Genomic DNA, 235,498 nt, shown 5'->3' on the forward strand with positions numbered 1-235,498 from the left:
AATGGCAGTGGATGTAGGAACAGGGATGCAAGCCAAGACCAGGCACAGCACAGACATTCTGCTCCCTCATCTCCCCATTTCCTGAAAACACCTGCTGACAAATGCTGGGCCTGTGAGCAGAGCCCGAGACTCAGAATGCTCCGCGCTCTAAGGATGGGCCACAGCTAACTGGGAGCAGACTGGTACTCCCCAGCTGAGATTTTCCTCTGCTCCAGCACTGCGATAGGCTTGTAAACTAGGCTCCCATCTAATGTCATTACCTTTGCAAAGTAAGTCTTCTATTTCCATTTTTAATGAGAAGAAACCAAAGCTTAGAGAAATTATATAACTTGCCAGGACCCACAGGTAATAAATGGCAGAGCAAGCTTTGAACTCAGGCTTCAGAAACCCTGCTCCTGAGGATTTCGCTATCCTGCCTGAGGCGATTGTAACGATGTTTATGATAATGACTGACATTTGCTGAGTGATACTCAGGTACGAAGTTCTGTTCAGAGTGCTTTCCATGTACTCGCTCATTTAATCCTCATGACAACTAGGCATCAATCAGCACATTTCCTCAGTTCAAACATATTATCAACTGTAGACACACCGTTGATTTCATAACAGCATTCAGGAAAAATAGGAGCATGACGTACTATGTTAAATGTTGATTATATTGTGCATCCCAAATTAGTAAATATTTAAAAATATAAAACGTATATCAGAGGACCAGGGACATATGGTGCATTAACCCCTGTAGTAACAAGGACACCAAAGGAAGAAAATCTGTACCAGGAAGCACAGGAACTAAGGGAGAATGGGAAACTGAAGTTCTAAATTACTTGAAGACCGCGGTTTCTCAAAGTTCCTGAAGGCACTGGTATTCATCACTCTGCCCTCCTCTTCTGCCTTCCTCTTCCACATTTAGCGATCTTGTGATTGCAATGAGCTCAGCTGGATCCTCCAGGGTTCCCTCTCTATCTTAAAGTCAGCATATTAGAAACCCTTACTCCATCCGCAACCTTAATTCCCCTTTGCCATGTAACCTAACACACTCACAGGCCCCAAGGATTAGGACGTGAACCTCTTTGGGCACCATTACTCTGCCTACCACAAGGACCAACGACCTTCATATCCTCGAATGCATTCTGTGCCATGCAATCACGGGGCATTTGTACAGGCTGCTGCCCAATCCTGGAATGTTCTGTCATCCCCTCTTCACCTCACTCACTCCTGTCGCTTCTCATATCGTGTCTTAAATATCAGTTTCTCATAGAAAATTTGCCTGACCCACAAGGTTAGATTGCATTCTTATATTCTATGATTTCGTCATCTCAAGTCTCAAAATTATAATGAAATAATTAATTATTTGTAATTTACGATATTGCACATTAGTTATTTATTGTCTTTCTTTGCCCTCAGGACGTAAGCTCCATAAGAAATTATATCTATCAATTGCGCCAACTCTACCTAGGATGATCTTTTATACAGAGAAGATCATCAATAAACCTTTGCTGAAAAGACAATAAATAAATGCATTCTAAGATGCTGCTTAGTGTATTACCTCATCTGAGACAATTTGCTTCATTAAAGGAATAACTCTAATGGCTTGGCTTTCTTTTAATTATATCCATAGTCCACTTCCTTTAATCACCTGATGGTTCTCAGTCCTATTCCAGCTCTGTTCTAAGGATAATTAATCGCCAGCTCCTCCCCGGGCAGATCTGCAGCTGTCACTGCAGCTCAATAAGTTTAAAAACTGATGCCTGTTTGGAAAGCTGGTGTAAGAGGAAACGTTTATCTTTAATGCACTGACCCCAATAATCAACTGGTAATAGGAAGGCGCCGTGATGCTGTTTCTTATATGTCCATGCTGCTGCCTGCTCGATGTGAATTTGCTTAAGGTGTGTGGTGCCTAGACTTCACAGTTGATGCCGACAATGAACTCCTCCGAGACCTCAGAGTTCAGTGAGGATGCTCCAAAAATAATTAAAATAATAGGAAAGAGCAAAAGTCATCATGTAAACATCCTCATAGCTCCAAGAGTCCATGACCTTTCAAAGGACAGTAACCATGTCTTATCTCGAGTGCAGCAACCTAACACAGTTTAGACACTTAGTGCTTTTGTTGGCTTCTGAAAAGCTAAGTGAGTTGATAATTATCTCTGTCTGGGAGAGTCAAGGAAGACTTCACAGATGTGATTGCATTTAAACCGAATCCTAAGACTGAGAAGAAGTGGTAGTGTGAGAGAGGGAGTTATTCCAGCCACAGAGAAGAGCAAATGCAAAGGGGTACAGACTTGGAAGGGAACCACGTGTTGATAACAGTGAGTGATATAGAGCGCAGCAAGCTTGGAGCCCACAATGCGACAGACGGAGGAAGAGGCTGGTGAGGTCACCTTGGAAAGCCCTTCAGCATGCTGTGCAGGTTACCTTTTATCTCAGAGGAAATTGTGTGCCATGCAAGATTTAAACAGGGAACGGAAATACTCAGATTTCCTTTTTTAAAAAGAAGCATTAGCGGTATCTTGAAGCATGGAGTAAAAGGATGAGTGACTACAGTTACTGGAGCAAATGGAGTGTATCTTATTTTGCCCCTTCCTGTAAATCGCAGTCACCTAGATACGTCTCAAAATGAAATTTCTGCAGAAAGTGTTGTTGATCCAACAGCGAGGTCTGCCTTATGTGGGGAAAAGGGTGTGGTGCGTGAGTACAGGAACATGTACACGCTGAGGTATTTGCAGCCAGGGAGCGAAGAGAGGGCTCAAACTGAAGAGAAATTCTAGAAGTTAGCAGGAGTATGGCGTTTCAAAAAAGGATACTTAGGAAATAGTGATATGAAGCGATTTTCTTGAGTCTGAAAGGAAATTTATCCATTCCTATTCTTTGGTTTTGGTACAGATGAGACTACTGTTAAAACTGGGACAAAAAGAAGAGTTACTTTTGCATTCTCTCTACATTTCACTGTCTCTAACATCTTTTTTTATATTTTATTAACTTGTTACTTTTTATTTCCAAATGGCTGGCTTTTTAGATGGGCAAGAGCAAAACTCTTTTGGAGGCTTTGCTGGCACAGAAATAAAATATTGGGTGAATGGAAAGAATACAGTTTCTGTGGAACCCAACTAATACATTTCTAATATGAATCATCATGTTATTTGTTAAATCAGCAAATGTTTGTTCAGTAACTCTTTTGAATCATTTTGTTTAATTATTAATATCAGCAAACATTTGTTCACTGACTCTAAGTCACCTGGGTATATACTCATTACTCCAAGGGGAAAAAAGAAAAAAGAAGTAGCATAGTCTCTCCCCTTGAAAAACGTGTTTTTCATATTTCAGAGTAAAATTAACTACTTAGAAACTATCCCTCTGCCACCGCCCTCCAAGCCAACCTATTAACCACCGTTTTCTCATAGGAAGGAAGTGGTTCCATCTGGGGCCAACAGCCAAGAACTTTGCATTCCATTTCATTCATTGCTTCTGTTACTGATTTATTGCATAATATTAAGCAGCGATTCTGCAGGCTTTCTCTTTGTCCTACTGAGCCGGCCAGGCACTGAAAATTCCACTAATGTGGGCATGGCCTGGGGCACCACAAAGCAATAGGTGGAGACCAGAAACGCATCTCTGGCACATCTCAGGAATGTCCCTCGAGATGGCTCATTGCTGAGTAGCTGAGCAGAGACATGACTCAGACTGAGTTTCTGCAGCTCGCTGTCAAGGGCAGCGACGAGAGGGCTGGCAGGAGCCACGGATCCGCCGGTGTTTCCCGGACGTAGAGAAGAAAACTGAGCCTTTTATTCAGAATCAGGGCTTTTAAATAGCAATCTGACTATACAAACTTACTTGGGTTTTTTGTCAGCACTCCAACAGTAAGAGGAGAAGCAGTCTTTACCTGCTTGCGATAACTTTCTCAAATATTATCAACATATTTGAAGCACACTGAAAACAATGATTAAATGAGTGGGCATTAGAACTCCTCTTTGGAACGGGTTCGTTAGAAAAATACCTTGAGTTTTGCAGTTGGAAAGTGAGAAAATCTCTGTTGCCAAAGAGATGCCTATGGGATACGTAAACTTGTTTCTTAAGAAATAAACACTGAATTGGTAGAAAAGGGACAGAAAAGACAAAAGGTAGGAGGAAGGTGACCAAACAGAGTAGAGAAGATGAAAGATTCTGCTGAACAGGAGGGTTCAATAAATGGCACTCATATGATCCCAATTGTGTAAATTCTCCTAAGTGATACGATACACATATAGACACGCATTTTGCATATTTTGGGGTTTTGATAGTTTGGTGTTTATTTTGGAATTGTCTTCTACTGTAATATGAAGAAATTAAACAATTTCTCTTTTATGCATTATTGTGTTAGTGCAGAATTTTTATGACAGAATCTGGGCAATTAAGGCCAAGTGCAATCATTCTGTTTTAACTTTATTGAGCAAGAGTTTCATCAACCTCAGTTTGTAGGAATTTGTGTCGAGGCTCATGTGACGGTTTCTTTATGGCACAGAAATAAGACTGTAATTGCCTTTGCCGTGTCTCTCCTGCCTGCTCTTGGTGCTCATGTTTATGAATTCATATTTATGAATCAAAAGATGACTAGTTTCTGGCTGCAAAGTTAACTTTAAACTGTTATGAAGCTACAGCTGTCTCTAAGTGAGATAATTGCCATTTTCCTCAGGCCAAATTTTCTGTTCTACCTAAGACAGAGCCTTGAAATAGGAGTCCCCCAAGAGGCCACTTTGATCCAGGGTCTCTTATCAGTGTCGACGAATTTCCACACACATGGACAGACTTTTTTTTTTTCTCATTTGTGATAAAGAGAAAGCCATCCCGAGCTCCAGGCCCCAGAGCTGTTGCTCACAGCTGGCTCACGTGGTCCTGGGTTATTAGCCGGGATCCAGGAGAGTGCTCACAGCAACAGACACAGCGACCAGAGGGTAGGTTCTGTGGTAGAGCTCTGGCTCACTACCAGAGAAGTACCGAGTGGCCAGTGAGGGGCTTCTTCACAGATCCATCTGGATCCTTTTTGCCGTTTCTATGTGGGGGTGGTGAGCTGTTAATGGTTTGGTGTCTATTCAGCCACCTACCTCCTACCCCTAACAACGACAGAAGACCGCCAGGTGCTGTGGAACCCGGCTCTCTTGCTCCAGCTGGGGCACCTCTAGGGCACAGGGTACACCCGAGCTCCCTGTGGAGTGGGGCTGAGGCTGCCTCTGCACTGTTTCTTGGCTTCCTGCCCTTCTCTCTCCTGCTTCCTCCAGCTCCCTAACCAGTGTCCCCTGGGTGGACTTCCTTAATAAATCACTTGCACATATGTCCTTGGCTCAGGATCTGCTCTTTTGGAACCTACCCAAGACAAAGGGAGAGGTGAGTGAAAGGGGAGACGGGGGAACAGGAATCTCCAAGCATGAGACAGGAAAACATGAGATTGCCAGAAGCCAGGATGGGAGAGAACCTGGGAAAAAGGAGGAGAAGTGGGGTGAAGGAGGGGATCACAAGGCAAGATACCGCAGTCTGGGGCCACGCTATACGGGGCCTTCGTTTTGGGGTCCTGACACACAGTGGTTAAACACGACGCCCCGAACTCATGCTGACTGGGGAGGAAATTCCGACTTTGCCACTTCATAACTGTGTCACCTTTGGCGAGGTATTTTACTCTCTAAGCCTCTACTTTTCCATCTATAAAACCAACCTAAGATGTTAACCCTTAGACATACTTTTATATATGGAGAGAAGTTTTTACCTAAAGGTATTTATTGCAGCATAATTTAAAAATATGGCTCCCCACTGGGGGTGATTTTGTCCCCAGGGCACATTTGCCCATATCTGGAGATATTTTTGTTTTTACAACTTGGGGATGGATGAGGAAGCTACTAGTCACTACTCAGTAAAGGCCAAGGATGCTGCGACACATCCTACAAGGCAAGAGACACCATCCCACCTCCATCTCCAACAAAGGAATATTTGGACCAAAATGTGAATAGTGCTGAGGTTGAGAAACTTTAGAGCAACCAAAAGTTGAAAGGAAACTAAATATTTAAAAAATTCAACCTAGAGAATGACTAAGTAAATTATAATGTATCTCCTAGGTGATATGTTGTAACTGAAAATCAAGTATTTTGTTAAAAATATTCATTGACTCCTATGATAAGATTATAATTACATAAAAAGTGCTGAGAGTCTGTAAATAGCGTAAGTTCATTCATTCATTCAAGCCATAATTTTTGAGAGCTGGTGCAAGCCAGCCTGGGGAAATTATAGTCATGAAGGAGACCAATTTATTGCTCTCATGAATTTACATTTTAGTGGGCAGAAAGGACAATAGAAAGATAGATGGATAGATAGGTAAAAAGAAGTTATGGAAAATTTAGTAAAAAAATAGGAATATAAAGTAAACAAATGTCTGAACAACTAAAATAATGAGTAACTAAAATAAGGTAAACATAAAATATGAACAGTAAACAATTCTCTGAAGACCTGAGACTTCAGCAGAGATCTCAATGATTGGGAGCTGTGAAGCGTGCAAGGACGGAGGGGAGCACTCTCAGGCAGAGGCAGCCATTAGGTTGAAGACCCTAAAGTGAGAACAAGGTTGATAGCTTTGCAGAATGTACCTGTGAAGAGCCAAAGAAAGCAGCAATTAATAATACAGACCATGGGGAGAGACAGACTTGAATCTGAATTCCTGCTCTGAGACATGTGAAGTGAAATGTTGACTCTCTCAAAGACGGTTTCCTCAATGTTGCTTCTTCATCTGTAGGTGGGGACAAGTGAACTTCTCAGGGTTATTGTGAAAATTAAATTAGATAATACACGCAAAGTGCTCAGCATTGTGCCTTTTACATAGCAAGCACTTAATAAATAATTGAATAAAAAATCAAGTTTAAACTGAATACAAAAAATATGCATATACTATATTAAGCCTATGTAATATGACACATAACACACACACTGCTAGGGCACAAAAGGTTAAGTGTGATGGATTGAATGACTTCTAAGATCTTTCTTATCCTGTGATACTAGGACTCTACGATGGTAAATGAAAACCAGCTTTTGATGTATTTACTCACTCATGTCAGTCCTCTGAACCGAAGAATGGCTATCTGACTTACCGAGTGTGGGAGTGTGGTGAACACAACGTGCACAGAGCCCTGGACCGCGGCCCGACAGACGCTGGCTTTGTCTCAGGCTCTGCTCCAGATTAGTTTTGTTATTGTAACAATCCACCGACCACCACTAGCTTCAGTTTCCATGGTTATAAAGAACGAATTAGACAACATGATCTCAAAGATCCCTTCTAGTTCTAGGATTCTAAGTATTACAGACAATTTAGGAATAAAAGGTGGTTTGGCTAGATTTTAGTTTAATTGAGTATAAAACTGGCTTTTATAAAATAAAACTGTTTCTCCCCAGAAGAAAAACTAAAGAAATCTTCTGGATTAAGGAAAGTGTCTAATGATAATTTATATAAAGTTATATTAATTATCATAACCAAAATACAATGATTATAAACTCTTTGTTTTAATAAATTTGCTTTTAATTTAACTTTACAGACAGAAATAACGATGGCCAAGTTTTTACAAAAAGTAGTTCAAAGAGACATGAGGAAACTGTAAATACCTCCAGAGGACAAAGACACGGTGGCCGAGACCTCATTGAAATGGCCATACATTAGACAGAGGCCATTCTTGACTCTGGAAATGCATCATATGGAATGTTTAGCTCAAATACCCTGATCTAATATTGGCTCGCCAATATTCTTTTCACGGCATAATTAAAAATAACTATCTAATGTTATCACTAATTCATCATAAGAGTAAAAGTGATTTACAAATGTTATTTCATCACATAACAAAAGAAATGAATGGCAAGTGAGGAATGTACTGGCTTTGTTTCACACCATTTAACTGAATAAAGGACATAGGTTTGTCTTAATGGTTTACAGAAAGTCACATACAAATAAGATAAGGTCAGGGTCAGGATCCACTTAAAATCCATTAAAATGTCATTGAAGTCACCACTCCACTCCACATGAGAAGGTAATTATACTGTCTGGTGATAAAGAAAAAGATCCTTACGAGGAGATGTAAAGACTTGCATAGTCTTCAAGCCTAGAGAATGCTTGAAAAATTTTACATGAAGGTATTTGGTCCATATATCTGTACTTATTAGTTACATATTAATTTATTAAATTAGAAGGCATAGTGGATGGTGAAGCCCTATTTAAGTTCATATGTGAACTTAAACAGAAAGACTTATGTGGACAAATTCCAAGACTTTCTTTCCTTTCATAGACCAAAACCATTTCTTCAAATCTTTTATAGAGTGCCTTGAAACTACTAAAAAATATTATTGCTTGGTTATACTACTGAGATGTTAATTAAAATTCTGAAAAACAATCCCTAACAGAGGGTTTATGTATAAAATCGACAAATATTCAACTCAGAAGGGAGCTCAGATATAGTTTTCTAATTCAGTAGATGAGGAACTGGGGCCAAGATTTAAATCAGAGAAGATAGTCCTCTCTAGACCTCACATAATGTCTTTCATTTTCAGAATTCTCTAGTTTCTCATGTTTGGTAAACTCTTAGAACAGCCAGAGTCTCACGAGTAAACGCTACTGAGAGCAATCATATGGGCATTCTGTTTTCCTTAGAAAGGAAATCTCCCCAGAGCAGAACAGGATTTCTGCCAGCGTTGAGGTGAGATGGAGGAACAGCAACTCAAAACAAGAAGCAGGGTGGAAGCAGGAAGCTCTGTTCAAAAAGGTGGATGGAATATTTGCATTTACATCCTTTCCCACCTAACTTTACGTCAAAGTGATATTAAAGGGATATGCAGCAACCAGGTGAGGAGAATGGGGCCATTCATGAGCTTTTGACATGTGTCTAGGAGACAGAAAGCAAAGGGTGAAGTGGTACCATCGCGGCAGGGTAGAAAAACCTGTCGCCTGGAAAACATGAGGAGAAGGCAGCAGCTGGTGAGGGGAGAGTCAGGTTGTGCCGCAGACGCACCACAAGGCTCAGAGCTGGAAGCAGGAGTTACAGTAAAAGGTGGAAGATTAATTTAAAGTAGGTAGATGGAAGAATTGACCCACTCCATTTCTCACAGCTGATGTAGAACACTTGGCAGCCAGCTTCTTAGCGCTAAGAACAAGAATTAACCTTTCAAGAATTGCTGCATGAGTGGAAATAGCCACCTGCCCATACGACGATCTATATTCTGATATTTAGGAATCCCAATATGTCACAATTCAACTCTGGCCTTACCGTGAGCAGTGTGGCAATCAGCAAATACCTCACACCTCAGAAAAACTCACCGTCATGAGTCCACAGAAATGGAGAACCACAGCCCTTAGGAAAGTTTAGGAAAATATGAAACATGGCAAAGCCACAGTGAAGAGAAATGACCCTAAGGAAACAGGTCATTCACCAAAGAGAAGAAAACCGCAAAAATATAATAGGTCATCAGATGCTTGTAAAGAATACACAATATTCCATGACAAAGGAATAATCAGAGAACAAGAAAGATCCCTTAGCAATTAATAATTTATTGCCCCCAAACATTCGTTAAGAGGTTCAGAAGATAAACAAATTCCTTGAGAAGATAAAAAATATAAAGGATATAGAAGACCAATCCTGGAGACTGAACATCAAACTAACAAAAATTTCTAGAAAGCATAAAGAGAAAAAATACAAGGAAGAGAATTAAAAAGAAATGAATAGACAATCGCTTCTGAGAGATGTAGGCGTAAGTCTACACATGAAAGGGCTGAGAGCTCAGCATAGTAGGTGAAAAAGATACACATTTAGAGGAGGATTGGGAAAGTTGTGTGGCAAGGGCAAAGGGGAGTTCCTAAAAGGTCAGACCAGTTAGCTACATAGGAATAATAATCAAACTGACATCAGACTTCTTCACCACAAAATTGGATCCTGGAAGAAAGTAGTACAACACCTTCAAAGTTTACCCATCTTCATCCTGGACCACACGGAGAGAACGGTGGACAGAACAGCCGTGGCCACATGAATAAGGGGTCAGAATGTTACTTTCCACATGGGCTTTTTCAGGACATTCCTCAAGTGTGAGTTGCAGAAAAAGGAATAAACCAACAAACTAACACGAAAAGAGGAAGATGGGCATACTGAATGTAAAAAACAGAGACTTCAGCTCTTGAGAATCATATAGGTGTGTACCAGAGGGTTTATAGAGGGATCAGCCGAGACTGGAGCCGGAGAAGATAAGGCTAGAGAAGGGAATTATTTCATGAGGAAAAGAGAGCATTTCATAGGTTTGTTATATTGAGAATTTTGAAGAATGTAAAATATGATGAAGGCTATGAAAAAAAGTCACCTTAAACTCCGGAAAAGATATAAATGATGACCTGAATGAAGGAAAAAAAGTTTCACAGCAAAACATCGTTCCAAGGCAAACACTATTTAGATGGACATGAATAAAAAATGCCTCATATGGCCTTTCCGTTTAAAAAACTAAGCTATAGATAAAGACCAGAGGAGTTAATTATTGCTATAGAACAGAATAAAATATAACCAACTGTGACCACATATAAGAAAATGCTCAAGTGACTGAAGAAAGGAGGTCTGAGAAGGGAAGGTGGTGATAATAGGTTTATCTTACAAAATGAGGATTCAGGAGATACTGGCTATTGTTGATGGAACAAGGAATAAAAGTGTAAGAATATAATTTACATCAGAAACAAAACTGAAAGAGTAACAAAAAATAATTGTGATCTCACTCTTACAGGGAGAGAAGATGGAGCATAAATTAGATATTGTGTGAGGTCCCTTCCACCTATCATTCCGTGAGCTCAAAACACCATCTCTAAAGTTAAGTAAGAAATATTAGTGTAGAATTTTATACGTGTTTAAAAGTGGAGAGTGGGACTAGAGGAAGAGAGGAATTGGCCAGAGAACTGTTCCTTTTCACTGTAAATACATCTCTACTATTTACTTTTTAAAATTGGTGCTACTCTTAAAAAAATAATTAAAAAAAATTTTTCTTTTTAATTTTTTAAGCTTCTATTTTGTAATAATTTCAGACTTACAGAAAAGCGGCAGAGAGAGTACAGAGTTCTCGTATTCCCTCACCCAGTTTCTCCCGTTGTTCACATGGTACGCTGCCATGGTACCTCGTCGGAAGTGAGAAGCTGACGTTGGCACATTACTGTTAACTGAACTCCAGGCTCTGTTTGGATTTCACGATTTCACCAAGTCTCCATTAATGTCGTCTTTGTGCTCCAGATCCGGCCCAGGGCAGCGCACAGCCTGTAGTTGTCTGGCCTCCCCAGTCTGCTCTGGCCTGTGGCAGTTTCTCTGTCTTTCCTTGTTTCTCATGACCTTGCGAGTCTTGAGGGGCACCCGCCGAGCAGTCTGCACCTCGTCCTGTGGTCTGGGTTTGTGTGCTGTTTTCTGGAGATCAGACTGTGCTTGTGCGCTTTCGGAAGAACGCGGCAGACTTGAAGTGCCCTTCTCCTCACGCCGTATCTACATGACCTCACTCATGACCTTGACCTTAGATACCTGGTCAGGTGGGGTTTTCCTCCCTTCTGCACTGGGTATTCACAATTTACCCTTTCACTACTCTATGGTTTGGAAGTGAGTCATCGAGTGTGGGCCACCCTCAGGCGGGGGTGTGGACAGGGATTAATCTTTGCCTCCTTTAGGGAGAGTGTTGACACATCTTATTTGGAATTCTTTCAGGAAGAAACATTTGTCTCTTCTCCCTCAATTACTTATTCGTTCGGTCATTTCTTTATAAGAGTACGGACTCGTGTGTACTTACTTCACTCTTTGGGTTATAACCCAGTCCTATGTCATTTATTTTGTTGCCCAAATTGTTCTGGCTTCAGCCACTGGGAACTCTTTTAAGTTGTGTCTCTTTGAAACGTCTCCATCCTTTCATTTCTGAGCATTTCCTTACGTTTGGAAATATAAGACGATCCAGGCTCATCTTCTATTTTTTTCTGCCCTGGTCCTAGAGGCAGCCATTTCTCTAGGAAGCCCCAGTTTCTTTTTGTTGGAAAATAGTATTCAGAAGCCAACGTCTGGGTGTTGGATGTGCTTGTTGCCACTGTGGTGTCACTGCTCCTAGGACTTCTCAATGTGTATGGCCAGGTGGTAGATGTATGTCTGTTAACCCATGTCTACACGCTGTGTTAGGGTTTTCCAGAAAAACAGAATGAATAAGATGTGTGCATTTCAGAAAGAGATTTATTTTAAGGATTTGGCTCCTGTGGTTATGTCGGCTGGCAAGTCCAAAATCTGCAGGACGGGCCGGCAGGCGGGAGACCCAGAGAAGAGCCGATGCTGCAGTTCAAGACTGAAGGCCGTCTGCTGTGGGACTGCTTGCGGAGGGAGGCCAGGCTTTTGGTTCTGTTGAGGCCTTCAACTGGTTGGGTGAGGCCTGCTCACATTATGGAGGGCAATCCATTCTACTCAGAGTCCGCTGATTCAAATGTTAGTCTCATTCAGAAGCATGCAGAATAACCTTTGACCAAAAATCTGAGCACTGTAGCCCAACCAAGCTGAACACATAAAATTAACCATCACAGACACACACGTCTATAACTGTTTCTGTTCCCATACATATTTATATATTAAGCTAAACATGAATTCATACTAATGTCTCTGACTCTAATCCAGTCTCATTGCTATTTTTATAAACATCTTCATTTTTTAAATTCCATATTTTAAGACATGAAACATCTTCGTGACAAATGAAAATGGAAAGCAATAGGATATATTGGAGAATATGAGGAAGCCATTTGGTGTAAACCTAATTCGGCCTGACTTTGTTTTTTCGAAATGGGCCTGACTGTGGCCATTGAGCACACATTGTATATCTGCTTAGACATTTCCTATCGCAAGAACAAAGGCCCTTGAGATAAAGGTGCAACTTCCCTCCCCCTCCCAACGTTGGCATCTCCTTAAGGATTAAGTATCTTTTCTTAGGCTAGAAACTGATTGCTGCACTCACCTGTGACCGCCCAGCTTGAGAAAATAGGCTTGCCTCCTGCCATGCCCTCTGAGATAGCAGACCCACTACCTGCTGTGTCCATCAACTGCTGTGCCTACAGGGCAATCTTGTGACTATTGTGGGAGGGACATTTCAATCATATGTAAAGCATCCTCCTTGGGGGTAGATAACCACTCTTTATACCTCACTTCTTTGGTGCCCTTCCCTCCTTCAGAAAGAAAGGGCCCGTGCCATGGTCCTCAGATTTCAGCTCAGAATATACTCACCCAAATTTTCATTTATAGATTGGTTATGGATTATTTTCATAGATATTGGCTTTCACCAATAAATACGAAATTGAGAATTTTAAAATATATAGAATCAGAAAACATTTGAAATTAATGAGGCAGAGAAATAATCAACGACCCCTAATATGTGCCAGATATTTCATACTTTCTATTTGGCTTAAGCTACACGTTTGTGGGAGGGAAACGTCGTCAATGACATTGGACGAGTCAGGAGTCTGAAACTCAGAGAGAATAGAGAACTTGTCCAGTTCTCACAGAATGTTAGTTTATGACAAGTAGTAGGATCCAGTGGAAAGAAGAAAGCACACTTCAGGGAGCACGAGCAGAAAATCAATGAACATTAATTAAATTCCGAGGAATGCTGTAACAGTGTCACAAACCAGATGGCTTAAAACAAGAGAAATTCATTCTCTCACAGTTCTGAGGTTAGAGTCCGAAATCAAGGTTCGGGCAGGGCTGTGCCCGCGCTGAGCCCGCTGTGGGAGAACCCTTCCTCGTCTCTTCCAGCTTCTGGTGGCCCCAGGCGTTCTCTGGCCTGTGGGAGCACAACTTCAATCTCTGCCACCGTATTCATATGGCCTTCTTCCCTGAAAGACCCCAGGCCTGTTGGATTAAGGGCCCACTCTAGTGGCCTCCTTCCAACTGGATTATCTCTGCAAGCAACCTATTCCCAATGAAGGTCACATGCACAGACACAAGGGTAAGGACTTCAACATATCTTTTTGAGGGACACAATTCAACCCACAATCCTCCTGAGTGTGTAGACAGAGTTCAGAAAGTCAATGAGACTGCAGTTGAGACAATGTGAACATGACCTGTGTGGAGACAGGACATCCCAGAGGATGTAGCAGGGCTAGACAGCCAGGACCTAACAGGGGTGGGGCAGGATGGAGATTCTGAGTACAGATTCTGTCTTCCTACGCTTCACTCAGATCTATGTCCTTACCTAGCTCTCCTTGTTTGTGAATCTTTCTTGAGGGGCGGGAGGTAGGATAAACTGTAATCGCTAACAGAGCAGTTCCTTGCCAAATTCTTTAGGACAATAGGATGCAAACTGAGCTAATACAATAGCTCTCTCGTTAGAAAGTGCCAGAAATGGGGAATCAAGTATCTCCCTCTGCCTGCAACCCTCTTTGGCTCTGTACAGAGCAAAAGTCTTTTCCTTAAACGCATCCATCTTTCACCAGTAGGCACAGGGGGTTTTGACTCAGAGGTGAGGGTGAGGAGCAGACAGTGGGAGAGGAAAAGACGGCAGGTGTAGGGTAGCCGACCGTGTTCATCTGTAAGAGCACGTAAGAAACATTTTGAGAAATTATTTGGGTTAAATTATTGGATAAATTGGAAGTTCGTTGGATCATCAATGTGACTTGATTAGTTACCAGGGTGTGACGCTCAAGGAAAGTAGATTTACACTTAAATTGATGTCATTCTGTGATTTTGGATCTTAATTTAAAGACAGTGAAACTGAGCAGTGAAGAGACTATTTTTTCAAAGTCTATGGGGAAAATGCTAAACTTTCAAAACAAAGGATCTTTGCCCTTCAAAATCCGAGAAGATTAAAACATGGCACATGCACAGCTTTACTGAATGTCAACCAGTGCATTGTTTAACCACTCATTGTTTAAAATATTGCCAAAGGCTACTTTATCCCTTAAAAGTAGATTCTTGTGTTTCAGTTCACAGACACTCCCACCACATTTTGGTTTGATTCAAATAATTATCCTAAATTTAAAAAGAAAGGCAGATAAGGGAGGAAGTGCAAAAGAGAATAAAACAACAAACGATTATGGGGATAGAGAGCTTTAAATGAAAATGAAAGACTAAAAGAGTCAGATATGCATATTTGCATAAATGTGTCATATAACAAAATCATACCCCAGGATATGTGCATATATCAAGAGGTAAAGTATATAAAGGACATAGAACCCACGGAGAAACGATGTATTGTGACCAAAGAGCTTATGCGCACTCAAGAGACTAACATTAAACGGATGTCAAATAATGAAACATTTCCTAATATTCAAGGCTGTTGCACTTTAGAAACCCTTCCATCGTGGTCTGTGTGTACACACACACACAGGCAATGGACATCAATAAATGGGTGCACAAATCTAAGAGGCACACTCAGAGTGTGCCTATGTTGTAACAGAATTACAGTATGCTTTAATGTTTATTCTTAAATTTTGTAGATCCAGGGTCAGAATATTCCTAAAAATTTTATAGGACCCTTCTTCAAAATATATGCATGTGTATGAGGGTGGGAGGGGTGAGGTTTTTAAAGCCAGGAAGAGAGAGAGTTCATTTTGAACAGATAAGTTCTCTAGGTAAAAGCTCACCCATGCAGTGAACTTTCTGGAGCTACAGGTGCACATTTACACTTTCCACGGGATCAGTGAGAAAAACACCAACAACAGCACTGGATTCTAGGGCCACAGATCAACGCCCTTCAAGTTTTACTATCATGAAATTTTCATATTTTCTATAATCAAGAAGTACAAATGCTTTTTATTCTAGTCGATATGGATTTGCTGTAGATAAATACAAATATTATACCATCTTTTTCCAAAGTAATATGCTGACAATTACAAAAGTTTTGTATTAGTCTATCAATCACAGTATTTTAAAACTGAATAATTGGTATTATTGATGATTTTTTATAACTCTTTTTTCATTTAAACAATATAGATTTTCTGAAAATCAACAGATAATTTTTTTAACTTGAAATGCATTAGAGAAACTTGCTAATTAAAGGAAACTTTCGGATAAATTAGGGATCCTTTGGTAAAGTAAGTTTTTAAAAATCACGCTATTATTAATGTATCAGATAACTACAGACTTTTAACATATGAGACTATTTTAATTGATATATACCTTAAAAATAAATTGAGACGGAAATCTACACAATTGACAGATTAAATTATGAAAACACAATTAGTAGAAAATTTAGTTCTTAAAAGACTATGTTCTTGTGTTTCAAATTAAGACCTTGGTAGGAAAAATCTAGAATGAAATAAATCTAGAGTGAATCATGAGAAGAAACATTATATTCAATTTCTGGAAATAGATAATTTTTCCCTTTCTATTCCAAGAATTGCCGCTAGTCGTTTCCTTTAATTGTGTTTTATTTTCATGTTTAATGTGATAAGATTTTCGGAGACTCTTGTTTTAAATTTTAAACAGAGAACTCAAAACATATTTTCTAAATTTTAATTTTAAATCTCAAACGAAAAAAGAATTTAAAATTAATTCATACCACCTGCTCCTATAGTAGTTGATTACCAAGAATCAAGCCAGTTCACATGTTCCCACAGTTTTTTACAAACTCAAACTGAAATTCAAATAAGCCCTGAAGGGGAAAATACTAAGATCATTATCTTTGAGAGTAAAGCAATGAAACTTGGAAAGTGGGTACTTAAGCAGTCTGTAAGAAATTGCTTGCATTTGAATGCAACACGATCGGTGACAATAAAATATTTTATTTAGGGTTTTTAAAGATCCACAAAACATCATTGTCAGAAAAGCTTGGTTTCATTAGTTGAGCAACCATTCATTCAGCAGCCACCGTGTGCCAAGATTTGGTTGGCTTTGCCACTGGTTACAAAGCATCTAAGATTCCCGTGTGCTGCTCTATGGCGTTGGGAGTTAGTGGAGAAAATGTTCACACACTTGTAACATTAAGTGATACAGCAGAGGGATAAACAAACTCATGGGAATACAGAAGTGAGAAAGGAGGTGTTAACACATTACAGTATCTTATTAACCAATCAACCTAATGGTAGTTGTTATAATTCTCATTTTACAAAAAACAAAATTAAAACTGGAAACCAAGCAAATACTCAAAATGATATAGTTAGTAATTTAGGTATCAGAGATTTAAATCAAAATCTATTTGACATCAACATTGTAAAGTTACCACTTTAGATAACATCCGAGACTTGACTGATTTCTCCTAGGATTATAGAAGAGAATGTTCTATGGAGAGGATTTATCTGAGGTGAGGAACAATAAATGAGAAAGAATTTCCCAGGTGGATGAGATGACGGAGAACAGAAAAAACAGCACGTGCAAACCCACAGAAGTGCGAGGGGGCAGGGTGTAAGCAAAGCATCGTCAGGGGAGGCACTGGATACACGTGCAGTTTAAGGTGCGAGAGGAAGAATGGGCCACGGGGGAGGCAGGACGAACCACGACCAGGCGGTGAAGGGAATGGATGAGCCAGGATAAGCTGGAACTTTATCCTTCAGTGAACAAGCTAAAGATTTTTCAGTAACCCTCGTGACAACTGGCATGACAGGTAACCCATGACTTGTAGTTTTAACGTCAGACCTGACACTGGTGAACTTTATGTTACTTCGGCTCGAACCCACAGTGCAAGTCTGCTTCTGGACTGGCATTTACTGCATTTACACAAGTAACAGACTCAGCGTTTGAAGGGAATAGAACCAACTTGCATAATTATAAATGTACTTGGATGGACGGTGAAAGAATTTGCATCAATTTTTGTTTTATAATTGTGTGGGCTTTTACTTCGCCGGTTCATTATTGATTCTCTCTTTTCTTCCACCCACATCCCCTTAAATCCTTCTCGATCCGTGGATCAAGGCTGTTCATTAGTCCTCTCAGTTCCAGCTATTCTAAAGGATATGGCGGAGAATTAGACAGTGATTCTGCTCTCAGGCTGCCTGTAGTTTCACGAGGAAGACAAGATGCCTGCATCGATAATTCAGATCTGTGAGAGAAAATGTTACATATCCAACAATAACAGAAAATCTTCTTCAGGACCTTCAGGGCCTGGGAGGTGAGGCAGACGTCCCCACTCCCCTTTCCTCCATGCTGGACTGAGGTTAACGCTCCAAGGGCAGTGGGAAGCACATGGGCTCTACAGCAGACAGATCTGCATTCACTGCTGGGACAGGGCCCACGTGGGGACGGCACCTCAGACTGCTGAGCTAGCTTTCTTCTTTGTCTCATGGAGATGCTCATACCTTCTTTCAGAGCTGTTATGGAGATCAAGAGAAATACTCTTTGTAAAGTATCTGTTAAATAACCCATCCTCTTTAAATCATACTCCCCTCTGAGACGCTTCTGGTCTGAAGTTCCATGAGCCCATTGCAGTGCACACAGCCCATCAAGGAAAGACGTTTTATTGAAATGTTCCCTGAGAGTTGCATATCTTAACTTATGTCATGTTTGTTAAAATATGAAAATCTTATATCCTTCTTTAAAGTTATTAAATGTCACTTGAAGTTCAAACCGTTAAGTATGATGACTGAAAATAGATAAGTAGAGTAAGTAGTTGATGATTTTTCAAATATCCTACTCGGCCCTCTCTATCTCCTGGAAACCACTGGTACAGAAGACCACTGAGTGTGTCATGCAATTTTCATTACGGGAATGCCTCTGCTAGGATGTGAAAGGTACTGTTTACAAAATTTAATACTTTACTTTCTAGTCAACCATTTAAAGTCCATGAAGAGTAGGAAAATAGTAAAATGTGAAGAGTACATTGAAAAGGCCTTTGAACCACGTTGAAGGGCTGTAGATGGGAGTCAATTAGCCGTAACTAACAGTCCTGAATTCATTGCTCCAGCTAGTTATTATTTTTGAGCCTCATTACACACATCTGACAATCAGATCAGGACAATCTCCTGGCTCTCCTGGGAGAATAGATATGGAAAAGGGTTTGTATTCCCAGGTGAAGGGAAAGCGAGCTTTAGACATAATAGATCCATGAGAGCAGTTGGCCTTTCTTAAAAGATGTATGACTGTGGGTGTGTTTGCGTATAGTCAATTAATGAATATTACTTATTAAAAACCTGTCTGTTGCTTTGCAACCGCAGTTGTAAATGGTTACTCCCAAAGACATCTACTCCCTCATTCAGCTTTCCCATGAAATATTCCAGTAAGGACAAAACCAATGCAGAGTTTACATCCTACTCCTGTGAGGAAAATGTGAGCGGTCACAACACCCTTTCACAACTTGGTCCCTTTTAATAAGGAAGTAAAGTCACTAACAGACTCTTACTGCTGAAATTCTTTACCACTCTACTTTTACACTTGAAATACTGTAATATATAAACATTCGAGGCGACATGCTCTTATTTTGGTTGAGTTGGGGAATATGGCACTTTACTGTGTTGGAGATGTTTAAAGGTATTTAAAGAAATGTTGAAGAATTACACTGAATTTTCTAAGGGCTTATACATTCAGCCAGTTTAAAATTACAAAGGTAAAAAGAGGCAAACAATGAAAATCTCTTTCTGCCCAGTTTCTGTCTCCAGAACAAACCCCTATCACCACTTTATTTTCTTTAATGCCAGGGACCCTACAAGTTGGGAAGCCTAGAATTTCGTACATATCAACAGAGAAGGAGATGGAGGGTCAGGGATACAGATTAGCAACAGGTTAAGAATGGAAGCAGAGATACACTCGTCTTATTGAAAAACAAGGAATGATTTTAATGGAGGAAATACTAAAGCCTATGAGCTGTGCAGAAGGCAGTTCCACACTCAGGCTTCTGGACCAGACCTGTCTGACCGGCTGGGTCTCAGAGCAGCTGGGGTCACCCAAGGAGAAGGAAGGCTGATGTTAACAAGGTAAGGAGCCATTTCAAGGGCAGCCTTCCTAAAGATATGTCGAGGAAATTGAAAGAGTTGGCATCCAGAAGCTGAGGAAAGAAGACCAGAGAGAGGAGAGTTAGAGGACGAGGAGAGGATGCTTGTGTGACACGCGCTCAGTTCATATTGAACACACGGGAGGGTGAGTCACACCTGAGTTTCTCTTTCTATTTCAGGACTTGCTATCCATGTGACTTTGGGCAAACCTTCAACCTTCTCATTGGTAAAACAGTAACTTCATTAAAGATGCCATTCGTATGACAGACAAGGTGCCTGGAATACGTATGATCTATGGTCTCCAGTGACAAATATTGGTTATGACCAACAAGAGGACAACTTTCAGTCTCTGAAGGATTGTGATTCTCTACTTAAAGTTTATCTATGCAGCTCATCTGTATGATGGGGAAAAGTCTGAAAACAATCCATTTTCTTTAAATTTGATATAGAATTCATAGTTGCACAACTTCATGAAGAAAAGATGGGTACTTCCCTCAAAGTCAGTCCAAGGGTTTAAGTTAAATGGCTCTTTTTCAGGACCACCAAAAAATATAAAATATTAAAAGTAAGGCCACTTCACTTCGGCACAGAGATTTCAGTGTATAAGATGTTGCATCGTTTATTTAACATCTTAATGAGAATGATTCTAAGTATTTTAACTTGGATGTTTTTGCCAAGATGTTTTGATGAGGGCAGACTTTGTAATCAGCAGCCTCTCGATTTGATCTTGTCGTCACTCCTGTTATGCATTTAGTGTCCCCCTTTCCTGAACTAGCCTACTCAGTAGCCCTTACTGTTTCCCCTGTGAGGATGGACCCTCAGAGATGCATCCTGGAAGAGCGGCACCGGCCCCCAGTGCTTCTTAGCTAAGTCCTGTTTTGGCAATGGTGTTTCGGGCTCCTAAGCAGTTTGGAGAAATGGGGACAGACATAAGTCTTATTAGGGACACCCATTGCCACTCTTTGAGGTTCACTGTTGGCCCAAGTTTCAGGCCAACAGGAGCACCAGTGGGCCCTCGTGCCTGACTCTGCCTTGGCTGATGCCAATTGGTATTCTCGTGACTCATGTTGAGTGGCCAACGGTAAAGACCTCAGCACTCAGCAAATATTATTCAATTAAATACATCGAAAAGAGGTTTCTTCAGGCATGATGGAGGGGATCGCAGCACAAGCTTCGTGGACCGTGATTAAATCTAAGCTATTTGTGGAGGTCTCCAGATCCGCGGGTGTCTGTGAGAAGCTGAGCTAATTTCTCGAGCTTTTGTAACTGGGTCTGGTAGTAAACGTCCTTGTAAATACACCGTGACATGCATCTCACCTTGCATTTCTTTATCTCAATTCCCTGAAACTTAAAACAAAATGTGTAAGTATATTCTGCCTTACGTGGATTTACTGATCATCAGCGTCTAAGGGCTCCACATTCCTAAATTAATTATTCTATAATTTGTTAATGCTCTCATCAGTCTTCTTTCTAACCGTTTATTCTCCTCCCTGCTTAATTTGTAAATGCTGATTCAGACGTCAGTAGGACGATGATAATGTCTGTGTGTAACTGGGGTGTTAATCGGGTTCAGAAGTGTCTGGGAGAAATGTACATGGTGTTTATTCATGTTTGCATCTGGTTTTTAATACTGTCAGATGTTCTGTGGGGTAAATTCACCATAACAAACTTATGTCAAGGCGCTGCTCACATTTTTATTGCACTAATCATTTCAAAATATAGTTTAACTGTATTAATTTTTTTTTTTTTTTTTTTGGTGAGGAAGATTGTCGCTAACATCTGTGCCGATCTTCCTCTATTTTGTATGTGGGATGCAGACACAGCATGGCTTGATGGGCAGCGTGTAGCTCCCTACCCAGGATCTGAACCCCAGACCCCAGGCCGCTGAAGCAGAGCATGGGAATTCAACCACTATGCCACCAGGCCGTGCCCTGTATTAAAATTTTTTAAATAATATATGCCCTGAATTGGGAATTTATTTTATAAACATAGATGTTTGAAGATAATATTGGCCCTGGAATCTAAGTTTTGAACTCCTACATTTGCGTTCTTGTTTGACACGATGCCTTCGCATCTCGGCGGATCAGAAAGAGTTGGAGACACTTTTAGGTCCACCGGACAGGAGAGGTGGGGCTGAGACCCACGGAGGACGAGCGGTCATCACTTCTGCGCTTCCTCCCGCCCGAGGGTTCATTCCGCTGTCCCACTCCGGCGGGGATTCCGCACTCTCAGCGTGTTTTCTGTGACACAGTTTATAAGAATTCAGCGATCCGCTTTCCTTCCTAAAGAAAATTGGAAGGAACAAGCTGGAGAAAGGCAACTGCTGGTCCCTCTGCATAGTGACACCTGCTGGGCGCGAGCAGGTACCTGCTCCTGCTCCGGGGGTCGAAGTTCATTTCTCCCGCTGTTCCAACCTCTGGTCCACTGTGGTCCGGATCAGAGTCAGTTCCAGAGTTTAACAGTCTATCTGAAAATCGTGCTTTAAATATATCCCTGACATCTCGATTTGTCAACTTCTATCTGTTGGCATAATTCAGAACAGCCTTTCTGCAGAAAATTGCGAAATAAGGTCTTGTAATTATGTTTGGGGAGTATCCTGGAGAGAAGGGTACTGGATGGGAGCCAATGTGGAGAGGTCAACAGAATTCCTGCCTTCGGGACATTAAGGAAACGCAATAGGAAACAATACCCATTAGAGGGATAAACTTCTGCCGCGAGATCTTTGGTTTATCTTTACCGGGTTTAGAAAATTCGCTGCAGGAAAAGGACAAGACTCGTGCCCTTTTAAAAACGCATCCCTTTGCCTTAAAAGGAGGCAGCGATCCCTCTCTGGCAAAACCACAGCTTTGCGCTTTGATGTTCACCGCCCAGCGGAGCCTGCGCGCCTCCCCGGGGCTGCGGCACAGACCCGCTCGGGGCGCGCGGGAGTCGCTCGGCGCGTCCCTGCGTGTCCGGCCGCCCCGCCCCCGGCCCCGGCCGCCCCGGCTCGGCCGCCCTCGGGCGCGCTCTGGGTGGGGCCGCGCCCTGGAGCTGCGGCCGGCGCGCCGGGCCGGGGATGCGCCGCGCGCCGCGTCGCTGAAACCGGACACCGCGCGCTCGCCAGCTCCGGCCGCCGTCCATTCACTCGCAGGGGCCGCACCGAGCGCCTCGGAGACGGCTCGGGGCTCTGGGTGCCGCGGGTTCCCGTACAAAGAAGCCCGGGGGAGGGACGAAGGCGCCTCGCGGCCGGCACGCTCCAGAAAGTGAGGTCTCCTGGGGAGAGGACCGCAGACGCACGCGGAGCCGAGCGCGCCGCGGAGTGGGGGCTTCTCCGTGCCGACCTCTTCCCGCCTCGGTAAGCTGGAGCCCTTATTTTCAGCGACAGATTTCGCAGGATAGAACTTTTGGGTCTCCTGTGCGACTTTGGCACACCGGTGTGCTCGGTCTGGACGTTTTCCCAAGAGCGCGCGCTGTGCCGGAGCCGGAGCCCGGCCCCGGTGGCTCTTAGGTCGTGACACCTGCGGGGAGTGTAAAGCTGCGCGTTTCGGTGCCTTCTAAGGCAAAGTGGTTCCAGAGGACAGGAAAGAGTCCTTTTCTGACGGGATGTTAGCGTTCCATGGGTACAACTGCAAACAGCAGCAGCAGGTCGAAGTGAGTTAAAGGGAAGAAGTTGTAAAAGGGGGGGGGGCGCGTGTCAGACACTTGTCTTCCGGCCGCTCCTCTCCTCTGGGTGGGCTGGAAGGTGCTCGCTGCGTTTGCCTGTCGTTTCATCTCGTGTTATTCTTTGCACTTTGTGGTAATGTGTCCCTTTGGGGAGACATATCAGATAAGATACTGATGATAGCGATATGTAAAAATGTGTAAGTATTATGAGCCTGCTTAATAAAGAGACAGAAGTTAGGCATATTTATAGCTTTTTTTTTTCTTTTGGCCTTTAACTTTATTATAAAGTCAACAAAACCAGGGAGCAAATTACTAAGGGAAAGTCACCCCATAAAATCAATTTTCTTCTAAGTTAATTTAGGGATGACAGGGTGAAGGGGTTGTGGAAGCAGGAAGGAGCTGTTTCTTTTGAAAATTACCAACGCAAACATCCCTAGGGTTTCCTCCATCTGTGTGGTAAAAGAGGCATACACTTTTCTCTCTCATAATATATGTCCCATCTAGGAAATGAACTTATAATTTTTGTTTAAAATGGCATTTTCACTTTAATCGTGCTTTTTCTTCTGTATTAATGAAGCTGTTTTTTCGCTTTTTAGTGGCATTTCTTTATTGAATAAAATTAAGATTTTAATTTTAAAAGCCACATGATATTGAAGATCAGCATTGTAACCTGTAAAAATGAATTTCTAGATTAAACTGTCGTGCCATCTTATTGTATAATTATGCTAAACTCAAAATGGTGGGATTTCTTTTATGGTCCTGAGTTTATTTTGCATCTTGTGGCCACTGATTACATGGTACCTGATCTTCCTTGGTATTCAGAAATTAGGTAATAACATGTATAAATTTTACAGCTACAGTTGCAAACAGTAATACTTGTCTCTCTGATTTATCTTTTGCAATTTTGACAGCCCACTTTGTGGTTGATTTATTTTGAATATGCACTGGGGGATACATGGTTTACTGGAGTGCTCAGGACTAGGTCATTGGTTTGAACTTGGCACGAGTCCATGGTTACCTCATCTGTATCATTATTTAACAGCTGCATGGTCATCTGTGTAAATTGGCAGATAACTGATTCGAGTGATTTTAGTGATCAAGGATTGAGCAGAGAGAGATTTATGTGTGGAAATCCCATTTCAGAGACCATACTCTGAAAGAGCTAATGCGTGTAGAAGTGTGTGGGTGCATGTGAATGTCCATGTGGGATTTTCTTCCTCCTACCATATTTATGGTGGAAAGAGTTTTCATCCACTAATGCCTATTGGTACCTTCTCAAGTCTTTTCAATGTAATATGATTTTTAGAGAGAAGATCAAGTTTAAATATTGGGTTTGCCTTTGGGAATCAATAACTTTTTTGGGCTGCTTTGTTCTGCCTTAATATTATCATTATTTTGCTGTAAGATGAAACAGTTTCTTTTTTGCAAAGACTTCCAGACCTGTGTGAATCAAGTTAGGATTTTTCAGGTCTGAGAAGCAAAGTTCCAGCACCTCCTACTGTTAGCAGGACAGAGAAGTTCATGTGTGTCTTTTGTGAATAGAGCTCTGTCTACTTTGCTGGGTTTGTGTGTGTAGGGGGAATGTGTGCTTCTCAAATGTGAAATGAATTATAACAAACTTGTTATCTCTCTTTGAAAGGTATTTTCCCTTGGGTATCAACTTGCAAATCTGAAGAAATGGCATTCCGGGCAATTTGCGTGTTGGTTGGAGCATTTGTTTGTTCTCTCTGTGTAAAAGGATCAACTCAGCCCCAAGCAAGAGTTTATTTAACATTTGATGGTAAGAAAGTTGATAAACACTCTGGGAAAAAATGTTATTTGAAGGCTTTTTTTCTTTCTTCTCCAGATTAAAAAATTAGTAAGTTAAAGACAGTAAAATCTTGTTGAGTATTGATTAATTTAAAAAATGTTTACTGGGCTGCTTTTTGGATGACATGGCTATTTTAAATGATTGGTTAAAAGACACAAAAGCCCTCTATTGCATCTTTTTATGAACATTCTTGGAGTATATTCTGCCCTTTTTAAAGTTTCTTCTGTGTTTGCATGTGTATGCCTGGGGAGATGAGGAGGAACTCAAAGCCTAGGATCTTAATAGTCACTTCATTTTGTGAGAAACAGCCCCTCTTTGCCAGTCCTCACCAGCAGAAAGAGCTACGCAGCTTTAATTACTGAAAAATTTTCCCAATAAGTTTTGAGCCCTAGCCTCAAACTGGCCTCTTCTTATGTTGTTCTAATGGTGTTCCTTTTGTTTCCACAAGGAGTTCCTGAGGTTGGCACCATCTCCTAATTAATTGAAAAGGACCTAAAAGAATAGTTGGAAATAAGCTTCTGATTGCTGTTGGGTACAGAGGTTATCTTCAGAGCTTAGGGAAACGAGTGTGATTTCAAATTTTCGCCAACGTGAAAGGTGTCAGGTCCTGTGAGGGAGTGGTTCACCAAGTGCGTGAGTGAGTTTTAATGTATGTCGTTCAGACGACTTACAGATGGTAATCGGTCAGTCACGTAACCCATTCTCATGGGACTAATGGGATAAGAAGTGGACTGGCAAGATCATCCTGTCAGTCAGGGTCATTTAGATTTTTATTTCTTCTTTCAGTTCTGTCTCCGCATGAACCTCAGTGTCAGTGGGCATATTTTTGTTTTCATTTGAGAAACGGTATACTCAGACTTTCCTATAGCAAAGTGTCTCTGAAACTCTCTTATCTTGAATTTCAAACAGCAGTATGACTGACGCTTATCAGTCAAATGGCTGGGCTTTTCTTTTCTTTCTTAACTCACCAAGTGCTTTCTCCAAGGTCATCTTAAGCACGGAGGGAGGGTTAGTTGGGACTTAGAGTGTGGGAGCTTCTAGATACCTCCTTAGGCGCTAAGCCAGGCGTTCCCCTGACACCCTGGCTGTCCACTTAAGTGGTGAGGAAGGGAAAAACAGGCCCTTTGAACTGTCCCTTTTTTTAAATTCCTAAAGGAGCTTGCTGTCTGCTCACACCTTTCCTCCCAAGTTGAAGACTATAAAATATCTAATTAAATAAAAAAGAAAGGCGCTAAGGATAGTACAGTGTCCCCCTATTTTCTGTATTTCTCTCAGCGTATAGAAAGATGCAGTGGTCTCCTAGATGAGGTGTCTGAATCTCTTCTCTGTGTTCCATGAAAGCTAACCAAACTTTTTTTATTCTAAACTTAACCCAAAATATGTTAAATATTAAAAACAATGTGTCACCAGGGATAAGTCAAGTCTATATTTGAGAAGACAATTAAAATTTATCTTTTACAGAGGAAATTAATTAATACAATCCTTTAAAACCAGACTTCAATACTATGTAGAGTGGTAACTGCTTTGTATGGAGTGACTGGAAGTTATGATGGGCTTTTAAATACTACATGTCTAATATTTTAAATGCTCTCAGACTTAAGACAGGTTCATGCGGAGTAAGACTGACATTAATTTATGACGAAGTAGAATACAGCATAATAAGGTAAGAATTGATTGATTTCAGATCAATCAATTCATCTGAATGTTCTATAATTCCAAGAGTCTTACTAGGAAATAATCAGACAGAGAGAATATCAGTGAGTTTGGATACCGTTTTAAAGAGATATGTCAACAGGGAGAATAAACTTAATGAATTCCACAATTTCTAAATTAGTACAAAAAGAAACCTCCAAAATGAACTATGTATTAGGCAAAGTTCCATAGGAAAAGTAACTTGGGTAAAAATAGTTGTTAAAATATATAAATTTTAGTCATTAATTTGTAGTCATTTTCATAAGAGGTTTGACTGTGTACCTGCTTGAGATGCCTATTCCAAATTTTTTATTATTTAAAGTTTCTCGTTGATTTTATGGTCACTCATCCCAGTATCCCACTGAGTAGGTTACTGAATTTCTTCCAGAATGGTTTAGTCTTGTGATCAAAATATAGATCTTTGTCCAAGGTTGACATGTATATAATTATATATTAATCTAAATGCGTATGAATATATACTTTCATTTATTTCATATTTTAGAACATCTATTACTATTTAGCAAATGAAAATCAGAAATTGGAAGGTGCTTTTGAGAAAATTCTGGTAATTTCGAGTTACATCGGGCAGAGGTCGTTTGCGTCTTGATGTTCTCTCATAATGACCTTGCCTCCTGGCTCGTGTGTCTTGGAATCTTGTGCGTCACTATGACTTGCTGCTCTGCCGGGCTCTCGGGTGGAGGTTGAGAAGAGTCCTCTCAGGCTTATGTCCCTAACAGTCCAGTGAGGAATCACAGTCAGTTTAAAGGTGTGTGAAACGAGGGGTCTGTCCTCCCATCCAGGGTCCGTCCCTTCTCCTTGTTGTGGAGTGATGGAGATAACATTGGGGAAACAGTGATTTACAGATTTGCCTTCCCTGTTGGTCTAGCGCAAGGTCAACCAGATGGTCATCACTCCTATGGGAGAATGCACTTCAGATGTTCTTAATGAGTTACATTTGTGCTAGCTAAATCTTGCGTGTTAAGAGAACTGTGGCTTCTTAGACAGCACGTTTTGTAACTTTTATAGTTCTCATTTTATGCCAAATAGCTTTTCCTATGAATATAAAGTTCATGCAGATGCTTTTTGTTTAAGTTGAATTTTTGCTGGAAAAAAATCCAATAGTTTGACAGACCCACATTTCATAGCATTATTGTCATTGTATTTTTTTCCTAGAAAATTGTTGGAATCTATAAGGGTCAGAGGGAAAGACAATGCTACATATCTAATAGACAAAACTTGTTTTGCTTACTAATATGCAATGGGAAGGTTTGTTAAAAAGAGTCTGCCTTCATCTGGCAGAGATGTTAGCATGTAGTATTTTACAAATTAAGGAATAAATACTTTATAATTTGATAAAAGATATCAGTTGCATGTAATTTTAAGAAAAGTTTCTGAGCTTCAGAAAAAATAGAAATATTGTCTATATTTGAACAGGTATAAAATGTTGCTGAGTTAAATGTGTGAAATATTGTTTCTGTTTAAAAATGAGGTAGATTCTTATAATAAGATTGCTTTCTCAGCTAGTAATTCAGCTTTTGAATCTAAGATGTTCAATTCATTGACGTGAAGTTATTCGCTCTATTAGCTTATTGTCCTCACTATGTCTATAGGGTCTGTAGTAATGTTTTGTTTTGTTTTTTATTAAGATAATGCTTGTTTATAATGTTTTGTAAATTGCATGTGCACATCATTATATTTCAGTTTCTGTATAGACTACATGGCGTTCACCACCAGCAGTCTAGCTTTCATCCATCACCATACAAATGTCCCCCATACTCCTTTCTCCTCCCCCTTCCCCTCTGTTCTCTGTATCTGTGTGTTTGTTGTTTATTTATTTTTTATCTTCCACGTATGAGTGAGGATAAAGAAGGTGTAGTAATCTTTAGTTCTGATATTGATAATTTGTGTCTGCTTCCTTCATGTTCTGACTGGTCTGTTTAGAGCTCAGTTTTTCCATTTTATTGATCTCTTGAAATAGCTTTTCATTTTGTTGTTTTTTTTCCTATTATTTTCTGTTTAATATTTCCTTGATTTATCCTCTAAAGTTCAGTTGTCTTGTTTCTTCTTGCTTTGTGTTTAATTTGCTCTTCTTCTTGGAACTTCTCAGTGTGGGAATTTAGGTCACTGGTTTGAGAACTTTTACTAATATAAGCTGTTATGCTATAGATTTCCTTTGAGACACTGCTTTTATTGTGATAAATATTTTGATAAAATGTGTTTTGACTTTCAATGGGTTCAAAATGTCTTCTCACTGCTCCTGTTATTTTTTTTCTTTTATCCATGGGTTATTTGGAAATATGTTGTGTAATTTACAAATGTTTGGGCATTTTTAATGTATGTCTCTGTTATGGATCACCAGTTTAGTTTCTTGTCAGAGAACATACGTCATATGCTTCTAATTCTTTAAAATTGATTTAAACTCGTTTTACAACAGGGAATGTAGTCTGTCTAGAGAAGAATGTGCGTTCTGCCGTGGTCGCACAGTGTTGCATTACTGCCAGTTAGATTCAGTCAGTTGATAGTTTGTGGTGTTTTCTATATCCTTACTGATTTTCTGTCTGCTTATTCTGTGAATTACTGGCAGAACAGGTTGAACTCTCCCACTATAATGGATTTGTCTGTTTCTCTTTTCAGTTCTCTCAGTGTTTGCTTGAAGTTTTTGAATTTCTGTTATTAGGTACTGAGGGTTTTGTCTCCTTAATTGATCTCTTTTCCATTTTGAAATATCCTTGATTATTCCTGGGAATAATCTTTGTTCTAAAAAGGATTTTGTCTGTATGTAACTTTTATCTTTTTTTTATAATGAAAAATACCGACAAAATTTTAGTTATAGTTAAGTGGGGAACATGTTCGTCGTGATTCCAATGGCCTCCGGGAAATTTTTATTAAAATGTTGGGAAATAAGTTTCAACAGACATATATTTTTATATATATGTATATAAATGTATGAACATTCGATTGGCAATGTGGTAAAGTAAGAACAGCATTTACATGGAAATGAAAATATCAGGGTTTTCAACCTGTGATTCTTCACTAATTAACTCTGGAATTTCATCAGAACCTCAGTTCCCCTAACCAGATAAAAAACAAATCAGACTACATTTTCTCTAAGACCTCTTCTTGCCCATGTAAATATATTACATGATATTTAAGCTGAATTTTGTGTTATAAATATCACCTCCTTCGAGGAAGTCTTCTAGGAGAATTCCCTTCGATGCTTTCCAGAACATTTTATATGAATGACCTGGGCAAGCGAACAACAAAGCTGGAGAAACAAGTTTCAAAACCTCATGGATTTCAGAGTCGTGCAAAACCAGTTTTAAATCATGGTTGCCTTCTGCTTTCTGGGTGTGCTTCATCTCCTCATCCAGGATTTGTCATCTGTAAAATGGGAATAACACCCTTCATAGAACTGTTTTGAAAATTAAATGAATGACGTTTGTAAAGTGTGTTGTGTGGTGTGTAGTGTGCATCCTGTGACAACACACAAGGGCTTGTGTCGGAGTTAGGGTTTGTAGATTTCTGTGGGGCAGAAGTGTGGTCTTCATTTGTGCTGCGATTACTTCCCCTCCACTTAGCATAGAGACTGATATTGGTTATTGCTCAATAAATGTGGAGTTAACGTAAATATTGATACCCCTTACCACTCCACCTCCCCACATAATAGAGCCTTGGTACACCACAACCACCCTTCAGTGGATTCTGATTAATTTAAAACAATGACAGATACTGGGTAGAATGCAACGGAATATTCGTTTCTTCATCATAGTGCTAGTATGTAACCAGCTGGAGAGAGGACTTTTTGTTACTTTGCCAACAGATGGCTTTAGGATCCATCCCCTGATACATAGCTGATGGTCAAGTGTTTTCTATCTACCTCCGAATTTTTTCCACATTATACACTAACAATGCAGTGTATTCTGGGAATTCAACTTTTAAATTAACCTTTTCTAGTTAATTCTCAATCTCCTTCTAATTATTGTTTCCTTCCCCAACAGACATTTCCCCTCTGTAAATTTTGGATATTTCCTGTCAGAGAGTTTTTGTGTGTTTTTATTAGGAGCCTAGTTTTCCAGTATTAGAGGGAAGAGGCCTCCTCTATACTCAGCCTTTCGTGGGGCCTTGACTGATGGCTGTTGGAGATGTTATCTTAATCCTTAATACCGTTGGCCTCTGTGAATGCTAGCATGCCTAGATATGTCTAAAATGTTAAAGTATTCATTGCCCCAAATGCGTTATTTTTTTAAGATTATTTTTTTGGTGAGGAAAATTGGCCCTGAGCTAACACCTGTTGCCAGTCCTCCTCTTTTTGCTTAAGGAAGATTAGCCCTGAGCTAACGTCTGTGCCTGTCTTCCTCTATTTTGTATGTGGGACGCCGCCTCAGCATGGCTTGATGAACGGTGTGTAGGTCTGCACGTAGGATCTGAACCCATGAACCCCAGGCTGCTGCAGTGGAGCACATGAACTTAACTGCTACGCCACTGGTCCGGCCCAAGATTTTTTTTTTTTAAGTCCTATTTTTTCTGATGAGCTTGAGCTTGATAAGAACCCAGTCTCTTTGGTTTACTTATGATCGTCATGGCATAAGCATGGCTCGAAGTTGTAGACAACTGTTGGCCACTCTTGGGGCATTTAAGAGTGTTGTAAACCTCACGAAGAGGGGTGTGTGGGATAGTTTCTGATCTATTTCTGCACCATGATGTGAAGAATATCTGTATAAATATGTCCATAGAGCTTTGTAAACAAAATAAAATACAAATAGAAATATATCTGTAGACATACCAAGCGTAGGTGATATGCATACACCTAAAGCAATGGCTATTAAATATTGTATTAGATTTTTTTCCCATGCCTGTGATGAGTAAATTGAAATGTATTCAGGAATATTTACTCTTTGGAATACTTTGTGTGTGAAGAAACTGATAGACCTTAATATTTGAATTGAGATTTAATTACTGGATTTGTTAATCTTACATGAGCTGATGAGGATATATATCAGGTTACTCAAGTAGCACAGTTCCTTGTTTGTATTTTAAGACTGGATATCAACTGCAATTCAGAAGTTAACTCACCCAGAACTACATGGCAGCTCTGCTTCTGATACCAAAGAAACAATAATTCACTCATGTGGGTGTTCGTCTCTATAGGACAAACCTCTGAGTTATCAGACATTACTTTTTAAGTAATCCTGATGAATACTGGATTACCGTTTTTGTTTATATGTTTTTAGGTCTGGTGAGATAATACCCTGAAATAAAGAGGTCGACTAGCACTCAGGTGCACCCAGGATCACACAGGCTCCACAAGCCTGAAGAGCATTTCACTGAACAGGCAGCGCCTGGCTCCACTTCATGTTTTCTTTGGGGTCAGAACTCTCATGAGTTGTCAAGGTGCCCATGGAAATATTTTAAAGCACTTGTGAAGCTATGACAGCACAAAAATAAATTCATTGATAGTTAAATGCATGGCAGAAAAGCCAATTGTCTGTGACTGCTATTGAGTCTTTGCTTGTATCGACTAGAACAGTAAAGACTCCTAACTGCTCTCACCTTGTTTAAGCTTGTGAGTAAATTGCCTAAAACTTAAAAGGAAAATGGCACCTAATAGATTAAGAGACTATAAAAGTTTCTACTGTTTGGATACATTTGTCCTTTGCTAATATTGGCCAATTTTCCAGCCCAAGGTTGAGTTTTTCATTTACATTTACATGAGCATCACCGTGGTTTAAGAGCGTAGAAATGTCAGTGTGAGTTGCATTGGAAAACAAGTATATTAACGGTAGAGACCTGTGTAGGGTTACCAGTTCTTTCTGTGATTTACTTTGTGATTCTTTTTGCCTTCTTACGGTGCTGAATTTTCTTTAATAAAGTTGTCAGTCTCCAGGTCATTGATAATATTTAAATGAAAGACGATGGCATTTGACAGACGTCCTTTAATATCTGCCTCATTTGACAAGAAGCTGAGTTAGTTAAACAGCACATGAAAGGACCCCTGTGGACTAGCGAGCTGAACCCCAAAGCTGAAGAATTGTATTGAACAATAAACTCCAAATAATAAATCGCCTCCTTATGAACACTGGTAGCATTAGCATGACAAGGCACATTTGCTGAGAAGAGTTTGTCTCACGGTTGCCTGAGAGATAAAAATAAAGCAGTGGTTCTTGATTTCTCCATTAATCTTGGAGAATGCTCACTCTGGTTATGTTGAATCTTCTGAAATATTTAGTTCTTGGGAAAACTTGTGTTACTCTAGTTTCTTTTCGTTCCCCTTCCGATGGTTTCAGTTAAATGACAATTAAGCATCTTAAATAACACCTGCATGTTTTCATGAACCCAAAGTCAACAAGGTATGTTGTGTGATTAAGAAGCTGTCTGCATTCTTCCCCCTGAGAGTGTCATAGAAATCAGGAAGGGAACCATGAATGCGAGTGTGAGCTGATGCTACCTAAACCTTAAGGAGCCTTAAGTAGAGCAGTGCTAAATTTGTGATACAAAGAGCAAGTTGAAACCGTCATAAAATACAACGGGAATAGAAGATGAGAAGAAATTGCCAAGAGATTCCATATGTCTATTTTCCTCTATAATATCTATTGGTATAGGACTCTAGTAGTCAAAATAAGACAAAATCCATTTCATAGCCTTGAATTGGAGGAAAGAAGCTTTATGTATTGCAAAGAATGTCTCTTGGAGATATTAGGATAGAAATGTGTTCCCTGGTATGCTGTAGATATTTTTAAAGAGATTTTTAGGAAAAAGTTGGAAACCCGAGTTTTCCTGTCATAAAAAAGTAATTCTTGTTCTAGGTGAGTTTTCTCAGATTCTAATAATCTTAATTCTGTTGCCACAAGCTGATGTTGTGATGGTAAGCGATTCCTGCAACTGGGGACAAGGAAAGGATGCTGTGGTGATCTGAAGTGAGAGGCATGAGCTCATGTGCCATGTTCATTGAGATCAATTCAAAGCAATACCATGAAAAAAAGTGTCATGTTCATGATTATCCATAGATATGTGTAGACATTTATGATTGAACTCTCCATCAAATGAAGATGGCGTAAGGAATGCTAGGTAGCTTATTTTAAATCTGCCGCATGTGGATCAAATATGTGATATGTTGATGTTCACACATGTGGAGAAAAAGTATTTGTTATACAGCCGTTCTTTGCGGTTTTGATAGAAAAACCTAGAACTCCAGATCTGCATTTTCCATTCTTCGTAGATGTATGCTACTGTTTTGTCTTCTGTGTTGCTAAAGTAGTTTTGGTAGTTTATCTGTATCTGTTGTAATAATCACTAACGTTCATATTGCCCTTGTGCCGGGCACTAACCTCAGTGTTTCATGTGATCTCATCTAATTCTCTAGTCATACTGTCAACAGGCATTATTTTTATCTTCGTGAATGGAGATACAGAGAAAGTAACTTGCCCGAGGTCACAGGCACGGAAGAGGACACGATTAAAACACAAGCGGTCAGACTCCAGAGCCATTTCCGTAGATGCTGCTAGTGTTAGTTTTAAGCTCCAAAAAACATCAAAATTAAAAGGATGTTTTTTCAGGAAGGCATTCTCTGAACTGGCTGTATCGTGTTAGAGGTGTCTAGTCCACCTTCACTTTTCTCTTAGAACATGAAGCTTTCCTGAAAATAAAGGAGGTAGTATTCATTCTCTACGCCAGCCCTAAATCCTCCTGTAATTTCAGCTTCATCAAGGGAAGGATGAGGGAGTTCCCCGGGAAGGTGTTTGTTGTGTTGCTGTGGGTGAGGCCTCCCTGTGGGCTGTGGGAGCGCGTCTGAGCTCAGGCAAAGGACAACTACAGAACGTTTATCAGTCACTCTCCTAGCCTCGCTGTGCCAGTTTATCAGAGTGTGTCTCCGTAAGCTCAGTGTGGCCTACTTCATCTTAAAGAGAAAAAGATGGATTCAGGTATTCTGTTTTATGGGTACCATTGCAGCGTCAACTAAATATAGCACTGAGACACACTCAATTTCCCATTTCCTAAATATCTTTTATATAACAAGGTGTAAAGAACTATTATTTAGGTTTTAGCTCCATTACTGTCAAAAAACAAAAGTTTTTTGAAGAAGAGAGCCGCAAGCTTTGGGCTCATCCCGGCAATCGGTGCCTCCTGCGTGTGCATTATGTGTTCCTGAGGACCTCTGTTGTAAGGAAAACAGATGTCAAACCAAGGTGCAGAGGGCTAGATGTTTCTGAGGCAGAATGTGAGCTGGTGAGAGGGCAGGTGGAGGCAGAGCAGGGCTGAGCCACGAGCTGGTCCAGGGCTGCCCCGGCCGCCGAGCCACGTTCTGAGCTGTTGAAGACGCAAGGATCTTCTACATTTCCAAGGGGCCTCCGTCGTCTGGACCCTGCCTTCTCAGTCAGTGGAAATCCACTGCCTTGAGCGCTCGACTATGATATGTCACTTCTGCAGAGTGCGTTTCCCCTTTTGGAGAATTTCCACGTGTTGTCTTGTGTGGTACAGGATGCCTATGAAGTGGTGGGTGTGGAGGCCCAGAGAGGCCACGTGTCTTGGTGGAAGACCTACAGGTTGATGGTGGCAGAGCCAAGACCAGAAAAGGGAAATTAGATCAAAAGAGGAAAATTAATTGTGAGCTGTCCTTGTAGAGAATCAGATACTCTGCAGATGACTGTTACAAAATCTGGAGAAAGGCCAGGCCATTCATATGAGTATTAACAAATTTCCCCCATGCTATTTGCTTCACAGAGTATGCACAACCCTCTGGCTTTAATATACCTTGAAGTGTTAATTAATGACTGATTTTTAGCAATAATTTATAGAATATTATATGTCAGACTTTAAATATATTTAACACCACATTAGAAATGCCTGTACATTCTCTTTCAAAAGATAGAGGCAATTCATAAATACCAAAAATTCACATTTTTATTTGTCTCTGATTCACGTAGATTAATGAACCTACTTTCCGTGTCTTGCCTTTCTCAAGTTACTGATCTATAGTCAAGAGTTTCATTTGATGTGCTGTGTGCACCAGGATCCCATTTTCCCCTTCTTCAGTCCCTAATATATATAATATATTTTACAGAATATGTGTGTTCTGCAGTATAATTTTACAGAAGATAATTGCTGTTCCTCCAAGAAGAGGGTCACACTGCTGACCTCACAAAAAGAAAGCTTGAGTCTCTGTAGGAGTAACAGTGCTAAAAAAGTGGCTGCTGAATTCTTTCATGAAAAACATTATTTTAAAATTGAGGGATGATTGCCATACAGCGTTACATTGGTTTCAGCTGTACAACATCGTAATTTGACATTTGTGTGCGTTGCGAAACGGTCGCCATAATAAGTCTAGTTACTGTTGGTCACCGTACAGAGTTAGGACAATATTCTTGGCTATATTTCCAGTGTTGTACTTATTTATTCTATAACTGTAAGTTTGTGCCTCTTACTCCCTTTCACCCATTTCTCTTCCTTCCTAGTCTCCCTCCTCTCTGGCAGCTACCAGTCTGTTCTCTGTCTGCGTCCAGGTTTGGTTTGGTTTTGTTTTTTGGATTTCACATATAAGTGAAATCATGCTGTATTTGTCTTTCTCTGTCTGATTTATTTCACTCAGCATAATGCCCTCAAGGTCCATCTGTGTTGTTGCAAATGGCAGGATTTCATTCTTTTTTATGGGCGAGTAGTATTCCCATCATATATATATATATATATATACACACTGCATATTTTTTATCCATTCATCCATTGATGGGCACTTAGGTTGTTTCCATATCTTGGCTATTGTAAGTATTGCTACAATGAACATAGAGGTGCATATAGCTTTTTGAATTAGTTTTTTGTTTTCTTTGGATAAATACCCAGAAGTGGAATTGTTGGATCATATGTTAGTTCTATTTGTAATTTGTTGAGGAACCTCCATGCTGTTTTCCACAGTGGCTGCACCAGTTTACTTTCCCACCAACAGTGCAGGAGGGTTCCCTTTTCTCCACATCCTTGCCAACACTTACTGTCTTTTTGATAACAGCCGTTCTGACAGGTGTAAGGTCAGATTTGCATTTCCCTGATGATTAGTGATGTTGAACATCTTTTCATGTGCCCGTTGGCCACTTGTATATCTTCTTTGGAAAAACGTCTGTTCAGGTCCTCTGCCCATTTTTTCATTGGATTGTTTTTTTGATGTTAAGTGGTATGAATTCTTTACACATTTTAGATATTAATCCCTTATCAGATGTATGATTTGCAAATATCTTCTCCCATTCAGTAGGTTGCCTTTTCGTTTTGTTGATGCTTTCCTTTGCTCTGCAGAAGCTTTTTAGTTTGCTTTAGTCTCATTTGTTTATTTTTGCTTTTGTTTCCCTTGCCTTTGGAGCCAGGTCTAAAAAACATCGCTAAGACTGCTGTCAAGGAGCTTTTTGTTGTGAGTGCAGTTGAGTTGATTCTGACTCCTAGCCAGTCTGTGTACAGCAGAGCAGAACCCTGCCAGGGCTTTGTTCACCATTCTCTCACCTTCTGGCTGCTGTTAATCGTTTTCCATGGCCAGTTTTTTTGGAAGTGGGTGGCCAGGTCCTTTTTCCTAGTCTGTCTTAGTCTGGAAGCTCCACTGAAACCTTTCTGCCATAGGTGACCCTGCTGGTGTTTGATGGTGCAAGATAATGTGCCAGCTTCATTCTTTTGCCTGCGACTGTCCATTTTTCAAACCACCATTTAATGGAGTGACTGTCCTTTCTTCGTTGTATGTTCTTGTCTCCTTTGATGTAAATTAATTGACCATATATGTGAGGGTTTATTTCTGGGCTCTCTATTCTGTTCCATTGATCTGTGTGTCTGTTTTTGTGCCAGTACCATGCTGTTTTGAGTACTACAGCTTTGTAATGTAGTTTGAAATCAGGGATCATGATGCTTCCAGCTTTGTTCTTCTTTTTCAAGGTTGTTTGGCTGTTCAGGGTCTTCCGTGGTTCCATACAAATTTTAGAATTACTTGTTCTAGTTCTGTGAAAAATGCCATTGGAATTTGATAGGGATTGCATTAAATCTGTAGATTGCTTTGGGTAGTATGGACATTTTAACAATGTTAATTTTTCCAATCCATGAGCGTGGAATATCTTTCCATTTATTTGTGTCTTCTTCAGTTTCTTTCATCAGTTTCTTACAGTTTTCAGGGTACAAGTCTTTCACCTCCTTGGTCAAATTTATTCCTGGGTATTTTATTCTTTTTGATGCAATTGTGAATAGGATTGTTTTCTGATTTCTCATTCTGATAGTTTGTTGTTAGTGTATAGAAACAGATATTTGTATAATAATTTTGTATCTTGCAACTTTACTGAATTTATTTATTAGTTCTAACAGTTTTTTGGTGGAGTCTAGCATCATGAAAAACATCTTTCCTTAGTATAGAATTTCACTTTCTAAGGATAGAGTCAATTATGGAGGGGGGATATATATGTGAGTAAAAAGAGCAGCACTGTCTACACACACACACACACACACACACACACACGACGCCTGCTCTATGAGTAAAGATCCGTTCTATCTCAATACCAATTTGGTCTTTCCTAAGTGAATATTCTCTTTTAAATGCATATACCAAAAACTGAGAAGTCATAAAAAAGCTATTATATTCTTGGTATCATTTTAAATGTGTTATTTCTATGTTTTTACCTTACAATTTCAAATACCACAAATTTATAATACAGTAATTGGATAATTAGCTTGGCGAACACTTTAGTACTTAAATTGCTACTGTAACATTTAGATGTATGGTAACAGCTTGGTGCAAGTGGGCTGAGGAACAGAACAGGGCACTCTGTGACTTAACGTGTTTGAGCGTTGCCTCCCTCCCCTTGCTGATGGCTGGTAAGAGTGGGATCACAAGGGCTTGCTGAATAGCAGCCTGTCAGAGAGAGGTAATGCACTTTTAGTACATGTAACAGGAGTGCGCTGGAAGTGAACTGGGCGATCCTATGTAAAGGCACTGTAAAATGCACACCTAACCTTGTTCACTACGTTTTGCCCCTTTAACAGCCAGTGGAGTCTTGCAACCCAAGTTGCTGTGTTACTATAGTTAGCATCGATCGCCGAGGAGTTAGCGAGTTCCATTTATAGCATGTGAAACATAATCTTTCCTTATGTGCTTCTGTTTTCTGAAATCTTCTTTTCACAAAATTTAGATTAGAAAAGACCTTTTCTCTTTTGTGAGTAGACAGAACTTTGTATAAACTGTGTGAAGTGCACCAAGAGGGCGGGCGCTTCGTTCATTACTGAAATTTGATAATGAACACAGGGGATCCGAAGATTTGACACAGCACGAACAAAATTAGAAACTGAGAGTAAGGGGAGTGGAAGCCCCTGGTGTTCCTGACCTTGCTTATTTGGGTCAGGTACAAGTAGTGTATGTGGCCTTGGAGTCTCTTGAATGATTGAGACTATTACATGTAAAAACACAATTCCAATGGAACTGTAATTCTAAACACAGGGACCTGTTTAATGAATAAGTCAGTAGTAGGAAAGTCATTTTAAAATTGGCTTGTATAAAATAAATCATTTTTATTGAATTTCGTTATGGAATTAGAGTTATGTCTATATGTACATAAATCATTCAATAGGCCGAATTGAAAACTTGTAATAAAGAAACTTAAGATGATGACCAGGCTTGTAGAAGTTTTGATGATATGATGTGGTGAATATTTTGGAGCTCTTTTTATAACTTTTTCACTCTCTTAAATATATACTGTCATAATTCAAGAAAAAACAAGACCTCATGACTTAAATTATCCTTTCATTTGAAAAGACTTGCTGGATAATTTATTTTGTGTCAGTTGCCAGTAAAAGCCTTAAGCATTCCCTAAACATTATCGACCTAGTTCTGTATTCCCACTTAAACATTATGGCGTCATAATGGTGCGGACCTGGGAAGAGACTGAAGTCTCATTGCTATTAATACACAAATCTGGGTTTAAGTAGAAGCCTCTTTCTGGCATCAAGGCTTCAACTTTTGTTGGTCCATCCAGCCAGCTTGTCGCTCCATAAATTCAGGCTCATGGGGTATTTTCGTTCTTTTCTTTTCCCTGAACAGTAATACTCAGAACATTCCAAGAGACCAGAACATTGAGCTGGAATAAAACAATGAGTGTATTATCATCACCAAAAGAGCATTTTGAGTTTTATTAGAAGAAACCAATTAGGATGTTGTTTTCAAGCCCAGGGCTTGGCACGGCTTCAGAAGGTTACTTTCCAGAGTCGAGCAGGGTTTAGCTGGCACGGGGGGCCGAGCTTTAGCTTGGGGTCTTGACAGCTTAAAAACATGCAATTGGGATTTTTTCTTTAAGCTGATTCTCTTAAAAGCCATGCTTCCTGCCACTGTTCAACATAATTGCATCAATTCCATTTTCCTGCCGATAGGACTGGTGTGAAAACCCAATTATGTATAATTTTTTCTGGGGGATCTGATAATGCGTAGGTCCTGTGCCGTTGTGTTCTTATTTCAATATCTAAAGAAGGGTAAATGAAGAGATCTTTATGATACTATTATATAGTTTGATTATTCATTTAATTATATTGACTGCAGTGGGATAAGCAGTTTTCTATTACAGGAGCAAAAGAACGGTCAATAGACTATGTTTTGTCAAAGGAAAAAGCACCTCATGTCACTTTGCTCAGAATAATAAAATATTCTGATTTCACGTGAAAGGAGATGATTGCCTCTCTCCTTATTATGTCTGTAATATCTTTGTCTCTTTTTTAATGTGTTTATTTTTAACAGTTTGTCTTCATGGAATCTTTTACCATGATCTGTATTGGTTTGCTTCATCTCGTATCTTTCTACTTTTCTGATATGTATTTGATGCTTTTCTATGCATAGAGTTATGTACAGATATTTCAGATATTAAAAGTGTAAGATATACTTACCTTGCATTTATTTTCTTTGCATCCCCTCTTTGGTTTTTCTTCTTCTTTAATCGAAGTGAGAAAAAGATTGTCAAGCTGAGCCTGGAATTTCCATGAGATGGAGAAAACCTCAGGGCTCAGGTGCTGTTGGAGTACAGTAGGAATCGAGTTAAAGTGGCCTGGAGTTAAGATGTGCATTTGTTTGTGCTTTGAAAATGAAACTCAGTGCCATAAGCACTTACGTGAAATTACCTTTGAAAGAAATACTGTCTTTGGTTTCCAAATTTTACAATAAATGTTTGATACTAAGGCAGAATTTTAAAACCTTTTCTGAAATTGCTTCTGGGAAAAAATACATATATTAGATTTTTAATAACTAAGGATAAATTTGCCAAGGTGCATTAAGAGCGTAGACATTTTTCAAGGTATGTGAGTATCTCTGTTAAAGCTCCAGCAGTATAAATTATGTTCACCTTAAAGTGGAAGCCAGAAAATCTGGTTAGAATTGATTCTTGGCAAATTATGGGTCAATATGAGAAAAAGCTTTTAGGCTTTTGTAAAGAATGTTGTGTCCATCTGTCTCTTATTCCTTTGCTCCCCTCTCATGCGCCTTACTTGAGACAGATTCGGTTATTACTCAATTAAAGAGACCAAATTCACAAATATTTTGGATTGCCCACCTTGTGCAATGTTGTGTTGCATCCATAGGTACAAGGAGGAGGATGGCGTCCTCCCCTTGGTGACCAGCTGTTGTAGGTGACAAGGTAGGCCGACTGCATAAATAACTATTACACCAGGCACAACCTGATGTGTTCCATAAAAGTGGCACAAACACCTCATAGAAGAGGCCAGTTTTGAAATAAAAATATTATCTGAAATTGGCTTAGAATATTGTCTTTAAACCCATCAGGGACATTAATCATTCTGCTGACAGGGATTACAGTTTTTATCATGCCTGTAAACTGGGTTGAGAGGGGAGTTCTCTTGGAATGCCCAGGCACAGGTTGTGCACTTAACCAATGGTCTCCAAGCCTCTGAGGCAAAGACGTTTTGCTGGGTTTTGTTTCGGTGTTTACCTCCGATTTCCCAGCAGTCTTGTGACTATACAGAATCATGACCGCCTGACTGATCAGTTGACAAACAGCTTGACTCCAGTTTGCCAGATTGTCTTCAGATGTCCAGGGCATTAAAAATCCTCAACTGTCTATAGAGGTCGGGGGGTAGGGGGCTGTTTTTAGAATCCTCTCCATTTCTCAATTTCCTAACCTCTTGTTTCTTCTCTCTCTCCCTCTGTCCCCCCCCCCCCCCACACACACACACAATCTGGGCCATATTTGAGGGATAGAGCAAAGGCATGAAGGAGCCTGTCTTAAATATCAGAGGTTCAAATATTTAGTCTTCAGAAACATCTTTCAAGCCCCAGTGATTCTGCGTCAGAGTTCAGAGCTCCTTTCTCAGGGCTTTCACTCCATCATTAGGCTACAAGGCAGAAGAAATTAGACCAGGGAAAAATTTCTAATTCTGAGTTTTTTGGATGACTGATAAGGGTAAACCCAAGACCTTAGAACAGTGACTCTGAATGTTGTCTACACGTTAGTCACCTGGGAGCTTTAAAATCCCGATGCCAAGGCCACACCCTGACCACATAGGGCAGTATGTGTAGGAAGGGGGTGCAGAAACTAGTGTTTTTACACTACCCAGGGGGTTCCGGTCTGCAGTTATGTTTCAGAACCACTGCCTCCAAGTCCCGAAGGTTCAGTTTCTGTTGGAGAACGTGAATCTCCGGGGAACTCCTTTCAACAATGGAAGAGAACTCTACAGTCTATTGCTGTAACCCATTTCCAAAGTTTAGAGTCTTTGCTAAACATTGAAATTTAGCCCCTTTACTCAGCCACTGAGATTTTCAATGTCAGAGAAATCATCCTTAGTGTAGCCACATCCAGCTTGAGTGTTGACAACCCATTGAGAGAACAAGTCCCTGTCACTCATTTCTCTGCAAATATGAGGATCCACTCAAAGCTGTGGCCTAGAAAATCATGCTCTGTTTCCTGTTTCCTTCGTATTCTGAAATGTAGGGGCATCTCAGTGAGATTCTTGACAACCTAAGCTGCGTCTTGGTTTAGGTGACCTCATAAGGCCCAGCATGGAGCCTGGTGCTCAGATGGTTAAATAAGAGATGTGTAGTGGATACCCTCTCATAGATGGTTTCATTGGGAGGTGCTTTGTGTCCAGTTGTCGGATAGCAGACTCTAGGAGGTGAAGAGGCCCTATATATAGTGGTGGTAGTGGTGGGGAAAGTGGGAGCAGACGTAAGACAGGGAAGGTGTGTTTTCAGTAAAAAATTTAACCTGCCGTAATGACAGCAGGTCCTGGTCCTTTTGGTACATCATTCTTTTTCCAGACTCTTTAATGATGTACGATGCAAAGTGGATGCTTAATAAACACTTGAAAATTAAAGAATGAATGAATTATATCTGCACACACAATTTTAAAGCATGGAGGGAAACAGAACGAGGTCTGAAAGCTCTGTGTTCCAGGATCATAAGGTGTCAGTAATCTAAAGAGGCCTTTCTTAGTACGCTTAGAACCTTCTTAGCAAATCACCTTCGTTTAGGTTTCTGTCCTTGTACTGTCATCCTACTGTTGTCATGTAGGCAGGAGAGCCAGGGTTAGTGGCTTTCATTAGCTTATGAAACATTTCTGTGTAATTACAGTCAAAGAATTTCTGGAGAAAAATACTGTGTGTGGGGTTATGAGGTAGAAATAAACCAGTCAATCTCATAGGCAGGTTGATAATAAACAGGACACAAGTTGAGTACTTTGGGCCTTTGAAAATGTCCATATTGACTGTAAAGGATTTGTCATGTTTACTTGCTCTTATTAAAAAGACGTGAATTAAAAACTTTACGTGGCCGTTGTCGAGAGCTTTATGGTCTAAGTTTCAGTGCATCAATGCGATGTCTTTCATTAGATGAAACAAAAAATTCTGTTTTTGTGGAAGTTTAACAGCTTAGTATAATGCACAATATGCCTAATATGGGAAAATTCAGAAAAACAGATTTTGCTCACTGGATGCAGTTTAGGAAGGAGAAGAAAACCAGACAGCTGTCTGATTACACGAAACAGCATGTGGTATTCTAGGACATTGCCTGCTTTTAGGATTCCAGTCACAACAAACTAAGATTTCATTGTTTCCAGGCTTCACCTATCACTTTATTGATTGATCTTTAATGGAAGATGTATGTCTTGTCTTTGAAAGAACGAATTGGATTTCGGGTGCTCCTGTTGTTTGGGAATTGGTAGCAAGTCTTGCAGGGTATATAGACAAAGCGAAGTAATTGAGGAACTGACAACTAAGAAATAAATGCTTGAACTGTTTCCAGGAGTAAAATACCAAATCTAGCTTAGTATACTCTAACAACACAACTCCATGTGTGTCAAAATGCAAATTTCACAACTGTATTTCCCTGAATGGTACAAAAAAAATCGCTGTGCTGAATGGAAATTACTTTTGTAAAATACTAAGATAGCCACATTGGTAAACTGTAGGGTCATGAGTCAAAGGTAGTCTTTATTTGTCATGGAATATTTCACTTGTCATTTATTGTTTTAGAGTATCGCTGATAAAACCCAAATCCTATTTAATTTTAACTTGACCATTGGAAAAGTTGGTTTGCTTTCTTCTAATAGTCAGCTTCCTAATTCATTTCTGGAGTCCATCCACCATCATGAAGTGCTGTAATTGCTTGTATTCCTTGCTGCCCTCTTCAGCAGGGAGAACCGTGACTCATTTCCCCACCCAATTACACCAGAACTGTTCAGAACTGTTCAGTACAAAATGAGGTGTTATAGCACAATATTTTCCAATTTATTTGTAAGCTGCTTAGGCAATATATGCAACATCTCCTATTCTAGGAGCAGACTGAAACACAAATTACACATTTTCCATGGCTCCTTCTTGGCTCTGTGTTATCTCCGTAGTAAAGAGGGAAAAAGTGATGGAGTATGTATAGTGCAATGCAATAAACTAGTCATGAAAGAACGATGCTTTACAAATTCGTTTGGAATGTAAGGGGCTGTATTTGCTTATATTTAATGGGTGATTTACAGGACAGTAGTGAATAGGCCCTCCTGACTATTATCTTTGCCTGGTTTAATCCAAAATGGGAACAATTGATTCTGTTTTGCACAGCCTCCACTAGCAAAGACAAATATACAGCCTGGGTCGGGCCCAGGAGCAGATGGCCTGGGTCTGAAATCCTGCTCCACCACTTAGAACCCTGGAACTCATGGCAATTCCCTCAGCTTCCCTAAACATTATTTACTAGGCTATAAAATAAGGATAAGTTAGCTCCTTCTTGATAATATGATTGTGAATGTTAAATGAGGTAACATGTAGAACACTTAGCGAGACATGACACACAGTGAAAATTTACTAAATGTTAGGTGTTGGAGTTTTGTATAAAATGAGGGAATTGGAACATGACTAGGATAAACTCGATGCTCTTAAGAAATGTATTGTCTTGTTATATTAAGAAACGTTCTTCTAGAGGTAGACACCTTGTTGGTCCCTGGCCTGGAAAAGGATGTTCTTGGCTCCCATGATATTTAAAAATGAATTAACTGCTCACATTTAAGAGTCAGGAGATTTCAGTTGACGATGTATATTTCTCATTTTCCTGGAGAGTCAGAGGATCCAGGAAGGACTGATGGGGGCTGGGTCTCCTTCACTCACTGATGTTGCCTGCCCGAACCTCACCAACGTGCAGCTTTTTACGCTTGGTCTAGAGAGAGGCAGAATGACAGATAAAAAATTACTTCCAGGTGAAGCAATAGGTCTTATAAGAAACCTATCTCCCTGGTGGTATTGGGGCATAAAAGAGAAAAATAGAACTCTTTCTTTCAAGGAAAATATAGTTAGAAAAAGAAAGTAAAAGTCATAAAAGAAGGTTTGTATCATATCTTCCTCAAAAATATATATCATGTTCATGATGCTCAAATTGAACAAAATAATACATTTAGTTTTGACTCCGTTTATGAAAGTATTTGGTATGAAAAAATCTGTTGAGAGAGTCGGGCATCTAGGAACGTCTGTCTAATGAAGGGGATCAGCAGCGACACAACTTCTTTTCATGAATATGTAGGTGTGCGTGCGCGTGTTGAGGTTCGCATGAAGGCACAAATCACCCACAAAATCGTTTAGACTTGCCTCGGCAGATTTGGGGATACAATCTGTTAAGCCACTTCTCTGATAAGCAGTTCTAGTTCTTTTGATCTCAGAGAAGTCACGGGCAAGCTGTTGGCCAGTGATGCGATAATATAGGCTATAACTTTGCATTTAAAAAGTTGCTAAAACTTTTTGTTCAGCCATTTCAGTGAAAATATAGTGTCAGATATCCCAGCTTCCTATAGATTTCTTTAAGGGAAGAGATATCCTACATATGTGTCCTGATACTCAGCATGTTATTATGGGGGTCTGACTCCCACGTCCCGTGAGCCGCAAGACTGGCGTGATTTGGTTCTGCCCATGTTTTCCTAAATGTTGACAGATACAAAACATTGTCTGGAGCACATATATCCTAATAGATACAATAATTCTTGTTTTGTTATTCTAATTGTTGTGATATGTCTTTATCTTTATTTCTATTATTCTTATACATGGAGCTCAATGTTACTCATCTTTCATAAGAATTATTTCAGATTTAGTACTTGGGTTTATATCTTTTTCATTTTTTAATCTGGGAAATTATTTAGAAAAAATAAATCTTCTGGAAATGGTCAACGTAAACTACGTCTAAATTCTCTCTTGTTATTCTTTATGACAGTTGGCAGGAATTTTAATGAGGCATGTCAAGCTGTAACTGCAAAGAAAAAAATGTAATTTCCAAGTTCATGAAGAGTTTAGCAAGTTTCATTATGTGTTCGTTTTAACATAGTTATGAGCCATTGTTCTGTACTGTCTGTACGATCAATTAAATAAGGTACTGCATAACAGACTAAAAAAGTCCTTAAAAGTTTACAATGAAACGGGGTAACCCAGTAGCTTTAATCTGTAAACTGGGAATGCAGTCTTCTTAGCCTGAATTTCCATTCGATTCTTTGTTTTCCGCTGTATCAAATCTTGTGATCAAACACCTTCACAGTTTTCAGGCGTTTTCCTCATATGGCTGTCGTTCTGCTCTTGGTTTTCCCTGGTTCTTGTTCCTCTCTCTTATTCACCTTGAGCACTCTTCTCCTGCGTGCCCTTCATCCCCACCTCCTCTCGTGTCCACTCGTCCTTGGATTTCTCCTCTGGGGCTCGTGCAGCGAGGCCAGGATTGACCTGGGCATCTAGGCCAGTCTGAAGGCTGTGCTCGAATGCTTCCCTTAGCTGCGCCTTCTGCCAGACATCCCCTCTAGGCCCCAGACCCCAAAAGGAGACACTCGTCCCCCTGGAGATGTGCTTATCCCACAAGGAACAGAAGAAAAGGATGTTGAGTTTTAATCACTTTCTTGTAGTTTTATGTTTTTGTGTTTTGAAGGAAATTCCCAAGTCTGATATTTCCATTCACTGCCCCCCAACCCAGAAAACAGAAGTGAATAATTTTGTCTAGCTCTGGTTCATTTTAGATCCTTATTTTTCTAATAAATACTGAGAAGGAAAGTAGAAGGAGGAGTGAAAAGAATTACTCTCTTTTGGAACATGTAGGTCCCGGGATTAGTCAGGCCGTGCCAGCTGCTGGATGCTGCCACAGCCCCATGCTGCCCAAAGGGGTCTGCGCCTCTGAACCTGGCCCACCCCGTCTCCTTCCGGGGGGATGTTCCACAGTCTCGTCTGCTTTCCTTCTTAGGAGGTTGACTCGGGAAGAAGCAGGATATAAAACACTTGGCACAGAAGGAAGAAAAGCTGAGATGTAGGCTAGCTGGGTGGCAGGATGGCAAGACTAGAGTGGGGGCTAACACACAGCCCTGTGACAGCCACTTCTTTTTTCGTCCCCAAGCCCCCCAGTACGTAGTTGTGTATTCTAGTCATATGTCCTTCTAGTTCTGCTGGGTCACCACCTCAGCGTGGCCTGATGAGCAGTGCTAGGTCCGTGCCCAGGATCTAAACCGGCGAAACCCTGGGCCACCAAAGTGGAGACTGCCAACCTAACCACTCGGCCAGAGGGCCGGACCCAGACAGCCACTTTTGAAGGAGCAAGCACTAGGCGTGGTGGAGGGGCGTTGGAGATCCTCTTCTGCTGTTGGATCCTGTTCCACTCCTTGCTCCCACTGACGTTCCTGTGCACTACTAGGCTGATCTAGGTGACGTTTTTGTTTCCCTTCCTATCCTTGTTTTTTCTTTTACGTAGACTCCTCTTATAAAAAGTAAGCTGAGATATACCTGTTCTTGTAGGTATGTGACTGAGGCCTGGTTAGATGACAGCATCTGGAGATATTGAAATGAGGGAGAACTCCCATGGTTGGAGTGAGGAAAGCAACAAGAGTTTTTATTGTTACCTTGACTTGATGCAAATGATGATCTCAGTGGGTACCTAGAATAACCACTTGGAGATCCTGATTTTATTGAGGTTTGAAGGATTTTCAAGTTCTCTACGATTGCATTGTTATCATAAACAAGTAAATCCAATGTTTGTAGTTGTAGGGCAACAAGACGATGATCGGCTATTTAAGCAAATTGAAAACTAAAGCAATTTAAAAGCCATATCGTAATGTGAATTATAATATTTTGATTATGCTAAATATAGTGTGGGAATATTGAATATGATCGATATGAAAAACTAAACACAAACTTACGTTCACATTACTATGTGCTCTGTATTTTCTCTTTTTATTTCATAACATTTTAGAAGTTATTATGAAAGCATGAATTAAGGAGAGCCTACAAACTCTATTGATATACTAATATCTGCCTAAAGATCCATCAATGTTGAGGGTGGACTGTCGAAGAAAACTTTTAAAATGAGAGCAACTGATGTAATTAATTTCAGCGAGATAAACTTTGCCTTAGACAGCCCTAAAGTGAGTCTTCCTCTTGATTCTTCCAGATGACAGAGAAATTTTAGAAAATGAGGTAACTGTTTGGATGTTTAACAAGACACTTTTGAGACATTCTCCTCTGTGTCTCTTCTCTTTTTGAAAGTCCATCGTTTCTACCTAGATAATTAGTAGATTGCATGTATTACTGAGACCCTTTTATGTTTAAACTTAATAATCTCTGCAATTTTCTACTCGTTCGGTGCTAATGTGTAGTTTGATGGCATATCAGGAATTTGAATTTGTTTTATTTATCAAGGATTAAAATTTCTGCAGATTTTTATTTAACACCTTTATGAAAGTTTGCCACTTTGCTTAGCATCGTCAGGAGATATATTTTAAAAGCTAAAAGATTCCTGTGTCTGAATATTAGATACAGGGAACACTGCCCTACATTGTCAGTTTACACAGGGAAAACTAATGAGGCTATAAAGAAATACTATCTGTTTTATTAGAATTTCTTTACCAGTGAAACAGCTGGAAAAACAGAGTTAGTGGGCTGGCTTCCATTTTCCATTGCTTTCTGCCCTTTAAATTCAGATTCCTCATGTTCATGACCACATGCTCACCACACACCGACTCCTTGGTTTGTTGCTGTAAGCCACATGGAGATTAAGCACCATCAGTAAAGACTAGTTTAGGAAAAATGTTAACTAAAATAAATGGCACTTTCAAAGAGAATGTGGATTTATGGAGGGTGTGTATGAGTGTGTGTGTTGGGATAAATCAGTAAGGCAGGAATCAAGTCATGGTGACTGGGTTGGGTGTCACTGGTGAATGAGACATGTTTTATTTCTAACAGTCTAATTGTAGGAAAATGCCAAGTGGCGTCCTGGTGGCCAGAACAAATATGCATCACTTTCTTATATTTAGTTCCAGAATTTTGTTGCAGAATGAAAAATTAGACACCGTTTAATCTGACCTTGTATATTACAGCTGAGACCCAAAGATATTAAGTCTTATGGGCTCTGAGCAGATCAACTAGAACCTGGACGCACCTGTTACTGTCCAAGGTGTTCCTATTCTGTCCTCTGCCTCGCTCTCACAGGGTGTGCGGAGAAATTGGAAATGCAGTGTGAACGATAAGAGAGGGCGTAGGAGTGGATCTGATGAGGCTTTAAAAAGACATAACCACAAAAAGTAAATTGAGACGTGTGAATTGGGAGAGTTTGGGGATCAAAACCAAACAAAAATTAGTTGATTTTGTAAAACATCTTCTGTTTGCAGTTAGCGTCTAAAAAGAGAAGAAAACAAAGCATTTATAATCACCTGCCTCCAAAACCCGTTAACTGCTAATTTCCAGTTTCATAGAGGGTCCAGATCCTTCTACTTTGGAAGCATGCTCTTTAGGGAAATATGTGAATTTTGTTTGAAAGGAAAAAAAATCTGTCAGTAGAAACGTGCGTCCATGGCCTCTAAATTTCTGAAAAATCCCCTTAATCCTTGTGGGAAAAAAATCTGAAAAAATAAATCATGTAAGGTTTAATTGTAATAAACATTCAACTGAACTGGCAACGTGAAATAACTCTATAATGCATGAAGAGCAATTTACATGCCACTTTATTACAGAGGCACAAGGAGTTTATCATTAAATTGCACATATACAAACCTAGTTCACTGTTTTTAAATTTTCTTTACCAGTAAAGGCCACTACATTTAAATAAGAATAAAATAGTATATTCTAATACACTTTTATGCAACCACCATAATTGTAATTCACCGTATTCAGGAACTGGTCTGAAGTATTTGTATTGTCTACCAAGGATGGAATTATCTTGTTATACTCTAAACTGGATATTAATTTCATAACAATGGAAAAATAGGTTAGTTTTCTCAGCATTCATGTGTGACAAAGGTTAAAGATCAAATGAGTTCTAGCAAAAGTATTCAAAGTAGAGAAATGTCTTCATTTACCTTTCTGTTCACGATACAGCATTAACATCTTCCTAACTTTTTAAGGTTTGTTTACATTTTTAAAATTCATAAGGCTGAAGGGCAATTTAAGTTAATTTTTTGGATAGAATGATTTTCTTTTGTTTTCGGGCATTATTTGATATACCTGAATGTAATTCCCTAAAATACTCAGAGCTAGAGTGTAGATAAGCACACGATGACAACTAACACAAAATACACAATGATGCATATCAATTTGAACCCCCTCAGCCTTTCAAGATATTTCTTAGTTTAAAAAATTCTGATTGAGAACCTGCCACGTTTAAGGCTTTATCTCCTGTATTAAGCAGAACATCAGTAAATGATTGATTTCTTGCTTTCCAGGAATTTACAATTCCATTAAGGAGATGAAGAGAATAATATATACAACAGATGACATTAATGATTAGTGTTGAAGGCTAATGAGGTAGGGAAACAATGAAAGAGGGGTGTGGAATCTGAGTTTGACCTGAAGAAAGAGCCCAGTTTAAGAATATACGGCCGAGAAAGAAGGTAGAGAGGGTGTCTGACAGAGCAATGGTACAGACGTCAGTTTCCCAGCTTGTTCTGTTTGAGTCTGACGTCACGGGATGGATTTGACCAATGCTGCTTATCGGGATTAGGATGAAACAGGATTGGAGAAGTGAACCTGGATAGCGTGATGCCCAAATGATGAGGTGAGTTGCCATGGCAAGGCAGTTGGTTGGATTTCAAGGTACAACGTTAAGAGAAAGGGAGGAAACCAACATAAAGAAACTAGTGGAAGGGACGATTTTGATTCAAAAATAAGTAGAAACTTTGAGTATCACAATTTCTGCCTCTTGCTCATTAACCGTCCTCTGATGAAAGAGTTTAGGGATAAGAAGTTTCATGAGGTTGAAGCACAACTTTAGGCTGTCCACTGCAGCACCCCTCCTAGCTTCCATTCTTTTCTGAAGAATAGGGAAATGCTGTAGGAATAATCCATGCCCTATATTTCTTTAGAATAAAATCACAAGAAACATAATCTTTTCTTGTTAAAGCAATGAAAAAGGGAGAAAAAAAGATTATAATACAATCACACATTCCAAACCTTCACAGCAGAGTCAGTTATTCAGAGTGGGCGTTCAGTTAGGAACTTGAGTAGAGGGAGAGCGGAGAACTCAGGGCTGTCTTTAAAGATGCCTTTTTAAAATGCATGTTTTTGAGGAATCTGTATTTGTGAAAAATGATCTCGTGGCTTATATTCTTCAACTCAAAACAATATCTGGGTGTCTATAGTGTCTGTTGGGTATAGGACACTCTGTCTTTCTCTTTATTTCCATTTGGCTTCAAAGCTTTTTAGGGCATCATTTTCCTACAACGTGTAGGACCTACTTCTGTCTCCATTTTTAGATAATGTACACACTGAACTTAATCACAGTGAGTCTATAATAAAAAATAGGGAATCACATGAAAAGAAGAAAAGATCATGTCTGTCTTTGAAGTATAGTGCATACCCCCAGGAAAAGAATCTATCTGGCTGTGCAGGGTGTAGATGACCTTGGTATTAAAGTAATAACAAAAGACTGACATTGGCTGTTAAAGTGGAGAATGATTTCTCTGTAAATACGTTTCAGTAATCTGTGCTAATTCCCCCATAAAACCACTGATATGTACTCGACTTTTAACTATGAGAGATTACAGAGAACTGCAGGATAATTAAACGTCAGGGCGATCGTAGTCCATTTCTAAAGCAGGGGTTTATTGTCTTCTGTAAAGAGACTGCCTGCAGAACTCACTGATTTTGTACATGATCCTGTCATTATGCAAAGAGTGATTGCAAAGCTCTATTTCTAAATGAAGTGGCCTATACCTAGTAGAAAAAAAATGGAGGAATATGCGTTTTTTTTGAGACATTTACTATTCAGACTTTTGGGGAGGTTATTATACTAAGCCTATGGTGGGTACAGTTAGAAGAATCAAAGGAAAAAATAAATTGTCCTAGTTGATCATTCTTATTTTAATTACACAAATTTCTAATACTTTTTACATTCAAGAGTAAATGTCATAGTAATGCCGTTTTCTTAGCATAGGAAAAATAATCTTCATTTAGGGAAAGTATAATAGTTCAATAATCTGGAGAATGTATATTTTAGTTAAGAGGGTGAAATTACTAGTCCTTGTAGTTTTGTAATTTCTAGTTTGATTTTGACTATTATATTTAGCAAAAAAGGTAGAATATTTTTTCCCAGGACTCAAGAAAATAATTTCATAATTTTGTTTGTCTTTTTAAAGAAATTGGGTATTTCCCCTTTGAAAATAGTGTTTTTTTATCAATTGATCTCTCTCATGTATTTTTATAATTTAAAACAAGGAAAAAAGTGTGAAAAAGAAACATAGTTTTGTCTTGCTGTTCATTGCTTTTTTGTTCTCTTTATTCCCATTCCTCTCTGTGGATCCCAAATTATTTGAAGATGTTTTTGTGTAATGTGATAGATAAATTCGGTTTATCAGAATTTGAGGTGGGCTGGAGAAGACAAGCTGGCCCAGTAGAAGTATCCTGGGGAGAGGACGATGAGGATGAAGAAAGGTTGGACTCATGTGCAACAGATTGTTCACGTCAGGAGGGCCACAATTGGGAGTTTGGACTCAAGAAGGGGTGCAGAGGAAAGATGGTGGCAAGCCTTCAGTGCCTATTGTGATCCCCCCAGCTGACCCATGGGCCCTCTGTAAAATGGCTAAGCATCGCTAAAGGCTGAGTGTGTCCAGAATTTCTGTGGAAACCAGCATAAGTGGAACATCTGAGCCTCATCTCACGCGAGGCAGAGGCAGGCAGATCCTGGACCAAGAGCTGCAACAGAGAAGCACAAGTGAGACGTGGAGTTCCCGGGAGAATTTTAACTGTTCCAGGCCCAGAAATTGGGGTCTGAAGCAAGATTCGTTAAATCTCGTTGGTGCAGGGGGGGCCTCAGATAACATACATTTACATGCGCACGTGCTTTCTGAGGAAACACACTGCAATACAACACTGCCAAGGGGGCGGGATAATTGCTTTGGACCCGGACAAGCATCCATTGGGTGAGCAGGACATTTGGCTGTTGTTTTGGGTTCTAGAGAAAGTGATAATATGCTAGAATATCATATGGCCCAGGACAGTATTTTTCTTTAAAAAACCTTGCCACAATCTAAACTCTCTCTGTAGAGATATTTCTCTGTCACTGAGCTCTTCGTTCTTCTTTGGTATTTTTGGAACTCCATGAGCTGTGTCCTTCATTCTGTGCCAAGCTGGTTGGCGAGAGTGCAGTCGCCACTGCACATGTGTATTCCAGCCTTCAGACCAACAGATCTGAAAAGTAGAAAGTATATATAATAAAATAACTCAGCCAAACCTCAAGTGAAAAGCAACTTTGGTCATTTTTGAGCCTTTAGATTTGGTTGTTTAGAAGTGGTTTTCTGAAGTTTTTTTTTTTTTTTTTTTTTTTTTACCAAGTACCCTTTCAAGATTTTCAATTTTCTGAACTCACTTTTGTCTGTCTTTATACATTTTTAGCCTTGCCATTTGTCTTTCTGTTGAGCTTTATGGTCTCTGTTGGAAAGGATGCTGTAGATAAAAGGGGGAGAGCTTTGGAAGCTTGGAAGACCCTCAGCTTCCTTCAGGAAACATTTGCCTATGTCAGCACTGAGGAGGTCAAAAATAAAAATAAGCTTTCTTTTCTCTTGCCCTTGATTGAGCCATGGTAAAATTCTATCCAGAAGAGACAGCAACAAATGTTAAAGATTTATGTGTTGAAAATGTGATAGATTGAATTGGACCAACGCCCAGATTGTCAAAGACGACAGACGTTGTAGCCACAATGTCAGTGCCTTCAATATGTTGGACTTCTGAAAACAAATGGTTTCTCTTAACACACGTCTAATCTGATTCACTTCTGCACATTTTAATTCCTTTTTCCAATTATGGGAACAATAGACTACATGTAAGAAGAGCAAACATCTGAAAACTGGGTACTGTGGCTGCTAATTTTTCTGCAAGGTGCTGGAGGTATCATTTGAATGATTGTTCGCCCCCTCGCAGCTCCATGTGGCTGACTTGACTGAGTTCGTTATTTGTGATCGTGTTGTTAAAAATTGTTATAAATGAAAAAATATTTATATCATTGGGTCTTATTTAGGAAAGTGTGACAAATCATTCCCTTTTTCTTTTTACAATATCTAATGTGGCATCGTTTCTACCATCATGTTTATGCCGAAATAGCTACATCTCTGCCTTTAAAACATTGCACTCTTCTTGGAATTAAAATTATAGAATACAAGATAGAGGAAAATGACACTTTCTATATTAAAAGGAAGTCATGAATGGTAAGTAATTATTTGCAGACTTACTCATAACGTAAAAGATGATTATATGTAGGTGATTATGTGTAACCTAAAGGATACAAGGTTAGGAATACTGAGACCTAGGTCCTAGTTCTAATTGTATGATGTGCTGTTCCTTTAAACTTTAGAATCTTTCCTTCTCTCATATCTAAATGAAAATAATAACTACTCTGTTTCAAACGGGGTTGTTATGAGATCATAAAAAAAAGGACATTTACTTTTGTAATATAAAATTCAAAGCATTTCACATATAAGATCAAATCAAAATACATTTTAGCAATAAACTATGAGACAAAATACAGCATACTTTATCTCTTTAATTGGACGTAATAAATTTCTTTAATTATTGTGCTTATAAATATTTTAAATGTTTATTATGTCCAGGAGTATTCAAAACGCATTCGAAGTTCCTTACAGTTTTGAGATATGAGAAGAAGTGGTGGCATAGACAGAATTTCAGACACTGAGAATGAGACCAGCTCCTCCTCACCTGTTGTTACTTACGATACACAGAGATGTCCAGTGTGCATCTCCTTCCTTTCAAAGTGTCTTCACTAAATTAGTATTTAAACTTAGTTGTTAATTACGATACACAGAGGTGTCCGGTGTGCATCTCCTTCCTTTCAAAGTCTCTTCACTAAATTAGTATTTAGTGTTCATGTTAAAAATATCATATCAACTGCAAAATTCTTTCTTTTTCAGTTCTCCTAGAGGTCATCTTGGGAATCATCTCTGACTTTAGGTGGTTTAAAGGGAAAAATGCCGGTAGATCCTTCTAAAGTCTTTTTTTAACTTTATAATGTGTAAATCTGTTAATCTTGACACGTAAAGAGATTTATTTAGACAAATAACATTAATCTATATTTCTGTCCTCCAAATTACATTCTTTATGTAGACTATTTACTATTGATAAACTAAAATCAAAATTATACTCACTGAGCTGTCTAAGATAATGTAAAAAAAATCAATATTTATAAAACCTCTATACTAAACTGTCAAATATTTGAATATTGCTTTAGAGAGATGAATAGATTTGTGGTCTTCTAAGACGTTTCTCCGTGATAGGCAATTGCGGGCAGATATCCAGTCTCATTACTCTTTATCCTCAGGGTAGTCAGTACTTTCAATGCATGTAACAAATCTGTGTTATAATTAACGTAAAACGTGTAACCAGCATCTCGCTAACTGAGTTGATGGATTGGAGGCAATGGTCTTTCCCCTTTGCCCTGAGGCCCCTGTGTGGTTTGATACTGTCCTTGTTGGACGTGCTGCCAGGGCTTTGATTTGGGGTTTGATTCATCTCTTGAATCTTGGTTTAGGGAGTTGAGTCATCCATTTAATCTGTCTGCTTTATTCTAAATTCAGTATATTTACTGAAGATAGAACCTTTGTGAGAGGCATTCAAGACTCAGTTATGAAATTTCAGTGAGTCACTCTTTTTCTACTTATTGACTTTTGTTTCCTCAGCCTGTCTACTTCTGTTACACCAATTGAAATAGTTGTTTTGGACACTATCAAAGTATTGGTAAGCTCAGTCTGTTTAGATTTTTATTAACTATGTTCGTTTAAAACTTTGTGGACATTTTAAATACAGATTTCACGTGCTGGGGCTGCCCTGTGGCTGAGGGGTTAAGTTTGCACGCTCTGATTCGTTGGCCCAGGGTTTCACTTGTTCGGATCCTGGGGGCAGACCCAGCACCGCTCATCAGGCCATGCTGAGGCGGCGTCCTACATAGACAACCAGAAGGCCCTACAACTAGAATATACAACTGTGTGCTGGGGGGCTTTGGGGAGGAAGAGAAGAAAACAAAAAAGATTGGCAACAGATGTTAGCTCAGGCCAATCTTTAATAAAAAGAAGATTTCATGTGAGAAAATGTAAATTTACTTGATGTATGATGCCTTAAATTTTGGATCTGCTCTATAAAATTACGTAGTTATGTTAAGATAGAAACTTTTTCATGGGATATTTTAATTTACCTCTCTAATAACTGTGTGTGTAAGCTAAGCACTGAGAGGCTAAAAATATAAGCCATATTTCAATTAACATAAACTTTTAGTGATTTTATACACATATGCACACACTTGAAGATCTTGGGCAAAGTTAGAAGGAGAAGAAAACTGACCAATCTTTGCTACCTAGAAATATCCTAATTCTTTTCTTATTGCTCTTGTTATAAGAAAATATTGACTTAGTGAAATTTTAAAATACTTCTATCAATTCAGCATTAAGGACTAGACTAAATGCTGGTGACATTTTAGCACAAATGTAGTTTAATAAATTTTCAGATATACATTTAACTAACTCATAGAATTCTGAATCCTTGCTCACCAAGCAACTTCTAATAGTCATTTACCGTGGGAGAGCTTGAGAATGCAAGTAATCTGTAAAAAGTTTAAGTTCCGGCTGGCATGCACACCCAACTGGGCCTTTTTTCATAAGTACGTGGACATGTGGATACATACTGCATATACAGTATATGTTTATTGCACAAATGCCAGTTGAGAAGCTAGAAATAAAATAAACTCACAAAACTTAAAAAAAAAATATGTGCAAAGCTGTAATTGAGTAATTTGCTAATTGATCTTTACTGTAGATTGTATCTTCAACAGGAGATGCATGTGCTAGTGATTAACTGTCCCTCTGTCTGAATTAGTTTAAATGGATAATGTTGAGTATGCTCTAGACTCAGTGGAATCTTACACAAAACACAGCTGCTCTGAAGTCTCAAGGGGGACAAGTGAAACTGAAAAATCAATGTGTCACCAGCAGGGTGGTTGTAATGGATGCGTGAAGCAGCAGGTTTGTGTGAACAGGTGGCTGACTAGGCAGTGACTAGACAGCTAGATTGAAGGGCTGCCCTGCAGAGTCGCTGGGCCAGCAGGCCATGCAGATTATGAATGCAGGATTTTTTGGGGCGTAGGGTGGCGGGAGCGTGGGTCAGAGTTCACAGGCGCCTACGCTGGGATGTAGTATTTCAAATAGATTTTAAGCATAACAAATTTACCTGGGTGTAAAAATCACTTTAAATTGACTCTTGTATCTAACACTCATTATCAAAGAGCTGTTGATTTTTCTACTTTAAACTATTGTGCCTTTATGTGAATTCACCAGTGTACAGGTTTTTTAAAAAGGCAAAAATTAGGGGCTGGCCTCGTGGCCGAGTGGTTAAGTTCGCGTGCTCCGCTGCAGGCAGCCCAGTGTTTCGTTGGTTCGAATCCTGGGCGCGGACATGGCACTGCTCATCAAACCACGCTGAGGCAGCGTCCCACATGCCACAACTAGAAGGACCCACAATGAAAAATATACAACTATGTACCAGGGGGTTTTGGGGAGAAAAAGGAAAAAATAAAATCTTAAAAAAAAAAAGAAAAAAAAGGCAAAAATTATTCTTTACACAATTGACCTGGGGAACAAAGAGGGAATTATGAGAGAAGAGCTATGTTCCAAATGTCTGAAAACATAAAAAGAAAGTATATTTATATTGCAGACATCAGGTAATATTCTACTTCAGAAATAATATATAGAGAAAGATCCTGAGTTGAAAAACATTGAACGAGTGAACAAATTTAATCATAAGAATCGTCTTCCTTGTCTCATTCTAAAGAGAAATGTTATCACAAAACTTTAATCTTATGAAAGCTTCCAACTGAAATGATTTCATAAAAAGAATGACTTCAACTCAACGGAGAAAATTTTACTTCTACCTTGTGGGAACCAAAGATTTCCTCAGAAGGCTTTTTTTTTTTTTTTAACGGCATCTATTCTGTGTTTTTTAAATTTGTCCACTGGCCTTAATGTTTATTATCCTCCAGTTTCTCGACATAGTTTTCCTATATAGTCTACGTATTATTACAACCCGGTTTGTGATGTGTCGTCACAATCTTGTGACCTTTCAGCAGAAATTTATGGTGTATATCAAAGCAGTAATAAACACGTAAAGAAATTCTTCTGCGAAGAAACAGTCACTGCAACGTTTCTGCTGACCGTGTGGCCGCAGTTTACGTCTCGGTTGCCGTGCAGCAGCGTCCGTGGACAACGGTGCCCCTGTGTGCGAGAGGGGACAGCTCACACTCCAGCTCCAACACTTCCCCTCCAAGGCCAAACTTCCCTCTCCTGGCCTTTCTGTTTGGACTGCTGGAAAATATTTGCTGCTCACCTTCGTTATAGAGTTGTCCGTACGAAAGTCTGTGAAACGCAGGTTCATTCATTTCTTTACTGCATGGAAGCGGAAGTATTCTGCTAAATTTTTAAAATCAGATATTCTTATGGTGTACCTCATGTTTGAAAAGTTAGTTAATGGGGCCTCAAATTTTTGTAGCAATTAGATAGAGGCCAGTTATGGAGTTAAGAGTCTTCTAGGGGCCTGCCTGGTGGTGCAGTGGTTAAGTTTGCACGTTCCACTTCCGTGGCCCGGGGTTCACTGGTACGCATCCCGGGTGCAGACATGGCACCACTTGGCAAGCCGTGCTGTGGTAGGCGTCCCACATATAAAGTAGAGGAAGATGGGCATGGATGTGAGCTCAGGGCCAGTCTTCCTCAGCAAAAAGAGGAGGATTGGCAGCAGATGTTTGTTAGCTCAGGGCTGATCTTCCTCAAAAAAAAAAACATCTTCTATGGTGGAGTCAACAAATCTTGATTGTTTCACTAAGAGCCTTATGATCTTGGACCAATCTTGATTTTCTGACCTATAAAGTGTATAAATTCGAATGGATCCTTATATCTAAAACATTTCACACCTGTTAAGAGAAACAAGTTTATTGAATATATGAAAATTTACATATATATGCCCATATGTAAAAATAAGGATGAATTTCTTTTTAGGACTATAAAGTGAAAATAAGCTTATACTAACAGATTAGAATTAAAATTTAAAACTAAGAAAAATCAAATGAAGAGTGCTCAGATAGCATAAGAAATGTTTGTTACTGAAATGAAATTTGTGCTCACAAACTGGCCATGATGGTGACATTAACCCTAGAGATTAGGGTACCACCCTTGTGTTTACCACAGTGCCGCACACTTAGTGTGGACTCTGAAACATTTCTCGTAGGAAATAATGACTGTCAAGTGAAAATGAAAGATGAGTGATGATTCTTGCAAATTATGGTTAACTGGAGGTATGAGTTAATTTTATTGACATCTTGGGTTTTTCCATATGATTTAAAGATGTCCTTTGATCCCATGACAGACTGCAGAGCAGTGAATCACTGTAAAGCTGCTTCTGAAGTGTGTCTTGGGGCAAATTGTGAGGCTTTATTTGTGTCCAGGATGGGAGGAACAGCAAGAAGTATGCATGAGTCATAGGGCGAAAACACGAAATGTCTTTCCAGAGGGAGAGTGGTGACCTGATGTCTGAGTATGCAGAAACCGAATTGGGGAAGTCAGTGGCCTGTTCTCCACAGTTCATGGAATAGGGGTCAAACGAAATTTTTCTTTTAGAAGTTTATGCCATTGAATTACCCAATCACGTTAATTTATCGTTGCGAGTGAGTTGCCTCTGATTCAGTTTGAGGCTGTCCCACATCAGGCAGAGTCCAGACGCAGGCCTTCCTGCCCCTAGGTCTGCTCTTCGCGATTTGGAACAAGGGGGCTTGCTAATGTGTGTGTTTCTGCCCTCCGCGAGTGTGAACGGAATCTGAATTCCACGTGTGCGGTGATGCGCTTAGACAGCATCAACTTTTCCAGGCCCCTTTCTTTTAATTTTGGGAAGAGGCTGTTGATGCCTTAGAGTTAACATTTGTTAATTTGTACAGTTTGTATTGATTGCTAAATATAAAAGGAAGTACACATAGGGTGGGTTGTGGCATATTAGAAAATACTTGAGAGGAAGATAGAGGATATTGTAATACTAAAACATGAAAGAAGCCATTTAAACCATTTACTTGCTGGAAGAGAACTTCTTGTTTTCTCAGCGTCTGGTGTCCTGGAATGTCTGCCATGGGTCCTCCTTCTGTCATCTCAGGTGTGGTTACCATCCTTCCGTCTGGTCTATAAATGGGTTCAGGTGAACCTCACTTGCTCATGGGAGCCTCCTCTTCAGGACCTTTTCTTTTTTAAAATTTTCATATCTGTATATTTATTTTATGTGGAAACTGTCCAAATTAAACGTTTGTGTATGAAAGCTTTCCAGATGACTCTCAGAGAGTTCCATTGGATGTCTTTACTGTGTTATAGGACTTATACCAACATAAAAAGGAACAAAGACTATATCCAATTAAAACAAGGAGAGAACTCTTGAACCCAGCCGGCACACAAGAAAAATGAGTTGTTTGAAGGGAGACATGAGGTCACTGTGGCTCCTCGAGGGGAAAGCCAGTAAGGATCTGGCTTCTGCTGAGCCATTGGAGATGAAACGTTTCATTGACATTAGCGCTTAACAACTCAGCAAATGTGCTGAGAGTCGGGCGCTCTGTTAAATGCTTTTTTTCATGTGATTGCATTTTAGCAAATAGGTAAATTATATGAGGCATAGTTGACAGTGTAAAATGCCAGGAAAAAAATGCGTTCCCTAAAAGTTCCGGAATGCATTTTGAGGTTTCCCTCAGTGCTGAATGGTGACTTGAAGTCGTCGCTACGGTCCAGCTTCCGAGAAAATGAAAATGCCAGAAAGTATGCTGCATTGCAGGCCAGTACAGCGCCTCCCAGGAGATGAGGACTGTGTTTGAAACGTGATTGACACATGTCGTTTCGTAAATTGAGATTGTTTGGGATTTTGGGGGGCCATTTTAGTGGTCTAGTCCCTGCAGTATTGAATTGTTATTTGGGATCTGGGCGGTTATTTGAGTGGTCTAGTCCATAGAGTATTGAATCATAGCCTTTCAGGAACCCGCTGTAGTAATCTATACTGTCAGGCATGAGTACGGTCAACTGGGACTGTGGGTCTTTTTCAGACGATACTGTAAATTTTGTACTGTATACACAACATTTAAAAGAACACGGTCACTTCTTGTGTGCCTAAGTGTTTCTATATGCTACGGTTTCTTCCCTTCCTGGTATATTTCTGTTTTATTTAAATATAATGCATTCCAAAACGTTTACTGTTAGATTAGATGAGCAAAATCACATGAGTAGTTTATTTCATGATTTTTCTTTCCAGTAAACAATGTTTATATCCATATATGGATGAACTTCCTCAGCCTTTTATGATTTCAGTAAGCTTTCTTTGTCACTACAAGTTTTATGTGGCTTGACGTTTCCCCTCCCACCATCGTCATGTTAATGCGCTGGCTGATTAGAGGTCTTTAGCCCTGCTCCTCGGTTATCTGCACAAAGAGCCGTGTGAATCTGATGCTCTAACCTTATTACAGCTCCTTGCTGCTGCTGCTGCTGCTGTGAAGCCAGTTGTAACGCAGATAATCGTTTCCGTGATTACTGAGAAACACCACATGTGGGAGAGGCTTGATTTTTCCATCTGACATGAGATAAGCTCTGGGAAAATGTAGCAATTGTAGTGTTCAGTTTCCTAATCAATTTCACATGCAGAGCTCCTCCAGCGATGCCAGAACTTGGCCATTATTTCTTCAAGCGGTGTGTAAAACTCAGAGTGCCCTTGGAGGATGCATCGACCTATTTTCCTGGAAGCTGGGGCTGCTACAGGTTGTTTTGAATATAAAGATGATACAAGATTAGCTAAGAAACTGTAGATAGAGCAATATTGAGTTTCCTTCAGAAGAATAATCCTGTTGATCTTGTGGACTTCTTGCAAGGTAAAATGATTGATAAACTTGACACACTGTGTGTGTGTTTGTGTGTGTGTGTGTGTTTATGTCCCTCCCCAGGCAACAGAAACAACACTCAGATATAAAACTTTTTGGTAGAAGCTCATTCTGTATCAGAAATACCACTGTACATCTTAGCAATCAAATTAACTTTAGCTGTTTACCATCAAAGTTATAGTTCGATAAAGATGATTATTATTGAATATTTGCAAGGCAAGGGGCTTCCCTAAAGGACATGCTGATTATTTCTTGCTGTCGTATGATCTGATTTTGGATAAGGCTATTGTTTATTAAGTGGAGGTAAGAGTCAACATTTCACTTGGGTTTCTCTCCCAAATATACTGCAGAGCACAGATGTTTTGAAAGATTTCCGTAAATTATGTAAATGTATTTCTAAGATAAGCAACCACCAAGATTTTTAAGCCTAGTAAATCAGCACAAATTTATTCATTTAGCAAAGACTTATTATTTAGTGCTTAGAACGTGCCAGATGCTCTTGTAGGCACTCAGAATGCACCATGGAATAGAACCAACACCCCTACCCCACTGGACTTGGTGTTCTTGTGGAAGGAGACAGATAAAAAACACTAAGCATGGCAAATAAGTAAGTTATCAGTACCTTACATGGCGATACGTTCTTTGGGAAAGAGAAAGGAGATGGGAGGATGGTGCTCTGCGTGGACGAGGGAAGGGCGGGCAGCAGTCAGGGTGCACGCCCTTGAGACTGAGATCCCTGCAGACACCTGAAGACGACGAGGGATCACCAAGGGGATATCTCTGGGGAGGGCCATTCCAGGCAGAGGAAAGAGCCAGAGCAAAGGCCCAGAGGTGTGAGGGAGCGTCCCTGGCGTGTTCTAGGAAGACGGCCAGTGTGGCTGGTGCAGAGGGAGTGAGAGAGAGTAGTAGGGGGATAAAGTCAGAAAGGTATGCGGTTGAAAGGGTGGCGCAACTCTCATCAGGGTGGCACCGTGAGGAGCCCGCTGCAAGGAGGAGAGGTGGATGTCCTGTAAGCCGGAGAGGGATGCCCTGTCAGCCTTCTGGTTCAAGGTCACCTTGAATTAGGTTAGGCTTATGTCCAAACTCTTTTAAATACCTGCTAACCTCTTCGTGGTTTGCCTCCTGTTATTCTGACTCCAAGTTGATGTTTACACTATGGCTTTAGCTCAAAAAATATATCTATTTAATATAGTTATATATAGCAAATTAAATATATATATAGAGAGAGAGTCCATAAGGTAAACTGAGGCGATGAGTAGCTGAAGTTCCATGAATAATCAACGCGTGGTCCCCAAAGGGATTTCATGAAGTGTCGGGTGTGTTTGGAATTGAGCTCCTTTGCTCCCCTTCCTTCTGCAGCATCTTGAGGGCGGTCAGGTGCCTGCCTTCTTACTGTGTCCTCATCTCTCTCTGCATCTTGGCCTCCTGACCGAGAAGGACCAAGTGTATTCCCTGTCCTCTGGGATCCACATCCTTTGTCTCTGCAGGGACTTGTTCCATCACGTGTTGTCTTCCTGGATCTCCAACAAATTCTGTTTCCAGTCATACATGCCTAGAAGTCTCCCCTCATTAGGAAGATCCCTGTCCGGTCCCATTTTCTAGTGGTGTCTGTCCATCTTCTCCTGTTCAGGGCCAGGCTCTCTGGATGCAGGTCTGTCCTTGTGTCTGCGTGCGTGTTCTCTCCTCCCCGTTAGTCTTCAGGACTCCGCAGTTGGGGTTCTTCTCTCTCTGCCTCACTGAAGGGTCACCTGCGTCTTCACTGCTACGTTAAATACTCTTCCCTCCCTATCTGCTATGATCTCTTTGTGCCGTTTGACACTGTGGGCCACTTTTCTCCTTGAAATTGTTCTGTTTTTTGGCTTTAATGACAATATTCTTTTAAGTCATTTCCCACCTCTGTGGCAACAACTTTCGAATCTTTTCAGATTCCTCCTTTTGTGCCTGTTCTGTAAAGATCCATGTCTCTAGGGGCACAGTCCACACTCTGGGCATCCTCATCCCCTGGCAAGGCTTCCGTCACCACCTTCATGCTATGGCCCTTCCCGCATGTGTCTCCCGTCGAGGTCTCTCCTGAACCCATCGTTCTTACAGACGTTCACGCGGCAGACACCTGTGGGAAGGTGCGCCTCCTGCGGGCGCCCTCAAACTCGGGATGTCTAACTTTGAACACCCACTCCTTCCCCTGGTTCCTTTCTCTTCCTTGTCCTGCACCTAAATGACAGCCCTGTACATCCCAGTGTTCAAGCTGGGAACCTGAGCACCATTCTTTTTTGATTTTAGAACAGCTTTAGGTTCACAGCAACACTGAGAGGAAAGTACAGGGGTTTCCCATACACGCATAGCCTGCCCGTTGTCAGCATCCCCCATCACAGTGGTACATTTGTAGAATCGATGAACCTGCACTGACATTGTAATCACCCAAATCTTTTCAACAAGTGTATATATCTGTCTATCACCCATAGATTACAGTAGGGTTCGCTCTTGGTGTGGACCTGCTGTGAGTTTGGACAGATGTGTTGACAAGGATCCGTCACTGCAGCTTCATACAGAGTACTTTCTCTGATGGGCACCATTCTTGATTCCTTTTTCGCTCCCTCTCCTCCCTCCATACCATCAATTACTTTGTCCTTTGTAACTCCCAACATAAAACTTGCTAAATTACTCAGTGCCCCAATGTCAATTTTTGTGAAATTATATTAATTTTTATTCTATAGAACTTGAAACAAATATAATAAATTCCATTGTGAAAGTAAAATTCACACTAATGGAAGAGGCTCTAATCATAAAAAGTTACTACATTTGAATGAAGAATATAAATTTTAGACTTGTCATTACAAAAACACTAACCAAAGGTGTGATTTAGGTTGAAAGAATAATTTCACCCATAGTGGGAATTCGTTCCGTAGGATCTATTGAGAACAATTTTGCTTTCTGTCAGTCATATTGCTTCCAGCTCTACTATATCCAATCTCACACATCATAAATTATCTCTTACATTTCAAAATTTGCAAAAGAGTTAATTTGGGGAAAATTTTAAAAATACAAAATATGTTATTACAATCAATTTTCTTATCCATGGAGAACAAAAGACTAGGGAAAATAAATATTTAAATTATATAATCACTAAAACTGTCTAAAGATGGAATTTAATTTTAAGAACAGAGGAAAACACAGGGTGAATGTATTTTCTTTGGTTCCATCTGTCAACTAATAAGTATATTTAAAGAGAAATGTAATTAAAATACCGTTTGTAACATCAGTAGCCATTATCACCAAATGGCGGGAAATCTTTGAGACATGATTAGGTGAGGGAGTATATGGTAATTAAAATCACACTTCAGATTAACCTTTACAGGGATTTATAAAATAATAATCTTTCCGTATAAAGGAAAGTGTTTCTGATGAAGTTAAAGAACTTCAGGTTACAAAGAGCTTGGCAATTGGAGAATGAGGCAAAACATTCCAGATTTGGAGAATTCAGTAGGGCATGACTAATACATGTCATAACTGGGAATACGTAATAAATTAGGACACTTGTTAAAAATATATGGCAGCCACTGTAGAGAAAGTTTGTCGTGTAATTAAGAGTGACTTACACGTGTTTCCTGTGATGTTATGCTTTGAGTTTTACAACTATATATAATCAATATATGCTCCTAATCTGGCCATGATCTTTTGCCAAGATAACTGTAATTGCTTCAGACTTTACAAGGTTGGCTCAGAAGCAAAGTGTAGCACGTCAGAAAAATAATCTCCACCACTTATAGGGAGCTCGTGGCCATCGAACATGACAGATGGCGCCCTGCCCTCCTCGGCAGCTTGTGGGACAAAGCTGAATGTCAACACCATGGGGATGTAATTATTGCAGTCTCTTGGGTCCAGTTTGGCATGACCCTGCAAGCAATTCCCCAGGAACTGCTGGGAGCAATGCAGTGATGGAAAGAGCAAAGAAACAAACGAGGGCTTTTTGAGACCAGCATCATTTTCCTTTTACTGACAAAGTGTTTTCACACTGCTTAAGAATAAGTATTTTGCATGTGACAAACCAAATTGACAAAGAAACTTAAAAACCTGTGGGACTTTCCCTGTGGCCTAATTTAAATATTATCAGATGGCTCCAATTTAGATTGCAGAAGGCGCTGGTCCATGATCTAAATAATTTTTAGAAAAATATTTTTAATGGTTAAAAAGCAGTATCATTTATATTCAATTCTGTTTGCTAAGTAATTTAATGATGCCTTGTTATATTTTGCAACACAAATTATAAATTACAACCCAAACTCATTTAACCTTTGAAAAAACCCTCTAAGTTAAATATCGTTATTAGTTCCAGTTTACAGATGAGGCGAATGAGGCACAGAGAGGTTAGTTATGCCACAAAGCAAGCGGTAGGTCCTGGGCCCAGACCAAGCCGTCTGGTTCCCAGAGTCCCTTTTCTTAATCATTTCACTTCTCCTCTGTTGCCTTGTACGTTTCTTTAAAATGCTCAGCCTACCTGTGTTGTGCGGTAGTACCTGTAAAGAAGGTGGAGTTTGATCCTGAAAACACATAATGTAAGATCTAAAATTCTCAAATTACTAGAAATATAAATCATTAGAGGAGTGGTTAATATGTGGGTTGATTAGTCATAAATTTCTCCCCAGAAAGATATCTTTAAGTAATACGTATACTGAAGGTGAGGAAATATTTTTTATTTCTAAAAAACTAATATCAGCAAAGGAGGTTTGCTTCCGTCTGCCATTTGGTGGGGAGGACTTTATAAAAATGTCACAAAAATGTTTCCGATTCATGGATAGCACAGACATTTCTCCTGCATGGGAGGACCAGCATCTGAAAGCTGAGCTGCTGATGACATTAACTAGGGCTGGGCATCCTGTGTATTATCTCATTTAACCTCACAACAGCCCGTGAGGGAGGTGCTGTTTATTACAACTCCACTTGACAGGTGAAGAAACTAGGAGAGAAGTTAAACAACCTGCTGATGGTCTTTTAATAATACATAGAGGAAAGCAGTGCCTGTGCTGTCAACACAATTGCTTATGGTGTAGATATAATTCTGATAATTTCTCAAGGGTTGGCCGATCCTTATCAACCAGCCACTAACCAAGGCGGTACTGAGGGCCTGGACCACGCGAGGGGAGTGCCTAAGGAATGATAAATGCGGCGAACACCACTGCTAGTCGTGTTTTTTCTTGTTGGGTTGGGAGCTGGAATCAGTTCCAGGAGGTGGGGGCGGTGGAGAGGGAAGTCCAGGCCCTCCGGGACTTTACAGGCTCGTGGATGGGATTACTCTTGCTGTGGAAGCTCGAAAGCCATCGATCATAGATTCTTAGGGTAGCGGGGCGATGGTGGTCTGGGGATCCCTCCCGCCTCCTTCTCCAGTCTGAGGAAGGGGCTTGAGCTGGGTCTTGGAGGGAGAAAAGGTGAGCTGAGGTGCGAGTGGGAGGGAGGCACCCTTGCTGGGAAAGCAGGCACCGAAGCCTGAGTTCCTGATGCCCCTGAGGGCGGGTGGGTGGAGCACTGAGAACGTCTCAGCAGGAGCATCTGCTTGAGTGCCTCCAGAGCCTTTCCACACGACTCTGGTCGTCCTTCAAAAGCATAAATGAGAGTATGTGACTCCCGTGCATGCTGCAGTTGAAGGATTCCCCGTCTCATTTAGAATCCAAAACCAGGTGCTCCAAAAGCCGATGAGTCCCTCAGAGGCATCACACGTACAGCGTGTCTGGGGGCCGAGCAAGGCGACTTGAGTGCGTGAATCAGGTCGAGATGAAAAGCAGTGGAGAGAGCCTCACCTGTGAAAAGGCGATAAGGAGTGAGGGAGACTATGGCCGCCTGTAATGCACTGTGAGTTGCCACTCAACCCCAGTGGCCCCACTTGGAAGAAGGCTGCCATTCTGGTCTGTTTAAGAGAATCCAGAAATCCAGATTTTTGTATGAAATCTCCATTTAAAAATATTTGGCTCAAAAAGAAGAGTAAAAAAAAGCAGTGTGCAGACAAAATACATCTGCAACACAGCTGTCCAGATCAGAACCGTGGGCCACTCGCCTGGGGCCCTGCCCTCCTCCACCTGGCTCTGCCTGGCTCTGCAGCCACCGTCTGTACCACCCTTTGCCCTGTGCACCACTTTCTCTTCACAGTGGCCCTCTCCTCTCAGCTTCTCCAGTTGTTTGAGCTCCTCCCCGCCCTGGTCCTCTGTGCGTCTGGTGTTCTGTGCCTACGGTTGGTGTGGAGCCCTCAGCTCAGCTGTCAGTCATCAGAGTGTATTTCCTGGTCCCTACCTAAAATTACTAGTCCACCGTTTCCTTCCCTTGTAGTGGTCTGGGGACCCTGGAAGCACCTTATGATCAGAGGGGGCCATGAGGTCAAAACTGGGTTTTTCTCAGGGGTAAGATGTAGCTTTCTCTCTTTGCTCTCATTCTTTCATGACTACATGGTGGAATTTTCCAGAAGCTCTATGACAGGTACTGTTATTGCAACAGACTGAGTGCAGAAGCAGACATGAAAATTCAGCTGTCTCCTGTGAAGTTGGACGTTAGAAGAGATCTGAAGAAAATTTAAAACACTGCCACTCTTCTAAGTTTTCGCTTTGAAAATAGTTATTGTGGTAAAATCATATTCTTTATCTTAATCTGTAATGTGTTCTTATGGTTATTTGTTAATACATTAAAACATATTTAAACTTTTTCTTGATTTCAATTTCTATTATTGTGAATGTCAATAAGCATATACCCAAAACAAGTTCGTTGAGGTGCGTGATAATTATTGAGGGCCAGGGGGTCTTGGGACTGAAGATTTGAGAATTGGTGTTTTATAGATAACGTATCAAACACTAAAATTGCCTATCTTAATACTTATTTCTTTTGCTAAAATATGATCCCCATGTGGGCAGGGACTTTGTTATATAGTCATGCGCCGCATAACAACGTTTCAGTCACCTACAGACCACGTGGGTGACGGTGGTCCAGTAAGTTCAGTACCGTAGAGCCCAGGGGTGCAGTGGGCTGTGTGATCTAGGCTTGTGTGAGTGCCCCCGTGATGTTCTTACAGCGAGGACATCGCCTAATGACGATTTCTCAGAACGTGGCCCTGTCGTTCAGGACGCACGACGTTCACAGTTTCACCCTTCGGCACCTAGAAGAGAGCCTGACGCAGTCACTCAGTGACGACGTGTAGAACAAGGGAATTGATAAAGGAACGTGAGACGTCTGAATGGCAGTTACCTTTAGAAGGATGGGTTTGAGCTCACTCTGTAGGAACCTTGGCTTAGAAGGCAGTACCGTGAAGCTGATCACGTCGTTAACGCAGAAAAGTTAAAGTTCTCCACATGAGACAGTAACAGGATATAAGTGGTGTATTGGAAAAATGATCTTATACTGAAAGTTAAATGAAATAAAATCATCTTTAGGTTTTTCTTCCTTTTCCCACGTCTTTACCAACTCTTCAGCCCACTCCCCCTCGACTTTTTGAGCGGGCAGAAGTTTCTGAAACCCTCGTTCATTTCTTACAGCTATAAATACATATGTGCTAATGAATGAGGTCACATCAATTTAAATGGAATGCTGACAGAAAACACAATTTAGTTCATTAGTGAGGCATGACAAATTTACAGCCAGAGACTCACGTTGACTTTTATGGAGGAACATAAATTAAAGGTGGCCAGTATTAAAGTCTGAACTCACTCAGGCAAAAATACACATATTCCTCCATGGACCATGGACGCCGTTAATATAAAAGAAAGGAGGTGTGGCAGCTGTGGTGTGATTTGAAGGCCAGGGGAGTTCTTTCTTCCTCCCACCCAGGGGTCTCCGTGTCTAAACTCTGCCATTAGGAAGACATTGTTTAAAGCATCTCTTTCTGCTGTGTTCTTTTAAAATACAAATCCCGTAGAGAATGTTAAGAATTTTGGTTCTGGTACCAAACTTCTGTTTGATTCTGGCCCCATGTTGTATTAGCTGCAGGATCGTGGGCAACTAATTGGACGTCTCTGTGCTTCAGTTTACGGTTTTGTAAAACAGAGATTCCTATAGAGTTGTTGTGAGAATTAAATAACACAGGTAAAGATAGTGAGAAAGTGGTCCATCCTCTGGCAGAGTTAGTGTTCACTGTTCTAGCGTAGCCGGTGGCACAGGAGGCTGATGGCAAGGACCACTAGCTTTACAGCTAAATGGCTGGGAAACTCTGATTAAGTCATTTAGCGTGTCTAAGCTTTGATTTCCTAATCTAAAAACAAGAGAAGAAAAGAAAAGTCTGGCTTTTGTTCAATTAAAAGGAGAAGATCTATTTAACAAATGAACATGCTGGAAAAGGAAAAAATATTGACTTTAAAACAATTAATATGTTCCTGGGTCTCAGGCGGTTTATAGTCTAATGGGGAAAGAACTGATACAATATGAACTCTGCATCTGCAAGGTGCTATGGAGTCCTGGCAGTGGACGGTGACGACTTTGGTTGGTGGCATCAGACAAGACATGGAAGAGAAACAAGGTTTTCAGAGCGACTTTGGACCCATTCGAAGGGTGTGGTCATTGCCACTCACCTGGGGCCAGGTGATTCCAGGTGGAGAAGGAAGGCACTGAGTCTGTTTCTGTGATGGGGAGTGCGCACTGCTTAGTACAAAAGAAGCGGTGCAGTGGGAACGTAATATGGGAGTCAAAGTTCAGAAACACCACGGAGAACATCGAACTCTACAAGTTATAGCCCAGCCTGGACTCTGCAAGAGAGAGAGAGACTGAAAATTCTTGAACGAGAGAGTTTTTGGTCATCTGTTGCCATCTGTTCTATAAGAAAATAAGCTTTGGTAACAAGGCAAAGGACGAATTGGCGAGAAGAAAGAGTAAAGTCTGAGAACGCAGCTGGGAAGGAGAGGGACCTGAAGTTGGAGATGCTAGAATTAGAACCCGTGGAACACGAGGCCCTTTTATGGTTTGAGGAATGAAGGAGTAAGTGTTGAGGATGATCCTGAGGGCTGGATCCCAGAAACTGGAACCATGCTGTTCAATGAATGGTGCTTTTAGGAAAAGGAGAAGCTGGTTTGGGGAAGAAAATAGTAAATCTGGCAATACATTCTGTGATTCTAAATACCAACACGAGGAAAACATATTAATCAAAAACATATTTGAGGTTCTCATGGCTTCTCCGATGCCCTTTCCTTCCGCCACAGCGCCTGGCGTGGAGAACATCAATAAATACGAGTCCAGCCCTGATGGAAGGGCGTGGTGTGGGGTCTGGAAAGGCGTGGGAGAAGAATGTGGAAATGGGCACGAGGCTATGTAGAAAAACATCACCTACTGCACATTTTTACTTCTTCTGTGAGAATTTTTATGAGGCCATAAATGTTAAAAGGAACATAAAAGAATTTTGCTTTTAACATTTAAAAACTGACCTATGAACAGGTTTATACATCAGGCGATCTCTATTCGTCTTGTAATGAGATGCTGATTTTCTTTGCTGCTAAAAAACACACTTTAATTACCATTTTGCTAGCTAATTATGGTTAATTATGAACATTAAATTCATATGTGATTAGTTACAGACTTGCCAGATCTGTATGTGTAGGAGGGGTGTTCCAGTTCATTCTCCCAAGTTACTAAAATTGCACTGAGTCCTAATACCAGGATTTTATATAAAAATACCCTTTTGAAAAATCTCCACTATCCTCATTGTAGTTAAAATTTTCATTACTCACAATTTATTCCATTTAAATATGCAAAGTTTTATAGTCTTAAATATGCATTTAAGTTCGTTTTTGGAATGGTAAATAGTCTCTCCTAATTTTATATGTGTATTTTAGTGTTATAATACAGCTTTTGCTGTGACAAAACAAGCTTGTTGTCCACTTAATGTGGACAGTTCCCAGTTTAGAGATAAACTTTTTTTCCAAAATGTTTGGGTTGTTTGCTCCGGTTCCTTTTATGACGCCTGATGTCGCCCAATGGCGGCTGTGGAACGGCACACACGTCAGCTGGGGGTCCTGCAGTCTGCTCCTTGTGGAATTTCTCCAGAGGACGATAACCTCTCCCCCCCCACACACACACACAACAGATTTAACATCATCGTATGAATTTCATGAATAATCTTTGTCTCCAGAGAAAGGAGGGTGTATGGTCATCAGCTGGCTACGAATACCTGACTAACGAATATCCGTATTGATAATCATTGTGTACTTTAAAACATAAGGGGGGAGTTAGGGAGACAAGGAGTATGTGCCTTTCCAGGTGCTGCCTGAGTCTGCCCTTTGTCTTCTTTGTCTTCACTGGAAGAGAGAGGTGCAGCATTCTCCATTCTAGAAGTCACAAACTGCTTCCTGCAGGTCAGAGGGACCCACAGACATGTACGCTTGACCTACGCGATGTTAAAGGAAATGAACTAGCTGTTGGTGTTTTTAAATTGAAAGATTTCCCAGTAAAAACTAAATCATCTGTTTATCTTGAAGAATTGGAAAGTCTGGCAGTGCAGAGAGCTAAGAAATGGGCACCCCTTTTAGACAGGTCATGCTCTTTCCTGTTTCTGCTGCCTTCTTTGTTTTTTTGTTTGTTTGTTTTGGTGAGGAAGATTGGCCCTGAGCTAACATCTGTGCCAGTCTTCCTCTGTTTTGTATGTGGGATGCCACCACAGCATGGCTTGATGAGTGGTTTGTAGGTCTGCACCCGGGATTTAAACCCATGAACCCTGGGCCCATGGAGCATGCAAACTCAACCAGTACACCACTGGGCCAGTGGGCCGGCCCTCTGCCACCTTCATTGTGCCTTACTTTTATCCAAGCACTGAGACCAGGACTCAGTTCCCATTTATCACCTATCTGTAATATCTCCCGGCCTGCTTGACTCATGTGCGTCACCTACTTGGTCTCTGAAGGTGGGGAGTGCGTCCCTCTCACGCTGCCTTCCACGGGGAAGATTCACGTGCATGTGTGTGAGTGTGTGTTCATCCGTACGGACGTGTAAAGGGGGACAGGTGCACTCCAAGTGTTATGGTGCCGCTGTGTGTCTTCACTTTCCTCCCTGGGTTGAGCACCTGCCTGAACTAGTCATTCCCAGAATTTCACAAAGGCCCTGGGAACACAGGACAGGGAACCGTGAGGTCAGTGGACTCAACACTGTCGATAAAAGAGAGAACACGGTTAACTTCACAGTGTCATCATTTATGGGTGGTCTCCACACTGTAATATTTTGAAATATTGAGACTTTGATTACGATGTGGGTCCTGGCATCAACAAATGGCCTTGTATATACTGCAACACAGATGCATTTTCCCTTTGTTTGGAAAGATATACTTTGATTATTTAAGAGTACTTCCCTACAATAATTAATCAGAAAATGTTATTATGAATTCCTGTAGTGGCCAATTAAATTGGTAATTTTGTTGTTGATGTCGTATATTAGAAAAAAAAAATGCTTTCTAAATAGGGATTCCTCCAGGAGGCGTTCCAGCTGGACCCCCACCCTGGAATTCTCCCTCACTTTCCTCCACTTTTCTAAAACCTGTTCATCTTTCTTGGTTCACAGGCTCCATGGTTTCCACACTTCTGACCTCGAGTTGCTCAGTCGTTCTCTCTGTGCACATCTAGTTGGCAAATTGTTCAGCTTTTAAGCTATGTAGGCTTAAGGACTTACTTTTGTGGGAAGTCTATATTCATGTTTAATTTTTCCACCATAGAAACTTGGTGTTAAAAATTCAGTGTCTGGGGGCCAGCCCAGTGGCGCAGCGGTTAAGTGCGCACATTCTGCTTCTCGGCAGCCTGGGGTTCGCCAGTTCGGATCCTGGGTGCTGACATGGCACTGCTTGTCAAGCCATGCTGTAGCAGGTGTCCCACATTTAAAGTAGAGGAAGATGGGCATGATGTGAGCTCAGGGCCAGTCTTCCTCAGCAAAAAGAGGAGGATTGGGAGCAGTTAGCTCAGGGCTAATCTTCCTAAGAAAAAAAAATTCAGTGTCTGTAAATATAATTTTCTGTATATTTTAAATGCTTTATAATTTGAGCGATATTTAAAATTGCTATCGAGATATAAGAACCTCTGCGAATGAGTTCCTTCAACACCAAGTTAGTATTTGTTTCTTCAGAATGTCGGACAAAACAGAAGCTTCCCCAGCTGCCTGGCAGGAGCCCTGGTTATAATCGTGCATGGCCATCGTGACGGAATCTCTCGTGAACCAGGCTTTAGCTGGGTCATGCAGCTGCTTCCTAAAGAACTATGGAAGATAAGCAGAGGTGAAAATAATCGTGTTAGAAGATTTAATTCCAGATCTTTTCTTGAACCAGGAAACTTCTCAAAATGTGATTTTCTTTGTGCAAATAAATTTCTTTTAATTTGAATTTTAATCATAAGATCACAGAAAGAGCACTCCTCAGAAGATAGTTTTCTTCTGATCTTGGACGTGAGCGTCACTATAATCTTGACAAATTACTTACCTGATACTCAATTTCCTTATATGCAAATTGAATCTATGACCTACATCATAGAGTTTTGTGCAGATTAATTGAGGAAATATATCTGAAAGCACTTTGAAATCTTTAACTTGCTATAACAAGGTAAATTATTTCATTCCAATTGTTAGATGAATGCTATTAAAAGGTACTTACTCAATACTGTAGGCGCTACAGGGGAGAACAGGGAAGCACAGTACAGTCCCTCCTCTTAATGCATTTCTAGTCGGGACTGTAGTGTCGGGAGTGACCTCCTTACAGAGCAAGTGAAGCGATGAGTCAGTCAGTGTTACAGAGTCTAAGATCACAGAGCTGACTCATACAGGACTTTAAAGAAAAACTGTGTTAGGAAGATTGATATCGCCCCTGAGTGTATGTAAAAGCCACAAATGACTAAGTTGGTAAAAAACATTTAAGACCATTTCCATATTCAGGTGATGGAAAAACCATTTAATGTGCCATATAGGGCAGGAACAAGTGCAGCAGAAGGGATATGGTGGGAGCTGGGGAAACCAAGAGGGAATGAAAGGGTGGGTCCCAGGTGTCTGGGAGGACCATGGCGCCTTTCACAGCAGCAGGTTCACGGGGCAGAGAGTGGGTCTGAGGGAAGATGATGAGTTCTGATCGGTGTGCTCTGAGTGGGTTTACACCTGGAGAATCAGGAAGAGATACTTAGTGGACATCTGGGAAAATGACATTTTCGTAGCTCAGGAGAGAAGCAGAGCCTAGAGTGACACATTTAAGAATCATCCTAGATGAACCTATGGGAATCGGCACTGTTTCATCTGATAATGATATGTTGGATGCTCTAAAGTGTTTGTGGGTTTTTCTTTATTATTCTTTTTTTAATCTCCTACATGGTATCCAGTCTTTCTTGATATATTCTCGAATCACTAGATAATTGGAGATTACTTTAGAATAATGTAATTGTTTGCAGCATTAAACAAAACATTGAATTAAAACTCCGAGAGGAGAGAGACATAGTGTTTAATTCAACCTTGCATTCCCAGAGCCTGGTGGTTGGCAAATAATACACAGTCAGAAATATCCTCTGAAAGAACGAGTGCTGTTGTTTCTATAGTAGTTACGTTTTCAAACTTTGAGATCATCTTTCTAAAGGCTCTAACTTTTTAAATTTGTAGCTATTTAATTTGTGTGAACAGAGCTATGTTCTGGCTTGGTACATATTTGACTTGATGTATCACCACAGGTACTTCTTATCAAATGTGATATAGTCATAAAATGAAGTAAATTATAAAAGTTGGGTATTTTATTGCATATTCAAAGCAGGCCCAGAATATTGAAAACCATTGCAAGTAAATATGTGACATCGTGCTCTTTTAAGTGACAAGTTTAACTACGAATTACATTATTACTGATGACTGAATTATTTCTAATGTGTTTATAAGTTTTCAGAACTAACTGATCTGGAAGCAATGCCCTTTGAAAATACTTTATAATATATATTTTTTTCTTTTTAAGGATACACATTCCTATGGCTTAGGAATAAAAGAGGAGTGAAATAGATTTAAAAATCAAAGTTTTGCTGAATATAGGAGAAAATGGCTTTTTTTATGTGTCTTGTACTCAAAATCCGTTCTGTAGTGCTGTTTTCAGGAAATCAATGGCAAAGGAATGCTCGTATTGGTGTGTTCTCCTTTTCTCTTGTTTGGTCAACTGGATAAAGGTCTTTGTTACTTAAGTGAAATTCCTTCTTATTTTAGCCCTTGTACCTTTGGTTTAAAGTCACACATACAGCTTAGTCAGCGTTACTGACACTAACTAAACAAACATCAATTAAAGAAGAAATGCAAGCGTAGCTTCGAAGGTGCCCAGGGAAGAAAAAGCACTCGCCAAGGAGTAGATCTCTGCAGCAGGGTCCTTCCAGCTGGCAGCTCCGTCTTCATGCTGTTCCCTGAAGAGAAGGCAGCCAGCAGACGTCTGCCTGGTGGCCTCTGCTCACCGCTCTGCCCCGTGGATTGAACACACCTGCTGGTTCTGTGTCTGTCGTTGCCGGAGGAATTTTGGCCCTGGGCGCTTGACCTCTGTAGTTTTGGATCTCAAATCTCCACTCTGGGTTTCTGCCAGTTAAACTTAGATCTTTCCGCCCGGTGGAGATTATTTTAATACTCTCAAATGGAAACAGGAGGATGCCTCTCTAACACTCAGGCCGTTGGACAGAGCGCTGTGTCTAGGTTTGACCGTGGTGTCTGTTTTCTCTGCCACGTTGTCGCGGGGTTTCAAGGGGCACAGTTGAACCTGTCAGGTGTCTAGAGCCTCATGTGGCGCTCCCCTCGGCAAAGCAGCAATAAGAGAGATGGTGAAGTGTCCTGGGGAAGCTATGACAGTGTTCACGTACTCCCAAAATCTTAATGAAGAAGCCAGAACGTAGTTGGCCATCAGGGAAGATTCACAGTCTGTTTTAAAAACTTGTTTTCATGATTATAAACTTAAGCTTCTGGACCATAATCATAGTTTACTTTATTCGGTGAAAACTAGACAGTAGCCAGTTTCTCCTAGGAAACAGTATTATTACTGAACGACGAGTGGAATAAAAACACTAATCACTGTGCATTTCCTGGGCATGCATTTACCCACTAGGATTATTTCAGAGGAATTAAGACTTATTTGAATAAAAGCCAAGTGGGTGTTATTTAAATAGCCTTTTATATTTTATACCTCTTCATTAAAATATTGTTTCCCAAGTTTAAATATGAATTGTAGCCCGATAGATGAGGCATTTTGGAAAGCCAATTATTTAAAAAATAAGTTGTGTTTGGCAGACTCACAAAGGGGCTCCTAAACCAAAACACATGTGAAAGGTGTTGGGAGATTTCTAAATTTCGGTTCAGTTCAGGAACGTTTTCTGTGCCAGCCACTGAGCCGAGAGCTGAGCTCTCATCACCAAATAAGGCCTCGTGCCTGGTCTCAGAGAGGAGCTCACGACCAGAGGACCCGAGAGACGCTCTGATGGCGCTGTCAGCATGCTGTGGCAATGGTGGGGTGCTGAGTTTCGAAATTTGCGTCCCTGAATACCTGTTAACATAAAAACAAACTGCAAGTCATATCAGCTGCATATTTGACTTAAATCCCCCTTTTGGCTCTTTGTCTTCGACATGGGGAATTCTGTCCACGCGGTCGCGTGTTCACGATGGGGAGGATTAGTTACTACCCTGACTTAGGCTCTTCTAAGCATCTGTGAGCTTTCTGGATGCACCTGAGCCTTGTGTAGATCTTTAGGATGAACTTGGAAGTGACAGAGCAGAAGAGCAGGTATCCCTTCTGGGGGCACGTTGGGTAATTTCCAAAACAACCAAAACCTCTGAGACGGGCACAGCAAAACTTAGCAACTCGCTTGTTGTAAGTAGCGAAGGAAGAGATTTCTAGACCCACAGACATTAAGGGAAAAAAGTTATCTAAATATGTATGTCCAAGCATATAACTAGGATAAACCATTATAATGCCTCATCTGTAGAGTTAAAATAAATATACTTCTTTTCCCATACAGAAAAAGATGGAAAGTTATCTTGAGTTTTCATTGGTGTTTATTTCTCTTCGATTTAGGGCCTAATAACTAAAGTATGATGAGTACTTGTTTCAGGAGAGTGTTTCAGGCAAAAGCTTCAAATGGTGAAAGGTGAAAGAGAAAAAGCCTGAAAAATCAAAAACTCTAGAAGTCTGAGTGTTGCGGTGAAGGGGAGAAATAATCTAAATAAGGAGCCCTGACTTCATCCTCTTCAGATGCCATTCAGTTCTACGTGTCTGGGGTTCAGTTATATTCAACTGCAAGTTGGAGTGGAAGGATTTGTTTCTTCCCTAAACTAATATTCCTAAAATAAATGGAAAAGGGGAAGGGAGAGTTACCTCTGATTCCTGTGTGCTCTGTGTAAAGCTGGACCCGGCTGGGCTGAAATGCATTCAATCGAATTAAACATGACGGGGCTATATGAGGGGATGTAAAAAGGTTTTTCAGTTTGGAATATACCTGGACATCTGTGTTACTGAAGATTTTCCCCTGGGGTCTAGTGTGGAGTCATCAATCAAAGCAGATGGAAGCCCGCAGGCCCACGGCTTTGTTCTGTGATGATTTAGGTCAGTGGGTCTCGAGCCTGCTGGAACTTGAGTTCTGTCAGGAAGACTTATTTAAAGTATACGTTCTTGAGCCCACTCAAAGAAATTGTGGTCCAGTGATTGACAGTGGGGTCCAGGACGCACTCCTGTAGGACTCTGGTGAGCTCTTCCTCATGCACAGATGGATTCAGAGTCTACACCATCAAGGGGAGCAAGTGCCTGATGGGATTTTCAATATGTCGGTGCTGTCAGTGTGGTTGAGTCCTTAGACGCGTAAAAAAATGAGGTGAAATTAAAGCCGTGTCTTAGATAACACAGCAAAACTCCCTATATCAAGGCCCAATATCTGACATTATGGAAGCTTTAAGGGGAGAAGAAAAAACGATCAGACTGTGTGATTCAGTTTCCTACTTTGCGAACAGAGGATCTCCTTGGTCATGTTTAGAAACGTCACATTTAATAACAAGATACTAGCAAATGTGGCCTGCAGCCAAGACACTGGTAAATATTTATCTGGTAAAGACGTTTGAGCTGGTGAAGCCTTAGTTTGCTTAGTTAGCAAGGAATTGGTAGTTCCTTTGCATGTTCTTCACGCTGACCGAAAGCTCTTCCTGGTCCGATCAGAATACTTCCCTCAGTGTTATTGTCAAGTGGTCGGGGGTCTAGAGAAACGCAAGAGCTGGCCATACTATCTAGAAAACAATTTTTTGATCACTTTAAATGCTCGTAAGTATATGATTTTAACTTTTATGATGTATTCTTGGATGGAGAGAGAATCTTCATATCAGGTTATGGCTACTATTTTTTTTTAATTTTGATACACTGTAAGCCAAAAATTAATACACCTTAAGGAAATGTTTTATCTAGTGATAAGCAATTCCGAGATGTTCTGACTCATTTAACGAATCATGCAGTTTAGAAATTTCTCATTTTTTGGTCTTTGCTTGCCTTTTCCTTTCTTTTAACTGCTGAACATCTGTGAAATTGCTATTTTATTGAGTAATTTGTTGCTTTTAAGAATATACGGCAGAGGAGCATGTCCTGAAAATTCAAATCCCCCTCCGTAAGGGACCCCGTGTCACTGACACCAAAGCATCGCTTGAAGCATCTTGTCGTCTTCCTGGAAGTCAGGGCTTTGACTCTGATTTAAGGAGCACGTGTACCTGGATAAGATGCAAAGTAAAGAAAGATGGATTCGCTTCGTGAGTTAGTTTAATGAAGGCGTGTGTGGAGTGAAGGGTGACTGCCTTTTCTTCAACGTGTGTGGATGATGGACTTGGTGAGGTCAGGGCCTCAGCCACTGCTCCTCAGATCCCGTTCTCCGGTGGCACGTGGTCATTAGGATGAAATAAGAGGGAGGAAGCAGAGGATGGGGCCCGTGTTGATTTTTGCTTCAAGCTCAACCCCGAGGGCTGTAATTTTCATTCCAGGGCTTAGGGGAGGCAGAGAGAGTGACCATTTCAGTGATAACTATTTGAATTTCTGTGTCCAGGGTGGCATGGTGAGGGTGGGGGTCCCGTTGGTCTTTCCACGAAGGGCCACAGGCCTGGATAAAGGGTCAAGTCTGGTTTCTTTTCAGCTGTAGCTCCTTCAGCTCTAGAGACGTGTAAGTGGATGGGTTCCACCCGGTAAAAGTGTCAGTAAACTAACACGATCATGTTTATAACTTTTCTTCCAGAAAAGAATTTGTATCCACAATGCTCCTTTGTTTATTAATCCTTAAACTCCAAGCCTTAAGCACTCAGTTTTTATTGGCATAAATTCCTCTTCTGACCCACTGTTCCCAGCCGTGAAGGGATTATGTGTCCCTTGAAAGTCTTGGGGCGTCACCGTTATTTTGAATGCTGTGCAGCACGGCAGAGCCAGCCTCTCGCTGCTTTTGCTGAGCCTTGTTCCTTCCAGGTCACCCCTTCAGTCAGTTCACGATTAGGTCGTACGCATGTTCCTTTGTGGTTTGAGTGTGGGGGTTTATTGTGTATCAGAAGTGGACACGCTTTATCTGCCTTTTCTGCTCTCCTTTCTAGGAGAGAATGGAGAGAAAATAGCGAATGTCCCAAAAGGCAGCCACGAACAGGTCATTTTATTTATTTATTTATTTTTTGGTGATTCGCCCTGAGCTAACATCTGTGCCAGTCTTCCTCTATTCTGTATGTGGGACGCCTCCACAGCATGGCTGACGAGTGGAGCAGGTCCACACCCAGGATCTAAACCCACAAACCCAAGCCAGTGAAGTGGAGTGCACGGAACTTTAACCACTCAGCCACAGGGCTGGCCCCATGGGGTCATTTTTTAAGTTCAGATTATCTATCATCTCCATTGTTATCCTGACACTATTGTGAAATTGGGAGAACAATGAATTTTTACCTGCATATTCATGAAGAGCCCCTTCAGGAAATAATAATTTCAAAACTCTAAAAATATTGGTAACAATATTTAACTATAAATTCCTCTGCTAATTTATGAAAGACTATTGAAAACTGTGCCTTCTGAGTGCATTTAATCCAAATTCCTCACACACAACTCCTTTTTAAGAAGTAAGAAGTAAATTTGTAAGAGCTTATCTTTTATATAAATACCTGATAACGAGACTGCTAAATGTTTGCCAATTCTTGTTAAGACGTAACAAGAGTGATTGAGGAAAGTGTGTTTTTTGAAAGAGCTTCATGGGGAAGTGAAATCTAGGCCCAAGCAAAAAAACAGGTTATTTCCCGGCTCAAACTGGTGTCACAACTGAATATTTCAGAGGCGTTAAGCTGTTCCTGTTGGGATCCCCTTTTATCACTGTCGGTTCCCTTCGGTTTGCATCCTGTTGATTCTACTGCTGCCATCTGGGCTTGTGGTCTTGGATTGTGGAGTCTGACTCCCCGGGGAGCCAGGCCGGATGCTGCCGCTCTCGGTAGATGCTGTCACTGTGGGCACATGCTTGAAACCTCTGTGCCACCGTCTCCTCAACTCTGTAAGGATGAAAATAACTCTCACGTGTGTGGTGACTGTCCATCCTAGTTGGCCAAGGACGGTCCCCATTCATGCCGCTTGTCCTGAAGTAATTGTTACTATCTCCCCCTTTCACACTCAGAAATGTCCCATTTTAGGTGATAAATTATAGTCTGTTTTCTTGTCTGACTGTTATGAAGGTTAAATGAGCTGATCCATAATCATGTAAAAGGCTTAGAGAAATGTACTTATTGAGATTATTATATTTCTTGTCTGTTATAATCGCAATGTAAAGAAACAGAATTGACAAGGGAAGTCCGAAGGAGCTTTGCAAGCCCTGTGCCTAATAGGAACGAAGCTGTGTGGCATCCGAGATGCTCTCAGAATGTCTGTTTTCAAAAAATCTGGTCGTGTCTTATCTTATATCTAGATACAGAAACATGTTGTTCTATCAGTGGGCCCACATTCCAAAACTTTCAAGCCACTAGAGTAATAAAATGCAAAAATAGAAAATAACATCATTGATAGAAAACACCTATGGAAGCTGGTCTTGGTCTGTCAAGCAGATAGTAATGCAGGTGGATAATAGGTTCTGTATCAGCCGTAATGTAACTACGTTTGATTGTTGGCTAAACATCCTCTCCATAAAGATACAAAAGAGCACAGACGGCCACCCTTTAAAGCCGTGGACGCAGGCCTTATACTCAGTTGATAAGTATCCGATACCTGCACTGATAGTGAAATATTGAAAAACCCCTGGTGACTATTCCACGTGGGTCGCCTCAGCCCCACCCAAGACCCTTGGTCTCACCCAGGATCCAACAACTAAGCATCCCTTTCTGGCCCAGCAGTGGGTCCCCAGACCTGGGCTCCAGCTTAAAGCTGCGACCTTTTAACAGGAGGTACCTGCCCTGCTCCTTTAACAGCCCCCCGCGTGGATGCCGCAGGGAAATGGGGAGGAGGAGTCACCCCTCTGTGTGAATTCATCACCTGCTTTCTTGTGCACATTCCTGCTGAGTCTGCTCTGAAGGCCATTCCGGCAACGAAGGGCAGATGGGGACCCTCAGAAAGGTTTCTGTCATTTTCTTCGGCAGCATTTTTTGGGGGAGCGTATGATTTTCCAGATTTATAAGAATATGTTTATTCCATAACCTCACTAAAGCACATAACCTATTTTTCAGGACCGTTTTGATATCTCATTTATAATCGTACTGTTAGGTAGGGCGAGACCACTTTTTTAAATGGCATGTAACCTGAGTTTGCATGACGGAGACCGTGACGATGAAGTGATCTCATTTTCTTTGAAAGGATGTCAGAAAAGAGTCTCCTTTTCTTTTGAAGAGATGTGTGAAGAACAGCTGCCACCAGCTACTGATCCCAGGGGATAGACGTGCGTTGGAAACCAGTGGCATCGATGAGGCTGGGGACTGAAGTGCACGTCTAGCAATAATGCAACAACGGTGTGAGGAGTGGACTGTGGGAGCATTGGCTCCCCACAGGGCTTGCTCTCAGAGACCCCGATGGGCATGGAACAAGGGCTGCTGCTTCCAGCAAACAGCGTCTGCGTCTCGCTGTGGTCCAGGGTGGGGATGAAACGCTTCCCCTCCAGCACCACGTGCGCGTGTCTGCATTCGCAGCCCGAGTGACTTGGCATAAGAGCGATAAACACAGGCTTTTAGAGAAGATGGGGTTTCGGGAGTGTGGAAAGCAAAGAAAAATGAGCAAAAACTGTTAGTGATATTCACCTTCCAGTCCTGTTTTTATCATATTAAAATTAATATTTTCCCTGGTATAATTTCCTATGTATAAATATAGCTACAATTGATATTCTCTCTTTTCATGAAAATGTGCCACATTTTAGGCACTTTTCAGTTTGTTTTTACTAGTAGTGGATTGTATTAAGCTGGTTTTATCCTTGATCGCTTGGCATCCTTTGTGGCCATTTTGGACCATGACTGCCTGTTCTCCTCTACGTGTTCCGACACCGTTTTTCCCTAAAAATGCAGCTTCCTCCTCCTGCTCCATGAGGGCTTCTCAGCTGATTCGAGTACCCGGTTGTTTTTCTCCGCCTGGAACGCAGAGTGATTGCTGTCAATGGCACTGTGTACTGGTGGGCTGAATAATAGTAATATCCACAGGGAGCGTGGACCTGCCAGCACCTCTGTTTCAATCCAGTGATGCTGAGTGGACTTCTGGCCTCCACAGCTGTGAGAGGATAAATGCCTGTCTTAAGCCACACAGCTTGTAGTAACTCGTTACGGCAACGAGGACGCTGACACGCCCCATCCAGAAACTGGGCATGTGTAGATGTAAGTACTCCTTCTTTTAAAAGAATAATTTTAACAACTCAAAGATACAGAAAAAGTGCAAACAAACCTTCAGTATAAATGCATGAGTCAGCACAGAGACCGTGCTTGTGGAACTACCACTCAGGTTGAAAAATCTGTGTGGCCCCCTTTTATCCATCTCAATGGGCATCCTCTCTCTTCTCCCCGAATGTAGCCACTGTCCTGATTTTCAACACCGCAGGTTAATTTTGCCTGATTTTGAACTTTCTGTAAATGGAATTCTATACTCTATTTTTGTTTTTGTGTGATTTATTTTGCTGAATATTTTGTTTGAGGATTCATGGACACTGTATGAGTAGAAGTGGTTCATTTTCTGTTGCTGAGTAGTATTCATTGTAGGAAAAACTGTCGTGTGTTTATCCGTTCTCCTGTTGATAGAATCTGTGTCATTTCCAGTCCAGGGCTGTCGTGAAGAAAAATGTGGTTTCTCCACATCCTCACCAGCATTTGTTGTTTCTTATCTTTTCGATAGTAGCCATTTTCACAGGTGTAAGTTGACGTCTCATTGTGGTTTTGATTGGCATTTCCCTGATGATTAGTGATGTTGAGCATCTTTCCATGTACCTGTTGGCCATCCATGTATCTTCTTTGGAAAAATGTCTATTCAGTTGCTTTGTCCATTTTTTAATCAGATATTTTGGTTTTTTGCTCTCCAAGTTGTATGAGTTCATTATATATTTTGGCTATTAACCCCTTATCAAATATATGATTTGCAAATATTTTCTCCCATTTAGTTAAGTACCTTTTCATTTTGTTGATGGTTTGCTGTGCAGGAGGTTTTTATTTTGATGTAGTCCCACTTTGTTTATTTTTGCTTTTGTTGCCTTTGCTTTTGGACAGAAAAAATGGAAATGACCATCATTATTTTTTATTTTTATTAAAACAAAAAATTTAGGGGGCTGGCCCAGTGGCATAGTGGTTGTTTGAGCACTCTGCTTAGGCAGCCTGGGGTTCGTGGGTTCAGATTCCAGGCGTGGACCTACACACTGTCCATCAAGTGATGCTGTGGTGGCGTCCCACATGCAAAAAATAGAGGGAGATGGGCACAGATGTTAGCTCAGGGACAATCTTCCTCACCAAACAAAACAAAAAACATTTAGCCAACCTGGTGGCTATATAGTGGTATCTCATTGTGGTTTTAATTTGTATTCTCTGGATTGCTAATGAGTCTGAATGCTTTTTCAAATAATTATTGGTAATTTGAATAACTTATAGGATAATTATTTCAAGACTTTGCCCATTTTATTTTAGTGTATATTTTTCTTATTGCTTTCTAGTTCTTTATGTATTCTGGATATCAGCACTTTGTAGATTATGTGAGTTTGCAAATCTCCCATTCTTTGACTTGCTTTTTTGCACCCTTAATGACATTATATAAATGGAAACTTCAATGTCTTCCACTTCATCCTTCTTTTCTGTTTGGTTTAATACTTTTTTGCCCTCTTTAGGAAATCTTCACTTTTCCTGAGGCCATGAAGGTAGTATTCTGTATGATCCTCTACGGGATTTGTTGCACCGAATGAGATTGAGAGTGTCTGTTTCTCTGTACCCTCACCTTCAGTGTTTTTCTTTTTTCTTTGCAAAACTGTTATGAAAAGGTACATCATCATCTTTTACGTTAAGCAGCACCACCCCTCTTTAAGAAAATGTATTTTTATGCATATAATTTTTATTATGCATAAAGTAGAAACCATGATAGAAGTAACATGTACTCTAATAGTTTAAAGAAATATGTTAAGGCTTTAAAATCAAGGAAAAGTGTTATGTCAGCAATGGTAACTTTTCTTTTCATGTTTCTACTCAGCAAAAACGTTGGAGTTATTTATTTGCCACCATTGCTAAAACTTAGCCTTGCTACTACTCTGGTTTGAAATTCTAGGTGGAAAAGTTGTTTATAAATGATATAAAATGAAGGCTAAATGAATCTTCTGGTATTATTTTCACGCAGAACAGTAGCTGTAGAAGATTAGGTAATTATCCACTCATGGTGGAATTAGGGAGACATACTTAAAGCTAAATTTAGAAACCTAGCTGCAAAATGATGTTTTGTATGACATTCAAAAGCTGGATTTAAGAGGCAGTAAAATCTCTTGTGTTAAGAAATGTGTTGTCGTGAAATGTGATAAGGGGAGGGTGCTGAAGTGGGTTGCTGAATAATCTTATCATCTCCCCATGGCAGAGTTTGTGTTCAGTTTGGAGAGAAGGATTCTAGAGTTAGAGAAAGATAAGATTCCTTGATCTAGATTCTACGACGAAATCTTCATAAATAGACCCATCATAGACGGAAAATGAGAAGAAAACAGGATGATGATAACGACTTCTTTCTGTACAGGGCATCAGATGCATAAGTTACATGTAGGAAAGGAATTCGCAATTAAAAAAGATAAAGGAAAGGGTGATGGGAAAGAATGCTTGATTTGAAGAAAATTTTGGACTTGGCATATTTTGCCTGTGTTTTCTGAATATACTTAACAGAAGAATAGAAAGAGTAGAAATCCTTTGAAGAATAAAAATATCAAACATTATAAAAAGAATGGGACTAGGAAGTTGTTTTAGCCTCATCTAAACAACTTTTTTCTTTTCCCCCAAACGTATTGAGAGAAAAAATATATGGCAGAGCCCCATGACCTGACCTTGGTCATATTCTGTGTCTAGAGTCTGGAGATATGAAGATGGTAAAGTTATCTTCTAATAAATAATAGTGTTTAAATTGCTTGATTCTGTGCATAGTGTGTACTTGCTGTCTGTCCCCACAGCAACTCTCATGTCTGCTGCCTCAGTAAACCCGTAGAGATCGCTCGGCATAGGGAGTCATGTTGAAACACAGTGTTGACTCGTTGTTTGTCCTAAATGCTTCATAAACAGAATGAGAACGCCAAGTGAATTTGCTCTTGTTACTTCTGGAAAAGGAAAAAGCTGGTCTGTGCAGTGCTGTTTGCCTGTGCTCCTCCATGACTGCAGAGGGTGCCCGCAGTTGTTGCACGATGTGGTAAATACGGAAAATCAGAGCACAGCGATTCAACAGACCTCTTTAATGTCTACTGGGTCTAATGTCAAGAATCCGGGCTTGTATTTTGTATGACTGAGTTGTTTAATTTTCATTTACCTAGAAATTCACTTTTATTATATGTTGGAAAAATAAAAGAAATAAAACACTTGTCCTTCACCATAGATCCTTTGAAAAGGATTAGTCTATGCCGCCCTCTCCACCAGTTCCTTCCCTACTGAATAGACACCTGGTTGAAGTCGGATGACACTGTCTGCTGGGACAAGCAATCCTTTGTCCTTTCTTCTGCCCCCCAAATTGGCTTGAAAACTGAAGGCCTTTTCTAGATCAATTTAAACTATTGTCTTTGAACAGGTACTGTCTTCCTGTCTCTCTAAAGCACTCTGGAAGTTCCTAAAATAAATGAGAAGTTTTTAAGGAGGGCCCAGACTTGTGGGACAAGTGAGTCTGGTTGAGTCTAATTGTGTCAAAACGAGTGTGCACTCAGTGTGTTACAGTGGGGAGAACTTCATAGTCAGCTTTCCTGGGTTCTTGTCCCGACTCTGCGCTCACTAGCTATAGGCCATCAACACATTTAACTTTTCTAAGTGTCATTTCTTTATGGCTAAGACGTGAAATAGAATATATACACCTCATAGAGCAAAGATTAAATACATGGAATTGGAACACTTATCTCACTTCCAGTAAAAAAATTTGTTGCTGGTAAAGATGAATCACTGTTCCCATTTCTCACAGGAGAAAGGGGGAACTGGGAAAGACTTTATAGAAAGGGCAGTACTGGTTCAGCCTTAAAAACCTGGGAAAGTTGGCAAGGCACAGGAGCCTGGAAAGAACTAGGTGAGAAGCATGAGGTAGAAGATGTTCAGTAGACCTTACAGGCAGCTCTACTGCAGGAACATAAAGGTCAAGGAGGAAACACCAGTGTTGGGATGGGGGTGGTAAGCGAGGGTCGGCTCATGAAGGGTCTTGCTGAGCATAATTGTAGGGAAGGAATTTTCTCTTTAGGTGGGACAATTACAACCTGGGCGCATGGACCGCCCCCACTATGGAACACAAAGGGCCACTTGAGTGAACTCCAGAGAATCATTGATACCGTGAAACTGCAGGTGACATTTATGACTATGATCCTATGTGAAACTATTGAGAAAAAGGAAGGTCATACATTTGCTAGATTCTTAAAGTGCCCCGTGGCTTCTGAAGAGCTCAGAACTGTAGGTTTAGGAAGCAGGAAGTCACTGAATAGATGTACGGTGGGACAGGAGTGCTGTGTGCAGACGTGGCCATGCTTAGCTTTGGGATGGTGGTAACTCATCTGGTGGCACATGGCTGATGTGAGAATTCCACCTGCCTCGTCGGGCAGGGTCTGTGTCTTCGTATCCCAAGGTCCCAGCGCACAGACTGCCCCAGAGTGCCCGTGTTTCCCAACAGGCAGTAAATAAATGAACAAAGAGTAAGACTAAAGGCAGGAGAGCAGTTAGGGACTCATGCAACTGTCCAGTCACAGGAACCAGGATGAGTGTCTAGAATAAAGAGTGATACTCGAGATGGAGAAGAAATGACTGATCTGAGAGACGTTTTAGGGGTAAATCGGCAAGACTCAGCAGCTGGTGGATCGGCTGCCAGGGAGAAATTGAGAATGATTTCCTATTTTATGGGTTGGGTGATGGATGCTGATGCCCTTCTGTGCCGCTCTTTCCAGGCGTTTACCTTGCACTGCCCTATGTTATGTTACCGCGCACATACTGTAGCTCCCCTTGAAGACTAGGTTTCTTGAAGACTATTTTTTAGATTTTTGTGCTATTCTCGACAGCAGTTGGTTTAATGATGTCCAGCTAAGAATTCGTCAGGAAATATATGTTTAAAGAGAGATAAAGATGGCGTAGAGGGTGTAGTCAAATTTCTAGTACTTTGAGGAATGCCTCCCTCCCGTTTTCAAACTTCCTGACAATTCTGGCCTCACAATAGTTTTAATTTGTGAGCGAGCCTCTCATAGTCGGGGAATGAAAAGCAGGGTGGTGTGGCTGCCCTTCATAAGAGGTGGCCGGGGAGAGGCTGGACAGACTGTACGGGAGCTCCTGCTGCAGACTTAACAAGAGCAATTTCTCACTGATCTGTTTCACATTTTGAGCTTCTGATTTCATTTGGGAAGTTCTGCTCCTCAAGCAGGTCGGGAACGAAACTCTAACAAGGAGAAATATGTTTTCACAAAACAGACGGGATTTAGGGGCGTGTTTTCAAGGCGGCCGTGCTGCCCATCTTGAAAATTACCGCAGCGATGTGCTGAATTAGCCCGTTACATGCCTTTCCTCACAACGACGTGGTCCACTGATGGTCGGGTAGAGCTCTCGGGTGCTGCCCTGACGTAGAAGGACAGCATGGTGTGTTGGGAGGGGCAGTGGGTCTAGAAGCAGAAAGACCTGATTTCAGTTTTCTCCCATGGGCCATTTTTAGTTGTGTGGCTTTGGGAGCAATGTCTGACCTCCCTGAGGCATATTAGCGTTATCCTTTGAGGACAGGAATAATGATAACAGCTGTTACATTCTGAGCGGTATAACCTGCCTCTCACTGCTCTGATTTACTAACTCAGTTTATCCTAACAACAAACCCTTGAGTTAGATCATATCACAACCCCCATTTTACAGATAAGTAAACTGAAGCGGCAACGAATTAGCTACATAACACAACATGGGAGGCTCGGCAAGGAGAATGTTTTCCCTGCGCCCTCGCCCCGGGGCCCTCGCTGTGAACCACTGCAGACCCTGTTGGAATGTAATGATGATACTTTGTGTAAAATCTTAGAAAGCATCATTGGATAAACTTCTGATTCAATATCAACATTAGTAAGATCAACACAACAAGGGGCCAGACAGACTGCTGTAGGCGCAACTGTGGTTCTCAGTACAACTTGTAATGTTGGGATTTTAAAGGAAAAATCAGTACTGAACCTCAAATAATTGGCTTGCTCATGGATTTTTGAGTTATCTTTGGATATAAGTCAGGGATACTCCATACCACAAATTAGGGAGGAAGCTTTTCTGTATAGGTATTATCTCTGTGTATAGGGCTCCGTTCCCTCTCCGGTTTCCATCTCACACATTTTTAGACTCTTCTCGAATTCTTTGTGGAAAGAGGTGAATTGGGCAAAAGTGTAAATTATCTCAAGTCTTCACAAAGCAGGATTAGCTCAGAAAACACCAGCAGAGCAATGCCCTAAAGCTATGACCATGCGCAAATATCCCCTTTAAAACTGAAACTCCCATCTTGGCATGGAGACAAACTTATGAGTGATAGCTGCTGTGCTCCAGGGGCTTCATGCTTATTTTCTCTTTCAATTAGCACAGTTGTCCCGTGAGGTAGGTGTTATGATTTCCGTCATTCAGGTGGGACACTTAGGTACTAATAGTTTAAGTAACTTGCCTAAAGCCACATAGCTAGTCAGATGCAGTGCCAAGATTTAAGCTAAGATCTCTGTGTCTTCAAACACCAGACTTTATTCCAGAAAAGTGCATTAGGTTGAAAAGAAATAACAGAGTTTGATTTTACTTGTCTGCATGTCTTGAGTTAAAATGATTTGGGGACATGAATTGTGCTAACTTGAATTAATTTTCCACTTGGATGTTGAAAGACAATCTTGGTTATGATTACATTCATTATTTATGAGTAATAAAGCCTGCAGAAGTTTTAAAATTAGGGAAGTACAATTTCTGTGTCTCTTTGATGGAGAGAAACCAAAGGCAAATGCCTAGCTGGAAACCTGTTTATCCACTCTTGTGGTTTCAGGGCTTGTTCTGCTTAATCTTGCTAAGTCATTGGGATTGTGCAATGTGAAATCCTTCAAATAACACCATTCCGACTATCTACACCTGTCGTTTTGCCTAATAAAATATGTTTTGCTCTCTGAGATTCAGGAATAAAAATGGCTATAAATCAGTGGGATGAAACGTCCATCCACGTTAAAAAGGGGGCCGTAAGCTGTTAATACTCAGGTCAAACTTTTGGTCTCTAATAGCTTCTCACTTCCTCCTTTAAGCATGCCTTTTTCTCAACAAAAGATTTTACTTGTACCCTGAAAATTAAAGAGATAGTCTTGGTGAAAACTTTCCTCCTGGAAACAACAGGATTTTGTAAAATAAATAAGCTTTGAGTCCATATTCTGCTCCTCCCCTTGAAGTGCATGCAGGAATGGTAAATATTATGTTCCGAGAGCAAAGGCAGAAAAGTGCGATGCTGATCATCTCCTTTGAAAGATTGAGCGATACCACATCCACCCTATCTCAAATCACCGTCACGTGAAGTGTGGAAACAAATGGTTTTTCCCAGTCTAGTGCCTTGCGTGCTCACTGAAAAGCTATTGTAACATTGAAAACCTATTGTCTCCCTGATGAGTCTGGGACACTTCAAAGCTGCAGGGAACCTGGTGGGGTCTTTTGTCCGTCTCCTGAAAAGAATCAAAGGGTAGCTCCATGACTATGCAGAGGCACACTCCCAAGGACTCTGTTTAAACCTCCTCCCCAGCCCTGGAGACCCCAGTCACTGACCTTGTATTCTAGACAGTGTCAGGGGAAAGAGAGACAAGAAAAAAGGAGAAAAGAGGGCTTCTGCGTTGAATGACGAATGTGCTTAGAGCGAAGGGAGCGTGTTTCCACTGCCCTCTGCATTTCCCCAAACGTGTTTCTTTGTTTTGAAGCCAAGTGCAATAACTTGGCTAAACAGTGAGTCATGTCGAATTAAATATTGTTTAGATAAAATAGCTGTCTCTTTAGGAAAACATCTCTGTATTTCTTTGTTCATTAAGTCTGGTTCTTTAGATTTGGGATTTTATGGTATACAGTTGATTATATTTTTCCTGTGTGCACATGAAAATGGGTTTAAGAATGCATCGAGTGAAAGCAGAGTCCAAGAATTTTGGTTGGTGGGGGAAGCTGGGTTGTTAAATTCCAATCGTCTGTCTTACCAAAAGCTGTGGGTGGTCTGCCATCATTCTGAAAGAATCTAGACCGAAAAATGTTGGCAATACGTAGCTGTTTTCCAGTTAGTGATAACTGGTTTTCCTTTCCTGGTCTAGTTCAGCATTTTGTTAGGTGCATTCTCATACCAGATTCCTGTATGAGAATATATCTAAATCATAAAGTTCTGTAAGGAAAGTTTACACTGCTTGATTCTTGAGTAAAGAATAATTACAGTTTTTTAAAGTGACAGAATTGAGCCAACAGTATTATCAAACTCTTATTTCTAATTGAACGTATCATGAAGAAGTATGTGAACAAGTTGAATTTTTCCCAAGACTTCTGTCTGTGCATATTTATTTCTATGCAGACATCTTATAGTTTAGTTATACAGAGTATTTTTATTCTACATTATTCAGTTATGAGTGTATCATCAAATCATCTTGCTCTTGAGAACTCTTCGTCAGCAGAATTATTTTTCTAACAGACTTGCAAGTGGTCATGTCACGTGTTGTTTCAGATTTTTATTTGGTACCTCGAGCAACTTTGGAAAAACCCAACCCCTTTGTCTGGCTGTACAAGGAGTTGGCATCTTTGAATGTTGCTTATGCAACATTGAGGAATTTTGCATGTTTCCATGCTGGTTGACTCTTTGCTGGTGCTTAGGAAAGCCCGCCCGAATCCTCTTCTTTATCAACACCAAAAACTGCTAATCATCCTTGAATCTCCCATCTCAGGGTTTCTCCAGAAGCTATCTCCACTCCCTGGAAAATGCTTCTCTGTTTAGTAACTCATATCTGTCCTTTTGGTCACATCTTAATGACACTTCTCCACAGAAGCTTTTTCTGACCCCTGATGGAAAGCAGCTGCCCTTGCCTTAAACACTTATCCTGTTCTTTACCACACTCTGTGCGTTTATTACTGCGATTATGAGTTGAATAGATAGAGTGGCTCAACTAATATTTGTTGAATGAAGAAATAAGGTCAAGCACTTGCTTCTGTTTAAGATTTCCCTGTTATTTCCAGGAAGACTTCTCTCTCCTCTTCAAAGCTCCCTTAATTTCCTGAGTCATCTTCTTGTTCTACAATTGTTGGTGTACAGCCCTTCAGACTATCCCTTTGAGAAGGGAGTCCAAGAATTTTCATCTCTTTACCTAGCCCTTGGCTCATATACTATCTATTGAATGATTGAATAAATATATGCCTCAAGGAAGATTTTTATTTTGTGTAAAGCCTGACGCATTATAAAATGTGAGCTTTATGTCTTAGAGAACTGTGGCAGGAAGGGTCAGAGAACTTTGTGGGACGAGGTGGGACAAGAGACCTCGCTCGGCACGTGGAATCTCCTCCTGCTCAAGCACCCTGACTACAAGTTCCCACTGGAAGGCCACAGTGTATCCGAAGGAGTTTTATTGAAAGCATGGAAAACCAATAAACAGTACAAGTTTTGTGATAGACAAGGGTTAAATGCTCCTGTAAGAATCTTTACATATGATGATGGTCGCTTTGGGGATTAGAGTTGGGGAGTGGGGTCTGCTGTATCCTCTGTTCTCTGGGATTTTGCTGGCACTATACACTGTGTCAGCTCTTCACCGCTGCCCACTGCGCACGTGTTGTCTCCCTGTCTTTGCATTTCTATGTCTCACCACCTGAGGACTTTTAGTATTAGTATTTAAAAATATTCCCTCCTAGTCTTATTTTCTGTGAAGAATTTTTAACAGTTGTTTTCATATTGAATATAGCCCATTTTTAAAACTTAACAGCATGAGAAAATGTTTTCCAAATCTCTATGTAAAGAATTACAATGACAGGATAATATGACATTTAGTGGAAGTTCCCTAGTTTGCACTTTTCATGATAACACTAATTGCTGTTGTGTCCCCCTCCTTTTGTTTTGCTTTGTTTTGTTTTGCTTGCCACCTCAGACTTACTGTTCTCATCTTGGATCCACTGTTTTTGAACACCTTGTCCCAAAGGAGCTTTTCCAGAAGTGTCAAGGGCTCTATACATGAGGTGCCAGATGCAGCATTTCCCTCTCCACAAGGTTATTTCCCTTCTTTATGTCTCAAGTGGACGCTGAAAACAAGGCCTTCCTGACAGTGGGACCAGCACTGACCCTGACGCTCAGCGCATCCGTGCTGTCCTCTGCCGCTTAGCAGTAGATTCAGATTTGGTTCCACTTCCCAGAAATGACTCCCTTCCAGTTCACAGGCTCTCAAAACATCTGAGGTAGCCTGTGATTGTATGTTCTTCATACTCTGAGATAGAATCCGGCCGCCACCTCCCGTTCAAGATGAGCACCTAAGGTCTTTGAAGTCTGCTTTCATGTCGCCCAAGGGAGCTCGAGGAAGGGAAGTCAGAATTTATAATTCTCCAGTTGACTGAACCACACAACACAAAAGGAATATGCTTTGGGTGTGTGGGGGGAAGTCTTGGGTTTTGATTTAGTTTCATTTATCCAGGAAAGACACAGTTGTGTTACTGTGGTTATATTTCTAAGGTAGGTTTTTATTTTTAGAACGTTTTTATTGAGCTAGCATTGGTTTATAATGTTATATAAATTTCATGTGTACATCACTGTATTTTGACTCCTGTGTAGACCACATGGTGTTCACCACCAAAAGTCTAGTCACCATCCCTCAGGGTACACACATGCTCCTTTACCCCATTTGCCTTCTGCCACCTCCCTTCCCCTCTGGTAACCACCAATCTGTTCTTTGTATCTATGTGACTATTTGTTGTTGTTGTTTTTATCTTCTACATATGAGCGAAATCATACAGTATTTGTCTTTCTCCATCTGACTTAGTTCGCTTAGCATAATACCCTAAAGCTTCATCCATGTTGTTACAAATGGAAAGATTTCATCTTTTTATGGCTGAGTAGTATTCCATTGTGTATATATACCAGATCTTCTTTATCCATTCATCCCTTGATGGGCACTTAGATTGTTTCCAGGTCTTGGCTATTGTGAATAATGGTGCAGTGAGCATAGGGGTGCACATACCTTTTTGAAGTGGTGTTTTTGTGTTCTTTGGATAAACACCCAGAAGTGGAATGGCTGAATCGTATGGTATTTCTATTTTTAATTTTTTGAGGAATCTCTATACTGTTTTCTGCACCAATTACATCCCCATCCAGACATAAACCCACTTGTCTATGGACAGCTAATCTTTGACAAAGGAGCCAAGAACACACAATGGAGAAAGGAAAGTCTGTTCAATAAATGGTGGGAAAACTGGACAGCCACGTGCAAAAGAATGAAAGTAGACCATTATCTTACACCATACACAAAAATTAACTCAAAGTGGATTAAAGACTTGAATGTAAGACCTGAAACCATAAAACTCTAGAAGAAAATATAGGCAGTCTGCTGTTCGACATCTGTCTTAGCAGCATGTTTTTGAATATGTGTCCTTAGGCAAGGCAAATGAACAAAAATAGAAATGGGACTGCACCAAACTAAAACGTTTCTGCATAGCAAAGGAAACCATCAGTAAAACAGGAATACAACCTGCTATTTGGGAGAAGATATTTGGAAATCATATATCTGGTAAGTGGTTAATATCAAAAATATATAAAGAACTCACGCAACTCAACAACAGAAAAACAAACAACTGGATCAAAAAATGGGCTGAGGATCTGAACAGATGTTTTCCAAAGAAGATATCCAGATGGCCAGCAGGCACGTAAGATAGGTTTTTAAAGAGGCCTTTTTCCCTGAGTGATTTGTAGTAATATGAGGGATTACGTTAGCTTTACAGATATTTTACAGCAGTAGATAATGATTGTAAACAGTGAAAAAGAAATTATTTTTGTGGACATTTTTATTGCTACAGAGATCATTTTGGTTAATAAATAATCTCATTCTTCCTTTTATTTTGTAGAGACAAGACCTCAGGTGGGTGGGAACAGGGAGATGCGGGAGGGGGCACACCAGGCTCTGTGTCAGCAAACGGAGGAGCTAGGTGGTTAATTCCAAAACGGGGCCCTTTTGCCCCATACTTTACCTTTTAATAATAATAAATTATTATCAAGAAAACCTTAATTTTTGAAATTCTATACCATTTTTTCTCAATTTATTAGTTCATGCTCATAATTTTTAATTCACCAAGATTAAGAGCTCCTAAAGCTCAGTATAGGAGAAAAATGGGGAGAATGTGAAAAGAACTTTGTCTCATCTCAGAGGCAGTTTCAGCTGCAAACCTTACAGAAGACGACGGGGGGTCGTAGCAAGTCAGATAGCGCAGGCTCCAGCCCCCCAACCCATGGTGTTTTAGACCATTTCATGTGATCTTCCAGACAGCCTTTCAGAGAAGAGAAAACCCCGAAGGGAAATTGAGCAAAGATCAGCAGACCTGAGACCTGACCTCATCTGCAGGATCGAGGAAGCCTTTATGAAGCAGTCCAACTTCAATTACATTGAAACTACTGCATGAGTCATGAGTAGGCGCTAGAAACATGCCGGCAGAATCCTCTCAGCAGGAAGAATAACGCGTACAAAGGCCCTGAGGCAGAGAAGAGAAAGGAAGGTTGAGGTTGTGAAAGGAAGGCCAGAAGGGCAAAAACACAAAGAAAATAGGTAAACAGTGATGACGGGGATTTCCTAGTTCGGTTTATCTCCAACCAGATTGTGGCAGGCCTCAAAGGCCGTATTAAGAATTTTGGATTTTGTTCTAAAAATAATGGAAAACCATTTAAGATAAGAAGAGGAAGCTTAAACGTAGAGTGACCATATGATTTAATACCCAAGCCACGAATCTTTTGAAAGTGCAAAGTGGGCACTATTGATAGTTTTGCTGGTAAAACAGCCACAAACTGGGCTTCTGGGGCACTGTTGCCCTTCCCTGGCCAGGCTCACTGAATACAACTGTTTCCCTTATTCCTTCCTTCATCCATTTGGCGTTTTGCTTCCAGTTGGTCAATCATGCCTATCCATCAAAAAACAGAGAGAAGTGGAACCTTTTGTTTCTATGTGAAGTAGTGTCTGTTGTCTGACTCTGATCTCACTTTCGTTCTCCGACTTGCTCTGATGGTTTAGTGAGAACAACGTCGCTGAGAATTTGATCATTCTCAAGTTGTTTGGAGGGTGGTCTCCACCCACCCCCTACCCGCCATCTTGCTCTCCAAACCGGCAAAGAAAATGCATGAGGCTGAGGCATTTCTTATACTACATGTGATACTGCACAGACTCATCTGCAGGGCAAGACTGTGATGGAAACCCAACAAATAAGTGTTGAAGTTGTCTGTCTGATTTGAAAAACAAGCAAGTGTCTTTTTTTAGATTCCACATATAAATGAAGTCATACGGTATTTGTATTTTACTTAGCATAATACCCTTAGGTCCATCCATGTTACGGTAAATGGCAAGATTTTGTTCCTTTTTTATGACTGAGTAATGTTCCATTGTCTATATACTATATATATATCTCACATCTTCTCTCTCCATTTATCTATCAGTGAACAGTTAAACGGTTTCTGTATCTTGACTTTGTAAATAGGGCTACAATGAACATAGAGGTGCTTAAGTCTTCAAATCAGTGTTTTCATTTTCTTTGGATAAATACCCAGAAGTGGAATTACTGGATTCCATGGCAGTTCTATTTTGATTTTTTGAGGAACCTTCATACTGTTTTTGATTTTGGCTGCACCAATATCAATTATCCCTCAACTAAAAAAAAGAGAAAAGAAAAACACAAGGGTATCAGATTGAGTTCACAGGTTGAGGAACTCACCTTACTTTGAATTCTGGCTCTTGTCTCTTCTACTTATTACTGTGTGACTTTGGTGAGATTGCCCAAATCAACTAAATTTTAGTTTCTTTTTATGTGGAACAGGAATAATAGTAAGGCCTAACCCAAAGGCTTTGAATGCCAGTTAAATGAAATACGTTTATAAAGCATCTAGAACAGACACTCCTACTGGTAAACCCACATGGGGTAGCTATTTGGGGCTGTCGTTTTTGAGCAAATGTGGTTTTAACCACATGCCTCTGGTCTCTGTTTGCCCTGGAATTAGAGCTGTGGTTTCAGGCTGTTGGAGGGTCACGACCCTTGTCTTTATCTGTCTGTCAGTCCTAAATGGATGGGTGAAGTTCAGTGTCTAACCCCGTCTCAAAGCAGTGAGCCTCAGGGAGAGCGTGGCTGTCTAAGTCCACTCTACTTAAAATTCTTCTGAGATAAGACATTCAGGAGAGGAAATTATCCTGTCAGTAGCAATATCTCTGAAGTAAGAGATATCCTGAGGATTTACTTTGAAATCTGTAGATGCGCATTCCGCCAGAGGGAGAGCCAAAGTTTATGCTGAGAATGTCCTGGCGGGCTAGCCAAACAGAATAGCAGAATGTAAGGTAAGATTTGGGATTGTCGTAAGGGCATGGTGTCTTCATATTTGTGTCCTCTTATTTGAGCAAAGTGTCTAGCCTGCTATGATAAGGGCTCAAGAAATATGTATTGAACCCATCAATTAATAGCACATCATGAACTGTAAACATAATTAATGAGTAGCTGTTGCAGATGCTTCTAATAGAGACACCCCTGGGAATCGATTTTCAGTGAAGTAATCTTTTGTCCATTTTTGAAATCTGTAAAAGGCTGAAGATAATGTAGTATTCTGAGCAAATGAGTTCCCCTACTTAGTAGTTTAACAGAATCTATTATTCATAAAAGAGAACCCTAGACTCGCCACCCTCCTCCACAAGATCAGATTTCTGAGCACATGAATGAGTTCTTATTGACTTGGTTGCTCAGAGATGTTAAGATCACTGACTGGTTTAACAGAGAACAAAGGTTAGGTCTTAACGTCCTTAGAGTGTTATTTACGGATGATATATTACTGTGCATTAAACTGTGTTGTAATTGCTACAGCAGTATATCAACGATATTCAATTGGACCCAGAAGCTTTCGTTGCTAGGGTTTATATTTTGGGGGAACGTATTGTTCTCTCAGCCTTGGTTAAATTCTCAAGGCTCACAATAGCTTCCGTTACAAAGAAAAGTCCGTGTCAATATGTGAATCCCAGGTAGGCATATTGAGCTACAAGTTTTCTCTCGGGGAACGTTGGCATGGGAGGCATTACAGTAATTTTCCATCATAGAACTCTATGATAATGTGCATTTCCGAATAGAAGCATGCAGTAATTTTTTTTTCTTTTGTACTGCTTCCCAGGAGATTTTCCCAGGGACTTAGTTGGGGCCACTGCATCTTTTGCTGCCACATACTTTCAGACAGAGTTCCTTCTCAATCAGTTGAGTGTGTCCTGAGAAATAACACAATTAGCTGTACCTTCAATGCTACAAAAAGGGTGACATCATGATTAAGATTTAGAGACGAGTAGGACGGTGCTACCCTTTGACTTGTTTAGATGAGAGAAAGAATTGTAATTTCCTTCTCTCTTGGTAACCACTTCATTAAATCAGTCATTTTTCTCTAACTGTGGCCAAATCATTATATTATTCATTCACTTAAGTTGGATCTACATTTAACCAAAATGATGGATGGTTCAGGCGTTCTTTTTATAGATAAAAATCCTCGATGCTTTGAACTCATCTCTTTATTCTAAAAAAAAATATTTTGCTTTGTCTTGTTTTTCTCAAGCTCCGAAGTTCAATTATGGCTACTAACAGCAATTTAAATAGCATTTGAAAGAAATCGCCTCCGCTTCTAGCCTTCTGACAGGGGCCCTTCTAAAGTAAATCTTCCTCCATTAACAGCTGTCAGCTGTCAATGAGCTACAGGTAATTAAGTTTGAAGATAGCTTTATGGCTCAGAAAAATAGGTAAAATCCTTGGACCAGAAAGGTCTTAAGTTAATGCAGTTATTGCTCCCTCTGGTATTTGAATTCATGCAAGAAATTGATTATTTTCTAATGAAACAGGTAAAGAGGAGAACTGCCATTTTTTGTCACTTTCGAGTAAAATTTAGTTGACACTATTTTCCCAGCTAGAAATCACACTCTTGGTTTTATTTCAGTATAGATTAGGAAAAGAAGGGAAAAATTTTAAAGAAAGATTATTTTGAAAAAAATACCCAAACTAAAGAAACCATGATAGAAAGGGTGAGAAGGTGGTAGTTAAGGGGCTGTGAACACTGGAAAGTTGCATCAGTTAATGAGGGTTTTGACAACAGGAAATGAAAGCCTCAATTCAAGGTGCCTAATAAATGCTAGAATTTTTTTTCTTTTTAATCTGATATAACAGAAGGAGCCCAGTGATATAACAGTCCTAGGTGTGGTTCAGAGATTAACTGATTTCTTAAAAAACTCAGCTTTTCTTCTAAATTTGTGCTTGCCTTTCTCAGCTCGCATTCTTCTTGGTGGCTGCAATTCCTACAAGTATCTTATGCTCACGTGCCAATGTCCAGAGGCAGAAAAAGAAATCACCTCTTTTCCATGCCCATTTTTAAGACCCAGGAAACCTCTTCCAGGTCCCCCGCAGAAGGCTTCCTTTTAAATCTCGTTGACCGGAGTTAGTCACAAAACCATATTTAAAGCACTCACTGGCCAGGGGGTGGGACCACGGTGGTTGGCACAGACCAGCTCTGTCAACAGGGAAGAAAAGGAGAATTATCTGTTAGACAGAGGGTCAACGTTGATCCTCTGCTGTGTGCTGGTGGACGTCCTTTGAGTGATGTCTTAATGCAACCAATTTATAGATGAGGAAGTCGAAACTGGGAGAAGGGAGGTAGCTTTCTTAAAATAACGTGCTTATGTAAGTGATGCAGCTGGGCCTTCGACTCGGAGCTGTCTGACCCCAGTTCTGTATTCTCGCCACAACATCGCGCTGCTGCCTGTGCATTGTGACTCACTTTCACTTTCAACCACAGAGCAGTCTCTTTGGATCTAACAACCAACGCATCTCTGTGCTTTGCCTTTCTCTTTAGATTCACTCTTCCTCAGAGCTTCCCCAGAGCTGTCTGCTCTCAGAGCTTCATAATCCGTGAGAAGAATCATAAATCTCTACCTGCAGATCTGATGTTTCTAACGGCAAATTAGTTATCTAATTTTATGTGTTTGTGGCACATTTCTGCTTTGATCTGAATTTAGTCTCTCAACACTCAAATAATCTCTCAACCAAAGAAGTTTCCCTTTCGGATCCCCGAAAAGTAGTAAAGGCACGTTCATTTCTCCTACTCTTAGTTTACAGTTTTGGGAGGCATTTATATCCTCCTTTGACCCCAAGGCCGACTTCATATAAAGTCATTCCAAGTCCTGTATTTGAAGTGTTCCTCACCTCACTCTTTCTTTTCATTGCTAGCATCTCAGGTCTTTGTCAACATCACATCTGGAACAGCATCTCTTAGTTGTCCAGTCTCACATCCTCCAAAATTATCCTCCACACTCAAAGTATTTTCCTTAAAAATGATTTATTATTTTGCTCTCCTGCTCAAATAATTTGAGTAGATTCTGCATGTGAAAAAAAGAAATATTAGATATATTAATAAGTATAAATCAGGCAATCTAGTCCTCCATACTTTCTTCCTTGTAAGGAGTTGTTCTTACTTTGCTGGCTGAAGCTTTGTGTCTTGGCCCAAGTCATAATAACAAGAAACCCGTGTAACCCGCGTCATTATAGGAAAGGCACTCTTTTATGCACACGATGTGTGTTAACAGGTTAGACCTCACAGTACCCTACGACGTGGGTACTGTTATCCTGCCTTCAAGGGGAAGACACTGGGGCACAGAGGGATAGAGGGCCTCGCCAAGTATGCGCACAAATGAACTGGCAGAGCTGGGATGCAGACTCCAGTGGTTGGGCTCCCAGCCCGTGAACTCAGTCACATTTTAGATCTCTAGTCTGTGTATTTCACTGGAGGGTTATTTATTCAAGAGGTATTTGTTGAACATCTATTCTGCGCCCTGACTATACCCTACTCCTGATGTTTCACAGAGAAATCGCACAACTGTGAATCTCCTCCAGTGGATGAAAACAAGCTTTATAAAACACGCCGGATTTTAGGCAAAATCGAGGCAGCTTGTGTCTTTTCCAACCTTTGAGTGACATTTGTTGGACATTTGTTGGACTCTTGGATTTTTCTTTTCCTAATTCAGCAGTGACCTCTGGTCTGGCAGAGGCTGACTTTTTTCCTGAATGGCATCCTTTCACTCTTCTTGCTTTCCTCATGAAAGAGGCTGTTCCAGTTTCTGGGCCCGTGGTACCACCGCTGCCCTCTAGCCTCTTGTTTAAAAGATCTTTCCATGTCTTTTGTTCCTGTCTCTTCTCGTAATTTACTTCTCAAGATTCTTCTGAAATATTTTTTCTAACTTCTTAATGGTTTCTTCCACATAAAAAGTCCTACACTTTACTGTCGTCTTATGTACAGAATATCAGAGACTATATTTTAAGATTCCGTGTCAGTAATTTTAGGGATCTTAGCTACTTATACTAAAAAAAGGGGAAAAATAGGAAAATATGTATCTATTTTTTCTAATTCCATAAATCTTTCTTATAACTAGTGATTCAAACTTGATAATACTAACAGTAATAATTACTAGAATTTATTGAATCCTTTATCTGTCACTCATTTCAAATATTTACAAGTATTAATTCAGTTGACTTCCATGGGAACTCTCAGTAGAAGGTATTATTTTTTACAAATGAGGAAATTAAGGCACAGAGAAATTAAGTAACTTGATCAATGTCACAGAAAGTTTGGCACCACGGCCTTGCTTCGTAATCATTATACTACTTGCATGATATTTTCAGATTATTAGCTAAATATAAAACTACTTGAAGGATGTTACATCAGACATTCTGAACTGGTGTCCCCAGAAAACAGGTTAAATGTCCAACTTCTCTATCTTTACATATGGGGTGTGGCCCAAATGCAAGCAGACTATAGTTCATGGCCTCATATAAAAATTCTTACAATTTTCAATTTTAGTTCGAGTCCAATCACAGCCCTATAAGAATTTCCAGAAATTTAGAAATAGCTCATCATTGAAGCAGTAATCCCTGAGAGCAGACTCTTTGTAGAGTTTGTCACTCTCTTAAGATCATAATTGAAAGAACAGAGAAATCCTGAACCATTTGAATGAAGAAGCATTAAATTGTGCAAAGGAGCATTTCGACTGGAAAGAAAATTGAATCTGCTCTAATGATTATTGATTTTTCTTATTGTCTTCAAAGTTCAGCTCCATAGGCACATATTTAATGTGAAAGAAATTAAATGAACATGAGTCACTGGTCATTGAGATACTGAAATATCTAAAGATTGAGAATATCTGAAAATTCATATTGTTCCTTTTGATATATACATAGGCATAATGCCATTTAAATGACATTACCTTGTGAACGAGAAGTAATGAGAAAAAGTAGATTTGCTTTCAAGCAATTTGTAGAAAAATATATTAAACTAGTTAGAATTATGTTGAAGGGAGTAAGGTAAATATTTAGAGGAGGAAATAATGGTCCTAAGATGATGAATGCATTGAGTTCAGCGCTTGAGAACGTGTTGAGTCCAGAACATTAAGAGATGCTAGGAGGACGTTCACACTGTCATCACTTTTGTTTTTTTGTCCAATCTTCTCACTTACTATATGTTTTAGGTTGATCTGCTTTAACTAGTTTTGAGCTGACGACAGCCAGCAATAACACTGAGTTGACATTCGTGCAAACTGTGAATAGTGTTGTAATCAAATAGTATTACTATAAACTTTAGCATTGCATTTATTGATTTATTGTGTTTTACTTTAGCAAAGGGGCAATAAATAAAAACATCCACCAACATAACTCTATTGGAAATTAATTTATTATTGTAGGAGGAAAATGTAGCTTGACTTTTTTGATAAATACTTCTTTAAGATAATTTTCATTAAAATAGCAGAATCATAGAATCAAGACAGTGCATTTCACCTGTGCTGTTCACTGTTTCAGAGCTTCGAGAAACCAAGACCTCTGAGTACTTCAGCCTGTCCCACCAGCCTTTAGACTACAGGATATTATTGATGGATGAAGATCAGGACCGGATATACGTGGGCAGCAAAGACCACGTTCTTTCCTTGAATATTAACAATATAAGTCAAGAGCCTCTGAGTGTAAGTATATCATTTTTGTGATGGCAAAGCTGACCTCCTAGGTGCCTTTTTCTTCAAAAAATGCGCATACAATGAAAAAATTCTGTATTTCATTAGAAAAATAGAAAATACTGGCCACACGTCAATAAATAGTTGGAAGCTAGTACCTATTTCGTGGGCTGCAAATATAGTCAATTCTGCTCTCCCTGTCTAGTTTCATAGCTTTTAACAATTTAAAACCTAAAGCTAAATGAGAAAATACGTCCTATGTGTACATAGATAGAAAGTGAAAAAGAGAAGCATATAGTATGGCATAAAAAAGTCAGATGAAAGGAAGACTCACCTTGTCATCTGTATGTAATCCAAGAAGGCCTTGAAGGGACACAATTATTAAATGTACAATTCTTTGAGCAAGTATGGCTCATATTTATCATTCTGTTTCACAAGGAAAGGAATCATGCTTCATTGGAGTAAAGAAATAAAAATGGATTAATTATAAACTTATAACAGCAAGGAGACTTCTGAATTTATTGTTTTAGCAATGAGCAATGGGCTGACAATTAAAAAAAATAGCCGTCACCTCCAGACCTGACCCAAGGTGACTTAGAAAGCCAGCGCAGCATTTCAGAGAGGGAATCTCTGAGATTTTATCCAAGTTATTTTAGCTGTTGAAGTACCTAAGCGTCCGTTTTAAGTAAATCTACCAGCCCAGCTGTGTAGTTTACCAAAAATAATATTAAACCAAGGTAACAAAATAAATGTAAATTCGTTGTGTTATAAGCAGTTGGGAAAAGTGTCCTAAAAATCAAAAGGAGGAAAGTATACATTATATTGTGCACATTAATGATGACTTTATTTTAATATTATATGGTTAGTAAACGGGCACATATTATTGAAAGGCTTTCATTAAAGGAAACATTGATGGGAGAAAGAAAAACAGAATTGTTAGAATAAAATAATAAAGTCTTTACTAATATGAGTTCATAAAATTAAAGAAATAATTTTGAAATATAAATATAGAAATACCTTAAGGAAATCTGTTAGCAAAAAGTAAATGAAGAAGATCGTTGAGCTGTCATATATACCAGTGAGATTATGCAACCTTTATTTTCCTCTCCGAGCAGGTTTTCTGGCCAGCATCTACAATCAAAGTTGAAGAATGCAAAATGGCTGGCAAAGATCCCACAGTGAGTGCTTAAAAGAACCCTCCAAACTTAAATATTTGGTCTTTGAGTCCGTGTACCTTGAGTGCAGCCAAGAGTGAGACAAAGGGTGTTGGTGTTTTAAATACTCTCTGACACATGGTAAAAAATGGAGATGCAGAGAGACTGGAACTCTTAAACACCACGACTTAGGAATTCAGGATGGGGAGAAAGTGGCCTGCCCTGCTTTCCTTATTGCGCCCTGACGCTTCTCATGATGGATTTCAGTAATAAGCCCTGTTCCAAGTGGATCCAGCCTGCAGACCTCTCAGCAGGCTGCTGGAGTACTGATAAAGCAAGCGTCTGGAGCGGCTCCCAGATACCACGTGGGCTTTTCCAAAGAAAGATTCTCGGCAGAGGGAGGTGGTTAGCCGGCACATTCCAGAGGCATAAATCACCAGTGATGACCAGTATCTTGGTTAATTAAAAATAACCACAGGAACAAAAGTCAAGGCAGATATAAATATCAGTAAGCGTTCATTGTGCCTTACTTGTACAAATTGTCTTCCTTTAGGTGGGATTCCATATAGAGAGTCAAGGAATAAATCTGTTTGATTTCTACAAACAACTTGCTGAAACTGGCACATTAAATTATTCTTGAATATTATAAAACAAATACATGGAGCGAATCTTTAATGCACACAAGTTATTTAATGTATATAATGAAGCATATATGTCATTTTGCCCTCTTGTCTCAAATCATGAAAACTAGCATAATATGGAGCCAAGTATCAGAATGACCCACTCTTACACAAATAATTTGGTAAAGAAGTTTCTTTATTCATTCCTTCATTCTTTCAATCATTCATTCAACAAATATCGATGGAGCATCTATTATGTGTCTGGCATAGTGTTAATTGCTAGAGACATAATTTGTGCCAAAACAGACACATTTCCGGCTCTCATCAACTTTAGTATCTTGGAGAAATCAACATTAGTCAGATGAGCTTGGCAATACTCGCTAATGCGGGTAAGACACTGCAATATGGCGGTCGAGCAGAACAACTAGTAAATGTACACAGACAGACACACAAAGTCAGGCCAGAGATCATGCAGCAGCCTCGACTAGTGTCAAAAATGCTCACTGAGCACTTATCATTGTTAAGTGTAGACGTAAGAGATGCCGATTTCAGGAGTGAAGGCTGTGCATTTAGCCTGGCGAGTGTGATTCTGAGATTCATCAGGTTGTTTCAAACTAGGAAAACACTAATCTTTGTGGAAGAAGTGTGGAAATGAAGCTTTTGTTTTCATTGACTCTTAGACCTAGGTATAAGGTTCTGAAGGGTCTGGCTCAGGGAAGGGCCATGGAAGACTCTGGAGCGGAGTGTGTCTGGGTCTCATCAGAGGGTCTTCTTGACAAAAGAGCTTACCAGGAGCGACTCAGCTCTGGGTCTCACTTGTCAGTTCTGTAATTCACATTATATCAGAAATTTAAAAATGGGCAGAAGGAGCTTGCAGGAGCATATTTGTTACCCATGGGATCTTCTGGACCACAATTTAGAGGGAAAAATCTAGGAAAATGTGTAAGAAACATTCAAAAGAATACATTGCAAGTGCTTCTAGGGAACCAATAGTAGAGTGAAGTGTAATGTTGTGGAGAAGTCTTTTTTGTCTTGTGAAGCTATTATTTCAATAATTCTGCATGAATTAAACTACAGTCATGTGCCACATAAGGACATTTTGGTCAATGATGGACTGCATATACAATGGTGGTCCCATGAGATTAGTACCACATAGCCTAGCTGTGTAGTGGGCTATACCATTTAGGTTTGTGTAAGGACACTCTACAATGTTTGCTCAACGACGAAATTGCCTAACAATGCATTTCTCAGAAGTTGTCCCCGTCATTAAGTGACGCATGACTGTATTTTCCTTCATTCTCTAACATGCAGGTTCTTCCCATTGGTGTGTATCTGATCATGTGTTGCCTTTTGCCACAATAATATCCTGTGGCTATAATTACTGGATTTAGTTGTCCTTTGTTCAGGAAAGATTCTCATTTCTCACTCTCATGAATGGTCCCAGGCAGAATGTGTAGGACTTAGATACTTTTGCACATTCTCTTTCCAAAAATTGCTGTTACTTTCCTGAAGAATCTTAGCCAAGTCATTTTATCTCTTTCTCCCTTTGGCAAAATAGAATTGCTCTGTCATTTGCTTTCTTATAAGTAAAAGTCATTAGATAAAATCTTCAATAGATGCTTGCATTTTCCCATAGTTTGGTCATGCTGTAAAATCGTTCATGGATGTCTTTAAATTCTGCTATAGAGGCAATTAGTATACGTAGCAGAGGTAACTGGTGGAGGGTCCTGTTCCAGTACAGCCAACATCGTTGGATTCTGGGAAATAATAATCAATAAGTCTTTCAAATACATGTTCTGTCTATGCAAGAGAAGAGGATGGCTGACAAATCTGTCTTATTTCATACATGTGAGGTCCTTACAGAGCAGTGTCCTTTAATCTGGCCACAGGAAAAAGGTCAGTGGTAGAAAAATGATGCTAAATAGGTCTTTAGAAATTTTATAGAACACTATATTTTTATTATAATTCTCAACAAAATCAAATATTTAAGAATCTCTTAACTCTCTTGGAATAAATATCATTACTTAATATTTCATTTTTAACAATGCAGGAATTGAATATTTGAATTTTCACAGACCAGTTAGTTATTGCGAAGAAACTAGAGGTCAATAAGACGGAGTGCCTACTTGTCAGAATCTTTACAATAAACTAGAGATGATGAGACATGTGCAGTAATTATCAAATGACAGTGGCCAACGTTTAATGGAGTGGGCCATGGGCTGTTAAGTGCTTTATTCTAACCCTCATGACAGTGCTACAAGATGGACGTTGTTGTCATCATGCACATTTTTAAGAGAAAGAAACCTAATTACTAGAGAGGGAGGGACTTAGGCAGAGCTGTGCTCCCAGCAGGGGCGAGCCACGTCCAACTCAGCTAGTATGGCTCTGCATCCCGCTCCCTTAGCCGAGAAAAGGCACCATCTCTGGGAAGAATATGGTCAATGCTAAGGATACACGCAAAAGACGAAGAGAACACACCTTGCAGCTGGGGTGTTTAGCAAAGGTTTAATAGATTTGGTGGCACCTGTGTTAGGTCTTATGTCAACCTGTCCCCTTATTTTATTTCAGTGATACCCAAATTCAAGTAAGTTGCACCATTTCCTCTTGCAGCCTTTGGGACATGCTACATGGGATTCTCTTCTTGTTCAGTCATCTTCCCTTCTGTCTAGCCTGGGCATCCTCTCCTCATGCTTCCAACTGACAGCTCAGATGTCGCTTCTCTGGAGGGTCTCTCCACGCCCAGGACCGGCTGGCTGCCCCTCCCTGTGTGCCCTTGAAACATTCTAGCCCTTGTTTCATTGCGAGTTTGACTGTGACTCTCCCTCACTGACTGGAAATACCCACATCTGGATCTAGGCAGTTCACAAAATTTAAACAAGAGCTGAAAAGATGGAGATGGAAGCAAGCAAGCATGGGAATCTCTTCCTGGTGATTGTGCGAGGTTGGGGTATGATATGGTGGGTGATGAATTTATTAATGCCTTTATAATAGTATTTGGAGTAAATCAGTATGCAGATATTCTGGAAGTACATTTTGGTTAAGTTAAATTTTTTTGCTCTTAAATATTATATTAATCACCTACTGAGCAAAAAAAACTAGTGACAATTAAAATCCATAGTGTTGTAACAATGAAAAATAGTAAAACATAGAATCGAGCATCCCTTATTCCTTTAAATTTTTTTACTTATTTCAAATTTTAAAGTTATAAAAAGCACTTAATTATTATAAAATAATTCAGTGTAATTTGAAATTTTATCCCAGGTAATAATTTATCATAATTCTATAAGAAATTAATGTTTATAAAGAAAATAAATGATCATGGTGGGAATATGGCTAATTTTCTGCCCTAAAGAGAGTGTAACCTACCTCATAATTCCCCTTTCTGCCCTGTGTATTCACATTCCTACATGCTCCATTTATTTCTAAATGTTAATATTTTATTCATACTCTAAATAAATTGAGCTTAAACAATAGCCCATGCTGTCCAGTGAGATAGGGCATAATGAATGTGCAAAGCAAATACTGTAAGAAATCATTGAAAAATTAAACAGGATTACAGATATTTAGACATATATGCATTACATGCACACAATGTCAAACTTGATTTATTAATTGTGGAATATCAGTTTCCATATTTCTGTGACCAGAGAATTCTGAACTACTGGAAAATGTATTTTCTTTAGGAATATGTTTATCAAAATACCTTGGTTTATTCCCCAGACCTAAGAAGTGTAGGCCAAGAAGAAAAACTAAGACGTACTTTTTTTTCCATTGTATAGTATGGACCATGAAGAGTCAATATTTTTCAAGCCCTATTCACCTGTACTCCAGGATGTATTTTAAAAAATAGCTAATAAATGTTCAATACAGAAATCTTTGAAGGCCTGGAAAAGCATGTAGAAAGAAACAGAAAATAACCTTTTATTAGTTCTTTGACCCGGGCAATTTAACCTATCTGTGCCTCAGTTTTCTTATCTGTATAATGGGCTGACTCAGACTACCTGTTTTTGTTGTTGTTAGTGCCATTAAGTCAGTTCTGACATCTAGCAACACTGTGTATGGCAGAGCAGAACCCTGCGTCATCTTTTGGTGCCATCCTCTCTCCTTCCAGCGCTCTATCAGACGTGCTCCACTACTGTTCACAGGGTTTTCATGGCCAATTTTTTTGGAAGTGGGTGGCCAGGTCCTTCCTCTTAGACTGTCTAGTCTGGAAGCTCCACTGAAGCCTGTCCACCATGGGTGACCCTGCTGGTATTTGAAATACCAGTGGCATAGCTTTCATCATCACAGCCACCATAGTATGACAACTGACAGATGGACAGGTGATGTGGGTCCCTGACCAGGACATGAACCAGGACCTCAGTGATGAGAGCCCCGGATCTTAACCATGAGACCAGGACTGGCTGGTACCTGTTGGGTTGTTAAGAGGATCAATGAGTTAGTATTTGCAGAGAGCTTGGGACATACATAGCACACAGTAAATGCTATATTACTGCCAAATAAATAAAATAAATTACACTATCCAAACATAATAACTTAAAATTTGGGGTATGTTTTTCCAGCATTTTATTACATGACACACACACACACACACACACACACACACACACACACACACACACACATATATATCAATAAAATGGTATTGTATTCTACATGATGTTAGCAGTCTGATTTTCATTTTAGCTTCGTACCAGGAAATAGTTTTGAAAGAGAATTAAACAATGAAAAGAAAGAATCCACATGTGAATCTCACTGAGGTCTCATCCTCGTAGCTTTCGTGGATGTCTGCTGTGGTCAGGACCTACACTGCGCCCTGGGCAGGACAAATGCCCTGTCCACTTCACAGGGTTTGCACTGACAATTGGAATAGAAAATGCATATGAAAGAATCTAATATCTGACACTGTGTGTTCTTATCGTGTACCAGACAGTTTTCCAAGTGTGTTATTAGTCTGTTGCTCACAACAAATATTATCATCACCATTTACGGATAGAAAGATTGAAGCACAGAGAGGCTAATTCAGTGTCTCGAGTTCAAACAGCTGGTTGAAGATAAAGCCAGAGTTTGAAACCAACATCACCTGGCTCTGAGATTCTTACGCTTAAGTCCACTCTCTCCTGCCCGTCTGAGGACTATGGATGTTGACAGAGCAACTTTAATTGCCTCTCTGGTTTTGTCACACAATAACCTATCTTCCCTCTAGACACAGTTTCCCAAGTAAATCATGCACTATCTCACCTCCTATTTGTGTCCATGCTTTGTTTCCTGTTGGAATATTCTTTTCTTATGCTTTTGCCTGTCAAAATCCCTACTTTCTGCAAGTTCCAGCTCAAATGACACCCCCCTCAAATCTTTACACCCAGTTCGGCATTACTCATTCTCTCTTCTTCCTTTCTGTGGCAATTTTGAAAAATACAACCCTATTGTAGCATCTCCCAAAGCCTGATGTGTTCTGCCCTCTTCCTCTGAAAGCAGGAGTCAAATCTGGTCATTCCAGTGTGGCCAGCCCCATGCACAGTGCTCGCGTAGAATGAGTTCAGTGCAAATTGCTGGGTGGAGCTGACACCACTGCAGTGGTATAGGTCAGGCAGAAAGTGGACAGAACCTGAGGCAGGGCAATGGAGAGGGAAAGCGCCTAGAAAATGACTTTCGATAATTAACTCAGCTGACTTCTTGTTCCTTTCGTATTCTTCTCTGTGGGGAGGAACGGAGGGGCACCCTGAGGACCAGCGAATAGTGTGGGAATCTCTCTCTTGGCTTCTCAACTCCTTCCTATGGAAAGCGGGCGGTGGCGGAGGCCGCGGCTCGAGAGCCAGCTCAGTTACTTATTAAACCCAGCGCACTTCATTAACCTCTTTGGGACTCGATTTCCTCATTGCTAAAATGGGACTCATACTTTAATTAGAACATTGCTGTGAGGATTAAAAACAGTTAGCATCAAAGGATTAAGAGCTCTGTAAACACGAGTAACTATTATAAAATCCTCCCTCTAACAACTGTGGATTCCTCACCCCTGACAAATTGTAAAGTGGTTAAAAGTACAGGATTCAGTGTTCTACACATCTGCGTCTGAAAATCTACTTTACGCATTTCTCCTATATGACCTCAGGCAAGTTAACGGAAAAAGCTCTAAGCTTTGTTTTTCTAAACGAGGTTGAGTTCTTGTAAAAAACGGAATGAGCGTAAAGAACCCAAGTGGCACATGGTGAGCTCATAGCTGAGCCGTAAAGGTAAAAAGTCAGCCTCCAGGAAGTGAACGGGTTGAACAGTATAAAATGATCGTTCCAATGTCTAGCTTACAATAAAGTCTCAACAAATGTTAGCCATATTTAGCACGTAGTTAATATGTAGGTAGATCTAAACATATACATGAGACAAGTATAATCTGTATTTGAAATATGAAAGGGATGTTAGTGACTTCTTTTCTTGTTCCCAATATCAATAATTCATGACAGTAAACAATCTACAAAACTTAAGACAGACATAATGTATTATTAATAGAATTGGATTGAATTCATGTTTCATGGGAAAATATTATATACAGAATCTTGCAATGTCTGAACTTGAATGTGAAAAAAATAAACACAAGTCTCGTTGCTCACAGACACTCTTAACACAGACATACTGTGTGCACACCGTCGTTCATCTGTGCTTTTCCTCCAGAGAAACACGTATCGTCTGTCATTATGTAGTCAATTTCAGGTACTTTATAAACAGGTGTCAGGATACAATGACACTATATATTTAACAAAACTCCTTAATGTCTTAAAATAAAAATAAAGTGTATAGTGTGGTCTATAAGGATTAATTCCTTTCACAACAGTGTTCATGATTGATTATCTGATAATAAAAATCCATAATAGAAACATATGTATAAAATTACTACACATGAAAATGAGTGTATATTTATTGAGAGTAGCAATGAATATAAAAGGAGAAAATGATGACAAAATACAGAATAATATTGACTTTAAATTTAACTTCTATTTTAGCAAAGTTTTTTTTACTTTAATAATGTAAATGAATGTGCGTTATAAAGAATTAATAAAATAAATGGTACTTGAAGAGAAAATAAAATATATGCTGTCTGATCACCCATGAGGAAACGATTGTTACCTTTTGATATCTTTCTTTATAAAAAAATTTGTCTCTAACTTATAACATTATTTTTAATGTTCTTTGGGAGAAAAATGACTTTGTGAAGGAAACAACAGTCAACCTCAGGCTTAGTTATTTCGTGGTCAGCGAAGGACAGCGAGCCCAGCAGATGCGGAACACGCAGTGATTAATTCGGTCGCAGGGACTTGCGTTTGCTGCCGACCGTGCTCATGTTCTTCTGCCAGGTCATAGTCAACTTATAGTTGCAGTAATTATTTTGCATTTCATTGAGTGAATAAATGACATCCTTTCCAATGGTTGGACTGGGAGCAGGTGAGAAAAGAGATTTTGGGGGAGAGGAAAGCATTTTAGGGAACCAAGGGCAGAGAGAGAATCACTGCATCGTTTTTCAGAGGACGCACAATGCTGGCATTTTGTGTAAGATTTGTTTTACTCACCAATTGTGAAGGGCAGTGGTGTTTGCCATTGGGTTCTGATGACGATATGGACTCTGTCCAAGCAGGATTTCATTCAAAACATGTTTATAAAATGTGTATGTATGTAATGATTTGAGGAAAATTTGAGGGAACCATTTGGTGTACTTTTCAATTTCTAAACTTCCTCAGGTAAAGAGTAGGTTCATAAAGTTTCAGAACAAAAAAACTTACACAGTATATGAAATATTGAAAGGAGAGAGACATATCATTTTACTCGTTATCTAAGGTGGCCTACCTTTCTCCCGAAATAAACCAATGGGATAAACCATGTTTTCTCTTATTATCTGCTAACAATAACGAAAACGTTAGGGTGGAAAGGAGGATGTGTAGCGGGGCGTCACGGTGATACTGGGAAATGGCAGGAAAGCCGTTGGGTTGCTGACCGCTCATTTACTACTTCTTCCAGCACGGCTGTGGAAACTTCGTCCGCGTGATTCAGGCTTTCAACCGCACGCATCTGTATGTTTGTGGGAGTGGCGCCTTCAGCCCCGTCTGTACTTATTTGAACAGAGGGAGGAGATCAGAGGTAAGTCTGTCAACTTTTCATTCTTAGTTCTGGTGTCACCGTCAAAGATTTCTTCAAACTGTATTTTTAGAGTAAAAACTTGGCAATATCATCATTAGCCACAAAAAAGTTGCAAGCGCTTTAAACACAAAATGTATTATTACGCTTGATTCCTGTCTGCCAAGTTACTTAACGTATTGCCTTTGCATTCAACTAAATATATGTATATATTTCTGAAAGGAAAAGCTGCAAAATATAAGGGAAAGAAAAATGGTGTAATTTCATAATTACTTAGAATGTAAGATATTGATAATATTTGCTCCAAATTATAGAAATATTGTAGTATAAACTCACTTTCTCAAATCTATTTTAAGTAATCTCTCTTTAATCTTTCAAATAGGTAAACTTTTATGAGATACATACCTGTAAGAGATATATGAAGCGGGATGCCCAGTGCCTTGCTGGAAAGAATTTTATATAATTAATAAATCACACTTTCATTTTAGACTGACATCGGTCTACATTAGGCTGTTCTGGCCTTATTTTTACATTGGTTAAAATGATTTGGGTTCTGTGAACAAAAGCATTTGCTAAAGACTAAATGTATAGCGAAAGGACAGTCAAATATAAGGCTGGTTGAACTTCACCTCTGAAATTTAAGACAGTGTTTATCCCAGTTCACAGATATTCACTAAGGAAGCTGTGCATTAGACCAAAAGAGTTTTGCTCATTCTTTTAGTCAAACGTTGTTTTACTTAATTATAAGTATTTTAAAAACCGAATTCTTTCAAACTATCTTGCTTTGGTTCCGTTATGCAGCTTAAATCTAGAAAGTCCAATTCTTAAATAATATCTTAATTTAATTTCAGAGGTTAGAATTGTAAAAAAGATTAAATATTGCTGCTGCTATGTCTTATTAAGTTTATTTCTCTTTTACAACAATCTACTTTAGAACTAATATAATTGAACAATGATTCTATCTTTATTCCTTTATTATTATTATTAATTTTTTTCAGCCATGCAATTTACACATATGTATCTTTTGGTGAATAAAAAGTCATTTAAACATAACTGAGTAATTATAGTTTGACTCCAAATTGAGGCATTTCCCAGTGGTTCAAGAGGATGTGAAATAAAATTCTTACAGAAAAGTAAAGCTGTGCTCCGTGGTGGAGAACTGTTGGCTGCACTGAGCTTGTTGTTAGAACCACATGCCTGTGATCAGCTGATTAAATAAACTACTGCATCGACGTCTGCAGTCTGTCGACACTCTGCTGAAGGCCGTGCCGTCACTGTACAGGCCAACAATCGCATAGCCGTTTTCAGAGCACGGATTTCACATAGCATGATTTTCCCATGTACAAATTGGCCACCATGCACGTCAAGGCTTAATTGGAAAGTTGACCTAGAAAATAATCTCCTTTGGAAAACCAGCATGGAATAAATTTTAATCACTTTACTAAATATGAACTATTTTAGTCTCACTTCAAAATATGTGTTTCAAAGGGGAAGCATTTTCATTAATCAGTCTCTTTAAATAATACATGAACATCTTCAGAGCCAATTTAAGTATGAAAAGAGTTATGAATTTTAAGCTTTATGTGTTATCTTTGATAGTCAAGTTAAGTCAAAGGATTTCCCCAAAACATCGTTTTTATATATCTATAGTACATAGATAATACTGTAAATATAGAACGCACAGTTTTACCAAACGTGTGATATATTTATTTTCTTTAGTTTAGATAAAAAATCCCCAGTATAAAATGACCATATGATGCAGAAAGTTGTATTTTGAGAGAATTCTCCTCATTCATCACTAACGTTGTATTTTGTAATGACCAGCAGCAGTACTTATGCTAACATGCTGTATTAGTACTAACGTGGCATTTCTCATGTATTTGAAACCAGTTTGAAAGTGAACCAGGTTGAGTGACACATTCATTAATTATTCAATTTCATTTCTGAGCCACTGTCCACCACTTTTTATCCACCTGCCAAATAGACATTCATTGGTTCTCAGAGGATATTTTATGAGCCTACTTATTATGCCCTATGACTCTTCCATTATTCTGTGAGACTGATTGAGAGCTTTCCTAGATCATTTCAACTCTGCCCATCCAAAGAGCCCACAATCTGGCTACAGTTCTCTTCTATCCACTGTCTTCACTCTCTGTCTTCTCTTTCTGGAAAAAAGTAAAGCAACAAAAGTAAATAATAACTCCAAAATGAATAAAACACTAATAAAAAACAATTGTTTAATTTTGCTGCACATTCTTGGAATGGTACCACATCTCATCTCTGGTTGAGTTTATCAAATGTCTCCATCACATCAGCTCCAACCGATGAATACCTTTAATACCCTGTCCCTGCCACTCATCAGGCAGGTAACCTTACCTTTGGCTGACCAAGAATATCACAGATGACCAAGAATATCACAGGCATACAAATTATTCCCTCTGCTTTTTGAAGCCAATTCATCACCAGACTTTTCTGTTTATGCATCTTTTTGTAGCTTTCCCTTTGTCAGAAGAAAAGTTGTACATTTTCCTTATCAATAAAGGTCTTTGATACTAGCTTTCATCACTTTGTTTCATGTCTTCATACCCTTTCCCCTGCATTTACTTATTTTTCCTGTTTAAAAATAGGATCATATTTCCTTTCCTTGAAGTCGTTATCTTGGATCTGTGACTTCTTTTAACTCTTCTCCTTTCTTTCTCTTTTGCTTGATCACAAAACTTCTCAGATTTAGTAGGCTACATTTTCATCTTTTCTATTCTTGTTTTCTATGTCTTTATTAAGCCTTTCTAATATGGCTTTCATTCCCACGCATTAACTAAACTGTTTTCTAATACCAAGATTCCTCAATGACCAAATCGACTCCCCTAATTAGCATCCTTTCTCCTAGACCAATCTATAATGTGTTGGTCATGCCTTCTATTTTTCAATTCTTTTATTGACATCTGTAACCCTGGGACATTTTTCTATGCCTTCTTTCCTAATTTTTCACTGCCTACTCTCTTTCTGGTTCTATTATTTTCTCTCATTGATTTGATTCACAAATGTGTATTTATTTAATGAGAATAGTGGCAGAAACAAAATCATGTCAGAATGTGTAAGCTGCCTTTAAGATATTGATCCTTCTCTTGTGTCAAAGGAGAAGCAATTGGATTGATCTTAAAGAGAAAATGGCATGAACAGAATTATGTTGTCAGTGTGTGTTATGTTACAAATGATTTAGGGTGGGGAGAAGCTGAGCGGGCTGTGGTGACATCAATTAGAGAGTTGATACAGTAGGCCCAGGGTGGTGGCAATGAAGACAGAAAAATAGGCACAAAATGTAGAATAAAATAGGCAATATTGGTGGATTTGGCTATGGGAAATGGAAATACATAATAATATAGATGTTGGTATGTTATCTGTTTGGTTTTTCTTGGTTGGTTTTGTCGTTTTTAATATATATTTGCCATGAATTGAGATTAGAAACAATGAAGAGAACCATGTTTGAGGCTAATATTATGAGCCTGGGTTTGATTCTGTTGAGTCTGAGTTGCTGTTAAAAGATACAAGTGGAAATATCAAGTAGGCAGTTGAATAAGAGTTGACTATATGAATGGTTGAGTCATTATTTTATAACAGTAATTGAAGCCCCAAAAAAGTATAGGTTTAATAGTGCAGAGAGAGTATAGTGTGAAAAGGGAAGAGTGACTATGGTTGAGACTTGAGGATCTCCTAACTTTAATGGCAAGATGGAGGGAAAAGGATCTTCAAACAAGACAAAAAAGAAACAACCAGAGAAGTAGGGGAAAGAAACAACAGTGTGTTGGTTCTGGGAATAAAAATAAATCATTTAAAAAGGCTAGAAGTGGGCAAGAATCTTGGACACCATTGAGAATCCAAGTAAGATGAGGTCTGAAAAATAAGTGCTAAATTGTGTAGCATGATTGTCCTTATGGATCTTATTGAAAAGGGCTTTGATAGAACAATTGAGGTTGGGTGCCCAATGGAAATGAATTAAGAAGAAAGTGAGAAGTCAGGAAATGGTGAGAAGTATATGTAATTCTTTAAGAAACGTGGTTCTCAAGGAGAGTAATGTGTAGGAGCTGAAGGGGTTGTTTAAATGATGATGTGAAGGATCCAGTTAATAAGATCAAAGAAGGGAAGAGATAATGGAAAGAATAAGTTGCCTAAGAAGACTGGATAACGTGAGATCCAAAGCACTGGTGGAAGGATTGGCCTCAAAGTAAGAAAAAGGGTTCCGCTCATGTATTACTAGAAGTATTAGTGGATACATATTTATGTGTTTGGTAGTGAGAAGTGGAAGATGCCTCATTTAAGGGCTTTACTTTCTCAGCGACATGGTTGTCAATCATATGAGCAGAGAATAAGTTAGAAGATTTGACTATAGCGGCAGTGGTTTGAAATTATCTGTGGAAGAACCAGTTGACCAGGGTTTCCTTGAAGGGTTGCTGAGCAGTATAAAGGGTCCACTTTGGGTTGGTGATCACAGATCTATAATATATTGAGTTTACTTTGTTGGATAGCCTCCTGCAAAATGCTTAAAAGTTTGGAGGCAAGTATGGAGAATGTGGATAGACCTGTCCTCCCTGGCTGTAGATGCAATAAAAAAAAAAAAAAAAAAATCACAGATTCAAGGAACTTAACACTTTTGCAAAAAATTGTTGAAATTAAAAAGCATGGAATCTAAACTGGTTAATAAAAAAGGTCAAGAAGAGAAGGCTGATTTCACTGGAAGAAAATAGAGGGTTCCTAGTAGATGAGTTTGAAGAATTGTTGCTGGGTGCTTGACTTAGTGATTATTCAGGTGGACCACATCCCTTGCTGGTGATGACAAGGTCCAAACTACAACTGTGTGAGTACAAGGATGCTGTGCAATAGACGAGTAAGTCGGTGGGAAACAGATGGCACCTAAGCAATCTCATTGGTTCCTGCAGTGCCCTGTAGATTTTAGTCAAATCTGTGTATGTCTCTGGCTATAGAATTGCAACCAGCCTTGCTAAATTTTATTGGTTTTCATCAAGTTTATCCTTATTTACTCATTTTAGTCTTTATATAAATGATGACCTTTTGGAAAGCAGATGCAGCTAGGAGTCAGGAGACTAAATTTTAATTTTGCTTTTGTGACCGTTTAGCTGTGTGATCTTTGGCAAGTTGTATTTTCCTCATCTGTGGAATTAACTCATTGAAGAGGATCGCGTCCTAGAACATTTCCAGGCTGGAAGACTGTTATTCTTCTTAAGCTCTTTGATCCTCTCTTGCCTCAGGGATGTTCTGCCAGCACATCACTCTCAAAATGACGAAAATGAACTAGATTGATGTTCTTTCAGGAGTCCAAACTTCAGAGTCATCTCTGTGTTCTTCGTCTTCGTGAACTACCTCCAATTTGTAATTGATTGCCAGGCTCTGCTGATTTTCACTTCACAAGTTCTCTTGCGCCTTTGCTGCGCTTACCATGACCACTGAGACCCTAGCGTGCCAGATTATTGTTACCTAATTCCTGGACTGTTGTAATGGAAAACAAATTTGTTTTCTTGATACCAGTGTCTGTTTTTATGACTGCCATTCTCAGTCTTCTTAAAGAAGAAAGAAAAGAAGCAAGAAAAGGTCCGATCTTAAAGGAGCCTTTTGATCCTTTCATTTCTGTGCTCAAAAATATTGAGCCTGTATTTCTCAAAGGGTAATTTTGAAAAACGTTAGCTTGATAATTGAGGTCCTCCATGATCAAATGCAACCCACAAAAGTGATAATTTTTTATTTGAATTTTACTAGTAGCTTTTGCTAACTCTATAGAAGAAAAAGATAAATATACCAATCACATCTTCCCTCTTAGTGAGCTACATTCATCATTACATTTCAGATTGAACCCGTTGCTCCCAATCCTTGGGCTTCTCTAGCCCCATTTCCTGCTTAATTTTTCTTCTAAGCACCGAGCGCCATCTAACACACACTATATTTACATATTTATTCTCTTTATAGTCCATATTTATGTATTTACATTCTCCATCATTAGATTATAAATTACTTGAGGGTAAAGAGTTTCATCTGTTTTCTATACTGTATCCCTAATGTTTTACCAGTGCCTGGCACATAGTAGCTGCTCAATAAATTTTTGGTAAATGAATGCATAAATGAAATATTTTTATCTAAGTTAAGAATTATTTTGTTGAATCTAGTATAACACTTTATATGACAAAATTAAGTGATAACATTCTATACTTAAAAAGTTTCTTGATTATTTGGAAATATTGTAATCTTTATACACATTGTTCCTCTGTGGACAGTTTTCTTCTTTTGGTGGATGTCCAGCATATCTAGTTCAGTTTACAATGATCCTTGATTTCCAAGTGATTTTTGATGATGTTGATTTGAGGTGAACTTGTTGGATCAGCTTTATGAGGAGTGTAAAGAACTCGAGCTGCTGAGGTTAGCTTGTAGTTACAGATGGACTCTTCATACAGGCCAGGAAGGTACTAATATAGTAAATCGGGAAGGCAGAAGCAAACAAGTAGAAAGTGTATGACTTATGATGATGCTTTGTTTTACTAAAGAACAGTTGGCTAACTAAATCTAACGTTATTTATTGTTACTACGTTTTTCAATTCTATCTATAATAAAGGACCAAGTTTTCATGATTGACTCCAAGTGCGAATCTGGAAAAGGACGCTGCTCTTTCAACCCCAATGTGAACACAGTGTCTGTTATGATCAGTAAGTGGAAAATAAAAGAGGGCGGGGGAGATGTAAAATAAAAAGGAAATCAAAGGGAATACATTCTGACACGGTGTACCCATTTTGGATAGTTGCATGGATGATAGTACGTGAGTAAAATAATAGAAACAAAGTTGTGAGCTGAGAAATAGAAATTTTAATTCCTCATTTTCAAGAATATTCCTGATTAAATGATAAGCATGTATTTTTTCATCTAATAGGATAGTGTTGTCATTCCTAAAGCAATATTTACATATATTAACATAATATAATTTTCAATGTTTTCCTAGTTGTTTTTCTAATATTAAGTATAACCACGTTTTGTCATGCTTTAGTAATCTTTTACAAATGATTAAAAATGGTATTTCTTTGAAATGAAAGAATAACAAAGTGCATGTGTTAGCCAATTCAGTCCCCTGTGGATTGTCTAGAAGTTGCTATACTAAAAAAAAGGTGGTGATAAAGGCACTTTTTCATTTTCTCATTTTTCCATAAAATATATCTGTTAAGAAACAGGCCCAATTGCTTGCTGCTACGCACATTGACACATAAATGTCTCTAAGTCTCAGTCATTGGATGCCTTTCTATAACTCACCTGAAAGACGTTCTCTAGAATATATCTGAGTTAACACGAGTTGACTGTGGGGACAAATCTTGGATTTCAGTATGTCGGCTGTATAGTAGATGGGTTTCCCTCTGGTTTCTCCATGTATTGCCAGTGGTAGAATTGTGTCATTTGACAACAGAACAGGGGGAAAATAATCGTTGTGTTCAAAACGCTATGCTTTGATTCACTTAAAGAGGCAACCCATCTTTCTTTCTCAAATCTCATATCTCGTATCTGGAAACTAAATGAAGACAGGTACATGCAGCATTGACTAAAATGTGAGTGTGGAAGTTGTCCAGAAGTTTCCATATGGTCATTCAAATTGGGCAGGGAGGAGATGACAGTATATCATTAGGACAAAAAATTAGAAAGCTTTGAAACCACAAGCTATCCTGTTATGTCTGATGCAGGGTCATTTCAGATAAGCTTCTAAATATTATTTAATAGAAGCAGTGTCTTGGAAAGTCTTTTCTTCATTAGGAAGAAACTGTGATATATATATATATATAATATTAGTTAAATATATAGAATTTTCACTTATTTCAAGTTAAATGCTGTGAAAACACACTTCAAAGCTCTGTTAATACTAATACTGGAGTTTTATCCCATCAAATATTGTCTAGAACAAAAAAGAGTTACAACAAGTCATTATAAGTTTTCCTGTTCAACTATGGTAAATCATTTAATAGATTTTCCCTTAGGAAACTGGATTTGTTTACAAAATCAAAGTTAGTTATTGGCCTTCATTTTTCAAGGACCTGAGACTTCAACTCCTATGCTCGTGTTCCTATGCTACCTCTTAATATTTTGATTAACGTTACAATTTCTACTATCAAAGAAAGACATCAAACAATTTGCTTAACTTAAAAACAGAAACCAAAAAGACCTGGAAGCTTTATAAGCTTGCATTTATCATTTTATTTGTTCTGTTGATTATCCCTCTAAAATTGTCTCCAATTTTGTCTCTGGTACACACAGTAGACTGTGCAATCATCTCACTTTGCCGTATAGTAATTTACCATTTCTGCTCAATTGAAATGCACTAAATAACATAGATTAGTTAAAATATTTCAATCTATTAAAGTGCCAAGAAACACTGAAAATTAAAAGAATTCCAGATTTCACAATATAGTTGTGACATCTAACCCAATGTGCAAGTTTAGTGTTCTTTGGCTATTTTTAGTCGTTGTTGAAGCACAACAAACAAGTCAGATGATCTCTCTTAAAGAACCTATCAAAAACCTCATGAGCTTTTTCTGGTCAGTGGAACTACAATTGGAAAGCAAAATATTTTTGGATTAAAGCTAAAAGGCGCAAGTTTATCTTTGCATAAACCCTACAAAGAAATTCTTAAAAAAAATTCCCTACTCGCAAACCAAATTCTTTCAAAGTGACATTAATCAAATCTTTTTTATACAAAATGGGCAGAAACGTGATTGTTCCTAACTTGTTATTAAAAATTACTGAGAATTTAACACACAAAATGAAGCCATTGGACATGAAGACTTCTGTAAAGTTTGATGTAACTAACAAATTGCTATTCAATAAGATTAGAATCAGTCCTCTCTACCATTCACCATCCCCTGAGATTCCTTTTTTCTTTCCTTCCTGGAAACAGATATGATCATTGATACTGATAGCCAAGCTAATCAATCTTTTGAAGAGCAAGAATTTGCAACCCACTGTTTTGGGGATAATCAGGTGTAACAAAAATGTGAAATAGTTAATTACAAAGTTATTTCAATTTAACAAGCCTTGTATCCACAGAACACTCGTGTAGATGCTTCCCAAATGTGTACAGAATTTTAAAGAAGCTAAATTGCTCAAAATACTTTCATGCACATTTTTGTTAGCTCCCTATAATCTGTCCCCATGAGCTTGAGACCTCTCTAGGAGGAAGCAGAACCAGGTGTCACAATGCTCGCCTATCTACTTGCTAACTGGTAGGGGTCCAGTTCGTGACCTGGTGAACACGTATTAAAAATATTTCATTCTCCATTCTGTCCTGGGCCAACTAGCATTGTTTATTACTAAACAGTGAGCCTAGCGTGCTTCAGAATGTTCTGGTGCCAAAATGACCACGATCTGAAGTAGCCAAGGGAGTAATTCTAGAACGTCAGTCAAAGAACACAGCTGCATGGTTGTTCAGTGGGTCAATTCAATGCTTGCTCTCCTTACTAGGATAAAAATTAATATGGATCTTAACAAGTAAGCTGAATGTCTAATATCATGTATGTACAGTTTAGAATATCTGATTTTGCCATTGATAATGATAATTTAAAAATATATTTTATTTCTTGTCTCTGCATTCTATGTTTTATGGCTTAATATGTTCAGCCGTATTTGGCATATTAACATTATATTATTAACATGTTAATGTGTTATGTATTGCAATTGGAATGTGGCACTTTGATTACCTTATAGAAACCTTGTAGCACTAAAGATCAAAACATTCTTTTAATGATGAAATCATTTTATCATTAATAGTATTTTGACCATTTTAATGTGGCTGCCATACCATGAAATACTAATAGTAAAAATATTTTCAATTCCTTTAGTAAAATCATAGAATTTTTAATGTGTGGTGAGAACTTTTGAGATCATAACCCAATTCCCACATCTTACAGGTGAGAAGATTGAGATTCAGAGTGCTAAATGACTTAGCCCCAGTTCCTAATTTGTTACTTACTCCCAAAATTAGAAACCAAGTTTTCTGACTCTTACAGTATTTTTCACTTATTAAAAGAAAATAGTTAATTAGGCAATTTTATCTTTTATACATATATTATTTTTGCCATTTGTGATACACACTCTAAAACATAGGTATTTAATATAATTAAGTACAGGCAGAGGAATTTTCATTTCTATGTAGAATAAAGTTGTAATCAGACAGGAAATAATGAGACTAGATTGAACTTTATCCAGTTTTTTGACTTGGTGGACAATGGAAACCAGTGAACAGTTATAACACTCTGCAGTATGTGTGATGGTGTAATAAGCAAGTTCTCCTTGACTTTTAAAATAACCTTAACATTTAAAATTGTGCTGATATCTTCTAACTTTTTCATAGATGAAGAGCTTTTCTCCGGAATGTACATAGATTTCATGGGCACAGATGCTGCTATTTTTCGCAGTTTAACCAAGAGGAACGCAGTCAGAACGGACCAGCACAACTCCAAATGGCTAAGTGGTAAGAACACATTTTATGCATTTTTTGAGAATCATGCTTTAAACTACTTTAATTCCTTAATGAAAATTAAGTTAAAATGGTTTTAAAAAATAAAATATCAGTAATATGAGTAATGACAATTCTGCACTCTCTGGTTTTAAATATTTAGGATAAATGAATAGTTGAAATAGTCCATAGTTCATATTGCATCTCTTAATTAACCATCATGCAATATCATAGAATAGATGAATAAATAAAAATGACAGTAATATTCATCATACATGCCCATATGCAAGAATCTCCTCCATTTGTTTAGTTGTAACATATTACAATTAAATATGCTATTTATTGATTTAGTCTGCTTGTATGGTTTAATAATACCAAACTGAAGATTTTCCTAAATTTATGACAGTTAGATATAATGACTAGGGTGTATTCAGGAACTCCTCCTCGTTGTTTTTTACTTAGATTATAAGATTATAAAGCTGGTATATGTTATTTTTTCATAATTTGACTACTGCTTAATAGAAATCACAGGTATGATCATTTTGATCATCAGTATTCAACTGTTTCCAGTTCTTGAAATCACATAGAATTCACTTCATGAAAGGTGCCCATTCAACTTTAGCGTACAACTCCAGTCAGTTGCTGTTGTTTAGAGTTGTTTAGAGGAGGAAGGAACCACTAAGATCCTTGTCCTCCCACCCTGGGGAAAATTTCTAGCTGAACCTAAATTTGGCGATTCACTTAAGGTTGGGCAGTGAAGCATGAATCACCAGGGTTGGGCCTCTTGTTTCACTGATGGGCCAGCACAAGAAAGCGTGGATTGTCCATTCACTGCTTCAGATTGTTCCCCCAGTACATCTGGAAACAGAGTGTTCCAAAAGTCGTTTTGTTCTCGAAATAAGGAATCCTTCTGTGTCTTCAAATGACTGCATTTTTCCTTGAAAGTTTCCCCTTCATTTCCTTGGCTGTATTTTAAGAAAAATGTGTTTTTCAGATATTGGACTCTCGACTTCTCGTTCTGCTTCAGTGAATTTGAGTTTATTTGCACTAGTCTGAACACCACACTTTGAAAAACAGACATTTTTTTTCTTTAAATCGACCATCAGATTCCACGGCAAATAACTAGTAGAAAAGCTTTCCCATTTTTTAAAACTCACCAGTGCACAAAGAATTTTTACATTTACTGCCCTTCCAGAGTGTATTGCAGACAGAGGAAAATGGTTTAAGCTCTCATATTGGAGCGATGCTCTGTGGCACTTGACCTTCAAAATGCGGTATTTTGAGTGAGTACAATTACTGCTTTGAGACTTTCTGCCTTGAACATCGAATTGTTCTTTCATACGGAAGTTGGAGAAGGCATGTGCCTGGGTTTTACTTGATGGACTGTAGATGCATTTTCATCATGAGTCTGTATGTATATCTTTGTAATTTTTGCAGAACCTATGTTCGTGGATGCTCATGTCATCCCAGATGGCACTGACCCTAATGATGCTAAGGTGTACTTCTTCTTCAAAGAAAAACTGACCGACAACAGCAGAAGCACGAAACAGATTCACTCCATGATCGCTAGGATATGTCCTGTGAGTATCAACATTGTTCTAATCTGAAGAAAGACTGAGAAACTCAAATTCTCTAAATATGTTTCCTTTTTCAATAGTTTCTTTCCCTACCTTTATCTACTGTTAAAATTAATAAAATATTGCAGAGAGACATTTTAATTTAATGTTTATTCACATGAGTCATACGAGATAAACAACCTATTTCAGCAAAAAACTTAGTTCAAGGAAGTATTTTGGTCATGGTTTTATACAAATAAACGGTTTTGATTACTTTTTGCTTTGCCATTTAATGCGTTAGTATTAAAAACAAATAGCTAAATTGTATACTGCAGAAAGAAACAGAACATTTCTTGTTAACTACAAGAACAAAATACAGCAAAGCCTCAGTAAAAGACAGTTATTTGGGAACTGTCTACAACAGTGACAATTAAGAAATGGTTTGGTAAAATACAGTTCTTATTATAAACAGTACCCAAAATGTTCTTGTGTATAAACGGTAAGTATACACAGCAACTCAAAAAGACTCACAATGTCCTCTCCTATAGGAATTTTACAGGCTTGTCCTGACTTCTTTCTGATTAGCATCCTTTGTGCAACATACTTCTAAAAGGATGTAGTGTTTGAAATAGTTTATTTCTAGATCTTACAATATTCCACTGGTCGTTGAGCTCATGTGCCTCTCCATCATTGGGAACAAGGCAGTAAAGGCCAGCAGAATTGGTGAAAGGCTTCTGGGTGTACAGAAACAAAATGTCATCAATAGACACTATTTGTAAATGATCCAAATGGCATTTTCCTGGCCCCGGCTGGGGAAATATGCATCCGGTTAGAAATACTAAGGATTAAATCATATCACAAAGAAATGAAGGAGAGAAAACAGAATTATTGGGGACCATTGGTATAAGGATAAACCCAACCTCCCAACCACAGTAGAGTGTTCAGGCTTCCCTGTGTGCAATAATTCATGCTCCGGTTGAAGACAATGAGTCGTTAATAAAAAGGCAAATGAAATTATGTACTCTCCATAACGTTTTACAAATATTCCATCGTATGTCGCTAAATTTAGAAAGCTTTAGGGCATATATTTATTAAGGTCATTTTTTTAAAACATTTTCAGTTGATAACATACTAGAGTATATCTATGGCTATTTTATAAAGTAACGTAGATCTTAAATATTCCTCTCGAGCTATTGATATGCAGGTGTGGTTAACGTTTCTGTCCTTCAGATTGTAACAGTCCCATGTAAGAAGAGTCCAGGTTGAGTTTTTAATATGCTTTCAGTATTTAGTTAAGCAATCTGAAATGTGTTTACAAAACGGTTTCAGAACGACACTGGCGGACTGCGCAGTCTTGTCAATAAGTGGACTACCTTCTTGAAAGCGAGGCTGGTATGCTCGGTGACCGATGAAGATGGCCCAGAAACACACTTTGATGAATTAGGTACGCAGATGTGAGACTGAAAATATTTTCAGAAGAGATTTTGTAAAGTTTATGCATTTTAGTAAATTCTCAAAAGAGGATGTGTTTTTTCCACAGATGTTTTCAGCATAAATGATATGCCAGTTTCACTTAATGGTCTGGATACTGTTCATGAATGTCCTTGAGTACTTTTTACATCTGTTTTGTCCCTGAGTGCCCTGCTGACACATCTAGTTCACTGAATTAACCGTGATATCTCTATGAGTGTGTGTGTGCGAGAGAGAAGTACTTGTGTAATTTATACATAAGTAATGGTATGTGTGTACTCTTCTGAAATGAATGTGTATTTCATACATATCTAAATTCTAATATTCTGACTTGAAATCAGTTTCTGTATGAGACTACAGCGGTCTGTTTTTACCATTACAGTAAATAGAATAGAGGTAAGATGGAAGTATCAGCGTAGAAATTAGACCGAGGCTCCAGGCTCCGTTCTTCTTGGTGACCCCGGGACTGTGTCCTCAGCTGTGTGAGATGAGGAGGGTTGTGCTTTCCTGGTCAAATAAGGACTAGCAATCTGACTCTTTTCTACCAGCCAACGGTTCTCTTTTTAATCAGAAGAACTTGGTAAATGTTGCAGTGTCATGATTACTAACTGCCATTTAGAAATGACTTTTATTTTGCTTTAATCCATTAAAATGTAAAATGCTGGTTATTCTCGAACGGATTAGGTTATTTTGAGACAGGTGGTGAGGTAAGCGATAAAAATGTCTTACACTATGGAAAAATTGACTGGTTCTAACAGTTATAAAAACTGAAATGGATAGTTTCTCTCCTCAAAAGCCATTATGTTGTCCATAGAAACAAGTTTCTGTGTCAGCTTTTCTAGAAAAAAATTCTAAGTATGATTTTGTGTTGTAAACTAGTCACTTATTATTTCCCCCCAAATTCTTCGCAAGTATATTTATGTTTCAGTCTTTCTTGTCTTTTAGGGAGAGCTAGACAGTGTCAGCCTTTGTTCACAAATGGAAAGGCTAGTGGTTAATAATTTATTGCTTACAAGGTCCTAAATTCACTGTGAATTTAAAATAAATACATCTTCCTTTGCATTCCTCAGCAAGAATCTTATTTGCAAAAATGTCGCTGAATCCAGACCTTTCTTGTAATCATGACGATTATTAATTGGGGTTTCCTATCAGAAATCTACTTCCAGCTTCTCTTATGTGTTACTGCACCTTACCATCTGTACCCTTGTCTTTGCCTTAAATGCTTCCAACGTCTTGTTGTTAGGGAAATTATAGGTTAAATAAAAATATCACTAGCAATTTTGAGCATAAGCCAAAAAAATCTTATTTTATGTGAAGAAACAAAGTCACTGTGAAAAAGTTTTCTTCCATGTTCCATCTTGTAACCCTAAGTTGAAAAGAAACTGAGTTGTAATACTTTTTAAATTTTAAAAAATAATATATTATCATTAAAGGATATTTAGAAAATGCAGGAAACAAGAAGAAACAGGAAAATTTCTGTAGCTCTGCTAAGCAGAGACCCTCACTGGTGATCTCCTTATTGTCTACGGGTGTGTAGTTTTATGGTTTACATGGTTCTAGGCTGTATTTTATACCATTGTGCTTTTTCCACTTACAATGATTTCATTAGCATGTTTTCCATAAGGTTGCAGTCTTCATAAATCCCATTAGTGTTTGTGCAGCATTTAATTGAATTTACTTTACCACGTGCCTGCCATTAATTGACTTAGTTGTTTCCAAATTACAATGATGTTGCAGGAATATCTTTCTGAAATACTTTTCGTAGTTGATATTCCTTTTCTTAGGGGTAAATTTTTAAAAATATGGTTCCTATTTGGGAACTTTAAAAGAGTGATATTTCCCTTTTACAGAGGATGTGTTTCTGCTGGAAACTGATAACCCAAGGACAACTCTAGTGTATGGCATTTTTACAACATCAAGGTAATGATTAAACCCTTACATTTTATGAGTTAAACAATAAACTTTATTGAGTAGAAGTAATTATTACAAAAGCATTCTTTTCAACTTTTACTTTTAAATAGCACTTAAGGTGTCACCCTCCTTTTCACCTTTGCCTGATTACCAAAATGTATTTAAGCTGAACTAGCACTTTCAAAATAGTGTTGTACGGAATATTTATAATGATTCCATGCTTTTTTTCTCAAGACAGGAAGACATGAATTATGATGCAGGAATAAAGTGTATAAGATATTTTGTTTTAAGGAAATACTTTGAAGATTCAAAATTCAAATAAAACTTTTGACATTTCTATTAAAATAATTTTTACTTCTGGAGCAATCTAACACAATGACTGTACAGGAGCTGGCAAGACACTGAACCAGTTTTCATGTTCCATATGACAGTATTTCACATATTTGAAAATAGCTTTAATGTTTTCTAATTTATCTGGGGTGCTCAGTCTCAATTGTCATATATTTCAAGACAATTCACCATATTCTCACTCTTTCCTGCACGTATTTCTCTTGACACATTTTACACTAGGGATGTTATTCAGAATTCAGCACAGTGCTCCAGCCGTGACATGGCCCATACAGAATGTACCTTCCATTAGACAATCAACTACAAAACAAACATCTAAGGATCTTAGCATTTTTTTTCTACTGGGGGAAACATGGTATAATTGTAAACTGTAATGAGCCATTCAAAGTAAAAGAAAATCCCAGGGATTTTGATTACACATCATAGTTACATTTTCCCTATAAGATATGTGAAAAGATGTCCTTCAGGATGAGTTTAACTCCTGTTCCAACAAAGAAGGTCATCTTGATTTAACTGACAAGGAATTGAACAAAGAAAAAAGAACCAAATTCTTAAGGAGAAATTGTTTGTTTCAAAAAAATATTTTCCTAGTTTCTCTTTTACTCAACACCAATAGCTTTAATGTTGAAAAATTCAAAATTGTCATTTCTGAGTATTAATGCTAATGATTAATAATATACCTAGTTTTTTTCAATGGACATCTAAGTTTTCCATTACATACCTAATTTAAGAGAAATATGTGAGTCAGAGACATGTTGGTTTCAATCAGTCTGCCTTAGTGAAAGTGAAAATACTTTTTAGTAAGGATCCAAATAAATGTCTTAAGATTTTATTGACTACAGGTAATTTAATGAACGTTCTTGGGACCTATTCTTTTTTTTCTGTTACTGGTAGAGAAAGTACATGAACAACAACAATTTTGACTTCTTCGACTACTATATGGGATAACGTGTGAGAGCACTCTCACATTAAAACAATCGTAAGACAAAGAGATACGGTGCTCTCTGATTAATGAGATTTATTTCTATGACTTAAACTATGATAGGTTGTACTGATAGTGACTTAGAATTCAAATTCATTATTTATTTATTATTTTTGTGTGTGTGTGTGAGGAAAATTGGCCCTGAGCTAACATCTGTGCCAGTCTTCCTCTATTTCGTATGTGGGTCACCACCACAGCATGGGTTGATGAGCAGTGTGTAGGTCCACACCCAGGATCCAAACCCACAGATGCTGGCCTCCCAAAGCAGAGCACACAAACTTAACTACTATGCCACAGGGCTGGCCCCAAATTCATTTTTTTTTTAAATAAATCATCAATTCATTTTTTGTTGTTAAAAGAAAATAGTTGGAAACTTCTTTGACTTGTCCTATATTTTGGAAACGTTGCTTATTATTGTTTACTACCTCCATGGATGAATTAAACGTTTGAATGCTTTGTGTATCAATGGCTTATTTCAAAACAGTGGAAGTTCTTTAGCTTTATAAGGTATATCATAACATTCATTTTCCATGATGAATTATATCAAATTTTTATCACAAACTTTGCCATCTATTTTTTTAAATCATGTTTAAATTGAAAAAAATAAGAAAATACATCTCTTTCTGTTTTCATTTCCTAGCTCAGTTTTTAAAGGATCAGCAGTGTGTGTGTATCATTTATCTGATATACAGACTGTGTTTAATGGGCCTTTTGCCCACAAAGAAGGGCCCAATCACCAGCTGATTTCCTATCAGGGGAGAATTCCGTATCCTCGCCCTGGAACTGTAAGTATGCAGGGATGTTTCCTTGTTATTTTGCTTTTTTAAAAAAGTGTAATTTAACAAGAAATGAGTATCATGTTGATGTTTATTAAATACAACCATAAACCTAGTAGTACGCTCATGATAATTTCTCAGCTCATGGGTTCCCATATTTGGGATTTTACAGATTTGTTATAGCACTCTCTACAGTTTTTTTCTAGGAGGTATTGCTAATAAAATTTCATTTAGATTTCAAGACAACTGGGTATGTTAGACAAGACAGAGATGTTTTCCTAATTTTATTGGCATAAAAACCAAAGCTTGGAAAGTCTTAACGTTTCAGTGGCAGCCTAAGAATTTGAATTCTAGTTGCTTTTCACTACTCTTCCTTAAATTAAGGAATCTCATCCATCTTAAGGAAGAAATAACCATGGAAGAATCAATTCAGAGATAAATCATGGAGATATTTCAATTTTAAGGGATATATTTAGTTAAAAATTGTATGTTATATGTTTCTCAAAGAAAGAAAATTGTATGTGTGAGCAATTAACAGTGAAAGTGATGTTATGATTCAAATAAAATGTTTACAGAATCTCAAGTTTTGAGGCAAACAAATATATCCATGTCTTGCAATATTAGTAGTATTAAGGGGTACATTGAAAACTTAACTTTTCCAGCTGGAGTTACAGACAGTGGACTGGCAGATTGGAATTGAAATTTTTCCAGGACTACAGTGATCACAGTTCTACTATTTGTGTTCATTTGGTCCATAAAAATGCTGCACTGACTTCTAGAATATTGGTTAGTTTCTGTGTCTGTGGAATGTTATACAGTACAATGATTGAGAGGAAATGTTACACAATTGATCATCAAAAGAATACAATTTTCTTAGATCTTTTCATTCACAGAATAGTGTTATAAAATGGGGTGCATGTAAGAAGAATGATTTTTATGAAAAAAACAAAAGGTAGTTGTTAAAATAATATTTAAACAAAATGTTTCTTTTTCCATTTTACTTGAATATGAAATTCCTTTTGCCAGTATGCTTTCAGAATTTCATCCCAAATAATTTTTACTAATTGTTGATTCGTTTTATTTTTGTGTTATTATTAGAGTTTATTCACAATGTATTATTTATTCCTTTATTTTCTCATCATCTTAAATTATATTGCTGTCAATTTTGTTTTTAAAATAGGAAAAATAGTTTGCTAAGCCTTTAAAGAACTAATTTACCTATTCAAAATTAAAAGGGCTCAAGTTTGGTTCCTTGGCTAGGAAGTTCAAAGGTTAATCATTGATATGTATTTTATTGAACAATTAACTTTTAATTAACTTTGGAAAGACTATCAGCATTGCTACTTATCCATGAAAGAATTAAATTTTAAAAAGCCATGTTTGTTATGACTGGCAACAAAGTCCTATCATAGAATTCACAGTCTCCTTTTGAATGATCTCTCTTTGATTCTCATAGCTCAACAGAAGATGGAAAAAACATTTATTTATTTTGTATAACACAAGGAAAAGAGGTCAACAATATATCCATCTTAGGGTACCTCAAGTTGGGATGCGTTGGGTAAGAAGCAGAGATTACATGAGAGAAGGGAAAGCGAAGGGGAGGCTGAGCAAGTTCCAAATGCCGTTATAGCTCCAGGCTCTCATCATTCCATTCGGTGTGTTCCATGGATTTCCGGATGACTCACTGATAACCTATTCAAGGATCAATCATAAATTCTGAGAATTATTTGATGTTTGAAGTTGACCAAGTCGTTCCTTCGTCTTAATACAGAAAACCAAGAGGTGGTTGTGATTGCATATGTTTTTCATCAGTTCTTCTTTTGGGCAACATGTATATGGGGTCAGTGCAGGAGCAGGTGGTCTTTAACCGCAACAAAATGCCATTTTTCCTCAAATAATACCTTTAGAGGAACCTCTGAGATAAACAAATAAAGAAGATGAAAGAGAGGCACGCTAATTGAATCAAGGTTGAGGCCTCAGAGCTTCGATGAGCGTGTTCTGGAGCCACTTACACCTCACGCCACAGGAGTGGGTCGTGTGCACCTCGGCTCAAGGAAGGACGTCACAGTGATCACTTGAAATCAGCATGGTAGCAGTATTTACACCATGGAAAGTGGCAAACATCAGAAATCAGGGGTTTCCCCCTGAAGAAGAGCCACCTGGTCCCAACTGTCATTAGATTTTTTACCGAAATGGCAGCTCAAACGGACCCTGAGAATCAGTCAGAAAACCACTCAGATTGAATAGTTGTTATTCTACAAAGAATGTGGGAATAGTTAAACCCTTTTTAGTAAAACAAAATAAACCCAATGCTAAATTAGAAAATTCTGTTAACAGCCCCATTCTTCACCAATCCCAAGCTCCAAAGCATAAGCATTTTTTTTTTCCTGTTCTAAAGCAGTGTGGGATAAGCCAGGGCTTAGCGACTCACATCTGGAACAGACTCTGAATAAAGGGAGTGGTCAGGACTCCAGGACATATTTCTGTAATGTGGTTTCTTACATCTGGTGCTGAGACCAGAGCAGCTCCTTTAATAAGAAAATTGTCAGATGAGTGATCCTTCGGGAGTAAAGTAGGCAGGGTGGAGGAATGACATCTGGAACTCCTCCTGGAAAAGCACGTGTCCCTGAAGATTTGGCCCCTCCGCCCTGCACTGAGCAATACCCCATGAACTCAGCTCTCTGATTCAGAGTGGCCAGCATGTGCCTCCTTCCTGGGCTTCCAGGGTCTAACATCCCACTCATGTAGCCAGAAGACCTACAGCCAAGTGACCCAAGGCATCCTCTCCTCTAGGGTTAACGATATTGCCTCTGAATCCTCCCAGTGAAGGATCAACTGTGATTGCTATGCTTTATTTCCCTACTGTGTCTACACAGTAGTCTTATACTACACAGTAATCCAGTTGCCAGGTCAACCTCATAAATATATGACTGGATTCTTAAAGCAACGACAGTGGCAGAAATCTTACACCCTCATTCGAATGTTCCCTGTAGGTGCTTCTTTTAAAGCGGGGTTGATGGCTGTGTTAGCAAACTGTCCCAACCAGCAAGCCCATGTCGGTAGGAAGAAGCCTGCCAATTGTGTCATCGTGTTTTTCCATAAGTAATTCAAGTTTGTGGAGGAAACAAGACACCTTTGGTATGTGGCAAAGGGCAGCCAAAGACTGCAGATTCTCTCTGTGCTTGAGCTAAGACGTTACATTATTCTGTCACCACGTGTGTAAAGCTTCTGTAGAGTTGTGTTTGCTCGTCCTCTCCTGTTCAAGCAGATCTAAGAGTGTTCGGCTTTGACATCTGTTTATAAGTGGACCAGAACCATCTGCTTTGAACAGGTCTGGGACCTGGTGCAGCGAAAGAACACAGAAAACTGAGGTTCCACAGAGTCAGCAAGAAAAAGAGAAGTTGATCGCTGGCACTTTTGTTGACTGCATTCATCTTTTGGTGGTTCTTACATGAGGAGTATTTCTATTCCTCATAGACATTTAAAAACATTCGGTTAGGAAGGTTTACAGTCAAGTTGAACACATGAGGCACATCGACGTGGAAAGTTAATTACATATTGTTTCACGCCGTTATTCAAGGACGTGAATAAAATGGACAATAAATATTATTGAAGTGTGGAAGAGAGAGAGCTTGCTGTGGGGCAGGCTTGTTTGGAAAGGGGTATAAAAAATATGAGAGTACCTGGCCCTGAAGGGTAGTTGAATGGATAATTGGATAACTGAGGAAGGATGTTTTAGGGAACGTTACAGCATACACTACAAGCAAAAATAGAAATTAAGTGTGTTCTAGACGCTCCACGTGGTCCAGTAGGACTGGAGAGGGAGGCTGTTGCAAATCGTGGAGGATCAATGTTAAGAAGATGAGGTCCAGCTGGTGCATAAGTACAAGGCTTCAACTATGTAATTCTTTGGGCTTTAAGTAAAGGGCCTAGATTACCAAGGGTTTAAAATAAGTTCACTTTCTCTTAGGGTCCAAGTTTCAAAGACGAGTGCTAGAAACTAGCTCAGATTCTGGAATGCCATGGACTTATGTCCGTTTATTCAACCACCTACCACTCATCTTTCAAGTCTTAGGTCAAGCCCCCCTGACCATGCCAATCATGCCTTCTCCAACTAGTTTGCATTTATTTTCTACTGTCTTGGGCCTCAACTCCTACCTCTTCCCTGCATTTTGCTTTTATCATCCAGCCATGCCCCAGAAATTACAGTTCCCTAATTACTCCAAACTTTGTTGTTGTTTTTTTAAATCTCTAAACCACTTCATTAACACCAGCAACCTTAAGTTCTCTACTGTTCTAAATTCATTTAAAAAATATTAGCTCTTAAATATTTACAGCAATTGATCATGAACCAAGTTCTGTTATTTATTTTATATTTGTCTTAAACTATTATTATATGTCTTACTTGTAATTTTGCTTTGAATATGTCTGTCTCCCTTGCTAGAATACTTTTGTCTAGAAGACAAGGGTAGCTTCTTATTCTTTTCTCCTCTACTGGGCACATCCAAATGTTTTTTGAATAAAAGCTGTCCAAAGAATGGACATATGGACTAATATATGAATATATTAATACTGAAAACTAGCATAATGGATGTGAAGATGAGGAAAACTTGTAGGAGCATCAGAGGACAGCACGTGCTCAGGAATACCTGAGAGTAGGAAAGAAATTAGGTAAGTGCAGCAATTGCCGGCACTTCTTAACACGGCATTGTGATTGTTCCTAGCATTTCACCTGACACTTTAGCGATCAAAACACTTAAAACGTCTTTACTCAAAAAAGGAGTGCTTATCACTGCCTGACAGACAGAAAACTAGAACTGGAGAAAAACAAACACTTAAAGGAGAAGTTTAACCAAAATTACTTAGCTACTATTTGTAGAGCAGAATTATCCTTCTGAAGAATGAGACGCGAGCTGATTAATGGACAAAAGCTTTATTTTGTGGCAGCCTGTGTGTGCTTTATTATCTTGAGGCTTCAGTACACGTACTTTCGTGCATCACAAAGTGAGGGAAAAGCTACTCGCGTCTTGTTTATACTTGGCAGTGTTTCCCTGAGCAAACTCACAAGTCCAGATAGAGAGTCTGCAAAGGGTAATCAGTTCTTCTTGTCACCATCATTGTCACTCATTGTGTGTCTTATCTGCAAAGCTTATGCCATGAATCAATGGAAAAATTAATTATCATCAAAAGAATTCTTTTGTAATTTTGAAAATAAACTCATAACCAGAGACACTTGTTTCCAAGTGAGAAGTTCATTGTGAATATAACAAAAGTCACAAATGCAGGACATTTGAATGCAAATAAAATTCCTGATTTGAATTGATTTGTTTGGTTTACCTATTTAAGAACCACAGTTTTGAGCAACTGAAACATAATTTTTATCTGAATTTCGATTACCATTAAAACCCAGAACTAGACACTTATAATTTAATATGCTTATCACACATGAAAACAATTGCTAACTGGATATTATGTAAATTGCCTGGTAATACATGCTAACTTTGGATCTTTCTGGAACTTACAAATGAAAATGCTTGCAAATATTTAAGGAGACATCTCAGCTTAGCAAACCATAATTGGTGGTGTCTTATGAAGGGATGGAACTATTTAAATTCCCCATGCATTTGTTCTTTCCATGTTTTCATTCAGTGAGCAATGTGTTTCCCTTTTTCCACTTTCTGTAAGGGATGAGGTTGGCAAACACCCATAATTCTACATTTTTCAGAAGTATGGAACACATCCATTAGTTTCGAACACCCTCAGATGAAATTCTTTGTCTTCATTTGGTCTTTTTTTGAGGGCAATTTATAAACGTGTAGATTTAAATGTAATGCCTTTTCCTAAAAGAAACGCATGTGAGCACCAGATGGAAGTCTAGTTAATGGGATGACAAATGAGAGGCTTAGTTTTATTACTTGCCTCATTCTCTCTCTATTGTGAAGTCATTTAATTGCTCCTTGTTCCCTTCTACAGAAAGAGAACTATATTTACTGAGCCTGTAAAAAGTTCTAGTAATGCTAGATGGCCAAATTAGTCTAAAAGTCACATTCAGGATGGTACCAGCCCAGAGGCACTGACGTTGTAGGACAGCTGTTGTAAAGATTTAACTCAGAGGTTACCATGTTTTGTTTGGTCCCTGACATTGTTTTTCTTCTTTTTCATTGTCAGTGTTAAATTTTTGCAAATTTCGCATAAAATTCCACATTTCTATCTTCTGTTTGAATCTGCCTACACTAGGCTTATATTCCTGCACAGGTACAATCAGTTAGAGATAAGTGTTCATTGCCACTTTCAAATGAGGTGTAACTTTGCATTTGTTACCGTCCCCATCACACCTACTATTTACTGCAGATACTGTCCCCATCGCTATTGATCAGGAAGCTGGCTTTGTTGCTTTCCTTTGACCTCGTACCTCTCCAAAGAGAATAAATGAAAACTAGAACAGGAGTGCTTCTGTTTCAAAAAAAATATGACAAGGTATTTTTGTTTCTGAAAGATGAGATATTGACAGATTTTAATAGAGTTAGACAAGTAATGTTTGTATGTGTTAAAAGATTAGACCCAACAGCTTTGCTTGTATAACGGAACGCTCAGATCCTACTGTGAGTGTTTGAGTTTCAAGCTTCAGCAGCTCCCAGGCTGTCCTTGAGTTTGGCCTCAGGTGCCCTCTCCATGGAATCTTCTCCTCAGAAGCCCTGTCATGCTCCCTCTCTGGAACTGCTGAAGCGTCCAGCAATCCTTTCTCAGGTCTCATTGCATTCTCTCTACCCCTTTGAACTCGACGCTCTGAAGCTTTCCTCTCCTGGCCAGAACTGAGACCCCTGTTTCATCCAGCTCCTGCACCAAAATTGAGTACCAGATATAATAGACTAATTGACTCGTTAAGCTACTCTTTGTCGAATATCCACTATTTGTCAGCTTTTGTTCTAAGTCTGAGAAACATGAGCAAAATATACTTACTTAAGGTCACTCCATAGCTTACATTCTAGAGGGAGAAACAGACAGTAAAGATACAAGCAACTAATATATAATGCACAGTGAGGTAAGTAGGTCTGTGAAGAAAAATAGAGCAGGCTAAGGAGACGGAGAGTGGAGAGTGGAGAGATGGGGAGCTATTTTTATACGTGTCATCACCTTTAAGGAAGTAGCTTGAACTGAGAACCGAATGAAGTAACAGAGAAAACCACGGAGTCGTCTCGAGGAGTGTTCCCGACAGGGGCAGAAGTGCCGCGGTCCGGGAGGGGCATGCGTGAGGCTAAGGAAGAGCAAGACTACTACAGCGATGGGGACACAGGCTGGACATCCAGGGGCTTGTAGGTCATGCTCAGATGCTGGGCTATTATTCTAAGACTGATGGAGGTCACTGGCGTCTTTTCTACAGGGAATTACCAAGTCTGACGGAGCACATCCAATCCAGGGTACAACTTTGGAGACCCCCTTTTTTGGGAGGGGGATCAAGTGGAATAAAACCTGCACATTGGAGTTCTGATCGAATTTGGTAATGATAATCTATTTTAGCCAGTAGCAGCATTAGATTATAGCCACAAGACTTTTTTCCTAACAGCGCTGTACCCGGCTCAGAATAAGAAATAGAGAAGTGATGGATGAGAAGGGTAAAAAGTTCTATCACGTACAAAATGGCTTTATTTACAACATGACTTACGACAACTTGAGCTTCTAAGTATCTTGAAAAGTAGAGGCCTTTTGATTATTACTAAAGCAAAGTAACTGTTTTGTTAACTTGGGTTCTTTTAAAAATATTTGTTTAGTGCCCAGGAGGAGCGTTTACACCCAATATGCGAACCACCAAGGAGTTCCCAGACGACGTTGTCACTTTCATCCGCAACCATCCACTGATGTACAATTCCGTCTACCCAGTCCACAGGAGGCCTCTGCTCGTTCGTATAGGCACCGACTACAAATACACGAAGATAGCTGTGGATCGAGTGAACGCTGCCGATGGTAGATACCATGTCCTGTTTCTGGGAACAGGTAAGGATTTGGGCTCAAGCTACACCTTACAGCGTAGTAAACGAGCATTAGAGTTAAGGGCAGTGTGTTGCAACTAGAAAGACACCAGCATTTACTCCTGTCTGACCCTCACTGAGGCGTTTAATGCCTCTATGCCTCCGCCTCCACATCTGTAAATTGGAATTAATAAATTGCTTTATAGGGTTGTTGGGAGAAACAAATGGGTTAATCTACGTAAAGTACCCAGAACAGTTCCTGGCACATATTGTAGTGAAATATAATATCAATGAGCTGAATGAAGGGATGGGAAGAAATTTTAAGCATGGGTAAGTGTTTCTCTCAACCGAAGCCAGTTCAGTGACTTTTTCATAAATACATGGAGCCATTGTCCAGTGATGATAATGTAGATATGTTCCAGATAACATTTAAAAGTGAATTTAATAACTAAAATACAGGTAGGTTTTTTGAAAATATTAGTGATACTATTTTAAAACATCCACAATTCTAGTTTGTCAGTTTAATAGACAAGTTGAGTGAAAATACTCTTGTCTATAGACTTAGATGAATGTGGAATGGCTAGCTGTTAGCGTTGGTTCTCAAAGTGTGGTCCCCAGATCAGCAAAATCAGTATTACCCAAGAACTTGTTAGAGATGCAAGTTTTCAGGCTACAGCCCAGCAACTATAGGGATGAGACCCAGCCATCTGTTTTACAAACCCTCCAGGTGATTCTGATACACACACTCAGTAGGAAGAAACTCTGGTTTACCCATCAGGCAGTAATTAATATTATCTTTCAAACATTCCCATCTTCCTTGAAGGCAGCAATGAAATCTCTTTACTTGTCTTGTCATATGAGAACTACTCCATGAAATTAGGTATTTTCTCCGCTAGTTTAAGAAACAGGTGTAAGATGTGCCCGTAACCCTCACAGTAAGATGTGCAGCAGTGGAGTGTGTATTCTGGGCTGAGGACTGAGTTGCCCTCAGGCTTAAATCACTTTCAGATGTGCGTGTCTTTCACTTCCAAAGTGGGCTTTTCTTATAAAGCTCTTATTTTGTCCTTGTTTGTTCTTCTATTTAAAACCCCAGATCCGAGTCTTTCACTCTCGTATAATTTCGGCTTGTACCAGTCTGAGGTTGCGAATCCTCTGACGTGTCCTATTTGGCATCCTCTCCTGCACTGGAACATAGCTGTGTTTTCGCTGGTCCTCTTCTCGCTTGCCCCATAGCTGAGGAAGAGTCCTGCCTTCCCATGTAACCATTCCTCACTCTGATCTGGATTTCATCCCCTCCTGCCATCTCCAGGACCTTTCTTTATCAATTATATTCTTATTCCCTTTGATCTTCCGTTTCATCCTCCGCTGAATCCTTGGCTTAGAAACCTCATGTAAGGATGGAAACTAGACCTACCCCTTTGCCCACTGCCTCTTCGGCTATAGTGCTGATTTTGCCAAGGTCTTTAATGTTCTCATGATGGGAAAATCCAGTGGCCTTTAACCACTGAAATACCTCCTTCTCCTCTTTGCATCGTTGGCATTGTAGAATCTCTTCACCCGTTGCTTCCGCCACAAGTCGCTTAAATCCGCTCTTCCCCTGGCAGCGTCCTCTCAGTTTCCTTCCTTAGCTGAGTTCCTGCTGATGGTGAGTGTGAGTCTTCCCTGAGGTTCTGTTCATGGTCCTCTCCTTTTTACCTAGTCTTTGGCCATCTCATTCATTCGTTTGGTTTTAATTGTCTACTCTGTGCAAAGAAATCCCAAATGTGTATCTCTAGTCATTGCCGTTTTCTAAGCTCAGTATTTGCATTTGCCACTCACTGTTAGGTAACACAAACTGTATGACCCGTTCGCTCACCAGACATCACACTTCAAACCCAATTCACCTCCTTCTAAGACTCCCTGACCAATGCTTCATCCCGTCTCCCATATTGACATTCTTACAGTGCATTCCTCTCCAGGTTCTCTTTCTCCTTGGTATATAGTCCTGCATCACTTGACGACAGGGATACGTTCTGAGAAATATAGGCGATTTCATGGTTGTGCAAACATCGTAGCATGCATTTACGCAAGCCTAGGTGGTACAGCCCACTACACACCCAGGCTGTATAGTACTAATCTCATGGGACCACCATTGTATGTTCAGTTCGGCGTTGACCGAAACATCATCGTGCTGCACGTGACCCTGTAATTTCTCTCTAGGCGTATCACTGGCCTGGGAGCTCAGTAAATATTTGTCATAATGAGTTGAGAATTATAACTATGTCCATTGCTACTCATGTAATGGAATGAATTCATAACTGATTACAAAGCTGATCTTCATTTGCATATAGGCTCTGTTCTCCGAAGACGCAGCCTCCGTGTAAATGACCACAAAGAGCTGCTTTCAGCCTCAGTTCAGATCATCTGAGATGGAGTTTGCATCGGAAAATAATTTTTTTTTCCTGGGGTGCACTGGACTGGTTCCTTCCCTCAAGAGACCTGTCTTAAAGGTGGACTCTGATGTCACAGTTGGGTTGTTTTTCATGAAAATCTACATAAAATATGTCAGTTTCATGGATGGGTCTTTATAAACCACACAGCAGTGTTTATCAGAAAGAAGGCAGTAAGAAACATACTTTTGCACAAATTCTTTGGCTTTTCTTACCACATAAATGTCTAATAACTTTATATAGATTTTTTATGTTGGTGTTTAAACATTTGTGTCATTTTGAAAAACAGTGTTTAGGCATATGTTTTTAATTGTGCTTGGAAAACCTCCCTAACGCTTGCTCACAAAGCCACGAGTCTGGGGAAGAGGCACTCTAACAGAAAGTCACGCGGTGACAATGCCTCTGCCAACAGCATCCTTCTGAAGAGATGATAACTCACTTCACTGCTGATCCTCATCCTCACGATCATATCAGACTGCCCTGTAATTCAAAAACAGTGATTTCAATGTACCCGAAACTGTAGCAGCAGTGTGTTGGAATAAAATATCTGCTGCTCAAGTAGTTTTTGGATCGCAGGTGAAATTTCTTCAGAGGAGTTCTCCGGGCTTGGTTGCTTCTGAAAGTGAAAAAAATAGCCTTTCCTGAAACGGAACTTGGGAGAATCACAGGTCTCTTTTCCCAGTACTTCTTAGCTTTGTGTGTCTAAATATCTTAGGGACCATGCAGTATGTCTTGGGTGTCGCCACTCCCCAGAGGGCCCTTCAGCTGTTGTAAATAAATAATGATGCTCCGATTATTGCCACTGTGAGGCAAGCGTCTCTCGTGGCTTCCCTTTTCTCTGTACCAGCATGGACGATGCAGGGAAATTCGATGAAGACATCACTTGTCAAAGACGATGCCGTAGGAAAAACCCCTGTGACAGTTAATTGGAATGCAAATAGGACACTGTGTAACTGTATTCCCTTTGAATATTATGAATGATTTTGTACCTTGCAGAATCTCCGTGGCAGTTGTGTGGGCCCGATGCCTGGTAACTGTTGGAATCTGCCCATTACTGTGTCCGGCACTGGCTGAGCTCGAGAGGCCAGTCATCGGCTTTCCACAGTCATGGGACTGCCTCGTTATACCTTGGGTGCTGCCAGATGCCAAGATAAATAAATAAGAAAGAAGGAAGGAAGGGAGGGAGGAAGGAAGGAAAGGAAAGAGGGATGAAGAAAGAAAAACAAGAAAAAGGAAGGGAAGGAAACAAAGTGAGCTTTGTCGTTTCGTCTTTTATTTCTTACAGTTTGCGTTATCAATATCTAGTCTAGGGATCGGCAGACCACAACCTGCACCAAATCTAGCCCACTGCGTATATGGTCCAAAAGCTAAGAATGTTATTTTACATTTTTAAATGACTGAAAAAAATAGGAAGAAGAAGATTTCGTGAGCAGTGAAAATTATTAGATTCTTAGATTTCAGTGTGCATAAAGTTTTATAGAATACAGCCACATCGTTCCTTTACCTGTTTCCTGCAGACACTTGTGCTACAGTGACAGAGCTGAGTAGTTGCCACACGGACTCCTTAACCCACAAAGCCTAAAATATTTATTATTTTAGATATTTATTATTTACTTTTAATTAATATTTATTATTTATAATAAATTTAATTTAATTAATTTTTATTATTTAATTTTACAGGAAAAGTTACTGAACCCTGTTTCGTTTGATAATCATATCATTTTAGAGAAATTAAGGTTTCTTAAAGAAACTATTTTCTAATATGTAGCCATAATACAGGAAACCATAATATGACCCAAAATAAATATTTCTCCTTTAATCTTGAGTAAAAATAGTCTTGCTATTCTTTAGAAACTTAAACTAGAAGCTAAGTTCGCTTAGTTATTTTCCCATTCATTCCTGCTTCTCCGTCCTCTGAAAAGGAGCACAGGTTGAGAAAAATGTATTTGAAAATCAGTGCTTTTTTATATTTGGCGGTATTTGTTGATGATTTGTAACTTTTTTTTTCCTTTTTTTGGTTTTTAGTATTAGGGCCGTGGGTATTTTTCTTCTCCTTGCTCCTTTTCCTTTTTTTTCAGTCGTTGGGAAGGGCCATAAAACAGCAGGCCACGGTGCCCATGGGATTAAGTCTCTGTTTTGACTTTGCCACCTGCTGCTCTCACCCAGGCCGTTTGTTCAAAGCTGACTGCATTGCACAAGGGAGAAATTTTTGCCTGTTTTCCTTTTGCCTCTGGAGTTACGAAAATATGTAAGCATTTGGGTCAGGTTCAGACACATTCTGTCAAATTTACATTTTTAGCGCTATCATGAGTCAGAATGACGTGCGGTTTCTGAGGGCAGAACCAGAGTATTCTTGTGAATGGACGTTAGAGGTTTAGGATGATTTAAGGCTGCCATGATTTTTTAATGTAAGGTCGATATATGTGGTGCTCTGCCAAAATTCTTCTACAGCGTGTACTGTGTCGAGCTTCTTAGTAGCTTCCGTCTAGCTGGACGAGCACTAAGCTGGAATGTTGGCCCAGGAAGCCCTTTGAACGTGTGGGGTTTTGAAGTGTGTGCCACATTGGTGACTGAAGCCTTAATGTGTTTTCCCGGCAGTGTCACAGGATAACTGCCTTCATAGTAACTGACGAGTCCTGGGGTCGCATCTCGCGGAATGGCACACTTAATGACCTGCTGAGTCAAGCACCTTGATTTTTAAAGCACTCAAAGTACTCCACATAAAATCTGATAGCTGGAGTGGAGCACTGGAGCTCAGGACAGGCTGCCGTCAGCTGGAAGCTGTGCGTGACTGTCGCTCTGAGGGTGACGTCTAGACTCCCCTCGCTGAGGAGTAAGGAGCGAATCCCTTTGTGAGTCACTGGTTATTAATAATGTCATGGTTCACTGCCTTCCAAAACACAATCTGGAAACTTAGGAGAATTTACCAGGGATTCTGCAGGGGTTTTCACAGCAGGAAATGCTAATGGAACAGAGTGGAATGATGGCAAACTGACAAGAGAAAGATGATAAATCGCAGTGTGATGACTGCTTGACCTGTGGAAGAGCAGCAGAGAGGGGATGCGTGAAGAGAAAAGAAAGGAAGATAGCCCCTATGGTGGTCGCTAATCAGAGACAAACGTTCTCATTTAAGTTTTACTGTAAAAGGACAATTTATTAAACATAAGTGTATGACTAATTGCTGAAAAAAATTTATTTCAAAAAGCAGAGTTCTTTTCCTTCAAGCTGCTCTTCAGAGATAACATTCTTTTGAAGACAGCACAAATCTTACATAATGATTATCCAAATTTCAGTGTTTCTGGTTTGCCTGAGCGACCCATTTTTTGATTTAGTATTCTTATTCAATAAGTATACTTTTTCAGGTTTCTAAAACATTGCATCACTGTTGTAATGATCCTAATTAGATTTATTTACGGTGTTTACCTTTTGCCAGGTGTGTCATTGAATCTCATCAACCCTTGTAACTATCCTGTGAGGAACTGTGAGAATGTGGACTCCGTGAGGACAAGAACACTTGTCTTGTAAATTTACTCATAGCTGCAGCCTCAGGACACAGAATAGTGCATCACTGAAAGTTGTCACTCAATAGATCTTATTTGAATGAGTGAGTAAATGACTTGCGCTTAACCTCCACTGTGTTTGGAGAAAAGCTCAGATCAGTTAAGATCACGTGGATATTTAGTTCATGAGACAACAAGACTATAAATTCTTGCGGTCTGATTTCACATCCTGAGCGTTTATCCTCTTTCCATGACTACCTCATTCACCACCACCACTTTATGTCATTTGCCTTTTATGAAGTTAAGGTAATTTCATTAGTATTTTCTGATTTTGCTGTGGATTAAATGTTTCATCCACATATGTCAGGATGGTACGCTGATGTGCTGACATTCAATGTCAGCATCACACTGCTTTCTTTGAGTGACAGCAGTCATTCTCGCCCATCTACATGTTGTCGCCGAGTCTTCCCTGTGAACAAGATATATCTTACGAGGTGACAGAGAATACTTGGAACGGACTGGCTTTGTGTGTGAGTTAACTTACCTGTGCTAGAATTTATCCTGTGACTCTGATATCTTTTTATGTCAATTACCATATATTTAGGAGTAAAGGAGGTAACATTTTGGGGAGAGAGGAGAAGAAGCAGAAATGGGACAGGACTTGACTTTCTTTTTTGATGCATCACTGAATCTTAGTGCATTTCAAAATTTGTTTTGCAATGGAGCTTATAGCTGTGTTCAAAATGCCTTCCCCACCCACCAAAACACATATAGATCTCTTTGGTGTGCTTCTGTTTACTTAATTAAAATGGATTCTGTATATTCGATTGATATATTTGGAGGAGAGTGCCTCCTGCAAGGAGTGGCGGCAGATTGGCTCTGTAGCACTGGCTGTTTCACTGTTGGATCCCTGATATTTTCCTGGAAGACTTGAAAAAAATTCCTGTCAAACCTCATCCCTTTATGTTGCCTTCATTTAACCCCTTACTCTTATATGAGTGTAAGAAAGTTTTCTGGCCTACAGACATTAATTTATGAAGTCTTTCATGTGTGTGTTAAGAAATAATCACACTGTGTTCGTGTTATTGATGTGCTCAGGGTTCCCTGAGGGGGACTCAGCAACCTTTGTGCCTCAGCCAGGCCAGGCCTTTTCTCCACGACTACCCAAGGGAGGTCCATGGCTAGCTGTCAGCTGGGGTGGAGTTTGTGGAAAACCAGTTTTAAAATATTTTCTATTGAACCGGGAAGAGTTCAAATTGTAGAAAATGGAAAGAGATGTTTCATTTTAGAATATGAAGTGTAGTGTAAATTGGAACAAAAGATTTGAAGCTGGATGTTCCAAGGTGAATCTGCAGTGTTAGTCATGTATGTTTTGATTCACTGAATACTTATTTTCCTCTTCCACGAATGAAGTAGGTAGGACAATAGCCTCCAAAGATTGTGTCCTAACACTCAGGACCTGTGGATACGTCACCTTACACGGTAGAGGAGACTTTGCAGATGTGATGAATGCTGTAGACTTTGAGAGGAGGAGATTCTCCTGAATTGCCTGTGTGCCCAGTCTAATCACATGGCTTCTTAAAAGCAGAAGACCTTCCCACAGAGGGAGAAGTGACAGTGGAAGGAGTGTCAGGGGGATGTGACTCTGCTGGCTTTGAAGATGGCGGAAAGGGACTATATGCCAAGGAATTCAGCTGGTCTCTAGAAGCTGGAAAATTCAAGGAAGCAGATTGTCCTTAGTTTATCCAACAAGGAACGCCTTGATTTCAACCCAGTGAGAGCCGTGTTAGACTTCTGGTCTACAGAACTGTGAGATAATAAATGTGTTCTTTTAAAACACAAAATTGGTGGTAATTTGTTATAGCAGCAACATAAAAACTAATACAACTGGGTTTTGTATTTCAGCTTAATTGAAAGACTAGAATAAAACTATTTGATGTTTCTCGTAGGAATTTCTAAAATAAAGAATCATCAATTCTGATGTTTTAAAACTCTGGCAAAGACCTTACAGATTAATGCAAAAAGATAATATGCTTGGTTGTATAGCTCTTTCTCAACAAGTAGAGAAGAACATAGTAAAACATTACAATGATGTGATTTGTTCCCTCATTAGAACTTACTGAGCCTGTTGCATGTCAGGGCTTACGATGTATAAAGAACAGCAACAGCACTTTCCTTTACGGAGCTCGGGGCTCAGTGGAGGAGAGAATTCAATCCAATTCAGTCAATAGTATTGAGCATCTATTATGTGGCAGGCGCTCTTCCGGGGGCTTGGGATACGTCAGTGAAGCAAAGAGACTAAGCTCTCTGCCCTGGAGGAGCTTACGTTCTACTGAAAGAGAAAATGACCGTAATAAATAATCAAATCATATAACCTGTTCGAAGTTGATAAGGGCTATGAAAAAAAAAATGCAAAGCCAGTGAAAGGAGATTTGTGGTCAGGATTTGCCTCACTGAGAAAGTTAGAGTTGAGCACAGACTTGGAAGAGTAAGAGAATTATCCAGAGATGTCTGGGGAAAGAGCAAAGTACACCTTCGTGGAGAGCAGTGCGTTACAGTCTATACCATATAAGGATCTGTAAAGCCCAGGAAGGGAGTGATGGCTGATACTTTTTTGAGATAGTTTTCTGTTGCTGCATATCAAATTAGCACAGAATCAGTGGCTTAAAACTGCGTGCATTTATTATCTGTCTCTCAATTTCTGTAGGTGAACGCTTAGCTGGGCTCTGCTCAAGGTCTCACAGGGCTGCAATCAGAATGTGAGCAGACTGTGCTCCTTTCTGGAGGTCAAGGTCTCTTCCAAACTCATGTGATTTTGGGAAAATTAAGTTCTGATGCAGGAATGAGGCCACTGCATATCCCGGCTACATAGATCTCTTTGTTGGCCGTTCAAAATATGGTTTTTTGCTCCTTCGACTTGAGCGGAGTCTCTTCTTTCAGTCTGATAAAATGGGGTCTCATACAATGTAGGGTAGTCGTGGGGCTGACACACCATCATATCTGCATTATTCTGTTGGTTAGAAGCAGGTCACATGTTACATTCCACCTGCATTCACGGGAAGTTACATAAGGGCAGGACTCATGCAGGGTCACCTTAGGGTGAGTCAGCCGCTGCCCATGTACAAGGTATATCCACCACTTTGTCAATGATGTGGAGGATACATTACAGACAGAGAAAAGAAGGCCAGTTAGGAGACATCATGGCTGTTACAGGCAAGAAATGATGAGAGCCTAAATTAAGACGGGGGTTAGAAGTCAGAGGTTGAGAGGGGTTATCAAGTTCAAGAGATATTTAGGAAGAGGAAAGGACCTGATGATAACAGATTGATTTGGAAAAGGTGGGAGAGTGAGAAAATGTCAAGTGTTTTGTAGATTTGCAGGTTGGCAAATAGGTAGAAAGAAGCACCACTCGCTGATCGGGGGATATCAAATCAGCAACCAGATTTGGAGAGGAATGAACTCCTTTTGGAATGACACACCTTTCCTTTCCTATGACCTGTTATGCCTCAGAGACTGAATTTATCATCTAAAATATGTTATCTCATTAAAAACTCCTAGCAACCCAATGAGAGAGAATCATTATCCTCATTTCACAGTTGTGTAAACTGAGGCTTTGAGGGGTTAAATGGCTTGCTTAGGGTTGTGAAGCTGTTAGGAACAGCCCAGCTCTGTCTCACATTGAGTTAAAGATTTGGTGGACCATCCAGATCGATAAGTCCAAGTGGGTGTTATCCTAGATGCACTTCAGCAGAGAGGGCTGTGCTAGAGATGTAGATACGAGCGTCCTTAGCAGTGTGGGTGTTAGCTGAGTCCACGACAATCCTTGAGGTCACTGTAGGAGACCATGCAGATAAGGATTTGACTCTGGCGAGCTCAGTTAAGGGCTGGGAAAATAAAGAGTATTTGCCAAGAAGATGAAGGAGTGATTGTGAAGGTAGCGGGAGCGTAAGAGGAAGGAGCATCCTGGTGGCCTTGAGAAAAGAGAAGCAGTGGTCAAGATCATCAGACGTGGCACAGATATCTCAGTGCCCTTGTTGTGACACGCTGCCTTCCTTGTGGTCCTGTCTCCTTACAGACCCATCAAGTTTGAGAGGAGAATAGACATTCCAGTGGAAAGAGGGAGGTGAATAAGAGGAAGCAAGAAGGGATTAACATGGGCAGTAAATAGCAGGTTGAGAGGTGACAAGATGAAGAGAGGAAAGCTCTGTTCTTTACCCAAGCATCCAGAAATGCAGGTAGATGTTCCAGGCTGGTTTCTTTTTTTTCTTTCTTTTTTCTTTTTTTTGAGGAAGATTAGCCCTGAGCTAACATCTGCTGCCAATCCTCCTCTTTTTGCTGAGGAAGACTGACCCTGAGCTAACATCCGTGCCCATCTTCCTCAGCTTTATATGTGGGACGCCTACCACAGCATGGCTTGACAAGCAGTGCCATGTCTGCACCCAGGATCTGCACCGGAGAACCCGGGGCGACGGAAGTGGAAGCCGCTGCACCACCTGGCTGGCCCCAGGCTGGTTTCTGTGTGTGGCTTAAACTTTGAAAACCAGTGCAGAACAGCCGATCTTATGATAAAAACAGTGCAGGAAGTAGGTTAATTAGTGACCATAAACTTCATTAACCTCAGATGAGTAATTCTTCCCCGAAACAATAAAGGATTAATTAGAAAGAGTTAGCCCCAAGTTTGCATCTTTGGAAATTTAATTGTTGCATCCTGTGTAGGATCAGTAAAACTTACGTAGAATGTATGTCTGCATTAGTCAAAGTAAGTTTATTTGTTTGAAATTGACATGTAAATAAAAGATTCATAATATAATGCAGTAAGAGATATTAAAATGTGATGTGTAAATTTTAGTGATTACAAAATCCTAACACATTAATTTTAGTGATTTCTGAGATCCTATTCGAGTATTCTTTAGCTGTGTCAGCAGGAAATAGCTATAATAATCCATATGTTGATGGATTATCACTTGCTCTGATGCTAAATTATATTTTTTTAACCCTCAAAGAGAAAATTAGCTTCTAGAACCAAAATGAACAAGCTTATTGTATTGCAAACTTATTAAACACATTTGGTACATTAGATACAGCAGATATTTTCATGAGGACAGACACCTTAGTTGAATAAATAATTAAGTCAAATGTTTAAAATGGCACATTTTGCTGTTTTCTGATTTTTTGGTAAGCCACAACTAAACCAAAACTTATAATTTAGTCACTCCTTGTATAATTGCCAGTTTAGTAAAATCATTAACCTTAAGATTTCTCTTTCAACTTTGCCCCGGAAGTCTGCTTTTCAGTTAACCCGTCTAAATGTGTAACTCCAGCTCCCGAACTTTCCACAGGAGTAATGGATCCAAGCACGCTTGTGTTTACCTGTAAAATTCTAGACCTGCATATGCAGTGTGATATGGCAAATTAAAATTTCCAGAGACTTTCCTCATAAGGAGCAGCTCTAATTTTGGTTGGGATTTTTCCTTCCCAAACCTTGTTAAATACAGAATAGCTTGTTAGAGTAGTTATATAATTTGCTCACGGTTATCAAACTGCTAAGTGATAGAGGGCAGGATTTAAACCTAGGTCCTTTGAATGTCAAAGCGTGTTCCCTAATTCTTACCATAGAATTCACCCAAAAACAGCTTATTATAACATCTGCAAGCCTGGTTTCCTTAACCATACCTACTTTATGGACTTATTCTAAAGATTAAAGAGATGAGACGTGTAAAACCCTGAGCGTACAGCCTAGGAATTAGTAAGCATTCAACAGGTACGTAAACGTGTGCCTGTATTAGATACATATTTATTGAAATTGAGCATACATATCCATAAATATAAATGTATATTGTGGGTATGTAAGTTTATGCATTCATCAATATTTTGAATTCCTATTACGAGTCCTGATACTGTTCTAGTCACTAGACATAAGCGGTGCAGAGGACACACCATCGTCTCTCATTTTGTAGAGTCGTTTCTTGTGGGAGGAAACAGGCAACGAACAAGGTGCATAATTACTGTACAGTATTGCCTAAATTTGAGTACACACTCTATTAGGAAAAGCGGGGAGAAAAAAGTTTTAATGACGGATCACAGATGGGTCTGCTGGGAATATATCAGAGGCATTTCTTTTGTCTGGAAATTACAGATGTGAGTGAGACACTGGGATATAAGAACAGGAAAGAAACAATTTCTGTAACAGGCAGAGAGTGGGCATAAGGAAGGACAACTTCAGACCCTGAAGAGTAAAACTTAAAACCTCTGAAGGGTTTACGACGAAGGTTCGCACAGGCTCTCTCCTTGGATCTTGAACAGCCTTGTAGGTTATCTAAGGCAAACGCTATATCCACATTTTAGAAATAAAAAGGACCTCAGGAGCAGGTCTGCTCAGGTTTGCACCATTTGCAAGTGTAAAACCAGAATGGGTAACACGGAAATAGAGGACGCTCTTGCAGGTTTGGGAGTGGCTGTATTTTTCTTTTCAGTGATGGTATCGGAGCTGCCATGAACTGGGCTGTTAATGAGTGATAGTTACTTACTCCTGAGAGCTGACTGCAAAGAAAGAGTCGTCACAGAGCAAGGTTACACGCAGACCACGTGTTCAGCGTCTGGGGAGCAGGGCTCACTGGCTGTGTCCCTTCTCATGTGACTGATCTTAGGCAGACTCCACAGCAGGGTCCTGGGTTAACACTTTGAAGATTCCTCTACTTTGTCACTTTAATTATAACGGAAACACGATGTCAGTCTGTACCTTCACTTACTTGCATCTCTTAAAATTACTACTTTTTATTGCTCGTTACGTATGATTTTTTAAAACATCTAGAAAATAAATGAACAAAATAAGAAAGAACAATTCCAGTTTATCTTCCCTTATTTGAAAACAAATGTGTTTCAGGACACAGAAGTATTTGAATAGGAAAAGGTGATATATGCATGTGTATTAGGTAAAAAGGTTTGCAGAGCCCCGGACCACACCCTTGAAATTCGCAGTGCTGTTTCTGCAGTGAAACACAGAAATCTTCAAACCAAGTGTAGTAAATAAAGACCATAGATAGCCTCAAGTTAGTGCAGGTCAGGTTTTGTGACCAAATTAGTTCAAGTCAGGACAGGTTTTACCACCAAAGGAATTTAAAAAAGAAAAAAAAAAAAGGACTTTTGCAATTTAGAGGTTCAAATAAAAGATAATGGGCCTGCATTAATAGGATGGGGTGCCCTGCTCAAATAGAGGGATTATACTTAAATACCAATTGTTTTCTCACTCTGTAAGATGTCACAATAGCTCTGCTTGGCTTTTTTTGGGGGGGAAGATATTTTATTTTGCTATCACTTAAGATTCTCAGCAATGCCATTGTTTGTTTATTTTTTCTTAAAGATGCATTGGTTCCTAAAACTGGAAAACCCAGTGGTGGGTGGTTTCAGGTGTGGTTTGACTGGGTCCTCAGCTTCTTTCTCTGGAGTTTCTGGCTCCATCCTCCTTAGCAGGGAGCCTGGATCTGCTTTGTCCTTAGTCAGCTTGTCTCAGGTTTGCAAAGAGCTGCAGCAGTTGCAAAACGTGCCTGCAAGCCCGTCGGCCCTGATAGACGGGGGTCGTGTCTGGTTCTCTTTATTCTTCCTCTAAACGCGAGTTTCCATTTTGTATTATTTCCCTTCAGACTAAAAGACATCTTTTGGCATTTCTTCAAATGCAGGAGGTCTTCAGGCAACAAATTTTCCCAGTTTTTATTTGTCTAAAAAATGACTGATTTCATGTTCATTTTTTTAAGAATGTTTTCACAGGATATAGAATTCTGAGTTAACTCTTTTTCTTTCAGCATTTAAAAAAAATGTCATTCCATTATCTTCTGTCCTCCATGGTTTCTAATAAAAAGTCAGTAATAATTATATTCCTTGTTCTTGTGACGTAATGTCTTTTTTCTCTAGCTTCTTTCAAATTTTTTTTCTGTATCTTTTGCTTTCAGCAGTTTAAATATAACGTGCCTAGGTTTTCTCTTTTCATATCTGTTCAGCTTGGGCCTCACTGAATTCTGAGATCTACAATATAATAGTTTTCATCAAATTGCAAAATTTTCAGCCATTATTTCCTCAAATATTTTTTTCTTCCACAATTTCTCCTTGTTTTTATCCTTCTCCAGTCTCCCCTTGTTTTCCTTTGTAATAATTCCACATATATTAGACTACTTGATAATGTCATATGTGCCCAAGAGACGCTGCTCACTTTCTTCAATCATTTTTTCTCTGTATTCTTGCAACCAGATAATTTCAATCGATCTGACTTCAAGTTCCTTGACTCTTTCTTCTTTCAACCCCAATCTGCTAGTAAGTCCCTGGAGTTAAGATTCATTTCAGTTGTTGTACTTTAGTTCTAAGATAGCCGTTTGACTATTTTATAGTTTATTTCTTTGCTGAGTTTTCCTATCTGTTCTTTATTAAGACGGTATCTTCCATTCATTTCTGAATTTCCTTTTAACTTTTTGAAGATGTATATAATAGCTATAATGGCTGCTTTAAAGTTGTTATTTGCTGAGTCTAATATCTGGATAATCTTGACTTCCTTTTTTTCATGACTGTTGACCACGCGTTCACTCGTATTCTCTCTCTCTCTTCATATGTAGTAATTATTGTTATTGTAGGATGCTGGACATTATAGGAATGCCTTGGCCTTAGATTCTCTTATTGTCCCCTGAAGACTGTTAATTCTTCTTCTAGCAGGCAGTCAATTATCACCTTGAGTTTGTTTAGACTTATTTTACTCTCTGTCAAATTTTTGTGTTCAGGGACCGGCCCTGTGGCCAAGTGGTTAAGTTTGCGCGCTCCACTTTGGAGGCACAGGGTTTCACTGGTTTGGATCCTGGGTGTGGACCTAGCACCACTCCTCAGGCCATGCTGAGGTGGGGTCCTGCATAGCGCAACCAGAAGGACCTAAGACTAGATTATACAACTACGTACTGAGGGGCTTTAGGAAGAAGAAGACAGAAAAAAAAAAAAAAAAAGATTGGTAACAGATGTTAGCTCAGGTGCCAATCTTCAAAAATAAATAAATAAATAAAATGTTTGTGCTCAAGATAAGTCGCTCTGATTTAGCAGGATTCAGACTTCCAACTCTCTCCTGTGTATGTCTGATCAGGCCTTGGTTATAAGTTCCATTAGGGCAGGCTTAAGGTAGGTCTCATTCTAGAATGTGGCACTGCCTCTCACAGGCTCAGCCTTTCGTTCATCACCTGGATGCCAGGAGTCTTAACAGGGTGTTGATGAGATCTGTCTACTGTGATCGGGCGAGAACCCCATCCTCACCCAGCGTTGCTCTTCAGGACTGCTGAACCTATAATTTTTCTGTTCCACTCTCCCCATTGCAGCTGCAATCTGTTAAGCCTAGGGTAGTCTCATCCTGCAAATATATAGCCCAGGAATCAGCCGCAAACTCACAGGGGATTTCTGTGTGGACTTCTGGGACCCGCTTTCTGGGCACTCCCTCTCTTTGGTGCCACAGAGTTTATTTGCCTCAGCCGCGCCAAATTCTCATATGTGCCTCCCGATCTTAGCAGGACCACCATGCGCTACTTGGACAGCAGCTCTCCGTGCCTGTGTTGGGAGATCGTCCCCAGGCAGAAAGTGAGTTAGTCATAAAGATTACCCTGTGATTTTCCCTTCCTTCAGTCTTGTGCTGTTCTCCACATCTAGAAAGAATCGCTGCCTACGCTTTGTCCAGTTTTGTAGTCGTTTCCTCCAGGATGACTGTTCTCGTATCAGTCACTCCATCATGGCCAACTGCCATGAGGCCCTCCGGAAAGATTTTTCTGCTTTTCTACCAAAAGTGTTTGAAAACACCTATTTCCTTATATCCATGCCATCCTAGGTTTTAGCATTATTTTAACATTTGCTGATTAAGTGGATATTTTTGTAATTTCATGTATATGCAGTTTTAAAAATACAGACATCTGTATATATATTATATGCATCTATACATGTTTATTTGGGGTATTTTTTGGGTTTTTTTTGCTGAGGAAGATTTGCCCTGAGCTAACATCTATTGCCGGTCTTCCTCTATTTCTTATGTGAACCACCACCACAGCATGGCCACTGATGGACAAGTGGTGTCAGTCCACGCCTGGGAACCAAACCTGGGCCACCAGAGCGGAGCATGCCGAGCTTAACCACTAGGCCACTGGGGTTGGCCTTCTGTTTCTTTGTTGTAATAAGCAAATTAGCTCATAAAATTATATTAAAGGAAGATGTCTTTAAAAAATACAGTGATTTTCTCTTTTATAATACTAATTTTAGTTAGTAGATACTAGTGCGATTTTCCTGCAGTAATTCACCTGTGAAGTCATGCATGGGGTTGCAACTGACCAGGTCTGGTTAGGAGGTGGAATTCTCCCGACTCCCCAGGCAGCCAGAAGCCCAGGGCACGCAGGCAGCTTGGCAGAGCAGTTTCCAGGGAAAACTCTAAGGGCTGTGGTTTACATAAGACTCAGCAGGCGGACACACTGATCACTGTTGGATGGAAGGCCCTGCTGGGCAGTGAGCTGTGCTCGATTGCTTGTGTGAGCAGCCAGCACTCACTGAGCTGTGAATGCGAGCTCTCCTGTCTGGAGACGGTGGAAAGGTTCCAGGATAATATTGCTGGGCTCCTCCATATTAGCAAGAAAAAATATCTTATATAAAAATGGACCACGTAAGGCAGGAAAGAAGCTTGCCTGGGGAATTTTCTTTAAAGATTCAATGAAACAAAAGAAAATTAAAGTCACTAAAGTGAGTTAGTGATAACGTAGTGTGTTATCTTTGTGTATAGATTTACGTTGTGCAAATCACCTGTGAGGTTTGTCTTGGTTGGTTCACACCACGTGCTTTAAAGTCTTCCAAGTATTCCCATTATCTGTATCTCATAGATGAGAAAATTAAAGTTCAGAAAGAAATGGTGACTCCAATAATGTCACAAGCTTAGGGGGGGCTGGCCAGGTGGCATAATGGTTGAATTCATGCGCTCTGCTTCAGTGGCCCGGGGTTTGCGGGTTCAGATCCCAGGTGCAGACCTAGACACTGCTCATCAAGCACACTGTGGCAGTATCCCACATACAAAATAGAGGAAGATTGCTACAGATGTTAGCTCAGGGCCAATCATCCTCACTAAAAAAGAAAAAAGAAAAAGCTTAGTAAGTGGTCAGGCTCCAACTGAAAATGACTTGTACTTACTGAGTGTGTACTTTGTGCCAGCCGTCATGCTAGGCAGCTTCCAGGTATTATTCATTTCATTTTTGTTAGTCAGAACTCTTTCTACCGAAAGTGACGACAAGCCTTACTCAAACTAGTTAACACAAAATAATGCTTTTTTGGGGTTCAACTGGCAAACCCAGGAGGCAGCCTCAGACATAGCTGAATTAGTGTTAAAACGATGTTGTCAGGAACTTAGCATCTTTCAGTTCTCCTTTCCTCTGTGCTGTTTAGTCTCAAATGGAACCTCTGCGTGTGGTAGCAAGGACGGCCCACCACCTCCAGATTTACAAGGCGTTAACAGCCCTGGTCTCAGGCCCCGGGGAGGGCTGGGCCAGGACTTGTTTCCACGCCCACTCCTGCGTGGATCACAGGGCAAAGGGGATGCTCCCACTGGACCGGCCGAAGTCTTGTGCGTCTCCCTGGAGCTGGAAGAGAGAGACCCCATTCCTTAGCCCTGTGGATCAAGAATGAGAGAGGTGTCGTTTCCAGACAATGCCTCGGGGAGTTATTACCAGAAGAAGGGGAAGCAATTCTGGCCTTAGTAACAGATGTCCGTTACAGAAGGTATAATTATCGTTTACATTTTACACACAGCAGACTGAGGCTTGAGGACCAAAGAAGAGCCTCTGCTTTGCTGTGACTATACTGTAGCCGTGGTGCTTTTCCCAGGAAAATAAAAGCAGCGGCCCCGTTCTGCAGAACAGTAAAATGGATTTATAGCTGTGAGGACATTCAAGGAATGCCATTCTCACCATCCCTGGAAGGAAGACATTTGATAACTATCTTATCATCACCTTCACACTAATGGGTACAGAGATGGCTTTGTGGGGACATAAGTGATTGGGAGTTTTATGGACATTCTGGAATGTACATCTCTCAATGACTAACATTTTAATGGGAACACACTTCTCAAAAAACCATAAACTCTAGACTCCGAACTCTTGAGTGTTACGCCTACTTATCTCTGCATCCATTCTGGACACGGCACACTGAAGGTCCTCAATAATTTCTTGTTGAATCAATGAGTGACAATGGGTGGAAGGCAACCCAGTCCACTTATTTGTTAAGAAGTGGATGATACAGCCCATGAACGCCTCAGAAGTATTTCCCATATAGGGAACTGAAGGATTTGTGAGTATGTTTTGAAAAGAAAGCTGTAGGTGTCTACCATGACTGCATGTTGAGAGAAGCTGTCCCATTAACACGCAGCTGCTTAGGGAGTAGCCATGGGTGATCCCATAAATATTGGCTCTTTCCCAGTGCCACAGCTGACTGAAATATCACTTACGCATTTGACAATTCATCTGTCCACTAAGAACTTGGTCCACTTAGTCATGACTAAATTGGACCAAGTTAAGGCTCCAGAGTGGAGCCTCGAAAATGGTGTGCACTAGAGTAGGGGTGTTTGTTTCTGAGGCCCCAAGTACTAGAGATCCTGAGCTAAGTTATGGGTTAACTACTAGAAGTATTGAAATAGTCCAGTCTCGGGGAGGTCTTGCACTGTGGTAAAGCAGGTGCATAAATATGTGTAATTCTGAGCCCTACATTAAAAATGGGATGATTTTAAACTGCCAGGTGTTCAGAGAAAGGCAGGCCAAGTGGTTTGGTTTTGACTTTGCGTAGACACCCCTGAAAGGAGCACTCGTGCTTAGACCAGAGCGGGAAGGTCAGAGGGTGCAAAGATAAACTTGGAGAAACATGAAAAAGAGATCTAGTGCATTCTCAGAGCTGTAGAAGAAAGGCCTATAAGTTAGAGAAATAGGAGGTAGATGTGTTTGCCTTCAATTAAAGAAGAAATTTCCGACCCTTGGCTGACCTGTGAGAGAGTGGTCTTGGACAGTAGAACTTTAGAGATAAGATATTGTAGGTGACATTTTGCTGGATCGTTAGAGATTCTTCAATTTAGAGATGGTGTTATTGTCCAGTTTATAGAATTTTTTTTTTTTTAGAAAACTAGGCTGGTTATCAGAGGTAGAGTTACCGTAAACTTTAGAGTCCCTCCTTTGTAATTGCTTGGGAAAGACACAAACAATTCTGTTTTTGTATTTTTGTGTTATCTTACTTAAAGAAAGTCTTCCAAATTACATACGTTTAAGGTCTCATAAAACCCGAAGTAATCACCGTTAATAGTGATGATTCACAATACTATGAGGATTTAAGGCTATTCCACTCATATTTGAAGGCACAAATTTGAATTCCTGTTCTTCTTTATGCATGTAAAAACTTTACTATGTGGAATTCTGATAGGAACAGATATGTTCATTTGTGATACTTTGATGAAAATTGAACCATCATAATGAAGGGCTCTCCAGAAATGCTGGCTCATTAAGTACCGATACAAGTAAAGGAATTAAAATGGATATTTATTTTCTTAAAAGTCAGATTTAAATAGTACTGTTTACCATAGAACCAGGCACATAGTAGGCATCCAGTAAATATTTGTTTCTCCATGAATATCTTGCATTTCTATGACTTTATTTAAACTTGATTGTCAGGTAGAAACATTACCAATACTTAAATTTAGTTGTATTTTTTGCGAGGTTCAGATAAGTTGACATTGTTTTATTTTGTAGAAAAATATGTTTTTACCTTTAATTGTCTTAAAATAAAATGGAAATCTACTCATCATTACCAGTAAAAAAAAAAACAACTAAAATAAGAAGACAAGCAATAAATGAAAATGGTATTCCAGCTTTTATTGCAAATGAGGGAACAGCACATTTTGCACTATCTTTTTATTAGCCTATTTTATAGCTGCTCTTTGTGTAATATTTTATAAATGGCATGAAGAGAGTGTTTTGTTGTGGGTTTTTTCAGAAGAAATGATGACTTATGTAAAATATTGCTCTCGTAGTGAGTTAAAACATTAGGTGAAAAAGGAGCTGGTTGTCTCATTTGAGAAACTTAATTAATTCTCAGAGCCCATGGTTTGACCTTTGGGAGCCTCTGGAATCGAGAGCCCCTTTCGTGCGGCTTTATAAATTGGGACTGTGTTAATTTTAGGTTTGTTGATGTATTCTGTTCCCCTCGAAGCTTCCACTGCTCGTTGTGATGAATCTTCACAGAAGTTGGGGCGTGCCTCCAGCCACATTCACCACTTTCAGCTGTGACGGGGCTCTGCACTGAGGCCTCAAACGTTTTTCCTTTCCACTTGATACTTGGGTAGTTACTTATCGTCCAAGCAAGTAGCACAAATTGTCACCAGGGCTGATCCTAAGGATCAGCTGATGCTCTGATCAGTGGAACAGAGGAATTTCAATTACACCTTTTCATTACACCCAGAGCCTGCAAAGCTTTGGGGTTACTCCTGAGTGTGGCTTAAGTAAATCTTAAATTACGAGGTGTAGTTTGGAACTTGTAGGATCAGATGCTCATGCTGGGGACTCTTACAAGATTCAGAGATTGTTCCAGCAAAATCTCTAAGTCTTGTTCTTCTGTATAGACTTTTTTTTTTATTATCATTTAGTAGGTTTTTATTTTTTGAGTCAGTAATGAATTCAAATTGAATTTATTTTTTGTTAGTAATTATTGTGAGTCTTTCAATTAGGTTCATAAAATAAAAACCATAAACATGAAATGAGATCTTTTATGTCAGAGTAACTCTTGCCTGTGCAATAGAGGCCAGTTTAAGATGTGAGATCTAAGATTTGCGGTATTCATCGCTAAATGGTTCCTGGTTGTAAAGTCCTGTACAATTTGGTTCAAGTTGACTCTTCTTATTGACATTTTTTAACAGATTTAAAAAACGTTTCAGTATCTGTTGATGAGAATTCACCTTTCCGGATTACAAATTCACAGTTACATGCTCGTAGTTTTTAAAACGGTAATGACTTGACATTCATGAGGGAGTTCATTAGTTATTTTAATAGAAAACATATTTTGGTGATGAAATGTGTTTTTACTTTATCAAATCACTCACAAATTTGCTTAAAGTCCACATTGCTAAATCTCAACTAGTTTCTGTTAAACCCCAAATTTATGTGATTGGTAGAGTGGTGTAATTATATGCTTAGAAAATGCTTATGTGACATATGAAATTATCTTAATTAAAAATCTCATGCGCAAATAACATTTTTTATATGAGATTTATTCAACCATCTCTGTTTTCTGCAATCTAATTGGGAAATATGAGTAAATTTTTTTTTGCTTCAATTTATTTGGCCCATCCATTTTCAGATTTTCCCCTACATTTTAAGAATATCCAGAGAAACATTCCCAAGTAGTAAAGAAAAGTGTGAAAACAGAATTCTGTGAATAGATGTCCACGTTTGAAATGAAACCACAGTTATTTCTGCTTTGAAAATTGTTTTGAACTGTGAGTGAAATATTTTATTGTGCCTAAACTCTCTCACAGCTACAAATCAAATGTCAATTTAGTACTACTGATTTATAATACAGTTACTATAAAAATTAATTCCTAGTGGGGCTGGCCCGGTGGCATAGTCGTTAAGTTCAAACACTCCACTTTGGTGTCCTGGGTTTCACGGGTTCGGATTCTGGGTGTGGACACACACACTACTCCTCAAGCCATGCTGAGGCATCATCCCACATACAAAATAGAAGAAGATTGGCAACAGATGGTAGCTCAGGGACAATCTTCCTCAACAAAGAAAAAAAAATTAATTCCTAGTAATCTTTTTTCTTAGATAACTACAGCATTATGTGTCAATGTTAACAAAAATGCTGGAATGTCACTTTATAATGTTGATTTGGAGGAGTAAGTAATATTCTTAAAGACCAGACAAAGTTCTGTATTAATATTTTGAAAACATACACTTGGTTCAAAAACAGAACTTCTCTTTTATTTTGAGGAAGATTAGTCCTAAACTAACATCTGCCACCAATCCTCCTCTCTTTTGCTAAAGAAGACTGGCCCTGAGCTAACATCTGTGCCCATCTTCCTCTACTTTATGTGGGACGCCTGCCACAGCATGGCTTGACAGTTAGTGTGTAGGCCCACACCCGGGATCCGAACCAGCACACCCCAGGACGCTGAAGCAGAACGTGCAAACTTAACTGCTGTGCCACGGGGCTGGCCCCCAAAAGCAGAACTTTTGACTTCATAAGTTATTTGGACATTTTTTTCTTCTTTCACAGTTATGACTACACCAAATATGTGCAAAATATAAAATATTCACATTAGTTCCTTTTGACTTATACATAATCTCAATTTAAACATATGAGATCTGGAATAAAATCAACGTATTGCAAACGGTAATAGCGCAATATATACGTTTTTGATAAGTAAGCAGTTACATAAAGAATATTCTAAATTGGAAGCCAGTAGTCTTATGTCTAAATGTGTTTTTCCTTTAAAAAAACTACGGTGACGTCTCTTTGTCTCTTTCTTTGCTTCAGATCGGGGCACAGTGCAGAAGGTGGTGGTCCTTCCTTCGAACAGCTCTGCCAGTGGAGAGCTCATTCTGGAGGAGCTGGAAGTCTTTAAGGTTTGAGCATCTCCTCTCTTGGTCTCAGCACAGGCCTGATGATGAATGAACTCTTTAATCTTACAGCCTCTTGGGAGAAAAAAATACTTGATAAAAGATCAAATAAATGAGTGTTATAAATTTTTGAGGGTAGGGAACATCAGATAAGATGAGAAATATAGAACAAATATTTTTCTGAAGTATTTTTTTTGTATTTCAAGTTATCTTAACATAAAAGGATTAGTTTTCTCAGCTATCATCACAACTTGAAGAATTTTGGTCATCATTATTTTTAAAAAATGAGTTCTTGTGGTCAAGGTCTGGAGGATTTGCCATGAAAAGGCTTTTATCATTTGCTTCACAAGCCACTGAAACCCAAATGCCTTCACATTATTGATTGTTACATAAACTTTCTCATATTTTTTTAGCCAGGAATTTCAAAGAAAATGGTTTTGTTTCCTCTGTTTTATTGCCTTCAATTCAAATGTCACTCTAGTTAAGTAAAACAAATGTTGTCTCTTTACCACTCAAAACTCCATGTTCTGTCTGAACTTTGGGATTTCATTGTCTTATTCTCTGTCCTTGAATTTGGGACTAAAAAAAAGGAAAAAAGAAAAAGCATAGCTAAGCAAAGCACAGAGAGGAAGTCAAGTGCTGAGCGTTCCCCTGCTCAGGGCAGAGTGCCTGTTCTTTGTGGATCTGTGAGCCTGACAGGAGACGTGTGGGTCCTGCACACCTTTCCTTCCTTGAGGGCTGAGTCCTTGCAGCTCAGGTGTCTCCCTCTGCATTTGGAAGGATGGGGAAGGCGCAGCAGAGGAGCTGTCAGCATTGCAAAGAAACTTCGGCCTGTAATCAGTGTACTGCAGAGTCCTGTTTTCAGCTAAACTAATTAAGAAACAGTGGCCCACAGACACCACAAGACCAGAGTCAGCCTACAACTGGGTGAAAGCAGCATCCAGAGCCCAGGAAAGGACTGCTGCTAGTTCAGTGACTCGCTTTGCTTAGTCGAGTGGACTCACAGTGTACGGACTAATAATATTCATTCCCACAGTCACCAAAAATATTGAATGTATAAGCGTGCAAGTGGCCAAGATGCAATGCTGTTGGATTAGGCTAATAAATTTTAAAGGTGAAGAGATATAAAAAAGGAAATCAAATCAAATGCAAAATCTGAGGAACTCTGGCATGTCCTAATGTGTTGTTAAATTTACAGTTTTTAATGCTGGACTCACTTTGCGTAAGGTTCTTTGTGATTTAGTGCATTAAAACTGTGCTCAAAAATGTTAACTACCGGGCCGGCCCGGTGGTGTAGTGGTTGAGTTTGTGCGCTCCACTTTGGCGGCCTGGGGTTTGTGGGTTGGGATCCCAGGCATGGACCTACACACCATTCATCAAGCCATGCTGTCGTGGCAACCCACATACAAAATAGAGGAAGATGGGCACAGATGTTAGAAAAAAGAACATTAAAAAGAAAAAAGAAACTTAACTACGTGCATTGAAGTGCCTTTTTTATGCCTTGCTTTGTAAAAAAAAAAGTTCATTGTTTCACTAGAGTAACCCAAATCACATTGTATATAAAATATTTTTTTTCCTTCAATTCAATAGGGAGAACTTGACTGCCAAAATGATATAAAGTACCTTATTCTGGAGTTTTCTTAAAGATAGCAAAAATGCCATGTTGCAGCACTTCATTTATAATTCTGAAATATCTTTTTTTGATAATCAGGAAATGTTAATTGAGTGAGTTTGACACAAACCCAAGCATATGTTATAGGAAGGTCTTAAAGAAATGTGAGTTATTCTGATCAGGTGCTGACTACTTATGGTCTGTTGTATGAGTTCTGCGGGTGTTATCATCATGAAGAATAAACTCTCAGTGGAGAAATAGAGTCAGTCAAAATGCATGTGGGGACGTCAACCCCAGAGGGAGACTAACAAAGTTCCAGCTTTCTTAGAGATGCATGTGCCAGTGACTGATGTCCAGAGACACAGTTGCCAAATTCAGTTGCTGTCTTCCTCACGGTGTTTGTGTCACATTTTCTGAAGTGAGGTGAAAATAATGGGGTGTGTGTGATATACAGCGATGGGCACATGAGGAAGTAATGTGTTTAAATTGAAAAGATTCCTTAGCTAAGTGTCACACTGATGGACTGCAGAAAACTCAACGAAACTTTTAAAAACCAGGCTCTTTGTTCCCGTAAAGTGCAGAACCATAATCTCTTCTTTTAATCCCCTGTTCAGAATATTTTCTGAAAATATGTCCAGCTTCCCAAATCTTAACTTGAATGGGAGGTACAACTGTTACTAGTTGCCCAGGTGGATATAAGTTGCAGTACTTTTTTGTTTGTGTGTATTTCTCAACGATGGTCAAAGCTTGTTGCAATTGAGTGGTAGAAATATCACCATTTTCTCTTTTAAGTTTTGTAAGAGCTCACAACTCTGGAGAGCAAAATAATTGTGGATATAGTTGATTTTGAGAGCTTGCTCCACTTAAATAAAACTTCACAGATCATCATCAGGTTATCACAAGTGCAGTTTTCAATCTTTAAAAGGAACTAATAATATTTAAGAATTAAACTCGTGAATAAAGTGACTTTCAAAAAGGATTACTATTTCAAAAAATTCTTTCACTAATTCACATTTATCAAAAGAGGGTCTTTTCTAACAGTATCTCTTTGTTTGCAAGAAAGAGCATTAATAAGTGTGGTTCAGGCTAATATATTTTTCCAAAGCAACATTTGGCAGGTGAACAATAGTGTCGTATGCAGAGCCCTCGTGTTGTGGAGGAATAAGATGGGGTACCACTCCACAGCCCCACCCAAGAATCAGAATCAATCCTGAGTTATTCATTGGGTTCAATGTTCGAACATATACGTTTTCTTTTTTTTTGAGGAAGATTAGCCCTGAGCTACCTGCTGCCAATCCTCCTCTTTTTGCTGAGGAAGACTGGCCCTGAGCTAACATCCGTGCCCATCTTCCTCTACTTTATATGTGGGATGCCTACCACAGCGTGGTTTGACAAGCAGTGCCATGTCCACACTTCGAACCCTGGGCCACAGAAGCAAAACATGTGAACTTAATCACTGCACTACCCGGCCAGCCCCTACATACACGTTTTCAATTCTCTCAAATTTTCATCTTTTTCTAACTATCTTGATAGATGTGTTATCCCTACTCCTTTGTGTAGTTTAGGCATATATTTGTGTAATGAATCCATCCTTGCTTCCCACAGCAGAAATGTACTTTATAGACAGGTGTTGCTAAACTTTAAATGTATATGTGCGTATAAAGAGAAATGATGATTTCTCGAATTTTAAATGAATGGTGAAAAACTTTTGAATGCAAAATCTTTTTGAAGGATTATTTGAGCAACTAACATAATGTTTTTCTAATTTTTCAGAATCGTTCTCCCATAACAACAATGAAAATTTCATCCAAAAAGGTAAAAATGACCCCATTTTTATTTTATTTACAGGTAAAAAATTTACTATTATGAAAAAATATATTTTGTAATTACTAGAACATTAATTTTAGTATTAGCAAAATAGTTAATACAGTTTAAAGTATACCACAAAATCATCTTTAATTTTGATGTAGAATTTACTAGCTTTTAGTGGAAGACAAAATAGGTTTATTTTTGCATAAAAGTCCTTCAGAGCAGAACATATATGCAGCAAGATATTCTAACATTTTGTAGATTCTATATTCTCAAATATTATGGTGCATGAAGCCAATGAAAATAAAAGTAATCTTTCTGAAGGAAGAATTGAGCATAATATTCGGGCTGCTATCCCGTTGCAGACATTCTCAGGGGCTTGGAACGAGCAGTCAATCGTCTTTTGAGTTTCTGCTGCTGTCACATGTTTGAAAAGTGCAATGCATTCTTCTAGGCTTCTTTCTAAGGAAGTGCTACTTATTAGAGTTTATGCCTGTCATTAAAAATTCCAAATGTCTCAAATCTAAGCCATGTCAGTGTTCAGGATTTAGGGAAGAAACGTTTTGACTATGATTATCAGAAATATTTAATCTTCTAATTTGCATCTGCATATGCAGTACAGATCCTCCTCGACTAATGGCAGGGTTACGTCGTGATACGCCCATCCTAAGTTGTGAATATGGTACTTTGAAAATGCATTTAATACACCACTCAGCCGAACATCCTAGCTTAGCCAGCCTGCCTTAAATGTGCTCAGAACACTCACTTTAGCCTACAGTTGGGCAAAATCATCTAACACAAAGCCTATTTCATAGTAGAGTGTTGAGTATCTCATGTAATTTATTGAATACTGTGCTGGAAGTGAAAAACAGAGTGGTTATGTGGGTCCAGAATGTGTATAAGTGCATGAGTGGTTTGCCCTCCTGATCCTGTGGCTGACTGGGAGCTGCCCCTGCCCAGTGTTGTGACAGAGGATCGTACAGATTATTGTTAGTGGGGAAAAGGTCAACATTCAAAATTTGAAGTACGGTTTCTACTGAATGCATATGCTTTCGCACCATTGTAAGGTCGAAAAGTTGTGAGTCAAAACGTCGTAAGTCAGGGGCCATGTATACACATGATCAGGGAAAGGGAAAGCCCGATTCTAATCTCCACATGTGCAAAGCATGCACCTCTCCAGCCCCCAAAGGTGTTATCTCTGAATCAGGAGTTCTGAGGGGCAGTGTGTACAGTCAAAAATGGCACAGACTTCCGAGTGGGCCTGACACGCATCTGACTCCCAGCCTGACCATAAATTATGAACAAATCATTTAACTTCACTGACCTAAGTTTCCGCCTTTGCAAGGTGATGCTTTTCTCACAAATGGTTTAATTTATACAAATTGTCTAAAAGAAAGCAGGTCTTTGGTAACTGCTGTTTGCAACAGCCTAAGACTTGTTTTTCTTGGAATATGGCATCAAAGTTTTATGTGTTAACACAACTGATGACATAACTTCAGTGTTCTTTACCATCTCTGGTCTGTTACAGACAAAGAAGTATTCCATGGTTAGCCTTCTGCTCTTTTCCCTTGACTAAATTTTTTGAAGAAAAATAAATAGGGTACAATGGCACTAAAGGTCTCATCTGTAAAAATGTTTGTGCGGTGCATGGCAAACACTTTCCAAAGTAACAAGAAGCCGTTTGTCATTTTCCCCAGTGTCCTAGGGAGCTGATCCCAAGTCAGCATCGTCTTTGAAGTCAGCAGGGAAGCCCCTTGTTGATAGTAGTTTAATGGAAAAAGAAAGTATCAGAGAAAATTCAACATGGACACAGGACCATTTGTGTGGCAGAGCGTCCAGGATCCAATTACAAGTCTCACCTTGTAATTCAACTTGTGAACTTGGAGTCCACAGTTCATTCCATGAAATTGCAATATACAACACACACACACACACACACACAGAGGCAAAACAGTATAAAGTCTGTCGTCAGCGTTTTGTATTGTAGATAGTTAAAAATGTTTCATTAAACCAGTTAGATTCAGGGAAGGCTAATTATTTCATTCCTTTGGAAATTCATTTACACAACTGCCTCCTGCATTATTTTTCCAGTGTGATAGAACCACAAATTGCCGATGGTATTTTATCTATATTGAAATACTGTGAGTTCAGTACCCTCCCTAGTCCATACACTGTTTTATTGTCCATTTCATGCTCCTTTATTCTCTAATTCATTCTTGCATTCCATAATGCAGGAAATAGTTGGATTAATAAAAAAGATAATTTCCAGAATGAAACTACCTGTATCCTTTCCTCAAATAAGCCAATTTTGTTAAAATATTTTAATGAAGCTGATACAGTCACTATATTATTTATTAATGTACTTGATAAACACTTATTTCAAATGTTCCTAGAGAAAGTAATATCATCAAAACAGGCAGTTGTTTTCTTATAGTTTCAATGTTTCAACTGAGGATAAATCACTTTCAGCCCGATTTCTGAAAAATTAATTGATCTGAATAAAATAAATATTTTACGTTAGACATAGTAGAGTGAGATGTGATTCAAATGATTAACTAGAATTGAACATTTATAAATTGATAGTTTGTGGATTGATAGTTTACTACTCCTGTTATTTAACATTCATTGAGCACTTAGGAGCCAGAAACTGTTCTAAGCATTTACTGTGAAGTTGGCCTGTACATTTACATCTTATAAAAACTCGATAGGGCAGGTGTTATGTTATTCCAATTTTACCAAAGAGGAAACTGAGATTCAAAAAAGTTACACAGCAAATTTGTGGTTGAGCTGAGATTGGAATCCCAGAACTCGGCCTCCAGAGCCTGGTGGACCAATGGCGCCCCCATCGATTTAAATTTTAAAGTGTATGTACATGCATACATTGTTGCATACACGTCACATATATGTTACATGCATGTGGCCACATATAGATGAACACATACATGCGTGTGTGCGCATGCAGGCACGTGTATGTATTCAAGTTCTAGCTCAGAGATTCTATGCTAGCTTGAATCCTATAATATCCGAGCTTTGTAAAATAAAGAGTGTCAATTAGACACTTCTCCCTTCTACTCCTAGAACGGTTTTGTGCACAGCTGGAGGAATTGGAGCAGTAATGTAGGAAGGTTTGACACCCTACAAATGAAGGAGGATGAAATCTTTGAGGCCTAGTTAGGCTGATTGCTGGATCATACAGGGATTTTAAGCTGTGTCTAAATATAAATACTGATATTCTTCTAAGTAATTTAAAAATTTAAATTGCCTTAATGAACAATATGTCGCTTTCAAAGGCATGTGAAAAAGATCTTTATCTTAAATTTTATCTAGCATTTACTATCTACGTTTTTTTCCCTAAACTTAAAAATGCCCTTTATTTTAGTCTTGACTTTTTCAAATTTACAAGGTGATGGGTTGCCAGACTTGAAGAATAATAAAGCTGCCTTGTGCTTTGCTAGGAGACAGCATTCAAAGAAAAAAGAAAACATCATAATTTAAATCTGTAATATATTAGCTCAAATCTGAGAGAACAATGAATCCCAGTGTCTAAAGCACATTACCATTCTACAGGGTGCTCTGAGCTTTTTTTCTTAAACAGGAAAGTGGTAATGTTATAGGCATATTAACGTAGAAAAATTCTATTTATTTTGGCTTTATACCCTCTGTACTTTGTGTCTCGTTTTTAGTCTATTTCAAAACGAATCCAAGGGTTTATGGGATATATTATAATGTGTTCCTGCTAAAAGTCTTCTTTTCACTCCCACATCTGAAATAAATCATCGTGGTTCCTCTAACAGCAACAGTTGTACGTGAGCTCCAATGAAGGGGTCTCCCAAGTGTCGCTGCATCGCTGCGACATCTATGGCACAGCCTGTGCGGACTGCTGCCTGGCCAGGGACCCGTACTGCGCCTGGGATGGCCACGCTTGCTCCCGGTTCTACCCAACTGGGAAGCGGTGAGTACTCAACATTCGGCTGCCAATGAAAATTGATGTCACCAGACAATGGAGCAGTGCCCCCCAGCGTTGGAGTCGGTTCTGTTGTGGGGGTCTTTACAAGTGGCACTAGAGGTGCTTGCCATGTTTAGCACCACATGTGGTCTTTGAGTGAATACAAGGGCCATGCTTATAACTTGAGACGCTCACGTGTGAGTCAGAACACTGTAGACTGGACAAGTTCCTTTCTCTGTTTAAAGATCCTGTTCAACACAGTTCCCACCCACGACCAGACAAGTATTTCAAGCAGCATTTAACTTTTTTTTCACATTAGCTAATATTTATCTTTTTTGTTTTGTATGCCTCGGTATATCTTTGAATCTCACCTTCCTAGGGTTTCCCTATGATGCTTAATTCTTCTGTAATCAAATGCTTGTCCTCATTCAGGCAACAGGAACATTGGTCCAGGATGGGTACCCTGCGTTGCTTTCAAAACCTTGGTGCCCATGCTTGACCCTTTAGAATGGGGAGTGCATGATTGCTGGTTAGATTAAGAGAGAAGACAGTCGGAGGCAGAGTGCTTTATATCCCACAAAGACCCAGGCAGGAAACTCTGAACCAACTTGTGCCAAGGTGGAAGGGACCACCAGTAGGGAAATTGATTGTAGAACAAAGAATATGCAGAACTCAGGGTCAGACAAGGTCATGGGTATTATCATATCGTGATACGGGTCATGATGGGTGGCAGGGCCAAAACCTGTAAAAGTTAGGGTCAGCAGGAGGGAACAAATAGGACCAGCCGTGAGCACCAAGGATGGTTCAAGTAAGACCATTGGGGTGATAGTGTCTTACAGCTCTTCTATTCTGTGTTATAGATATGGGCCTTTCAAAAACTTGATGGATTAAAACAACCCTAGCACTTCTGCATGTCAAGATTATTCTGACCCTTTTATCTATTAGTTCGAGAATTACGTGTCATGGGACGATTATTTGCCGGGCAGTGTTAACAGGGAAGGCAACAACAAAAAGACAAAAATCCCTGCCTCGAGGGATAATAAATTATAGAGGAGGAAGACAGAGAATAACAAAGAAATAAGGAAACCCTCTAGCATATCAAATAATAGTAAAGTCTGTGAATTTTATAAGGTCAAAGAAGGGAGAGAGGGCACATGGAAAGCAGGGGGTTGCAACGTTAAGTGAGTGGTCAGGGAAGGCCTTACGGAGGGTGTGATATTTGAACAAGGCCTTGAATGTGATAAGGAGTGGCACCGAGGCATTATTTGGGAAACAGCATTCCAGGGAGAGGGACCAGAAATCCTGCAGGGTGGAATGTGCCAGGATTGCTCAGGAAACAACACCAGAGCTCACGGAGCCATCCTGGAATGAGAGAAGGGACAGAAAGAGGCGAGGTCAGAATGCCAGAGGGTGTGGGACTCAGTAAGTCATTGAAGGCTTTATTTAGAGTGAAATGGAAAACCACGGAGGGTTTCTGAGCATGTGAGTGATACTGTTTGACTTTTGGTTTAAAAAGATCACTCTGGTTGAGTTGGCTGGCATCACAGCCCTGGGGTAGGAAGAGGACCAAGGAGAGGAGGCAGAAGCATCAAGACAGGGGGAGGCTGTGATGACCCAGGAGAGACACCATGGCGTGTGATAGAGACATCAGGGGTGATAGAGGTGGGTGGACAAGTGTCTGAATCTGGATAGAGCTCCTAGAATCTGCCCGTGGGCTGGATGTGGAATGTTAGAAAAATAAAGGACTCACAAATGAAATGAATTCTTAGAAACGAACGTTAGGAAATACGTAGATGTCATTTCCTGAGAAAGGGAGGACTGTGGAAGGAGCAGGTTTGTGGGAGAGGATGATGTTGAGTTAAGGATGCCTGTGAGGGATTCACGAGGGGGTGTTGAGTGGGCGGTTAGAAACACGAATCTGGAGCGGAGGGCCATGGCCTGGGCTGGGTAATTCGAGTCTTCTGTTTTCAAGGGCGTGAGATATGAAGAGAACTCCCACTCTTTAAAGTCAGAGTTGTTAGTATTTGTCTTCAAACACCCTGTGTTCCTCCACGTCATTTAAAGGTTTAGTCACGAGGCCTATGGCCTCCTTCGATTTCTACATAGGATTTCCCGACCTCATTACCCTGAGATCTTCTCTCTTTGCACTGGGCTGGAGGTCGGAGCCTGGACACACAGTGTGAGGGAAGCAAATTTAATCTCAAATTTCAAAAAATGATGTTTGTGGCCACTGTTGATATTTTCTATCAGTTTTGCTTGGTACTCCCAGTTATTTTTGTGGTGATATTTAAAACTTATTGCCATAACTTTTTGTAAGGCAATGCTTCTTTTGTAGTGAGCAGCTCTAAACATTGGCATCACTAACACCAGGAATACGATCTTCAGTCTACCGAGCAGACTTAGAGCCGAAGGGGCCGCCAAGTGAATCTTAGCGTCCTCCCATAGGCTCCCCCCTCTTCCACGTGTGAAGCGTTGGAGAGCGCTCCTTCTCTGCAGAACCTGCAGACCTTGGCTTTGCCCACCAAGCATTCTTATTTAGCAAACAAAGATGATTTCTCAAGTAAAATTCAGTGTTATACATAGACTCTCATTGCCGATTGGAGATTTTTTATGTTTTAGAAGTTTCTGCTGAACTATGAGTTGATTCATCTGTTCTCGTCGTCTCCCACCTGTTACAATCCTGGTTATCCTTTCTAAGACATGTACGTAAATGTAGATGCCACGTTGTCCTCCTCATGGCACTCATCGTGATCTTAATCGTGTCCTTGTAACAAACAAAGAGCTGAAACTACCATGCGACTCTTTAGTGTTACAAGGTCGTGCCTGGGATGAACCATGTATCACGGGTGAGAAAGAAAGTCGTGACCATTCAAAGAGCTGTTTTGATCATCTCTAGCAGTGTCTTAATTCCATGGCAAGGAGCCAAAAAATGTAATATATACATATATATATATTACATATAAAATATATATATATATATATCCTGGTACAAGAGTGATTTCCACTAGTTTGTGTGTGTGTAGTTGTATAGAAATATGTAATTGAATAATACATATATAAGGTATGCCTTGGCCTACCCATGCCCGTCTTTGGCTGGCATAGTGGAATTTCCATTCAAAATATCTATACTATTTGAATTCTCCAAATTATTTCCAAACTTAGTTAAACTCAGAGTGAATGAAAAACACATTTGCTGAATGAAGTAACTCTTTTCCAGATTCTCATAGTAGCATTTATTTTCTTTAGAGATTAAATAGTCATGATGAAAATGATCATTTGGGGTATTTCCCACATTCATTTTCTTTATAGTGTTAACTTATCTAGATTTATTCCAATTGCCCTGTCTATTTAGCTGAGATACCAAGATCACTTAGAAGAATTCATAGGAATGAAAAACAAAAATGTGTCATTCGTGTGGACACATGGAAGTACATTTACATTTGGAAATCAATGGAGTCCATACTTTGACATGATAAAGTCATTAAATATCTTTGGCTCAGTAGTTTCTCTTTTTTTAAGGAAGTTTGTTCATAGTAAACAACATAAGCATTTTTTTCCTCTTCACCCTCAAGTATCTTAAATATTTCTGCACTTGTATCAAATATTGCAATTTAGTCGCAAATGTTATTTATTCTAGATTCAGACGTGGTTAAAAGCTTTATTTTAAGACACGATAATCAGTTCAATCTTCAAGTAATGATCTATTTTCTATACATGAAGAAAATGATTTCATTGTTTATCCCAAGGAATAGACTGTAACGGAGGGAACATTGGCAACTTGAGCCAAACTCCAAACCCTGCATGTGCTATAACATTACTCTGCCTACCAGCACGCTTTCGCGATGCCATATGAATGCCTTAAAGGGAACCTGCGCCCAGGAAAGGCTCAGATGGCTCCGTGCTGACCTCCTCATTTCAGCCGGGCCATAATGATGCTTTTCTGTATTTGAACATCTGGAAGTTTTGTTCTAGTGTAAATTCAGATTGCCCAGCCCGAGGGTTCGTGTACATGAGTAAACTGTAGCATCGTCCTGATCTCAGGACAGTAAATTTTACCATGGTGGTGATATTGCTCGTCTACATGGCTGAAAATGACCAGCCCCGCCACAGAATTCTCGCGTGGTGCTCAGATAACAGACACTCCTAAGTTGGCTGGTAGTAAATAATGCCGTGACTTCAAAATTCAGCAAGTGCGCTGCAGCAGAAAGCTGACATGGGAGCTGTTCAAGCGTGCAGTGTTACTTGTGTTTCCTGGGACAAGAGTGATTGCCACTAGTTGGGGTGTGTGTGGTTGTATAGAAATGTGTAATTGAATAAGGATCATGTGACTTTTCTGGAAAAACAATACTTAAATGACGCAAAATTTTATACGTGTATTTGCATGAATAGATGTATGTGATCCATTGAGTACATAAACTATTAAGTGTTTGCTATAACTTTAAAATGAATTATTTTCATTATTAATGACTGAGATTAGTTTTGCTTTTCTAAGGTTGAAAATCCCTGTGTGATTTTAATATTTCTGTTTGTACTGAATAGTTTAATTTATCTTTAAGGGTAAAAATATTGAGACTTAAAACTAACCCAACTGAGTGATATTCTCATTCATATATGCTTTTCAGCACTGATAGTAAACAGTCAACTTACCCCTGTATTCCCGATATTTAAAAAGAGTTCCTTTCCTTCTTCCTTATAGCAATGTTCATATCCACAGTTCATTGCTAAGAGAATTAAAACTGCTCTATTGTAATTTGTTTCACTATGTAATACAATTGGAACTAACTTAGATATATTGAATCTAAGACTCAGGAAATTAAATAATTAGTACTCAGATAATTTAAAGCATTTACTTAGTAATAGCCAACTTACAAAGAATATAACTAAATTTTTGAAATGTTTAAGCTGGTGATATGTAACAACTAAATGCCATGAGTGGACCTTGATTGGATCCTGAGTAAACTTTAAAAAATCCATAAGAGAAATTCTATGGGGCGAATTAGGGAAATTTTAATATAAAATGTGTATTATATGATATTATTGAATAAATATTAATATCTTTAGGATGATAATGATATTGCTGTATGTAGGAAAATTACTTATTCTTAGAAGATACGTACTAAAGGTGACATATTATAATATCTGCAAGTTGTTTTCTAAAGATTTTCATATATGTGCATAGATAGTACAGACACAACATACTTGCAAAAGAGAAAAATTAAATATGGCAAAATATAACAATTTATGAATCTAAGTACGCCAGTGTTCATTGTACTTATTATATCCATTTTGCTGTAGACTTGACATTTTTCAAAATGAAAGGCTGAAGGAAAATGCTCATTCTAGTAAATGAACAATTTTGCTTAATTTTATATTAAATGTCCATGCTCTATCTCTGTAATCCTTATTTCAGAAAACTTTTAACATATCTGGGAAGTGTTAGACTGTGTTGACTTTTGTAAGAAAAGTGTGTTTATTTAAGAAAAGAATTATAAGAAGAAAGATGCTGATGAGTTCATACTTTGGAGGGTAGCATCTTAGAAAATTGTGGATGAATGTCACTAAACTAAAAATGGACACCATTAATTTGGAATCTAGCATTTACCCAGGAAATGCACATAATAGGAGTTTCATAACCATTCTATCACGAGCAGGAGATGGGGAGAGACTGAATTAATTCAGACTGAAACTGGGTTGAGTGCCCGCCCTATCATTGAGGTGCTGAAACAGAAAGTTGCATCAGATAATCAGACCACTTTCTTTGTGAAACCTTAGGCAATCCAAAGATTGTGAAATTACAAATGCAACCCTTTAAATGTGGTGTAATTGGCAGTGTTAATTCTAAGTCACTTTTACATATTTCTCTACTCACAGGAGGAGCCGAAGACAAGACGTGAGACATGGAAATCCACTGACTCAATGCAGAGGATTTAATCTAAAAGGTATTAAAAGTGAACAATGCTCAAACTTGGTAAAGAGTAACAATACCCCCTATCACATTTCAGTAAGGGAAACCTTGTAAAAATTTAAGTTTTTCATTTGAAAGATTGATTCACTATGAGAATCCTTGGTATTCACAGATGGAAATTAAAAATTAACTGTTATTTGTAGGTATACTAAAAAAAGAAAAAATGTCCAGGAACACAAAAATTTGGGGTATGTTAGTCGGTAGGTCTTCAACAAAGGTAGATGGGTAATTACAGATTTTCTTAGCTATTATTTTCTTTCTGAAGAAAAAAATTTTGCTTTTTGTAAAATTTACCACTGAAGAACAAATAGAATAGTGCCTTGTTTTTTTATTGTGGTAAAGGCACATAAAATTTACCATTTTAGCCATTTTTAAATGAACAGTTCAGTGGCATTAAGTACATTCATGTTGTTGTGCAACCAGCACAACCGTCCATCTCCAGAACTTAACTTCCTAAAATGAAACTCCATACCCTTTAGACACTAACTCCCCCAGTCCCACCCCCAGCCCCTGGTGACCCCCTTCTACTTTCTGTCTCTGTGAATGTGACGACTCTCGGGACCTCGTATAAGTGGGATCGTACAATGTTCGCTCCTTTGTAACTGGCTGCGTTCATTCAGCATAACGTCTTCTCCAGGGCTCATTCACGTTGAACATGTGTCAGGATTTCTTTTCTGTTGAAGGTGGAAAACTATTCCGTTGAATGTGTGTATCGCATTTTGCTCACCCACTCATTCATCGCTGGACGCTGGGTTGCCTCCACCTTTTGGCTCTTGTGAAGGATCCTGCTCTGTGCCTGAGTGACCACAGGGCTTGGTTTTACAATTCATAACCGTTCCACACACCTTTGACCATCCTGCCTTGTCTTACGACTAACCTAATCCATTTCTTCACATCCTGACGTGGAGATATCATGTCGTCTACTTTCCCACTAGTTCCCCCACACACACACCTCACCCCAAACAGAAGCATCTCCAGGGTCACCTTCCTCCTGGCTCACAGGAGCGGCAGGTGTTCTGTGCTGGCCGTTAACGCTGAGACTCCGAATGCTGACCGTCTTGAGTCTGGCTTTTCTTTGGTGAAGAATGACATTCTTGTTCCGAACGGTGCTGCCTACAAGGAGAAAATTGAGACAGATTTTGCTTAACTGTTCCATACATCTAATTGAGGGAATAAATCCAGGTTACCATTTCTCAGTTTGCTGAATATTTCATAAATCTGTGTGTCGGTTCCCATTGCCGGTAGTAGTACTCACGGTGGTGGGAGTATTGGCAGTGGAGATGGTGATGAACAGACATCGAGGTTGATTTTGTGTCAGAACCTGAGCTCAGTGCTTTTTTAATGGATTCTCTCACTTAATGCTCAAGAAACTACTAAAGGAGAGTCTGTCACTCTTCCTGCTTTATGAGGATTCTGTCCGTGTCTAAACTGCTCCGTGATTACACTAAATGCTCATCTTAATTTAAGAATTTCAGTAAAGAACTTGTATGAAAATATTATAATCTATGTTTTATAGCCAAGTAAAACTGAGACACAGAGAGATGAAGTAACTTGTCGAAAGTTGCACAGCCAGAATTGAAGTCAGGATTTCACCCCAGGTTCCTCTGATTGCAGTGACTGTGTCCTCACCCACTGCTTCCCACGGCAGCCACACCTTGCTTCCTGCCTTTTCCCGACACTTGTGAATTTCATCTCTACCACGTTGAGTATGGAGTTTAGGAGTGGGAAGAACCTCGCTTTGATACTGCTGGGCAGTTACTCCTTAACTGGGATATGTTTCCTTATAACTCACAACCTCAGTTTCCGCGACTATGAAAAGCTGCAAAAACCTAATTCACAAGGACGTTGTGATAATTAAATGTTCAAAGTGACATTAAGTGCGTTCCTTGGTGTAGAGCAATTCTTGAATAAACGTTGATTCCCTTATGTCTTTCTCTCCTTCCCTGCAGATTAAACACAACAGGTCAACAATGTATAATAGTCGGTTGAATAATTAAGACCGCCTTCTGGGAGTTGCCACAGTTGGTCTCAATTTTATAGAGAAATAAACATTCATCTAGGAGAATCTGCTCTAAATTTGGTTGTTTGCTCTCTCCTTTTATTTTTGCTTTTCAGCCTATAGAAATGCAGCTGAAATCGTTCAGTATGGAGTAAAAAATAACACCACTTTCCTTGAGTGTGCCCCCAAGTCCCCGCAGGCATCTATCAAGTGGTTGCTACAGAAAGACAAAGACAGGAGGAAAGAGGTAAGTGACGCAGCCCAGCCCAGCGGCAATCCATTAGGGCTTCAGAAAGGGCCCTAAATCACCAGCCTCAGTGAGGCTCAGATCAAACGAAAAAGGGAAGGCAGATGAGCATCCTTTCAGGTCTTTGGGGTGACAAGTGCCACCTTCTTTAAATCCTTTGTCCGTAGAGCTGATGGATTAGCTAGAAACCCTGTCTGCTCGCTCACCTCTGGAACACGGTGATTGAAACAAGAGCCCGGGCGCTCAGACGGGGTATTGACGTGAGGAAGCACTTGTAAGAGAAACAAGATGTGTGCGGCTCCCCAAGCCAGGTTCTCACACAGCAGCACCTTTGTGTGGCTCACGAGATAAAAGAGGCTTTAAACAATGTTCCATTTTCCTCAGCAAGAAATTACGCTGAACAGTGATCTTTCTAGTAAAGAGCATTTTTCTGCTGTGTGGTCATCTGTTTCTATCGCTTTTATTATTCATAACTCTTGGGTTTTGGTTAGGTAATATATGGAATCATTGTTTATGGGGCCATTGCCTTTTTTTTAATGATACGGAAAGAAAGCTAGGTTTTCAAATAAAAGGACACTTACATTAACCTTTCACTGATTGGAAAGAGCTGTTTTAAAAGGGAAACTGTAAAATGGCATAGGGTGAAATATTATAAGTAACGAATTCCATAATAGTGATGTCACGTTGTCCTGACAAATGAGAAGAGGAGGAAGAAAAATGTATGTGGCCGTATAAAGCCTTGGAGCAGCCTGAGACGTGATGCTGGCCGCCGTAGATCATGAAGTCTGATGGAGCCAAGGGGCAGTGGAGCCCTGTGCGTGTGTGTGCAAGAACGGGCAGTCTGGGGACTACCTCCTAAGTTAATTAGGGCTGGAGAATGGACAGGATCCCATGCTATAGAACACAGACACTGTATCAGCGTTACTGAAATAGATGTTGGCTCCGTATGAGAAAACACTTTCCAACTCTCAGACCTGTCTCTCCAAAGCTTTTATCAGCTGTTTAGGAAATTGTGTGTCCCGTCTCTGAATATTAAGCCACGGGCCGATGACCCACTTGCATAAGAAGAGATTTAACTATCCAGAGGAAAGATGAGCTCGATGGACTTCAGGGCCCCTTCCTGCCCCGGAATTCTATGATCCTAAAAAAATAATTAAGAAAATTTTCATTCATAAAAAATTATTGCTTGAGATGTGTTTTCTTTGCTACAAAGTCTGCCATCAAATTTTTACAGTCTAGTTAATTTTAAATTCTTTTGCATGGATCTGGATTATAATAATAATTGCCTCGCAAAGTAACCCAGGGTAGGAATAGTGTGTGATGATGGTTATCATACAGAAATGGAGTTCTCAGGCTAGAGCGTGACATATGGACAAGAACCACCCTTCTGAGAAAGTCTGCATGTGTACATGTGCACTGGAAATCTAAAACTCAAACAGGGATTACCTAACATGGATAAAATGTTTTTCTCTTACTCAGTAGAAATTTCAATAGAATAATATACAAGAAGTGAATATAATTTCTATTATTTAAAATTAAATTAATATATACAGGCCAAATCCATGCCACAGAAATCAATAAATGAAATTAAAAATGGAATATGTTATAAATTTCACCTCTTTTGTGGTTATTCTCATTTATTTCAGAATGCTCAAGAATGTGGAGACCAAATATTACTATCTTGGTTTTTCTTCCAATCTCAAAAACATAAGACTGCTTAATTTAAGATTATGAAAAAGTTAACTTTAATATAATTAGAAAATCTATTATGTCCAGAATTTAAGAAGAGCACAATTTCACTCATTCTTAATTTAGTTGAATAAACTATTAATATTTTGTTAAATTTATATTAATTCTTCCTTAGTAGTTTAGGCAAACATACACTTATTTCTTATATTAATGACAGGTAAATGTTGAACATTTTTTTTTTTTTTAAATAAGACAGTGGTAAAACCGTGTGGATAAAAATTCAAATAATTGATACTGAATAGCGTAAGGTAAAAACTAAATTCCACCTCCATTTCAATACTTTGTCCCACTTCCCAGAGTATAAAACTACCAAGAATTATATATTCAATCATTATTTATCCCTCCAAATACTCCAAATATTCTCCATAATTTTCCCAGTTCTCTCTCTCTCTCCCTCTGACACACACAGACATATACACCCGTTTCAATATCAGTGCCTATGGAGCGACCTCATTTTTTTTGGCTGCCTAGTACTCTGTTGTATGAACGTACCTTAAACTTTTAAAGCTGGTTAGGTCATTTCTTGTTTTTCTTCCTATGAAAAACATCATGTAAACAAATATCTGCATACTTGTGAGAGTTCATCTTCTATATGAATTCCTGGAAATGAAATTACTGCACCAAGTATTACATACATTTTTTTTGGATCTTATCAAATTGGCCTCCAAAGTTTTTCCCGCTTTTGCACAAACAGGAAAGAGCTTTCTTTTCTTTCATTTCTGAATGTATTCTTACATTGTTTAACCTATTTCTGAGGCACATTTAAGCCATTTTAATTATTTAAACGAGGCACATTTAAATTTAATTTGAAAATTGAATTAACATCAAAACTTTATATGTTTCAGTCCTTCCTTCCTCCTCATCTCTCTTTTCTGGTTCTGCTCTGTTGTCTGTATTTCAATACTATACGTTGCCTTTTTGTGCTTTCATGTGTGGGTTACTTTTTATCTAAAACAACCTACCTTTGATTTAGATTTCATTAACAATAAAATATGTGTTTACATAGAAATTTACTGTTTAGGAAAACATTTCACTTGCATTCCTTTATTTTGATTTGGATCAAATTTCTTCCCTTTCTCTAGTGAAAGAGCATTCCAGGGTATACATGTCAGAGAACTTCTTACCACTTGGGTTTTTATCTGTTTGTTGACAATGCTAGAGCTGGAACTGTAGGGAAGATGGATTTCAAGCACTTTGCTGATGTCCACCAAAAGACAGTTTTCCAGGAGTAGCCTGTAAATTGGTTAAATATTAACCTCATAGCTTTTTATCGCCTTTCCATGGAATGTGGAACCACTTGGAAGACTCACGAGACAACGACACTCAGCTTATTTTCAGTTAGTCTTTAGTTTGGGATAATTGGGAAAAGCCTTGATAATGTTCAAAACTCTGCCTCTGCTTATATAATTTTTTATTAGGAGAATATTCATTTATTCATTGATAAAAGGTGAATTCAACCCTTTAATTGTGGCTTCATGGTTTTTACTAATAAGTGAGTGTTTTTGTTACAATAAAAGGCAGGAACTCTAGGGTGAAATAGATATTTTAAATTATCTGGGGGTTTCATTTATGTATGTTGACTGTGACATTCCAAAAGCAACCAAAACTCTGGGCCTGTATGTGGGAAACTGCTTCAGTCCAAAGAGAGTGTGCTTTGAGCTGTTTTTGGCAGTATGGGTGATAGCTTCACCCCGACTTTAATAGATTCAGTGCCCCTGAGACAAGGTCTCCTGTGCAAAAAAGGCAACCGGACTGACCAAAAATTTGTGCCCACTAAGATGGAAGCTGGTTAGCACGCACTGCTTTTGCCAAATGTGCGAAGTCAGCCATGCCCTGTGGGTGTTGGTCAAATCTTTCTAGGAGGTACAGAGCTGGGTTCTCTGAACTTCCGTGTCTCTCTTTCAGGTGAAGCTGAACGAACGGATCATTGCCACGTCACAGGGACTCCTGATCCGCGCAGTTCAGGATTCTGACCAAGGACTGTATCACTGCATCGCCACGGAAAACAGCTTCAAGCAGACCGTCGCCAAGATCAACTTGAAAGTCTTAGATTCTGAGATGGTGGCCGTTGTGACAGACAAGTGGTCCCCGTGGACCTGGGCCGGCTCAGTGAGGGCTCTCCCCTTCCACCCGAAGGACATCATGGGTGCCTTCAGCCACTCGGAGATGCAGATGATCAACCAGTACTGCAAGGACTCTCGGCAGCAGCATCAACAGGGAGAAGAATCCCAGAAGATGAGAGGGGACTACGGCAAGTTAAAGGCTCTCATCAACAGCCGGAAAAGTCGGAACAGGAGGAATCAGTTGCCAGAGTCATAATGTTTTCTTACATGGGGCTTATGCTTCCAGTAGCAACGGTCTGTCTTCAATCATCAAATTTTCAGCAAAGAATCTTGTGCTTTCCCCATGGAAAATTCCTGAGAAGGGTGGGTACTCACTCCTGAAGTGGGTGTTACAAGAACTGAAGTGAGCATGCATTTTCGTGTCTGTATTGACGAGCACTAGACATGTCATGGTCCCCATGGTGCATATAAATATTTAACTTAAGCCAGATTTTATTTATATCTTTATTTACTTTTTCTTCAAAATCAATATGGCGGCTGTAAAAGTAGAATTCTTACATCCCTTAGTTGAACGAGGGCCATAACCCTATGAGCTTCCTTCCTTGCTTTAAGGGTTTAGATTTCTAATTGTCAGTGATTTTATGTATGAAAGCAAAGGCCAAGATCACAACTTTTACCTGGTAAAAGTTGTATAAAAGCGTGTGACAGAGTAACTGTCAAAAGACGTGTAGCATAGAAAAAAGACAAGGAAGAGGGCATCTAAAAGTCATATGAAACGTGAGCGATTCATGAAGAGAAGACGAGGAGTTTATAAGCTTCCAGTGAAATATATGGTTGGTTTCTCGAAGACAGTAAAGGCTGTCAGTTGCTGATATCGGCCATTGATCTTTGTTCCCTTGTCTCAGGAAGACGGCGTGACTGACCCTCACCATAAACGTATTTGATTGGAGTTATGTTGGTGAAGCATTTAAGTTTATATTCTTTTGTCATCATCTTCCAAACAAAGCACTTTCTTTTTTTGGAAGTTACTTAAGTTATTCGAGGCTCAGAGAATATAATCTTATGCTGTTTAATGGATTACTGTGTTTGTTCTAATTTTCTAATCTGTGGGGCAGATGAAACGATATAAAAAGAAAAATTTTTTGAAATGTCAAAGTTGAGTATGAGGAGTGAAAACATCAAAATGGAAAAAAAAAGAAAAAACAAAGTAGAAAGTGCAATTTTGTTAAGTTCATTTAAAAATGTGACTAGTTTTTGACTTCAGTAATTAATTTTGATGATTAACTCCCCTTTTTTTGGTTTCCCAACCTCAGATATCATACTCTTTTTTAAGTCACCAATTCATTTTTTTTATGATCTTTTGTGTTTGCTGGAGAGGTGCTCATTTTGTGGAGAAATGAAAGAAAAATTCTAATATTAACAAAAATAGACATACTTTCTTTTAAAAGAATGTTGGTACGGTATTTTCACTGGTAGAGAAATACAAATGTGGTAAGTTCTGTGCTGAATAAGTTTTGTGATGAATAAAATAATTATCTTCTAATTGTATGTTTGGATGATCTTATTAAAATAATTTAATATTGAATTTTTAATTCCAAATAACAATTGGATGGGATAAATATGAAAGATTTCTTCATTTTCTCATATTTCTTTTAAAGACACAACTTTAGATATTTCATTTTTTACTTTTAAAGATATTTTCATGTTTCCAGGTACAAACAGAAATTGCATCATATTCCTAATTAAGATCTAGTACAAAAGTCTTATCTGTAGTTAACAATCCATGAAGAAGGTAATCAAGGTCGATGTGTCACCTTTTGTGCAACTGCAGTATAAAGCCTCGAGAGCTAAAACCGTCCAAATGAATGTCATCACGATCAGAGTCTAGGAAAATGGTTTATTATGTAAATGGCTGTGGACTGTGATGTTGTAAGAGGAGGCCTCCATGGAGAAGGCAGGTAAAATGCACAACATAAATAATGTTCATCCAAAACAAAAGCTACTAAATAAGCTATCGTTCCTAATGTGTCTGATTCTAAAGTGGCCTCCAGAGCAGTTTATCGTACAAATTGTTTGCCTGCTTAAAGGGTGTAAACCTCCTGATTCCTCCTCCACGTGCAGAAACAGAAGTGTGTGTGGAACCGAGTACTCTTCTGTGTCGCTGGCCAGTCTCTTTATGTACGGAGGTGACAGTAGAAACGTGTTAGGGTCAGAGGACAAGGTAACTTCACAGCTCCCCTTGCTTCATGTAAACCCAAACTGATAGACAATAAGGTGTTTAGTTCGTAATATTATTTGTGCTATTTAATACCTTCTGTTTGGAACACTGTTAAATTGTATATACTTTCATTACTTTTCTTTTAAAATTATAGAACTCCTTCTTGAACGTAAGAGCCAAATGCAAAGAAAATGTTCTTTCTCAAAAGTATCGTTAATGTATACTGAATGTTGGTGGTTGGGTTTGTTTTGGGTAGTTTGACAATTCAATGACTTGATATGTTTTCCCTTTGTATTATACATAAAATGTCCTAGCAATGCACTTTTTATTTCAAAGTGTAGGTTTGTGAATACATTTTAGCATGATGAAGCTGTTGTTACGGTGAATGTTCACTCCGTGTGAGGAAACAAACTCAATGTACTTGGCATACTCATATTTAATTGGATGTTGAGGAAATCCTTTGCCTGTCAAAATAAAACATATTGAATTCTCCAAGGATGTCTTTAACTTTTCTTTTTAATGTCAGGTTTACAATTGCTTGTTGATGTGATAGAATCAACTGAATCTTATAATTTTTTTTCTTTTTATGTTTTATTTATCCATTTTTGTAAAAGTCATGCATCTAGATATTTCAAAATTCAGACTTCCAGAAGGCTATGCATGGAAAACTCTCTTCGTATCACTGTCCCTCGTTTATCTAAGTCTAACCCCGGAAGCATCTAATGTTGTCAGTTTCTATGTGTATTTTCATGACTTTTTATACATATGCAAGCAAATTCATATTTGTTTTCTCTTTAAGAGGTACTGTACACCCACTCACTTCTGTGAACAGTTATTCAGACTCTGTTGTGTCTACGGCGGAAAAAAAAGTATGGTTTAGAGGTGCTTGGGCTTTGAGGCCAGACAGCCTGGATTTGAATCCCAGCTTGCTGTCCTATCTTGGGAAAGTTACTGAGTCTCTGCCCCAGTTCCTACTAGCCAAGTGTTAGGACAGAGTATGTCACATGGTGAGAATCCAATAAATTCCTTAATATTTTCTTTATTTAGAAGGTGACCTCTTGCTCAAACAGGAAGGATTCCTTCTTTTATGTTCTTTGTCAAGTTAAATGCCGATGGTCCAGGTTGGGGAACCCGCAGGCAGTGGATCAGATAACACCTTCCAGGTGAAATGAGCCTTTGTAACACGGAGGGGAAGGAAGCCACAGGTTAACTCATAATTCTGCCAACACATTTGAATGATAGCAGTATGAGATTTCTTCTGTCTACTTCTGGGCTTTCAATCTGTAGTAATGTGACTGGAGAAGAAACAAACAACAAAAATTAAAAGTGATCTCAGCAAATTTCCAATCTGATGATTCTCGCTACTCCCTAATTGCCTCATTGTTTCCCAGTGCCTCCCTTGCTTATGTTTCAACTTAACTTTAGGGTAATTTTAATGTATTTCTTATAATTGTAATGCGTTTTTGATGCCTCATGTCTCTTATCTAAGTGGAAAAAAATTTAAAGAAAAGACAACAGTTTCCTATATCTATTTTCCTAGCTAAAGTCAAGAGACACGTTACAGCGTGTTTTGCAGCATAGTTCAGCCTGTAGAAAAGTTAAGTCTAGACAAGGAAGTAAACAGACTAACTAAGTAAAAATGTTTACTTAACCAGAGGCATTGAGAAATTCACTGAATTTTATGCATGATGACAAAGCTGTGGGAGACTGTTGTGGAAAATAATTTTTATTTTTTTTAAGAGTTTATCCCGCCATGCTTTTATCCAATAACCTTTTGCACAAGAAAACAGCCCCTCTGCAAAATTGAAACCAGTTGCAACAAATTCTATGTATGTGCCATTCAGTGAACTTCATTGTCGATAAATTGTTTTTCCTAAGGGGCCTCTGGTATATATTTCAATTTTTATGTTTTCATAACAATGATACTTTCGTAGTGCACAGGTATTTAGAGTTGAAAGAACTAGCTCCAAGATAAGAAAATGCCATCTTCGTCTCGTGACTAATGTATTTGTCTGTTCACCTCCTAAAATAATACTTTCCACATAGTTTGAATTGTGTATTTCTCAGGGCTATTGTGTTGCCATGCTTGAGTGTTACTTACATAAAGTGCAATTGAAGAATGACATTACAACAAACACATAAAGATTGTTTATTCTCTCAGCCCCCAAGTACAAAAACAGGGCAAATTCTATTGCTTAAGTGTGTTTTTCTATGAATTATTTATATAAAAAATGTCTAAACTTTTTATGACATCAAAAACAGCACCATTTCTGTATGGCAAAATGGGTATATGATGGAATTATTATGACAATAAAAGTCATGCCTATTGTTTCTCCTGATATTTTTAATATACATATGATCCTTGGCTCATGAGCAGGTAGAACAAGATGAGAGAAATTTCCTACTTTCTTAGGTCTTTTCGGAATGTTATTTCTACAGTTCTGTGTAGGAAAAAGAAGTGATTACTCCTCATTTTATCTTTTCCTCTTACTGGTTTGTGTTGGGGGCAAGTGGTGAGAGGGGTTAATAATCGTCTTCCCTTCTCTGCTACATCGTGGCTCATCAGGCAGAGAACTTGATCCTTCAGAGCATCTTCTTTCGAGTTGATGTGAACTGGCATTTGTGAGCCATGGTTTTATGTTGAGAGTCTGCATGACTCATGAATAGGGAAAGCAGCCACAGCAAACAACACTGAGGAGATGGTACCCAAGCCACATCAGCCTAAGATGCTCAGGGAGTCCCAGTGGTGTTTCTACGTACACAGATGTATGTGTGTGTATCCACGGATTATGCACACCCAAATCCACAAACCAGCTATATTCAATTATTTATTATTTCAAAATGAGTCTCACTTTCTGCTTCAAGTTCCCATTCCACCTTCTCCACTTATAAATGATATAACCTGGGACCCTTGTAGCCCTCATGATGAATTGTTGTTTTCTCTAAAATTGGAATTATAATAACATCTACCACATGTAGTAGTTGCAAGAATTAATGAGATAATACACGTGCAATTATATTGCCTGAAAAATAATAAAGGCTCAATAAATGTATGTTATTATTTTTCCATCAGGAAAGCAAAATTATTTCTTTCAAGTGTTTGAGTGTTTGTCCCTCTTGTACTTGGGATTGCATCTAATCGAGCAGCTGATATTTGATGTCATTTATCTGTATTGGCATCTACGGTGTCATCATTTTTCTACTTAACCTTTGCCATCAGTTCACAGGTGTCCTCTGATTGTCCATTGTTGCTGATGCAAAATCCTTTCAGAGAAGGTGAGCTGAGCTTCCACTACGTCCAGAAACCTTAGGGGAATAGGAATTTTTCTGCTATTCTTGCACCATTCTGGGAAGACAAGCCAAGGGCCACCCCCACCTAAAACTACTAGGAAGTAAGTATGTGTTATTTGCACCTCCAGGATCTTGTACCTTCTCAAGACACGAGCCTAGAAGATGGGTAGAAACATAGGACCCACAGCCCTAAATGCTCGCCACCTCCCTCCCCAGTTCACGCTTCACTGCTGTGGCCACTGACAGCAAGGATTAGTCAACAAATATCTCCCCTGAGCTTGAGCCGGGGGTTCCACCCTTTGGCGCTCAAGTACCCCTAAGAGGATTTTGAAAAGCTGTGTAGCCCCAACACATTTCTACGTTAACGTCTGAAGTTTTTATTCTAAGTAGTCGCAAAGGATATGATTTCCAATATGATATGAATTTTGACATTTAAAAAAAGTTATATTACTTTCTAAAATAACAGAAATTGAATCAAAATATAGGAATTTGGTAGCCACCATCATATTTTTAAATAATAAAGAAAAAGCTCTTACCTAACAGTCAGAAATTTTAAATAAGTCCTATTTGTCCTTATATTTCTATTCTACTTTCCCCAAAAAATTTTATCCTAACATAACAAGTTTTATATTTTAAAGACAATGTTGATTACTCTCTCGTACACTTCTGCAACAAAAATATGTATAGTCATTTAATTCTTATTTAAAATATCCCAGGACCACTAGACTCTAAGTATTTATATTTTCCTTTTAAATTAAGATAAAATTATAAGTTGTCACAATTTGGCCAAAGAATATAAATATATCCCAAATTTTGAAAATCACTAAACATAAAAGGTAAAATCTTAAATGAAAATGTATATGAGATGAATGGAGCGTCTTTTTCCTCCATTAATTAAATTACCTGTGGATGAATATTACTTGAGAAAATGAAACAAGGTTCAACTAAAATCCCGTCTCTAGCTTTTGTTTTTAGATAGGAAAGTGTGCGCAAATGTGCTTACCTAATTGGAGATGGAAGAAATTTCATTTTAGTGCTGTTATTCAAATACTTAAATATCTTTTGAAGGACATGCCTCATGTTATCATCAAAATTTATTTTAATTAAAAGCTCAAATTTGATTAGGTTCTCGTAATTTTATTTAAAGAAATGTTTGAAAACCATCATTCTTCTCAATACTTGTAGCGATGGTTCCAATCATGGCTTTGATGATTTTCTGGCTCAGTGGTGCCACCTCCATGGTTTTTCTGGGATAATCTTCTGTAATGCAGAATTCTAGGAGCCACTTGCTTACTGAGTGGCCTTGGGAAATTACTGAACCTCCCTGTACCTTTTGGGTTCTTCATCTGAAAAATGAGGATAATATTGTTCACATCATAGTGTTGTTGTGAGCGTTAGCATCATGTTTATAACATTCCTGATAATAATTAAGACATTATTCTTGGTTGAATTGATGCTCTTATTGCATGCTGTTATAAGACCCCTCTGCTTCATTCAGAAGCTCCAGTAATAATTTGCTATCTTTATTTTTGCTCCTATTTTCTTAGCTCCCTGCCACTGCCAGCAGACACTCTCATGATCATTATCATGTTATGCACCTTGTGGGTCTTCATTTTTTACCCTAGGTTTTATTTTCCCAAGTCAAGAGCAGGCTCTTGAGTCCCTCCTCCCTCAAGTTGAATTCCTTCTCCATTCACCTGGTGACCTTGGAGTTACTGGCAGACGCTGGCTCCCCCAGAGCTTAGATTTATTCCTCCTGGATGTCAGCTGTCATCTACATTGTTAAGAACTTGACCTTTTTCCTAAGGCTCCTCCATGTTTCCGTTCTACAGCCTCTTGTCAGTTCTATCCTGGCAACCCTCCAGGTGTGTAAATCATGTCTAAATTCGTACTAGCAGAGAAGGTAAACCATGTGCCAGGAAACTCACAGCACAGTTACAGCACCATCAAAACCACCACAGTTATCATCCTCATAAAAATAACCACTTAGTGAGCATTTTCTGTGAGCACTCCTGTATAAAGCTGCCTCTATACTTAATCATCTGCTTCCTTCAGAGGATCTTCTGAAATAGATGGTATTGATCTGTTTTGCAAATGGTAAAACTTATCTGATGCATTGAGAGACTTTTCCTGAATTAAGTAAATTTCCAAAGGCCCACAAGTATGAAATACAAAAAGTCTAGCTCCAAACTCTAAGCACCTTCCATATTTCATTATCTAAAGTCTCGCTAGGGAGCATCCACTGCAAAAATGTTCATACACAGCTGCCTTTGTAACACGATTTATAGAACTCGAGGTCATCTAGCTCAGGCACGGAGCCAGAATGCCTAGATTTGATGTTCTAGCTTATTACTCCCTGGCTTTACAAGTCCGAGATCATTATATTATCGATCTGATTGGACTGTCAAGACTGACATCATTCATGTAAAGCGCTTAGAACTCACCTGATATAAAAGGAATGTCAGATAATATTGGCTATTTTGTTGCTATACCTTTGCTGCTGGAAATACCATTTACGAATTCTTTCACCAAATATTTATTGAGCACTTACTCTGTGTCTGCCAGTATCTCAGGCATTGAGGATACGGCAGGGAACAAGGTGATGACCCTGCTGTGGTGCAGTGTGCTTTCCAGGGGGAAAGAAAAGAAACAAACAAGCAAATAATGATGTAAAAGTTAGGCTGAGAAAAGTGCTATGCAGAAAACTAAAGTAAGAAAGTCATGTGAATACCAGGAAAAAGAGCATTTCAGGCAGAATGACAAGCCAAGAAAAGTTTGAGGGTGGAAACAATTTTGGCAGATTTGAGGAAAACCTGTGTGGCTGGATCTAAATGAAAGAAGAAAAGCCAAGTATGGGATTGTGTCCAAAAGGTAGAGAAACCGAGTCACGTGAGCCCTGAGGACCACAGGCAGAAGTTTAGGTTTGATTCTGAAGAGCACAAAAGTCATCAGAGGCCAATGATATCATATGACTGATTGACATTCAATGAAAAGTATTTCTGGCTGGATTTCAGAGGACTTTTAAGAGCAAGAATGCAGACAAAGAAAACGACGAGCTAGGAGTCCAAGACATATTTTCAGAAAGAGTGCGTAACCCTGTAGATTTCAGTACTGACTTCCATTCCCATGGAGGTAAAAACAACTGGCAACGGATCCGTCCTGGAGTGTCCCTTTGAAGTAGATAGGGTGACATGAGAGAGTACTCATCGCCTGAGACTGAGGAAGAATTGTTGGGGCGCTGTGCCCAAGAAGGGAAAAAGGGACACCCCAAGAGGTCAAGAGGTGGCTGGCAGAGAGCCCTAGAGGCGGTCCCAGAGCTAGAATATTCAGAAATGTCAGAACAAGGGATTTATTACCCAGTGATGTCCAGATGAGGAAGCGCCTTTGGTTTCAATACTGAGAATCAAAACAGTTGTGGATGAAAACCCAAGGGCCATTAAAGACCATGTTGTGAGGATGCGTTAAGCCAGACAAGGTCACATGGACAGTGGCTGTAAATAACTGAGGATGCAAACAGGCTTCACGGATGAGAGTCTGCATTAAATAACCTTGCTCAAGATACAGCAGGACGTGATTAAGAGACCAACTGTTGGCAGAGACCGGCTGCCTGAATGGCCCTGTTGCTTAATCCTGATTTCATTTCCTGGGGAAGAGATGTGCTTTCATCCTGCATCTAGAAGCAAACCTTCTGACTGAATGAGCACAGCTTAGAGAACGGAGTGTGTGGTGAAGTAGCACTTTTCAGATGGGTGACGTTACAATGCAGTTCGGGTAGGCACTCAACCTTCAGTTAGGGCGCCGGGGGCAGCATTGAAGCAATGATGCAACTGCTACGGCGCCTCACAATGGACCCCAGATTACCACTTTCCTCTGCCATGTCAAAAAGGGGAATTGTTTCTAGGACGATGGCCTCTGGACTGACTTCCTTGTGAAGGCTTCATCAGAAGCTGGTGTCACAGCTTTGAAAATGGAGGTAAATCCAGGTAATTCTCAGTAACAGAATGATTACAGATACTTGCAGATAAAAATAATTACGGACGATGAATTTGAGGAAGGGAAAGAAGGAATAGAAGACCGACTCATGTCTTTCCCTCTCCTTTAAGAGCACCACCCTGCACCACCCCACCTCCACCACCCCCAAAACCACCTGCTGGGTCAAGAAAAAATATTTACAGCCAGAGAACAGCAGGGGGAGCGCCGAGCATTTTCTGAGAGGGTCAGCTCTTGTCTTTTTTTCTTCTTTTATTCGTCAGGAGAAATCACAAAACCTTTTTGCAGGCTTCCTTGAAATGCTTTCACTTAGAGGAACAGCCCAGCTCTGTGAGGCTTTCTTCTACCTCCCGCGGCCGGTCTATCCCCCTTGCTGTGCCCACATGGATGCCCATCCTGCATGATAGCGTTCACTCTGTTTATTACACTTAATCTCTTCTTTTGTCTCTTGCCAGCTATAATATGAGCCATTTATTTCCATCAGTTTTTATTTCCAGTATGGAGGACACTGCTGGCCATATAATAGGCGCTTAATAAACATGTGGGGCCTTCGACAGTATATAGTAACAAAAACTCTAATATCTAATGAATAGGGATCATGAATTCTATATGCTGTAATACAGATTTCAGAACATGAACGGTCATTGATTTGAAAATCCATAGACTTCTCATTATGGTCAGTAAAACAATCACTAAAGCCTATCAGCAAACAATTAAAACTCTTCCGTGTACCTCCATGTAAGAAAGGAATGACACCGTCTCACTTCTCCAAGGGAAAGACAAGACAAATATAAAATATTTGTCGATAAAAGATGATACTTAAAACAGTAGTGAAATAACTTGCCCTATATTATAAGGGCAACCAGAGAACATGATTAAAATACCTCCTTCGTTCTACTAGAGTTCTACTAGCTGCCTGAGTCCTATTTATTCACTGGTTCATCTAATTCCCACAGCAGTACTCATTTGATAGGCATCGTGATACAAACTTCATAGACAGAAAAACAAGCCAAAAGGTTTCATGCTGCAGAAGGAGCTTGAAATGGACTGTGAAGTGTAGAGTTCACAATGGGTTAATGTGGAGGAAGAAGGGTGCTTCTGTAGGTTTAAAGGTGCGAAACATAGCGAGTACGCAAAAAAGAATCCACCGCCGGACTCTGAGGGTTGCAGTTATGGAAGAGTAAAGATGAAGTTAGATTTATGTGCAAGTGAATGCAGTAAATAGTGAAATAAATGCGGTCTGCTGTTTGTTTTCGAGGACATATTTAAGAAGGGAGAGATGAGAGGCAAACACTTATTTTGATTGATGGATGGATGTCCTGGCTGCTTCTCGAAGGAATTCAAAGTGAGAAGATACCATTAGGAGTCAGTGAGGCTAAGGTTGTGGAAGAAAAATGAGCACTAATCTTTTCTCAATAACTCAGTGGGCACAATGACACTAGGTTTTTATTACATAAACGTGTCAAAACATAGAAGTTCCGTGATATTTAGATTTGGGTTAACTGAATAATTATTGAATGCATTGGAATATTGCCAACCTTGTGCTTTAGGTTTTTATGAGAGAAGAGATTAATAATAATAATGACAACATAGCTAACATTAATGGGATTCTTGCTAATTGTCAAGCATTGTTGCTTAAATGCACTATCTTGTTTAATTCTCATCTTCAAACCTAGGAACTAGGTACTATTATTATTTACCTTTTTACAGATGATGAAACCAAGGCGTAATAATATTAAGAAACAACATTAATAAGAGAGTTAGTAAGTAGAATATTCTAAACTGTTATGCCCTATTCCATTACAAGGAGTCATCCAGACGTGCTCTATGGGACTCAAGTGAGCTTTATTGTCAATGCTAATTTTAGGTAGGGAATTCGAGAGTAACATCTATAAATGAGGACTTTCAGCTTTGTCTCCCTATTTATAGATGTTTGTCCCTGCAGATAATATGACTTCATCATATCATATCAGAATTTCTAATAACTAGCAATTGTCCCAACAGCAATTATAGTGTCTCAGGACATCACTTTTATCACCAGAAAAATCAATGATTAAGGTTAGGTTGAAATACCACCCATGTGTAGAATTATTCACAATGTCCATGCACAATTTAGTTAAGAAAATCTTTCTGACTAATTTAATAAATGTTGGGCTTAAGAATCCAAAGAATCTAGGGCAAGGGGAACATGTTGTCAGGACATCCTGAAACAACTGGAGCCAGAGAACAGAGTGTTTATAGTTAAATGGCTCTTGCAGATCAACATACTCCAGGGTGGAAAGTGTGAGGCCAGGTGGGAAGACCGGGGTGGTCCCAAGAACTGTCACACAGAACCATTTTACAGATGATAAAACTGAGACCCATAAGGAGGTCGCCCATGTTGTAACTGGGCCAGGGCCTCTGTGCCTCAATGTAGGGCTTTTTCCATAAACACAAGTGACCTAGAGATAGGATGATGCAGTGCAGAAAAGTACACACAAGACCAAAAAATCATTCTTTGCAGCTGTCAGCATCAAATAAGTAAGGGCTTGAGTTTCTGGGATTCCATTTGATGGCCTGGCTGCCGTTCAATTACAGTGTTTAACTAGACCAGATTTTTTTGGTCAGTGTCATTTGGCTTTGCTCAGCCACACATGGCCTCGGTGTGAAACAGGGCCAAAGTGAAAAGAGATTATACTTTCCCTCAATCCACATGTTCTACTTGGTGAAAAAATGAAGAGCCTCACCCACAGGGTCACAATGACAACTTTCTCCAAGTTTCTCGGCAGTGGTTGAGAATTATCTTGTCAGCCTCACTGTGCTGGAGTGAGACAACCAACCACAGGTGTAGCGGAGAGAAAAGTCATTTGAATAAAGGCCTTAAGAAAGCCCAAGTTTGTTGTGAGCTGTACCTCTGCTCCTACAAAAGCCAGCATACTATGGCCTGACAGCTGAACGGATGTACCTCTGTCCTAAGTCAGCATCATCTCAGCCCCTCCCCAGCCTCTTCCTTTCTCTGCCTCCATCTCCTGAGTTCCAGGGCTTCTCAAACTTTAAAGCGTATAGGAATCACCTCTGAACCTTGTTGAAAGGTGGATTTTCATTCAATGTGTCTAGGATTGATCTGGAGGGTCCTCCTTTCTAACCAGCTCCTGGGAGAAGCCCATGCTGCCGGGCTACAGATCATACTTTGAATGGCAAGAAGCTATTTTACTTTTATAATTGATGGTTGAGAGGATGAAGGTAGATTTTGGAGAAAAAGAAGAGAAAATTATTTTTTCTTTTCTTCCTATCCTTCACAGTGAAACTAGTGTGTCTTTTCTGGAAACCAGTTTTCCTTCCTTCAGCTGGGACGGCTGAAGCTGACTTGAAGAATATACAATTTATCTTTGCATACAATTAACTGTCTCATTTGTAGTAATATTGGGAGAACATTTCTCTAAGAGACTTAATTTTATTTACTTGTCGTAGCAGTAACTCATCGAATTAATATGATTTTCTCTATGCTTATTTTAAAAACAAAGGGGGAAAAAGATTAAATTGTTTTCACCAAGACTTAACCCGAATTAGGATAGGATTAAGACCAGTGATGCTCTGGTCAAAGTTTTAACAACTGGGTCTCCAGAAGGAAGGAAAATGAAGCCCTGATGTGTAACATCTCCTCATTTCCACGGTATGAATACTGCCACCAGGGCTACCAATATGAGGCCACTGAATCCAAAACTAGGAAGAGAGTCATTCAATGGCATTCAGAGCAGATGGTAGGAACCACTTCCTGGGAGACTCTGCACAGAGAAGTAGTTGAAGCTTCAAGGGAGGATGGCATGACTCCAGGACAAGGACAACGGAGAAAGAACGTCGATGGTTCTATCACCTTCTATAGAGCTTCGTACCTCTATTGTCTTCTATTGCATTTGTCTTTGTCCACAGTCAATTCTGGATCTGTTCCCCAGACATCAGATCATAAGTCAGTGTTATAAATGCTCTTTATATTTATAGTAAATGATTTAAAAAATTAAGTGTTAAATTGCAAAAGGAGACCACAAAAATTGACTCCATTAGAACTATTTTTGTAGGAAAAAAAGACTAAGTATGTTATAACTTTTTAATTAAAAATAGGAGGACTGATAGAATAAATCTCTATGGTGATCTCCCCTGTGATTTTTAAGGACAAACAATATTTCCTAAATTAAGGATATTCTAAGCAAATTTCTGTATTTCTGAGACTAAAGTAATTTCGCCTAAAGTTGCGAAGAGCCTCCCAGATTTAAGTAGGAAGAAAAGTGAACAATGGAATCCTAAGAGAGCCAACAGGCAGCAAGGGTCTGCTTATGAACGAAGATTAAATCTAGTTGGGAAAGCAGAGAACAGAGACATCAAGGGACATGCATTGGGAGCTAAGGAGATAGAGTCGTATAAGGATTTCTCTCCAAATAATTTAAGTTCACAGACAAAGAATCAAGTGACTGTGAAGGAGGATTGAACAAAGCAGTGTTTATAACTCACAGACGTTCATACCTGGAAATATGGAGTATGACAAGAAAGCTGCTGGGTAGAACAATTTTAAAATTAAAGAACAAAATTATCTATTAAACTTTTCTAAGCTGGATGTTTTGTTGAACTATAGTTTTGTCAATGGTCTACCAATATATAGTTTCCTACCTGCACACACACGTACTCTCTAATGCTTCATCATTTTAAGTGGCTTCTTGAGAATGTTGACATATAAGTGACTTACCACAGAGGATAACTGGAAATGTTATCTAATATTATCTAACGTTAAAGTCAAGGCTATGACCTAAGGAGTCTATATTCCTAGTAGTTTTGTCACAGCATCCAAGCACCAGCATAAGCAGGTGTCATTATTTTAGAGAGATCAAGTGTAGCTTTGAATCACCCATTCTCTTCCATGTTCTCCCCCTCATTGGCCATCACAGGACACAAGGGGAAAAGTAGGTACATGTTATTGTTTAGAAGGAGGATTATTTGCTCTGCTACTGTGATTGCCTTATACGTATAAATATATAGATTTGTCTATCTAACATCCACTTTTCCGATAACACTCACCCAGAGGGGCAGGCTTAGATCTTTCTTGAGATAAGCAGCTAAAATATTTTCTTAACTAATGGATGGGTAACGATGCTATCAATTTTGTCACTTCTGCAAATTCATCTCTGGACACCGTATTCAGATTACCTCCAAATGTGCATTTAAGTATCAGATACCACCTAAATGTCAGAGGGAGAAAAACTAGACTAATCTTGGCAGTCTGGAAGAACGACGTTGTCAAAGGTCATCAAGAAGTCTGAAAAAACAATCGTCATTAACAGTGTCTGTCAGCACCTCCATTTGGAAGTAATTTGGATCCTTGCAGTGACCCTGTCAGTTCTGATTGGCCGGGCAGTGACCTTGACCAGGGTGAAACCTGTTCAGCGTAGCTCATATAATGCACTGTAGGTAGAATCCAGGATGACAGATGGCCGTGGGGTCAGCGAAGAGGAACTTGTCCATCACTGCTATTGAAGATCAAGGCTCTCAACAGATAGTTCAGCCGGCACAGGAGCTGTGATTTGCATATGCCATGAGAGAATTGTTCAAGATCCTTTATTTTTCAAGAAATGCTATAGTCTCGTGATCTCAGAGTTCATGAGACTGATGAATAAGTGGAAAAGAAAGCATAGCTGTTGGAGTTTCACAATAGGCTAGACATTTCAAAACTTGTCTTTGACTCAATAGCCAAGTCCTAAAAAATCAGGCTGGCTGTATCTTTATTGTGGATGAATTCCTGATTAAAAACTAGTTCCTGTGATATTTTTCTTCATTCTTCTAACAAACTGGGTTGGTAAGAGTAGTTACCTTACTGCTCTGGTAGACACGTCTCTTTCTTTTACTTCCCTGGCATGCCACAGAATCAGCATGAATACAACCATGATAACAGAGCGTGTTACACTTTCTAAGTGCTAGGCTGTAAGACTGTAAAAGCAGTGATAACACATTCTGGAAATAATTAACCTTTGCTAGAACAATCGGGATCTGTTTTCATAATTTCAGTAGCACTTTTAATACAAAAAACTAGGGATGGCTAGGGTATCGAATGATAGCACAGCATTTCGATTCTGGGTTCTGAGTCTCTGTCATTCAAAACACACAAGACACAGCGAGAGGCTGAGGATGTGATGGAAATACATGGATGCCAAACTGGCACAAAACAATGAATCAATAAGAAAATATACACAACTTTCAGTTACTCATGGGATGTTTAACAATCTTGAAGAAAATCTCTTAGAACAGAAGACTTGTGGCCAGCCCCATGGCCGAGTGGTTAAGTTCATGCGCTCTGCTGCGGCAGCCCAGGGTTTCGCCGGTTCGATCCTGGGCGCGGACATGGCACCACTCATCAGGCCATGCTGAGGCAGAGTCCCACATAACACAACCAGAAGGACCAACAACTAAAATATACAACTATGTACTGGGGGAATTTGAGGAGAAAAAGCAGGAAAAAAAGAAGATGGGCAACAGTTGTTAGCTCAGGTGCCAATCTTTAAAACAAGATTAAAAGAAAAAAAAGAACTCAAGACTTTCTCCCCACTGCCTGCCTGAACTCAGTTTCCCCCAAATCTTTTGTTGACCTTGCCCAGCTGCAATGTTTTTGAACCAAACAGCCAATTAGCTCCAACCAAAAATGAATGAAAAATGACAAGTGAATTTATTTCATAGAATAATAAAGTGTTAAAACTAGAAAGAAACTGACAGAGGAGGTAGTTAAATTGACTTTCTGCCATGTGAATTACTCAATGTCAGTGTCTAGCGTTTAGATGTGCCTCAGAAATGTTTAGGACAAGATCAGAGTCTTTGATAAAAACCCACTGAACTCTGCTTGGTAACTAGACGTCATCATTCTTCCCTATTTATGCTGGTTTAAAAGAGAGTTTGCTGCAAGGCAAAATGGAACCCTGCCCATCCAGATCCCAACATTCAGACATTTATGATTTAATTATCAATTTAGTTTTTTCAGTTGGTCCTTTTACACATAACAGATAACATCATCCAAATGACTTTTGGGATAATGCATCATTTTCACTGAAACCCTTTGCATAACTGAGTTTGAGATACCTCCCATTTGGGTCGAGCAGCTTTCATAAAAATTACCTCAACTGGGCTCCTTCCAGCTAACTTTACACCACCTGTTTTAATGCGCAGACTGTCATGACCCACAGAGATTGCATTAGGTAATTAAGAGACAGTTCACATAGTGTCATTTGCTCTAGCTGAACCCGTGGATTCCTCTAATAACCACCTGAATGGGCCCAGGACCACAGGATTACGGCACAACCTGTGGAGCCGAGCCCCGGGAAGGCCCGAGTGGGAGTGCGTTAATTTGTAATGCCATCATGCAGTTTTCAGTCCCATTTTAATTAGTCATAAAACATAGCAGAAGCCACGTTGTTAACAAAACCATCCCAGACAGACTCTTCCTTTCCTCAGAAAAGATTCACAATAGAACTAAAGAGAAAAGCAAATAGCAAGTTGAGCAGCGGAAGGAAAGACATAAATCTTCCCTGCCTTTCTAAGGCGTGGTTTATCCCCTAAGGCGAGCTAAGCCCTGTGATTGGTGCAGGGTTTCTTATTTTCTGCAGACGGAAAGAAACAGCCATTTTGAAGTGCAAATACCACTGTAAACACAATCCAGTTTATCTGAGATTTTATAGTTCCAGTGGTGAAAGGGCTGTGCAGCTGTTGCTCACTGAATTGTCATTTGTTGGGTTAAAATTTCGTCCTGCTCACCCAGCGTATGGTCATTGCTCAGGAATCAGATGACCGCACCAGAACTACATGCTCTATAGATCATATAATTTGTTTTGGATGAGCTTCCTTCCAGATGCTAAAATCTGTTATATTTGTTAAGAATTGGCTTGGGCCCTCATTCACTTTGGAGTTCAACTGAAATGAAATAATTGAATGGGACCCATCCCAACAATGTATGTCCTCCAAGCTGAAAGTGATTTAGGGTTTCGATGGCGTTGGTGACCACTGGGCAGATTTATACTCACTCTAGACAGTTCGTGTGCAACGGTGTTTTCACTAGGAGAAAACCTGAGGTGAGTATTTCCCAGATGGCTTTTTAAGACAGAGGTCTCTTACAAGGGAAGAAAAGAACACATTTACAAAGTGCAAAGAGCAGCTCATATTTAAGAATTTTTGATGGACAAATTCAGGGGTCTTTTCAAACTCCACATGGTGCTTTTGGAGTATGTTTGGAATGTAAACACATCCTCGCATTGCCCAGCTGCCACCTGGCTTTGAGTGTGACCTTTTGTAGAATTTTTGGATTTTAAAGCAAAAAGGAATCTTGGTGATCATCAGGGTCACACTGTTTCTTTACAGAAATGACAAATGAGGCAAAGGTAAGTTAAGCAATTGGCTCACATGAACCTGATTTCCAACCCAGCCTCACATGCTCTCCCATTGCAGAGGGAACGTGGGTTCCGAGGTGAGGGGGCCACTCAGCAATATGGCGCTCACTGGTGACGATCTCTCCCTCCTGCTTCTATATTCACTTCTCTCCCTCTCCCTTCTGCTTCTCTCTCTTGATTTCCCTGCATTCACTCCTTCTGTCCCACTCCTTTTTTTGCCATTTCTTTTTTTTACAAATATCTCCCAGTTCTAGCCCTAAGCTTTAATCATGGTGCCAATAAGAATAGCCTGCTGTAAGCGTACAGAACAAAACAAAACAAAAAGGCCTACAGAATAATTGCTCACACGGTTTCTGATTTCTCTCAAGTTTCAACTGAGAGTGTTTATGGTCTACAGCAATTGTCTGAAAAATGTACTACCTGATGACATGGGGGGGTTTTATCGTTATCTGTTTAATTTTAAGTTTTTGTGTGTAGATGCAGAAGCAGCGACCTCAGACTGACTTGAGTCCCTCAGTGTACCTAGGCCAGCACTAGTCTAATCTGATTATTTACAAAGGTCAATTATCTATCTTGATCTTTCAGATCAGAGGCATTGATTTAGAAAATGTGTCCAATTGATTAAATCCCTGCTTACAACTAGGTTAGGGGGAGGAAAACCCTTCTGAAATGAAGACTTACCTATGCACCTTGAATGTGACAAGAATTTGAAAGCCCCATTTCATAGTACGGTGAGCTGATCCTGGTATTTAATTTACCCATTTTAAGGTTTTAGGGATTTAACTTCCCTACCCAACTGAGAAGTTGTCTCAAATCTTTTATCAAATCTTTGCTTTCACCACACACACGCACACACACCCCACTCCAGCTGGACTGCAAATGTACAAAAGAAATAAGGAGTTCATTTGAATCATAAAAGTTCGTTAACCCAGCCTTCAGTCCTATATGTTCAGAATTTGTGTGATAGCCACAACAAAATGAATGTCAGAAAGCCCACGCCAGAATTACAGAAATGTGTTGTAATCCTGATCTTTAATCATGATGGAGTCTATAAATGAGGGAAATGAGAGTAACCCAGGACCATGGAAAGTCCTTGTGAAAGAGCAACAGGAAACAGTCAGAGTAAGACACAGACGGGCAATGTGTCACGTGGAGTGCAGGAATGACGAACAGAAGGTACAGTGGCCTGGAAGGGACTGACAGTGAGAGAGCAACACAGAGCCGGTGGGAGGGGGCACAGAGTACACTGGCACAGGGTGCAGCAGCTCACCCTGATGGGGAGAGACAGCAGGGAGCAGACTGCCTGTGTCCAACAGTCACCACGGCTGAGGAGCATGGGTCACAGGAACGCAGAGGGTCAATAAGGGGCAAGGTGGATGACACAGTTTGTGCTCTATAACCATTCACGTGTTGGGAGTGAAGTGTGAAAAGAATGCACGTGTGTGTGTGCTCACATATGGCAGGATAAGTTATTGAGATGATTTATTTTACCCTCTAATGTTTGTTCTCTTCCTACCTGGCCCTCATACCTCAAAGCGGGTACCCAGACCACGGCACTCCCCCGCTCCTGGGGAGGTTTTTGTAGCTTGATGGAAAATCAAAATTGCCCTGGAATTGTTTGTCTTAACTCCAAATGTTTGTCTTAACTCGTCTGCTTACTTGTCTTTAAAAAAAGATAAAAGAAAAGATGTGCTAAGAAAGACTAATAAGAAAAGAAAATTGAATTATTTTGTTCAGTGCAGGAGCATCTCCAGCCCCAATTGCTTGATTTTCAGATCACCAGTGTGACACCAGCTGGGGTTGAGAAGGGCCTTGGACAGAACCCTGAGGAAAACCAACATCTAAGCGACAGGCAGAGAAGGAGAACCTGAAGTAGAGACTGAGCAGTGGCCACATGGGGAAACCAAGAGATTCTAGCGTCAAGAGAATGATCTCAAGGAAACCAAAGAAAGAGTGTTTCAAGACGAGAGCGATGACCTCAGAGTCTGACGCTGGGATAAAGTCAAGTCAGATAAAATCTGAAAAGTGTTCACTGGTTTGGAGAGGAGAGAAGTACTCCACCCAGATCCCCTCCAGGGCCCAAATATCCATCCCGCAGCTGCTCCAAATATCCGTGGTTGTTGCTTCTCACTTCACCCTCAGTGGGAATTGCACTCAGCCCCAGGAACTGCCTCATGCAGAATCATACCCTCCCAGCAGGGCGGCCCATGACCAAATCCTTCCTAATGTGAGAACACAAAGGCCCCTTGTCTCAGTTGAGGATAGTTCTGAAGGACTGTCTCAATTCCATTGCTCCCATAGCAGTGGCTGAGGTCAATAAATTTTCTGCTCATGACGCCTCCTATGAGTTCCTTTCACGAAGTCCAATCTAAGACAGCTGGTACCAGAAGTGGGCCCACGAAGTGGATTCTAAATTGGGATTTTGGAGATCACTCTCTCACTGGCCAGCTGGCAGTGAGGACCGTGTCACTGGTAGTAGTTGGAGGATGGATAGCCCTCGGCACGCTGTGATACTGCAATTGTTAAAACTTGTACTGAGGGTGAACTAGGATGGGATACCAGTGGAAGTGTGTGCTGACTGATGGAATGGGTTAAAATACATTCTCAAATTGAGTGGCTATTGCTGATCATCATTGAAAAGAGATGGAAATGGTCTCAGATGATAAATCACCAAATAAAGACAAAATGTGGAAGTCAGAGAGCCTCTCAGCATCCTGGTGAAAATCCTAAGCTCCTGCAGCCAGAGGGCAGAGATGAGAGGACCAGGCTCACGGTGTGTTTGTGAGAGTATAGGAATGTCAAGAGGTTGAATTCCCAACTCTGAAAGTTCTTTTCTACCACGGTGGACCCCAACAGGAAAAGAGGAGGACTCAGAAGGCGCGGATGCTCTTGAGCACCTTGAACTCCCAGAGTCCCACGAAACCACTGAGCCTGAGGAAGTGGCCCATTCTGTCTTACCAAGAGGTAGTGGCTGGTCCCTTTTCTTAAAGATTATGCAGGTGCCTCACGATGCAAAGTTTGTCCTCTATCCTCTACCCCTGCTTCCCCTGTAGGCTACCATCTTAAGGGTCAAATCCAAGCTCAGTGGGTATGTGCTGGGCCTGCTAAGGGAGGAGAGGAACGCACACTAATGGAGCGGCAGGATGGGAATAATATGCACTGGCGAAGGCAGGAGAGCATATATAATCCTGGACCCTGAGGAGCTAGGTCAAGGGGCTCTAACATAAGATTGATGGCGAAAGTTTATCAATACGGTGCAATCTCATGTGATACAAGTTGGATTTTACAAACCCAGCAGGAGAAACTATCTGATCCTGGACCATCTAGTGACTTTGTGGCCAGTTTCCCTCCTGAGCTGTCATCCCCATGTCATGAGCAGTGGGAAGGCCCAGCAGCAATCCCTTGTAAGACAGAAGTGGTATGTCTGGAATTGAGCATGAGCAGAGCCAAGAAGCACCAGTAAACCACGTGAGTACGTGACCCGGATCCCCCGTCATCCACCATGTTATCTGGCACTTCTCCCTCAGCTCATCCCACTGCCCCACAGAAAGCCCTTTAGGGCATCTATGGAGGAGGAAAAAGGAGGAGCAGGATGAATGGGTGGGTCAGCTGGACGGCAGGTGCAAGCTAACACTGGGTGTTTCTGCGCTACGGGTGACTCAGGACTGGCCCTGAAAGACGTTGGTGAGGAGAAATCCTCCCCACGGCAGAGCTCCCGTTGGTGGACCTGGTCAGCCACTTCGTGTGGAGAGAGAAGTGGCCTGAGATAAGTGTCACCACCCTGAGACTGATGCTCCTTTCGTGTTCACCCAAAGTGCCTCCCCTTCTTCAGCCGGCCCCAGCCCTGTACAAGATAAGGGACCCAGTGGTCCTGTCACATCACACACAACTCCGATCCAGTCAGCCTGATGGAGGTCGATTGGCCTCAGGAGGAGGCAGGCCAGCTGCTACCCAGCGGGGAGGGAGGAAGGCGTCTGGCCCCTGGGTGATTCATGGGCTCTGTGGGCCCCACCAGGCCCAGTTTTAATGGCATACAGACAAGTACAGCAGCCGCAGCCTGGGGATGGCACAGCAACCGGGGGCTGCAACCCTTCAGGAATGACAGTGCAGGTCATCCAACCAGGCAAACGGCCTAGACCAGCAGAGGTGCGAGCTGAGGGAAGGGCATCTGGAACGGGTGGCGGAGGAGGGAGATGGGGGATCAGCGGCAGCTTCGAGATCAGGAGCAGCACAGACTGTGGTTCATTCCACCCACCCTTCTCTCATGATTTCCCAGCTCTTCCCCAGCTGTTCTCTGCAAACCACCACAGAGGGTGGGCAGCGTGTCCTTAGACACTGGGACTATAGACAGTGGGGAGCGTGTCCTTAGACACCGGGACTATAGACAGTGGGGAGCGTGTCCTTAGACACCGGGACTATAGACAGTGGGGAGCGTGCCCTTAGACACCGGGAGAGCGTCCTCACATAGAAGCCTGCCCGTCGGCGATGACCAGCTACAACCTCTTCCAGTAGGGTACATTGTGCACGTGACGTATAATAACATTAATCCTTGCGACAACCTTAGGGGATGACACGAATGTTATCCTGGTTGTATAGGGGAAGCATTGAGGCCTGCAGAGCCTAAGTAACATGCTCAGCGTCTCACAGTGGGAGGTGGCAGGACTAGGCTTGGGTTTCAAACAGTTTGGCTTCCTTATCTATTTCCTCCTCAAATAGGACTTTTCACGGAGAATGGGTACATAGTCGTTTGAAAAGTAAAGTACACCTAGGATCACAAACTTACACCCCTAATTCTAAATATTAATGGAAAAAGAGGGCTTAAGAAATAAACAATAATTTCAATATAATAATTTGTGTTCCTTCTAAACCACTATGGCAAATTAAAAAAATAGCTACCCACAGAAAATGTTGTCCTTGGTCTTCTGAGACCTTAATTAAAATTATTAGAATTGATTTGGGGGAAACAAGGATTATTGGAAGGAACAGATGCATTTTTAGTTATTTTTCCAGTTTTATTGAGATATTATTGACATACAGGACTGTGTAAGTTTAAGATGTACAACATAGTGATTTGATTTACGCATATTGTGACATGATTCCCACAATAACTTTAGTTAACATCTATCATCTCATATTGATACAGAAAAAGAAGAAGAAAAATTAAAAGATGTTTTTTCCTTGTGTTGAGAACTCTTAGGATCTAGTCTCTTAACAACTATCAAATATACCATACAGGACTCTTAACTTTAGTGATCCTGAAAGTTTGTGCCTTTTGACCATATTCATCCAATTCCCCTTATCCCCTCCCCCACTTCTGGTAACCACAACTCTTGTTAACCACAAATCTAGTCTCTTTTTCTATGAGGTGTTTTTTGTTTTTTCTCTGGAGTCCACATCTAAGTGTTATCATACAGACTTTGTTTTTCTCTTTTGACTTATTTCACTTAGCAGAGTGCCCACAAGATCGATCTAAGTCATCACAAATGGCAGGATTTCCTTCTCTTTTTTTTTTTTTCTGCTTTATCTTCCCAACCCGACCCCTGTACACAGCTGTATATCTTAGTTGCAGGTCCTTCTAGTTGTGGGATGTGGGACGCAGCCTCAACGTGGCCTGACGAGCGGTGCCGTGTCCGCGCCCAGGATCCGAACCCTGGGCCGCCGCAGCCCGCCCCGGATTTCCTTCTCTTTTATGACTAAATAATACTCCATTGTGTATATGTACACATACCATCCATGGACACTTAGGTTGTTTCCACGTCTTGGCTCTATTGTTAATAATGCTGCTATGAACAGGGGGGTGCAGACAGCTCTGTGACATAGCGTTTTCATGTCCTTTGGATATTTTCCCACAAGTGGAATTGCTGGATCGCATGGTAGTTCTATTTTTGATTTTTTGAGGGACCTCCGTACTGTTTTCCATAGTGGCTGCTCCAATTTACAATCCCACGAACAGTGCACGAGGGTTCCCTTTTCTCCACATCCTTGCCAACGTTTGTTATCTCTTGCCTTTTTGATGATGGCTGTTTTAACACATGCAAACTGATATCTCCTTGTGGGTTTGATTTGTATTTCCCTGATGATTAGCGATATTGAGCGCCTTTTCATGTACCTATTGACAATTCATATATTTTCTTTGGGAAAATGTCTGTTCAGGTCCTTTGCCTATTTTTGAATTGGATTCTTTGGTTTTTTTTTTTTTTTACTAATGAGTTGTATGAGTTCTTTACATATTTTGGATATTAACCCCTTATCAGATATATGGTTTGCAGATATTTTTTATCATTCCTTGTCTTTTCATTTTGTTGTTTCTTTTCTGTGCAGAGGCTTTATAGTTTGATGTAGTCCCACTTGTTTATTTTTTTGTTTCCTTGCTTGTGCTTTAGCTATCACATCCAAAAAATCATTGCCAAGACCTATGTCATAAAGCTTTATTGTTTCTGGTCTTACAATTAAGTCTTTAACCTATTTGAAGTTTATTTTTGTGTATGGTGAAAAATGGTGAAATAGTGGTCCAGTTTCATTCTTTTGTGTATGGACTTCCAGTTCTCAACACCATTTATTGAAGAGACTGTCATTTCTCCATTGAATACTCTTTGCTCCTTTTTATAAATTAACTGACCATATATGTGTGGGTTTATTTCTGGGCTCTCTATTCTGTCCCATTGACCTATTTGTCTTTTTTATGCCACTACCATACTGTTTTGATTACTTTAGCTTTGTAACACAGTTGGAAATCAAGGAGCGTGATGCCTCCAGCTTTGTTCGTCTTTCTCAAGATTGCTTTGCCTATTCAGAGTTTTTTGTGGGTTTGTTCAAATTTTAAATTTGTTTGCTGTATTTCTCTGAAAACTGCCATTAGAGTTTTGATAGGGATTGCATCGAATTTGTAGATTGCTGGGGTAATGTGGACATTTTAACAATATTGATTCTTCTAACCCATGAGCACAGAATATCTTTCCATTGATTTGTGTCATCTTTAATATCTTTCAACAATGTCTTATAGTTTTCAACGTACAGGCCTTTCACCTGCTTGGTTAAAATTATTCCTAGGTATTTTATTCTCTTTGATGCAATTGTAAATGAGATTGTTTTCTTAATTTATTTTTCTGCTAGTTGATTATTAGTGTATAGAAATGCAACGGATTTTTATATATTGATTTTGTATCCCACAACTTTAGTGAATATGTTTATTAGTTCTAATAGTTTTTTGATAAAGTCTTCAGGGTTTTCTATAGATGGTATCATGTCATCTACAAATAATGACAGTCTAATTCTTCCTTTCCCATTTGGATGCCTTTTATTGCTTTTTCTTGCCCAATTGCTCTGGCTAGGTCATTCAATAATATCTTGAATAAAAGTGGTGACAGTGGGCATCTTTGTCTTGTTCCTTATCTTAAAGGAAAAGCTTTCAGCTTTTTGCCATTGAGTATGATGTTAGCTGTGGGCTTGTCATATATGGCCTTTGTTATGTTGAACCACATTTCTCTATACTCACTTTGAGAGGTGTTCTTTTTTTGAGGAAGATTAACCCTGAGCTAACATCCATGCCCATCTTCCTCCACTTTATATGTGGGATGCCGCCACAGCATGGCTTGACAAGCAGTGTGTAAGTCCACATCTGGGATCTGAACCTGTGAATTCCAGGCTGCTGAAGCAGAGCATGTGAGCTTAGCCACGACACCATCAGGCCAGCCTCGCTTTGAGAAGTTTTATCACGAACAGACGTTGAATTTTGTCAGATTCTTTTTCTGCACTTATTGAGATGATCATATGACTTTTTTCTTTCCTTCTATTTATGTGATGTTTCTCATTGATTGATTTGTGTATGGTAACCATCCTTGTAAACCACGTATAAATCCCGCTTGGTCATGGTGAATGACCCTCTCAATGTGTTGCTGGATTCAGTTCATTAGTGCGAATTTTTCTTCCATATTCATCATGAATGTTGGCCTGTAGTTTTCTTTGCTTGTGGTACCCTTTTCTGACTCTGGGTCAGGGGAATGCTGGCCGCTTCAAATGAGCTTAGGAGTGTTCTCTCTACTTTGATTTTTCGGAAGAGTTTGAGAAAGATTGGCATTGATTCTTCTCTAAATGTTTCTTTGGTAAAATTCACCAATGCGGCCATCTGGTCCTGGCCTTTTCTTCATTGGGAGATTTTCAATTACTGGTTCAATCTCCTTAACAGTAAAGGGTGTATTTAGATTTTCTGTTTCTTCCTGATTCAATCTTGGTAGGTGGTATGAGTCTAAGAATTTTCTCATTTCTTCTAGGTCGTCCAGTTTGTTGGCATAATAGCAGTTCATACCAGACTCTTATGACCCATTTTATTTCTGTGGTATCAGTTGTAACATCTACTTTTTCATTTATAATTTTGTTGATTTGTTTTCCCTCTCTTTTTTCCTTGGCTGGTCTGGCTAAAAGTTTGTCAATTTTGTTTATTTTTTCAAAGAACCAACTCTTAGTTTTGTTAACCTTTTCTATTGTTTTCCTGTTCTCGATTTCATTTTTTTCTGCTCTAGTATTTATTATTTCCTCCCTTCTGCTAACTTTTGGCTCAGTTTCTTCTTCTTTTTCTAGCCCTTAAGACATAAAGTTAAGGTTCTTTATTTGAGATCTTTCTTCTTTCTTAATTTAAGGATTTATTGTTATAAATGTCCCTCTTAGAACTTCCTTTTCTTCATCCTGCAAGTTTTGGTATGTTGTGTTTCCACTTTTCTTTTTGTCTCAAGATACTTTTTTATTTTCCCTTTAATTTCTTCTTTGATTCATTGGTTGTTCAGAAGAGTTTTTTTTAATTTCCATGTATTCATGAATTTTCCAGTTTCCTTCCTGTTATTGATTGCAAGTTTAATACCATTGTGGTAAGAAAAGATACTTGATATGATTTCAATTTCTTTAATTTGCTAAAAATTGTTTTCTGACCTAACGTATGGTCTATCCTAGAAAATGTTCCATGTGCACTTGAGAAGAATGTGTTTTCTGCTGTTGTTGGATAGAATGTTCTATGTGTGGTTTTTAGGTCCATTTGGTCTATAGTGTTGTTCAAATCCACTCTTTCCTTATTCATTCTCTCTCTGGATGATCTAACCATTGTTGAGAGTGAGTTATTAAAATATCCAACTCTTATTGTATTGCTGTTTTTTCTCCTTTTAGCTCTGTTCGTTTCTGCTTTACATATTTAGGTATTCTGAGGTTGGGTGCATAAATATTTACAATTTTTATATCTTCTTGATGGATTGACCCCTTTATTATTATAAAATGACCTTATTTGTCTCTTTTTACCATTTTTGGTTTAAAGTCTATTTTGTCTTTATATAAGTGTAGCTAGCCATCCTTATTTTTGGTCACCATTTCCTTGAAATATCTATTTCCATCCCTTCACTCTCAGTCCATATATGTCTTTAAGGCTAAAGTGAGGTTCTTGTAGGCAGCATATTGTTCAATATTTTTTTATCCATTCAGCCATTCTTTGTCTTCTGATTGGAGAATTAAGTCCATTTACATTTAAAGTAATTATTAATAGGTAAGGATTTACTATTGCTATTTTGTTAATTGTTTTCTGGCTGTTTTATAGATTCATCGTTCCTTGTTTCTTATCCTGTTCTCTTTCTTTGTGTTTTGAAGTCTTTTGATATCAGTATGCTTCAACTTATTTATCATGTTTTTGTGTGTAATTTCTACTGATTTTTCCCTCATGGTTCCCATGAGGCTTACATAAAGTATCTTAAAATTATAACACCTGATTGTAAACTGATAACAACTTGACTCCAATAACATTCCTAAACTTTATACTTTTACTTCTCCTCCCCTTCACAATTTAGGTTATTGATGTTATAATTATGTATATTTTATATTGTGTAATCAATAACATATTATTGTAATTATGGTTATTTTTACTATGTTTGTATTTTAACTTTTAAACAAGAGTCATAAGTAATTGATGCACCACTGTTATCATATTACAAAATCTAACTTTGAATGTGTATTCACTATTATCACTGTGTTTTACACTATCTTCTTATGTTTTTATGACGTTAATTAGAGTTCTTTCACTTCCACTCCGAGAACTTCCTTTGGCATTTCTTTTAGGGCAGATCTAGCGATGATGGTTTCCCTCACCTTTTGTCTGCTCAGGAAAATCTTTGTTTCTCCCTCATTTCTGAAGGATATCTTTGCTGGGTATAGAGTTTTTGGCCGACAGTTTTTTCTTTCAGTATTTTGAATATGGCATCTTATTCTCTCCTGACCTGAAAAGTTTCTGCTGAGAAATCTACTGATAGTCTTACGGGGGTTCCCTTGTATGTAACTTCTCTCTTATCTCTTGCTGCTTTGAAAATTCTTTCTTTGTCTTTAAATCATGACAATTTAATTATAATGTATCTCAAGGTAGCCCTTTTTGAGTTCTACTTATTTGAGGTCCTGTGGGCCTCATGGATCTGGATGTCCATTTCTCTCCCCAGGTTTGGGAAGTTTTCAGCCATTATTGCTTTAAATATTCCTTCTTTCCCTTTCTCCTTCTTTTCTCCTTCTGGAGTTCCCATAGTGCAGATTTTGTTTCTTTTGATTGTGTTCTCTAAGTCCTGTAGGCTTCCTTCACTCATTTTATTCTTTTTTCCTCTTGCTTTTCTAACTGGATAATATCAGATATCCTGTCTTTGAGGTCACTGATTATTCTTCAGGGTTGAGTCATCTTTTGAAACTTGCCATTGATTTCCTCAGTTCAGTCATTGTATTTTTCACCTTTAGAATTTCTCTTTTTTTTTTATGGTTTCTGTTTCTTTGTTGAACTTCTCATTTTGTTTTGTTGTCTATCTGTGTGTTCTTGTAGTTCACTAAAGTTCTTTAAGAGGATTATCCTGTGTTCTTTGTCTGACAGTTCATAGATCTCCATCTCTTTGGGGTCAGTTGTTGGAATTTTGTTAGTTTCCTTTGGTAGTGTCATGCTTACCTGACTTTTTGTAGTCCTTGATCCCTTATACTGGTCTGCACTGTTCGAGTAAGCAGTCTTCTCCTCCAGACTCTACGATTCGCTTTTCTGAACATGTTTGCTGGTAATGTCCTAGAGCAGGTGGGGCTTACTATTAGTGTCTATTTTGGGGAAGGCCACTGTCTGAGCTCTAAGATCAGGGGTGGGAGAGTCCTGCTGGCTTCTGAATAGGACTGCTGGCCTCGTTCCCCACCCAAATGAGGCTATAGGATGAGCTCTGCTGCTGCCTGGTCAGGCTTACTAGATGGTCAGACTTAGTACAATACCCAGCTTTAGGCGGGGGTGTGAATTATTTTCCCTGCCCTGGTGTGGAAGCAAAATAGGCCATAGGGCCTGCATGACTCATTGTTTGGGGACCTGACTCAGGCAAGACTACACTGAGTTCACTGGCCTCACAGGTCACTGATTTTGCTCTGCCGATGGGGAAAGCCCCGGGATGTGCTCTCTATTCAGTTGCCTCTGTAAGCGGTGTTGGATGAGATATGCAGCCCCAGTGTGCTCCGGTTAGGCTCCTAGTTGGGGCAGCTGAAGGCTATATTCAGCAGTGGGTGGGGCTATGAATTAGTTTCCCTGCCCAGGTGGAGTGGAGGAACCAGCTTCAAGCTCAGCAAGGCTCTTTGTTTGTGGTCTTGACGCAAGCCAACACACTCCCCAATTTCCCTGGCTGAACAGTCTACTGGCTTCACTCTGCAGATGTCAGTTTGTAGCAGTAGATACTGTTTTGAGGCACACTGTTAAATGACACCCCATTTCATAGTAAACGGGATCTCATTAGTACCAGAACACCAGATTCTGAAATAGTGGTACCTATAGGTTCCAAGATAACACTGATCCTCAAACCTGCAAAATGAGTAGAACACTCTTAAAATGATCTTTTAAAACCTTAGGCTAATGTGATACCCTTCTCTGCGAGAATTTGAAACATTTTCCCGTATAGATAAGATCACTTGATCTTCTGTTTCAGTACACAATAAAGACCCAGAGACAGCAAGGTCAGATTCTTCCTCAGCTGTTCTCCCCAGCCGCTGACCCCCTTACAGCAAGAAGAACAGTAGAATCTTTTCACCTTTTGTGGTTCCATAAGATGAATCATTCTTAGCTGTGTTACTGGAAGGAGATAGTTCACCATGATCCCATTTTCTGCTTTCAACATTCCTTGATGCATCAGTTGATTTGAGAAATATATACAGAAAATCTGTTCACTAAGTGAGGAATACCATCTTTTATTTTTATTTTTTAAAGGATATTGTTCTTGCTTGAACATGTCCTTTTTCAAATTTCCTGTATATATGGACTTATGAGGGATAATGCTAACAAGCCAAAGTGCTAGTAGGGCCATGGAGATGATTAACTTGGCTCTACTTTCAATCTGGACGGAAACTCCAGGTAGAAATTTGTGTTAGCATGATTAGCTGGTCGATGCCTTTGGAACCCATGACCTAATGCAGTCAATCAACTGCTTAGTTATCTAGTCCACCAGGGTCCACAAGAGCATCACAGAGCAATGCAGGTGGTGGTCCTTCCCCAAGGAAGATGATTCTCCCAATCTTGGAGCTAAAGCAAATGCAAAGCCATCAGTGATCTGATAGCTCATGCATATGCATGACCTGTGTGGCCCTGCCAGTAGGGATGCTGTGAGAGAAGCATTTGTTTCTGAGTGTGTTCTGTGGAACAGTAACCACCCAAGAAGCTCCAGCAAGAAGTGCCACACGCTGCATTCCCAACTTAAGGATTCATACTACACTGTTACTTACAAACAGCTGAAGATTTCGGCAATAAAGCAACCTGTTTAATTTTGTATACTTCATTCAACTTTGCTCAGAGTTATTTTCATGACCTGCTCTTCTCTTCTTTTTCCTTTGAGTAAACACCATTAATGTTCTTTGGAAATAGTATTCCAAGATCATGCTCTGGAGAACACTGCTCTTGACCAGTGATTTAAAAGTTAATCACATCCAAAGTAAAATAGGCCTGGCTAAGTTAGAAAGCAGCTGTATTGACTTAAAATTATTTTACCTTGGCTTTTTAATCCTCTGACATGATAAAGTTCTTTCAGTCACATTAAATCTTATTAATCCCATTGTGCAATATTTAGAATAAAGAAGAAAATAGGAGTGTCCTACTACAATAGAATGATGGATAAAAATTAGGAATTCTAAATCCTGGCTCTGTGCTAAAGAAGGCTTAACCTTTGCTTAGGGATTTAGGACTTGGTCAGCTGTCATGCTGGACACACTTAGGTCCACTGCACTCCTCAGTTCATAGAAGCTGAAAGGATGGTTATTCTAATCCAAATGTTAATCCCAATTGGCGGTAAGAGCTCTCCAGGAATTCTGGGCTTGACTCCTGACTCTCCAAGTCCCTGGGCCAGCTGCAAGACCAATGGGGAGCAATGACTCAGAAGATGATGAAGAGGTTGGCAGCATCACATGTAAATCAGGAGGAGGAAGGGTCCAGGTGGGCGTGCCTGACCATGCGATGTGCGATGTGCTGAATACACCATGGAAAGACTATGTGGGAGCCGAGAGCCAAAAGATGCCCCAGGGACTCTCAGCAGCCAAGCTGAGTCAATTAAGTGTACAAGAAGAGTCCAGTTAGGTCACAGGGAGAATTCAGCTGTAAGCTAGAGCTGCTTGGTAATAAAAAATAGAAATTTACAACAGACATGACAACAGTATTTATCACACTTTCAGCATTTGGAAACGCATGCTATTAGCATGAAAATTACAGCCCTGATCAGAAATCACCACTATTTGCATATGGTGCAGTTATTGAGATGTAGTCTTTTTGGAACACTCCCCATTTTATTGTCTTCTTCTTTGGCATGAAGTTAGAAAACTTCCTGGCCCTTATTCTCCAAAGTTATTTAGGCTTTTGCTCTTATGAAGCAAATCAAAATCAATAAACTCTTATTGAGAAACTACCACGTGCAATCACGCCAGACAACACAAGGGAGATAACGATGTGGAAAGAACTCTGCTCTCGAGAAGTTTATCCTCATAAACTTCAACGTGGGTGCAACTTAAGAGTTTCAAGATTCTGAAATGCTTTGTTTTGTTTAACAATACTTTTCACTTAATACACACTTTGCACAGTATTGTGTACCATGCACCAATCAAAGTTCTTAAAAAATGCTCACTTATTTAATCTTCATAACAACTCTTATGAGTAAGATTCTACTAATATCTGCATTTTACAGACAAGAAGACTGAGGGACGGGATAACTAATTTGCTCAGGGTCATATAGCTAATAAGAGATGGAGATGGGATCCAAACTCAGGCATTTTGGCTGAAGACTCTATGTTCTAATGCCTCTCATAAGATATAAAATTTATGTTAAGTCTGGTGAATTCCCCTCTTCCAGTGACCTGTTCCAGATCAGAAAAGTTTTTAAGTGGGAGAGTGACATTCACACAAGCATAGCTGGATAGCTGATTTAACAAAGTATCCTCTAAAAGTGGCAGGAACTTTTCTGGATTTTGAACAAATCAAGATACTGTAATCCAACCTCAAATAGACTCATTTTCTGTTTCTTGCAGTACCAGAATTCTTTGTCCTATCTGCCAGTAGATTGATCATTTTGAGTAGAGTGGCTTTTTCTTATCCAGTTGAAATGCAAGTGAAACACAAAGTCATTTCAATCGAAACAGTTAATTCGGATGTGCTCACAGAAACAGACACGTTGCTGGTCGAGTTTATATTGGTGATAGGTTATCCTGACTGGCTCTATATCAGAATCCATTATGGGTGCCCAGTAGCTTTCCTGCATTGCATCCAGAAGGAGAATTGAATAGGATGGTCAGCTGGGGAAGCCCTTGACATGGAGATAGCTACATTTATCCTTCTACGATTAGGAAAAGAGGCTGTACTCAAGTTGATTGGAAGAAGAGTCTTGAGACTCCTCAAGAACGCATCTCCTCAAGTTTAGTTTCCAGCCTTTGCAGTCCCAAAATGCTATAAAGCACTGGCAATGGTAAGATTTCTATCATTCCTGAGGTCTCGAAGTGAAGTTCTTCAAAGCCTCAGTTCTTCCTAAATGGTGTCACAAGAAAGCAAAGGAAAAGCCGTCACCAGTCTCCAGCTTGAGCGGCCTCTTGCACGTGCCACCCCACCCAAGTCATACTGGAGGAGCTATCTGTGATTGACTGTGGGAGGATGGAGAAAGTCAAAGGATGCAGGAGGTGCAGCCTCTGTGGAATGAGGGTGAGAGCGACACATACAGGAGCGTGCACTGTACATGGGAGCTCAGTTGAAATTTATAGTCTTCCTAAGGCTCCTCGAGATAATCCGCTTGCAGAGAAGACAATGTGCTCACTTAGGCTGCAGTGAAAGAGGGACTGGTAGGAGGTTTTCAACATGTCACAGCATCCTGGCTACCTTTTTTAGTTTTTTGGTCTATGATGAGACTTAGCTGATGACCTCTTTCTCAGCCAGAACTCTTGAAAGAATTACATATCCTTTTTCACACTTCCTAACGCTTCTCTCGAGCAGTCTGGTTTCCACCACCACCTCACTGACCCTTCCCCTCCCAGGTCGAGCGTAAGGATGGGGCTGCTAATAGCCAATGCTTCCTTCCCAAAGCACACTCTTTTTCTTGGCCTCCAAGGTGGGTCTCCTCCTCCTATTCCTGGCGTTTCTCCCAAGTTTCTTTGGAAACATTTCCTCTCCCAGCCAATCCTTTAAAGTCAGTGCTTCCCAGGATTCTGTTTAGGCTGAGCTTTTTACTTTATACACTTCCTCTGGATGAATTCATTCACTCCCATGGCTTCAATTATACCTCTGTCCAGCTCCACTTCTTGAGTTCCACTGACAAATTTCATACGCACCTGGAAAAAATCAGCACTTCTGAGGCTGAGCATATCTCTTGACCCAACCAAAACAAAATCTACTTTTGTGTCGCCACGTCAGGGACTGGAACATCTGTCCATCAAGTTGCCCAACCATCTAAATAAAATTCTCTTACATCCCACAATTTAGTCAACTGATCCTACCAATTCAGTCCCCTCAGTATTTCTTGAATACTTTTTACATTCATTGCAAACTTCAACTACCTTAGTTCAGATCACTAATGTCTTTCACTGAGCTTGTTATAACATCCTTCAGTTGGTTCTATACGCGGTAGCTAGAATGATCTTTCTAAAATACTACCTGGTCATGGCGCTCTCTTACCTAAAACCCTTAGTGTCTCCACGGTGCCCTCAGTAAATCTGTCCTCCTTAGCCTGCTTTTCCTCTTCATCTGCTGCTCATCTCTTCAGCTCCATTCTTGCCAATCCCTAACTTGCGCTTGAGACTGTAGCCATGTGAAACTTGTTTTTGCTCTTGCAGGTGAATCTCCCTTCTCTCTAAATCATCTCATATGATGTTAATTCTGCTTAGAGCTCTCCCTGTTTTGATTTCATCAACAATTCATTTTTCTGATTTTTCCAGTTTTTTTCTGTTTCTCCCAGTCTGATTGTTCCATAGCCTTCTGTCCTGCCCCATTATAGCAGCTACAATTTGCTAATTACTTATTTGTATCCCCACTAAATTGAAAGCTACATAAGTTGATCTTCTTGACAGCTGGGGAGTGATGGAGCCATTCACTACTATAAAGCGTAAAGGGAAAAGATAGGGAAAGGTAGGTAGTTTAACACATTTCTATCTGCTTCCCCTAATCTCTCCATTATGCATCTGGTGTATTTTTTTCTGACTGCCTTTATATTAACTTCTCAAAAAACAGTAAAAACAGTACAGTTTTTGTTGAGAAAAATTAAGAAGTTAAGCCTCAAAGCCTACAAAAGAATAAGTAATAATTGTTTGGAACGGGAGTCATGAATTTCAGGGAGAAGAATAGTAAGAAATGTTCAGATAATATTTGATGGCCTGAATCAAATTCGATATAGTGTTTTTCCATCGGTCATGAGAAAAATTTTAAAAGTGTTGAGGCCTTAAAAACATCAGGGAGAAGTCTATAAATATCCTTTAAATATTAAATTGAAAGAGGAAAATCAATAAATGAATGGGCTTCTTGTTACATCCCATTGGAGGCCACTTCTGTTTTTCTTAATTAGAAAACTCAATAGAGAGTTCTTAATGCAGGATATCTTCATTTTTTATAATTGTTGTATTAACAAAATGTATAAATGTAAGCATTTCCTCTTGTGTTTCACCTTGGTGTAGCTCATCTTCCTAAATCTTAAATGCCCCAACTTCGAAAAAATATTTTTGAACATAGCACTGGTCACTTAGTTACATGGATTATTTCCTGCTGGGTTGTGTTAGATCCTATTATACTCAAATAAGCCATTTATCTCCTCTATTAAATTTCTTTTGTGTTTGTTTTATCTCACTAATTGGATAATTACATCCTTGAAGGTTTCCATGTAATTCTTTCATTTCTGCCACAACAAATAAGATAGTTCCAGACACACAGAAGATATTCAATAAATATGCTTTGATTAACTGAGCACATCTGGATCTTCCCTCTGTTTCATGTTTGCAACGTTAATCACCATCTGTGGCTTCATTTAATCATTCATATATGATTATATCATAAACGAGCTTGCCAAGTTTGGCGATGCTCTCCTCCCAGTCTGTGCCTCCTTAAAATTTATCCAGACTCATAGGTCGGCTTGGGTAAGACACCCTGTACACACACACACACAATTATTGGGGGGTTGTAGGTGGAGGGTAAAACTGATGTTGTTTTCTGTAGGAGCGCTTGCTGTTGGTCCTTCCACAAGTGTCCGCCTCAGAGATATCATAGGTCCATCCTTCCTTCTTCATCTTGTTCTAAGTCCTTTAAAATGTGAAAAGCTTTGGAACAAGTATCTAATTCATTCTGAACTTACAGGTATTTATCATTTGGTGTAAATGCATGTTTGGGAAGTAGGATTTCGTGGGTGGGAAAAAGGAAATCGTGAGTGTAGGGGCACTCCTGGAACCTGGGAGTGGTGTGTTACCAGAGAGAAATCGTAGTGGGTCAACTTCACCTGCTTCGCAAATGAGGACAAACGCATCTTGATACTAACATTAACAGCTGAGGAGTTTAAGTATTATCGTGAAAGATTATTCACAAAAAGGACAGAGGAAAAGGTTCCCTGAGAGAGGACGCCTTTCTAACAATCTGTAAGTGGCAGATCAATGTTGGTATTTGAAATTTAGTTTATTGCTTAGAAGTGTTGCAGATTCTTTGACGACTCCCACACCTCCTACGGGGAACGGCTGGATCTCCGCTGATTAATGCTCCTGAGTCACTCTGCGGTAATAATACTCTGCACCTGAGTCGCTCTGCGGTAATAATACTCGGCCACAACCTTGGTTGGGTCGTACTCTACAACCTCGTGTGTCAACCAGCCACAGACCTGACAAGTCACATTCTGTTCCCTCTCACGTGGGATGGCACAAGCGTCTTCATGTGTTGCCGCTGAAGTTAGGGCTGTGAGTCACCCTTCACATAACTTCAGACAGTAGGAATTGAGCCTTATGCTAAGCTTTATTGTTGGGATGTGGCTTTCGAGGGTGACTCTGTGCCCTTCTGGGAATGTGAAGACAGAGTTGGGGCCATTGCTGAGTCTGAATTACTGGAGTTTAGACAGAACCGGGAGGGAAGCCAAACCTTTACAGAGAGGATCCTGGAAGGGCATGGGGACGAGCGTGACAGCATCTGGCTTCCTGTCGCATAGAGTTGAAAGTTAAGTGACTCCAGCAATGTGACTCTGAGGCAGTTTCCTCTTTTTCTCTCATGAGGGCCAAGTGAGGGCTTCAGCTCACAGAAGGAGCGGGAGTCTCAGTGATCCACAGTACCAGAACCAATGAAAACGTGATTCCTGGAGCTTGAGGGCACTGAGGGTTAGGGGGGCTACCTGACTTGAGGGCCTAACCCCACCATGTCAGTCAAAAAAGTGGGGAAAGACTTTGAAATAATAACAGTAATCAATACTTGTGTATTGCTTTCTAGTTTACAAAGCAATTTTCCATACAGGTCCACAACCCTGCAATTTAAGAAGTGCTTTATTGTTTATTATGCACAATTTATGGGTAAGAGTATGGGATTTAGAGAGGTTAGATGACCTATTCAATATAATTCCTTTATTTAGCGTGAAAACTATGACTAGAACCCAAGTCTCTGTTTATGCTCTTTCCATGATGCCAAGTACCTTTGTGCAGCCACACCCCTGATTTGACGTCTAACAAACTAACGTATAGGAAGTATTTCATATGGAGTACATCCCTGTATGTGAGAGATAGGAGTTACATTAATAAATTGAGTAAATATGTCAAAGTCAGAGGCCCAATCATTCAATAAACAAATAAATATTCCGTTGTCCATTTTCCCCTCTTCATGCCCACTATATTAACACTGGATTTGGTCTGACATCTAGTGGAAGTTTGACAAACCACGTGTGAAAACTGAGGAATAGTTCCCAGCAGCAAGTTACCCAATCTATTTGTTTCTGAAATTCAGTCAAAGTCTTTATCTTCACCTTACACTTGTAAAGCACTTTTATGTGAAGATCATTTCTTATCTCAAAAATTAGTGTTTTGTCATTTTGAAGTTTTGTACAACCTAGTGCCTGATGACTAACATGTGACCTACGACAATCACCTCTCTCTTTTTTCTGCCCTTGAATCTCCATTTACTCTTCCATGAAACGAGGTTACAATCTCCTTCAGCTATGAAATTCCACGGCCCTGTAGTACATCTTGACCCAATAACAGTAACAACCACTGTGAATTTTTTATTGATACTCTTCCTCTACTGCCATACCTGACTCTTCTTACCCTTACTCAGATCATTGCTACGAATCAGTCAGTTGTTAGAAGATCAGAATTATGTAGAAAATTAGCAAATGATGTTTTAAAAGATGGTTAACTATGTCACATACATCATGGGAAAGAGGATAAAAAATACTCATTGAGAAAACCATTGAATCTACATAAAAATAACTTACGGATAGAATAGTTTTGTATTTCATTGAATCATCACACAGATATTTACAATATTAAAATGTTTTGAATAATTTCAATCAGATTTCTTTGGAAATACAATCAGTGTGAATCTAGAGTAACAATACCAATTCTTTTGTTTAGTGTGTTTCTCTAACAGTGTGTTATAATTAGCATAAGCTTTTTTAGAAAGCTAGAGTTTTCAAGATAAAAAAGCACTTGTTGAGCTCAATTCCTTCAATTTATAAATGAAACAAATAAAGTCCACTGGGAAAGTTACTGGCAGTCAGGACTAAATTTGGAGCTCTGTTGACGATCTATTGTTCTTCAATCAACATGTTTTCCCCCTCATATTTATGGAAAATAATTTGTCTGGATGACAGTTTTCCAGAGCATTTTTTGCAGAACACTAGTCCTGCAAGTTGCTCTGCAAAAATATGTTTGAGAAATACTGTACAACATAGATCATTCTTGGCGATTCTTGGCACATGCTCATGATGGGTAAATGAAGGGTCCCACCATAAAGATACTGGTTGAACTCCTCCTCTCGGTTTACCAAGCCCTGAATGAGATGCGTTTCCTCCTTCTCTCTGATGTCCCCTCCTGCTACATGTCTTTTGCCTCCATACGGAGAAAGTTCTATGCTTTTAAGCGTTTGTGTAATTAGTTTGGATCCACCCAGATAATCCAGGATAAGCAGAGCATAGCCACCCAGCCACTTTATCACATCACCCTCATTTAATTCATTGGACATGTCCTTGTACAAAATTGCTGTATCACTTATTATAACGTAAGCCTAATGAGAACCCAGAACTAGGGCCTGTGATCCTGGAATAATGTTTGGCACATATTAGGCGCTCAGAACTATTTGCTACCTGAATTTTGTTTAAGCCACCAGGCTTTCCAAATTTGTTTATAAAATTCAGGGTATATGTTTGTTTGAGAAAACAAACATTCTGTGAAACAAGGCCATTTTTATGTTCTTATATATATAGATAGATAGATAGATACACACACACACATGCACACACATGTATACACATATGCATATGCATGCACGCACATGTACGTGTGTGTATGTGCACACTTTGTACTTCTTTCTATTTATCCACTTCCAAAATTTATACGTAACAGAACATTTTGTCATGACTGAGAAGTTAAGGTTCAGAAGCTTTATCAGCCTCCCCCCAGCTGCCCCCCCATCATCTATTTGCTTTTGGAGCTTGACTGCTGCCAGCTGAAGCTGAATGTTGTCCTTATTTATTTACGCCTGAGCACTCTCACAGGAGCAAAGAGTTTTGAGCCAACGCGTACCTTCTTCATTTTCCTTGTATCGTGCCCGTTTGTCCTAGAGCTCTCGAGCTCTACGAAATACACACACTCCTCCATCACATAGCAGCCCTATCAAGGAGTACTAAATATTTTTCCATGTTTGTTTCCCAAATTGGAATTCTGTGAGTCACTGCCTCAGATATTTAGTGGGAAAAACTGTGTTCCATGCTCAAGTTTAGAAAACATAGGATTAAAGGAATAATGGTGTTTTGGAACATATTTCATGCTTATATATTTAGTGATTCTCCAAGAGTGTTATTTAGTTTGCAATATTTCCCCACAGGACCAATTTTTGCCGTATAGTATCTACTATCATATCCCAGAATTAGTGTTCAAGGGACACCATTTAGTAAACATGACTATAGGATTTCTTAATTCTTAAACACAAGGATCCTCAAGGGTTCCAAATTTATTAACACAGATTGTACATAGGCTGTTGGTGGCTCCAAAGACAACTTAAAAATTTATAGCTTTGGGGGGATCTTTTATTACTCAAAATTGGCTTTGTTTTTATCACAATGTAACATGAAATCTCCACAGTGTGACACAACGACAGTTTCTTTCTTTCTCACACCACATGCTTCAGACTTGTGAGCTGGGGCTGTACTCCATACGGTCACCTGGGAAGCCAGGCTGGTGGGAGCCCCCTTGCTCGCCTGTCCATCTGCACTGCTGTCAGGTATAGCAACAAGTGATAGGATATGAAAGCTCTTCAGTGCTTCTGAGGACGTACTGCATGGCACATTCATCTACAGACAATCAGCCAGGATTTATTGCATGACTCCTTCTAACTGTAGGGGTCTGAGATATGCAAGGGAGTGTGCAAAATATGTGGGGCCACCACAGTCTCTGCCACAGCTGACAATGCTCATTAACTTCCTTTTATGAGCAAAATTCCCATGGCAGTAACAGATTGATGTCTCCCAAATGTCATGAAGATTAACATAAATATTGTCAGATGGTGGATAGAGTTTGCCACAGAATGAGGAAGTATTGAATATAAAGAAAGACTAAGACATTAATGGGACATCTGACATCTAAGAATGAGGGAAAAATTTCAGAAAGTCACATCAGGGAAACAAAGGAATGTTTGGCACTGGCTTAAAAATGGTAGCTGTGCAGTCCAAGAATGTGTCATGTGGTACAAAAAGTTATCAAAGCAATGTAGTTACTACCACGATCAGATGAGTAAGGTCAGCATATCGATGAAAGCTGCAGAATAGGAAGAACAGCTATTTCAAATCCTGAGTCCTTTACGTGCGGCTCTTTCTGTCCTAGGCATTATATTGTTGCATAGATTAAATGTATGCTTATCCTCCAGTGATTAAAAAAAAATAGACCAGGAAATAAATTGTGAGAAGCAAGCAAAATAGCAACAGCCAACAGCGTTTATTTTTTAAAATGCACTATGCACTCATAAGTAATTATTCTTAAGTGAAAGAAATCCACAGTCGTAAATCTTTGAGAAACACTGAACAGTAGTTTTTCTCTTGGAGATTTACAGCACATTAAAGGCTCTGAGAAATCTTCCAGGAAGAAATGAGTTTAATGTTGTTTGCCAAAGTTTACCAAACTTTTTTTTATCAAATAGCTAAAAAGAGTAAAGAAGAATTAACCTACTGCAGACTGCTCAGCCTGGCGTACCATTGAAAGAGACAGTAGTCCCTGAGCTTCTGTTTTCTTGCATGTCTTGCTGGGGGCGCCAAGAAAGAAGGCCCTCACTGCTCCTTCCCTGGGCCTTTTCTTAGGTTTATGTTTGTGGTGGCCAACCTGGGGGAACGGAGGAATGTCTCACTCCCGCCCCAAATGAGAAGAGGCCTTGCTTGCTCCTTGCTCTGAGCAGTGGATCCCCAAACCTGTGGTCCTCAGGCTGCAGTACAAACCCACTATGCACAGTATCCATTTCTGGACCTTACTGCATCTCCCTCGTGAGACATGGGGTGGAGGAGAACTGACAGCATTATGCTGATTCTCTTGCTTTGTCCTGGGCTGAAAGTGAGCCTTTGCTCTCTGTCCCAAGGGTATCGTGTGTCTTCTGCCAACATCCATGAACAGTGCAGGGCAACTTATTAGCTTGTAAGTAGGGTAAACTCACATCCAGGATACAACGGTACAACGTGGTAATAATAAACTTTCAGCTCTTTCCCAAAGTTGATGGAGTAATTTTTCCAGGGCTGCTAATTTTATTTGACAGAAGAGGAATGTAAGTTATTAGATAATCAACTCACCGTTGCCATGATCTATGGAAGTTGCAAGGTCTTAATTGACGTTTGAGTGCTTACTCTGTCTCATTCACTGTGGAAAGCACTTTATATACCTTATTTGTTGAATCCTCAGAGCCACTCTATGATGGAGATACCAGTATCTTCCTTTTACAGATGAGGAAACTAAGACACAGAAGGGTTAATTAATTTCCCTAAGGTCGCATAGTAAGTGGCGGGCCTGGAATTCAAACCCAGGCACCAAATTTCTATCCATCACATCAAGAGAAAGGAGATATAAGAACTTTCAATTTAGTCATAGTAGAAATTTTTTATTTAGTCACAGTATAAACCAGAACAATTGTAACAAAAGTTATAATAAAAGACCTAATTGAAGGAAGAATTTTTTGAAATATGAAAAACCTGAATTTGCAACTGTCTTCCCATAAAAAGCAAAGGAAAGCAAAATTTTATTGTCCAACAACTGTGAAGAATGAGAAGAGAGAGAATGAGTTTTGAACTAGAAGGGAGGGCACCATCAATTTAAGATATAGTAATAATTCATATGTAATCATTTGGCTCATATCAAGCAGAGCAACCCCATTCAGACGGTAACTTGGGCCTCTAATCCCAAAAGTCAGAAATTCCCCTGTTGGTGTGGGGCAAGCCAATTCAATCAGCTAAAAAATATCTATTCTGTGTGGCCTAAATTCTGGATCGCATATACTTTACCCAGCTACGATAGCCTACTACTCGTGTAATCTTAGTGTTCCATGGACCTTCAGGAGAACCAAGTCACTCAAAGTCATTACCCCTTGTACCTCAGTCTACAAAGTTTAAGCACCTTCTGATATAGGGATCAACAAACTGTGGCCTGTGGGCCAATTCTAGTCCACCCTCTGTTTTTGAAAATGGCGTTCTATCGGAACCCGGTCACACCCATTTGTTGGGTACTGTCCATAATTTCTTTTGTGCCACATTGACAGAGTTGAGTCATGGCAACTGCTATGGAGCCTGTGCGACCCGCAAAGCCTGAAATATTTTCTGTCTGCTCTTCTATAGAGAAAGTTTTCGGATTCCTGTTTTAGTAGCTTAAGCGCGTTTTCAATAATGATAAATATCTTATTCGGCATGTCTATAAAACGGAGTCAAATGTAGCTTTAATGTTGGGAAGTGAACCCTACTATTAATATACCCTGAACTTTGAGAGCTTTTGTTTGTAAATATTTCTACGATGTGACAGTGAATTAAACTGTTTGGCTGTAAATGTTTATCCCATTTAATGGCGTCAGTGGTTAAATCCACACATCGACTTGCCCATTTCATAGTTCGCTTTAGGGACTTTCCCTTCCCCTAGAGATCCAGGGACTTTTTCTCTTAACTTTCCCATGATAGACCTCGCTAACTGTTCATGGCATTTGGTCTACACAGATCTTGGACTCGTCTGTGTATCTTCCTCCACCAGTTCAAGTCTTTCTCAATCGAACGATTTCAGGCAAGTACTATCCAACAGTTTCTGAAAGAACCTTCTTTGCCATCTGGGCCTGTACTGCCTATGTGATTTGTAATTTGCTGTTTATTTAGCAAGAGGGTTGAATATTTTCTTCACATTTTGCATGCTGAGTTAGTCTAAACTAAAGAAACTTGTTGGTTTTGATCCCAACATAAGAACTATAGTGTTGTCAGGAAATTACCTGGGTGCAGTGCTATCCTCCAAGTACACCACCAGGCGCTAACCCAGACGCCTTGGAACAGAAAATCTCAGAGAACTTTAGATGATCAATTAACATAACTTATCAATCAATTTAAAATACACAGTGAGGAGTTAGGGTAAAGAGGTGGGATAGGTTCACAAACTTGGGAGAGAGTGCAAGCAGGTGGAAGCCCATCATGCCTGAATCCTGAGGCACATAACATTCTACATCCCATCTCTTTCTGGTGCATCAGCATGGGCTGATGGTGAGGGTGCGGAGACCAGAGTTGGGGTTTGATCAAAGGCGTCCAAAATACAGAAGCTTGGTGTCCACATCTACCCGGCTGTACTGGAGAGACATGGGCACGTATGGCCTCAGCTGTAGAGCCAGCGACCTGATGGACAACTGTGGTGTTTGTTTTTCTCTGCATGTTATCGACAGGGGACAAATGGGATCCCTCTATGCCTCATAGAAATGTAATGAATTATACACATTTAGTGACTCATGTTTACTTGGCAATTCCATCCCTTCCTATTTTCTTTTTTTTTTATTTTTTTATTTTTTTTTTATTTTTTTTTTTTATTAATGTTATGATAGATTACAAGCTTGTGAGATTTCAGTTGTACATTTTTGTTAGTCATGTTGTGGGTACACCACTTCCCCCTTCGTACCCTACCCCCACCCCCCCTTTTCCCTGGTAACCACCAATCAGATCTCCTTCTCAATATACTAATTTCCACCTATGAGTGGAGTCATATAGAGATCGTCTTTCTCTGACTGACTTATTTCACTTAACATAATGCCCTCGAGGTCCATCCACGTTGTTGTGAATGGGCCAATTTCGTCTTTTTTTATGGCTGAGTAGTATTCCATTGTGTATATATCCCACATCTTCTTTATCCTGTCATCAGTTTCTGGGCATGTAGGCTGGTTCCACGTCTTGGCTATTGTAAATAATGCTGCGATGAACATAGGGGTGCAACGGACTCTTGAGATATCTGTTATCAGGTTCTTAGGATAGATACCCAGTAATGGGATGGCTGGGTCATAGGGTATTTCTATTTTTAACTTTTTGAGAAATCTCCATACTGTTTTCCATAGTGGCTGTACCAGTTTGCATTCCCACCAACAGTGTATGAGGGTTCCTCTTTCTCCACAACCTCTCCAACATTTGTCGTTCTTGGTTTTGGATGTTTTTGCCAATCTAACGGGGGTAAGGTGATATCTTAGTGTAGTTTTGATTTGCATTTCCCTGATGATTAGCGATGATGAACATCTTTTCATGTGTCTATTGGCCATATTCATATCTTCTTTTGAGAAATGTCTGTTCATGTCCTCTGCCCATTTTTTGATCGGGTTGTTTGTTTTTTTGTTGTTAAGCAGTGTGAGTTCTTTGTATATTATGGAGATTAACCCTTTGTCGGATAAGTGGCTTGTAAATATTTTTTCCCAATTAGTGAGCTGTTTTTTTGTTTCAATTCTGTTTTCCCTTGCCTTGCATCCCTTCCTATTTTCAACAAATGCCCTACTTTATATCTAACATGTCACATGAGCTACTTCCTTTCACGCTTAAGTTCATCTATTCTTGCTATTTGTTTTTCATACTAGCAGAGCTGAATAATCTATCTTTTATGGAGGTATAATTGACATGCAACATTATATTAGTTTCAGGTGTACAACATAATGATTTGCTATTTGTGTATATTGTGAAATGCTCACCACAGGAAGTCTAGTTAACATCCACTACTCGACGTACATACAAAAATTTTTTCTTGTGATGAGAATTTTTAAGATCTACTTTCTTAGCAGCTTTCATATATACAATACAGAATTATTAACTATGGTCGCCATCTTGTATATTACATTCCCGTGGCTTATTTATTTTATAACTGAAAGTTTGTACCTTTGGAGCCCTTCACTCATTTCAGCCACCCCCACACCTGCCTCTGGTAAACACCAATCTCTTCTCCGTATTTATGAGCCTGTTTTTTTTCCCTTTTTTTCCAGATTCCACATATAAGTGAGATCATACGATGTCTTTCTCTGACTTATTTCACTCATCATACTGTGCTCAAGGTCCATTTATGTTGTCGCAAATGGCAAGATTTCATTCTTTTTTATAGCTGAATAGTATTGCATTGTATATACACCACATTTTCTTTATCCATTCACCCATCAAAAGACACTTAGGTCGTTTTGCGTATCTTGGCTATTGTTATGATGATGCAATGATTATGGGGGTGTGCAGATTCTCTTTGTTTTGCTTTTCTTCAGATAGAAACCTAGAAGTGGAAGCTGGATCATATGGCAGTTCTATTTTTAATATTTTGAGGACCTTCCATCCCATTTTCCATAGTGGCTGCCACAATTTACATTCCCACAAACAGTGCACAAGGGTTCCCATTTCTCTATATCCTCACCAACACTTGTTATTTCTTGTCTTTTTAATAGTGGCTATTCTAACAGGTGTGAGGTGATATCTCATTGTGGTTTTGATTTGCATTTCCCTGATGATTAATGACGCTGAGCATCTTTTCATGTGCCTGTTGGCCACCTGAATGTCTTGTTTGGAAAAACATCTATTCAGATCTTCTGCCCATTTTTTAATTGGGTTATTTGTTATTTTTCCTATTGAGTTGCAAGAGTTCATTACATATTTTGCAACATCATATTATACATATTTTGCAATATCATTTTACACATATTTTGCATATTTAGCTTATCAGATATATGATTTGCAAATATCTTCTCCCATTCCGTAGGTTGCATTTTCATTTTGTGTTTCCTTTGCTGTGCAAAGCTTTTTCACTTGAGGTAGTCCTGCTTGTTTATTTTTGTTTTTGTTGCCTTTGCTTTTGGTGTCAAAACAGAAAAATCATCACCAAGATTGATGTCAAGAGACGGATCGCATATTTTTCTTCTAGGAGTTTTGTAGTTTCAGGTCTTACATTTAAGTCTTTAATCTATTTTTAAGTTAATCTGAGTTAATCTAGGGTAAAATAGCAGTTCAGATTCACTCTTTTGCATGTGGCTCTCTGGTTTTCTCAGTACTGTTTATTGAAAAGACTATCTTTTTCCCATTGTATATTCTTGGCTTCTTTGTCATAATTTTTTTTTTCTTTTTAAGGATTGGCACCTCAGCTAACATCTGTTGCCAATCTTTTTTTTTCTTCCTCTTCTTCTCCCCAAAGCCTCCCAGTACATAGTTGTATGTTCTAGTTGTGAGTGCCTCTGGTTGTGGCATGTGGGACAATGTCTCAGCGTGGCCTGATGAGCAGTGCCATGTCTGCACCCAGGATCCCAACTGGGGAAACCCTGGGCCACCAAAGCAGAGTGTGCAAACTTAACCACTAGGCCACAGGACTAGCCCCCTTTGTTATAAATTAATTGACCATCTGTGCATGGGTTTATTTCTGGGCTCTCTAGTCTGTTCCATTGATGTATGTGTCTGTTTTTATGCCAGTGCCATACTGTTTTGATTACTATAGCTTTGTAATATAATTTTAAATCAGGGAGTGTGATGCCTCTAGCTTTGTTCTTCTTTACCAAGGTTGCTTTGGCTATTTGGAGTCTTTTGTGGTTCCATACAAATTTTAGAATTGTTTGTTCTATTTCTGTGAAAAATGCCATTGGAATTTGATAGGCAATGCATTGAATCTGCAGATTGCTTTAGGTAGTATGGACATTGTAGCAATATTGATTCTTCTAATCCATGAGTACAAGACATCTTTCCATTTATTTGCGTCTTCTTCAATTTCTTTCATTAATGTAGTTTCCAACGTAGAGGTCTTCCTGTCCTTGTTAAATTTATTCCTAAGTATTTTATTCTTTTTTATGCAATTATAAATAGGATTATTTTCTTAATTTCTTTTTGTTATTAGTGTATAGACATGCAACAAATTTTTATGTGTTGATTTTGTATTCTGCAACTTTACTGAATTTGTTTATTAGTTCTATGAGTTTTTTGGTGGAGTCTTTAGGATTTTTCTATGTATAACATCATGTCATCTTCAAATAGTGACAGCATTGCTTCTTCCTTTCCAATTTGGATCACTTTTATTTAAATTTCTTGCCTAATTATTCTGGCTAGGACTCCCAATACTCTGTTGAATATAAGTGGAGAAAGCGGACATCCTTGTCTTGTTTCTGATCTTAGAGGAAAAGCTTTTAGCTTTTCACTGTTGAGTATGATGTTAACTGTGGGCTTGTCATATATGGCCTTTATTATTTTGAGGTATGTTCCCTCTACCCTCACTTTGTTGAGAGTTTTTATCAGAAATGGATGTTGAATTTTGTCGAATGCGTTTTCTGCATCCATTGAGATGAGCATATGATTTTCACTCTTTATTTTGTTAATGTAGTGTATGACATGGATTAACTTGTGGATGTTGAACCATCCTTGGGTCCCTGGAGTAAATCCTACTTGATCATGGTATATGATCCTTTTAACATATTGTTGAATTCAGTTTGCTAATATTTTGTTGAGAATTTTTGCATGTACATTTATCAGGGTTATTGGCCTGTAATTTTCTTTTCTTGTGGCTTCCTTGTCTGGTGTTGGTATCATGGTAATGCTGGCCTTGTGAAATGAGTTTGGAGTGTTTTATCCTCTTCTAATTTTTGGAAGGAGTTGAGAAGATTGGTATTAATTCTTCCTGTATGTTTGGTAGAATTCACCAATGAAGCCATCTGATCTTGACTTTTGTTTGTTGGGAGGTTTTTGATTACTGATTACTAATCTCCCTACTAGTCACCAGTCTGTTCAGATTTTCTATTTCTTCATGATTCAGTGTTGGTAGGTTGTATGTTTTTAGAAATGAATTCATTTCTTTAAGGTTGTCAAATTTGTTGACATATAATTACTCATAGTAGTCTCTTATGATCCTTTGTATTTCTGTGGTATCAATTGTGATGTCTCCTCTTTCATTTCTGATTTTATTTATTTGAGTTTTTTTTTCTTGGTGAGTCTAGCTACAGACTTGTCAATTTTGTTTCTCTTTTCAAAGAACCAGCTCTTAGTTTCATTGATCTTTTCTATTGTCTTTTAAGTCTCTATTTCATTTATTTCTACTCTGACCTTTGTTATTTCTTTCCTCTACTAACTTTAGGCTTCAGTTGTTCTTTTTCTAGTTCCCTGAAGTGTAAAGTAGTTGTTTATTTGTTATTTTTCTTGTTCCTTTATGTAGGCATTTGTAGCTAAAAACTTTCCTCTTAGAACTGCTTTTGCTGCATCCCATATGTTTTGGTATGTTGTATTTCCACTTTCTTTTGTCTCCAGATATTTTTTAATTTTTCTTTTGATTTCTCCTTTGACTCATTTTTTCAGTAGTGTGTTGTTTAATCTTCACATATTTGATTCTCTTCCAGTTTTCTTCTTGCAATTGATTTCTACCATTTGAGCTACTTAAATCAAACCATTGGTTTCATGCCATTGTAGTCAGAAAAGATACTTGATATGATTTCGATCTTCTTGAATTTATTAAGCCTGTTTGGTGACCTAACGTATGATCTATGCTGGAGAAAGTTTCATGTGCACTTGAGAAGAATGTGTATTCTGTTGCCTTTGGATGGAATGTTCTTTATGTATCTGTAAGTCCATCTGACCTACTTCTTGTTTAAGGCCAATGCTTCCTTATTGATTTTCTTCTGGATGAACTATTCATTAATGTAAGTGGGGTACTATTATTGCATTGCTGACTCTTTCTCCCCTTCCTTCTGTTAATATTTATTTTATTTATTTAGGTGCTCCTATGTTGGGTACACAAATATTTACAAGTGTTACATCCTCTTGTTTGATTGATCCTTTATCATTAGATAATGAGCTTGTCTCATCACAGTCTTTGTTTTAAAGTCTATTTTGTCTGATATAAGTATAGCTACCCCAGCTTTCTTTTCACTTCCGTTTGTATGGAATATCTTTTTCCATCCCTTCATTTTCAGTCTGTATCCTTACATTTGAAGTGAGTCTCTTGTAGCCAGAAGATTCAAGCATCTCATTTTTTTAAAATCTATTCAGCCACTCTCTGTCTTTTAATTGGAGAATTTAGTCCATTTGCATTTAAAGTAATTATTGATAGGTGTGTACCTACAGTTATTCCCTGTTATCCATAGGGGATACGTTCCAAGACCCCTATTGGATGCCTGAAGCCGCAGATAATATTGAACCATAAAGATAATATGTTTTGTTCCATGCATACATACCTATGATAAAGGTTAATTTATAAATGACGCACAGTAAGAGATTAACAACTATAACTAATAATAGTGTTGGCTTTGGGGCCATTATTAAATGAAATAAAGGTTACCTTAACACAACCACTGTGATACTGCAACAGTCCATCTGATAATTGGGATGGTGACTAATGGCCAGCTGGCATATACAACGTGGATATGCTAGACAAAGGGATGACTCATATCTCGAGCAGGACAGAGCGGGACACGACAAGATTTCATCACACTACTTAGAATAGCATGTAATTAAAAACCTGTGAATAGTTTATTTCTGGAATTTTCCATTTAATATTTTTGGACTGTGGTTGACCATGGGTAACTGAAACTGTGGAAAACAAAACCGTGGATAAGGGGGACTACTGTGTTGCCATTTTGTAAGCTGTTTTTCAGCTGTTTCGTAGTTCCTCTCTATTCCTTCTTCTCTGCTCTCTTCCATATGGTTTGACGACTCCCTATGTAGCATGCTTAGATTCCTTTATCTTTATCTTTTGTGTATCTCCTATAGGTTTTTCTTTGTGGTTACCATGAAGGTCATGGATAACAACTTATACTAACAATCTATTTTAAGTTAATAACAACTTAAATTTGAATGCATCCTGAAGCTCCATGTCTTCACGCTCCCCCTCATGTTTTGGTGTCATATTTTACATCTTTTTATCTTGTGTATCTTAACTTTTTGTAGTTATAGTTATTTTTAGTACCTTTGTGTTTTAACCTTCATACTTGCTTTGTAAGTAATTAATCCACTACATTTACTATGCATTTACCTTTATCAGTGAGATTTATACTTTCAGTGTTTTCTTGCTACTAATCAGTGCCCTTTCTTTTTCAATTAAAGAAGTCCCTTAACATTTCTTAGTGGTGATGGACTCCTGTAGCTTTTGCTTGTCTGGAAAACTCTTTATGTCTCTTTCAATTATGAATGATAACTTTGCCGGCTGGAGCATTCTTGAGGGGAAGTTTCTTCTCTCAGCACTTTGAATATATTGTGCCATTCCCTTCTGGTCTGCAAAGTTTCTGCTGAAAATTCTGCTGACAGTCTAACAGGAGTTCCGTTCTGTGTAACAAGTTATTTCTCTTTTGCTGCTTTTAAGTTTCTCTCCTTGTCTTTAACTTTTGATATTTTAATTTTAATTCATCTTGGTGTGGGTCTTTTGGCATTCATCTTTCTTGGAACCCTCTGTGCTTCCTGGATTCAAATGTTCATTTCTTTCCCCAGGTTAAGAAAGTATTCAGCCATTATTGCTTCAAATAAGTTTTCTACCCCTTTCTCTCTCCATCTTTTTCTGGGACCCCTACAGTGTGAATGTTAGCCTGCTTCATGTTGTCCCATACGTCCTTTAAGCTATCTTCACTTTTTTCATTCTTTTTTGTTTTTGCTTTTGTGTTTGGGTGCCTTCCACTGCCATGTCTTTGAGTTCACTGATCCTTTCTTCTGCTTCATCTAGTCTGCCTTGGACCCCTTTCGTGTATTTTTCAATTCAGTTATTGTATTCCTCAGCTCTGTGACTTCTCTTTGGTACTTATATTTTCTCTTTATTGAAGTTCTCACTGTGTTCATTCATTTTCCTCCTGAGTTTGGTGAGCATCTTTATGACCATTGCTTTGAACTCTTTATTGGGTAAATTACTTATCTCCATTTTATTAAGGCTTTTTTTCTGAGCTTTTATCTTGCTCTTTTGTTTAGGACATATTCCTTTGTTTCTTTGTTTTGCTTGACTCCCTGTGTTGGTCTGTGCATTAGATAAAACAGCCACCTGCCACATTCTTGAAGGAGGGCCTCACGTACCAGATGAGCCTTCCTGTTTCACCGTGCCTTAGCTCTTGGTTGTCTTTCAGACTTTGGTGGTTGTCCAAGAGGGTTAATTTGTTTTTAATCACTCCCAGTAGTTGAGGGTGTGTCAAGACCTGTCAGTGTCCCAAAGGGGAGGATCTCAGTGAGCACCTGAGGTTCAAGCTGATTGGAAGCCAGACCTCAGGCTGCAGCTTTTGAGGTTTGCAAGTATACACAGTCCTGTGGGACCACAAGTGTAAGTCCTGCTGACCACCAGAGCTGCGTACTACAGAGGGGTCCCCAGGTGGCAGTTGCAAAAACTGAGTCTCCAGACAAGTGTCTATGCTCCTTTCTGGAAGATACCAGTGAGCTGTAGTAAGGCAGGGGGAAAACACAAAGATCTTGCAGAATATCTCCACAAGCCTCTAGATGTCTGCCAAACTGGAGCCTGCCCCTCAAGCCGAAGCCCCAGGACAGGCAGACAGACCTCTTTCACAGAGAGCCTGAGGGTATGTTTCAGTCTGCTCTCTGTGCGGTGCTCTGAGAGGTGGTCACTTACCAAGAATGGTCTCTGATTGTTACGGTCCCATGGGACCCAGGAACACAGCTCCCCTGGCCTCTAGAGCCAGATGATCAAAGAGAGTCCCTTGGCAGCACCCTCAAAGACTGGGACACTGGATGCATGTAAAAGCTTCCCTCTGGACAATACTGGCTCTCCGTAGCACAGCAGAGGGAGAGCATGGAACTGGCACCAGCCAGCTGGAGTGAGGCAATGGCAGAGGGTACAGATGGTGCCCGCCAAGGGGGACAAAAAAGATGGTGCCTACCCACTGGAGCAAGGCAGAGGGAGAGTATGAAGATGGTGCCTGCCTCCACCCCAAAGAGTACCCCAGCAGGCCCCAGATGTATGTTAAATAAGATGCCTGCCCCTCTGGCCGACATCGAAAAGTTAGTAATGAGCCTCTTTCCCATGAAGACCGGGTGCCTCTCCATCAGCTGCTTGGGCCCTGGGATAGATGAGTCCAAGTGTGTGAGCCCTTTCAGAGCTGTTTCTCTGTCTGCTACAGCCTTGTGGGTCTCACGGATACGAGATCTGTTGGTTTTCAAAGCTATTGTTTGGGGGGGCTTATCTTCCAGGTGCAGGTCTTAAAAGCTGGGGTGCCTGATGTGAGGGTCAAACCTTCACTCCTCAAGGAGAAGCTCCTGGTTTTGAGCTCCTTCCTGAGTGTGGTTCACCATGCTGGGGATGGCGTTCATGGGAACACTGTGTCTCAGCCTCTCCTCCCCATTTTGATGTGGTTTTTCTCATTTGACCAATGTGTAGGAGTTGCTTATCTACTTTGAGGTCTTTTCAGAGGAAAGTGTTCCACATGCAGCTTGAGATCTGGTGTGTCTATGGGAGGACGTGAGTTTAGGATCTCCCTACATCGCCATCTTGAACTGGAACCAGAGATGAATCTTCTTAAGTAACACAGCAAACATAAATAATACAGCAAAATAGCACATTTCAGCAAGAAATAATTATTTGCAGAATAAATTTCTGAATCCAAGGGACTCAACCATCCATTTAGTTGGTTATTCTACTATCCCCTGTGGTCTACTGGTCCTTCTACTAAACGTGCTGCGTGTGTGCTGGCCGCAGGGCTGGGCTGGGAAGGGAAAGGGGATTGGATAAAGGGAAATTGCTAAATTAGTAGCCAATTCAGATATAGCTTTCACCAACTTACGGAACCATGATTTTTAAATGATTATTCAGGTATCTATGGGGAAATATGCAACATGAACATATATTGATATTTTAAATAAGTTCCAGAAAAGAGAAAATTTTCAGAATCCTGCTCCCTGGTCTATATCAAAAACTGAAGATATTTAAGACTTTCTCACAATCTGTATTTTCATTCTGAGATGGCTCCTCAGAAGTCTCCAGTGACTAGATTCTCTTCTTTAAGACTTGGGAGGTAGAGTTTATGACAACCACCCACCACCTCTTTCTCCCTCACGTTGGCCCATCTTTTCCTAAGGGCCATAGTCCTCAACTGTGTAGGCTGAAGATAGCATTAAGGATTAGGGCAGAACAACAGATGTCAACCTGGCTCTTTGAACCTAGATAGTTCCCAGCTCAGTTTCTCTTCCTCACCGGCCTTATTCACTCTAGTATAATCGTATAGACACTCATTCTGCACCACAAATAAGCATTTGCCTTTACATTCTCCTCCCTCGGCCCTGCTCCCCATCCTACTGCAGACATCCAGCAAGCAAGCAGCTAGCCCAGAGTAAAGCTCTATAGCTGTTATTCTATTCCTTATAATTTATAAAACTACTGGATCCTGAAGAGGACCTTTATTCAGGTAGATAATTTCCATCTCAGATAAATTCTGGAGAATATATCCAATTTTAATATCTCTTATCTGCCTCTGACCTGTCTCCTACTTTACATGCAGTAAATATGAATATTTGTTATAAATACTGTC

At 39.6% G+C, this 235,498-nt stretch overlaps 1 protein-coding gene across 2 annotated transcripts; it reads left to right on the plus strand.

The window, feature by feature from the left end:
* Positions 1-22,778: 22,778 nt before the first annotated feature.
* On the plus strand, positions 22,779-184,699 carry SEMA3C (semaphorin 3C). Of its 2 annotated transcripts, none has more exons than XM_023638817.2 (18): positions 22,779-23,215; positions 25,163-25,303; positions 104,485-104,645; positions 105,749-105,811; positions 114,412-114,531; positions 121,145-121,235; positions 124,913-125,032; positions 126,455-126,597; positions 127,903-128,017; positions 129,894-129,963; positions 131,925-132,069; positions 139,830-140,052; positions 162,514-162,602; positions 165,982-166,023; positions 169,812-169,969; positions 175,835-175,902; positions 178,044-178,174; positions 181,829-184,699. In XM_023638817.2, the coding sequence occupies exons 2-18, from the start codon at positions 25,201-25,203 to the stop codon at positions 182,240-182,242; spliced, it is 2,256 nt and encodes a 751-aa protein (XP_023494585.1). In that variant the 5' UTR covers positions 22,779-23,215; positions 25,163-25,200; the 3' UTR covers positions 182,243-184,699. The 2 variants fall into 2 exon arrangements, with proteins under 2 accessions (XP_023494585.1, XP_023494586.1); XM_023638818.2 differs by having other exon boundaries at positions 22,880-23,511.
* The last annotated feature ends 50,799 nt before the right edge of the window (positions 184,700-235,498 follow it).

Source organism: Equus caballus, chromosome 4 (assembly GCF_041296265.1).
Source record: "Equus caballus isolate H_3958 breed thoroughbred chromosome 4, TB-T2T, whole genome shotgun sequence".
NCBI classification, from domain to species: Eukaryota; Metazoa; Chordata; class Mammalia; order Perissodactyla; family Equidae; genus Equus; species Equus caballus.

What these genes read in the sequence shown, in the direction of transcription:
- SEMA3C (XM_023638817.2), top strand. Translation starts at nt 25,201, where the DNA reads ATGGCATTCCGGGCAATTTGCGTGTTGGTTGGAGCATTTGTTTGTTCT. An exon ending in ACAGAGGGAGGAGATCAGAG is followed by an intron (nt 114,532 to 121,144) that starts GTAAGTCTGTCA and finishes TCTATAATAAAG; the next exon opens with GACCAAGTTTTCATGATTGA. An exon ending in GGCATTTTTACAACATCAAG is followed by an intron (nt 129,964 to 131,924) that starts GTAATGATTAAA and finishes TTCATTTCCTAG; the next exon opens with CTCAGTTTTTAAAGGATCAG.